General features: G+C 40.1%; 1 protein-coding gene and 1 long non-coding RNA gene across 3 annotated transcripts; one reads left to right on the forward strand and one right to left on the reverse strand.

The window, feature by feature from the left end:
* Positions 1 to 4,141: 4,141 nt before the first annotated feature.
* LOC121636449 (metabotropic glutamate receptor 7-like) lies at positions 4,142 to 236,841 on the reverse strand. 2 transcript variants are annotated; one of them, XM_041979967.1, is made up of 10 exons: positions 235,761 to 236,841; positions 156,704 to 156,920; positions 115,235 to 115,370; positions 114,015 to 114,169; positions 91,307 to 91,444; positions 76,394 to 76,594; positions 64,256 to 64,395; positions 41,931 to 42,866; positions 18,637 to 18,883; positions 4,142 to 6,580 (listed from the first exon to the last, which is right to left on the reverse strand). In XM_041979967.1, exons 1-10 carry the CDS (start codon positions 236,271 to 236,273, stop codon positions 6,531 to 6,533), a joined length of 2,733 nt encoding a protein of 910 aa, XP_041835901.1. In that variant the 5' UTR covers positions 236,274 to 236,841; the 3' UTR covers positions 4,142 to 6,530. The 2 variants fall into 2 exon arrangements, with proteins under 2 accessions (XP_041835901.1, XP_041835902.1); XM_041979968.1 differs by lacking the exon at positions 41,931 to 42,866.
* On the forward strand, positions 21,907 to 35,656 carry LOC121636508. The gene is made up of 3 exons (XR_006009736.1): positions 21,907 to 22,402; positions 27,244 to 27,322; positions 35,236 to 35,656. It is a non-coding gene; the product is annotated as an uncharacterized LOC121636508 (long non-coding RNA).
* Positions 236,842 to 259,472: the final 22,631 nt, after the last annotated feature.

Genomic DNA, 259,472 nt, shown 5'->3' on the forward strand with positions numbered 1-259,472 from the left:
TTTGTCCACGCAGGCGGTTGGAGACCAGAGTGGCAGTCGCCTCCGTTATTGTGCACCCAGGCCGATGAGCCACAATGTGGGTGAGCCACATGTTGAATCACATATGATTTGAACATTTAGAGAATGAAAATACTTTGGTTAATGACAGCAAATTTAATTTCCAATTTGCAATTTCCATCTGGGATTATTATTTTTAATTTCATTCATACTTGGTGCTCTTATTGTAACTTTAGTGCATCAGTGAAGGTTGGTGATATCCCCGACCTGTTGCTTCACTCTGGAAGGTGCCGGAAAAACCACTGTTGGCAGCACTTGCAGAGGGACTGACACTGCGTGGTTTCTCCTGGGCCCAAAACATCACAGAGGTCCAAGAGCACAGCACATGGTGGTCGGAACCAGTTTATGAGCCATTCAGTAAGTCTTGCTGGTCTCAGAAAATCCGCTCACTCGGGTGTCTCGGGCCATATCGTTCAGCAGTGCCAGATAAGGCATTGTGGGTCTTTACGCACTGGGGTTTTATATCCAACCGTCAATTTTTTTAATAGCTACAGCTCGGTAAATTGTAGCGTGACTGACAAGTATGCGCTCTTAGGAGTATTAATATTGAATGTGCCTCTTTTGGCAAATAGCTTTAACATATAACATGTGGTGTGAAAGGTCATTTTTGACAAATAGGTAACCGCTTTCACATTTCAAATCATTTCCTTGATTTTATTCTGGACCGTTGGTGTCGCAGTTTCCCGTTTTTCTAGATTTTGTGCGTTCGCCTGGGTCAGAGCTGCTGTGGAAGTAGGGACATTCTCCTGCCAAGCTAGGTTTTTATAAATCCTGAAAGTTGACTATAACTGGCGTACAACGGATTTTATACCTACGCCAGCTTTATAAATGAGGCCCCTGGTCTGATCCTTTTCATATGGAAACAACAATCTTCCCCATCCTTTTCTCACTGGGTCAATGACTTTTCTCATTTCTTAAAGCTATAGAAAAAATCAAATACACACTCAAGGGATCCTCTCAATATAATTTCAAAATATGGATGCCCTTTCTCGACTTTTATGACTCCTTCGAGGAACCTCTTGACAGTGAGTGAGACTCGCATCAGTGAACACACCTCCTCTCTTTTTATTTTATCCTTTCTATTATCTATTTCTTTCTAAGTCGGAATATTTTTGTTTTGTTCCTTTTGCCTTGATTGTTCTTGTTTTGTTTTTCTGTTTTCTCTCTATTTATGTTCTCTAACTCCCCAAGTGTGCTTTATATCATGTAAACCTTTGGGTAGGTGGGAGGCAAGGGAATGAGGAATTACAGTGTCAATATATCTGCTGAACAACACTCTTCTAGATTTTAGGGATGAATGTGTAAATTGAAGGGATATGCATTTGCTCTGTACTTTTCATACCTGTAGGATAATAATTGTAAAACACCAATAAAACATTTTCACAACAAAAAAATGAATACATTTAGTCTCCATGATATAAGGGTTATTTTTTCTTCTATTCAGTCAATAATAGTCGGATGTTATAACATACCTGACATGTTTCGGCTGTCACCTGCAGCCGTCCTCAGAAACGTCCACTGACACATCGCTGACCTGTTATCAGCTGTTTTCCAGAGGTGTGACCATCCCATCAAACCTGTCAGGTCCACTGGGAAGGCCACGCCCCCTGCCATGTGATGGTCTCTGGAGTAGGACACTGCAGGTGTGTGACAGCATGTACGCCCTCCAGTCCTAGTTTTGGAAAAGAACATTTTCTATTTCTTTTTCTAATGTTTTGAACTCAAATGCAATTAAATGCATTTTTCCACACACACACACACACACACACACCCACACCCACACACACACACACACACACACTCACGTGTATATATATGTATAAACAAATGAAGTTTGAAAAGCTAATAACTTTTGCTAGATATTTGACTTTTAATTTTTAGTGAGTATATGGGCCTATGTCTGTGTGTATTTGTTTTGTCTTAATGTTAGTGTGTTGTGTATGGATGAATGTTGGTGGGTTGGGGTGTGGAAATTGAAAAGCATTGCTTCTTCCACTCCCTTTTCAAACCATGCAAACTGGTGTATGTAGTTTGCCTATTGTTGTTATTTTTATTTTTTGTTGTTGTATAATATGTCTGCAACCTGTTTGAAATAAAAAATCTAAATCTAAATCTAATTTTTACATTAATAATGTAATTTTATTTGTCTTGATACTATATTTTCACATTATTATTTCTTTTATTTCCATTTATATTTCTACATTTACTTGTTTTTTTTTTTTCAACAGATTTGTTTTATTTTGTGGCAAACATAATTTATTTATATTTCCACCCTAAAAGTGACCCTGTAGAATCTCAGTTAATGTGTGAAAAATGAACCTTCGGTTACTGAACGTTTGAGTTTGGCTGAAATCACAAAGCATCATAGAAACTATGACTGCTGTATTCTTTTGTAGACCAACTCATTGCCTCTCTCCTCCTTCCTGGATTTATTCTGCTCATGTCACAGTAACTTATCTCAATGTGTGAGATTTTACAGCATGCATGGTCTCTTATTGATTATATTTAATGAAAAACAAGTGTCTGCAACCCAGTAAAGGACTACTTCATTTTCTGGATGCAGCTTATGTATTTCAGCATTTCTTCACAGAAAGTTAAATCTCTGTCTGAGCCACGAGAGGCAGAAACCAAATCTGTTTTCAGGTAAATGAAGGTGAAACTTCTCGTGCACAGAAAGCAGACCACATTTCCAGGGAATATGTAAAAAAAATAACAAATGTCTTTTTTTTTATTATTTCCTGTTTATACATTCTTGGACAACACCACAGAAAAGTTGCATGAATGCCAAATGTAAATCTCTCCCACAACATTGGCACAGAAGCAGCAAGGGCAACATGAATATACCAAGTACAAACAGTAAAAAACATACATGCTTCCGTTTTTTTTAAACAAGTATTCTGTTTTTTTAAATATATACTCATCTTTTTCTGTTTCCCAGAGTTGTTTATCCAGGAAAATGGAAATCAGTGAAGCCAGATTCAGTCAGAGGAATCAACAGTTAGAGGAACAGAAAGCAAAAGAAACAGTTCAGAGCAGACGTGGACTTGACGGCGCAGCGAGAATCTCGTTTTTCTTTTTTTCTGATTCGGTTTCAACATCGAACATATCAGGCATGCATTGACGACCTCGACAGCAGCAGTCCGTGAAATCTCCATGAATACAGTGATGCCTGGAACACTGCATCGTCATCATCATCATCATACACCAACAAAACACTGGAGAAGTCAACGTGTGAGTGTGGAGGAGGAACACGTGATTGGATGAGAAAGCTTTCATCATGTGACCACAGACATTTCAAACAGGCCTCTAAAAGCATGACTCCGCCCCCTTTTTAAAATTATTTTTTCCTTTTTTTTTTTTTTTTTTTTTTTTTGGCTTTGTGACTAAAGTCATCGTTTTCAGACTCAAACACAAGAAAAGTACAAACAGAAAAGAAATCTCGATGAGAAGCTCACCGATCCATAAATTTCCACAAATCACTTCGGAATGTTGTTCCCAGTTAACATCACAAGTTTGGAGACAAACGGGGGTCTGAACTGTGAAGCAGGTTCAACACAACCAGATCATAGAGGTCTACGGGGCCCTTCTCCTCTGTTTTAAAGGGGAAAAGATGAAGGAGTAAGACTGAGAACATTCTTACTTTTACATCTCACGTTCTCTTAGCCAACCAGCTTAATTGTGAGCGTGACTTTGCCTGTGCACTACATTGCACATTAGAGAACTCAGACTGGAAAGGATTGTTGAATCTGTTTGATTTGCAGTGACTTTGCAAAGATGTCTGAAATGTCAGACTTCTAGTCTTTCTGTCATTTTTACTGCTGTCGACCTGGTGACCTTACATCTGGTCAAACTGGTCCTTACATTGCCTCCACTGGTTACTCATATTGCAGAATGTGAATGCGTAGCATCAATTTGTGATAATGTAAGCAAAAAATGCTTCAAACAAAAGCAAAGGATGCGAGGCAGCCATGATAAAGACATATAGATGACCTTAAAATATATATATATTCTCAGCCTGAATTGTCATCAAGCCACATCCTGATCCCCTAAGGATTAGGGACACCATACCCCTTGGATACTATAGAACATCCCAAAAATTCCCATAGGAATTTCCAAAGAAGAGCTCTCTTCATTTTTCTTTGTGTATGTCCACCACATTTGTTTGTTTCCTGTTAGAATAGCTTCTTCTTCTACTGAATTCCAACCAGCAGTAGTAAAGCCTATACTGCCCCATTCTGGTGACTCTACACAGTCCAGTTTATTCACTTCAGGCCAATTCATGGAAACAAGTCAGATTCATAGAAGCATGTTGGATTCAGAGAAATGATTCAATTTCTGGTAACTAGTGAGATTATTGGAAAAGAATCAGATTCATGGAAATAAGTCAGATTAGAGGAAATGAGTCACTCAGTGGAAACGAGTCAGATTGATGAAAATGCGATGGACTGATGGAAATAAGTCAGATTCATGGAACCAAGTCAAATTGAGGAAATGAGTCAGATTTGCAGAAACAAACTGGATTGGTGAAAACGAGGTAATGAGTTGAATTGATTAAAACATGTCAGATTTGTTCAATGACTTGGGTTGATCGGAACAAGATGGATTTATGAAACAAAGTCAGCTTAAGGAAATGGTTTGTATTCATTCCATTGAATTGGATTGAAGGAAACTTGTTGGATTGATGGAAAAGCATCAGACTGATGGAAACTAGTGGGATTAATGGAAACGAGTTGGATTGATGGAAACTAGTCGGATTCACGAAAATAAGTCAGATTCATGAAAACTAGTCAGATTGATGGAGACAAGTCGGATTGATGGAAACAAGATGGATTCAGGGGAATGAAGAAAAGAAATGAGGGGGATTCATTTTAACAAGTTAGATTGATTAAATGAGTCAGATTCATTGAAATGAATTTGATTCATATCAACGAGTTTTATTGGATTGATAATGAGTTTCATTGATAGAAATGAGTCATATTGAGGGAAACTACTCAGATTCTTGGAAATGGCATGGCTTCATGGAAATAAATTTGATTGATGGAAAATAATCAGATTGATGGAAACGAGGTGGTTTGATGGGAATCAGTCGGATTAAGGAGTGAGGTGGAATCCTGGTAATAATTTGAATTGTTCAAAACGAGTTGGATTTGCTGAAATAAACTGGATTAATAGCAATGAGTTGAAGTGGTGGAAACAAACCAGATTTGTGGAAATGAGACATATTCATGGAAACAAGTTGGATTCACTGTTTAAAAATGATTTCTTACACAATTTGTTTTGCAGCTTTTCAGAAAATCATTTCAGATTTGCTTTGATTGTTTTACAATGTTGCAAATAAGTTTTTTGTTTTATTTTTTCCAAAGGAGCTGATTGGTTGCTGGGGGCATCCCCTGACATGGTTAGAAGTTAGTTAAAAGTGAACCACCTCTATAACACAGAAAGTTGTGCTTTTCTGCTCCTGCTTCATGGTGCAGACCCCCGGTCACTGATCTCGGAGACTTAAAGCCCCTGAAAACTTCCAGTCATCCAAGTTCTTTTGTAAGAGAGGCGTTGAGTCTCTGAGAAAACACATGCAGAACGTGGATATTTCTATCTTCAGTGTGACGCACACTTACCACGGATGTCATTACCTCTGAGACCCGACGCTAATAAACCCAAACGGGTTCTGTGACTGCAGCTTCACACAGATCCGGTTATGGTTCTGTTTGCTACAACATTACACTGTAAATGAAACATGCATCATCAGTAACTGCCTGAAATCCACAGAACTGTCCTTTTTTGCCTTTGATAGAGCTCTCACGATTCCTGTGACCTGGATGATCGTAATCTAAGAAACTGCCTGAAACTCTGAACATCTGACTAAAATGGGGTTTCAGTCCAGAACCTGTTTAAGAAATTGTTTTCAGGGGTTTTAAGAAGCCCAGATTTTCATTCTCATTAATAATCACTATACATTTCAAAGATAGGATCTGAGTCCAGCCCTCAAAAGCAAAGAGTATGGCTTCAATAAAACACCAACAGAATTAATGATGCACATCAGGAAGCAGAACCAATCCAATGTGGACTCATCGCTGTGACAGAACTGAAGCAGGCCGACATAGAAGCCATGAAGAACTACACAGCGGTCGACAAGAAGGCTGAAAACTTGCAGTGTGGAAGTACATGAAGAGACGAGAGGAGGCGAGCGCACGGGCTCGTGGTCGGACCGCTGAGTGTGCATTGATGCATTGGTCCTCGCTGCCATTACCAACAAAACAAACTGGTGTTATCGTTGAACTCTCCAGCAGGTTTCTCTTTGAATGAGTTTCTGTTCAGAGGAGAGTCCCACCAAAGCTGCAGAACCTGAACGTCTCTGGTGGGCAGTGAAACACGAGACCAAAAACAAAAACAGGAAAAACAGAAACCTCCTCTTCCTCCCGTGTCAATGATCCGTTCAGATCTCTGCGACGTCCCGTTCTGATGGAGGAATGCAGTTAGATCACGAGGTCATTGTAGCTCACGTACTCCGTCTTTGCTGCTGGACCTGCAGAGGAAGAGGAGGAGAAACAAAGATCAGCATCATTCCTGATGGTTTGTTAAAGATGAAGGTGAATGATGATGAGGTGAGGTATGAGTTAATGCAGAGCTAAATTTTATCCCGAAGTTTTAACAGACGAGGTCTGAGTTATGAAGGCTCAGCTGAACAACAGAGCAGTTTGATTGACAGCTCAGCTTCATCATTCAGTGAAATCTCTTTTGCTACGATTCTTGTCTGAGTGTTCAGAGATCAGAAACAGAAGAACTGAGTTATAAAATAAGAGTTTGTATGAAAAAAAAAAATGTAGAGGTCTTTTATGAGGGAGACGTCTTATTCCCACAACAACCAGCAGAGACTGAATGTTTAGAGGACGATGTGGTGGTCAGTGAGTTTCCTCTCAGCCAATCAGCCTTCAAACTTGAAGGTTCAACATGTTGCTCTCCTGAGGAAAAAAAAAAACTCATTTAAATTTAAATAATCCATTTTTATGTTGTTTTTTTGCCACCTGAGTTATTTCAGCCTTATGTATCCTGTAGTTCTTAAGTCCTGCACATATACAACATATAAAATGCGAGGTCTCCACATCTTTAAATAACATCTACAAAACAGCAGCTGCTGTGATCTGAACACCAGACAAATACAAACTTTCATCAAGTTCTGAGTTTTTCTAGATGTCTTCTTATTGAGAACTTGTGCTGTAGTACGTAGATAAAGATGCTTTCAAGAGAGCAGGTTTATGTACATTGTTTGAAGTCCTGATCCAGGCCTCATCTCAAACTTTTACAACATGTGGACCAATCAGACTCCATGACTTTTGTTTCCTTAACACATTGTGATGTAACATATGGAAGCGTGGAACTGTCACCCCCCCAAAAAAAAACAAAAAACGGGACCTTATCACATTATAGCGTTTATTATAAGAACATAGCCTGTACTGTATGCAGGTGTTGTTGCAACCTATATTGGAGCAAAATACATTTTATGGAAAATATACTCATCAAGCAGAAACATTTCAGTTCTTTTTGTCAATGATTAATTGTTCTACTCTGGTTTATTGTTGTACAGAAATGTGGGACAGTTATGAGAAACACGGTACGTCACCTGCCTGCGCGCATTGAGACGGTGCGTGTGTGTCTGAATTGCCACAGAGCAGGCATCCCCAACTTGGGACCTCTTGAGCCAGTGTCCTGCAGGTTTTCAGTATGTCCATACTGCAGCACACCTGACTCAAATAATGGGTCGTTAAGAGGCTGGTGCAGACCTGGTTTATTATTGTACACAAGACAGTTATGAGCAACACGGTGCGTCACCTGCCTGCGCGCATTGAGACGGTGCGTGCATGTGTCTGAGTTGCAACAGAGTGTGTGCGCTGCTTTTAGTTAATAACATGTTGTATCCTGAAAATAAAAATGAAAATTATAAAGGCTGTATGCACCGCTGGGACTGGGAGAAATAAGTTGCCGACACAAAGACGTGGTCCTGTCTGCTTAAAGGGTGCAATGTCGACAATATCACAGTTTCCTCCAAGCTTCATCAAATCTCTCCAGTGAAGTAAAACTTAATCCTATTTGGTAAATTAGGCATTTCTCTGGACATAGCATACACAGTTTCCCCATACAACAAGAAATGTGGTTCATAACGTGATCTGTTTCACGTTTTTACAATAAACTTATCACGTTATAATGTGTAAAGGTCCCAGTTTTTTTTTTTTCTTATGTGGGTGACAGCTCCACGCTTCCGTAGTAACACAACAGCTGACTGGATCTTCTTCATTCGCTTTCAAAATTTTTGAGAGAAAATAAAATTAGATAAAAATGTCAAACAAAACTCATGAATTCATCATCCAAGGTCTGTGATGTTCAGGAGATGAGAAAGTTTGGTTTTTCAGGGGTTCTCAGACAAATAAGAGGCTTATCAGTTTCTGTAAAGATATTCATCTAAAGTGTTGAAAATAAAGATAAACATCATGACTCAAAGGTCCCTATGAACCCGAATGGGTTCTGGCCCAAGATCCAGTCCTGCTCAGGGTAGAGGAAGAGGAGATTTGATACAATGCAATACTTTCCATAGCAAGATAATTATTTTTATGACTTTCTTTGTATGAACACAGTTACATATATTGGACTAATGTGGCTCATTTAATGGTTTTGTTTTAATTTGACTATAATTGGACTAAAATGAACTGGATTGAATTGGACTAGGTCTGTTCTTAGAAATTCTTCTGAGCTGTAATACCTGATCATAAATGATCTGTTTTGTCCCTTCGTTGATCGGTATGTTTGTCAAACAGCTGCTTTATTAGATTTGTTGGTTTTTAAATGTTAATTTAACTTAGAATAGAAACCATACATCAGCCATACACCCAGCAAACAACAGAGGCCCATGCTGGTGGTTGTGTCAACATGACAACAGACCCCTTAGATACAAAGTGAGGACAGAGAACAGGTGTGCTCCCCCCTTCCCATTACCCAGGTGACTGCTTCATCCAGTGATAAATGGCTCTGAGCCAAAAGCCCATCATCAATCATGAACAGAAGATAAAAGAGAAAATGTCTGTTTTTGCATATCAGGTCTGAAGGTGACACTGAAGCTGACTGTCCAATCAACGCTGTGTTATAAACAACATGTCCAGTAACACCTCACACACCAACTCACACCTCGTTGTCTCTCTCTCTCTCGGGTAAGGAGAAGCAGCAGGTTTGGATCTGGATGCATTCTGTTAAAATGGGATGTTTGGGCAAACAGGGACAAATGGAAGAACCTGTAGGAGAAACTTCCTGTTTGTCTTCCTCATGCATAAAAAAACTGCTGTTTACACTCATTAAAAACAAAGTGCACTCTCAGTTTTTAGGTTGTGTCAAATAAAACCATCCAGTCCTCAAGAAATAGCTCCTCCAACCTCAGGTCAGTTCACAATGGGTCATTATTTACTAAACAGACACTAGAAGTCAGAATCGGGGGGAAAGTCTGTTTCCCTCCATGACCCAGCCACTTGATGTTCAGCAAAAGTTGCTTCTCTAAGATCATTTCCTCCTTGGTATTGTGTTAACATACTGATTCTGACTTTAAGCTTCTGTTCAGTAACGATTGACACAGTGTGAGCCATCATGATGATTATCTGAGGTTCTGAACTGAACATCTGATCAGAACTAGATGTTTTTATTACTTCGTGATGAGTTAAAGTTGGACTCTCTGTGTCTTATCTCTCAAGGCCTGGAGATAGAAAATATGACAAACCAAACCTCCTCATTGGCAGCCATTTTTAAATTTCCTCATTAGGATTATGCAATGACAGAAAGGTTCTTGAATTCGATACGACCACTCAGATATTCTCACACAAGTTCGAGTCGACCCCCAGCAGCAAGTGCTTCATTTACCGCTCGCAGTTGAATTTCCACATTCAAGCCCCAGAATAAAATTCAGTCAGTCACAGGAATGGGAATGTTTGAAAAGCAAATTTCCAAAGAAAGAAATTGAAAGTACTCTACTTTTCTTGTGCAGACTCCCCAGGCAGCTCTGAGGAGGGTGAGGCTTGTAAGGCTTCTTTAGGAGAGCAGCAGGGGTGATACCAGCTTTAAGAGATAGACCCCAGTCTTTGCTGTATAAGGAATGAGGTTTAAGAAAATGGCTGAGAGGTCTTAGAAAAAGAGAATTCAGAGAAGTTTGGCCTTTGAGGAGCAGCTGAAGGTGAAGTCTCGCTGTTGGAGAATCAGCTGTTGCAGCGGAGAGGATGGAGATGAAAGGAGGGCAGGAAGTGACGGGGAGAGACGATGAAGCCATCTGAAGTGATGGAGGCAAGATAGGAGGGTGGCAGGTGAGGAGGAGGTGACGTTTGGTTTTTAATAATCGAGCGAGGGAGAAAATTGGTAAACTGGAGACCAAATGAGGAGGAATGTGGACCAACAGATGGCTCTGCTGCTCTTCAGGAAGTCCTAATGGAGCTGCAGCTCCATGACTGTTTCCTCCTCTGCTGGACAGAAACACTGGCTGCAGTCCCACACCACCCCTCCCTCCCAACACCCGCTGCACCATAACTAACAGGACTGATTGATGAGCCTTCATTATCGCTGCGCTGTGGGCGGCACCACAGAGCTTTGCTGGCAGCACCTTCATTATTTAATGTCACAGAGTCACATCCAGCTACAGTAGCCTCTGTTCCAACCAAGCTGTCATCGCTGTCTGGGAGAGGACGAAGAAAACACCTCGACTCAGACAATAAACCAGCAACACCACCAGTTTATTTATCTGCTGCATTAAAAATCAGGTTAAGATCTGCTGCTGGATGCGTTCAGTCTGAACTGACAGTGCCAGAGTCAGAGATGACCAGCCAGTCAATCAGCTGGTTATCATCCCAAGCAGCCCTGAATGAGGACAGTTTATTCATTTATTCATTTGTTTGGGCTGTGAATCACTCCCTCCAGGATTTTTTGCCATTCTTTTGGGGGGTGATTATAAAAACAAATGTTTCTTTTGTTCCCCTTAAATTTATATAAGGTAAGTAATTAAAAATGAAATTCAGATTTTCCAACAAAAACCTTTATTTAAAAAATTCTCACTGAAAAAGATTTTTACTCAACAAAACAATAAAAGTAAACAAATTTCAGATCCTTCCATCATCATCAGATCTGGACATTCTAACATCCACCATGGCGATTCATCCAGTTTGTTCTCCCATCTAGGACGTTTTCTGGAGGCGTTTTGCTATAGAAAAAAATATTTATACTCATGGAAAAAACCCTTTAGGGAGTTCTCCACCACTGTCGTTACAAACTCTCCATGTTGTTACGGCTCCGTAGTGACTCATGGTTGATTCTTTGTATGAGTCCAGCCTATGTCGTCTTCATCAGAAAGATTACTAGAGCATCCTGGTGGATGAAGCTAAAATGTATTATTGTAAGTTTCTTGAATGCAAACCCCAATTTAGATTAATAAAACCAGATTTTAGCTCCCCACAAGCTTTAATTTAGTCCCAACATATTGTCAGCACACAGAAAAGGACCCTGAAGACCTCAGTCTGATAAGATCAAGGGATTTTCCAGTTTCTCAGACTGCAGGAGCGTGCTGTAAAATCTGAGCAGGTGGGGGTTGGACGTGCAGTGAAAACGCACCCTCAACACCGGAGGACGAGTGTAAATCTGCCACTCCAGCTGTCATACGAGGCTCTCCTCATGTAAAAGTTATGAGTCAGTTAGAAGGTGGCAATGAAGTGCAGAGGACTGATATTTAACATTCCATCCACACTTGCCTTCCTCCCATCTTCCCCTCATTTCTGCCTCTCCCCTCTCCCCCTCCTCCTCTGGTAGAAAATGGATCAAGGTCAGGACAGCAAAGCAGAAGAAGAAGATTAATTTGCTCTTACCTCTGCTAAATTATGAAATTAGCCTGTCAGGGGGAGAAAAACATGATTTGGTGAGTTGTTCCCGGGAGCCTGAAGGGATTCCTATTGCTACAAGGTAATGTGATCACACAGCCATGTTATTTCAATTTGAACCCTTTTTATTCCTACAAGCATTCAACCCGAGGCTGCTTCTTGATTTTCATTTTTTTATTTTATTCTTTTCACCTTTATTTATACAGGCAAATCTCATTAAAAAACAAGGTCTCATTTCAATAGCAACCTGTTTTAAATATAAATAGAAAACTACAACACGTTTAACATACTAGAGTTTTTGTTCCAGCTGTGGGAAGAAAGAGGTAATTCTGTAGGAACGTCATGAAGATGGAAGTAAAACAGACATCATGGAGGTAGAAACAGAAATAACATGAATGTTGGATGCATGTGCACCACATGTGTTCCATGTTAAAATGAGTTGTGTTTGTGGTTTATAGAATCTAACAGAACCAGAATATATTTGTGGGCTTGTTGACAGCTGAGCAGGTGGATTGTGTTTTACCTGCACTGGGAGTTAAATTTTGTTATTGATAACATGAAGATCAGTGACTGATCAGAAATCTTCATGGCTGAGATTTTATATGATCAACCTGCTGATACTGAGATCTGCTGTGAAATGTTATCAGTGGTTCATTTTTCTTGTTTTCCTTTTCTTAACTAAACATAAAAAACAGTTTGCTGTTTGTTTATTCTTTTTTTTATTGTTTTTCCTGCTTTCCGTTAGAATAAGGGCTGGGATATGCTTGTAGTTAACGTTGTGCCTGCGTACGTGTGATGGCTGCCACGTGTTCCTAGAGTTCACGGGCACGTAGGCTGCTCGTATTTAAGCAAGGTCACAAGTTGCAAACAAGAGCATAAACATGAGGTCAGAAGTAAACAAAATGGTTTTGAAGAGCGCCTTTCGGACCATGTTTGCAACTACCAGCATCTTTATGATTCTTCCTACCAGTTGCTCAGTAACAAACACTCGTGCCTTAACAGTTGGCAAAATATTAGCAGCATTTTGGGCACTAATACAAAGAGTTGCAAAAAATGCCTCTTTGGCCCATTTCTATTTCTGTCCAAGTGACGTTTACTGCCCCTAGCAGTGACCTCCGGCTTCGTTGTGCTGCAGCAAGTTTATACACAGCCGGTACAGAACTGACATTTCCATACACAGCAAGCATATCCCAGCACTGAGTCTTATGGATGACCTCAGTCTGAGCTGGAAATGGAGAAGTGTTGCATTTTTAAGCCTGATGAGGTTTAATCCAGATTATTTTTCCGTTGTATCTTTTGTAATGCATTTTTTTTATCTTAAAAAGTATCAGAATGCCTGATTTACAAAATAGATTAAGAATAACTTAAATAGAACTTAAAAATACAAGTTAAATATTTTAATACATAACTATTATAATTAAAGATTTAGACAACTCCTAAAACCTGAGATAGAAAAAATAAACAAAATAATTAATAATTAATAATAATTTCTAGCCGACTTTATCATATATTTTGACTGATGAATGAGATATTTTAAATATTAAATTTTAGCATTTGTTCAAGTAATTTCCTGCATCTGAGTGGAGGTTTAAACTTTGAGGAACAGGTGATCACCATCTCTTAGTTTCACCATTTATTCTTTTGACTGCAGGTTTTCTGGATGTAAAAGTTGATTTTCTGTGCATGAGCATGTGTTTTGTCTGTTCAGCTGTCAAAGAGCCAAAACATGAACAAGGTTTCAGATTCTGAGCTACGAATGATGCTCATCAACACACCAAGATCTAAGTGACTGTTAGCTGAAGGTCGTTTCTGTGGTCGAACCTGTCACCACTAAATGTGATCCCACCTGAATTAACACCTGCGAGAGTTTTATTCAGCTTCATTCTGTCATTTATCCTCTTTATAAAGACAACCGATGTAAAACAAACTAAACCACAGATCTGTGTCTGATTCCAGAAAGTTAGTTTGATTATATAGAAGGTGGAAAAACAAACTATGCTCACTTAAACAGTTACAATCTCATCATATAAAGATCCAACTTATCAGATAAAACTTGTTAAACTTGTTGATGGTTTCCTTTACAAATGAATAAAATCCCTAAAATTTGGATGAATCCCATAAAACTTAGGAGATTTCATGTTTGAGTGTTACACTTAAATTGTTTCTATTTGTGGTGTTTTAACAGCCTGGATAAGGAGATACTCTAGTCGTCCAGCTGCAGATGTCAGGATCAAATAATTAAACTGCCAGTCAGCCATTTTCCTCTCAGTTTGGGTTTTATTTGTCTGACCTCTTGGGTTTGCTGCTGTCTTCTCCGTTACACAATGAGAACCTGATTCAAGGGTTACTGAGTAAGGATGTCACGATTACTGGATTTCACAATTAATTGCGATATTAAACACTACGATGAACCATGATGGCAGATCAGTTATTTAATAAATAAAGTGGTTTTTGGTGGATTCGGTTCGCCGCTGTTACAACCTCAAGCTTCTCTTGCCGAGATGTCAAATTCAGATTTTTACTATGGCCTGAGTAATAACTTAGTCTAATTCTGTTAACAACTGCTCATGTGAGTTTACACATTTATAGTGTTGGGAAACACAAAATGTGATAATTGTAAAATCACAATTATTTGTAGGATAATAATTGTACCAAGAAACTCTGTGATCGTGACATCCCTGTTACTGGTAGGCGTGAATATGAGTGCACTCCAGAGACGGCTGGTTTGACTACATGAATATCATCACTGATCAGTCTGGATTTTTTTCCTTTTCCTGCGTCAAAACAGATGTTGATCATAGTTACAGAAAACCAGGAAACATTAAGAGCTTCTGTAATGGAAAATTTTATACACATACCCTTATATTCTGTAGTCTACACTTTGTATGTCTGTGTACTTAGATAAGAATTTAGTGAGCTTCTTCCTTCCCCCTTTTACTCCTTAACCTTTTCCTACCTTGTACCAGGCTGTGTAGAGTACTGGGGAATTTACTACAATGACCTCTGACCTCGATGTTATCAGCTCATGCTTTGGCCTATATTAACCAAGCACACATGTACCCCTTCAGACTCACTTAGCAGATCTCTCTGACTACGTGACTCTCATTGCCTGTACAGCTCTTAATTAAAGTACTTTGTTTGATTCTCACTCAGTGTGTGATCTTTGATAAATAAATTCCACTACACTTCTCAGCTGCTTTCAGAAAGACTTTAATGATTAATCAGTCTGACCCTGATTGAGCAGCTGAATATTTCAGCTCTGAATGTCTCAGAGTATGAAGGGAAATAATGAAGCTGCCATGTAACTGAAGGTCATGAGGTCCAACTGTGAACATGGACCTGCAGTTTGCAGTATTTTCTTTCTAACTAAACAAAAAGAAACTCGTTTGTGGCATCAGTTTCAGTTCTGAAAGTCGATTACAGGTCAGACTCTAAAAGAGATATTTTCCCAAAACAGCTAACTGAAGGAAAAATCAATTAATATATATTCCAGTTTATGTCTATACCTCCTATTATTTTCTTTTCTAAGACTCCCTCAATGAATCGAGACAGTTTCACTGGATTTTGAACTTTTTAAACAATTTATTGAGAGCGCAATTAATAGAAAAGTTTGTTAGGAGCATCAGACTGAATTAAATAAGGCGATGGAATGAAGAGAAGATCAGGAACTGTGGAGGTTTAAAGGACCAGAGTGAAGGATGAAGGATTAACTGACACACACAAAAGTATAATGTTGATAATCTACAGGAGTGTATTGCATTCACTTGGGAACAGTTGTCGACGAACATGAAAGTGGTTCACAGTGGTTCGAATCCAGGCTTCCTGACTCCATGTCAAAGACATGGGGGCAAAGACACTTGAGCAAGACACTGAACCCCATATTGCTCCCCGATGTGTCTATTGGGGAATGAATATGTATTAGAGCACAAAAACAAACAATAAAAAGACTTAGTATGTAACCGTAGAAAGGGTGAATGAGTGTGAAGATGACTGGAAATGTGCTCTATAAGTACAAGGTACATTTACCATTACTTTAAAAAAAGAAGCTCTGAGTCATTTTGCCATGCAGAATCATCCTTTATTCACGCCTTCCTCCTTTTCCTGTAAAGTTCTAACTCAGCTGTGAAGGCAGAAATGTTTGCTAGCCAAATTTATGTTTCTTTCCCGACATGGTGGGGGTCCTGGGGTTTCTACAGTACCAGAGGATGAAGTCCCAAGACAGGTCAGTCTACACTGATAACAACACCTTCTACTGAACTTAGGATGCATTCACACCAAGATAGTCCAGGGGACCTGGGCAGGGAATTCTGCAAAATATCACACCAGCTTTGATTTGGTTTCCTTTCACATTACTCCGGTGGACTGAACTTCAAGCAGTTATAACTGCTTGTGTGGGGAGTGTAAGGGCTTTTAGGTTTTATATTCTATTAACAGGCTGACAATGCCAACTGAAAAGGGAGGGGAGGGGAGGGGGGGGTTACCCTCAGGTTACCCTCCAGTAAATTTGGGGGAAAGTTATGGGTTCTAATCATGCACCAGGAAATACGGATTTACAAGTAAATCTATGTTTTTTTAACAGCTGAAATAACTATAGAAAAAACAAAAAAAAAACACCACAAAATCCTCCAACGAAAAGAAACCAGGCTGTATCAGCTGATAATCAAGCTCAGCCCCTGCTCTTCACTACCATTGGGGTGAACAGTCAGAGTCACGAAGAAAAAGGGCGCCAATGGTCCATCTGCCACCAGACCAGGACAGTTGGTGGGTGGGGTCCAAACTCCAAAATGCTCTTACAAGACTATCAGGGACAGAGCAGCAGAGTGCCCCTCAGGGCCAGGGCGTGATGCGCCACAAGACACACCCCCTTCACAGCCCTACAGGCACACAATCATCATTACTACTTCAGGCTATTTTATCATTGCTTTAACAGGACAACAGTCTTACCAAAGTGGGCAGTTCTTCCCCCAGGAAGGAGGGGAAGGAGCAACAGGCACAGAACACTGCAGGAAAATATGAGCCACCTGGCACTGAGCCCGATCAGCTGCCAGAGTAATCAAAACAACCCACCTGCAAAGGTAAAGCCACTCACCACAGGCAACTCCATAGCAGCTGCAGCGATCAGTAGACCGCCACGCTACAAGGAAATTAAAGCAAGTGTAAATGTCCAGAGATCACCAAAACCCGGCAGGGAAAGAAAAATGGCAGTATGGTAAAGAATTAGGAATTCTTAAGATTAAAAAAGAAGAGACAGCCTGGTTATCCAGCCACAGCAAATGTCAATATGCAGCAGAACCACCAGGAGGAGTACACAGACTGATAGGCAAGCACCTGCCCAGATATACAGGCATTTAGCTCCGCCCCACAGTTACAGCGGAGAGAATCACACCTAGTGTATGCAAGTGAGGAGAAGGAGGGAAAAAGGTAAAAACCTTTCCCACCACATTCTCTAGAGGTGACATTCCTTAAAACAACCAATGACCAAGAAGAAAAAAAGCAGGTGGAAGAAGAAAATCAAGTTCATTGATTGTCCAGGAAAGAAAAGGTCTCGTTAAATAAACAACAGAGCGACAGCAAGTTCTTTTAGTCCTGGGGTTTATGTTGTTGCTCTGGAGTTTAGATCTACTACGGTTTTCACAAGAATCTGTATAGTATGAGCAGCAGGAGAGATACTCAGCATGTTATGCTACAACATCGTCTCTTTGCTTTCAGACTGTAAGCAAACTGCACCAGATATCACTCATTAGTGAACCATAACACCTGGTTTTGGAGAGGACCAGATTTAGCTTCTTTGGTCCGCACCAGAGTGCAAATGAGCTTTCACAATACTCCAAATGTATTGTACTATCAGCAGAAGTGGACCAGGGTTTGTTTAAAGCAGACCAAAACAAAGTCAGACTGAATGAAACTCATTAATTATTTTATCTAATTTATTTGGAAAAACACAACTTTCTTTTCCCTTTTCTTTTCTCTAAGTGAATGCAATATTCCTCTGAAGTAAACTAGTACATCAGTAGAGATCTACATCAGTGGTTCCCAACCTTTTTTTCCTTGAGGACCCCCTTCATGCATATACTGAAAAGTCGTGGACCCCATGCTGAAACCATGACTGGTTTTATGCTTTCAAAAGTGAGATTCTCATATTGTAGTTTGGCTGAGTCCTGTCCTTGCATAAAGCCAAAGTTAAATTAATAACATATAGTCTTTACTTTTTTTCCCCTTAAAATAGGGACAATATGTGGACAATAATCACAATGGCTTTGAATGTTAAAAGCTTTATAGATCCCCTGTGCTCTTTAGGGGACCCCGGGTGGTGAACCACTGATCTGCGTTAAATGAGGCTGTTGTTCTGCAGCCTGCAGATGGCAGTAAATTTTCCTCTCTGCTCTTTTAAACAACATGAATGGAGTTAACATTCTCATCAGGATTCAGTGGATCTTCATCCAGAACAGAGTCAGAAAACTTTGATTCTTGGTGACATTAGTGAGGAGGAACCAAGCTGGTTCTCACATTGTTTTTATGTCTCTGTTCTCTGAAGAAGATTCTCTGAAGACGTTTGATGATATTTCTGTTGATATCAAAACACTTATTTTATACGTGTTCAAACACATTTTATAACTTCCAGCAGGAATTTTAAGGGCTTCACCTCTAAGACATGAACATGATGGTTTTCTCTGGTCTCGTCAATACTCACTGTTTGGGTCCACGTTCTCACACAGCTCCGTCTTGGCCTCTCCGTTGGGCCGATCGCTGGCCTTGTGGGAGAGGCGGGATGACATGGTGGCAGCGGTGACAACGGCCTTGAAGGATCGTTTCCTCTTCTGCACATTGAGCTCCGGATGGAAGATGATGACGTAGACTTTGGGCATGTAGAGCATCCCGAGGGCGACGGACGCACTCAGGTTCATGGAGATGGTTAGAGTGGTGGTCTGGATGTAGAGCTGAGGAGACAGAAGGAAGATAAAGGAGGTATGTTACCTGGATGATGGAAGAAAATTGAGGAGCATCTTTCCTCTCTCCTTCTTACAGCTGGACTTCATCAAGAGTAAAAACTTTACAGAATGTAACCATAAAAACCTCTACGAGGTGAGAGTTATGAGGTGGTGTTCTTGTATTTACGAGGCAGTGATTCAGTCACGTCAGCAATGTAACAGAACCTCAGAGATCTGTTAAAGAATCAAAGGCTGGACGTTTTTTATGAGCGGGTGAAGGATTGTTTTTTATCCTCACCTGCAGCTGAGAACTGCAGCAGCTGGCCGAGCCACATCATTAATGTTTTATGTGCTGTGTATATTGGCCTTGCATCTGAAGCTGTGGCCCTCTGAACCCAAAAGAGTGCCGGCATGGGCCCGAGATGAATACATAAAGAGGCCCGGCCATGCCGTAATGGGATTCCCAGAGTGGCTTTCACAGAGTGCAGGCCTACTGTCTTTATGTGTTATGGCCCTGCTGTCACTGGCTGATGGATGCCATTTATAGAGAGAAGTCAGGGGAGGCTGAAGGAGGAGAGGGAGGAAGATGTGAGGTTTTAGAGAGAAGCAGGGAGGACATTCAGAAATGATCAGATGGATTCTCGTCTGGTGTCTCATGTCCTGAGGTGAAGTAATCACAGAAAGCATAAAGGAAAAATATTCTTCAAATTGTTGATAATTTCAGGGAGCATCTGAATGTTCATGAACTACCTAAATACAGACTGACGAGGCAGGAGGAGGCAGGTTTAATAACACCACACAGGAACTGGACAACTGAAACTAAGACATGGACTAGTACAAGGATAAATACAGGAAATGACGACGATCTAGCAAAGAGAAACTGAAATCAAGAGGTACAATTACACTGAAGACAACTAACAAGAAACAGGTGTGGTGAGTTAGCTAACTAAATCAGATGAGCTGATGAGCAGGAAGCAAAACAGAACACACAAAGGGAATAACTAAAATAAAACATGAAAGACAGAAATCGAAACAACCAGACTAACAAAACCCCAAACCAGACCCTATAGATCATAGCAGTTTCAGCCATGTTGATATAACACAATTCTATCCAGCCAAACTGTGGTCATGTGCCTTTAAGACAGAAGGTCTCATTATATCGCAAGATAATGTCAAATCTCAAACCATCTTGGAAATATGGCAGCAAAAAACCAGATGGTCTGAAGTGTAATGGGCTCGACACACGGGAGGCAACGTTGCTCCTTCTCCATCATTTTCTATGGAACTTGAGCAATGTGGTGAAAATCGCTGCCCTCCTCCAGCCAAGCGACAGGTGGCATTTGTGCATGTGAAATGTTGCACTTGTTCACGTAGACATGCACATGAGGGCTTGCAAAGTGACACAAGAAAATAGAAAAATGTTCCATTTTTGTAGCTTTTGCATGGCACTACAACCAACCAGTGAGGGTTTCATTGACTGACCAATGAGCTGAGAGCAGGCTAGACAGTGCAGTCTGCAAACACTTCCAACATGGAGGAACAGGTCTTTTAGCTGTGCCTTGAAGTTTGCCATCAAATGAAGATATTCACCATGTTGTTTTCTTGTTTCAGATGAACCCAGGTTTATCTTTCTCTTTTGTACAGTAGAGTCAAAATCATCATCCTTCATGCCTTGTCTGTCATGCACTGCTTTGAAAATGTCAAAATTCCCTCCAATATCATAACCAATCAAATTTCTTGGTGAAAAGTGATCTGAGAGCGTGATGTGCGGCGCTGCCACCATCGCTGCTGTTTGTTGCGTCTCCCGTGTGTTGGCTTTCACTAGGGTGGCGATGAACTTCCCCTGTCGCTGCCATTGGTCGCCCACCATGTGTGGAGCCCATAAGACAAAATGTGTCGCCATCTGTCTACATCAGTTAAATTAAGTCTATAAAATCATCACTTGTTTGTTTGTTGCAATATTTATTTATACTTTGCTCTTTTTAAGCAGACTGTTTATGCAACTTAATTTACATAAATTGGACAAATAAATTTGTAAAAATATACCTAAAATATTTAAAGTAAGTTGGATCAACTCTGTTAGATTAAGCTTGTTACATACTCTGTGAGAAAGAGGAGGTTTGTTCTTGTTCTCGAGGCCACAAGAACAAGAAAAACACTTATTTTTGTGTGGTCGGTTCATACTCCACGAGAGGCTTTGTCCACGATGGGGTGGGATTACTGCTGGGGGGTGGTGTCTGTGTTTTTATTTGCAATGAACAAGTGAACCGGTTATTTAATATTTAATGACCATCTTCATCTGTGGCAGGTTGGGGTTGTGCATGCATGTCTTTGTATTTAAATGCCATGACCTCTGCATACTTTTTCTCCTCCTGGATCAGCTGTTCATCAAACTATCCGTTCAACCTCACAACAGCAGAAATCCAGGAGGGCAACCTACCCCTAATGCTTTTCTGCGTTAACCACTCCCAACCCACAATACTTCTCGGAGCCTGAAAAGAAGAAAGTTCTTTATGGAAGACGCACAAAAACAAGCTGCAAGAAATCCCAAATCAGAGCAGTGAGAACAAATAATGTCATTTTGTTCTCGTGGCCTCAAGAACAAAAACAAAGTTCCCACTTCAGAGTAACGGGCTTAAGTTCGGAACAAGTCTAGTATATTAATTAGAAAAAAAAACTACTGAACTGAGTTGGACAAAAACATTTTAAATCTGACCGAATAAAATAAATTACACTGGATCAAGAGGTAGTAAATATGCTGAATCATCATTAATTAATTAAATTGTTTTGAAACAAGAATTTGGCCGTCCTTCCAGGTTCTGGTTCTGGTGACATTTTTCCTTGCTAGTTCTGGTCCTGATGGAGGTTTTCCTTCCTGGTTCTGGTTCCGCTGGAGGTTTTCCTTCCAGGTTCTGATGGAGTTTCTCCTTTCCTCTGCCTCCTTTTGCAGCTCAGGATGGAAGATTGAATCACTCAATCAGGCTTCATGCAATCTGTTGGTTTACTTAAATACGGTAGGTAATTATTTTTAAATCGGTTTATGTGAGCACAGTTATTATAAACTGGACTAGTGTGGATCATAAAATGGATTTGTTTTAACGGGATTATATTTGGACTACAATTACTTTGATTAAATTTTACTCTATATATGTACAACCCTAACCCAAGGCTGTAAAACTACCTTAAGATGCCTTTATTGTGAAGTGGCGCTGTAGAAATAAAGCTGAGTTGAACTGAAATATGTGTGTGTGTGTGTGTCTGTAAATGAGACTTTAATCCAGAGAAAGTCAGTGAGGACGGAGATAAGCAGAGGAAACGGCAGAATCAGAGCGACCTGATCTGGTGGTTCTGTTATCGGACTACAAAGGTTATGTGAGACTCTGAAACCGGACCACAGTCAGGTTAAGTGGATCATTTATCTTCTTAAGCTGAAGCTCCAGTGAGCTGCTGTTGTTTTAAAGAAACTGTGATTATCTCGGGCGAGAGTAAAATGTCAGCGAGCCTTGCTCTCTGATGGAAAAACACTGGGTAAGTGGATTAATATTAACAGACTTCCTCAGGTTAGTGCAGTCTGTTTTACTGACAGCTGCAGTTTATATCTGACAGCAGTCAGGAAGAAAAGCAGATTTACAGTCATTTACATTTAGTCTTTCAGCAGAACAACACTGAGCTTTAGAAAAAAGGCTGAGCTGCTCGTTTCCAAACAGGTTTGTACATAAATCTGTCTGATGGATAAACACTGGATCATTTCTGCACTTTTCCTTCTAGTTTAATAGAATAACTCCTAACTCCACTGGATCAACTCCAGAGAGGTCCGTTCAAGAGTTCATCTGATAATTAATCATTTTTATAAAAGAAATTCTATGAATCACAGACAAACATCATCTCAGTACCAGCTGGCTCAACATAAGAGACTCACAGTAGCAGGAAGGAATTTAGGGATGGAGGGGGAACGCCACGTTTCCAGCCTGAAGTCAAGGGTATGTCTCGCAGTTATTTTCTCCAGCTGGTTGAAAGCCCAATACTTTTGGGCCTTCACACCATATGAACTTTAATAACATCCTAGTCTTGATCTGAAGGATTTAAATGATTAACAAATCTATCAAATATGATACATCCAGTTTCTGAAACCTATTGCATCACTTTAATTTCGCACTTTGCTCAAAGCCCTGTGACAATGTGACATTTCTTTCCCCCCCGTTGGATATCCTCAGATAATAATCCCACAGTAAAAACCCCATAAGACCTGGTATCCTTTAAAGGAAACATCACATTTTTGCTGTGTAAAAATATATATATATATATATATATATATATATATATATTCGTCAGATAACGTCACACAGACACGCCCACTCAGTGCACACTCAATCAATCAAAATATTGACAGCACCTTTGAACAAAGCTGTTGCTGCAGCACCACTGTAGCTCTTGGGTATTAAAACTTAATAAAAAGGAACCAGTGTAAGAGCAGCAAACTGGAACGTCTGTGGTTTAACACTGGATCCACCACATTCACCTTTATCCACCTTACAACAAACCTGGAGAGGTTAGTCACTGTAATATGAAAGCTCATTGCTAACATAGATGTTAGCAATGAGCACTGCGAGGCACAGGGGTGGATACAGACAGCCGTCCAGTTGCTGCGGGATCACACAGTCAGATTAACATATTAACAAAGGGCTCTGAATTATTTAAACTTTTTAACTTTTTTAACTAACTTTAATTTAATTTTATAAAGTTTAAAACAAATATTCTGTGTACTCATCTCGCAGTTATTTCAAGCCTTTTACAAAGAAATATGACTTTTCCTCACCAACGGTGGACCTGGGGAGCCACTGTCCTGCAGATTTTACATGTTCAACAGCTGTAATACACTTGAGTCAAGATATTAATGGGTCATTAAAGAGGCTTGTACAGAACTTGACAACAAGCTGTCATGTGGATCAGGTGTGTTGCAGCAGGGAAATGTCTAAAACCTACAGGACAGGTGGTGGTCCTGCACTAAAGTCCACCGTATTGGTCCTCCTCTCTACAGTAAGGAAAAAAAATGCAATGAACTGCAGTATTAGTTTTTTAAATTTCTCACTATGTCCAGATGGAATTTAGTTAATATTAAAAACTCTTGGATGAGTTATGTTAAGAAACATATTTACGAATAAATCTACATGTTCATCTGCAGGTTTCCTGAATTCAATAAATCATCCAGAGGAGAGAGTTGACGTGTTTGTCAGTTTAAGCTACAGATCAGTGCTGTTACTAAATGCCAGTAGATAAAAGCTGAGTACAAATTTTGCATTCCTTGGATATTATAATGCAGTCTTCTGAGCAGACCAGACGGCACGTTACTCATTAAAACTAAAAGTGAATTCTGACTTGACTTGGACTTGAGCCATTAGACTTGAGACTTGACTTGGACTTGCAAAAAAGGGCTTATGAGCATCTCTGGTCTGATCAAACAGCTGCTCCACCCATCCGAAAATTTCATGTGGGACAGGTCAACACAGTTCCAACTTTTATCTCATCTGATTTTAAAGAATCGAAGCATGTTTGAGCAGTCTGCGAGTTAAATGGTTTCAGTGGGAGTAGAGAACTGGGTGGAGACAAATCCCATTAATTACAGATATGCTGGGGTCCATGTGTGAGGAGAAAACACTGCAGCAAACTGCTCTGGGATCAGATCCGTTCCCATTCCCATCACTGACTCAACTGACCCGCTGAAGCACAATAAAAGAAGTTGCTGAGAAAATACTGTTTCTACAAATATACAGGAAAACAAAAAAGACAGCAGCTCAGCTGGATGTCTAAGAAAAAAACAAAAACAAAAAACAAACAAACAAAAAAAAAAAAAACAAAAAACAAAGACAAGACTGGATTTATTTGGAAATCAGAGAGATTTGAAAATCCATCCATCCATCCATCCCTCCCTCCATCCATCCATCCATTATCCATCCATCCATTATCCATCCATCTTCTACTTCTTATTCATGGGGGCAGCAGCTTAAGCACAGAAGTCCAGAGTTCCCTTTCCTGGCCACTCTGTCTCACTCATCTGGGAGAATTCTGAAGCATTCCCAGGCGGGCTGAGAGACACAGTCCCCTCCAGCACAAACTGTCTATCTGGCATACCGGGCATTTTCCTGGTGGGCTGAGTCAGTGGATCAGCGGCCCAACTCATTACTTGTCTGGCCTTCTCAAATTTTCTAAGACCACTTCCTTTTTTCTCTGTGGTGCCTGTTCCTGAAATTCATTCATTCAAATTGTCATTATGGAACTTTCTTTCTTGACCACCTGTCCACGGAACACGTTTTTCTGGAGCCCATGTTTTTTTTTTTTTTTCTTTAACTCACACCAGGCTGAAAATCAGATATTTTAGAGTATTTTGGTTCTGTACCAGAGGATGCAGCAACCTGTCAGAACTGAGGAGAGGAAACAGAGAAAAAAAAGAATGTCAAAATGTAATGGACATGTTTGTCACAGAAGGCCTTCATCAGCTGCCATGGATGATGATGAAGATGACGATGATGATGACGGTAGAAACTGAGGATTTGTTCTGAGACCAATTAAACCCAGTAAGTCTGATCCATACAAACCAGTTAGCGGTGAACATGCTAGCTGTTTACAGAGTTATGATGAAGTGACGAAAAGACATAAATAAAATGGCTGTTTCATTATCACGTTAGTTTGTTTCCTTATATTTATGAAATTAGTTGATGATGTCAGAGTTTCCAGCAGGAGAATAGTTGGTTAAGTAAGGGATAATGCCCGACGAGGTGTCCATTATCATAAATTAATTGCTTCAGTGAAGTCCATTAATTTATGATAATGGACACCTCAAAGGGCATTATCCCACTTGTGCAATAGTCACTTATGAAAGAAAAAATATTAAATAAATTATTAATACGTTAATGATACGTTAATTTTTTTTTTTTTAACCATTAAAATCATCAGTTTTTCACAAGAAGCGGCTGAGTATTTCGTTGTGACGCGTTGCCAAGGTAACCAGCTCAGAATACAGAACCTGCAGCTCGGTCCGCCGTAGTTATGTTATGTGAAATTTTGTTTCAAACAGTCAAAGTCCACAGATAGTTTCCTACATCGTTTTTATTGCATGAAATATTATCCACCATTCACTCTGATCATTAAATGTGTATCAAGCAAGTACGTCTATCCTAAACCGTTTTCATAATATTATCCACCATTCACTCTGTATCAAATATTAAGTAAGGTAATCAAGACAGAAAGACAGGCGATGACCAATTTAAAATTAAATGCAACATTGCCGTCGATCATGACATTTCATAAAGATACTGGCATGTCCATAGTGGCGTTTGACGGACGGAGATTTAACGTTTGTGGACCCTGACCACTGCTGGCTGGGACATCGCGGGACGACAAAATGTTGCTCCATTCTGTCTCCTGGACTGACGGAGCTTAATAAGCCTCCACCTGTATGTCTGCAGCCCGTTGTCTGAGTTACTGTTCCCATGGTTACCAACTACCGTTTAGTCAGCGCAATAATTTACAAGAAGTCTATTTGACCAGAACTTCTTTCATAGGTGTCCATTATCACTTTTTAATGGACACCCTCTAGCCAATTAAAATTGAGTATTCACCCAGACCATGGTATAACTGGTTGTGTTTGCTGGTTAAGATCTTAAATTTAGTTCTTTAATTTAATTAAAAGTGAAAAAATAATATTATAACCATCATTCATGAACACTAACAGTGAGTCAGCAGATTTCTGATTTTATTTATTAGCCTGTTTATTACTGGTTGGGGGGTGCTAGTTGGATACTTTGGGGTCCAAACTGTGTTAAAGGCCTACACATTTATCCATGTGCAGGTTTTATCTGGTCCATCATTTCTCATGTCTGTTCTTTCTATTTTTTACCTCAATCAAACAGACAGTGGGATGAATGTGTCACCATATTCATCACTGTGCTGAGTATACATGTTCATTTTATTAAAAATTACAATACTGGAAGTATTTAACATGTGTACTCTGATTCCAGCTAATTCCTGCATGGCATCATTAACGCCCATCCACAAGGTCCTCATTGTAGTCCCACCTCCTATTATCATCACTGTGTGGCTCAGATTTAAAATCATCATCAGATGATTTATGCAAGATTATGATCAGGTTCTGTAGAATATCACGGATCAGGCAGTAGTTAAATGAATTTCTGAAATACAAAACTGAAGTTATTTTTTCAAATCTTCAGTACAAATCAGTCAGAAAACAATTGAAAATACAACTTTAACTTGTCAGCTTAAATCTGTTTTTAAGTCAGTACTTATCTGTTATATTTTCATAAAATATTGAAGAGTCTCAATTTTCTATGAAATGTTTGTTTTGTGCTTTGAAGACTTTAAAGACTGACGAAGATGAGTCAAGCCTCTTGAAACAGGTGGAGGAGGATTAAAGAAGAAAGAACCAGCTGTAAGGTAAGTTTTCACAGAGTCAAGGTTTAATTACAGTCACATGAAAACAACCCGAGAAGAAACGCTGTACATATTAGAGCTGCTCTTCGGTCTGAATCCTCCTCTTCGACTCCAATGTGTCACTTTAAGCAGAATATTAAACTCAGAAGAACTTTTTCTCTGGATGTTCTCCTCATTTTGGTAAACACTCCACATCATTACTAATGATTTTCCTCCTCGACCTGACCCACTTTTTTACAGTTCTGCATATTTTTTCCCATCTTGTCTTGTCCACCATCATGAATGTTGGCCTGGCTGTCATGTTGTGACAAACAAATTTCCTTTGCTAAGAGGGGGTTTATTAATACAAAGCTCTCCTTTTATACTAAAGTATGATTCTAATCTTTATGAGCCATTTGTTGTTTCGCTGTACCAGCAATGTGTACTTACATATTTACTTAGACTCAACTTAATATGTGAGACAAGCATTTTGTGCTAGCAGTCACTTCATTTTGGTGTCAAGTCATCTTATCCCAGAAAACATGCGTTTAATACTCTGATTTTATTGATGGCATTTAAAACAACAAGATGGAAAACTTTATGGCCTCTCATTTATATTTTCCTTTGATGAAGGCTACATGTTTTAACATGGTTTACCTGTTGAAGCTGTGTTAAAATTTAAAATTTGGAGGCAGTGAGTCAGCATTTCTTATTACTCTAAATTTAACTAAAATTTCTGGAGGTATACTGCTTTCCTGCCCCAGTTGCCTGAAAAAGGTGGGAATCACCATAGCAACCAGTGGAATATTCCATCATGGCTGCCCTCAAAAGTCTCGTATGATCTCTGATTAGAATTGACTGAAGAATGACGAGAAATGAAAGTCTGAACAGGAAAAACTGATCAGTTTTACAGGAACTGTATCGGTTTGTTATTTTGGTTCGGTCCAGTCCTAGACATGAAGAAACTGAACTACTTCTGTTCAGACGATACCATTTTCATTTACATCATCAGAGTGTGTGTTGATCTGAAAGTAGTTTATTATAAATAAAACCTTCCCTCATTATGACAAAGACCCACAGCTTTTGACCAGTGAGCAGATATCTGAATGTTGCTTTTGAGTCTTTTGAAGAAGTGAAGAGCTGATGAAAACAGGAAGTGTGAAGGAAGGAGGAGTGAGGATGATGAGTGTGATGGAGGAGTTAGTCAGAGTGGAACGGTGAGGAGAAAAGGTTAAGTTGGATGAGACAAGAAGCAGCTGGTGGTGCTGCTGCACTGTAAATGATGAATGAGAGAGAAGAGAGGAGGGTAGAGGAGATGCAGGAGGAAAAGATAGATGAGATGTCATAAAAGGGAAGTTACAATGAAAGACACGAGGGAGGGTAGGAGGAGAAAGATGGAGAAAACATCAGAACTAAAGTTTCTACTAAATGTCTTTTTCTTTTTATTGAATAATTCTGGGTGAGGAACACCCACAAAAACCTGGTCTGGATCTCTGTCTTATCCAACTCTATTTCCAAGCTTCCTTTTGTGTCCAGATTGGGATAAATTTGTTTACAGTTAGATGAATTCCCTCTTAGATTTCAGTCTGCTTTCATGTATGTTAAAAACCAAGCCAGAAATCTGGGAGTCATGGGCTCAGACCCAAATTTCAGCATCACATCAAGGCAGTTGTGAAGTTGACCTGTTATCACTAAAAGAACATTTGGAGGATTAAAGAAATGATGTCTCAGCAGGACTCATGCATTCATCTTTAGTAAACTACAGCTGTAACACTGTCCTCACAGGTCTTCCTAAAAAGTCCATCAGACAGCTGCAGGTAGTCCAGAACGCTGCTGCTCGAGTTCCCACCGAAAGTGGATCATAGAACTCCAATCTTCAGGTCTTTACACTGGCTTTGTTTGTCAAGAACTGACTTAAAAATTTTGCTGCTAGTTTACAAAACACTATGTGGTTTAGGGCCATTCAGGATCTCCTCGTTTGTTATGAACCAATCAGACCCCTCAGGTCATCAGGGTCAAGTCTAGTTCCAGTTCCCTTAGTCAGAACTAAATATTGAGAGGCAGCTTTCAGTTTCTGGAACAAACTCCCAGAAAACTGCAGCTCTGCTGAAACTCTCAGCAGTTTTAGATCAAGGTAAAAAACTTTTCTATTTGCTGCCTTTTTCTGGTAATTCTTCACATTGTAACTTTTATTTCTTGCATTTTATCTTATTTAATCTTTTTCTGTCTTCATTGAATTTCTTTGATTGTTTGTAAGATTGTTTTTTATGTACTTTAACAGCTTTTTCTGCACCCCGCTGGAGTGCTTTGTTTCATGTAAAGCACTTTGAATTGTCTTGTACGTGAAATGTGATATACAAATAAACATGCTTTGCCAACCTCATCATGAAGGTTTTTAATTATATCCTCCAGAGGACTACTTAACTAAATAATGCTGTTTTAATAAATAGTTATGACATTATTTGGAAAAATATCATTAATAGTCAAAAAACACCACAAATAGATATTTATGCTGATATATGCTAATATGACTGTGTAGACTTTTCAGTAATTTTATTTTTTCCAAGTATACTTTCATTAAAGTCCTTAAGGAAAATGAAAATATAAGTGAATGCACTGAAAAACCAATATAATTTCTCACAAAAAGAAAAAAATATATATATATTTTACACTGTAAGAGTATTTTCAATATATACATGAAGCTGTTTGAATATAGATTTTGGAGACCTAAACGATAAAATCCAGCTAAAATAATCAGAGGGACTTAAATTGTATAAATTAAATGAAATGACTTAGAATTGCCAAATTTTTAGGATGTAAACAAAACAATAGAGGAAGTTAGTGTTTGGTAAATTTGATTCTACAGTAGAAAACGACAAGCAGCAGTATTGAAAATGGTCCTGTCAGGAACTAAACCAAGCCTGCTGTGTCTTGTCTTTGAAACTTTCCATAATTTTTCAACTCTGGGACCTTGCATCTGGTCAAACTGGTCCCTACACTGTCCCTACTGGTTCCTCACATATTGCTGCTTGTAAATATATAATGTTAATTTCTGAGCACAACCAATGCTCCAAACAAACTCAAAATATGCAAAGCAGCCATAATAATCACATGCAATCAAAAGCAAATATACTTTCAACCTTAAACTGAACAACCGCCTCTAACAGAGTGGATCATAACAATATAACATTTAGTTTATCATTACGTCAGCATCAAGCGACAACCTCTGCCTGTAAAATGTGAAGCCTATGCACAAGTGGAAAAAAATTGCAGTTCACCCCTCACCTGCTAGGGGCTGGCTCTAATCCCTATAGACTCCCATGTTAAAAAGACCAACTTTACAGCAGACATAAACTTGTTTAAAGCCTGGTACAAAAATCCATGTTAGGATTAATAGGTCAAGTTTACCATCATGACAACTGTGAGGCGGGGTGATTTTCACATGATTGGATGTTATTTAATCTTGAAATTCAGAATAATTAGGGGAGTGTCCTTTTTATTGACAGGTATCCAATATCCAAGAAGAGAGAGTACAGTACAACCACGGTTTTTAGCCGGCTAACAGCGCGCCTTAGCTTTAGCCCACCTACCTTCGTTAGCTGGTTAGCTACCGTTAGCTCCGGGTTAGCTCGGTTAGCTCTTAGCTACAGGCACCTCAGAGTTTGATGGGTGTCAATCATCCAACCCCAACCCCACCTTCACATTCTCTCTCTCAACTCCTCCTCTTTACCCATTTTGGATTTTCCGGGAATGATGACACGCGTGAAGCTGCCAAGATGGTGATGGTGGAAATGAGCATCAATTCAGCTCTTCAGAAACCTATGGGTGACGTCACGGAGGCCCCTGTCCATCGTTTATATACAGTCTATGGTCAGTATTCATGTCCCTGGATTGGTTCAGATTGTATCTGGTTCACAAAAATGCATGTCTTAGCTAGATTTCACATTCCCTTCCCCTCCACTGTCATGTGGGATCCCACAGGGCTCAATACTTGGGACTCTGCTTTTTTCTCTTCATCTCCTTCCTCTCGGTTTTATTTTAAGAAATAATAAAATTACCTTCTATTGACTTGATACTTGGTTAAAGCTTCTATGTAATAGGAATCCTTTAATCTCAGTGTCTTGAAGAACCTAAGCTTGATGGACTCTGAGTTATTAAAATTCTAATGAAAAGAAGACAGAGCAGTGCCCTGATATGATTTTAAAAAAAAAAAAAAAGAAAAAAAAAAGAAAAGAAAGAGTAGCCTAAAGTTTAAATGTTAGAAACAGTGGATAAGGATAAGTTTTTCCAGAAGCAAGTAGAGAAAAAAAATTCCATTTGGTATACGATTAAACAAAAATGGTGAATTCTGCTGTTGGAAGGACAACCAATACAGTCATTTTAGTGAAAATAAACAAACAAGCAAAAAAAAAAAAAAAACCCAGAGTTATGCTGATGGTTGAATAAGGGAAAGGGAAAATAAGGGAAATAAATCTTTAATTGCCCTATGTGGAAAAAAATTGAAATGCCACAAAAATACTGCATATGAAGAAGAGTCTGTCCAGTTTTTCTGCTGATTCCACATCATTCATCCTCAGAATGAAGTTTGCTGTAATATAAAAACTTTTGTTTCTATGGAAACAGCAGCTTTTCGGTCACAACAGTGTTCGGCTCAGAATTTCCTGTTAGTTTAATCATATATTGTCAATTCAAAGACTGTGGAAATCTGAAAATGTTCTGATAAATTGTGGAAACTTTTCATAAAGTACTGAAGTTAAACTGAGGACACAAATCTGTCCACTCTGAAATTATCTTCTGAAGTTTTTAAACAAGTCAGTTTCAGAGTCCAAAAACTGTGTTTGTATGTAGATAACAAACACAAAAGCATAAAAATTTCTGCTGTTAGCCTGAAACATAAAGTAATCTCCTCCTATGTCCATTTACACAATAGTTCTCTATTATTTGTGTATTAGAATATTTTACTTCCTGTTGTCTTTCTATCATCTACAACCAGTCTGCCCATTCTCCTCTGACCTCTGACAACAACAAAACATTCTAGTCCAGACAACTGCTGCTTACTGGATATTTTCTCTCCTTCAGACCATTCTCTGTAAACTAGAGATGGTTGTGCGTGAAAATCCCAGTAGATCAGCAGTTTCTGAAATACTCAGACCAACAACCATGCCACCTTCAAAGTCAGTTAAATCCTCTTTTTTCCTCATTATGATGTTCAGTTTAAACTTCAGCAAGTCGTCTTCACCATGTCTACATGAGTAAATGTACTTAGTTGCTGCCATGTGATTGGCTGATCAAATATTTGTGTTTACAAGCAGATGAAGAGGTGGACCAGATAAAGTGGATGGTGTGTAGAACATTAGACAACGTTGTGATGAGTTAGCTTGTTTTCTTTTTGTTCGGTTAAACATGAGCTCCTGTCATTCATCACGTAAAGTTCCCGAGCCTCTAAATATTCCCTTCCAGGAATCACTATAGCAGCCAATTAAAAAAGCTGTCCATCAACATAATGTTTGCCTCTCTGCAGGACAAACAGTCTGTGTCTGTCCTGCATTAACTCGACTCATCAGTGGACCTAATTAGACCATAAACATTCAGTTAAAGTCAACTTTACAGCAGAACAGTCAGACTGGGACTTTACTCGGCTAAAGAAGATGAGAATTAAAACCTTGTTTTTCATCAGATGAGCTGATTCTGTAGTCTGGAGCTTTTCAGAGGAAGAACACCCTAAAAGAAACTACAGAAGCTCCAGCTGCATGGACTTTATTGCTTCATATATAAACGTGATGATAATTAGTTTTTCTGTCAGATAAAGCATCAGGAAATCTCCCTCCTGATCTTAAAGAGGTTAAAGTTTCTGGACTGATCTGATGTTTGTTTGAGATGATATATTTCTGTTATCATATATGATAGAAGAAGCATCAGATGGTGACTCATCAGTTATCCAGCTACTTCTTCCAGCTTTTCTTCTTTCTTCTGGAACATTCATCTGGTTTTGTTTCCATTAACAATAGATTTTTTCATCACAGTCAGTGGGATCAGACTAATTGCTGCAGAGAAGAGGAGGAACAAACACAGGAGAGGAGAAGACAGCTGCTATAAATCCTCTCTGCAAGGAAACAGCGGAAACCGAGGACGGGAACGTGTCCTCGCTGTGTGACCTCGGTGCTCTGCTTCAGAAGATGAGGAGAAGCAGAAACATCTTCCTCGTTTGATTTATTCATGAGATGCTGACACGCATTAACGTCTCCAGGCGTTCAGGAAGTCACGGATACAGAAGCTCTCCATTAGCTGGCTAAGCAAAGGGCTGCTGCTGAATCTGGTTCTGTGTTTCTTTTTGAAATTTTGGTCCATTGTTCTTTCCAGCATTACCTCAGCTGACTGAGATTTGCAGCCTGTGTTTATGCACAGCTCTCTGAAGGTCCCACCAGAGCATTTCAGTCAGGTTGAGGGCTGGACTTGGACTGGATCATATCAACACCTCGATTCTTATCTTTTTCAGCCATTCTGTTGTAGATCTGCTGCTCTGTTTGGGGTCAATGAGCCTCTTGAGCCAGTTTACTTTAGCTTTAATAAAGAGAGATGCACATTTATTCTACTTTAGCCACAACACTACAAGGATTTTTATCTGGATGTGTTCATAAGACCAGACTGCAGTCTTATGTACAAGTTCAGGAGGAGTTAATGACTTGTTTGTACATAAAGCTGCTTTTATATTATTTTAAACTCACTGTGTAGGTATTTATAACTAAGTTATCACTTTAAAAACAGGTTTCAGCGCACATCTTTATTATCATATTTTGTTCTCATTCATTGTTTTGGCATTGTCTCCACACAACCCGTCACTCTTGACCGTTTATGGGCATTTTTAGGCATTTACCTGCAAAGGACCAGCTGGTCCACCCTTTCAACTTACGATTAGATTGGAGGAAAAAGAAACAATTTTGCATTTTGCGAACAGGTTCATAAATCTGAATCTGAGAGTTTTCATAAACAAACTGCTTATGTACAACTTAAGATCTAATTTAAGAAGTCATAAGAAGATGGATGAGGAATGAGGCCCATTGTTCCAGGAGTCTTGTGGTTTGTTCAGATGCAGCTTTTCCAGCCTTAGCCCTGCAACCTTTCCAAGCAAGCCAGACTTGTTCAGTCTTTTCTAATTGTTTGTTCATTAACTTTAACACTCAGCATGCTAACTGAGGCCTGGAGAGTCTGAGATGTAGTTTGTGTTTTTTCCAGTTTTTCTGAGCATTATTCAGTCTCATCTTGGGCCAAACTTGCTGGGATGTCCTTGATTGGCAGCTGTTTGTTTTCCACTTGTCAATAATTTCTCTGTAGAATGATGGACTCTATGACCCTTTAACCCTTCCCAGACTGACACACAGACCTACATATGTTAAAGACAGATGTCAATGTTTAATTATTAGTTTCTTGTTGGGGCCCTGGATCCCAAATAGTTTGGAAATAACTATAACCCTCAACGTGATGAATATCTGAGGTCAGAGTATCTGAATTTTAACACCTAATGACGAACTGATGGCTTTTATTTTGTTCTGATGCTTAAAACTAAAAGAGGCTGGACTCACAGTTTAAATGTAAATATTAAATCTGTTAAGAAGATCTGCTGATGAGAAGTTAAAACTGTTCATGAACTGGTGGTGAAACATTCTCAACAGTTTGCATCTCAGACTGCGTCTACATCAAACCTTCACAGCAGGAGTTTCACCACAAAATTAAAGCTGGGGTCCTGCTGAGCAGCTACAGTAAAAAACAGTCTGTGTTTACCGAACACAACATCATCACAAGAAAGATGAAGAAAGTCACACAGAAAACAAACTGCCAGAAAAACTGCTGATGATCGAAGTTTTCTGAGTTCTGATACTTCTGCATAGTTCAGATTTTAAACTAAATAAAAAGACTGATTTTCTTTTCCTTTTTTAAAGGTTTCCAGATTTACTGTCTGCAGGAATTCAGGTGAAATGTTGGTTTCAGTCCCAACAGACAATCACAGAAAAACCATCTCTGTTTCTGAAGTCCTCCAACATGGTTCATATCTGGAGGTGGATGGAAACCTGCTGCACATCTTTGTCTCAGAGCAAAGGATTCTAGGAAAATGTGAGGAACAACATGGTCCTCCATCATGATACAAGGAAGGAGCTTTGGTGTTGCCTGAAGGTTGAAGTGTGTAATGTCTGACGTGTTCTGGTCCAAACAGCAGGTCTAGAACAACAGAACAATCTGCTGGAGCATTGTTAGCTCATCGCTGTCTGATGTTCAGAAAACTGCCAGTCTTCTTTCCGGGATGTTGGAAAGAAGACTCCGGTTGATTGTAGAAGCTCAGATTTGGTGGATGGATGGATGGATGGATGGCTGGATGGATGGATAATTGGATGGATGGATGGATGGATGGATGGATGGATGGATGGATGGATGGATGGATGGATGGATGGATGATTGGATGGATGATTGGATGGATGGATGGATGGATGGATGGATGGATGGATGGATGGATGGATGGATGGATGCATAGTTAACTCTGTGGAACTGCTGATATTTTTTCTGTTATTTTTAAATAAAAACAGCAGCACTTCCCACTCCTCAGGGTCAGTGAAAGCAGCATGAAATAAAGCTGTTGGTGGAGATAAAGATGGAGGCTGATGGTTCTGCTCTGATCTGGTTCTGTGATGTAACAGAACCCTGCAGAACTGAATGGGCACTTTTAATCTGTCCCAGAGAAAATTCAGAACTCACTTACCAGAAGCAACAAACAGGAAGTTTCTTTGATGTTAACCTCATTGAATTTATCTCCTGAAGGTTTCTTTCACGTGAAAATCTCAGCAAACACACCCACACACACAATTTGTATTTTCCTTTATACTCCCTCTTCCTTTTAAACAGAATAATAATGATTACCACGGTTAATTTTACTCCAGCTGATATTGTTGTGGGAATAAACAGAATTAAGAACATTTCAGGAAAGTTATAAATGATCATTCATGCTGAAGCATGGATTTGTTATGAATAGCTGATGATAAACTGGTCTGGAGTCAAAATAAGGACTAACTGCAGAACCAGAACAGCTATTTCTGTTTTAGGTTTGATAAGAAAGTCACAGTTTGAACACATAGATATAGTTGATATAAAGTTTGTTTTTGTTTTTTTCCTTTTTCATTCCGACAGTAATACTAGGATATTGTAACATACCTGACAACAAGAAAATAGCCAGATGACTTACTAGAACACAGAAAGAAAAGGCAGTACAGGAGAATTTACAATCAACGATATTGGATCACTGCAGGAGGAACAACCACATCCTGGACTGGACAGAGCAACGGTTGTCAGGTCAGGGGGAAACAAATTAAAAGGTTGGATAAAGGAGGCCATCGAGATCAGGCAGCGGGCGGACGAGGATTTCCCTACCCCAGAGACCACCACATAGCGAGGGGCGTGACTGTCCCAGCTGATCTGAGAGGCTGGCTGGGATGGCCACACCTCCAGAAAACAGGTGGTAACACGTCAGCAACAAGTCAACAGACGTTTCTGAAGAAGTTCTGCAGATGACAGCTGAAACATGTCATGTATATTACAACAACCTTCTATTAATGTCTGAATAGAAAAAAAAAAAAAAAAAAGAATACATGATACATGATTGAGATAAGAAGATAAAATAAACATCTTTGAGCTTCATAGATGTCATGTTTTTGGTTGTTTTTGTTTTTTTTTTTTTGTTTTTATTTTTTCAGAACATTTTATATGCAGCACTTCACGCAACTAAACATTCATAAATCAGTGCTTCCAGGAAATGGCAATGCGACAGTCGCAACTGTCTGTTTCTTTGACCAATCGCAGCGCTCCTCCATGTCACCTGATATACATATGTCATCACCCTTACTTCCCGTTTCTGATCATGAACATGCAGATGTGATCTGGGTATTATTGAAAAGTAGAAATACGCTACAGATACACCTAACCTGCTAAAACCAGAGAAGAAAATGAGAAACGTGAATCATCTTCCACCTAAAATCACCACAGAGGACCATCCACGACACATTCCCAGAGTTCTGCATTAAAGTGCAGGTAAACTGCTTTGTAGTGCTGCAACATTGTGGTGGAAGATGAATGAAAGTCGGCAACTGATTAAGATTTTTCTCCAGAACAATCAGACATCAGAATCAAACAAAATTTCAGAAAATCTCATGATCTCGAGATGAACTAACATGATGGAGGTTAGAACATCCAGAGCTGCCGACCATCAGAAAAGAATATATGTTTAATGTTGGATTATCATAGTTTTTATTTTAATGAATAAATATGTTTAATAAATTTGAGGTGTTTTTAAAAGAAACAACAACAAAAAAATTAAAACCATCATTTGTCACAGCTTTTCACAAAAAAGGTGCTGGGAAAATCAGGAATTGGAAGAAATCCTGGAGAAACTGAGACGATGTGCAACGTCAACTACAGCTGGACAGAAAAATGAGACACAATGACCGAGATGAAAGCCAGGAATCAGAAAAAGATGAAAATGGAATTAAAAGGGAAAAAAAAGATTTCTGTCAGAACTGAAGAAGACTTTTAGATGAAGGGGAACTATTTTCATGAACCAAGCAGAGGAAGAAGTCCTTATTGAAACTGGAAGACTTAAATATTTCCTTCTAACTTCGTTAACAGGATTAAAATGTCATGCTTCTGTAGATGATGCAGATGCAGAGGCTCCTGCAGCTCCTCCTGCAGACACATCTTTCTAAAGGAGCATGTTTGGATTCATGACATCATGATTATTCATCTGGATAAATGAATAATACACAGTATTAATAATACACACTATTATTCATTCATGTTTGACCTAAAATCCTGCAAACAGAGTTTCGCTGTCCTACTGCAGGATGAAGCTCCTGATGGTACCAATGTCACCACTGTAACAGCTTACTGTCATGGTGAAGCTGTTTAACCATTAACCTTTACTGATTTGTTGTATTGCGATTGGCTGATGATGTCATGTCTTGATGATGTCACATAACCAGATGTTGGTGTGTTGGAGGATGTAGGACCAGAGGGAGGATGGGATCAGATGATGGTCCTGGGATAAAGAGCAGATGGTTTTCCTCCCACGCCGCCCCACCCAGCAGTCCCTTACGTTAATGATGATTTTAATCCATAGTTATCATAAACATGCATAACAATTTTGATTTAATGAATCAGAGGTTAGTTTCTGATCTTCAGTGGAAAAACAAAATGTTTTCACACCATCAGACAAAAAAAAAACCTCTTCACACCAAAACCTAATTTTTCAAGTTTCCTAAATTCACAAAATTATTGCATAAATGACCCTGACATACAAGATTCAGACTTTGAACAAGTGACATAATCTCCAGTAAAATGATTGCGCTTGGTAAGATTTCATGAAATCTATAAAGTAAAAAATATCTGAAACTCTTGAATTTAAAAGAATAACTTTATTTAGCTGTACTTGTTTTAAGATCTTTTCTTGAGAAAGGAGCATTTGGAGGATAATTTGGAGGGTGTTTTAACACTTTAAGTACCATATGAAAGCCAAGTGGTATCACATAGTAGTACCTAAAGGATTAATGAAGGACTTGAAAATGAAAGCTACATTATCTCAGTCTCAATTCCGATAAAAATCTTAAATTGCTATCATTATTGCTCGTGTTCTGCAGCAGGTGTTCTTAGCCTTTTTTTTTTATGTCAGGGCCCAACTTCTCTAGAATAAAAGGTTCTAGGGTCCACTCAGATATTAACAATGTACTTGTTTAATTGATCTCACGCTTGTTTCAATTTATATTAAACAACTAAACCAAATCCACTTCCAGTTGAATAGCTAAAACCTTGTCGAATACATGTCATAATAAAATGAAATCATCATCAAGACATTTATTTATCAACCTTCACATACAAGACGCAGAATATGCGTATAATTAATGTAATTTTTTATTTTCCTTTTTTTCCACTTAATGTTCTGTTTTTGATTATGAAAAATTTTGCCAACTTTCCACCGAGTGTTGGATGTCTGGTTTTTAGATGGCGCTTTAGTGTTGAAGGCTTCACGCTGGATAACGTTGGCTAACATTGCACCCTGGGCTCCAGGCTGTCTTGTTGCCACATTTATGACTTTTTATTCTTTGATATTTTATTTATCTGAAGTACCTCTTGCAACACTTCATAGTACACCCCCCTCCCAATTTGTGAGCCACTGTTGTAGCCAGGAAGGTTTTTTTTTTTTTGGTCTACTTGTTTGTATCATTGTATTGTATTATTGCATTAATATAGCATTATATGCATGACTTGTGTTCTGTTGGTTTGTTACACACTTTGATTTGTTTTCATGATTTTGTAGATTTGAGATCAAACATCAGATCTAACATTGCACTGTTTTAACATGCATGCATCTGGAAATTAAATGATAAATGACTCTACTATGTCTATTAAATTACAGTCTATTATAACACTTTTTTTAAATTAAAAAAAACATCCTCAGCTCATCATTGAATCTACATTTGGTCAAGGTTAAGCCCAAGGTGTCCTTAATGGCCTGAAAACACCCCTGATCTATTCTTCTTCAGGACTGTCTGAAAAGCTGCAGATGCTCTCCTAGCTTATCAGATCACCTGCAACCTCAAACCGTCTGAACCGACGGCTGATTCCCTGACAAAGGGAGCTGGTCCAGGCCTCGCCTCTGACAGCTGAGTGTGTCATGGATCACAGTTCAGTGATAACACGCCTGATAACACACCGCTCATCCTGAGCATGTGCAAAGCCTTTTTTTTTATCATAATCGGACAGAAATTTACACACTGACATTTTTATGTGATGGGCTGTAAGCTGTGCTATAATGCTGACATGGAGCATGCTCAGAAACTCATGTGATGTAAATAAACATAACAAGAAGAAGATGGTGGAGAATTGAGCTAAAAAGAGACAGTTGTGTGGACTGACAAAAAGATAAAGCTTCTCTGCAAGATTTATATGCATTAGCACACAAATGAAAAAGTGGGGTGTTCCGATTTACTCACTTTACGACCCAGTTGAAAAAATTTAAGGCTCCTAAAACACAAGTTCCACATGGGCAAAACACCCAAACATTATAAGAACTTTAGAAAATGCTCTGGTCTCCGTGTGGACATGGCCAAAGGTATAGAAAGAAAACAACAACCACAACAACATCCTATAGCCTATAAGAAAACAAAGCAGATAATCATCAGGAGCACCAACAGGAAGCCAAACCTAGGAAAACCTGAACAACCACAACACTACCAGCAAGAAAACCCACTCCCCCCCTAAAAAGGTCTTTGAATGAACATTAAAAAAATAATAATCATTAAAAGGATTTCCATTGTGATTCATTTGTTTTAGTTTAATATTTAACAATTATTGGGTCAAACAAACTTAATGATGATACTTAGTTGATGTTACTTGATTCAATTAATAAGCTGTAAGCCATAATCATCAAAATGATAACAAATAAATGCTTGAAATATCTCACTTTGCATAGAATTTTCTATAGAATATATATGTTCTGAATTCCTTTCAGGGGGCAATTTTGTTAGTTTAAGACTTGCATTACTAAGGACGGCTAAGTAAGTCATTTGGGGTCCTTATTCAGTCATCTTGTGAATGTGAATTAATTGTGTCCCAATTCAGGGTCTACACACTTCGGAGCACAAAGGCTACGTAGGCTATGGGGGGTCCTACATAGTCTGTGCAGTCTGTGCTGTTTACCACTGATGAAATAAGACAGCCTACTTAGCTAACGAGAATTTCCCATAATAGAATGTTAATATGGTTACATTGCCGATAATATATTTTATTTTCTTGTTGTTTCAGAACCATACATACGTGCATAAATACAAATAAGGTCTTGTTAGTCGTGTTACCTGTTTTCATGATTGTTCAATCCAGTAATAAATCAAAAGGATTCACAAACTCTGGCTGGGTCATTTTCTCTCTAACCCACTACACTACAGATGAAGAGCTAGTGCCACCATATTACATCATTACAGTCCTAAATTCTCAGTAACATTACCTTTTTAAAATGAATTACTGAAATAAGTTAAGGTTTGCACATTATTCAATTTTCTTTAGTTTCAGCTGTGTACAGAAGAAGATACTAAAATGACAGGGACAAACTCAGATATAATGAATTACATGACGATGAAGGGCATTTGTAGTCAAGTATTTACTCTTCCTTGGGATTTACTTCTTTTTGGATTTTGGATGTTTTTTAAGGTGAATTTGGGGGTGATCCCTCTGATTCCCCTGAAATGCACTATATGAAAAAATTTGCCCCACCTTACATCATTTAGTTTGGTTATGTCATTTCAGACAATAGGCAGTCAAATTAGGCCCCTTGATGAAGAAGTTATTGTCATTAACATGGCTTTACACTAAATCCATTATTTATAAACACAATATTGCAAGACCAAAACCTGCAGCCCTTCCCAAGGATCACAAACAGACATAGAGGGCCACAAGGACCAGACAACCAGCCTGGATCCAAGACAGTCCACCACAGGGAGGACCATGTACATCTTTATCTGACCCCACCCACAACCAGAGTTTTGGTGCTTGTGTCATGAAATGACACTATATCATCCATCAAAAGACAGGAACTGGATCTTACCTTTTCTGCAGACTGAGCGGTGCCGAAGAAGATGGGAATGAAAGCCAGCCACACGATGCAGGTGGTGTACATGGTGAATCCGATGGGCTTGGCTTCGTTGAAGTTCTCTGGGACGCCGCGTGTCTTTATTGCATAAACAGTACACGTGACCATCAGTAAGATACTGTAACCCAAGGAACAGATGATCTGGAGATCTGTGATGTCACATTTCAAGACCCCTCTAGCCAGATCCGGATTGATGGTCCTCTGCTCGTCGTAGTCTATGATGGTGTTGGGTGGATCCACCCCGAACCAGATCAGCACCCCCAGCAGCTGCACAGAGATAAGGCTGAAGGTGATGGCCAGCTGAGAAGTGGGGCTGATCAGCTTGGGCGCCGTCACCGACTTCTTGCCCTGTTCGAAGATCCGGTAGATGCGATTGGTTTTAGTGAGGAGTGCGGCGTAGCTGATGCACATTCCCAGACCCAGGAAGATCCTCCTGAACGAGCACACACCTACATCCGGCTTGGCGATCATGAGGAACGTGATGATGTAACAAAGAAAAATCCCAGTCAGGAGGACGTAACTCAACTCCCTGCCGGATGCTCGAACGATCGGCGTGTCGTTATAGCGAACAAAAGTGGCCATGACGAAGATTGTGGCGATGATGCCCAGCATTGCAAGGAAGACGGGAATCACCGCCCAGGGTGAGTGCCATTCCAACTTTATGATAGGAATGGGCTGACAGGAGGAGCGGTTGGTGCTGGGCCTCATGTTGTAGGAGCAGAGCTTGCAGTTGAACTCGTCAGGTTGATACTGGTAGCCATCACAGGGCTCGCAGTGCCAGCAGCAGGGCATGCCCTTCACCACCTTCTTTCTCTCACCGGCCTTACAGGGAAGGCTGCACACGGAGGTGGGAATCTCCTGCTCCCCCCGAGGCCACTGCATGTCTTCGATCTGGAGGGAAAACATGGAAGCATCCTGTTAGATCAGAGCTTTCTGAAAACCATCTCTCATGCTCTTTTCATGTAACATTAGATCATAAACTAAAGATTTTTAATGAGATATCAGCCTGCTGAAGTTCTCAGGAGGTTTCTCTGTCATGGATCCTAGTGTTGGAAGTAAGTTCATATAATAGCATCCATTCTTTCCTACATTACTTATCCCCAATGCCCAATTCATTTTTCAGTATTAAGGGGCCCCATTTTTCCCAAAACATATTTTATCACGTATTTTAAAATGAACTGTTCATAGTTTGCTCTTTTAATCATCTCCTTCCACCATTCATTATATAGGATAGCATTTGTTTTTCTATTGTTTAAGTACGATCCTACAGCCTATGAATTTATATAATAATTTTGGTATTATTACACCAATATACAGTACAGTATAAATGTGCCTGTGGTCATTTTGCATCTTCAACATCCTTAAGAATCTCGCAGTTTCCGTTTTGCCATCCTATCAAGGGTCCAATAGCTCTATGAATAATCTTGTAACACCCATACATCCATCAATTTTCTATATCCACTAATTCCAATGCAGTGTCACGAGGGGCTGGAGTCTGTCCCAGCAGCTACTAAACGAGAGGCAGGGTACACCCTGGACAAGTTGTCTGTCCATAAAAGGAACCATTCAAATCTAAGTCACTCTAAATTAATTTCTGCATATTTGTATTAATAAAATGTATCAAACTTATAATGATAAAATGTCAGTTTGTATAAAGTAACTTAGTAAAAGAAAATCTTTACATCATTTTCAGTCCAAAGGTAATGAGCGACAGTGGGTACTCCTGTTTATTTCCTTTTCCAAATAAAACCAGAGAAAAATCCAGAAAAGCTCCTGGGATAAATTAGAAAATCTTCACCTTCTGCTGGAACCAGAGTAGCTGTAGTCCATCTATGAACGTCTACTACGTGTCAGATGACATCTCATCTACACCTTTCCTCTGCAATGTGGAGTGGTGGGTCTAAGCTGGACCTGGGGGGCCTCGGCCACCTCTAAAATCTGACTGGCCCCTCCAGACGTCACTCCAAATATGGACAGTTAAATTCTAACAAATACCTTACTTGGGTAAACCTCAGATGTCCAACTACTAGTGAACGTAGCATATAACATCCTCAGAGGACATGTTCTCCTGTTGTCAGGAACATAAAACATGTCAGAGGATGAAAATTGTGTTTTCAGCATGAGAATGAAAATAAAAATGTAGTTAAAAAGAATTTTGATTTGAGTTTGTGGTGTTTAATAAGTGTGGAATATTATGATCTGATTTTTAGATTGATAAAAGATCTAAGATCGACTCAGATGCTAATGGAGTAAAAATCTAGAAACTGAAAAATGTTTGTGGAAGTTGCACACCTGGCTGCAGGTGATCAGACCGAACCAATGAGACCATGATACACTATTGATCTTGAGGCAGCATCTGATCACATAGTTTATTTATTTGTCTTGTTTCAAGAATTAAATAAATAAACTAATATTTTTCTCTATAAGCTGATTACATTTAATAAAAAGGACATAAAAGTCATAAACCAAGCAGATGAGATGGTTGTGAAGTTAACTGACCACACATGATAATTGAAAAAACCTCTGACTAGACTTAAAGCTGTCATTTTTCCTGCTATCAGTGAAGTATCTTCAGTTTTTAGTGGCTAAACTCTACAGGATAATCCTAAATTACACAGTTGTTAGTGAAAAAAATTTGAATCTTTGATTTTATAAATTTAGTTTTACTGTTTGCATCAGATTATCATTGTAGTTTTAATAATAACAATAACATTATTTTCTAAAATCTACATATTTCTTTTAAAAGGTTTTTCTGTGTTTACATGTCCCACCCTTTTCCCAGTCTGTGCCTGGTCCCCCCATCTAATATCCTTTAGACCCAGCCCTGGTGGTGTGTTGTTTTCCCACCAACAGAACCATCCATCTTCTCCTGAATCCACAGTGAAGCTGAACGAAGACACGACGATGCTGTAAAACAAGATATCGACAAGCAGTTCTGTTGTCACGGAGTAAGATTTACAGCTCAGATGTGATCCAGCAGCGCTGGCGGTGAGTGAGGGGGTTGCTTTGGATCGGGCTCATGGCCAAAGCAAAGGTCTCATTGATCTGACAGCTCGAGTGCTGCTAATGACTAATGGATACTCCATTAGTGGAACATCAATATGGAGGAGTTTCTAGTGGAGAGGTGATAGGAGGAGCTGGAGAACCACTTCAGAGCTTCACAACACAAACACAAAGCATCGTCCGAACGATCCTCCATGTTTAGGTTGAAATTTATCTTTAGCTTCACTTTTTTTTTTTCTTTTTTTCTATTTGTTTACAGTCCTGATGTTATTAAGTATGAGATGTTCGGGTATGAGGATGTACAAGAATTATTATACCAAAAGAAAAATTCTCAGACCTCAGATGGTTAAAGCACAGAAGCTGAGAGGCTCAATTCCTGTAATTATCTATTTCTGATTCTGTTATCTGAAGATCATGAAGCTCATTTTCAGTGTGTCCTCAAGATAACCAGATAAGCTTGATAACAAGCTACTAGCTCCAAATTTAACGTGATTATGAGGTGGTTCAACTCTGCAGGAAGGTGAGGCATACATTTACAAACATAAACCTCTTTATTTAATTTAGTAGTAATTCATTTTCACCTCAGCGCTACAAAGGGATTAGTACCAAAACAACAACCAAATAAAAAAAACTAAAATTTCAAACATAATGTAATAAACCTTACCGAGAACAAACTAATTCATTATTCATTCATTTACACAATCTCAAATTTAATGACCTGTTTGATTATAAATTAATTCAAATCCTATACAAAGCAAAGAAAAAACAATTAACCACAAATAACCAGAAGCTGTTTAGAAAGTGGGAAAACAAATACCATCTAAGAGGTCTTTAATCTTTAAAAACACCCAAAGTAACAACCAATACTAGGGCTGAATTTCCCTCCATGGGATCAATAAAGGTCTCCTCTCTTCTCTTCTCTTCTCTTCTCTTCTCTTCTCTTCTCTTCTCTTCTCTTCTCTTCTCTTCTCTTCTCTTCTCTTCTCTTCTCTTCTCTTCTCTCCTCCTCTCCTCTCCTCTCCTCTCCTCTCCTCTCCTCTCCTCTCCTCTCCTCTCCTCATCTCATCTCATCTCATCTCATCTCTTCTCTTCTCTTCTCTTCTCTTCTCTTCTCTTCTCTTCTCTTCTCTTCTCTTCTCTTCTCTTCTCTTCTCTTCTCTTCTCTTCTCTTCTCTTCTCTTCTCTTCTCTCCTCCTCTCCTCCTCTCCTCTCCTCTCCTCTCCTCTCCTCATCTCATCTCATTTCTTCTCTTCTCTTCTCTTCTCTTCTCTTCTCTTCTCTTCTCTTCTCTTCTCTTCTCTTCTCTCCTCCTCTCCTCCTCTCCTCCTCTCCTCTCCTCTCCTCTCCTCATCTCATCTCATCTCATCTCATCTCATCTCATTTCTTCTCTTCTCTTCTCTTCTCTTCTCTTCTCTTCTCTTCTCTCCTCTCCTCCTCTCCTCCTCTCCTCTCCTCTCCTCTCCTCTCCTCTCCTCTCCTCATCTCATCTCATCTCATTTCTTCTCTTCTCTTCTCTTCTCTTCTCTTCTCTTCTCTTCTCTTCTCTTCTCTTCTACTTTGTTTCTGTTATGGGTGTGAAACTTGGACATTATAATAAACAATAAACATAAACATGAAGATGTTTGTCTACATTAAATCAGTTTATAAATAAAGTTAAATCAACCGTTAAATCTACAGAGAAAATAGAACTAAATAAACCATTCATGCCAGTTCCAGTCACGTTTTATTTTTCTTGACATTACGATGAACAAATTAACCATCTCCTCATCACAAGATTAAAAAAAAAACAGACAAACAAAAGAAATAAAATAAAGTTTTTCATTAAAAATCTTTGTTACACGTTTACTTACTTTGTTCAGGTCAGCTAATAAAAATTAGTATATGACCTTGTTACCATAGCAACTGCTGGATGGCTCAAGTTCACTTTTTTAACCTTCTACTTGTTTTGTGTGTTGTTTGGTGATGTGTTTTTGCACTCTTTACCTTTGTCAAATTGTCGATAAATAAAGTGTTTTGAATTGAATTTGATTGAATTAGTTACGTAAATGTTCCGGGAATCTCTGTGTCTGCTGGTCATGGTTTGGGATAAGATACATCCAGTACAGAAGATGTTTGCGCACATTTGAAAGCAGCAATCTTAACATGTAACATACCAGAATGACAGGCAGAAATTATAGCTAAGACTCTACCAAGCATTGACATCCAAACCAAACACAGTTCAACCCCCAGCAATTATATAGGAATGTAAGAAAAACACGAGAACATCACTGTCCACTTTAGAGCTTCAGCTAATTTCTCCATTTTAAGCAAACCAAACAAACAAGGAGTCACATGAAAGCAGAGACTGCTGATTGAAGATGTGTGTCACATCACTGCGGGAGAAAAACTGACTTTTTTTGTTGTTTTGTGGTCAAACTTTTTATTGCAGCTCTAAAACATTAATCTTTCTGGATTCTATCCCTTGCTCCCTTGATTCTCTTAACTCTGACCATTGATTGAGGTGTCCATTAGCAACATATTTACCTGTGTAACACCTCTGTTAACCCACTCGTACCAGACATCCTGTGAGTGGGACATGACAATTAAATATGTATTTTACTCAGTCTCCCTTCCAAGTACCTACACATGTTATACACCACTGGAAAACCTAGATTCTTGAGATGTGATTGATGATTATCATTCTAGGCTACAATCATAACTATATATTCAGTAAACGTTTAGTTCAGACCCGTAGCAAATGCAAATTACCTTTGAAGCCATACTGTACTCCAGTAGCAGAAGATATACTTAAACAAAAACAGTCCTGTTACATCAGGAAGGGTCCAGTAAAAGTAGTCCAGTAAAATAATCTGTCCACAACAAGTCTTTTATACATAAAAACCTACTTTAGATGAAAACTGAAGGGCTTTAAGGGGTTAAAACTGCTCGGCTTCACTTTTTTACCTTCTACTTTCGCACAGTTCCTCATCAAACATTACTTTACTCATTTCTAGATGAACTGGGCTGCTATCCACTGGCTTTTAGTGAAAGTAATGTGGTTTTATTATAGGAGCATTTACATTCTTTACTGTGTTCCAGGTCATTTTTCTCTGACACAGTAACACATATCTTGATTCTGACACTTCTGTGATAATCTCACGTCTCAGCTTTCATTTGAGACCAAGTTTATACATACAGCCCCTGTGGTTGTGAAGATATACTTCATTTATTTTGAATTTGTTATTTTAGACAGAGGCAGAGAAATGGGCTGCTCCAAGAAGAGGATTAAACTGGACCTAGAGCTGATCTGATTGGAGTCTGGATCAGAACAGGTATGAAGCAAACAGAACAATACTCTGAAGATGAATCCACCTTCTGACCTTAATCCTGTTATTCTGCAGGTTTATCTGCTGTACTGGAGGAGAAAACTCCCCCAGAAAGAAAGGAAAACAACCTCAGGTAGTTTGGATCTGTAGCTGGTGATCTTTTACTCTGGCCTCCTCTGAGCTCTTCTAGCCGATCATCTGGACCAGCTGGACCAGGGTCTGCTCTGAATCCTGTTCATATCCAGTAAACTATCAGGATCAGTTTAATTATTTTTCCTGCTGCTGTTCTCTTCTCCACCTGTAGGTGGTGCTGCTGCTCTGTTTTCTCTTTTTCCCTGAGTGCTGCCTTGCAGGTGGGAGCTGGTGGAACCTGATTCATCAGAGAGTAACTGAACTTCACAGATGATCAAAACAATCAACTAAAGCAATGAAAGCAGGCTTTGCTTGGCCCAGATTGGCCCAGTTTGGCTTACTTCACTGATCTGAACTTGAGTTTTTGAGAAAATCTCCGAGCAGCTGAAAATGCTGAAAACGAGCCTTAACAGAACAAATCATTTGTTCTGTGCCTGAATTGAGGGATGCAGCTTCTCCTGATCAGTGAATGTGGACTGTGCTCACTCCCACTATCACAACCAACCTAAACAGGATGAAAAACCAGAAAAAAACAGGATTAAAACGAATAAAACAAGCTGAAGGGTCTTAAAGCTCAGCTGGCTGATGGATCTTGAATGTTTTTTTGCCATTGTGTGATGACAAAGATGGCTGTCTGAGGCACTTAAAAGGACCACTTGGAGGGATTTAAGATGCAGCCATGATCCAGAGATCAGTTACAGAGAGCTGAGGACACCATCCAGTACTTCATCTATATCACCATCACCACACATGCACTCAGACATTTCCTCAAATTCTTTATTGATCGTTTTATAACCTGCGGAGCAGACTCTTGACCGGGTGACACAAGCAGATTTCATTAAAACTGGACTCAGAAAAGCAGAGGTCAGAGAAAAACACATCTTTTTTGTGGCTGTTGTAGCGGTCAGGAAGGTTTTTCATGTTTTTCATGCTGCCGCAGCTGCTGAAGCAATCCTGACAAGACGTCAGCCAAACAGAGGAGTTGATCCTCCCTTCAGCTCAGGATCAGCCTCAGCAGGCTTAAGTCCCGAGGTCCTGAACTCAACATCCACTCTGAACCAGTCCACAGCATGAAATAATATTAGCTGTTGTCGCTGGACGAGTCAGAGAGGAAACAGAAGAGCTGGGTCAGACATCCCAGACGGCAGATGATCAGAGACTAAAAGAAAAAGTTGTTTCTGGAAATGATGAAGCAATATCGGCAAGCTTACAAGTTTCAGAGGACTCCAAGATTCCAGATTTGAAGATGGCTGTGCCCAGTACCAGTTGTAGTCCATTGTTGTCTTTATCAAAATTATAATATAAGTTGTGTCTGTTATGTTTCTAGTGTAAACAGCATTAATCTGCTGTTTATGATCATAACGTTACGGCTGGTTGGTTCATGAAAAATCGCATCAATGTGTGGTTTATTAATCATTATCATGAAATGTGGCTGCTGTTCTCATGGTGCACATTGTTAGAATGGGTTTGTAAATTTCAAGTTTTAAACAGCATTTGTAGATGCTCATAAACTGGCTGTTTTGGACGCGGCCATTTTATCGAGTTGGTGCAGCTGGAAAGCCACCTAGCTGGGAATGATGTCACCTACTCTCGACCACTTGGAATTGTGAGAAAACTGGAATGCACCGATAGGTTAACAGTACAGTCACTTTATTCCCAACAACAGCACAGCAAATTTTGGTGAACAGACGTTGATCTTGCACTAATTTCTACAAATCCATGTACATATCCATGAGAATAAACAATCTGGGAGATAATGTGAAATATAACTCTATTTTCTCTTATTAGAGCAATGTTGTGACCAGAAAATAAAAATCATTCAATCAGTAACACAAACGGATCGTGTGCACGGTATCCTGCGGCCTGAAGACAAGGGTAACAAAACTCCTGTAAAATATTTTCTTTCCCTAATATTGATAACTTATCATAACCAGATCAGTGTCTAATTCCAGTCTGGATTGTCAGTTATTAAAATCGGCTTCTGCTAGATTAATCATGGTTCACATTAATGCTCTGATGTTTAACTGATATAAAACAGAATAACTTTGAGGTCTGCAGATAAGATATCCTCATCGCTTTCTAACATCATCAGTCCAGCTATCCATGATGGCAGGTTGTAGCTGATACAAGATCATTAGGACTCTCCAATATAGTAATGGTGGCATCCAATTCCAGCGCCAGGACATAGAATCAGGTTGGGACATTGGTGGCGATGGGCGGGCCCGATTTATCAAGTGAAGTTTGAATTTATAAGAGGCCAAATTCTAGATTAATAATATAATATTTGACCCATGTGAATGCAGATTAGGTATAGAAAAGCAAGACATTTTCCTCTACTATCTCCTCTACTATAAAAGAAAACCAAAAACACAAAAAAAAAAAAAAAAAAAAAAAAAAACTTTTGCAGCACTTCGCCCAAAATTGGATCCAGCTGATATCAGCTGTGACTGACTGATAAAACAGAAAATGTAACATTTTTTTCATGAATAGCAGAGCCAGTGTAGTAATCTCAACCAATGATCAGACGTCATAAATTAATGACACTCTAAGGCCGAGATCAGTTAAGAACATAAACAGTGATATTGTGAGAGGTAAGTTCAGCCCCACGGACCACATTTCACACATAACAACACAAATGCACAGCGTAGATGATTCTTGAAAGTTGATGCCTGACACAAGTTCCTTTCTTCGTGTTATTGTTGAACCTTTTTTATGTCTGTTGTCAAAAGGTATGAGTTTACTAGTACTTCAATAAAGCTAGCTAATGACATAGTGCCAAATATCACAACGACATATAGAATATAATATATAAACACTGCCATGTTTTCTGTATCTAAGCTTATCTAAAATGCTAAATGAGGCAAAGTGGGAAACTGTTCTGAGGTCAGACTGCAGACTAAAGAGGAGAGGGAGCGCTTCCACATCTGTGTTCCATCAATGCTGAAATGTACATGGAGGCTTTAGAGCAACATGTCTTTCAGGGAAGGCTTTGCAGATTTCAGCAAGACAATGCTGAACTGCATACTGCATCCATCACAGCAGCATGGCTTCACAGGAGAAGAGTCCAGGTGCTGAACTGGCCTGCCTGCAGTAAAGACCTTTTACCAACACACAACATCTGGATCATCATGAAAGCAAAAATCCACCAATAAAGGTCCAGGACTGTTGAGCAGCTAGAATACTGTATCAGACCAGAATGGGAACAAATTTCTATCCTAAAACTGGTCGTTTACCGACAGATTATCCTTTATTAGTTGCACATGGGGACATTTACAGGATTACAGCAACAGAGACCTAGCAGCTCTTGAAGGAATCATAAATAATTTTAAAAAAGGGGTGTAAAAGAAACTGTATATATATGTAGTGCAAAACTAAAAAAAAAAAAAAAAAAAAGGAAAAAAAATTGTTATGTAGTGTCACTTATAACTTAAGGTGATAAGTGATATTTACAAATGTTCTATCGTGTCCAAACTAGAAATGAGCATTTTAGGTGATTTTTGACAAGTAACAATGTTTCCATTACATCATCAATAATGACATAAAAAATACTTTGTCTCCAAATGGAAATTGTAAATCCTGCATGAGATGCTATTTGTATAATGTGTGTGTTCCATAAACAAGTGATTTTACCTTTTTATATAGTTAAGATTATGTGGGCTCTAGAGTCCCTTATTGTACAGCAGGTAGATAAGAAAGTGCATCAGGGACACAGGGATTGCTTCAAGGGCAACCTGCTATGCTACGTGAGCTAAACACCGCACCCACAGGAACTTTCAGCAACAACAAAACCAGTCATTTTCCTTATCTTTCCATGTGGTCTTTTTGCTCCTGAAGCAACATTTCTGTAGGGGTTTAGGAACCATTCTGGTCTAGTCTCTTGCCTCTACTATTGGTGAAAACTCCAACAGAAATACTAAACGTTCCGCTTCCACACCAAGGTCGGGAGGCGGAGGAAAGGTGATCACTCCTGCGTGAAACTGCAACTAGCTTCAGCGTTAGCTCACTTCAATTTACCCAGCACTGGTGAAGCAGAATCGGGACTCTGCTGGAGCTAGCAGAGCCATGTGGTGTTAATTGCTAAAGCTTGTAAATTCACCACTAAACAGGAAGTTTCTTACAGCAGTTTTTTCTGCTCCGACGTTACCCCTTCCCCTCCCCTGCGCTGAGCTTCTATCCTCCTCTCCAGCCATTTGTAATGGGGCCATGCTGTTCTTTTAGCAGCGTTGTAAAGCCTGGTACACACATAACTTTTTTTTAAACTTATGAGATTTTTTATCTGGTCAAGACCTCACATGTGAAGATAAAAAATCAGGCATTTATCAGTGGTCTTGGGATTATTGTTAACAGAAAAAGCCAGAATTGAAAAAATAACAGACTGGAGACGGCATGAACACAGACTTCATATCCTTCCTTGTTTCCCAACCAGCTCGCTCTCTGACTGGCTACATTCCATACCACATCACCATCCATACAGTCAGAATGCACGAGTCGTCTGAGTTCCTCAGAAATCGGCTCTGAACTATTGAACATGTTCAATATTTCCGATTGTCGGCAACGACCCGTTTCGAAGCGGATTATTGGGACAAATCTGCTCGTAACACACCTCAGACCAAATGATAATTGTACAGTAAAATCTTATAAGAGTCAGGATAATCGGGCGTTTGCTGTCCATGGTCGGGAAGATGCACAATCGAGACAAAAACAAGGTGACAGGTGTCGGTCCACCCCTGCACACAGCATCTTATACCCTCAGGAGCTCAGTCATTTTACACACAAACCCAACTTTTTGTTCATTGATTTTCTGTCTGCTTTTTGTCTTTGATTTCATTGTTTGTGTCCTGGTCTGCTTTGAAAGACATCTTTAAATAAGATGACTTCATCCCCTGAAAAGGAAGAAATGCTGACATTTTTCTCGGGTGGAAACATTGGACAAAAAGAGAAGCAGCAGAGGAGTGAAGGAAACAAAACTGTGACAGTAAACGACAAGGAAGACTCAAAATAATCCAGGATTTCCTTCAGCTCTAATCTGCAGAGAAGAGGAGGAGGTGAGCACTCTCCATACCTCCTCCATACCTCGTCTTATCAGTCCTGGGCAGACCTTTGCTCCTCGGCTCTGCTGTCCATAGACCATCTGTCTAATCTGAAGTCATTGTGCGCTGCGGGTCAGGTGGGCCTGGCAGTGGCCCGGCAGCATGGTGGATCTGAATTTAACTGCTCCAGAATAAACAGACTCTGCCTCTGCTGATAATACTTGTCTGTCACTGTTTGTTCTTTTTCAATGCCTTCCCACTCGTCTGTTTCCCACATCTGCTCCTGCAAAACGTCAACAATAATTCAATAAACATTCCCATGTTAGGGCCGACATCCAGACTGAGGTGTGATATGTTTGGAGCATCCACTGTCAGCCCTTCATCGGCTCCTCCTCCTCCTCCATGTTCCCGCTGCTGCACTTCATTATCCATCCTTTAGGAGGCCTTGCTCCCTGAGCTCATCATGGAAACCTCTGAGGAATACAGCGATGGGATCTCCACACCGTTACCATGGATACATGTTTTTTAGCCTTGAGTTTCCTCTCCTCTCCTCTCCTCTCATCTCCTCTGCTGGGTATTTGATGCTGCAGCTGTAGCAAACTGCTGTCCACACATCTGCTTCACCTCCATCTGGTTGGTTCACACTCGTCAATCACTCAACCAACAACCTGCAGAGAGGACGGAGGAGTCCTGCTTCTCCTCATGTCCCAGAGGGCTGATTTTCTGCACCTCCATCTTGACCATCAGGCCTTCCTGTCACATCTTTGAGACAATAGCATCAATCCATTACAAACTCATTAAAAACTAGGAGCAACAGGCTGGGGTATGTTTGGTGGAGACCATGCTCACAACTCTTATTTATTTTAATCAAATTTACAATAAACATCAGTAAATTAATGTTTTCTACACTGTGAACCGTTTCATTAGCCTGATTAGAACATATTTAGTGGATACAACTTAATTTTAATCTAGTTGTAATTAAGACTCATCTAAAATAAGTCAGCAATTATTTTGAGAACAAAGGGTTGAATGAATTAACCCTTAAAACTCTTCCAGATCTCTAGCATCTCTGACTCAGTTTCTCAGGAATAGTAGTGTGTAACTCTGTGGGGTAAATTCTGATGGATAGTTTACCCTTCAGGTTATGGCAGCTGAGTAGCTCAGTTGCCAGGGCACCCGTCTCCCATGCAGGAGACCAGCGTTTGAATCCCACATGAATATTAACACCTTCCATTTGGGTCCTTAGGCAAGACCTTTAATACTACTGCTTAACCACCTTCAGATGTAAGTAGCTTTGCAGAAAAGAATCTACGTATGTTTTCCGGGCATTCAAATCCCATCCAGGAGGTAAACAATCCATCTGTAAAATGTAGTGTTTATTCAGAGACTCTATATGATAAATCCACAATGATCCATGATCACACCATTATTTATCACATTTTTGTAATAAAAGAAAAATCTTACTAGTATGTAGAGATGTCATGATTACTTAATTAAGTCGTTAATATAACAGCAGATCAGCGCCAGTTCAGCTTCTGCTTGTGTTGCTTTGTTTTGGTTCCGTGTGGGTTGCAGAAGAGGCGTGTTAGAGGCGTGTTAGAGTGGGTCAGTATGACAAAGGAAGAGTTATTCCCTCCAAACAAATAGATTAAGGACTTGCAAAGGCAGTAAATTACTCATTTTATGTGCATATTTGTATTGTATTTACAACATACTCTCATTGCCAACTTAGATCAAATTCTACAAACTGAAATTATTCTGGTAAATTTTTTTTAAGGAAAGAAATTTGCATATTTTTCTTTTAGTATATCCAACGTGTTATATTTTACAGTGTGTGATTAATAAGTCCACAGCCAAAATGTGCTGTAGTTAGCCTCCAGAAACCAACAAACACTTCAGCGACAGGTAACAGGTAACCTATCTGATCAGCCAATAACACACTGCCAACAAGGTTCTGATGGATCTGAACCAGTTCCACCAGCAGCTTGTTGAATGATGGCAGAAATGTATCTGACAGCAGGACCATGTCTCTGTCTGATCGTCCTCTGTGATGTCAAACATGTCGGCTCCATCCTGAAGAGGAAATGTCTGAATCACCTGCAGGATATTTCCTCTGCAGACCCGTCTCATCCCTCAGCGTAGATTAATTCAGTTTATCATCTGTAATGTGTGCTTTCTGTCTGTAAACGCCTCTTTACCAGCAGCTAATCTCCCCCTGAAGGTCCAGAAAGTTCTGCAGGACACAAACATGTGGACTGAGGGGGTGGGGGTGTTATTGTCCCTGTCTGACTGAGCCTCTGCAGGTCATTCTCTGGGCACCACTTTTTTCTTGTTCTTGTCTCCTGTCTCTTGTTCTTATCCTTCAAAGGAGTTTTAATGCTTCAGAGCTTCAGACAGACAGATGGCCCACATGATGAAGAGCAGGAGGAAGAACACGTACAGCAGCCTGAGATGTGATGTAGTGGTGCTGGAGTTCTGATCCGTCTGGTCCTCGTCCTCAGGTCCCTCCAACCTGATGCTCCTCTGCTCTCCAGCACATCCAGCCCCATCTGAGGGACTTATTTAATTTTCCATTCAATTAATCAGTGTAATCATGATCCAGTCAGAGTTAATGACGGAGGCACCAGGAGCTGAAATCTGTCTTGACTCGGTGGAGAGATGCTCCAGTTCTGATGGCTTTTATAATTAGCAGGAGTGGTTAGTTAGAGCTGACTGTAGGATGGTGAAGGGGGTGATGGAGGGCTTCACTCATCTGAATGTTAATGTTTACATTTCAGCCAAGAGGGTGAAGAGAGAACTCACTTACATGAAGAAGAAATAGTTTCAGTCGTTGTTTCTGACAAGATCTGAGATGATTTTTCAGAGATCCTCTCACTATTGACTCCAGCTTTCTCTTGACATTTTGGTCCATATATTTGTTGTTTTCCTGACTAAACAACAAATCCATCCTCATTGTTCACTTCATTAGGCACTAGTACCAGGTTAGACCCCTTTTTCCTTCAGGACCACCCTAATTCTTGGTGTTATAGATTCAACAAGGTGTTGGAAACATTCCTCAGAGGTTTTGCTCTATATTGACATGACAGCATCACACAGTTGCTGCAGATTCACGATGAGAATCTCCCGTTCCACCACATCCCAAAGCCACTCTGTTGAGATCTGGTGACTGTGGAGGCCGTTGGAGTCCAGTGAACTCATTGTCATGTTTGCGTGTACAAAATTCCTTCTATTAGGTCACAATTCTGATCAGACCTGAACTGTTTGCTTGAGCCTGAAAACGTTATTCTGATCAGGATGTGTGTTTACATGTAAGACATGTTTGAATGGAATAAATATGTTTGATATTTGACTGCTGACTCTCCGGAAAATGCAGTAGAAGAAGAACCAGATATAAATAAACGTTGCTGGATGTGTGAATTTATCACCATGCTGTAAGCATTTTATTCCAATCAGGCTTCTAATCTGAATACGTAAACATGGCTGTTGTCATGTGAAAGAAACCTGTTGGAGATTATTTGAGCTATGTGACATGGTGCATTATCCTGCTTCTTACTGGTTATTTTCTCTTTTTCAGGACATTCTCTGTAAACTAGAGATGGTTGTGTGAAAATCCCAGTAGATCAGCAGTTTCTGAAATACTCAGACCAACAACCATGCCACCTTCAAAGTCAGTTAAATCCTCTTTTTTCCTCATTATGATGTTCAGTTTGAACTTCAGCAAGTCATCTTCACCGTGTCTACATGACTAATTGTACTGAGTGGCTGCCAAGTGATTGGCTGATTAGATATTTGAGTTAATAAGAAGTCAAACAGGTAGACCTGAGGGGTTTTCCATGAAAGTCACTCAATAAAGAGAAAGTCAGACTCAAACAAGCTCCATCTCTTAATTAACCTTTAAGTCATTCCACAAACACAGCTCATCCTTATTTAATCCAGATTGATTCAAGACAGACCTGCATAGTCTGACTTAGTGCAGCACTGGCATGTCTAAGAAGCCCAGATGAATGGACGAAGGAAAAGTGGGTGAAACAAGTGAGACTGAAGCCAAATATGAGTGATATTCTCGTCAGATCAAACGCTGCTGACATGCAAACATATTTTCACCAAAATCAGGCAAACCTGCAGCCCTCAAACGGACCAGAGCGGTGGTCTGGCCAAATGTGTTGGCTGTGTAAGTTTCCATGATTGAATCTATGCCACTTGTTGAGCCAGCTGGACTGAATGAAACATATTTGCAAACAACTTAAACTTGAACTTGTTCAGATCATGTGAGGTCCCGCAACAGTCACTGCCTACATTTCCCCAGCGCTACGCCTACTTCTCACTATGTTACCCATGATGCACTGCACACTCTAGAATAACAAACCAGCAATGCTCCGTGGCAACGCAGGTGAGTCCTGCTCTAAAACAGTAAGTGCAGGTGATAAGGCGCTGCAGACGCAGTGTGAACATCAGACGGCTTGTCTGCTTATGATTATTTACGGCAGTAGTTCCCAACCCACTTTCCTTGGGGACCCCTCATGCAAATACTAAAAAGCCGTGGACTACCTGCCCCACCCCGTGCTGTAGCCATGCTGGTTTTATGCTGTCAAAAGTGAGATTCTGACCATAAATAATGTATTCTGGCTGAGTCCTGTCCTTCCATAAAGCCTTAGCTCCTTCTCCAGGAGACTCATCCAGCTCTGCTGTCACAAAAAATCCTAACTGAGATCTTTCCTGCCAGAGGCCACAGCTCTGTAAAACAGCTCTGTTAGACAGAGACTCCGGACTCACAACTGGTTTACTATGCTTCTTACATTATTTCTTCATGCACCACCGTACTTCAGTTTTTAATCTGGTACCCTACATTGTCCCATTATTCATAATTTTAGTTTATCCTGGATACTTATTAATGAATTGTCTATTGTAAATAGTATTTTCAATCTACATTTTTATTTATATATACTTATATATATATATATATATATATATATATATATATATATATATATATATATATATATACTTATATATATATACGTAAGGATGTATATATAATTTTTAAAATTTTATATGCATACATCTTTTTTCTCTCACATCTCTTATTTTTCTATTTTTGTATATAGTATTTTTGCATTTAGTTTATTTTTACTCTCTTTTACTCTCTGATTTTTATGCTGCTGTTAACACTGAAGCTTCCCAGTCTGGGATTAATAAAGTACGTCTGATTCTGATTCTTAGACAAATTAACAACATATAGCCTTACTTCTTTTTTTCTCAAAATGGGGACAATGTGTGGACATTAATCACAATGGCTCTGAATGTTGAAAGCATCGAGGACCCCTTGTGCTCGTTGGGGGTCTTGCACCCCAGGTTGGGAACCACTGATTTACAGGAATATTACATACTGTCTGACAATAAAATATAACATTTCAGTTGTTCAAGAAATGATCATTTTCTGTTCTCTGTCAAGGCCTCAGACTATGGATACATAATACCCCGGGGATTTTTTGGCAGTGAGACATGTTTTATGTCTCTTTTATCAGTTTTAAATGCATTTTATTATTTTAGTGTTGTAACAAAGTCAGATTAAATATGGGGATTAAGCTTGATTGTGTCTCCATGCCATCTCACCTGTGTTTCTGAGAGATTATTTATCCTGTCTGAAGAATAAATCTTGTTAAAATCTCAAACTAAGATCATTCTAAAATCCAACAGCAGCCTGAGAGACAAAGCTCAGGGCTTGTGAAAATCTTTTTAAACTCAAAAATTTTCTCATTAGGACTGTGGAGGGTGGACAGACAGATGTCCTCAGTGTCCAACAGCGTGTCCATCCAAAGATCCTAATACAAACAGAAGCAGCAGGACTCTGAGAGGAGGTGCAGGCCTCCTGCAGCAGGCCATTTGTTCCAGGACTCCTCCTGCAGCTTGATATACGAGTGCTGCATCGACCAACATGCCGCCGTACAAATCTCCACAGACGTCCCGCTAAACGAGTCTGTCAGCGGCCGTGAAGGATCCTATAGCTGCTCCATCTGAAGTGATGGACGCCCCACTCAGACCACGGCATCGCTCCAGAACATCTGTCAGGATTCAAGAGGAAACTCCAGCCATGAAGGAGAGACCGCCGTGATGGAGGGGCCGTGTTCACGGCCTCACACTCCTTTTCTAAAGGTGTCAAACAGGAAACTCGGGGTTCTGATCACTGAGCAGCTGCTTCTGAAAACTGAGCAGCGCTTCTCAGAGGTATGTGAGAAAATAAAAAAGTAACTCTAAATTTGATATCTTTCTTACTTAATAGATCTAAATTTAATTTGTCTGATAAGGTGAGTCAGTTCAGGTGATCAGGATTACTACACACATGCAGAAATGTACACGTATGTACATTTAAATTAAGTGAGCTTTAAAAAAGTTAGCCTAATCATCATGTGAAATGCTCTAGATTAAATGTTTGATTTTGAAGATCCACTGTGATCTGAAAGCTGTAATGCATGTGTAAATGAGTAAATATGTAAATATGTCAAATAAATCAGGGCTCCAGACTAACGTTTAGCTTTGGTTGCACTGGTACATCTAACTTTTTAATTTTGGCGCCCCCTTATTAAAAGATCATGTTCATTTATTTTGATCTGGTTTTCTAAACAGCGCCACGTTACAGGAGAAATCATTTCAGAGTCCCTTTCCTCTAGGACAGGTTCATGCCATAGTTTTATTCTTCTTTACATTTTATTATTAAAAACTAAACAGTCTAATGTTATTTTCATGACAGCATGTCATAGCTGCTCTGTGCCACACGCAAACATGCACACACATGTTAGTACAGCGAACAGGGAGCACGTGTCGATAAACACACCAACCAGCTGAAAATCAGACAAAAATATCTTTTCTTTTGTCTTTCTTTTTTTTTTAATTATGCCAGGGAGGTGAAGATAGAAACACTTGCAGTCCAGCAAGGAGCAGCCTACAAAAACCAGAAGATCAAGTTCATAGAAGCTGATAAAATTATTTCTTTGCTTTCTTCCACAAGCTAATAGAGACACTGAACCATACTGGATGCCATAGTTTTTATAAAACAGAAAATACGTAGTGAACTGAAGTGAACCATCAAAAGAACTCTGACCTGGTGATTTTATCGGCTGATACCACCCCTGCTGCCACCTTCAGGTTAGGAGGAAAAACGCAACACAACACCAAAACGATGCGCACCTCCTACGCTTGAATGCAAGACAAACTCACCAGCGTCAACTACGCCATAACCGACCAACACTACGTGAGCAGAAATCTGTCTTTGAGCTGAAAACATTGCACAGCTGACAAAGTGGAATATACATCACTGTTAGAATTTCTGAGTCATATTACGGCTTCATTTTGATCCAAAATTCTTTTAGGTTTTATTAACATCAGCACATTATTTATATTCCATCTTCCAGAGCTGCGTAGCGTTGGACTTTAGTTCTTTTTTTTCTTTTTTTAATAATCTGCTAGCCACTGCTGAACTTTTGGGAGAGCGTTGATCTGCGTCAGTGCAGGCTTTCCTGCTTCATGTAAAAAAACTAGTGAGGATAATAGATGACAACCACAAATGAGCAAATTCCAACATCTTTCACATTTTACAATCGACTCCGGCTTCCGTTGTCTCGTCTCGGTCTTTGTACCAGATGTCTGTTCACTTCAAACCAACAAACTGTTGGATCAGAGCCAATCAGAGGTGAAGACCCACACCTTCTCTCAGCTTTTTTTAATTTTTTTTATTGTTATTATTTTTAATCACAGTGTTATTCTTCTCAGAACTCAGGTAAAAAGGGAATGCACGTAAAATACGCTGGCAGACATTCAGAGAGATAATTAAAGTCTTCCAGACCTGAGAAATGTTAGATGTCCCGGTGCAACCAAGAAAAAAGTTAGTCACATGCCACCAGTTTTTGGTTTCATGTATATATATATATATATATATATATATATATATATCAAATATAAATACTGTTTAATTTTTATTTAAAAAAATAAAAGGGATCAATTTTATAAATAAAACATCAAAAAAATACATTTATTCCCTGTACCTCTTAGTCCATTACGGGTCGCGGGTAAACTGGAGCATCTACATACTCCTACTCAGACCATGGAAACATCTGAACCTAATTATGCTGACAACAGTCCGCTCTATATTACTGTCTCACCAGGAGACTGTGGTCCCAGACAAAACCATCAGTTCCTTCTTCGATTAAATCAATACTCAGTTTGGATTGTGTTTGGACCCCAAAAAATGGATGAGTACCAAAAAACTGGTGTCCGGTTTCAGTCGGCAATGTTAAAACAATAGATTTATCCAGAAATCTTCATGTCATTTTGGATTCTGAGCTAAATTTTAACAGCCACATTTAAGCAGGAACCAAATCAGCCTTTTACCACCTGAAGAATAAATCTAGAATAAGGTGACTGATGGCTCTGAATGGTTCTGGCCCCAAATGTAAATCCGATCTGCTGATGCCATATGAACCACTGATATCGAAGTTTGGTTTCCATCCTGAGAGCTGAAACTAAACATTTACTTTTTCTGAACCTGAAGTCTGATCCTAACTTTAAGTTCTGGTAAATCCGTAATTCTTTTATTTGGAACAGCTTTTAATTAAGATGAGGGTATTTTTTATTATGAGAAGTTTTAGCTGCTGTGTTTAGTTCAGTCTGAGCTGAGACACACATCTATCAGATGGAGAGTTTAAACTGAAGCAAGGCTCAGCTAATATCCAGAGAGGAGAGCATATAAAACCCTCACAACCAACAATGGCTTCCTCAGCTGACGTGTCAACATGAATGATGCCTCCATCAGACGGCAGGAGGCCTCCAGGCTCTGATGTTTCTCCTCAGTTCAAACTTTAGTTACCATCATCTGAATATGATGAGTCTCCATGTGAAGGATCAGTTTCTCATGTTTCTCTTCAACGTGGAGATTCAGAAATAACCTGAAGAGCGACACAAAGTGAAGTACAGTCTGTAGGGAGGAGGAAGAGTAACAATAATGGAGGTCTAACAACCACAATTCTGCCACATCTGAAGCTCCAGGGGCTGTTTGGAGCTCCGGGGGCCATCCAGGTGAATAATTCAGAGCTGTGAAAGAGCAGAGACGTGGCCTTGAATTTAGAGGAGCAGCTGGATGGCTGCCTGGATGGACCACATAATAGACCTTCATAATTTTTTTTTAACCTTTATTTCAGGCAAAACTTGAAGAACATTTTCTTATTTACTATGTTGGCCTGGCATCAAGTCTTTAGATCAGAAACAACATTTAGTTTTTTTAGTTTACAGTGTTATATGGAGAGAAAATAGACTCAATATGGATCCGATTAGATGTGATCAGCTGCTGTGTCCATGTAGAATCCTCACAGGTTCTCAAGGACATGCTGTGTTTAAGAACTGTAGGAAAGCTCGGTCATCTCGGATTGAATTTAATTAAAAATTGCCATTTATTCATATGTAGATATACAGACAGATAAATAGATAGATAGATAGATAGATAGATAGATAGATAGATAGATAGATAGATAGATAGATAGATAGATAGATAGATAGATAGATAGATAGATAGATAGATAGATGAACAAATGAATGAATAAAAAGGGAATTCTTCTGTCATCCATTCCACACATTTCCAGCTGTTTGATATGATTTATAGATGAACCTTTATCTGAACCAAGCTGTTGGGGTTAAAATGGACTAAATCATTCAGAGTAAATGAAGCTGAAATCATTGAAATGACCTCTGTTACTTCGTGAGAGATGTTCTGAAGCAGCAGAAATGAAGCACATCAGTAATTCTGGTCTCCACCAGATGAAGCTAAGCATCGGACATTAAGAAGCTTCATAAAGCTGATTCAGCTTCATCACAATCAGAGACACAAGAACTTCTAGCACTGTCACACATCACTCTAATAAAAACCTCCCTCAGGGCCACGTTAACGGGATGGGGGTCCATAGCTGAGAGTTATTGCAGCAACAGCTCACTCCTAGACCGCGTTCATACTGCCCCGTATCCCGTCCATTGTGTGTGGAAGTGATTGATGTTTTCAACTATTTCCAGTGTCTGCTCGACAAAGTCAGGATTTCTTATGAACCACCAACCTGGGAGGGGGTTGTTTTACATCAGGTGACCACTTCAGTTGTAATTATCCTTTCAATACGTCCTAAAATCTACATTAATTTGACCCATTGTGCCCTATCAAGACTTTTCTCGTTCCACGCCTGCATAGCATAAACCATTTCTACCACCCTAACCCACGTTAGAGAGGGTTGCTCCTCTGATTTGTATCTCTCATGGTCTCAAAAAGGTAAAACTGCCCATCCAACATCTGCACAGCACCAATCATTTTGAGAAGACATCCTCTTCTTTAGTCTTTTTCCACTCCCACTAGATATCTGAAATCAGTCCATCTGGCTGTGTTTTACTTCTGTGGCTCCAAATACCATAAAATAAATACAAACAATATCTACAGTAATGGAAATGGCTACTGTTGTTTAATGTCAACATTTTAAATCTTACAACTTGACTTCATAGGCAGGAAACGGCAACGAGACTGCTAGTTTAGCTTACTTGTGCTAGCAAGTGGAAAAGTGGAAAAATTGTCACTCACATATACAGCGCCAGTGTGTTGCACCTGTGGTATTGAGCAGTGATAAACCATTTTCAAAAAGAATATGATCCATATGATCTAGTTGGCCTACTTTACATTCCATATAATTTTCCTCCAGAGGAGGAGCTGACGTCAGTCTTCCTACATGAAGACAGCTCAGCTCTGTCTACTCCAGAAAAATGATGAAGAAAAGTGATGAAGACTTACGTTGAGCTGCAGGGTCTCCGTCCACTGTCCGATCACTCGGTAGCCCGGCCCCGTCACATTGTTCCACTGGTACTGGAACAGGTCGTAGCGTCCAGGAGCATCGCCGTTTCTGTTGAACGTCACTGACGTTCCTGCACTTCCTGTGGAGGAAAAACAGCTCAAAACGTCTGACGTTCAACATTCGGTTCAACGACTGGAAGTCTGTGAACAGTTTTTAAGTTCCTCTTGTCCGTGACAGCAGGAAGCGTCACAAACTGATCGATTCAACCCAGTGAAGCCAAAATTAGTCCTGAACACTAGAAAATCTTCCAAACACAAATGATGTGTCTGGTCATTCCTGCAGGGTGAAGATGACCTCTCTGATTGATAAAATAACCACACATGACTTCATCCAGAGAGAAACCTGAAGCTAAATGGTTAGTTGCCTCTGGGGGAATTAAACCATTAACATTCCCAACAACCACTCTTCCTTCTGGGCTACAGTGGCCGCCAACAGCTGCTGTCCGTGTCCTCCGGTAGCTCCTGCTAGCTTCTTGTTTCTTCTATTCTGTACAGAAAAGTCTGACCCTGCAACAGTCAGAAGTCGGTCTATGCATCCTCTATCTGCCTTTGACCATACATGAAAAACTAGATGCTATGACATTATCAGAGCTCTAAAGACGCATTTTTATCAACTGGCTTTTATCATAAGTTGACCTGAATAATTTAATTTCTTTAACTGTCCTAGTCCTTATTGTCTTAATTGTTTTTAATTTGTTTTTGTTTTAATCAATGTTTTTGTATTGCTTTATTTTCTTGCTGTATTATTCTTCACTTTATTTTATTTTAGATGTTTGTAGTTTGTAGAGTATGGACAGCATGACCTGAAATGTGCTATATAAATAAACCTGACCTGACCTAAATGAGCTTCAGCATCCATCCATCCATCCATCCATCCATCCATCCATCCATCCATTCATCCATCTTGAAAACCTGCTTGTTTCAATGCAAACAGCGCAGCACTTACAACGAGAGAAGCAGGGTACAGTCTGGACAGGTTGACCAGGACCAACATAGAGACACAAGCAACCACTCACACTTTCTCCACGGGAGAATTTAACAACAGTTAAACTTTCATGCATGTCCTTGGACTGTGGGAGAAAGGAGACAGTCCAGTATTTTACTGTGTTTTCTTAATAGCCTTATCGCGATCATTTAGAAATAAACACCCCTAAGAAACTGTGTGTGTTCAGTTCTTCTGTATAAACTCAACACCAGGACAAAGAAAACACTGAAGAGTTTGTGTTGTGTTTGAGTCATGTGATCTGAGTCGGTCAAACACCTGCTGAAGGTATTAGACTGTCCAGATCAGTTCTGGTTGCAGCTGCAGGTCTGAAAAACCATCAGGTTCCTGTTTCTAAAGTGAAGCCAGTTCTGAATGGGTCTAAAAACCAGCTTGAATCATAACGTGGGTGAGCTGCTTCCTCAGGCAGCAGCTTCATACTGAATGGGTTTTTTTCTCAGACAATATTTGGCTCACGTTCAAGGGAGACAGAGAAAGTTCTGTGAGTCTTTATCTTTATTTCTGTAAGAATCACTTCCTCAGTCTTTACTGTGCTGATTCTAGTCTATCGAGTCTACTGTAGGTTAATCAGGTCAGACTGTGGGGGGTGTACAGCAGAGACTCAGCTCAGGAATGCCATGAGCTGTTATTGCTCGGATGGAGTAGCTCAGACAGCGAAGCTTCACCTGTCGTTGATCATCAACCACGACTATGAGTTCACTGTACTCCAACGGCCTCCAGTGTCACCACATCTCAATCCAATAGAGCAGGGATTCTCTAAATGGGGATGTGACATGATAAGAGTGGAGTGTGGGGTAAGATTAAGTAAGTAGAGGTGTCACAGCATCAAGAATTACTGAAGTAGAAGATGAGACACGTAACATAGACAAAAACTGGCTCATCTATTGGTTAAGACAGGGAAACTTTGGCTCTCCACTGCATTAGAGTAAAAAACATGGAGCTGCATCAGATCCTAGCGGTCTTGGGTTGATCATATTTTTTTAAACATATATAAATCTGTTTATTAGCATTTTGAAGAAACACACAAAGTCACGGATTCAGTAAATGCCCAAAGTCGGTCCTCGAGGGCCGCTGTCCTGCAGATTTTCCAATGTTTCCTGCTTCAACACACCTGACTCAAATGAAATAGATCTAAAAGCTTATTACGTTTTGCACAATGACTCATTAATTTTAGTCAGGAGCTTTTGGAGCAGGGACACATCAAAAACCTGCAGGATTGTGGCCCTTGAGGACCGGAGCTGGGCACCCCTGTTGTACAGGCTCCTAGGAAAAGCATTGAGGAGATTAATGACTGAATGTGCCTGAACTTTCTCCAGTTAAACAAAAACAAAATTGAGGTGATTGTATTTGGAGCCAAAGAGAAACACTTAAAGGTCACCACAGAGCTTCAGTCTATAAACCTAAAAGCCACCAACCAGGCCAGAAATCTGGGTGCATTGATGGACTCAGACCTTTGAGAAACACATTAAGGGAATCACAAAGTCAGCCTACTGTCACCTTGAGAATATATCAATGGTAAAAGATCTGATGTCTCAGCAGGACCTGGAAAAACTAGTCCATGATGTCATCTTTAGTCGGCCCAATTATTCTAACAGTGTTTTTACAGGTTAGACACCTGCAGCTTATTCAGAACTCTGCTGCTCAGGTCCTCACTAAGACCAAGAAAGTGGACCACATCAGTCCAGCTCTGAGGTCTTTACACTGGCAACTATACTTCTGTTAAGTTTTGTAGTGGGGGTGGGTTAAATAAGCTTCTCCCCACTCCTTTTCAGACATTTATATGGTGTTTTTCTGTTTATGTATTTTTTGTTTACTTTTTTTTGTTTACTTATTTTTTGTTTATTTATTATTACTGTTTCCTATGGCTAAGATGTCTGAATACAGTGTTTTTCATCATCATCATCATCATCATCATCATCATCATCATCATGTTCACTGCTGGTCTATAAAGCTCTGAATGGTTCAGGACCAAAATACATCAGTGACCCCTTGACCCAGTATCAGAACCTTCAGGTCATCTGGTTCCAGTTTCTTATCAGTTCACAGAGTCAGAACTAGACACAGAGAAGCTGCATTCACCTTCTATGCTCCACATGTCTGGAACAAACTCCCAGAAAGCCTCAGATCAGCTGAAACACTCAATTTATTTAAATCCAGGTTAAAGACCCACCTGTTCTCTGCTGCATTTTAATAGTTTTTATTTAGAGTCCAGATCTGCATCTGGTTCTTTTACACTGAAATCTTAACTTTATTTCTTTATCTGAGCTTTTTTTCTTTCTGTTTTTATGTAATGAATTTAATCCTTTTTAATCTTTGTTTTTCTAATACACTTGTATTTTTTCTGCACTTTGCTTTTTTTTAGTTTTTATGTTTTGTGTAAAGCACTTTGTGTCTTGAATTGTCTTGTACATAAAATGTGCTATACAAATAAATTTGCCTTGCCTTGCCTAAAATAACTGACTATGATAATAATAATAATAATAATAATAATAATGATGATAATATACACTGAAGAAGAGAAAGAGTATTCACAAGACCCCAACTAAAAAAAAAAAAAAAAAAAAAAAAAAAACGGCAGCAATTTAAAGTAACCTGTCTTCACCAGATTATGCAGAGTCATTCTCTACCACTCCCAATTCATCATGTCGGTATTGCTAAAGTAAGTCAAATAGGGCATCTATACCTCATTAAATTTGTCCTTTTTACCTCTCAGAGGGAACTTGATCCTCTCCAACGCAAGGTGAGACAAAATGTTCCTGATCCACCCGACAGGACGGCGGTTTAGAGCTCTTCCAATTTAACAGTATTTGGCTACGGGAAAGTAATGAAGGCCCCAACATTGTTCATATTTAATGGCCAGTCACAGTCCCCAGGTCTAAGGATGTAGGTCAATAGACATATTAAAAACTTGGGCAAGTCCAAAACATGCATTAGAGTCACTGGTGAGTATTTGCACCGGTCACACATAGGATCAGTACTGAGGTAAATATTAGCCAGTTAAAGGACAGAAAGGAGAGCCAGTATAGAAAGGAAACCCCATTCCACCAAATCGACAGCCTTTTCGATCTAAGCCTATAATAATTTCAAGTGAACAAGACTCCAACTGGGTGTAGATTATGTCAAGGAGCCTGCGGGTGTTTGAGAAGAACTGTAGTCCCAGAAAAAGCCCGTTTTATCGGGTAAGATGAGGGCTGGGAGAACCCTGTCAAGGCACTTCAGTAACGGGTAATCAAAACTAATTAATCTTTCCATCATTACAATGTTGTTACTGTTACTGACGATAAAATGTTACTGGCAGCATGTTACTGTTGTAAGATGAGAATAGGTTTTGTTTTTACTGAATGATACGACAGAAACTGGAGAATACAACGTTTGAGTAGAATAGTTGCCATGCTGTGTTGTGACCGGGTTGCAAGTGAAGTAGGTCTTTATCATGAAGTTTTCACTTTAAATTAACCAGGCGATCAGCCGGGACATCAGCCGGATGACCCGCTCAGATCCGAAGCCTTTTCCGGAGACAACGCCCCTTTTGAAACACATGGGTGGAACAAACAAAACGCAGTCGGTTTTTCAAGAAACTTTGAAAATGTTCCAACCTGCCAGCGGCTGCTGATCTTGGCCAGCCGAGGCCTGTGCCCCCATGCACCATGTACAGGTGCAGCAGTTCTGGTGTTGGTTTAGATTAAAGGGTCTTTGCCTCTATCTACTGCATCTTTGTCTCCTATCTTTTTTCTACTTTCCTTTTTACTTTTCTTCATTATTCTCCTTTTTTTTTCTGTCCCCCCCAGTCAGATCCAGCAAAATTACATAAATTCTATAATTAAAAATAAATAAATAAGATAAAAAAAGAAAAGGAAAAAAAAATGAATAAATAAATAAAAAATCAGATTATCAAAAGGAGCCTTATAAGAAAATGTTCCAACCTGATAATTTTATTGTGTGGCTCTTAAATTGTTCAGTAGATAACTTTACATCAACATTATTCCTCAAACACGTTTGGCTGATTTTATAATATTTTTCAGCTGCTTTAGCCTGCAAAGTTTTGTTTCAATCCAACTAATTGTCCTTTTATGTTAAGAGACCTCCAACAGACACTGTTGCACTTTGCAAATACAACCTGACAGAAATGTGTATAAATTATGGCTTTATTATGAACTTTTTATTATTTTTATTGGCAATTTCACTCTGAAAGATCCATGCCTCTTTTGTTTTGGTAAAGATTCTTTCCACCGGCAAATACTTTCCTCCTCCACTCGTTATCGCTTCTCCTCGGGTCACCGCCCGGCTGACGGTAAGGGAGCGGATCCTGTCAGCACCTGCAGCCACACACACAAACTACCAGGACACGCAGCAACGGCGAGTCCAGAGAAAACAGAGGAAGATTTTTAATCTGGAACCACATATATCACTTTTCCCTCACAGAGATAAAAGACAAGAACGTTATGAGAAATATTCATCATAACCAGAAATAATGGTTTGTTTCAAGGTGGCTGTAAGCAGTTAGAATCATGACAAGCTCCTGAAGAGGAGACGGAGGCACGAATTCCAGCAGCCTGAGATCATCAATGATTTTTCTGTTAGTAATTTATTCCATGAGGTTTCCATTTCAATCATTAGTCGGATCTAATATTCGGTTTTATTATGAATAAATGAACAAGCAGTAGGATTTGAAATTTCGTCAAAGTGAACATATTTGAACATTTTTTTTACAAAGTTACAGAGTAGTTACTTTTCCAAGTAATTACTTTTGGAATTCTGTTACTCCTTTACTAATGCTGTTACTTTTTACAAGAAGTAACTAGTAACTATAATTAATTACTTTTTTTAAAGTGACAGGCCAACACTGCTGATGAGTGGCTAGTGATTAAACTGGCCCATCTCACCGATATATTTGGAAAGCTAAATTAATTAAAGCTTTGCGAGTCAGAGAAACTTGCAGCTGGAGCCCAAATACCTACATTTTTTTAAGTGATTAGCAACCTGAGCCCACACAAACTGTGATTAGTTTATCAGTTATTTATTTACTTTAAAGTGCTTCTCATTTTTTAATGTTCTCCTAAAGGTACAGTGTGTAAGGATTAGTGACATTGATGTTTTCCTCTGTGAGAGGATCCTGTGGCCTCAGGTGCAGAAAAGACTGCACTACAGGTAAGTACTTCAACAATGCCTACATGTGTACTGTGTTCATTCATGGTCCTTTTAAGGCATTACTTATCCCAAACAGTGCTGTAGCACCGTTCCAACAAAGCTGGAGCTGCACTATAGAAAAAAATGGTGGCACAAACATTGCGGCTGCCATGTATGTGGACCCACGATAAGCAGATATAAATGGCTCATTCTAAGACAATAAAACATAACAGTTATTTTAAAGTGATTAGATACATAGAGTGGTTTTTCCATCTTCAGCTTGACCGTCTCCTCATGAGACCGAAGCAGACCACCTCAGACGAAGCTAAGCATTGGACATTATGAAGCTTCATAAAGCTGATTCAGCTACATCACAACCAGAGACACAAGAACCTTTAGCACTGTCACACATCACTCTAAAAAAAAGCTCCCTCAGGGCCACGTTAACGGGATGTGGGTCCATATCTGAGAGTTATTGCAGCAACAGTTCACTCCTAGACCCCGTTCATAGAGCTGGGAGGTGTGTGAGCCAGAGGAAAGACGATAACATCATGCTGCTCTGCTATTATAACTCCACATTTCATTTGCATTTTGGCTGCAGAGGCAAATGTCTAAGAAGGCTGACGGCTGCCTCATAAAGCAGCTCCGTCTCTATGATTGGCTGTTTGGAGACAATTTGTGCTGAATGGGAAGTGAGTGTGAAGAAGGCTGAAATTTCATCGCCTGGCAGACTCACTGACTTCATGATGGACTTAGTTTTGGCAGTAAAATTCAAACTAACACCCTGTGAAGACGATCCGTCATCACACCTTCCAGCAGCTGCTGACGGGAGTTTCATCATCCATGATCAATCCTGAATTCAGCCCTCTGTGTCTCATTTCTATACTTCAGCTTTAACCCCGAGTCAAAAATGGCCCATATTCCTATTTTATGCTGTTTAATTTGTTTTTATCCATTTTGTCCTTGAAATGAATGTATTTTATCATTTACTATTACAAGTAAATACAATATCTTCTTTTGGTTGAATACCATACATACCATACCATACCATACCATACCATACCATTCCATACCATACCATACCATACCATACCATACCATACCATACCATACCATACCATACCATAAATACCATACCATACCATACCATACCACACCATACCATACCATAAATACCATACCCTTCCATACCATACCATACCATACCATACCATACCATACCATACCATAAATACCATACCATTCCATACCATACCATACCATACCATACCATACCATACCATACCATAAATACCATACCATTCCATACCATACCATACCATACCATACCATACCATACCATACCATAAATACCATACCATACTATACCATACCATACCATAAATACCATACCATACTATACCATACCATACCATACCATTCCATACCATACCATACCATACCATAAATACCATACCATACCACACCATACCAAAGCATACCATACCATACCATACCATAAATACCATACCATACCACACCATACCAAAGCATACCATACCACATTTATTTAAAAAGCACTTTAAAAGTACAACACATGGGTGACCAAAGTGCTGCACAAGTAAAACCCGGCAGAGAAATAATTAATATAAACACTAAAAACAGAGAGGAAACAAGAGGAAACAAAACAATCTGAAGACATAAAGCACTACGTCAAACTCATACTGAGTTGAAATAAAAGTGTGTTTTCAAAGATTTTAAAACATCAACTGAGGGAGCTCGTCTTATGTGTAAAGGAAGCTCATTCCTGAGCTTTGGGGCCACAACAGAATAAGCTCGATCACCTCTCATTTTCTTTTGTGATTTAGGAACCACCAGCAACATCACCAGTGGGAACAAGAGGGGGCTTAGGAGTGCAGCAAGTGGGACAAATATGCTGGCACAAAACCATTAAGGTACCTAAACACAAATGACAGAACCCCAAAATAAATAGGAAGCCAGTGCAATAAAGCTAACACCAGTCATGTGCTCTCATTTCCTTGTACCTGTTAAAAATCGCGCTGCTGCATTTTGCACCAACTGAAGGAGTTGCAGAGCGCCCTCGTTAATTCCTATTAACAGAGATTTACAGTAATCGAACCGGGAGGTTATAAAAACATCAGTTACCGATTTCATGTCACACCTTGAAAGAAAGGGTCTAACCTTTGAAAGACGTCTGAGATAACAAATGATTTTACTACCCTTCAAACCTAAGGGCATCATCTATTATTAAATCTAAGTTGGCGACAACAAACTTCAAGTCTGGAGTCAGAGTAGCAAGATCAGCACAAGGGGCACTGGGGGAGCAGTTCGGAACAAATAAAACCACTTCAGTTTTATGTTAATTAAAATTCAAAAAGTTAAAATCCTTCCATGACTTAAAATCACTACGACAGTGAAAACAGAGTGACCATCTGACTGCTTGAAGGGGAAGTAGATTTGACAGTTGTCAGCATATGGAATGAAATCCTGTTTGGGTAAAATAGTCCCCAATGGCAAAAGCTACAGTAAAAAACAAGAGAGGCCCAAGAATAAAACCTTGTGGCACCCCAACATGGCAAGTCAGCACTGGAGGAGGTAGAGACAGCAATCCTCACACAAAAGCTCCTGTCAGAGAGGTAAGACTTCATCCACTGGAAAGCTGATCCTGTAATTCCCACCCATTACTCTAGCGAATCAAAAATCATGGTCTACCGTGTCAAAAGCAGCGGTAAGATCTAAACGTACAAGCAGGTCATAGTTTCCACAGTCAGCTGCTAAAAAAAATGTCACTAAAATGTTTAACAGAGCTTAAGAATGAAACACTTCTGGAATTTTATGCTTATCCAGGAAGTCCTTCATTTGAGTGTAAACAATCTTTTCCAGTGTTTTAATCAGAAAAGGTAACTTGGAGAGATGGCAAATTAAATATATCTAGACCAGATTTCTTTAGCAAAGAATGAACAACCGCATGTTTAAAGTCCTTTGGTACCTGGCCAGATGTCAGATTGCTATTAATTAAGTTTAGAATAAAAGTTCACAAGGAGGGAAAGACCTGCTTGAGCAATCAAGGAGGATTAATGTCACATGGAAAACTACATGGACCACTTCATGCTCTTCTAAACTAGTGAGAGAAACTGGCTGGAATTGGTCAAGCAAGCCTGAACTGGACACTAATGTAGATGGATCAGTGAAAGGCAGTGAGATCAGAGATCTAATATTAACAACTTAGTGAACAAAGAAGTTAAGAAATTTGTTACACGTCTTGTTCGAGGCTTGCAAAGGGTCATTTGCATTTAAAAAAAGGTTCAATGTGTTGTAAAAAACATGAGGATTATGTGAGTTAGGAGCAAGAATATCAGAGAAAAACTTCTATGAACACAAATCATTATTTTTACTTTTCCTTTCTTACTTTAAAAAACAAACACAACCTGCTCTCTGTGTGGCCCGCGCCGCAGCGCCAGGTGCCCGCTGCCCGCTGCCCCATCGTGCTGAGGGCGCCAGTCTGGGGGCCCCTCTGCTCTGGGCTGAGTAGGGCCGCTGCTCTCTCTGCTTTGGCTGTCTTGGGTTCTGTGCTTTGTGGACCTGCAGGGCCTTCGGGGCCTCAGGACCCCGGGCTCCCCCCGTCTATCAATGATGCTTCGGGGTGCAGCGTGGTCACGACCCTCTTGCAAGCACATGTTTCATCCTTGTTTCATGGTCACACGTGCATGCTAACAAACATGCTCGTCTCTCCATCCGCTTCTCACTAGATGTTGCTGATGTTTGTGTGTTGGTACGTTTCTCTACAGGTACTGTATGTTTGATTGTACTTTTTCATATCATCATTATTCTATTTTCTTTATGTATCATGTAGTACTGTGGTAGTTTATATAGTTCTTGTGAATACTGTTGTGATTTAAGCAGCCTAGACAACTTTTATTTCCATATTTCAATTCTGTCCTTTTCTCTTTTTCTCTCTTCCTCTCTCTCCCTGTTACATTCGACACTGACATATAAAGACTAATAAATAAATAAATAAATAAATAAAATGATCAAACACAACTTTTGTATTTTTACACTTCCAATTCAGAAATGAGTCATGTACTGTAATGTAATGTACATATAATGTAGTCAAATACTACAAATACTACAGTCATTACTGTAGTATTTGAAAGGGAAACAGCAACATTTGTCTGTCAGCATCTTATATTGCTTTAATAATATTTTTTTTTTCTTCTTATTTCATTGTATTGCTATTGTTTCTGTGTGTATGCGGCTACACTTTCTATCTATCTATCTATCTATCTATCTATCTATCTATCTATCTATCTATCTATCTATCTATCTATCTATCTATCTATCTATCTATCAATTAGCTTGCTGTTAACAACTAGAAGGTAGCTACTTCGTTATATGCTGTCCTTATTGACATTTTGTGGAACTGAGAGGGTTGAATAATCAACTAGAGTAGCTGATCTTTGAAGAAACTGGTCCAAGATGTGTTGGATATCTGACCTGAGATCGGTCATTTCAGTGGTGCATTTTTTTTTAAGTGGCTTATGTAATAAATGATGTGACTATATGCACGATGCAGAAAATGGCTACGCAGGCGGATGGACACTTCCGTCTCCAGGAAGTTTGGCCCTTTTGGCTCCCAAATGGCCCTTCATTTCCAGCCTGGCTCGTCACTTGATGCAGTGGAACAATACCACCAGAAACCGTATTGACATGCAACCAGGAACAAATCAGGGAAGAAGAAAAGGAACAGGAAGAAGAAAAAGTAGTAGAAAAAGACGGCAACTATGTACACATTTTTCTGTCACTGCTCATTGATTTTGTTACACATTACACCTTTCAACTAGTTGTGTGCGGGGACAGAGTGGAAAAGTTAGTGAATCTGAAGTTTGATGGAGTTCAGCCTTTGGCTTTTATTTTTATAAGATTTATTCATTGTGGTTCAGTTGTTCAGTTAAATGTTTGATTAAAATATTAAATAGTAGCTTATATAATATAAATAAATAAATAATTGCTTAACTTACAAACTATTTATAATTGCTAAATGAAGCTAAAATAGAAGCTTTGTCATGCTAAACGAAGAGCCAGTTGGGAGCCAAAACAGCCAGAATTCCCTTGACTGATGAGGCGGCAATTTGTCCCAATTCTGCTGTCAACTCATCTGGTGAGTCCTCCGATGAGGATACTAAGATGCCGTCCAACAGAAAAGGATCTTACTGGAGTAAGACTCTGTCCAGTTTCTTTTTCCCAGTACACAGGGCCGGTGTGCAATGAGCAGAAACATGTTGAGGTGAGGAGAGTCATGTAAAACCCGAGAGGGCAGTGTGTGCTCTAGCAATGTGATCAGTTGTTTTCTACTTTCTTTGGTCAAATTTCACCAGTTTACAGTCGTTTCACGACAGAAACAGACCAGTTCAAATATCAGAGGTGCAGCATGTGTGACAAAATGACAAATAAACTATGACCTGAAACAAATTGTTATTATATTTATGATTTTAAATCTTATTTGGTTAAACAGGTCATTTGTGACTCGTGTGTGATGACGTGGTAATACAAATACAATTTTGATAGAAAGTAAATTTTGCTTTCCATTTTGAAAAATGGAAATAATGCTCTATGGTAATCGAAACCAAAATATTTAAAGAATACTTGGACTATTTAATGGTAAAATGAACTGATTTCAGATCTAAATGTGGGTCAGTTTTGATCCATGCTGTGTAAAATCTGGACTGTGGGTTTTATTCTAACAGCAGGAGGATTATTGGAAGATTTAGAACAGGAGGTGTATTTACACCCCCTGAGTTTGTTACAACTCAACCAAAGGTGTGAAAGTCATTTCCCACCTTTTCAAACCAGTGTATTTACGAGGTGGAGTGTGGCTTGTTGTGGCCTTGGTGCTCAGAGTGCAACACATCATGTGCAGCAGGATTTATGGGAGCCATCAGTCCACTCACCGTTGAAGCTGACGCTGCGGATGTACCTCAGCAGTTTCTTCCCTCCAGCGAGCTCCATCTCCGGGCAGATGCCCGAGTTCTCCGGACAAAGATCCCGCTGCATGTTGTGAAGTGCGTGGGCCATGGCGTACACAGCGTCAATCACAAACTGGACCTTTCCCTCCTGCTCGTACTTGGAGTCGATGCCGATGCGCTCCTGACCTGCAGGACAGAATGTGACTTGTAAATTAGCCCGTTCACAACTGACCTGAATCCGATCAAAGGACAATATCTATCCTGGGAATAATGATACTTCTCACCAATAAGTTCTGGTTTTTCTGGTTTTTACTGACCCCACAAATCCCTGGAAAGTTGGGAATATTTCCTGGTTCATCCAAAAGCTTAAAACTATAATGAGTTAATTATAGTAATCCTTTATTAAACCAAATAAAAAAAAGAATTTCATGTTCTTCACTGAGTGAAACAAATGTAAGATCCGCTGCAGTAAAACATGTTTCCACTGTGTTCCATCAGCTTCCTCTTAAAGCCCATACAGATTTATTTAAATACAGTCATTTAGATTTATTTTCATAAATCAGTTCGCTGCTCTGTTTGTGATTAGAAGAAACATCCAGATAGACAATTACAGGCAATAATTTCCAGATTTTAAACATATACAAGAATAAAGACTTAACATTGTAATATCCAAGGAACTGAAAATCCATCCTTCTTCATCTACCAGCATTTTGTAACAGCTCTGATTATCATCTTAAACTGACTCTGCCCCCCTCAGCTGGAAAACCTGTAGTTGAATATGGACATTTGTTCAGATATGTAAATATGCTCCTAATATATCAAATAACTAAGAGTTTTTTAAAATGGCCCAAAATCCATCTGGACACACAGATTTGTAAGAAAACTTTTCTAAATCAATACTGCTGTTTCTAGCATTTTAATCCCATGAATGTAGAGGACGGCCAAAAAGTTATGTATGTTTTTATAGTTGATGTTATAACTATATTACATATAACTCATATGTTAAAATGACTTAATGTGGGATTAATACAAAAATACGAATGTTAAACTTTTTCAAATCTTGTAAAAAAAAAAACTTTTATAATATTTTACATTATTTAGATCCAATGCTAACACGGTCAATAAACAGCAACACCTGTAACAGACTCTTTAGAACCAGTTGTTTACAACGGATCTGATGGTTTATTGGTGTCAGTTTAACATTATCCAGGGCAGTAAATGACAGTTTTCAGCGAGTATGCACTCCTTCCCCTTGAGGATGGGTTGTAGCTTTGGCGAAGCCAGAGGGGGAACGGATTTTGATGGGAAAACTGGCCTCAATACCACACTGGGGCTGTCATGGTTTTATTATATATGAGTGCGTATGCATCTGTGTTTGTGTGATGTTATGTCCCTGTTAAATCTGGGGAAATTAATCACATCCAGCAGACAGAGAGGAGGTCATGAGGAAAAGATGACAAATTAAAGATTCTTCACTAGTCACAAATCATGAGCGTGAGTCGAGTCTCAAGTCTTTTGCGTGTGAAATCTTTGTTTCTTTTTTCTCTTTTCTTAACCTGTCAGGCATCATGGGAAGCCAAATGATCGTTGCTGTGTTGTGCAGGGCAAATTTGCTTTGCCAAGGGAGGTTTATGGGTAAAAGGCTCCTATTGATAATCTGATTCATTCATTTATTTACTTTGAATTATGGAATCTATGTAATCTTGCTGGGCCAGACCGGAGGGGACAGAAAAAGGAGGAAGACAGCAAAAAGAAGCAAAAACTAAAGCAGAAAAAAGAAAGAGGAGACAAAAACACAACAGATAGAAGGCAACAACCTTTAATCTAAACTATCACCAGACATCACCAGACATCTAATTTTTAGACCTGATTTAAAAGAACTAAGGTCTGGATCAGACTTCAACTTTTCTGGTAGTTTGTTCCACATTTTAAGAGCAGAAACATTAAATGTTTAGATCGACCTCTCAGGACTGAAAGCAAACTTAACCCAGGTGATCTTGCTTCCTACTGAACAGGTGAGCTAGCTGGAGCATGCAGATATTGAACAATAGGGGCCCAAAGGGACCCTAACTCCATTTCATATCCAACATATTTGGGTTGTGAATCAGAGGTGTGATGCGTTTCCTCAACCTGTCAAAAAACCCTTTAATCCACATCAGTTTCACGAAACCTAATCTGTGTGTCCAGCAGAAAATGTGACTGCTCACAAGTAAAGAATGATTTCCATTTGACTTCTAGTTTTTTCACAAGTGTTTGTTTGAGACTCTGTTCCTTTTCCACTGACTGAGAAAGGCGGGAATCACCATAGCAACTGGTGAACTATTCCATAATGGCTGCACTGATGCTACTCTGCTCAGAACTTATTAAACATTAATGAGAGGTTCTGTAGGATCTGTAGATCTTAAATTTGGTGTTTAACTTATTCTTGTCATGTTTTTCTGTCAGTTTTTTGTCTGTGGACTTTTCTGATAAAAACACAGAAAATATAAAAGATCAGTGTTTGATGTCAGTGCTAATGATAAAAAATATCTCATTTTATCTGAAATTTCCATCACAGACTGAAAACAGCTAAACAAACAGATTTTTCTGGATGATGTTCCAGAGAAAAATGATGGGGAACAAACATGGCCGGCAAACTACCTGCATTTACATTCAATTCACCTTCACGGAGAGCGTTCACCTCCATCAGGCAGAATAAGAGCCGGTCGACCGTGAGGTGTTCGAAATGAGTTGCAGAAAAAATGAAAACCTTAGAGAGTGAAGTTCAAAACGGCCTCTGCTGTGTACTTTATCTGTCTATTGTGAGCCGAGGTGTGAATAAATAATGACAGGAAATAAAACTGAGGAGGCAGTTTGAGGAGAATGAGAAATGAACACACTCTGCTTACAATACGACATCAAAAATTCGTTGGCGGCACTGATCCCCATCAGACACTCGATCCAGCCATGACGTCATCATCAGCCTCATCTTCATAATAAGCTCCACCAGACGTCCTCTGTGACTATAAGCTTTAACTCTGAACTGTCACAGCTCAGAATCAGATGAAAAAGGTCAAATGTGTTGAAATAAGTAAAAAAAAAATGTAATTTAAATTGTCTTTTAAATTATTATTTTTCAACTCCTATGTAATTCCTTTTTTTCTTTGTGTGTAAGGTGACCTTGGGTGTGGAAAGGCACCAAGAAATAAAATGCATTATTATTATTATTATGTTGTCATTTTAGGTTGTTCTTCTTGTCGGTTGATGACCCAAAAACTAAATCTGAGATTGAAACTCACAAAGAGTCGGCTGATGAGTTACAATAACCAAGTTTATCCTGGAATGAAAGCAAGAAAACATACAACTATGACATCCCCACTTTTCTGTTTCCTTACTTCTATTCAAGTCTCAGTGGACAAGTCATGACTGTAGAGGAGGACTTAGAGAATTAGAGTGTTCACGATGGATCCCCAACAGCTTGTTGGTAAATCTCTTAATGACTCATCAGTCTGAGTCAGGTGAGCTGAAGCAGGAAACATTTAAAACCTGCAGAACTGGACATCCATGATTTAAACCAATGCAGACCAGTTTAATCAGTTCTGTCCAGTTCAGATGACTTCAGTCAGTTCAGATGAGCTCAGTCCAATGCAGGTGTGTTCAGTCCATTTCAGACCAGTTCATTCATGTTTAATCCAGTTCAGACAAGTTCATTCATGTTCAATCCAGTTCAGAACAGTTAAGGCTACAGGAAGTTAGCCGTGGATTTTTAACCGACTTTGATCAGCCATCGTATTTCAGTTCCTGTTCGTGAGTCTTTATAAAACTCTGATCATAGATCATACAGGGCTTTTGGGGACGGCCATGTTGCAATGTTTTAGTGAGAAGTGCAGACCTGTTAAGTCACTGTCTTTTTGATGAAGTAAGGGAAGTTGAGTTTTTCCACACTTCGCTTGCTTCAGACTGTTTCAGACTGAACTCTGATGGAGGCTGGACTTCCAGCTGGTCCTCGGGCTTCTTCAGATCCAGCTGAAGTGTGATCAGACTCCTCTGAGCTCAGTTATCAGCAGTCATTACCCAGAGGATCTGCTGCCATGTGGCTGCACGTCTGAGCAGATCGTCCTATCTGTCTGTAAAAATCCTCCAGAGGCTGACTCTCATCTCTAACCCTCCATATTATGTCGCCTGAGGCGAAGCGACCAGCAGCTTAATGTTATCTCATCACCAGGAGCCTCTCAGTCCCTCTCTGCTCTCCATGATCACCTCGTATCTCTTCTTCTCTCTCACAACCCTGTCGGACACAGCAGAATAATCTACACCGTTGTGAGCAGAATCTTATCCTGACAGCAGAGTGTGGACCATGAACCACAACAACCTGTTACTGCACACAGGTTAGACTTGGGGGGGGGGGGGGGGGGGGGGGGGGGGGTGGGTGCTGCAGCTGGTTAATATGACGTTTAGAGGCCACAGACTCAGGATTATAATACTGTCAGACAGAGTTCATGTTATAATCTGAGCTGGAAACCTTCAGAGATTTTCTAAAACCTCCTCAGAGAGCGGAGCATCTCTACATGTCGTCTGTAACCCGTTTGTGTAAATGGGTTAACAACACAAATGATTGTCCTACTTGTTGCAGTGGCATCATTATGGAGGAGGAAAAAAAACCTAATCTGGTCCTTGGAGGAAATGTATCTGCCAGCAGGACGACAGCCGGCTGTTCATCAGCTCTGCTTTCTGCTCATTACATCTTCACAACAACATTTAACACAAAATGTTTCACAACGGACCATAAATCAGTTTGGTTATTAATTATTATTTTCTTTGTCTTTAACTGAGCACACAAGATGAATAGAGGAAAGTTCTTATTTGTCATGTTTCCATTTGTTCATCTTTATAATGTGTGGTGTAGGAAAGGGCTATTCAACTCAGCTGCAACCCAGCAGCTCCAACACAACTGACTCAAATTAATGAGTCATTGCATAGAAATTCATAGGCTGTTGGATTCATTTAATTTTAGTCAGGTATGTTAGAGACACTGAAAACCAGTTGGGACTGAGTTGAATAGCCCTGGCATGGGATAAAGGCTGTAATTAAGACCACTATGCATGCTTGTACCAGGATGTTATATCCATCCGGAAGCAGCTACTGATCTGATCAATGGCCAGCCTGACCGATAAGCAGTCAGAGGGGGCAAATGAGAAAGCGACTACTCATTCTGACTAATTTTGCCATCAAACGCAGTGATTTATTGGATCAAAAGTTGTCCTTGTAGCATTGGAGAAAATAACAACTAGCTTCTCTTGGCTGATGACCTACTGCAGAGGTCCCCAGCCCTGGTCCTCAAGGTCCACTGTCCTGCAGGTCTTAGATGTGCCCCTGCTGCAACACACCTTGCTGCAGGGCGAGATCTAAGATTTGCAGGACAGTGGGCCTTGAGGACCAGGGTTGGGGACCTCTGACCTACTGGATTAGTGCTTTACATAAAACAAAGGCATTATAGATATTAAGAAATAGTAAAAGGCAGCAACACATAGCAAGAATCACAATAAAATAATAAAAATTACATTAAAATGATTAAAAACAAGATAAGTTAAAAAGTTACCATGCAAACCAGAAGCCAGTCAGCTTTAGTTTAATGATGGTCAGCCTCTCAACATAAATGTCCAGCTTATTCAAACTTAAAGACAATAGAAAGAATATCTAATCCAGCCCAACCAAGTACATGTCAACTAAACCCTACATGAAAGAAAACCAAACAAAACACATTTACTAACCCTAACTTCCTACCACATAAACAAGAGAAAACGCGTAGAATGAAAAAATGGTGGTTCACCCCTACAGCTACAGCTTTTGAAAGTGGAAAATCTGTAAACAGGGTATAACGCCATCCTAGATATACCAGTACTTAGCCTCTCCTTGCTAACAGCACATGGAGTATCTAATCCAGTGGATGACCAGCAGCTTCTGGTAGCTGTCAGGAAAATGTGACCAGTATGATATGGTGACCAGATTTCTGTTTATGAAAATGAGGGCCTTTAGTGGGGTGGGGGTTTTTTGACATTTTGGTCTTTTGGAATTTTGACTGAATTTATATCGTCTACACACATTTTTTTTTTCCTTTCACAAAAGATTAGTGTCTTTCTGTTTGGTGTTTGTCCTTTTATAAAGCAATAATGTAATTCAGTGTTTCCCAATCCAGTGTTGTAGAAAAATTACCAAGTCTGGAATGAGTAAAGTATATAAGGTTTATTTACAGGAGAAGTATTGAATAAAGAATTACTTGCAAGTAATGAGAGTGGTCGTCCTGACTCGCATGAAATCGGGAGAGACTCTGATGATTCATCAGAGAGAAACAGTTTTATTTAGCTGGTCCCCAGCTGAAGGTCAAACAGCAAAATAATAAATGAGGAATAGAAGACTGAGTGGCGCCACTTTCTTCCAGTTTTCAGACAAAGCCCACAAACCATAATAAGCTGATATCCCAAACAACTATTGCTATCTAGCAGGTGCGAAAACCAGTTTAAACTCTGCCATATCAGAGCTCTGGGAAGAAAGTGGTCATATTGACCTCACACACACATACACAATGAAAACTGTAACTTCAGTATTCTGTAGAATGAGAACACACAATATGAAAATGTAAAAGTGAATGGATTAACAATATTAAATTAATAAAGAAAACTGAATATACATGTGATTATTATGAGTATATGTGAGTGATTACCATATGCAGCAAAATTTCTATCACACCAGGCCCTCGGGACCCCCTGCCCTGCATGTTTTAGATGTAACTCTACTTTAACACCTGAATTAAATAAATGGCTTGTTAGCAGGCTGCAAAGAACTGGATAAAGAAGTTCATTAATTTGAATCGGGTGTGTTGGAGTAGGAGCACATCTAAGACATGCAGGGCAGGGGTTTCTGAGGACCTGGATTGGGAAACACTGATGTAATAAATATATATAAACACAAACAAATACACAACAAAGAAACCTGTCTTTGTCCAGACCTGATGTGAGCATCTAGCAACTTGCTTTGCATGTCATGCATCACCACCAAGATAAAAATAGGAATTTTTGCTGCACTATGTTAATTTACATCTGTGTTTTTTAATTTTCCAGCTTTACTAGATCCTGGACACTCAAATCTAACACTCCTGAAAAACTATGTATGAACAAGCCATCAAAGCCAAAATATGAACTTTATCTTTACCTGGTCTTATTAAGGTGTTTGTGTAAAACTGCGGGCAAAGTTAGAGGATGTTGAAACCTCTCACTGCCAAAAGCTTGAATGGCTTTATATGCGGACCCCCCAGGGGTGCGAAGCCCATTCAAAACTATGTGAGGGGGGATATTCACACACACTTGCTCCACAGTTTTGCACAAACACAAAGTTATACTGCGTTGCAGTTGTCTCCTAATTCTAGGTGGTCGAGAGTAGGTGACGTCTTTACCAGGTAACTCTGGCCTCTGCGCTGGAGCTCCCTCCTCCCCCTTCCTCTCCTGTTGCTTGGTGTCTGAGAGAGTTGATAACAATAATAAGCGACCATGGGGAGTGAAACGCAACACAAATCCGATCTAAATATATCTGAGGAAGAGATAGTGTAAAATCCCAGAGGATTTTGAAATTCCGGGCCAACGTATTTTTTCTATTTACAAGGACATGGTAAAAGAGGACGTTTGGTCACCCTACTATATGATTATAATGAGAACTGTTAGTTTTGCTTTTAGGTTTCTCTGTCACACGCTGATCATGGGATTTTCCTCTGGAGAACCTGAAGCTTTTCCTGACATTCCAAGTGTGTGTTTTAAGAGTAAACACCCTGAAATGAAGCCAGCAGTATGACTGCGCTCCAGTTAAACCATTCCTTCTCCAACTTTTCTGTTTGTGGCTACAGGTGGAAAATTGATTCATTATAATCCTCAGACGTTGGACAGAGTGGGAGTCCAAAGCCAAGACTGGAGGGTGCCGTGAACAGAGACTTTGAGCTGCCAATCAGCTTCACAGGCTCTGTGTTTTATCCATGTCTCTCTGGATCAGACAAAACAAAACAAATCTGAGCTGAAATGCAGCCAGAAAACTGGAAAATTACAGGAATATCTCACAGGAATGTTAGTGAGCATGTGATGTCTTCAGTTAGAATATTCAAAATGTTGTTGCTTCTGAAATTCTTTCTAAAGAGGATGTTTACTCAGAAGAAGATGATGTAACAGGGATGAGGGGCCCAAGGGCCCACATGGGAACTTTAAACTAAAGTTCATTGCAAGGACACAAAACAACCAAATTATAAATGACACAAAAGGTTTCTGCACCATAGTTTGTTGTAGAAACATAAGCAGTTACATTATAAGCAGTATATTATGAAAAACATCAATAAATAATCAGTTTTTGGATGTCAGAGCTTAGGGTGTATTCACACTGGTGCTGTTTGGTCCACTTTAAGCAAACCCTGCACTCCTTTGGTGCGTGGCAGTCTGAGCTCTCAGGTCAGGTATTTTCCTTGCCGTTTGGTGCGTGGTAGTCTGAGCTCTCAGGTCAGCTATTTTCCTTGCCGTTTGGTGCGTGGCAGTCTGAGCTCTCAGGTCAGGTATTTTCCTTGCCGTTTGGTGCGTGGTAGTCTGAGCTCTCAGGTCAGCTATTTTCCTTGCCGTTTGGTGCGTGGCAGTCTGAGCTCTCAGGTCAGGTATTTTTCTCTCCATTTGGTGCGTGGTAATCTGAGCTCTCAGGTCAGGTATTTTTCTCTCCATTTGGTGCATGGTAGTCTGAGCTCTCAGGTCAGGTATTTTTCTCTCCATTTGGTGCATGGTAGTCTGAGCTCTCAGGTCAGGTATTTTCCTCTGCATTTGGTGCGTGGTAGTCTGAGCTCTCAGGTCAGGTATTTTTCTCTCCATTTGGTGCATGGTAGTCTGAGCTCTCAGGTCAGCTATTTTCCTTGCCGTTTGGTGCGTGGTAGTCTGAGCTCTCAGGTCAGCTATTTTCCTTGCCGTTTGGTGCGTGGCAGTCTGAGCTCTCAGGTCAGCTATTTTTCTCTCCATTTGGTGCGTGGTAATCTGAGCTCTCAGGTCAGGTATTTTTCTCTCCATTTGGTGCATGGTAGTCTGAGCTCTCAGGTCAGCTATTTTCCTTGCCGTTTGGTGCATGGTAGTCTGAGCTCTCAGGTCAGCTATTTTCCTTGCCGTTTGGTGCGTGGCAGTCTGAGCTCTCAGGTCAGCTATTTTTCTCTCCATTTGGTGCGTGGCAGTCTGAGCTCTCAGGTCAGGTATTTTTCTCTCCATTTGGTGCGTGGTAATCTGAGCTCTCAGGTCAGGTATTTTTCTCTCCATTTGGTGCATGGTAGTCTGAGCTCTCAGGTCAGGTATTTTCCTCTGCATTTGGTGCGTGGAGCTCTCAGGTCAGGTAATTTGATCTTAGGCTGAAGGCTAAGCTCCTGTTCTGGATCTCAGAGTAGAACATGAGGTCCAGAACTTTTGTTAAGACTTCAGGCAAGTGGCTAAGAATGTTTTTCTTTCTTCAGGAGATGGCAGTTTTACATCAGGGTGAATGAGTGCTGATCATTTAATGTGGATCAGTGTGGTCTTGGCAGGATTATGGGATGGTACCACTGATGGCCTTCAGTAACTTAAGACTGAACTCCTGCTGAAGTCTGAACAAACACTAGACCTGAGCTGCTGATGAGGCCATAAAAAACCTTAAAGTCGGTTTGGCTCCCATTGTCATTCCTCTTTTGTTCCCAAGTGCTGCAGATGAATGATCACGCCTCAGTTTTCCTCTCAAGTGGAAGCGAGTTTGCAGATTTCTCCCTGACTGAGTTGTCTGGTTGTTTCCTCAGAATAAAGCTGCCAGCTGCAGTCTCGTCTCCGAGCTGCTGCTGCTGTTTTGTGGGAATCAATCATCCTGAAATAGCGCAGAAGGCAGTTTCATTATGTAATTGTGTGCTTAGTTCTGGGGGAAGATGATCCCAGCTTCTCCATTGCTGAGGAGGGAGGGAAGTCACGGCAAACAAAGGAGCACAAATAGTTTCAAGCAATTGGGAATAGTGACAATAAATTAGGTGGAGCAAATTAATTCAGAGGCTGTGTGAATGTTTGTAAAGTTCATATCTTCAGAAATCAATCAGCCAGAACCGGAAATTACAGAGAACAAAGGTGGAGGGTATATATAACAAGGCTGAGCTAAAAAAAAAAAAAAAAAAAAAGGAAAAACAAGATAAAACGTTCATTCAATACTCCAAAAAGAATAGGTTCATTAGGCCTGTTCACACCTTCATACTCAATCACTAATTGTGAAGCATTATTGATTGGAGCAGAGGAAGGATTATGACTTTCTGTTTACCAACACAGATACAAAGGTTTGTTCCCAGCAGCTCCACGTAGTCGATACGAAACAATGGTGTTCACACTCATTTCCAAACTAACTCCTGAAAAGATCAACTTCCTTTCCTTCTTCATGGAGTCAGACAGAAGTCCTTCTGGAGGCATGAGCAGAATCAAACAGGCTTTGTTCAAAATGAAAAGGTTGTTCCAAATGTTGATCCAAAGAGTCATTAATCAGCCTGAGAAAACATCTGTCCACTGAACACTAGTCAGCATTAGAACATGGTTTATTAATTTTACTAATTAACTAAACGAATTAATAAATATATTTGTAAAGGTCTTTCAAAGTTTTTCTTTGGACCATCCTGATGTTGGGTCCAAACATACCCAAACAGTGACACACACAAGTGAATCCAATAAGGACATAATAAATAAAGACAAAAACATTAATAAAATTGCAGATTGGACAAAACTACTCAAACTTACAAAATAAGGTTATTAGTTGTGAGATATTAGTCTGTTTTCAGCTGGCGGTGCCCCATAATTATTGTTTTTCATTAATAGGTGTATTAAAAAAAAATAATTGTCCTTGGTCTCTTTAAAGCTGATATAAACTGACTCCGACTCTTCCTAACTGCCTGACTGTGTAATCTTTGAAAAGTGGTCTTGATCAATAGGTCTGCAGCTTTTTGAAGGTCGTTCAGAGTTTTTCTCCTCATTTTCAGTCCAGTCCTTGTACCTGACCATTTTCAGAGGAATGTGTTTTTAATCTTTGTTAAACCACTTCACTCGGACCTATGACTCATTCAAGCAGAATAAAGCAGAAATCAGACTCCTAACGCACAGTTGTGTCGACACGTAACAGACACCTCAGCAAATAACCAGCTTTAAATGGGATATTCAGGCTCTTTATTACCAGCAGCCTGTCACAAAGACACATAATTTGTTCCCATTTCTTTCCTTTCATCTCTGAAAAACAGCAAAGATAACACAGTTTGACAGACAGAAAACCGTATTTTAACAGCAACAAGGTGACTGTAGTTGAAAACATATTTTAAAGCACTACTACAGATCTGAATAATCCGATGAGACCCAAACATGTAGAGCAGGGCTACTCAATTCGGTCCTACGAGGGCCGCAATCCAGCAGGTTTTCCATGTATCCCTGCACCAACACACCTGAGTCAAATTAATGAGTCATTGTGTAGAACCTGATTGGCTGTTAGAGCCACCTAATTTGACTCAGGTGTGTTGGTGCAGGGATACATGGAAAACCTGCTGGATTGTGGCCCTCGCAGGACCAAATTGAGTAGCCCTGATGTAGAGTTTCTTCCACCATCTGTATTCATCCACACATAACAGCTGTAGCAGCTGAACTTTGATTGGTCTTGTCCTTAGCTTGTCATCATTCACACCTGTTGGAGCTCAGTAAAACTTCTGATCTGAGAATCTCATTTACCACAGAGATATGGAGCAGATTCTCTATCATTCATTGACTGTTTATTCTTGGCTTTCCAGCAGTTATCTCCAGTGAGATCTAGGTCTGACAACAGAGTCTACTAAACCTTTCCAGCTGTCCCAACAATGACGTTTCAAACATAGATTCATATTTCATAATCATCCGTTAAGCAGGCATGGCTCATTTTTCTCCATCATATAATTCCCAGAGAGCTGTTAGTTAAAAAATTGGCATATCTCAGCACGGTGTGAAAGTGTGTCTTTAAAACATCTGAATGGACTAGACAGTTAATAATATTCAACATTATTAATGAAAAGCATAAATTATGGGGCACCACCAGATAAAACCTGAAACTAATGACTAAGCGTTGGGATCAGTCTGTTAGTCTGTAGAAGTCAATCTGGGAAAGATCACGTTCCAAAGAAGAGCTTTGAAAAGTCCTTCAAGAAGCCTGGACAACTATTCCTGAAGGTTTAAAGTTGTCTAAGAGGGTTCAGACTCCACTTTAAAGCTCCTTAGAACTGGTCCAGGCTCAGGTACTGGATTTAGGTTTGTGTTGGAACATGTTTCAGTAAAGGAGCGGTTTTGTTTTTAATAGAAATAGAGAAAGAAACGAAGACTGGATCAGGATTTTTCTCAGCAGCTGGGCCTTCTCGCAGCGTTTGTCACAGGATGAAGATTTAAAAGAAGCGTCCAGTCAAGTGAGGTTTAAAAAAATAAATGATTTTTCACACATTTCAGGACTTTCCACGACATAAAAACTAACACTGACAATATTTTTCCTTTTTAACCTTGTTTTCATGTAGCTGTCCGTTTCCAGTGATTGCTTGTGTCTTATGCTCGTTACCGGAGGATTCCACTAGTGGGTGAATTAGAGAACTCAGACCAAATAGATTTGATGAATTTGAAGGATGTAAACAATATGATTAAGATTTATTAATCATTTCAAATCTATATTAAAGTCCTGGAGATGCCATCACTGATCCGTCCCTGCTTTTAGTTTCTTTCTTTCCTGGTAGAATTTCTTACCAAGTCCAACAACCAAGGTTTTAACTGGGATTGTCTCCTGTTTGTGGGTTGTGCTGGTGGTTGCTGTGGCCTGGATTCCCTTGAAAAAAGGATTTCTTCTACCTGAGCCACAGCCACTGCTGCCAACCACAGGGTCAGTGGACTGATTCCCAGCTTCCCCAGACTACATGCCAAAGTGTCCTTGGGCAAGACACTAAACCCCATGTTGACTCCCTGTGTGTCGGTGAATGGATGTGTGTGTTAGTTAAAAGGACTTAATAAAAAACAAAACAAACAAACAAAAAACAGAAAAAGGACAAGTGAGTGTGCGTGACTGGGTGAGTGTGTCAAGTTGTGTAAAAGTGCTTTGAGTGGTCAACAGATGACTAGAAAAGAGCTTTACAACTACAGTCCAGTCACCATTTGAAAAAAGTGTGATCTAAACGGGATGTTTTCTAGCTAAAAATGAGCTGAATTGATAAGTAAAAACATGGAGACAATAGAGGAGTTTGGTGTTTGGTTAATTTTGCGATTGTAGCCAAATGAAAAAAAAAAAGAAAAAAGAAAAAAGGAAGAAGCAGCTAGCTGTATCGTAGATGGTGTGCAGCATTCAGCTCATCACATGTGAACAAACTCCCAGAAATATGCAGGTCTGCTGAAACTCTCAGATGGTTTAAATCAGAGTTAAAAACTTTCATATTTGCCAACTTTTCCCAAAACAACTCCTGATTCCTTACACTGGAACTTTTATTTTGTTGCATTTTATCATTTTAATTTGAGCTTTTTTCTGTTTTTTATTATTTCTCTTACTTCTTTTTGCACTTGTTATTGCTTCCTGCACCATCCGAAATGCTTTTAATGTTTTATGTAAAGCACTTTGCTTTACAGATAAACTTGGCTTGCCTATATGGACCATTAATCATGCAAGCCGTGTTTTGTCTTTGAACCTTATTGTCATTTTAACTGTTGTCAACTGTGTGACCTCAAACTGGTTCCTAAACAGCCTCTACTGGTTACTCTCATGTCAGTCTGTGAATGTGTAACGTTAATTTCTGAGGAAGTGAACAAACACTATTGTAAGCTGACATGATAAATATGCATAAATAAAAGTAGAACTTTAGGTTTTAACCCTCTGGGGTCGATGGACACAGTGGCATGTCCAAATCACATATCAAGATTTAAGAAGACGACGCAGAAAGAAGGCGAGTCTCCAACTTATGAGAGCACAGACATAAAACTACTCTCCACTTTTAAAATTTTGTTGACAGGCCAAGTAAAACCAGAGTTATGATAAAAAATATACTGCAGACCTTCTCCATGTATGTTACCGTTACATTTGGTGCAGGAAAAAAATTAAAAATGGGCAATGCTATGAAAAGTGCTCAAAAGCAAGAGGACGCTTCCAAAATACACAACTTTCCAACAATAAAAAAAAAAATGATGACAATGTGATGCATTTGGTTGCTGAGGAAGACGGGAAGTTGTGAGAATGACCAAAATCTATCAAAAGCAGATGAAAGTGCCGCCTCCTGGTGGACAGGAGGACTAACACACCCAGGAACACACCCAGATCTGTGACGTCCTCTCTGTCTTTTAGTGGACAGGAACTGGTTTTTGTGTGGCATCTTATAGTGACATCTGGTGGTTTTGTAAATAGTTGTATAAAAACAATCTGAGACATGGCCACATTTTCATGTAAATAATATTTAGAACTTTGTTTACTGAATTTGTATAGTTTTTTTTTTTATTATTTACTATTTATATTTGCAATCTAAGCTATAAAAATGTTTCGTTAAACAAGTTTGTGGTTTTCGCACTAAATAAATCTTCTTCCTTCTCAGTTTTGATGTTTTTAGGTTCAGTGTGGTAAAAAAAAAAAAAAGTATGTCAAAATAAAAAAAAAAAAAAATGGTAAAAATAAACATGATATACTGAAATGAACAATGTCAAACAATACACTTTTTTTTTTATTATTATTTTTTAATGAACTATTAAGATAAAAACAAATGTATATTATACCCTAGACCCCAGAGGATTTGGGTATAAACACATTTTTAGGCAGCGCTGGTTTTCATGTATATGATTAGACACACACACACACACACACACACACACACACACACACACACACACACACACCTACCTGTGCATTTCCTGCTGCTTTCATCTTTCTTGGAGGAGCTCATCAGTTTGCAGTTGAAGTTCTCCTCCCAGTACTCAGCAAACCACACGTTTCTCCGGTTGTTCTCCAGAGTCCGCGACGTGAAGTAGGCGTCAAAACCTGAAAGACAAACACATTCATCAGACGGCAACACACTGGATGTCTTCTCATTTCTGGAGGCATTTATCTGCTCTTCTTTCATCACAGGGAAAGTCTTCAGGAAAAACTTCGTACTGCTCACATCCAGAAAAATCAACCTCTTCTTAGCAACAAAACCATGTTAAAGTTAAAGAGAAATCTCGGTAGCTCCTGTCACTTTAAACGGCTCAAAACGTTGTGTAACGCTGCCAACAACAAAAAGCTTCACATATGGTAATAAAATTCCTGGCAGGAAGGAAATTCTCAGAGATGAAAAGAGTCAAGCTCTGAATTTCCAGAAATAGATCTGATCATGCAACCTTCGCAGAGAGCACAAAGGGCCGAGGCATGTGGAGGGTGGTGTGTAGGTTCCTAATCACATAAGTCAGTTATGAGATTAACATTAAATATGAAGATAAACAGACTTTAAAACAGGTCAGAACCAGAACTGTTTAAACACGTCATAAAAACCACCTGCAGCATCAGCCCACCACCTCAAAACAACAGAAACCAGACTGGAAACGTTCAGACTGCAGACAGACGAACAATCACATGATCAACCAGCTTCAGGATCTGAACTGACTAAACCGGCTCCACCATAGGAGGTGGAGCTACTTCATCCCTAGCTCTGTTCATCCATCCATCCATCCATCCATCCATCCATCCATCCATCCATCCATCCATCCATCCATCCATCCATCCATCCATCCATCCATCCATCCATCCATCCTCCAGATCTTCCTGCAGGACACTGGGATGTTCCCTGTCCAGCTGAGACCTTTATCAACAGGAAAAGTTGCTTTCAGTTTGATTTTAGAAACTTTAGATAAAAACGTTTTGGGAGGAAAATGTTGTCATGTGTTACAAGTTGCAGCCAATGAGCATCAAGCCTGTGTGACAAAGTTTACTTTCCAAACACAATCCCATTTCTGAACATTTCAGCTTAACCAGGTGTTTTTACTCCTAGATGTCGTTGTTAGTGGGTAGAAATGTAGAAAAGATTGTAAAGACCAGATTTAAACCTGCAGTTTTTGACATTGAATTTAATGCAGAATTTCAATAGAGGCAGTTAGGAATGGCAAAACATTAGCTGGTACATTCTCAGACAATAAAGTACCCAATTGTACTTTTAAGGCTACAAAGGAATGTCACTGGGGTGGTAACCTTAACAATTCATTTTGTACCCTAAAAAGACCAGACACACCTCAAAAGTACTGGTTTTTATAAGGTACAAACTGCACTGTTGAGGGTACAGCCGCAGTACCTTTAAGTGTACCACCCCAGTTTTGTACTCCTAAAGGTACAATTAGGTACTACCAGGATCCTGCTGCAGGATGCTCAGATGTGAAAATGTTTGAAATGTATAAGACTCAAAGTCTCCAAATCCAAAGTATGGATCATTTTCTGGAAACATTGGACAAGAAGTCATTTAATTCATTTTGACAGTTTTCTCTCCTCACAATCATCAGCTTTATCTTAAGAAGGAACGACCTCCCTGCTTGTCATGACCCCAGTGCCCCCCCCCATCACCCCATCCCAGTTTAACACCCTGACTTGATGCCACCTCACATTAATCTTTGTATTTCCTGACAGGATGAAATTAGGAGGTTAGACTCTTCAAGAGCTGCGAGGCAGCAGAGCGGGAGGGTCACGAGATCTTCTGAGAGGAGGTGATGGAAGTTAAAGGCAAATGTGAAAGATCAGGAGGAACAGAGAACACAAGCTGAGAAGACTTCACAAGAGAGAGCGAGATCAGATTCACAACTCTGAAACTGGACCAGCATGGCAGGACTCGAATGCAAAGTTCAGACCAAAATCATAAAATCAATGTCCTTTAACTTAGGCCAAAAGTGGGACGACAAAGTAATACAGGCAGGCAAAGATATCCAAAGGGGCTAAGCAGAAAGCAAATAACATGAAGCATTCGCTAGAAAGCATAGTGGGGAAAATACTGGCACACTGAACACACAAAGGACACAGATGAGCTACCAGGAAAGGAGCTTAAAAAGACACTCATGAGGAGAAGACGATGAGACATGGGTGGAACATATAAGGAGGGACAGGTTATGATTACAGGTGAAGACGCCTGAAACAAAAAACATTAGTGCACAAAATAAGGGAAGGGTGGGCTTTCCTTTTCATGGTTTCCAGAAAGAACTCTTCACCACTTGACTTATTCAGGTCTTGCTGACATGTTTGGCTGTGGTTATCTGCAGGTGTCTGCAGCTTGTTGCAGAGCCTGGTCGGTACTGACGCCACCAGCATGAAATACAATTAGAAGCAATTAAATGAAAAATACTTTATTAATCCCAAAGGGACATTATCATGTTTTAATACTGTTTCTATTTAATGTTCTTTCTTATTATTTTCTCTTCTGTTTTAATTTTAAATTAAGTTTTTTATTTTCTGATGTTTCTGTAAAGCACTTTGAGTTCCTCTGTCGTTGGATTGTGCTACACACTAAACTTGCCTTGCCTTACCTTTTAATTAATGGTTTAACTAATTAATGGTTAAATCTTCATATGTTCACATACAGAACCTTCAGCTGGAGAACAAACATGAAAAAGAAGAAACTGTCTTCTGTCTCCTGTATTTGAATAAAATGATTTTTTTCACCATTACTCACTTAACAAGGGAAAAAATGAAAGTTACAGAATGTAAAATACTGGTTGTACTGAAAATGTATTATCATCTGATGTCATGTGACCAACATGAAGTTTCTTAACAGAGCAATGTGTTTCTCTCCATCTATATGGAAACATCAGCAATGATTTCATGGTTAATACAACCATTATCACCAGTTTAACCAGTTGTCAGCCACATTAAAAGGAACTCTGGCTATCAGCTCTTGTTGGCTTTAATATGTAATATTTGTCCCGGTCTACTAAAATTTAATATTACCGACACATGGAAACGCATTACTTTAAGAATCTAATGTGTTTTCTACTTTTTGTGACCTAAGGAGGTCGCAATTATTTTATTTGCATTCTGGAATACTGACCCTGAACCATCAGACTGACCCTGAACCATCAGACTGACCCTGAACCATCAGACCGACCCTGAACCATCAGACCTACCCTGAACCATCAGACCGACGCTGAACCATCAGACCGACCCTGAACCATCAGACCGATGCTGAACCATCAGACCGACCCTGAACCATCAGACCGACGCTGAACCATCAGACCGACGCTGAACCATCAGACTGACCCTGAACCATCAGACCAACCCTGAACCATCAGACTGACCCTGAACCATCAGACCGACCCTGAACCATCAGACCAACCCTGAACCATCAGGCCGACGCTGAACCATCAGGCCGACCCTGAACCATCAGACCGACGCTGAACCATCAGACCGACCCGGAACCATCAGACCGACCCTGAACCATCAGACCGACCCTGAACCATCAGACCGACCCGGAACCATCAGACCGACCCGGAACCATCAGACCGACCCTGAACCATCAGACCGACGCTGAACCATCAGACCGACCCTGAACCATCAGACCGACCCTGAACCATCAGACCGACCCTGAACCATCAGACTGACCCTGAACCATCAGGCTCTTTAACTGAAATTGATGCAGCAACTCAATCAGTTGACAGCACACTAGTTGGGAAACAGCAGTCTGTTAAAAGCAGTTGGTAAGCAGCTGGAAAAACAAGAGGAAGACTTCAGTCTTGTTAGTCAGTCTGAGGCAAACTGCCTCCAAGTTTTCATGACGTTAATGCACACGAGAACTTTGATATATCTGTTGATGTAGTTAGATGTAATCTTGTTTGTGTGCTTTACCATGTTAGATTTATATGAATATATAATGTGTAATGCAGCTGCTAAACAAGACCTGCTCATCTTCATCTTTTCAGTGATTTTTCATCTTCTATCTGTCAGTGTGCTCAATTTTACACTAAAAGGACTGAACAGAAAACATTGAGCCAATAATCCTTTCATTACCCAGAATGTTAGAAACGTAAACAACAATTAACTATTCAATTTTTTTAAAAACTAAACAGAGTAGAGTATCTTTAATATCACGTTTTTACAGCGGATGTCTATCAAACATGGCCTCCTGTCCCTCCTGCTCAGAGTTCCCTTTTAGGCTTTTATATGAACCATCATTTATTTTTTTCTCTCTGTCACTGGAGAATAAAAAATAAAGGGGGCTGTGTGTGTGTGTGTGTGTGTGTGTGTGTGTGTGTGTTTTGGGGGGGACGACTTAAGCTTAAACTGGGGCAGCCATGACGGCCGTCTCTCCAGATGCTTGAGTCTCCATGGCTGCAGAGAGACAGCTGGGCTGCCACCATCTATTTCAAGCTTTCTTTTTTATAGTGCATGAATAATGAAGACGGACAGAAGAACTGATCAAAAATGAAGATTACACCTCAAATAACCTGAGAATAATATTAAAACAAGAGATGATTATTCCACATCAGCGAATCTAAAACAATAAAAAGACAGTTTTTCCCCAATCCTGACGAGGAATTCCTCCTTACTGCAGCAGAATGCAGAGCACACATTTGGGAAAATGTAGGAGTTCAACTCCAACTGCATCTGGATGTGACCTCGGGGACGAGCTTGGAGTTTCATCTTCATTCGAAGGCGTCTGTGCCGGGACTCGGCTGACTTCACGGAGCGTAAAATGTCAGGGTTTGTCTTCATGTCCTGAGGAGATGCTGCAGAGCTGCCGAGCAGGAAAACAACCACCCCCACTGCTGTTTGATAAACACACAAAGGAGAGGGGTTTATGAATGTGCTGCATGATGCCGAACTCCTCACACCTCCACTTCTCTTTGAGAATCACTAAATGCTTTTGCTCATCGGACTTTGTGGCCTCATCTTGTGGTGTTTTTTTTTTTATTTTATGTTGTTTTATTGCTGCTTCAGGCTTGTTTTAAAATCGGTGTGAAAGCATCAGGAATTACCAAGCAGCCATTCAGGATCTCCATCATTTGTCACGACGAGCTTAAGCTGTCTCTCTGACCTGAGACTCATCAGAAAGTCATCTGCAGCTGCTGCAGGCATCAGGTAATTATAGGACCGTCATTATGGAGGAGGCCTGAAGAGCCAGGAGGAGTCGGATATCGATCCAACACCGAGCTCATCGTCTCGCAAATACACGCAGTCCATCTTCCTGTAACAGCACCGTTAATCGGTGTCCCACTCTCACTTGTCTCTCAGCTCGTTCCCACCTGTCAGGATGGACATTTCAGCTCCTCCATGGGACGCCAAGAAAATTATTTATGACTTTGAATGAAAGTCTGACGTCTCAGCTGTTCTGCTGAGATGAAGCTGGACTCTAAAAAACACCAACTAATTAAAAATGGAGACAAACCTTCAGACCAGACCACTCATAAAGGCTAGATTGACATCTCCTGAGATCTTTTAGTTGTGGATTTTAGACCTCTTAGCAGACATATTTGTCAAATCAGCTGGTTGATTAAAGATTTAATTGTAGGAGAATTGCAAACGTTTGAATTCTAAACAGCTTTGACAGCTTCACAAATGGCTCAGAGAAATATGAAAATGTTTGGAGAAAATATTTCTGGATTCAGACGATGTGGCAAACAGAACCTGAACCTTGTGTTTGTCGATGTGTCAGAGATGTTAAACTCTGAGATCATGTGACAAGACCAAAACCAGATTACTGGGCCCTGTTTGAACCACTGAGTGCAAGCATGGAACAGGATTCAGATCCATGAAAGTAATGAGATTACAATATAAAAATACTCTATAAATGAAGCTCCAAAAGCTCAAGAGTTAAGCTGTTCACCAGCTTAACTGTTTGAACAGTTCACCAATTGAACAGTTTACCAATTTAACAGATCACCATTTCAACAGTTCACCAGTTAAACACCTCACAAATTGAACAGCTGACCAATTAAACAGTTGGGGCTTCACCTTCAGCTGGCTTTTGGTTCTGACTTCTTCTGTGTCGACTCATCAAACAGTCAGTTTTACAGAGCTCTGATTGGCTGCTTTATCTTGCAGTTTGGTTTTAGTCTCTATTTGGTCAAGATGCTGTAACAGAAATGTTGAGCAGCATCGGATGCTTTTGTCTCCAGTTTATCTGTCTGCATGTAAGTCATGTAAACATCTATTTTGATAGAAATCTCACCTGAAGATGACGGCCATGTGTTGAGGGAATGATAGACTGTCTGTGAGCTGCTTTACAATTTCATGTCCTGGAGGTACACTGTTCTCCACTGCTGGACAGAAACCACAAAACAACAAACTGGAATCATCTGGGGTCGCAGCTCAAACTGCTGTCAGGCTCCAAAACCCAACCTACCTCCCAGGAAGGCTGCCGGGGGGCCACAGCCAGTCTGTTACTGCCCTGTAAACCAGAGCCAGTTGCTGCTGGAAACAAGTGGGAAATGTCTTTTAATGTTCTCATGGAGATAAGACTAATCCGTCTTTGGAGAAGAGAGCATCAGGTGGAAAAGGAAGTTTTAACTCTCGACCTCATCCAGCAGTCTTTTCCAAAATGTTCTCTGAATACAAACCGAGCAGCTTCAGAAACTGGAACTGATCCATATCTAAGCCAGAATTACAGCCAAGTCTCCCCCTGTAGACCAAACATTACAAAGATCCTGACTGAAACGTTCCTGTGATCAATAAACCAGGTTTTCTCTCCTTCCCTGATTTAAAGATAAGAGACAATCAGTTATTGACAATAAGGTTTGAAACAAACTTCAACCCCACTTCTAAAAAGTACTTCCAGGGTGATGTTTACCAACCTGTACTTCCACTGATTTTATTCCACTCCTTTGTTATTTTGCACTTAGACTGCTTTGCTTTACTTTGTTGATTTTGTAAAATAACCTTGGGTCTCCTGAAAGGCGCTTTAAATAAAATGTATTATTATTATCTACCACTGTATAGCATCCACTCTTCTTTTAACAACTGTCTGTAAACGTCTGGGAAGTGAGGAGACTAGTTTGCTGGAGTTTAAGGAGAGGACTGCTGTCTGCAAGACCTTCCCTGAAAGAGACATCTGGATGGGATAAGATGCTGCTCTAAAACCTCTATGTACTCTTCAGCATTGATGGAGCTTCACAGATGTGGAAGCTGCTCACGCCATAGGCACTAATACAACCCCAGACCATCAGAGATGCAGGCTTTTCAACAAGCTGGATGCCCCATCTTCTCTTTAGTCTGCAGGAAATGGCCTCCATGGTTTCCAGTCAGAATTTCACTTTTTAACCCATCTGACCACAGAACAGTTTCCTCTTTGCCTCAAACCATTTTAGATGAGCTTTGGTCCAGAGAAGACAGCAGTGTTTCTGGGTTGTAACTTGTATCTGATTTAACTTATTTAACATGATTTGAATATCTGCTGCCATAAAAGTCATGTTTAATCACAACCTGTCTTTTAACACCCTGCAGCATAGGTTTAAATACAAGGTAAATCAAAAGAAGTTTATAAGATAAATTTTTCTCCAAAAATCACAACAATAGTATTTGAGTTAAAACGAAAAAGGACTTTCAACCAGCTGCAACATTAAATTGTCAGACTGGCGTCTGTTTGGGGGAATGAGGAAAATTGATCTGATGAACATGTCATCCATACTGAGGAGGTAACGCTGTAAAAACGTCTTCAAGCAGGCACATGGGAAGTAGAACTGAACAAGGTCACACTGAGATGGTGGGTGGAGGTGTTGAAGGAGGAGGCGTAAAGTGACAGCAAGAGTAGGAAGGAAGAAAAGGACAAATGGAGAGAGGAGGAGACAAAATGTTGTTGTGGAGGAGAGAGGATGTTTATCCTGATCAGTGTCATCAACTTGGCGGCGCCTCCTCACATCTTCCCGCTGTTTGTCAGATTAGTGTTCAATCTCTCCAAAGCCATGAGAATTCTCTGTGACAGGCTACCAGAGAGCATCCCACCGAATCAGAGGAGCTGCAGCACAACCAGGACCAGGAGTGGATCTGTTCCTGGGTGGGGCTGGGTCATAGAAGCAGAACCTGACAATGTGAAGACTTTATTTCTGCATGAAAATGTCAGAAACCCAACATGAAGCATCCTCGGTTGTCCCAAACAGTGTGGAAACAAAATACTGATCTGAGTTCAGTCTGGGAAAACTGGTCCAGGTCCAAAATTCTGTCTAAGATCCGGGTCAAAGACCAAGAATGGATTGTTCTAGTAGTCCATTCCTTTGGTTCTGTCCTTGTCCTGACCAGACAGTCTGTTCTAGTCCAGATCACATAGTCTGGTCTAGTCTGGGTCAGATAGTCCTTTGCATTCCAAATCCCTTAGTCTGGTCTGGAAAATGTATCAGAACTTTTGGTGAGCTTTTTTGTGTCTGAATCTGGACCCAGATGTTGAACTGTTTTACTGAAGAAGAAGAATTTCTGCACATGGCTGGAGATCCGGAACCAAAAAAGATCAGGAACATTAATAAATGTAAAGATTTCCAGCTGTGACTGGGATCCGGTTCTGTGACGGATCTCTGGAATGAAAAAGCTTGGTGTTGTAAATGGAATGATCTGTGTTAGTCTACAGCTGGTTCTGATCCGTATTTCGGAAGAAGACTAAAGTGACAATGACAAAACAACTTTCCGGTTCAGATGTTGGGAAGATCTTCCAGTTCTGATGATGAAAAACAACATTCTGATCCTGGTGATGGAATGATGTTCTGGTTGTTAGGATGAGAAGTTCTACCGGTTTCGATGGTGGAATGAAGTTTGGGTTCTGATGATGAAACAACATTCTGGTTTTGATGATGAGAAGATGTTCTGATGACAGTGTTTCGGTTCCTGTGACAAAATAACATTCTAGTTGTGATGATGGGAAGATGTTCTAATGACAAGATGTTCAGGTTCTGATGACAAGATGATGTTCTGGTTCTGATGTTGAGACGATGTTCCAGTTCTGATGATGGGATGATGTTCTGGTTTCAGTGATGAGTAGATGTTCCGGTTCCGATGACAAAATGATGTTCTGGTTCTGATGATGAAACAATGTTCTCATGATGAGACGATGTTCCAGTTCTGATGACTAAAGAATGTACTGGTTATGATGATGGGAAGATGTTCTAATAATAAGATGTTCCGGTTCTGATGACAAGATGATGTTCTGGTTCCGATGATGAGACAATGTTCCAGTTCTGATGATGGGATGATGTTCCTGTTCCAATGATGAAGCCATGTTTGGGTTCCGATAACGATACAAGGTTCCAATTCTCCTTCACTCGTGGATTCTAATTCTTAGTTTTGTCCCATAGATCTGTATCAGTTCCTGGTAAATGAGAATCAGACAGATCTTGGATTCTGACCTCTGATCCAGAGACTGAAGTGACGCCACAGGAAGCAGATGGTGATGGAAGCGATTCAACACAGAACAGACACCGACTGCAGATTTGGCCGAGCGTGACAACTAATCTGGATAAAGTCAGGAAACACTCGGCTGGTGTTTTCCCTCTGATTCGATTCGTTTGTCCTGTTTTGTGTTTCAGCTCAGAAATAAACCTCCTGCTATCTATCAGCAAACAGACACCTGGATGAGTGTGTGGTCCAACCCTGAGCGGGGTGTGTGAGTCATGATGCATTCAGGTGCTTCTCAGAATAACAGAGACTGTGAAACTCTGAGCTACTGAGTGCAAGAGGACATTGTTCTGGCAGATGCAGATCATGTTTTAAACATAGAGTCGGATTAAAAAGCACATCCTCGTATCTCTGGCATACACATGGGTGCCATGAACCAGCAGCTCAGTGCTTCAAACAAAAGGCTGGAGAGGAGGAGGAGGAAGAGTTGGTGTGTAGGCAGGCATCTCTCCTCGCTTCATTTCCTCTGCTACATGCAAAGCCGCCGTTACATCCGAGTAGAGCAGAAACAGAACTGGTGGAAACAACAGATCCACACAGACTAATCAATGATAAAACAAAGTTAAAAAAAAACACAAACAATAAGGAAAAAAAGCGTAGATTTTCATGTGTTAATTTCTGCCCACAGATCCAATCTCAAAGCAGCAGGATTCCCACTTTCTGGTTTTCTTCTTTCTTCTTCTTGGATCTGTTCAGACATTTTAAAAAAATGAGAAAGGAGGAAGAGAGAGCTGAGGATGGGTGAATGTGGAAAAAAGAAGGAATACCAGTGTTTGCTCCAGATGAAAATCACTGATGAAGAACAAAGATGTTCAGACTGAAGCTGGATTTTCTCTTCCACAGCTAATTTGGCTGATAGATATAGATTGTTGTTGGTTGTCATCTCCAACTTGACCACTAGCTGACCACTGTTCACACTTATCAAGTCAGCCTTGCTAGTATTGGGTTGGACCCCGATTTTTTTTACTCAGAACTTGATTTATGATGGCATAGAGATATAACAAGGTATTTGAAACATTCCTCAGATTTTGCTCCGTATTGACATGATAGCATCACACAGTTGCTGCAGATTTGTTGGCTGCATCCATGATGAGAATCTCCCATTCCACCACATCCCAAAGCTCCTCCATTGCAGGGGTCTGCAACCTTCACAGTCCATTGAGCCATTTTCCCCTCAGCCCAACTAAATAAAACTCTTTTAAAGCAGCAAATGTTATGAGACCTTTTGAAAAGACTACTTATAATTTTTATAAATATCTACTATAGGAAATTTGTTGTCATTTTTGAAGAACCACGAGTTTATTTCTATTTTTAGTCCATCGTGTCCAACCTAATGACAAGAAAAAAAAAAAAAAAAAAAAAAAAAAATATATATATATATATATATATTACTGTTACTTTTAGTGTCATTATGTTGTGGAAATTCAATACAATTATCCATCCATCCATTTTCCGTGACTATATCTATTATCTATGCAACTTCGTTCAATTAAGGGTCGGGGTCGTGGGGAAGCTGGAGCCTAACCAGCATTTAAAAGGTGAGAGGCAGGGTACACCCTGAACAGGTTGCCACTGTTCCATGAAAAGAAAAAAAAAAAAAAAAAAAAAACCTGAAATAAAGCTAAAAACCTGAATTTTTTTTAATTATATCTGTTACGACTGCTAACTCATTTTCTCCACCTGTGTCTCATTCTGCATGCAAATGCCTACTTGCTGCTGCCTGGCTGAGACTGGCTAGAGCTGTCACACCTCCAACTTCGCTCTCCTCATTGGATAATTGCTGGTCCAATCCCTGTGCCTGCTGTCACCCACCAGGAAATAAAAGACTTCTGCAAATGCTCAGTCATTGGCAATTGTTTGCACAGTGCTTAACTTCTGTCATCGTGACGGTGTGCTTTAGTAGGTGTAGTAACATTGGTGTTCTTCCAGCAGTGTTTGAACTGCTTGGCTTTGTGTTATGTTTTGGTTGCTGACTGATTGTCTTGTTTTCTCTTTTTTGTTTGGTAAAACGTAAAGCCCTTTTGGTTTCTTATTCAGTTGTATTTACAGTTAGTATAGTTGTTAAAGTTGTGTTGTGCTAGGCTAGTTTTGTAATTGTAACTGTTTATAGTGTTGTTTTTTTTTTGTTTTTTTTTTATTTATATAAACCTAGCTATTGAAGCCACTTCATTTTCTGTTTGTAGAATAGCTTAGTATGCCAGTCTTTAGTTTCACTGGATTTTCCTTCTTGTACTGGCTGGTTTAGAGTTTATACATATATGTTTTATTGCTTTCTTTGCTTTAAGCAGCTTTGCTAAACCCAACACTTGTCATTTACCACCATTTCTTTGTTCCTCATCGCTACTTGTAACAACAAATTCTGTTAGCTTCCATTTTAACACCTGTACGCAGTTCTTTGTTACAACTCGCATTCCCCAGCAGAGTCCGGTTGTAACAATATATTTGAAAACATTAATTAATTCTTTAGCATTTTCAGCAATGTATTAGGGGCATTGTGCAAGGTCCAGAGAGCCACTGTGTCTCCGGAGGTACAGGCTGCACACCCCTGCTCTGTTTGAGATGTGGTGGCTGTGGAGGCCATTGGAGTCCAGTAAACTCATTGTCATGTTCAAGCAAGCAGGTGGAGATGATCTGAGCTTTGTGACATTATCCTGCTGGAAGTAGCATCAGAAGAAGCTACACTGGGGTCATAAAGAAAGACTATATGTGAATGTTTAGGGAGTGTTGGGCAGTTGGAAACATCTTCATAGCGATGCGTTAATGTTACTGAATGGTGTCTGAAACTGATGTCGGCTCGCAGGAGTGAACTCTGAACTTAGCACTGCCCGCTAGTGGAGGAATTGACTTAACAACCTTGCAACTCAAAAGACTCATGAGGACAATTATGTATGACAATGTTTGAAATAGATGTCGCTATTTATGTATGTAAGGGAGCATAAATGGGCCTTATATAATAACCCCGACACCATACACCACCAGCAGCCAAAGCATTGATACAAAGCAGGATGGATCCATGCTTTCATGATGTTTCCACCAAAATTCTGAGCCTACCATCTGAATGTGGAGCTAAAATGGATCAGACCAGGCAACATTTTTCCATTTTCTATTGTCCAATTTTGGTGAGTCTGTGACCTGATTGGTGATCATAATATTTATTTAGTCTTACAGAAACCTGACTGCAGTAGGAGGATTGTCTTAATATTAATAAATCTATTCCACCTAATTATTAAAAATGCTCATGTTCCTAGAGCTACATGCCTAAGAGGAGGTGTGGCAGCTGTCTTCAAATCGGGGTTATTGATCAGTCCTAAACCTAAGATTAGTTATAAATCCTTTGAATACCTGACTCTGTCTATCTCACTCAAAATAGAAACCAGAGAAGCCACTTCTGCTAGCAGTAGTGTATCGTCCACCTGGACCTTACTTAGTTTCTGACTGATTTTTCAGACCTCTTATCAGACTTAGTGCTGAATACTGATAAAGTCATTGTACTGGGTGACTTTAACATTCATGTAGATGATGAAAATGACAGCTTAAATATTGCTTTTAGCTATATATAAAATTGGCTTTTCACAAAAAGTCCACAGTCCTACTCATTCTCATAATCATACTCTTAATCTGACATATGGCATTGAGAATGAACAGTTTGCTCATAACCCTGTTCTGTGTTATCATTTCTTAATAACTTTTGAGTTTACTTTACGTGACTACACAATGGCTGAGAGGGAATTTCATTAGCTGTTTGTCAGATAGTGTTGTCATGAACTGTAAGACATGAGTTTCATCAGTATTTCTAACAATATTGTTTGTTAATATGACAGAGATCATCCATCCGAGCTCTACTTCGACACAGGTTGATCCATTTGTTGACAGAACAACAGTTTTTATGCGTACATCACTAAACATCGTTGCTCCTCTAAAAAAGATTACCAGGGTTAAAAGGGTTAATTCATGCAAAACAAAATTTATGCAAAACAAAACAGTTCAAATAATCAAATCGGAATCAAAACCAAAAAAACCCCAAAGAAACCAAACAATAACACAATCTGGGCTGCATCCACCATGTGCGATCAGCTTCTAATTTACCCCTTGCGCTGGGGTGTAGGAGTAACTTGTGAGTGACCAAGGTTTATTTGTCTACCCGCCGATGAACCGGGGGAGTGGACGGCAGCAGCATATCTGTCTGCCCGGCAGCATGGGATACGGCTAGCTCCTGTGCCAATGCATCCCCTCCCACAGGGAGGGAAAGGAAAGGGAAGAGGAAAAGGGATTAATGAGTGGCAATGAAATCCAACGCTACCATAGAAAGTTTAATGGTAAATAAGAAAACCCTGCAACTGGATTACTGTAGTTCTTTATCAATGGGCTTTCCCAAATATGCCCTGAAAAGTCTCCAGCTGACCCAATATGCTGCAGTGAAGGTTCTGAAGAAAACTAGCAGGAGAGATCATATTTCTCCTCTCTTGTTTGGCTCCCTTTTAAATCTAGGATAGAATTTAAAATTATTCTCCTCACATATAAATGACCAGGCTCCATTGTATATGAAAGATCTCATAGTTCCATATATTCCCAGCAGAGCACTTTGCTCTCAGACCGCAGGTTTTATTGTGGTTCCCAGAGTCTCTAAGAGTCAAATGGGAGGTAGAGCCTTTGGCTATCAGGCCCCTTTCTTATGGAACCAGCTCTCATTCAGGGTTCAGGAGGCAGATACCTTATAGTTAAGGGTGGTTAGCCATCCCTTAGTTATGCTGCCATAGGCTTAGACTGCTGAGGGACGTTCCATGATGCACTGAGCTCTCTTTTCATCTCTCTCTTTCATGTATAAATTTATGACAGTATTGGCATCATTAACATATTTCTCCTCCTCTCTCTCAGCAGGTCTTCCTGGCTAAAAGTTGTGGTGTCTGTTTCTCTCTATTTCCTGTTCTTTCCACCTCAGCTGGTCGAGGCAGATGGCCGTCCTTCCCGAGCCAGGTTCTGCCAGAGGTTTTTCCTTCCTGTTAAAAGGGAGTTTTTCCTTTCCACTGTCTCCCCATGCACACTCAGAATGGAGGACTGAATTGATATTTAGTTTCGATCTGCTGCTTCCCTTAACTACGCTGTTATTTGTTATGAATTGGCTTGTATATATACTGATTGGATTACAATGAATTGGCTGGAATTGATTGTATATAAAGTGCTTTGAGATGATGCTGTGAATTGGTGCTATACAAATAAAGCTGAACTGAACTGAAATGAATTAAACATCCTGCCCTGCTGCATCCTGAAGTGAGGAGGGGAAGGGAGGACGAGTTATTCTGTAATGATCTCCTTCAAACAGACTTCGCTTCAGAAGCAAACTGTTAGAAAACACTGATTTTATTGATGATCTCCACTCCGAGTCCTGTCCCTGCTCAGTTGGGGCAAATTAATCTGTGGATCACTTCAAACACGCAACGTGAGCTATGAGACACTGCTGTGCTGCCCATTGATCAGCTGTCACCACACTCCTGTTTTGATTGACAGCTTTGTGGTGTTGACTTTGTGAATATTTCACCAGATGATCTCTGTGTTTATATCGTCCAGTCTCCTCCTGCACATGAACAATACTGGCGTCTTTGATATTATAGACGTCGTTCTTTCAGCATTTTGTCCTTGTAAGTCCCGCAAAGATAAAACAGGAAATCAATGGAGCGTGTCACGTGATGAAAATGAACCAATGATATTGTCCTATATTTAGATCAGCCAATGAGAATCACGCCTAGCATAAAGCCCTCCCTTTGACTATCAGGTTTAATAGCTAATACAGTAGATATCTGTAGCTGTGTACAATTGAGGGTCTGCACACCGCTTAATGTTTGTTCATGAAATGAATTTCAAACCAACACAAACTACACCTCTAAAACAAAAACAAAAACAAAACAAACAAAACAACCTAAAAAACATGGCTTGGCTAAAACCCTTTGAACAGGACTGTTTTGTTGAGCTTCTGGTGCATGTTGTTTCTCTGTAAGCAAAGTGTTGTCATCTTGTCAATGTGGTGCAGCCTTAGCTTAAAAACAGGGACACAACTAATGTCACCAGGTGGTGGTGACTGTCTACGCCGTACTGTGTGCAGCCGGCATCCTCTGACCCGATACTCTTCCGTACCATGTACAGGACCTCCAGCAGTCTGATGGGCTGTGGTTGTCTGGAACTTGCTGATGCCTGGAGAATGAGCCGCTCTGCTGCTCTGATGAGCCTTACTGTACCTTCTGATGGAAAACACAACTGTGTTGCACGTTGAAGTAATTTTTCAAAGACAAAAGCTGCAATTTCAACATGTTCAAGTATCCAGAATTATAGCCACGTTAATAACTTTTGTGAGAAACCAAACCGTTTGTAAATCTGTCAAGATTTCAGCAAAACAAGAGTATTTATGTTTGTGCGCTCAATCACCTTCCCTCAGATACCACAGATCCCACGATAGAGCAAGCCTGTGGCAAAATGGTGATAACGTTCGAAACTCCACCATGAAGCATCTACCCTTTATTATAGTTCTCTGTGGCTAATACAGCAGAGAAAGACTTTTCAAAAGATACCAAACTTGACGGGGTGCAGACAACCACTGTGGTGCTGCGCTTCATGTAAAAAGGCAAACTTTAGGTGAATTTTGAACAAATTTGGGTCAGCATGCAGACGTTTTATGAAATAAATACCTAAAATGTTCATTTTTGACACTTATTTTACATTAGTCTTAAAAGCAAAAAAGATCTGAAAATTGATAAAGTAATACAAAAACAGGGCTTTTGCCTGCTGTCTCGCCTTAAACTCCAAAAGCATCTCCAACCAGTTCAGTAAAATAAACACAGACTCAAGGATGCATCCTTGGTAGGATGGATCCTTCCACTCAGAACAGTCCCAAAAGGAGGGCACATGGGCCACAGAAGCGATCCTACCATCAATTTATCTCCTCTTTTGTCTTTGCCCTTCATCTTCTCTTCCTTTTGTTTCATACCTTCAATTTTTCCTTCATATTCTCTCCCCCCAGCCAGCAGTTACTCTTCCTGTGTTTGGACAGGCATCGATATACAATATGTTGTGAGGCCTGAAAACAATCAATCAAAGAAGCTGACCTCCTCAGATCAGCATTGAAGCCACAATCTACACGGAAGATTTGAAATGAGCCCTTGATTTATTTATAATCAGATTCAGTCTCTCTGTTTTCCACCATGTGTGAAGCTGAAGACACAAACCAGGAGAACGTGACCAGAAAACTAAGGTCCATATCTTTTTCCTCTCATAAATCTCACAGATGTTACAGGACGAAGATGACTCCATGATTGTCTCCAGCTGAGCAGAAGGTGGTGTTGTAATAAGATGTCAGAGCAACTTTAAAAAGTTTAGGCCAAATATCAGGAATCGGGAAATGTCCATAAATCATTTATCACACAGATGGTATAGCAGCTGTTTCCATGGTTACAGCTCCTCCTGATCTAACGTTTTCAAACTTTAAGATAAAGATTCATGTGAAAAAAATGAATCTAAACTTCTAAATATGAAAAATGAAGTTTCAGATTTCAGTGTTCCTGCTTCCATTAAAAATTCAATATTTAATAAACATGAAATTCTTTAAATTTAGAGACATCGTATGACACAACGCAGCTGTGGATCTGACAGCGTGCTTGTTGGAGTTGACGTCCGTCACTGAACAAGCTGTGATAAGACTTGTCTTGATCTGAACGCTGTCATCAGCACAGTTCTGTTTCCTCTGATCAGGAGTTTGTCCCTTGTCATGTTGGCAGGATGTTGGTGAGAAGGAAGCAAAACAACTGGGGAAGTAACTTCAGTTTTCCCTCCACTTTGCTATGAATGTACAGCTGCTAGGGCAGTGTTTCTCAGTCCAGGTCCTCAGGATCCCCTGCCCTGCATGTTTTAAATTTGTTCCCATTCCAATACACCTGATTCAGAACTCCCTCGTCAAGTCATTTGCACGCCTGTTAATAAGCCTTTCATTTTGTTTAGGTGTGTTAAACCAGGGTTACCTCTAAAACATGAGTGGAGGTGGGTCCTGAGGATGCTCCAGGGCATGCCTGCAGCCAGATGCAGTAGACAGGCTTGTCTTCCTTTCCAAAAAAGGGAAGTTTAAACAAAAGAAAAGACACGCACAAAAAAGAGCATTTTTGAACAAGAATAATTTTTGCCATTTATAATAATAATAATAATAAAAAATCTTAAAATCAGAAACTGGAGATTTTATTTTTAGGCTGTTTTGCCCAGCCCTATAATCTTTATTATCATTGTTTAGGGTCCAACAACACTTTGGATGTCCAGTGATTAAATACCAATAAGATATTAAAAACACACATTCAGGTCAGAGTGTTGTTGACCTGTTAATGCTGTGGTCCCAAAAACAGCCTGAACAAAGTCAGTGATATTACAAAGACCAGCAGTTCACAGACAACAGTTGCAGCATGTTACACTTTAATTCCACTTTTGGAGGTCAGTGAATGTAACAGTATGACTCAGGAGGAAAAACCTGATCTAACTGGTCTGTAACCTCTTCTAGAGGGCAGCAAAATGTGTTCATGATGGTTTTAATCCTGCTGAGGGAGCAGAGACCTGTAGATGACGTCCAGGGAGGTCAGAGAGCAGCTTTGTTCAGTGTTTATGATGGTCTGCAGTGTTGATCATGAGCCCATCAGCCTCATGATCAACAAGTCCATCAATATTCTCTACAGAAGAAGCAGCAGGTTGTTTTATTGAACACTCCCAGGCCTGCGAGGGAATTCTGCAGGGAGGTGGATGCCCAGGAACTCAGCAGTCCCTGTTAATGGAAGGGTGAGCGGGGTCGAATTGGTTCTTCTGGAAGTATAGAATGAGTTTTATTTGTTTATTTATTTTTTAAAATAAACATTTCCTCCCTGTCAACTCCTCCAGAAATGAAGCCCATCATAAACTCTGATGAGGGTGGAGGTGAAGGACTGAGCCCCCACCTTTGGATCACTGTGACAGTTCTGTAATCTGAAGCTTGCAGACCTGTCCTATCAAAGGAGAGGATCGGTCCTGACAGCAGAATCCAGAATTTCCCATCTCAGATAAAGCTCAACACACACCTGAATCCATCCAGGGAATGGTTAATTTCATACGTCAGTCGGTAATATCCTGAAACATTTTGACAAGCTGTTTCTTACCAGCTTTACAACAAATAATTTATATCCAAATGTGCTGCAGGTCGAACCTCTTCCCACCCCCACCAGCTCACTGCAGAAGCTCAGAAGGGACAAACCAAACTCTGGCTCAGAAACAGGAATTACACTTTAGCAGTGTCTGTATTACGTGTTCTGATGTCTTGAGTGTGTGTTAAAGTTAATATATGTGTAGAAGGTTAAAAATAAATAAGAAAATTTGCACATATTTGGGTCATTTTTTGCATATATTCATATTCAGCTTTGATAAGAGATCATGGTGTTACGTGCATGGTTAGTTTAAGTACTGGGGGAAAGCTGGGACGTCTGGGTTTTAATCAGATTCAGGCACTATTTTCTGTTGGTTTCTTCTTTCAAAGTACAAAAACTGTTTTCCACGAGTGACCAGCTCATCGTCTTTACCTGTAAATATGTTAAAATCTCCATGGAAGCTTTTTGAGTCTGAAAATAATCCCATATACAATATTGAAGGTAAAATATGTGTGTAAATATTGAGGTTTCTGCAGTTTGTGGTGTATAAAGTTGTTTTATGTGTTCAAATTGCTTGATATTTGCAAGAACCCAAAGTTACTTACAAATTCTTTTACAGTCTAATTTGTAACTGTTATGAGACCAATTTATCTTCATATTAAACAGTTTGTTGGTATCAAAGGTTCAGTCTTGACATGGCTCCTGTCAAACCAGACAGAGAGGAGTTTCCTGTTCCTCAGTGTTGGAGAGCCTCAGGGCTCCATTTTGGGTCCCGAGTGATTGGACCAGATTAATGTTTCTCTCTAACAAGTAGCTTTGGCTAATATCACAATTTGGGCATGTCCTTATATATTCAAGTCTCTATTATAGTACCTTTTAATTGCACACACTGGTGATCCTGTTGGGATCGCCGGCACTCCCAACATTTGGAGCAGCTTTAAGACCATTGGTCTTAAAGAGATAAGACTGGCTGCAACCATCTTAAACTTAGCATAACCTAAATGTTCCTCTCATCTTCCAACTGGACAATTCTCTCTGATTCCAGGAAACCCAAACATAGATATTCCACCATCTTTATGTATGTCCTAATTTTCCATTTTCTCTACTGTGCAACACTCTGGCTTTATTCCCTTACTGGATTAATTTAAAGTTACTCAGTCAAGATGACCTGACATTTCAATATTGAAGTGAAGGGGAACAAATTTCCTTTTATTCTCCTCTGCTCTTATTAAAGGTGAAACTGTGCACTTCTGTGACACTGTTCCAGACTTTATCTGATAAGCACCCTGGTTCTGGTAAACACTCTTGCTAAATGCCATATACAGTCACAGCATACAAACATCTACAAACACATAAATACAAAAACACTAGCCATTAGCATCAGTGCTAGCATGATTATTAAGTTATATTGGTTTTTCTCTCTAAGGTTTGTGTCATGAATTTAGCTAAATTTGAAATGTGACAGCCCCTGTGTTTTATCAGAGTATTAACTTGTCCCTGCTTATAGGTGTACAAACGATAGTCTTGTTTATGATAAAATCAAGTTGGCTGTATTGAAGGCCCACGAGTTATCGTGAGTGCAGAAAATTTCAGACATGGTAGAAAAACTAATACTTCAACAAAGAATTAAAAGGGAAGTGTTTCTGTTAAAATACCCATGCAGCTGATACACAAAAATAACTAAAATTAAGTGCGTCCTTGTCAATAAGTTCAATTCAGTCTATTAAAGTACACTTACAGTTTCTAACAATCGTTCATAGGTGTTTTAATAAGCCTAATAATTTCAATAAAGGCTGAGAATTTATCCATCCCATTTCCCCATTCTCATTCTTTCTATTTCTCAGTGAAAGGGATCACCATCTGGACTAAGAAGGAATCTGGGGCTGATGTTCTGAGAATAATCTGCCAACTCTTTTTCTGAATAAACCAATAAAAATCCACTTATGAAAAGCTGTTCTTTTTTCTTTTTTTTTTTTTTTTAAACATATTTAACAATATAGCATATTTGTCCAACTTTGATTATTTTTTCCCAATGTTAATACACTAGAGGTGAGGCTATGTACCTTACCTCTTTTAAGTGGCCCAGCCCGGTGTATATTTTTCTGTATGTGGCCCTGTATGTTTGCAGACCCCTGATGTAGGTGCAGTCGATCAGATTTAAAGTCTGTCCCTTAAGAAAAGAGAACTGCAGAGACATCTGCATTTGTTACACCTTCTGGACTTTATTCAAAAGGTGTAGGACATTCATCATATTAAAGTAGCAGAAAATCCGATGGCTGATGCCTCGTCCCCTTCGCCTCTACCATGAAGTGAAGCTGTTTGAGTGTTTTTTCCTTAGGCTTTCCCTTCCCTTCTTTCAAGGCACATTTCATGTACAAAACAATTCAAAGTGCTTTACATAAAACAGCAGGGTGCAGAAAGCAATACAAGTACATAAAAAAGATTAAAAGAAATGCAATTAATGAAATAAAAACAGAAGGAAGATGCTAAAATGAAATGGATAAAATTCAAGAATGAAGTTCCAGTGTGGGGAAAGACATTAATAAAACATGATTCCAGCTTAAAAGAACCAGATGTAGATTTTGACTTCTAAATAAAAACTATTAAAATGCAGCAGAGAATAGGTGGGTCTTTAACCTGGATTTAAATAAACCAGGTTAAAGACAGCTGATCTGAGGCTTTCTGGGAGTTTGTTCCAGACATGTGGAGCATAGAAGTTGAATGCAGCTTCTCCATGTCTGGTTCTGACTCTGTGAACTGATAAGAAACTAGATCTAGATGACCTGGATCCAGTTTCTTCTACTGTTTGGTGTCTTCCATACAGCCTATCTGGTTGCTTAAATATTGCTTGTCAGGTGCTGGAGTTCCAGGGGTGGGGTGTTGGCTGGCACCCCTGCAGCATTGAATTAGTTTGATTCTGTTTTTTCTTTGTTAATGGCCTGTGTGGAGGTGGTGCCTGTTTTTTGCTGGGGGGTCCATTTTTATGGGGGAGGCTCTGTCGACCGCTGGGTTTTGTCAGATTATTAACCCGTCTCTGCTTATTGGTGTGCCAAATGGACGACTCCTTTTTGTAATTCAAATATTTCCATGGTAACAGCAACCTTTTTGTAACCTCATTATTGAGTGCCTTCATTCTATCAGTCTTCACCTCTTCATATGCACTGACAATGAAAATTGATTTCACACCTGCACAGGTCTGTACTGCATCATAGTTGCTAATGTATTTGTATATTGTGTGGAGTTTATTGTTGTAGTGTCTTCTGATTGTTTTTTATGAATAATTTTATTAAAATGTATTTATTAAATATTCTTAAGTCTCCTTGGACACATATCAGTAATCACTGTAGGTCCTACCACTCACCAACAAATACTTTGAAAGGTTACAAAGATCCCTGTGGAGACCGACTGCTTTTAATTCAAGGGGATTTTCAGTAGATCTATACTCAATCCCGGACTAGCGTTGGTAACATGTTGAGGGATGTTTCTGTGCTGTCTACATGGAGCAATGATGTAGCTGCAGATTAGCTACAGCATCAAAGACAAGTGCAGAAAATGGTGAGTATCTGCATCCTGCCTGGGCTCCTAACAGTGTTCCACACATCGGCTGTTCCCCTGGGACCTGTCCTGGGACCACTTCTGCTTTATCATTGTGAATGTATCCTGTTTATACAGACGCAGATGTCCAGATCTCCACTTAATCAGGCAGCGAATTTTTACAGTTTAACCCAAAGGTGATACTTTATGTTAAAGTGGTGGGGACATAAAAGGAAAAATGATCAACAACGCAAGTAAGACATCATCAGGAACAACACTAAAAAGTAAAATGAAACTATTAAATCTGACCAGTTATTTCAGCTGGAGCCAGAGCATTGACAGAAACACGTATGAGGATGAATGAGCCCAAAAGAGAAAAGGAAACTGTAGCAGATCCTTCCACCATGTATAAAACATGCTGGTGGTGTCATGGTGTGACCCTGCTGGATCAGGATGGTTTGCCATCTTTATGAAGAATATTTCTGAACTTCACTTAGGAACCTTCTGTTCAAATAAAGGTTAAACAAATGAGAAAGAATTAAAACTGATGAGCTCACCGCTGATGGTAGCCCTCTTTGGCAGGATGGTGATGGCTCCAACGGCAGCATCCTCCAGCTGGTTGATGGGGCTGTTCTTGGCCCCCCAGCTGTCGGAGCCGATCCACAGGAAGTGACCGATCTGATCTGCTCGCTTGGTAGCATTCAGGATCCCCCTGCATTGGAACACAACCCATCACTGAGTCACACCTTTTTTTTCTGAAAACATCACTTCATCTACAAGAACATCAGCGGAAGTCTGGACATCCTGCAGGCTGGAGACATGATTTCATTTATGATGATCCCTGTTGGACTGAAATTAACGGTCGGATTGTTTTATCCTCTGAGATTTAAGACCTTCAAACACATAAAAACAAACATATTCACACACTTTTTGTGAGAATGAAGAGATAAAAATCAATACTTTCATTCTGAGGAAAAGATTTTTTAATTGCCTGGTGATTTTTTTCATAAAAAGTTCATTTGATTGAATTAAAATAGTTTTTTTTATGGTTTACTAAAATAAAATAAAATTAATTAAAATTAATTTTACAAATTGAATCAATGTGTTTGTATTAATTTATGTATTTAGTATTTAATTAATGTACTAATGAATTATTTATTCACAGATGTTTTTTCTATTTACTTATTTTCTTATACACTCACTCATTTATTTATTTACTTCATAGGGATTTACCTATTCATCTCTAAGTAATATTTATTCATTTACTCACTTATTCATTTATATTCACAGGATGAATTATATATTTTTCTGTTTTTCTTTGTTTTGCAAGTTACCTTTGATTTCTTATTTCATTGTGTTTTTGTTTATTTATTTACTTATGAAATTATGTTTACTTTTTTTGAAGATAAAAACAAGAAAAATAAATCAATCAATCTTTAAAATAATTAAATAAATAAAAAAACAAGCAGGGTCATCCTCATTTTAAAATTTTTTGGTTAGAGGGTTGAGCAATTTTTTTTTTTTAATCTTTCCCCTGCAACTTGAACCCTAAACAAACCAACACAAGAACAGATACAGTAAATAAACAAATAAATATTTTACCCTAAAAAAAAGTTGAATCAGAAATTATATTTAATTTTCTCTCTCTCTTTCAGGACCTCATCCTCCTCCTCCTCTTCAGTGTTTGTGGAAGTAAATCTTTCCTCTGAAGAAACTCTGATCGAACTGGGATCCAAACATCATCCATTCAGACGGTTTTCAGGCGACAGCTGTTTACCTGATGTCTTCGTCGGAGGCGAACAGGACGACCGCCCGGGCGTACCGAGTGTCCTGCAGCAGACGGATGATTTTATCAAAGTCGGACGGCTTGTGGTCGTGAGGGATCTTTAGAGACTGAGCGATACAGATTCCACCTGAGGAGACAAAAAAGTGAAGAGACAATCAACCTGCTGCTGGAGATTTAAAAAGTCATTTACTGGTTTTACTGGAAATTACTTCAACCTTTTTATATAAGGGGAAAGTATGAATAGACAAAGAGTCAGAGAGAAAGAGAGAGAAGTGGAAGAGGATGAAGAAGTAAAGGAGGAGGCAGAGGGGTAGAAAGATGCAGGAAAAGAAAGAGAATGTAAAGAAACAGAAGGAGAAAGAGGATGAAGAACACAAAGAGGCAGAAGAAGAAGAAAGAGGAGAAGGATGCAGGCGAAGACAGGAGGAAAATGAGGAAGAAGGAAAGAAAGAGAAGTAGAGGAAAGAAGAGGAGGGAGATAAGGAAATAGAGGAGGAAGAGGCAGGAGGAGGAAATGAGGAGAAAAAAAGAGGAGGAAGCAGGAAAAGAGAGAGGAAGGAGAGTAGGAGGAGGAAGAAGAGGAAGGGGGCTCAGACATGTCATGAACCCGCCCACAACAACACAAACTACATGATCACAGTTCAGATGAGACACAGAAGCAGAGCTGCAGGAGCTGAGACAGTCGAACCCGATCACATCACCAGGAACATGGATCAGGGAGTTCTGCCGGTCCGACCGCCGCTGCTGGCATTCATGGTTTTTATTCATCGCACCTCCTCATTCTTTCATTTCCTTCAGACTGATGTCAGAGAGCAGCAACCAACACCATAGTCTGATACTCCGCCGGATCAGTACTCGTCTTTAGTTCTCCACAAACTTACAAACAGGAGCTTATAATGAAAGTTTCAGATGAATGTGATCATTACAACATGACGGAGTTTTAAACCAGGGCCAGAAGACGAGAAGCAGGTTTTTGCCATAAAGAGCAGGGCTGAGTAACTGAGAAACTGGATGTTTCAAATGTGATATGTTTGGCATTTCAGAGTTAAATTATGATGAGAATAATCAGCAGAGATCAGATTTACTCAATTTTAAATTCTCTTCATCAGAAAAACTTGACTTTTCTAAAGTAGAAATAGGAAGTGATAAAAGCCAGATGTCGGATGTTTCAGCAGTTCAGTCTGAATACCTGATCAGCTGTTGATGTTTGGGTTTCAGGTTTGGGTAAAAAACTAAGAGGTCACATGATGATGAGGCATGACCCACAAACCATGTCTGGCCAGATGTGGGAGGAAGAAAACTACAGATGTTGGCCATTTTTTGGTCTCATGGTTTCTTGTGAAGCTGATAGCAACCATCCACCACAGATCAGATGTTCTACAGAGGATGGGTCAGAACCAGGAGCTGGTGTTGCTGCTAGACCTGCAGTCTGTACAGAAGCAGTTAAACGGAGGATAAAACATAATGGAAGGACAGGTCAGCCGTCCACAGAGGACACGATGAGTGGGTTTTTCTGTTTGTCTTGCAGATATTTTGCATCTTCTTCTGACTCTGATGGTCAATGAGCTTCTTTTTGTCTCAGACATGTCATCAATGTACATAAGCAAAAAAATATTTTTCTTTAAAATAAAAATGAAAAACTATCTAAATTAGGTGGTGACCAAAAAAAAAAATAAAAATGAATAAAAAATAAAAAAAAAGTTTTCAGGGTGAATTTAACAGAACTAATACTTGGATCAGACTTTTAGTTTGGTGGTTCAGCAGATCACATGCATATATGTGTGTATATACACACACACATATATATATATATATATACACACAATCACCAGATCTCAATCCAACAGCGCAGCTTTGGGGTGTGGTGGAACGAGATATTCTCATCATGAATGCAACCAACACATCTGGAGCAGCTGTGTGATGCTGTCAATATGGAGCAAAATCTCTGAGGACGGTTTCGAACACCTCATTGAATCTATGACCCCAAGATTTACGGCAGTTCTGAAGGATAATAGGGGCCTAACTTGGTACTAAAAAGATGAACCTGATGTAGTCTGCATACAGTTTCATTTTCATCTGTTTATAAGTCCGTGACATCCTTACATCGGTTTCATTTGAGACAGAATCTCTTCTGTTTAACTACCCGGATCAAACCCCCGTCTTCTGTTCAGAGACACTACGAACACACTGGGATCTAAAAACTGAACACACTAAGTCTTCAGTAACAGACCTTCAGTGAGGTGAGATGGATTCTTAGAGGCTCAGCTGTCAAGGATCCTTGATTTTAAGCTAGAATCAGACGTGGAGCCTTCTGGAGCAGATGGGGGAAGATGCTGGTAAATGTCTCGTAGACCTGATCTCAAATCCTCAATGATGACCAGGCCCAACCGTTTTTCAGAGGTTAGTACAGGACCTGGGACTGGGCCTCAGTTATCACTAGATAAATTATTTTAAAATTCGGTTTGACACATTTATTTTCTCAGATCTTTATGATTTCTGAGGTATAAATCAGTTAGTCTGGTCTTGTAGAATCAGTTAAATGACAAACAGGTTTATCTTGATTGTATCAGTGTAGGCCCACATCACTCATCTATCCTCAGGAGGTTCTGTTTAGATCTCCATGACGACTCTGAGCCTCCTCATCTGAGATTCTGCTGCAGTGCTCTGAATCTGATATGAGCCGAGCTGATCTGGGATCAGTCAACAGATGAATTAAACATGGAGCGTTGGGTCTGCAGCGGCCAGCCGCCACATCTTATATTCACAGCAGAAATTTACTGCATCAGGACTAAATCACCTCCACATGGTCCGACAGTATGAACAGGTTTCAGGGTCTGCTGGATTCCACACCGATCATGGCCTCACACTCAGAGTTCTGTTCAAATGTTGGAGGATCTGAAGGCGAATTCCTCTGGGATCATTCCAACATGTTCTGGTCATTCTCGTCTTCTAAGCAGTCCTGCTGACGTGACCTGGTTCTGAAGCAGAGCTCCTCTATTCATTTCATTAGACATGGAAGCGGTGAGAGAAGCTGGAATTGGACCGCTGCAGTAGCTTTAAAATCCACAACCAAAGCAGCATCTGGTCTGACTGATCCAAGAGAAAAGAATGAGAACTTTGATGTGCATATGAGGTGGAAGCAGCAGGAGTCCTGAGCGCAGAGTTCATGTTTTGCTTTTTATTCTTTCATCTGCTGCTTTTTCCAACATCATCCCAAACTTTCTAAAACCTCAGACCCGTAGATCCAACTCCAGCTCCAGCTCCAGCTCCAGCTCAAACTCCAGATCCAGTTTTAAAACTGCAGTTCTAGCTAAAGGAGCTACAGTACTGAAGTTGGGGCGGCAGTGGTTCAGGTGGTAAAGCAGGTTGTCCAATGACTGGAAGTTTGGCCGCTGGTTTTCTGTCCCCCACCTCTCTTGCCTCTAGTGTTGGCATCACTGGTGTTTAAATGTAACTGAATGTTTGGTGGTAATCTTACATGCCGTTGCCAGGTTTCCATCATATGGCTTGTAGCTATCCAGGTAGCTTGTATGAATGAGGAGTGAATGAATAATGGGTTCACAGTAAAGAGCTTTGGGTGCACTTAAAAGCATTATAGAAATCTAATATATTATTATTTATATTAGTAGCTCATATTTTTCTAGGTAACCTCGATTCTTCTGGGCACCATTTTAATAATGAAACATGTCAGAGAGACGCCACAGTGCAGATGATTCATTCCCATTAACAAATAAAAATAAATAAATAAAAAGAAGTGAGGCTGTATGTTGATAGTTACCTTAACTTTGGTCTTATCAAAGGACAGGAAAGGGCTCAGTCAAAATGTATAATTTGTGTTTAGAAGCCAGCAGATAAAAGCATGGTGGCAGGGTGGGACTGCTCTATTACACCACTAACACATGTATCACCATCAGTACTTCCCCTAATACCACTACTACTACCTCTAATACCACTACTACTACCTCTACTACAACCACTACTACCTTTACTACTACCAGTACTACCACCACTACTACCTCTACTACCACCACTACCTGTACTCATACCTCTACCACCACTACTACAAACACTGCTGTAAGTCAGTCTAATTTTTACTATTTAAGTAAAAATCCCCAAATACTTTACAGCAAAACATAAAAAAATAAAAGCACAACATGTCACAACAACAGTACCTTCATATTACTATAACTACTGCTCATATTACTGCTGTTACTATACCATTGCTACAGTTTTAAGTCCCAGCTACCAATCCCTCCATCTCCTAACAACCTTGAAATGATGAGTCACCAATAACTAAATATTGATCCAGGTGATCATTCTTCACTTTAGCTTCATCCATGAGCTGTGTGTGTATGCGTGAGCGTGTGTGTGTGTGTGTTGTCAATGACAGAGTTATGGCCTCATTCCACTACGAGCAGCCGGTGCAGCGAGTTATGGCAGCTCCCAAGGTCGGTGTGTGAAGCAGAACCAGTGATGTCAGGGCTGAGCTGAGCTTCATCATTCAGTACCGCTCATCATCATCCTCTCAGAACCACGAGGAGAAAGGAGGGAAGCTGTGGGAGCTTCTCAGTCTTTTACGAAGTCTGCATGAGCTTCATGATGGACCTGATGTTGTCTCCAACATAAAACCTGAATGAAGAGTCTGAGTTGAGACAAACTGTGTAGTTTTGTATTTTCAGGTGAGATATCAGGTGTTATGGAGTTTTATAATATTATAAATGAGGTTAGAGAAGTGGAGAAATATAATTTGAAATGACAACTCTGTAATTCATGATTTTTCTTGCCAGTGTTTGTGTTGGTTGTGTAACGTCTGGTGCTGGTCTGACACGTCAGTTTGGTGACACCTCATCATTCGAGAAATCTTTTATATATATATTTAGTTAACCAATATATATTTATTTACTATATATTTAGTTAACCAACCATTAATCTGTTTAGAAATGCAACTAGTCAGAGTAGAAACCTGAAGAAGAAGAGCTTCACGTTACAAAGTCCTCCTCCTCCGTACATCAGTCCTACCAAAACATTTTGAAAGACATTTTAGTTCCTATACAACCAAAGGAGAGAAGGTGGAAGAGGACAGGGAGGAGGAGCTGGAACAAGTGTGTTTCATTATAAACTCAATTAACAGACAAAACAATGGCACGCAGCTGAACGAAGCCAACAACGTGACACACAGTAGTGTATCCAGAAAGTTTTTAATGGGGTGAACGAGATAAGGCAGCGGTTGGTCTCAGGTCCATCAAAATGTGTCACTTACTGCGATTTCCAGCAGCAATATTGTTCATTTTGGTGAGGATCAGTGTGTGAAATACAGGATTCTTGGATGTCTGGAAACCCTTAAATAACAGCTTTGAGTTTGTTCCAATGTAAAAAAAAAAAAACAGTTTACAGGTTCAAAGATTATAGAAGATAAGAACTTATACAAAGCTAATTGATGATAAAGGCAAAAGTCCTTTATCTCACAGAAGAAAAAGGATTTAAACATGACATATTGCAGAGTAAATGCACCAGAAGACCAACGATGAACCAATTAACACGAGTGCAGATGTTAACAGAGGGTTGCCCCTCTAAACCCTCAAACCCCACTGTGTGTGTTTGGTGAGGACACACACACAGGAAGCGTCCAGCCTGAGGCTCGTCAGAACCATCAGAAGATCCTGAAAGAGACAGGAAGCAATAAAGAGACAGGAAAACAACTACAGAGTTCAGCTCAGAGCAAGTTTCTGCTGATGCTGAGAGCTGAGACGGGTCAGAACCTCCTGCAGGTTCAGGTGTGGTGTGTAAACCATGTGACCCGCAGCGACATCATTGGCAAGCAAACAGACCCGTTGTGTCCTCTGCTGTGCCGTGTAACACACACACCACTTTGATATTCTGCTGCTGGTGAACAAGCAGCTCTGATGATGATGACTATGATGAAAGTGTCTCCTCCTCTCTGATTCCTCCACTCTCACAGAAAACCATTTTGATCAAAACTGCTGAAATACACATGATGTTTCTCCATTTTAAAGAGCAGACTTTTAAAATGAGTTGGCTTATAGAGGTAACGTCCCCGTTCAGGAAGGAGCCCAGTCTCAGTTTTTCAAGGTTTCATATTCTCACTGGTTTTCATTCAAAATGTTCAAATTCTGTTTGTTTTCAGAAAATTCATTAAAGTTTTAGCTCAGAAAGATCATGTGACCTGCATGATGATTGTCAGAAATCTACAGAAATTTGACCCCCCATTATTTTGACATCACATGATTAAAACAAGGAGGAAATTCTTCAGGACTCTGCAAAATAAATAAATAAATAAATAAAACAAACAAACAAACAAAAAAAACAACACCTGCATTGAGAACCGACCAGACAGGATCAACATCAACGAGCGTTGCTCTGACAGCTGCAGGATTTATGCCGTGGAATTATGTCTTTTCTTTCATAAAGGATGTGCCAGTGTTTCCTAGAGGTGATATTAAAAGAGTAATTAGAGCTCCATTTCTTAGATCTATTCATGTTTGCCCTGATTGATGGACTTCAAGCTTTGAAGCTCCCATATTGTACATTTTTTCAACAATTTCATATGGGTGTCAGAGGTCCAACAACATTGTTTTCAAAGTGTATTTTCCCAAAGCCATCACTGGTCCTTGATTTCAGCTATTCTAAATGTGGCTCTAGTGAGCTCTACTGAGAACAGGCTGTGTCTGAACCTTTAAATGTTCATAGGTGGTGCCTGTCCACGCCCCTCTCTGGGAGGAGATCTAGCGTTCGCTGGCGCTTGCTTGGTGAAGGACAGGCTCAGCTAGCTAGGGGGGCGGGTCAATGACAGTATCCTCTACCAGGGGTAGTGGTTCTTTCCCTTCGTGAGGTCACAAAGGGAAAGATCTCAGACTCACTCGTGTAAGCACATATTCACAAGCAACTGAGAGAGTAGACAGAATTTTCCCATTTTTGGGCCTCATGCACAGGCTATGAGGACACATATGACTGTTAGAAAACCTTTAGAAAATGAATTTTGCATAATATGGGACCTTTAAAAGATTTAATTTAAATAATTTTCCAGACTGCTGCCAAGAGTGGCTGTGCTTGCATGTTTTTATTTCTAAAGGGATAATTTATCTTGTTATCTTGTGATATCAACGTTTGTTCTAATAATGGACTAAAGTGTGAGTACACCCCCTACTTTTTGCATAACTCTACTCATTGCCAAAATTTGAAATGCCAGAAACTGTGAGGTGTGGTGGTGATCAGGGGACGGAGAGTAGGTGGGTCCTGAATACACAGGCAGAAAATATTGGAAAGGATGGAAAGTGATAGAGTTTCACAAAGCACCTACACCACAGAGCGGTGGAGGACTTTTCCCTCCAGAACCCCCTCAGCTACACAACACAGTGGTGGAAGAAGTAGGTGGTCCTGAACTGTATCCATGAGCTGTTGCAACAGCTCCAAAAGGCTCTGGCAAGTTGCAGGTTGCCGTTGCCACAATTTGAACTGCTGTCTGATGCCAGATGAGGATCAGCAGGTAAAGAACTACTACTACTTCTACACCCCCAAAAGCACAAACTGTCTGTCCTATTTTCTCAAAAGCTCTGTCTGTCTGTAAAAGTCTAAAAGTCTGAATCTACATCAGATAACAAGGTTACATCCGTACATATGCATAGGTGGGCGTGGTTTCTATGCCTGGATGATGAGGACCCACCTTTTTTGCTCCGGAGGGAGGGTGCTGTGAGTTTTTTTAAAAAAAGTCTCGTGACCTACACTACCATTCAAAAGTTTGGGGTCACTTTGCCATGGGATTCAATAGGGAAGTGACCCCAAACTTTTGAACGGTAGTGTACACAAGCTCCTAGTATGACATTTGAGTGAAAAACAAAACCTGGTTTTACCCTGTAGGGGGCGTTTTTATCCACAAAATCACAGTTTTTAAAGAAATTTTAAAAATACAAATTTTAACAACAGTAAGACGAGATTCATGTTTGTTTTGGGTGAGCACAAGTTGCATTTGTTAGGACTATATCTTGCTACATTTGTGGTGGGGGGGAGGCGGAGTAATACAATTGAGAGTGGAGAATTCAGAGTGTACCAGGTTCTGTTGTGTGGAGGCGTAAGCTAACAATAAAGCAGCATCTTATGTACAGCTAGGAGTTGTCCCCCCAAATGTCCTGCCTGGTGTAGTAGATCTGGGCCTCTATTGCTTGGGTACTCAAGGGTTGCTCCTGTGCTGCCATGATTAGTGCCTCTGTGCTATCCTTCAGTCCAGCTCCACTTCAGCTACCTGTCAGGTAGTACATGCCATGCAGGGACTTGTCCTCCCACGTTCCCATGATGGTTTCTGTATTTCATTCTCCTCCATCTCGTATCTACTGGACATTATGGGGGTCACTTTTTGAGCAGAGGCCAAAAAATAGCAAGAAGTTAAAAGTCTCAATCTGTATCTGACTCACTATTTCAGTCTATGCCATGTGTTTACCTCCAACAAACCAGCTGTATTAGGAACCTAATGTAAAAATCTGACAGAAACCAAACTGAACCATTATTCGCATGGCTGGCAGGTACAGTTTCAGGACTTTGCTGGTTATATTTAATCTGGAGGTCCTATGTGGAAACAGTTTGGGAAAAGAAACTCAAGAGTGATGTTCAACCAGTCAGATGAACCATACAGAACCTGACTATAGATTTTCATCCCATTCAAACCAATTTTAATCACCAGTGCAAAAAAGATTCTTTATTTTGGAGATCATGATCTGATGATTCCAACATGAATTCACCTGATTCACCAGGTAAGACTTAACACCCAGCTTTCTTCCATGTTCCCTGCCACTGTAACATCACCGAAGCTCCATCTGACAAGCAGATAATATCGCTGACAGGACTACCTTCAAGCTGCTGTGATCAGACGGGAATATGTGGTTCCTGTCAGTAAGCTGGACACAAGACAAATAGTTTTGTTGAGTGTAATTTATGGCAACACATCGAGCTGAGCTGCTCTGCTGACAGGAGGCGTGGAAATAAAACAACAAGCCATAAAGTGAAAAGTGGAATCGGAGCAATCGGGAAATAAATTACAGGCTGTAGAGCCAGTAAATCTCAGAGACTGGTCTAACTGGGTCAGAGAATCGAAGCAGCGCTGAGGAAAGAAGGAAACCGCAGAAGAAGAGACAAAAGAAAGAAGCTTGAACACATGAATGTTTTCTTCATTTCTATTCCGACTTCTCGCTGCTGCAGGCATCATGTTTTTCTTTTGTGCTCCACTCCTGTTGTGATTGCATCACTTCTTTCTGTTTAATAGAAAACACTAAAAAGACAAAAGTGACAGATTTTTGCACATGGGCATGTGTAAAAAAAATAACTCAGATATACGGGTCTATATTTATGAAGACATCAGGGTATTGGGGAGAAACGTAGGTGTGATAATGCGATTTAACATAATCAGATAAGTGCTATTATTTGATAAAGCATGATCAGATTATGCCGTCTACATGATCAGGCAACTCCAGAAATCAGGTAATGATCAGATTTATGGTGTTCATGGGCTCATCATTAGACATAGATTTCTCCCTAATACTCCAGTGTCTTCATGCATGTAAACCTGTATAGCAGATGCATTTGTTTTTTTCACGTTTACACATGTGTAAAAAAAAAAAACTGTCACTTCCATTTTTAAAATATCTTCCATTAAAAAGATGGCGGAGCCACAGGCTACGTTCACATGGAGCACTTTTAAGAGTTTCAGGGAAGACTTGAAAAAATTGAACTCAGGGTAGCAACTAAGTATAATGTTCATGTGTAGACTATTTAATTTACCTTATTTGTCTGTTTCTTCCAGGCCTCTAGTGATTGCTTCCTTCATCAGGTTCATTTGTTCAGCTTCCCTGGTTGCTCCCCACCCTCACCTCTGCTCAGCCCTACTTAAACTCTCTCCAGTCTTCCCTGCCAGATTATTGTGCCAAGTGGAGATCAAGCGTTTGTTTTTTATTTTCTATTTCAAGTTTTCTTATTACTGACCAAGCCATGTCCCAGGATTACCCTTACCCTCCAGGATTACCCTTACCCTTGCCATCGATGGATCTTCCTCTACTTTAGAATACAAGTATCCTGACTTGCCTCTCTGTGTATGTTCTTGGCCTGTTCTCTTCTATGCATCTAGATATCAGACTTATACTCAAACTGTCTGAGTGGTTTCAGATCCAAGAACCAAGCTGTCCGGGACTGTGCTTCCACTCTACGTCAACAGACTCCCTTCCCAGGATCGGATTACCAGCCAGCATCCTCTCTCATTCCTAATGAACCAACCTCTTTTTAAATGTTTACTCCTGTATGTGGCTGAATTTCCAGGTCCTCAGGGTCATCCATCACATTTTTAGCTCCCACATTAACAGTAATGCTAAGACCGAGAATTTACATCAATACGAGCATACGTACTCCAAAAGAAATTTGATAATGGACTGGAAAATGAGGGTTTTACAAATATCACATTTCAGAGGTACATGTATAGTACCAGTCAAAAGTTTGGACAAACTTTCTCATTTTATCTAATTGGAAAGTGTGTCCAAACTTTTGACTGGTAGTGTAGATGGGTCAGATCAGATTATTACATCTGATTACTCCCATTTCTTGACTTTACTGGCTACTGATGTATCTTGATCAGGAGATGTGGAAAAATTGGCTCTCAGGCAAAAACGTCTCTGGACGCTGACTTGAATAATAAAAAGAAGTTTATTACAAAAGTTCAGACATCAAAACAGATTTCTGCAGCAAAATCTGGAGGTCCCAAAGCCAGAACGAAGACCTAAAGACATTATGTGTCGTTCTGTCTTATATAGGGTTTAAACAAAGAAAATTCCTCAGTCCTGTATCCTCCAATCATAGAGTTTGCCTATAGGATGCTCATTTGCATGGAGTGCATGTTCTTGTGTCAATCCAGTCTGTGGGACAGAGAACCTTATATGGTAAAGACTTAAGTGTGTACCATATAAATGCTATGCTTAGATACCTCACTACAAACACCTCTGGATATCAACGTATTCTAGAGTCAAACGTGAGTCCATCTGTCTGACAGCTAAAGCAAGAACAGGACAATGATCCCAAACACAGCAGCAGATCTACAAAAAAGAAAAGAATCAAGGTGTTGACATGGTCCAAATTCCTGATTAAAAAGACTCTGGTGGTACAGAAACTAATGCTGCACTTCGTTTTTAATGTCATTACAGCTTCAAACTTGGGGTGGACCCTCCCTTTCTTCTTTTTTTTACCTGTCTGCACCACAACATTAACGGCAGTTTGCATTTATTTCAGTAAAGACTTGGACGGGTAAGGAATTTTATTCATTTGGAAGAGACATTTTTCTTTCTCAAACTCAGCTGATGATGGTGGGAGAATCAGGCAACCAACAGACTGAAGGAGCGTGACGGTCAGTAGTTCCCACCCCTCTGAGTCTCCTCCTACTTGAGTTCAGAAGGAAAGTATTGTTCATGTGAAACACATCTGTCCTTTTTCACCTGCAGCAGGTAAATCTGCAGTTCATTCTGTCAGAGAATGCTGGTTGAAAGTGAATCATTTCTGCGTTTCCCTTCCATTCAGGTTGAAAACAAAATGGTTTATTTTAAAATCTGTTTGGTGTGACTCCATGTTCACAAAAATGCTGCAGACTAAATATCTAGAACAATCCTTTTAATTGGAAACAGCTAAATAGCTGCAGCATCTTTATTTTTGGCTTGTGGTGTCAGCAGAGGACGGCAGCCTTCTGTCACGCTCATCAGATACTCGTCATCAGTGTGAAGCCCTTCTTCTGTGTCACAACCAGCTTTCATGAGCCTGAATGGTGAAATATTAATAGTGAGGCACCAAAAGTATGGAAGAACATTTCCCACGGGGCAGGAATTTTTCCTGAGTGGAGATGGCAGAGATGATTAAAGCATGCACACTGAAAGAATCTCTTCCTGCTTTCATCGTTCCCTCATTCCTTCTCTCAGTCGGAGCGATTTCTGTCCCCAAATGTCCTCCTTTGTTCTGCTTCCAGCTGCACTCCGAGTTTCCACCAGCTCCATCACTGGATCATCTTCATGGACAAACATCTGACTTCAATTTGGTAAAACGGGTAGCAGGTAGCGGCTGGATAGCTCAGTTGGCAGAGCATCCGTCTCCAATGCAGGAGACGGCGTTCGATTCCCCCAGGGGACGACTACGCTACCACCTAACCGCTGTGAGCTGCTGAAAGCATGACTGTAATGTGATGGTAAATGCTGCACATTCACATCCTACTTTTCTACCTTAGAGGAGAAATGTGGGTGTTAGTTGAAGTCAGACAGTAATAATCTGTGTGTTAAGTTATTGCTCAGCTAAAAACAACAATTTTAAGCTTTGATATCTGAGATCAAGCTGATGGATCAAGTCAAAGTTTAAAACATTCATGAACTAAACGAGAACTAAAACATGAAAAAGAGTGTAAGATCACCATAAATGTCAAGGTTAATAGATAAATTCAAACTAAGAGATTAAATTAAAACAGTCTAAATGATAAAAGTCCTCAACCAGGTCCAAAATCCTGTGAGAAGATATGTTAACTTCTTCCTTCTGCCTTATGTCTGAAATGACAAACCCAAAATAAATGAAGAATGTCTTTACAACTACAAGGGCTGTATGTACGATCTTGGTAAATTCAGCTGGAAATTCATAAAATGAGATTTATTTAGATTTTACAACTTCTGCTCTCAGCTTTTAATCTTCCAGTATAAATGAAATGCAGCTTATTTTTCAGTTTTTTCTCATTTCTTAACTTTTTCCTGTTGGCTTTTATTTAAATCCGTCTCCCCGCCTCCTGCTTTGCACACCTGGTCTGTACCACTGCACTGTCTTTGTCTTTGTCTCTGTCTCTGTCCCTCTTTCTTCTTTTACATAATGGTATGATCCAAATCTGTCTAGCTTGTGACTGTCTGTAATACGATGTGTCCATTAAACTAAAGTCCCTGAGCAGCTGCAGCTCAGCAAGCAAGAGTTGACTTTTCTGGTTTGGTAGAAAGTTGCATCATTAATCCTTCACCCACCACACTGGACAGGAAGCTTTACTTCTTACCCTCCAACTTAATTTACACCTGCTTTTGGTGGATGTGGGTTTAGAGGCCTGGTTACATCCTGAATACCCACCGTGAACACATCCCTGTGCTGAATGGACCATTTTTCTAGAAATCAGCTTTCATCCACATCAACCTGCAGGTTTATATAACGACACCTGAAACATGATTGATCTCTCAAACTCAGTTTCTTTGGGACTGTCACCCTGTAACATTTAAATAACATTAAAATGTAAACATTTTAATGTTATTTATTGATTCCCAGGCAACTTCCCAGGCGACGCTCATAAAGCTCCTACAAACAGAGAACACATATGTCGGAGGAAAGTGATGCAGCAGCATCGTGGTCTCAGGGTCAGACTAAATCTGAGTCCACATCTCGTTATTACAGAGCCCCGTCTCACATCCTATCATCAAGTCATCTCTTCACTGCCGACAGACGCTGTCAATCACAAGGTCATCTTCTCTCTTATGTGGAACTGAAGCTGCTGTCCATCACGAAGCATCACGATGTTCAAACACACCTCTGTCATCATTAGTGACCACTGACAGCAGGGTCAGAGGTTGCAGGTGGTAGCAGGGCTGTCTGACGCCGAACAGGCGCTGATCCATCAGGAAACATCTCAAAGAGAAGTACCTGAACCACATCACAGTAGATCAACACCTGAACTCTGTGTGCTCTTCTCCCACTGAGAGGAAGATGCTTTCATCTTCTTCCACCTCAGAGTTCATCACTCCATCCTCCTCCTCATCTCCTCCAGTCTGAGGACAAAGTGTTCCTGATGGTGAATCACATTTTACAAACAACAGAGAATCTGCTGCAGGTTTCACCACCGAGTTCAAAATGAAAGGAAAAACTTTTCTTCCACACGTTAATAGATTAGAAACAGAGTTTTTTTCACCTAAAAAATAAACTGCAGAAATATAATGAGTCAGAAAACATTTGTTCACCGTCAGCAACTGAATGTTTGATTATCGTTACAAGATTTGCAGCTTTCAGAATGAATGAAATGAAACACAAAACTCTGACTTTATCAGGTGAACTGCTCGTTAACACAAATATCTAGTCAACCAATCACATGCCAGCAGCTCATGTAGACATGGTGAAGACGACTGTATGAAGTTCAAACTGAGCATCAGAAGGAGGAAGAAAGAGGATTCAAGACACTTTTAACGTGGAATGGTTGTTGGTCTGAATATTTCAGAAACTGCTGATCTACTAGGATTTTCACACACAATCATTTGTAGGGTTTTAAGTACTGTTAGAAATAAATTCTGGTTTGTTGTTTTGGTTGGTCTTTATGCTGCTATAACCATTCATTTATTTAACCTCATAATCTGACAAGTGAGCCTGTTCTAAAAAATCTGTCTGGATGTTTACTGGGATTAAAAGGGTCAAGCTTCTACATGTACTTCTATGTAAAAAAGAAAGAAAAATGTCTTGGAGTTTTAAGAGTTAAGGACAATGAACAAACTTAGATCACCGGTTCAAACCATCACATTTCAACTTCCACTTCATCTAAAGCTGTAATATTCAACTTTTTTAGGTGTATTTGTAGTTTGAGGATATTTTACACCTTAGAAACACACACACACATACAAAGATAATAAAACCCAGAGAGTCGCTGCCGTCACTCAGTTTAAAGTAAAAAATCTGTCAGTGAAGTCCATCAATATTTGTCCCTGCCCAATGAATAAGAAGCTTTCCATGCCCAGATTTCCCATGAGGCCTTGCTCGGGGGAGATGCATCACACATGACGGGTGTAGGAGTGTGTGAGGACGAAGCCTGTCGGAGCTGAGGGAGATATTTCAGCCTGCCAGCTCTCAGAAAGAGCTCTGCCTCATTAGAGATGATGAATGTGGAGAAGCAGCGAGCGGCAGCGGAGGCAGACGGGCGAGTGTTCGCCATGATGCGGCTCTGACCGCTCTGATCGCTTCGCATTAAGGACGTGTCTGCACATTCAGAGAAAGCTGAAATGCCTCCCATCCACAGCTGGAAGTGTTCACATCTCCACTCTTAATGATGGCCAGAGTCCTGCAGGAGGCTGATGGTCACACTGTCCATCTCAGGAATACAAATCAAACATTTTCTCATCTGCCCCTCTGTTTGTCCCTCCTCCCCTTCATTACAGGCTTGTGTTGATGAGTTGGGGGGTGTGAGTGCAGCCAAACAGCTCCATCCACTTCAGAGGCTCATCAAATATCACAGGAGTTTCTACAGAGAGAGGGATGAGCCGGTGCTTCAGAAACAAACAGCAGCTGTGAGATTAAATACACCTGAATCAACACTCGGATGATGATGGCGGTTGCAGAGAGCTGGATTCCTCCGTCAGACGTGTTAGCAGCTCATAGATCTTTAAAGACACTGCCTGAAAGTGTAATCAGCTTTGGAGTCGTTTGTGTTTTACAGGTTCAGATGGAGAGGGACGTAATGAGCACCGACAATGTCACACACACTTGGCTGCATGTTTGTGTGTTTCAGGCTGTTAAAGATGGATGGGCGGTGCGTAAGGTCCTTTAACTGGGTGCTGATCCAGTGAAACCAGCAGACTGGTGATGGGGGTGTGTGACTAGATGTGTGCTCATACATTATGGATATAAAGGAGAGGACAGACAACACTTTGTTTTCCTGCTCTGTTTTTTAGGGATTTTCAATCACAGAAGTTTGTTGTGGGAAATTTTTCATTTATTCTTGCTGCCAAGTCCAAAGTTTTTAACAGACACATATTATGATCTATTATAATTAAAAGACTTCTCCTGTGTCCATCACTAATTTCAGTGCTTAACCATGTAATGTTCACACTAAGAAAAAAGCAAGAAACAGAAAGTTTAGATCAATCTTTTCCTTGGGACAATAATAATATGAATCAATACATTTTAACAAATTCTTGAGGTAATAGTGAAATGGCCCAAACTTGAAACTGTGATGGGATAACAAACATTTAGTTGTGGTATTACCCTAACCAAGTAGCAGAGACAGCCCAGGCATGTCTCCTTCCACAAATGTTTAATACGATTCATATAGTCACTGTAAACTTTCCCCTCCCAAATGGTAGAGCAAGGAGTTACTTGGAGTGGTTTTGAGAAAACCCACACCAAAATTAAATATTTAAACAGCAGACATGTGCAATGACTTTCAGTTGCAATACAACATAAAGTGTTTAGGAAAAAACATTTTTTCCCATTGTGATGAATGGGGTTTTGCTGCAATTAGTAAAAAACCCAGTCCACTTTGGAGCCCTGTAACTCAGGCATACTTTAACATAAAAACCTCATTCAAACTATTACTAGGTTACAAAAGGCAAAACCTTTAGTGTCTGAATAGACATTTTGATGTCTCACATGGGTTTGACACAATTTGCAGTTTAATTTTGATTAAATTTTTATAAATTTCCATGAGTCCTGACTAGGGCGAAGATGTCACACACTAATTTTGTCTTTCAAAAATATTTAGAATTTTTTTTTCAAAACAAACACCTTTTATAACTACATTTTCTCGTCTACATATAAAAAATATACATCGAAACGTAAGCCTTTTTCTTTTCTTTCACACAAAGTAATCATTTCTCTGATAGGCCTAATGGTTTTCACTCAAATCACCTCAGAGTGCAGTGTGCCCACCACTGGCTCCATTGACTTCCATTTATTTTTTACTGAGGTTCTCTTATCTAGTCAGGTGGAGATGGATGTTTCTAACCTGTTGTAATAACTACATGAAAGACACTAGAGTCATAAAAATGTGTGTTCAGCACACCTTCCTGCCGGCCATGGTTAAAAAAGAAATTATTTTCAAACAGACTGTTTGTTTAAGGGGTGCGCCGAGCCTTAAATCAAACACATTCTAAGCTTTCTGTCTGAGGGGGGACGGAAGACACCAGTGACCCTACCCGTTCATACCGGGTCATACCAGTTCATACTGGTTCATTCCAGGTTTTGTTGGTTCATAACGAGAGAGAATTCCTTCCTTTTCCTCGTCTTGTGGGAATAAACACTCTGAGAAGCGGAATAAAGAGAACGGGTCAACAGTAGCTCAAGTGTTTAGATAAGGAAAACATCTGTGGAGCTTTGCAGGTGTCGTGGATTTAACAGCTGAGTTTTAACAGCTGATTGGTGATAGAAACATGACTGAGCTCACAGCTGCTGCAGTTCTTGGATATTCATGACAAATATTAATGAAAACACTCAGAAGTGATGCCCTCACACATACTTTCAGGGAGATAAACTAAATTTTAATCATGTGAAACTAAATGAAAGAGATCAAATAGCGAGCCGGGTCACAAATCAGCCTGAATGAGCTGCAGAAATACTTCATTCAGGGTCACATTTAGCTCATTTTATGCATATTTTAATAATCCAGACACTTTGGATGATCTTCATTTGTGATGCTAATTTTAGTCCTCGGTATGTAACTCGGAGCGGTGTGTGTGTTTCAGGTTCAGCTGGAGGTTGAACGTTGAGCAGTTTAGTGGTCTGATCTCAGCTCCCTGGATGTGTGATGTTTCGGAGCTGCTGGATAAACCGTGACTGTTGGACTTAAGTCACTGTGTCCTGCGAGATTCAAGCGTGGCTAATGTCATTCTGACATGCCGTGTTTATAAAAAGCTGCGGGGGGTCGGCAGCTGGATACACAGGACCAAAAGGAGCACAGGTGCAGCAGGTGTGAACTGAGTCATGCCTCCAAACCTGCCATCCACCAGAGGGATGATGTTTCTCTCGGAGCGTTTGTGTGGGAAGTTTATATATCTTTTGAAATGACAAATAAAAAACAGACAAATTACATGTTGTTTCCCGATTTTGCTTCCAAAAACCAAAACAAAAGAATCAGAATTACAAATCTGCTTTTGTTTTTTTGATTTGTGCACAGAGTAGAAATTAAAAAAATCAGATAAGCAGCGCCTCAATTTAATTATGTTCTTCCATCGGACAGAAGTCACATGACCCAGAAATTCTTATGCTCTGTCCACAGGATCTCGACCTCTTTCCTCGGGGTGAAACTAACCCCCGTCTGCAGCTGGTCAGTCGAAGGCTCTGTGGTGTCGGGATGTCGCCTGGCAGACGGGGAACAGTCACACAAACAGAAACCGGGTGAGGACCAGTTTGTTTTGAAGTCTTCTGGAAATCTTCATCAATCTGCAGTAACACTAGTAAAGTTGGATCTCCTCTAAAGTTCTGATTATTATCTGATACAATTTCCTGCTCACGTCTCATAGATAAGAAGCTGATTGTCAGATGAGATTTTATGTAAAAATGAAAAACAACATGGGCAAACTTTGTTTTCATCAACTCCCTGACAGCATCAGGGGAGCCTTCCTATGGTTACCATGGCAACCTTCAGAATGAAACTGACTGCGGTCTCCAGCATCTGTTTGCTGAGAGTTTCAAGCTTTCCATGCCATAACGCGCACCTCGGTGTTTGTTTTAGTCAGTGTTCCCCTCAACATGACAAGCGTCATGTTCAAAGACCGTGGGACACGAGAACAACATGATCCCTCACCTGAACCACGGCCATACAACACACAGCATGCTGGACTCAGACAGGTTGTCACACCTGGATGCTCCTCAGTGGAGTGCTTCTGGAAAAACACGTCCTTTCAGAGTGTATCCATGAATATCTGAGCAGCGTTGCCAGAAACAAGCAGATGCAGTCTGACACCTATTTCAGAAGAATACTGTTAAAAAGGAATCCCCAAAAATTATATTTACACAAGCATCGATCAATTAGCAGCTCAGAAAGTTTCACATCAACCTCCAGACATTTGCTGCCGATTGAGTCGTATGATCTGTAGTTAGCAAGCGGTACGCTGGAGAAAGGGCAGAGGTGCGAGTGGTTGAAAACCGACCAGGATGGGAATGTGATCGTGGGTCTGCTTGGAATGGATTTGTTGGCTATTGTGATGATAACTGTCTGGATACAAACAAAAAAACCTGATTCATGGTGAAGACATCCAGGCTGTTGAGTCCTATAAATACCCGCATACTGTGTTCAGCTCTACAACTGAGTCTGTGGCCAAAAGAAGTCAGCAGAGAATTTATTTACTGAAAAAGCTGGACTCTTTCAATGTTTTAAGTCAATTTTACACGCTTTTTATTCACTTACTGAAAGTCTAAACTTCTTTGAATAAAACAAGTCATTTCACCAAATCATTTATTCCATCAGGAAACTGAAATCTGACGGAACTCTGTTAATGATATTTTAACATGAACCTATATCCATTTTCTTGTATTCATTGTTATTTTTTTATGTATTTTTTTTCTTTATTCAGGTCTCATGATCTCAGTGTCTGTTGGACGGCTGCTGACAATGAGATGTGAGCTGCAGAAGAATTACTCGTTGGGATCAATAAAGTTGTGTGAATCTGAATCACCCTCCGGCAGCTCTTCAGGGATTGGCTCCCCCTAAACAGGGCATGGGATGAATTGGGGGCTCATCCTGTTTTTCTTGCTTTGTTTAGTTTTGTTGCGTGTTTTTTGTTTTCCCCCCTGCTTAGTTTGGTGTGTGGGAATCTTATGGATTTTTCTTTGGACAACTTTGTTGCCTCTCCTTCAAAAGAGAAGCTGGAAAGAGGAAAAATAAAGCTGCTTTACTTCATTCATTCATGTGATGCCCCAACAAAAGTAAACATGCAAGCAAAACTTCAAAGTTTGTCTCACATGATGTCCCCTTCAGATGATTTCAGGTCCTCTTCACAATGTAGCCTCCATGACACTCATCTGTTGACAGGTTTCTGACGCTACTCGTTTTACAGAAACCTGAAATAAACACTAAAACTGTTATTAACACTAAAGAAAAGAAGAAAAAAAAAACCCAACACAATCTCTAACTTCCATCTCATCTGTCTCTTCCGTCTGTGCACGTGTGACGTCCACAGGAAGGAAAACACCAAATTTTTCATTTATTTTCACCAAAAGACTCAAACTGCGCCTGAACGCCATCCTGGGCTCTGCTGATGTGAAATTTCGGACGATGCTCGTCAGTTCAGTGAGCTGATGATCAAACAGACTTCCAGGCATCATGAGCAGAGTTTTCAGTATTTTCTGATGTTTTGTGGTTTGTGGATCACCAGCTGAGCCGAGCAGGCAGCTGCTCTGAAAGCTGCAGGCTTACCGCAGTTAATTGGATCTACATAATTATTTCTAATTTAATTATTTGTAATGTGATTATTTCTAATCTGACATTAGTGCCGCTGAGTGAGGGCAGGTGGGTACAGGTGTGTTTATACATGACAGAGCAGGGTGAGGTCCTGGGACCTGCGTCACTGCAGCTTCACCAAACAGTGGAGTCTAATCAGACAGCATTCCTGGTGGAAACAGTCCGGCAAACATTCCAGCTGGAAGTGAAAGGTGTGTGTTAACATAAATAAATAACATATCAGCTTCCCAGCATCCTTTTTTAGACTGTTCCAGCTTCTCTGGAAAATCTTTAGACTTTACAGGATGCTGGTTCTCATATGGGTATTTATTGGGCTCAGGTATTGACCAGTAAGCAGGCAAATAGCAGTGAAGCTGGTGAGTGTGTTTTTGGTTGTCTTTCTGCCACCAAATTCACCCTGATGGTTTAAAGATGGTGGAAAACGTCTGGTGGCAAAAATGAATGATGTTAAAGGATGAAGAAACCATAGGTGTAAAACTTAAAGATGATTTTTGAAGCAGAGAGCTGAACTGGCAGCTCAAAGTAAAGAATGGGATGATGGGAATTACAGCATGCTGCTGACAAAAATGTCAGATCACCAAACTGTAGTATGGTCTCCAGATCTCATATGAAAATATTAGAAAAGAAAGTAAAACCACAAGTTGCACACTTCACTTGATACATTTGTAGCAAACAACTTAAAACCTGCTGAGACTAGTGATGGCTTTGGATTAATCATGAAGAAAGTGAACGCTGACCGGACAACCCTTCCCAGACAGAGGTACTAAAACTGCCACCATGCTGATTCAAAGGAGACCCAAACACCGAAACACAGACGCGGCAGTGATGAGGAAGAAAAAGCTTGAAACTTTAATAACTGGACCAAATTTGAGGAGTTTCAACAATAAAAAAGTTTAGACATTAGCTTTTGGTTTATCCTGGTGGTGCCCCGTTATTATTGTTGATAATTAATAATTTTATTGCATATTAATATTTGTCTTTGGACTCTTAGGAACTGCTGGTGGCTAAAGTAGGTCATACTAATCCCCAACACTTCCGAGCAGCCAGACTGTGCTGTAATCTTTCCACATGGGCTTCATCACTAGTTAGTTTGGGGTTTGTTTTTTTAAACGTGGAATGAATTATAAATTAGTTTTCCTCTTTATTAAACCATGTAACTCTGATGTAAGAATCATTCAAGCAGAAAAAAGGCTCCTAATTCGAGGGATGGACCAGTGCTGTATCGACTCATAACAGACAAGTTAGCAAAGAAGAAGGTTTAATGAGGATCTTCAGGCTCTTTTTTACCAGCAGCATGTCACAGACACATCATTTGTTCCCATTTCTTTAGTTTATCTCTGAAAAACTCAAAGATAACACAGTTTAACAAACAGAAAATGGGATTTTAGCCCCAACTATGTGATTCCTTTATATATCTCAGCGCGGTGTATTTGTCCTTAAAACACCTGAGGAAACTGGACAAGAGGAGGATGAAAGAAAAAATATTAGGACTAAAAATACTAGCAGATGAGCAGGATCTGAAGGTGATGTCCTGAAGAAATAGGATCAAATCTAGCAAAGACCTGAACCTGAGAGATGCATCTGGACTTTCAGTTGATCAAGCTACTGTTGGCCGAAGCCTCATCTGAAATGGTCTCCATGGAAGGGTGGCTGTCAAGAAGCCATTCTTAAAGGAAATAAGGCGAAAAAGTTGAGATATGCCACATGACATAAGAACTGGCCTGAAAAACAGTGGCAACAGATCTGATGGAGGATGGATCCTCCCCACAGTCCCGACTTAAACATTACTGAAGCAGTGTCAGATCATCTGGACAGAAATCAAGAGTTTTGGGAAGTCCTTCAAGAAGTCTGGAGAACTTTTCCCGAAGACTATGTTGAGGACTGGTGAGAACTTGTTTAGATATTACCAATAAATCAAGTTTCCAATAACAGTTATTAATATTTAATAAAATTATGAATGAAAACCATTAATTATGGGGCACCACCGGAGGACTAAACATGATGACAGAAGTTTGTCTAAGAAGGTTCAGGCTGATGAGGACTAAAGCTGCTCAGACCAATGATTCATCTTGAAGTTCCTAGAACTGGACCGGCTCTGGTTCTGACTCAGATAATAGCTTTAGATGTATGCTGGAGCATGTTTTGACATACTTCACCCTTTTATCTTTTGTCTTATTTGAATTTTTTTCTGTATCTAATTGTAGTTTTGACATAATTAGTTCTCTTGTATTTTATGTTTCTGACTGGCTCGACCCTGCACAGGGTCCAGCAGCCGTAAGCACAAATTCATGTGCTTGTTGATTTTTCTTGAGTCTTGGCAGTATAAATAAAGTTTCATCAAATTCTACACCTCGCAAGCTTTCCAACAATATCTTAAACTTGAATGAGACTTCATCCATCACGTGTATACCACAGAGCATAAAGGAAGGAGGATCCACACTATATAAGATCTGTTATGCACAGGGGCGCAGCAAAGATGGACTAGCAGTGATTTCTTTAATTGATTTAGAAACTTTACTCATTTACAACGAAGGCTAAAAGTGATCAGCATGTCCAAGAGACCTAAAAAAATAAATACATCCTCTCAGAAAGTCTGAAGTAAACACAGCCAGCAGCGATGCTAATGCTGACACTGATTCCGTTATACACTGTGCACAGTGGTAGAAAATGATGATATATTGGCTAAATGCCAGGGCCAGTTTGTGAATTATATACCCACACAATATTTTTAGCCAGATTCCCTTCCAAGAAGTAAAATACCTGTGTGGCACACTTTGGCACAGTTTGGGTATGAAAGTGGTCAAATAGAGTCCGCCTTGTACTATCCACACTAAACCCTTCACAAAATCAATGATCTTCATACTTTTATCATCTAACTTGATACAGTAGTAATCAAGGTGTTACTGAATACATGCATAGACATCATTATGTATGGAATCATTTTTATCATGATTTTTTCCACTGTGTAAATTAAAAAAACAATTAGGCAAGGATAAAAATTTAATTTTTTCCTTTGATTAATGACAATTTGCTCAGACATATGAGCATTTACAATTTTTCTGACACTTTCTGACACTACAATTTTTGAGATACTTTGAAATAAAGCTTCCTTGTTATGAAGCCGTCAGACATCAGGAAATCTGATTTGTTCCACAGTTATTGTGCTGCTTTGCTGACAAACGTTGACCAAGCAGGTAAACTCAAACCATCAGGCCTCTTCATCCTGTAAAGCTTCAACATGTTTATGTGAGCGAAGTAGCAGTTTTCAGTTTTACTTTTGAACCTAATTTTCCGTCTCAGTCGTGTTAAGCGGGTCTCCTCGGTCTGATCAGAGCGGAGGCAGCGGCTTGCCGATGTCAGGGTGATGGATAGACTCATAAGTGATGTTATGACTGCGGCGTCGGTTAGGAATCGGAGCTGATAAATGAGCTTATTCTCAGCATCTGCGAGTCTCCGGGTCTCTTTAATGTTTTAATGCACTGAGACAAAGAAAAACCTGAGAAGTCTTCAGCACCAGCATCATTTCTTCACTTATTGATTTTGTCAGACGATCAAACTTAATTTCTGTGTTTCCTTTTTCATTGTCAGAGATTTTCAGGCCCATGTTGCTGTCTGAGTTCATCAGGAGAAAAATCAGATGAAGCTGCTCTATAACATTAGTTACCACAGTGAGTTGTAACTATGGTGATCTGTAACTAAACTGGTCTAACAGGCTGAACCATAAAATCTGACTTTAAGCTCAACATAGCTCGCTGTAATCTCCTCAAGTCTCTACCTGTAAATGATCCAAAACTGAGCTGCAACACATCTGCAGAGAAAAAAAAACACCAGAAATGAGATGAAAAATACAAGACATGAAAAAGCACTGCAAAGAGACATGAAAAAAATATCACATAGACTCAACACAACCACTAAGATGATAAAAACCACTGTTTCAACCACTGTTTTATCCCGGTGAATAGAAGTTTTGGAGGTAAGATGGAAAAAGAGTAAGACATTAATGATGAGAAGAATTTCGTCTTTGAAGAATAATTTCAGCCTTCTTTTGCTTCTGGTTCTGTAAATCATGGTCACAGAGAGAATAAAGTTATTGGTTTGAAATCTGTGAGACGTGTGTTCTAAGTAGAGGAGTTTGTCTGTGTTCAGGTCGTTCACATATTTTTTCTGATTTTTAAATTGCTCTTTAAATTCTTTATTGTCTTAACTGTATTTGATGTTGATAGACATGGTTGAAATGAGATTTTAGGTGGGATTGTGGACTTTCTGAGGATAGCAAACATGTCTTTAGTTATATTACAGCCCTATCGTTACACCTGTGAAACCTGAAGGTAACCCCTTAAGCCCCAGGTACTGGGAGATGCAGGCGCAAGAGGAGGTGAGGATTCAGAGGTGTAACACGCACACACACACACACCCACCCACACACACACACACACAGGAAGTGTACATAACCACAACTTATGATCTAATGAGATCCAGTGTTTCAGCCTGCACTAGCTGAATCACTGGAGGAGCCACGATTCAGTGCAGCTGAGCCGATGAGTCACCGTACCTCCAACCTCATAACAACCTGTGACCTGTCTGCAGGAAGCTTTCATCATCATCATCAGCATCAGTCTCAGGTTCTGGATGTTTCCCTGAAGATGAAGGACTTCTGCTATAGCTGGATGGTCTGAAACACTGTTTACAGTGGGATTAGTGTCTTTAAACTGGCTTATTAATGTGAATACACCAGTTAATTGTGCTGTGATAAACAATAACAATAGGATTTACTCCAGTATGGCAAAAGCTTGTTCACCACCCAGTCTGGTAACTACCAACAACCCCCTGGAAGCAAATCTATGGCTATGGCAACATGAAGGGATGGTACCAGACTGCATCCTGCAGGTTATGATGGTCATGACTTCCTGAGAAAATCAGACTGGTATGATGTGACATCTGGTCTCACGTGAGAGACGTTACAGGAGGTAAAGGTGTTACTGTCAATATAAACTGACCTGTGACAGGTGCAGCAGCCCTGACTTCAGCAGTGATGATGTGATGCTGATCAGAGCCGGAGTTAATGAAAGTAAACTTATACAGGACTGAACCAGATCAAACTCTGCCTGAACAACAGCAGAGTCCAGCTGCACTTGAACATCTGCATACCATCCATCTCCTCTGACATGCTGATAAATGAGCTCCTTCCTGGTGAAGTCCGACTCACCACAAACAAGCCTGACTTTCCACCACCTATGCAGACTGAGCTCTCACGTTGAAACAATCAGTCCAAAAACATGGTGGAAAGGCACAAAAACTGAGATGGTTTCCACACACAGTAAAGGTTTTAGAACTACCCTGAACTCACCCAGCAATGGAAGGTACAACGTGTAAGAATTACCGACATCTAGTGGTAAAGACGGGCATATGAAAGATTTTAAATACCAAGCACAGTAGTGAATGTACAGTGGCCGTCAATGGCCAAAATTCTTCCAAACATAAACATGTTTTCATCTGTGAGTGGATCCAGTGGCCTCAGGTGCATCAATAACTGTATTACAGGTAGGTGCTTCAACATTGTATACATCTGTACTTTATTCTTCTGTGGTCCTTTTAAAGTGTTACTTATTCCAATCGCCATTCTGGGGAACAAGATTGGCAATACAAAAACGCCACTGGGTTCCCAGGTCGGAACACTCCTCCTTCACTTCCCGTGGTTCCTGTCTCCGAGGGGGCCCCAGGTCGGGATGCTCCTCCTCTGCCTCTGGCTCCTGTCTCCGAAGGGGTCCCGAAAAGGGTTGCTCCTCCTCTAGCTAGTGTCTTCGAGGGGGTCCCAGGTTGGGATGCTCCTCCGTCTCCTGTGGTTCTTGCCACAGGAGACAGAGGTCGCACCTCCTCCACCTTTAATACCAGGACCTGTGTTTGAGCGGATTCTGGTGGACTCACCAGAGGTTCAGGTGCTCTGTGTGGCCTCCCGGCTGCTTTTTGGGCCATCCTCTAGAGATCCTGCTCCTGCTAGTGCAGCCTCTGGGCCACCCGCAGATATCATTCATCAGTCGCTGCGGTCTCCGAGCCCTCCTCCAGAGCCAAGTCGGCTGTCTGCGTGGCTTGAATTCTGTTTTAATTACATTTTGAACAGTGTCCCGACTCTTTTGGAACTGGGGTTGTATTAACCTGTGGCCCAACCTGGGACAGTCCTGAAAATTTGACTTTCCTGTTGACGGTTTTTGTTTTTTTATAAAAGCAATAGTTTTAATGGATTTTCTAAAATTAAATATTTCTGCAGTGAAACGCCACTTGACACCATGTGCCATCAAATTTAAATCAACTTATCTTCGGTTTTATTTTTGTATTTCTACATACTTCTTCATCACAGATGTGGGATTTCTGAGATATTTTTGGACATATCAAACATTAAGACCTGTTCTGGAGAGAGAAGGTTTTAATTTCAGTGGTTGGATAAAACTGATGTAGTACCGAGTGATCAAAACAGATGCAGTTTTTTTCTCCTTGATTTCTTGTTCATTGATCTCACTGTGAAAATGAGCCGATGCGCATCAAAAGCAGCGAAGGGCGACCTTGTGAAATTTTAAAGCTGGACTGCAGTTCACACAAAGACTCCGCCTGAAATATTCATGTTACTTTGACTTTTAGCTGCAGCCTGCAGGATGCTGTTCGACTTCGCTTTAACACGCCTGTTTTCAGATGACCTGGGATTGAATCTGCCTCTGTGATGAAAGGAAGGAGAGAAGTCTGAAGGGGGGGTGTCGATTAGTGTTGGTCGGATGGAGAAAAGAGGCTGGATTTGTTAAACAAAATGGAACATTCAGGAGTTCAGGAGTGAGAGGAGGATGTGATGTGTTGGGCCTCCAGCTGACTGATCCCTCCCTGAATTGCTTCAATTCAGCCACCATTGCCACGGTTACAACATGGTCCTGCCTCAACATCCTCACCGAGACAGAGTAATCAGCTTATTGCAGCCTTGTGGGACTCTCAGGTAATCAAATCAGCTAATTAGAAGCTACACTAGTAACCAGTAACTGAACTTCTAACCTTCTTGTGTTAGCCAAAATTTCTCTTTAAAGTCCTGATGCAGTCCTCATCAGGCTCATTACCTGGAAAACCTGGGAATACCTGGAAATATTTTGTCGGCCTCCTGCGTTGGTTGTGTGTGTAATTTGGTCTGTTTTCAGGGAGCTTAGCTATCCATTGCTTGAACAGAAAACAGAGCAGTACCGCTGGAAATGAGTGCTGAGCTGAATCGCTGATATGCGACCAGCGAAAGAAACAAACCAGAGAAGAAGAAGAGGAACAGGATTTTAAAAAAAGCAGACGGAGAATAAAGACGAGCTTTGCGCGAGCTTTTAAAGAAAGACTGTGAGTGTTTAGGGTATATTGGGTGGTTTTAAACATGCGATGAATTACCGCTGCCAACCGGTGTCTGAAACTAACTGTCAGAGTGAACTCTGAAGCCAGCACTGCCCACTAGTGGAGAAATTGACTTAACAACCAATGTTAAATGGGTCTTTTATAATGTAAAAGTATGAGAGCGGCGATGTATGACAATGCTTGAAGTGCATGTCCCTATTCACGTACGTAAGGGAGAATAAATGGGCCTTGACGTCGGCTTATTTGAACGCAGTCCTTTCTCCCACTCTGTGACATGATCTGCTGTAGTAAATCAGTTGTTCTGTCACCTTTGCTAGAAACAGCCTTTAAACTAACTCAACAACATGGCTTTACCTATTCAGAGATCAAAACCAATCCAGTTCCTAATAACTGATAACACGGCCCCTTTTTAAGAATTAACTCTTCTTGCGAGCAGCCACCCCAGATACCCAAAGATGTTTGACCCAGTTATGGCAGTTTGGTTTGACCCATATTTGGCCTCAACTTAGGGCTTTGACTCCATATGATTGTGACTCTCTGTAATCTATGTGCTGGTCAGCTCCTCATATTTGGACCATTTCCGGCCCACACAGCACTTGCCAATGTTGTAACTGAGCCCAAAGTGCCAAAAGCAGCCTGGATTAGGACCAAACGTGTCTGCTATCTGGGATGTTTATTTTAGTTGTGTGTTTTTCTCTCTGTGGGATACAGGCGGGGGAGGCTGTGTGCCCAAGGAGAGCATTGGCAGTTCATATTAAAGGGGAAAAAAAATCCAGAATTAGCAAATTCAAAATAATTGATAAAATCATTTTATCTCTCAGCCCTATGTTAGCCATGATTCCTTTCTCCTGTGTTGGGCTCCTCTGAAGGAGCAGCCTCTCCTCTCCTCCAGATCATCAGTTTTCTCTGAGTGTTTTCAGCCTGCTTTAGCAAATCCTGAATCTAGTCTTGTCTTTGACCCGTTTGTGTCCATGGATTTCTGAATCTGCTCCGGCCTTTTGAAGGAAAGGATGTCAGACCCGGAGGATTGCTCTTTAAATTTAACAGTGTGAGGATTAAGATCTCTTAACCCCAGCTCGTCTCCTGTGGAACATCTAAAACCTCAAACATCTGAGGCTGATATTGCTGTCCTTTGGGTTTTTTCAATGAATTCACATCGAAGCCCAGTTCTGAGTGGTCTGAACTCCTGTGGGTCCAACCTGTTAACCTGTTATAGACCCAAACCCGGCCAAATGCACCGAGAAACTTCAGCCTCTGTACACCAAGAACAATGTTATGTTTAAACTAGGCCTGGGTAACATTAGAATTTTAATCATGATAATTGCATGATTTTCTGTGATTTATTGTGATTATGTGCAAAATTAAACAATGAATTCAGTGTGTTGTACACGTGTATAATAAAAGTACTGTAACATAAAGAAAAGTTCAGTAACTTTTGGTTTATAAACACTCCAACAAACACAGCAGCAATATTTCTTGTAAATCCTAAATTAAATATTAATGTTGTAAAATCAAATATTTTGACCAAGAGGGTGAGAATTTTAGGATTTTTAAGTCAAAAGGCAACAAGTCAGCAAGAAGAATGTCAAAGCTGTATGAAGCTGCCTTCCTTCTGAACAGAGAGGGAACAATTTCTGATCAATTTTAGCCACCAGGTGTGTTTTCCTGCTGGAACAGACAAGAAGCAGGATAACAATCTCAGCACCTCTAGACTTGGAAAAAACAGTAAATTTTTAAATGACTTTGTTGTACAATAAGAACATTGTTTGGGCTTTAAACTCAGTGAAGCAGGCATAGTACATCGGGACCTAGTTTTCAACGAGCATGTGCATCTTTCCACATGTGGACAGAGTGGAGAGTCAGCAGAGCTGGAGGCAGAAATGACCACACACACCATCAATGAACTGGTGGTGTGTGTGGTCAGATGTTCCTGTGAACGATCACCCCAAATGCTGATGTATGATGATGTCCATCCCAATTCAGAACCCCTCGTCCTTCCAGCTGCAGTTAGTCTGTACGTATATTCAGAGCCAGGGACAAACGGGTGTGATTAAATTATTGCTGGCATGAAATAAATGATTGATTGGATTGAGAACTCGTGACTGTAGAGGCCTTTGGAATACAGTCATGTTCAAGAAAGCAGTTGGAGATGAAATGAGCTTTGTGACATGGTGCATTATCCTGCTGGAAGTAGCCATCAGAAGATGCTACACTGTGGTCATAAAGGGATGGACATGGTCAGCAACAATACTCAGGTAGGCTGTGGTGTTTAAACCGGGCCACGTTGGTACTAAGGGACCCAAGTGTGACAAGAAAATATCCCCCCACATCATTACATCACCAACAGCAGCCTGAAGTGTTGATAAAATACAGGATGGATCCTTGTTTTCAAGATGTTTCCACCAAATTCTGAGCCAACCATCTGAATGTGGAGCTGAATGGAGACTCATCAAATCAGCAACGTTTTTCTATCTTCTGTTGTCCCGTGTTGGTGAGTCTGTGTGAACTGTAGCCTCAGTTCAGTAGCCTTAGCCTCCTGCTGCTGTAGTCCATCTGCTTCAAGGTCGGACATGTTATGTGTTCACAGATGCTATTCTGCATTCCTTTGTTGGAACTAGTGCTTATTTGACTTCATGTTGCCTTTTTTTATCATCTCCAACCAGTCTGCCCATTCTCCTCTGACCTCTGACATCAAGACATTCTGGTCCAGACAACTGCTGCTCTCTGGATAGTTCAAACTGTTTGAACTTCAGTAAGTCGTCTTCATACATGCACTGAGTTGTTTCCATGTGATTGGCTGATTAGATACTAGTGTTAACAAGCAGTTGAAAAGGTGGACCAGGCAAAGCTGTAAACTGTAATTTTTGGTAAACTCTGTCAACGTCTGCAGAGCTTTTACTACTTAAGTTGTTCCCGACTGCCTCACAGTCCTTCGAGCAGCTGCTGCTAGAACCACAGAAGTCGGTGTGAAGGAGCTGTTTTCAGCCTGTTTCAGTGAAACCACTCAGATCTACTCAGAGATGCTGCAGCTTTCTGCTCAAATCAAAGGCTACAAACATTTTAATGTAAACAGCAGCTACAGGTGGATCAGATCTCTCCCAGAGCTCCACACAGCAAACAGCTGCCAGACATCACACCCTCCTGCTGTGAGATGCCAATACCAGCTTCACAAGGTGTTATCAGTCGACTCTGAATGAGCTGGCTGGACAGCAAATATCTGGCAGCGTTCTTCCTCCCAATCCTGCTGATCCAGAGATAAAAGGTTGCTTTGCTAAGGGTCTGCAGAGACATATTAAACCTGAGCAGGAGGAGGCCTCAGAGATGCCAGAGCACCTTCCTGATGTCTGCAACTCAGGTTTTATTTCTACAATTACTCTGATTTTAATTATTCAGAGAGGATTTTAAACTTTGCACTCTTCAGTGTGAATGTGGGAACCAGTTTATCTGAGTGTCTCCTGCTGAAACAGAACAAATGTGGCCTGTTTTCATCCATTTTTAATCACAACCGCAGCAAGTACAGTGAAATACTCCTGACATATCAGAGTATCGACTGAATCTTCTGTATTCACACGCACGTTTTCTCCATCAGCTCCAACTCAACACCAGGATGAAATCTGCTTTATGTGCTGACAAAATGATGCAGTGAAGAAGGCGTCTGCATGATAACATCTTCAGTAGTAAAGAGAAAGATGATTTTTCAGTCTCACAGAGCTGAAAGAAGAAAAGCTCTCCACTGGTGTCTCTGATACTTTTAAACTCCATCTTTATTTCTTCTCTGTTTCTAAATGATCTTCTCCAAGCAAGTTATGGAGCATTTTTTCCTGTTTTTTACTTCGGATGAAAGATTTCAGCAGATAATCAGATTTCTGTTAAGCAGGAAACACTTTAATGAGTCTTTTTAGAGCAGATTCACAGTTTTATTAAAGCAAGCGGCACCTCTGCACATCATACATCATTTACTGATGTTTCAAAAGCTGAAAATATTCTTCCTTTTTAACCTTCTGTTCTCCCAAAGTTGTCACTGTAATTGTTCACATACTTATTTATGCACAACATTTGTTACCACAGGAGTCCACTAAGGGGGGTGTTAGAGAACTCTGACTAGACAGAGCTGCTGAATTCGTAGGATGGAAACTAAACAATAAACATGGAGATAACAGAGGTCTGTACTCTGAAGCATGATTACCATACCCCCATCTCTCTGTTGTCTGGGCTGAATTACCCAGACATTCAGGATCCTGTTTGGTGATACTACGAAGCTGGTTATTAACTTGGAAATTGAACTCTGGGTTTTCCATCTTGATCAGTGTGCGCTCACATAAGGGTTGGCGTTTGCAGCGTCTGACCAGTCGCGGACATGGAGAAACCCTGCAGAGCTACTACTTTACCACAGAGCACCAATCTTCAGTTCCTTCATATTTTCCACTCAGTTTTTTAGAGGCTCAGCTTCCCGTGTAAGCGCATTTTGTGTTGGAAAATTAATTCTTCGACATGAGGATCGGCTACTTGTGCGTTCCATAAATTCTAGTTCTGCAGTTAAAAAACATGGAATAGAAAAAAAAATCACGAAATAAAATGATTTTATATGAGATAAATGTAGAAAAATATGAATGTTAAAACCAATTTGCAAAATATTTTAATTATTTTTTATTCAATTAAATAAGTCATGCTAAAACCAACAACATTTGTAACTGTATTTTCTAATAAACAGACCCAGTAAAGCCAGTTGACTACAATGGATCTGATGCAGGGCTTGAAATGAACTTCTTTTTAATCAGTTACCAATTCTGAACTTACAGGTCAATGTCCATCTCAATCAGAATTTCCACTAGCCACATTTTTAGAGTAGAAGGTAATCCTAAATGCAACTAAATGCATTTAATTTTAAAATATTAAATGTTTCTTTAAATTGTTTTTAATGACATTTTTCATGAAAATGCTGAACAACAGTAACAACGACATTCTCCCAATCTTGTCTTTTCCAGCCATGAACGAAGTAACTTACGAAGCAGCCTCGTTCTTTACATCGTCCAACCACCGACATTCAGGCTGCAGCTCGTAAACATACAGCCACTTGACGAATGATACAACATAAATAGTGATCATGGGAAATAAGATTTGCTTCATTCATCTTAGTGATAGTAGGACTGGCTCTTTTCAAATATCTGGCTCCCTTAGTAGACCTTCTAATTTAGATTAATTTAGCAACTAGAATTGTGCATGTGTTGGGAAGCAAATTTTATTTTAATGCATTTTGTTACCAAAAAAGTTCCATTTGTTTTACATTTTAATCAAACCTTTAAATGAACAACTGAACCTGAAACCACAACAAATAAATAAATTCTGTTTGTAAAATGAGTTTACGGCTCACTGCAGTGCAGCGAGATGATGATTCTTTTTTAGTTTTTACTCATTTATTCAATTTTTCCCATCACATTTCCATAAATGTCTTTCTGTTTGTCTCTCAGTTGCTTTGTGAAACTGGCACCACTACACATCTTCGGTGCATCTGCCCTCCTTCTTTTCTTTCAACAGTATGATCCTTGCATGTAATTGGCCACATGGTGTGCCAATCAAACTGAAGTCCCACCCCTGCCTGCTGAGCAGCAAAGAAGAGGATGCAGATTTGACTCTCCTTGCCCATTAATTTCAGTCAGGTGTGTTGGAGCAGGGATACATGGGAACCATGCAGCCCTCCTTTGTTGGCTTCAGAGACATCACTATTCATCACTAATAAGGTTTTAATATAGCCACCAAATTGAATTTTAACCTGCGTTTGGCAGGTTGGCCGGTGTTATGGCTGTCAGCTGTGCAACCAATTATTCCACATGTGTGCGAAACACCATGTGTCATCGCCTGGCTGGGATTGGTTGCATTCCGTCACACCTACTTCACCTGTTCTCTGGTTGGCTGTCCTTTGAACCAATCACTGCTGCTGAGGCCTCCCTCCACAAATAAAAGGGCGCAGCATCCTTCAGTCAGGGGCAGCTGTGTTCAGAGACTGTGGTAGTGGAACTGGGTTTAATTGTGTCTGACTGCTTAGGCCTTGTGTTGAGCCTTTAAAGCTGTTTGCTTTAGTTTTTGTGTGATCCTGGTTTCTGTTAACTGTTTGGGTATTTGGGCCAGATAAGTTGGTGTGCTTTCGTAGCTGCTGTTAGTTTGTTATCTTATTTAGGTATTGGTGCTGATTCTGTTGCAGTTTAGTTTGGTTAGTCCATTCTGATTTATGTGTTTCTTTGGTTTGAGCAGCACCACCTGCCCATCCCTCCTGGTTTCTGTTATTTTACCACCTGCCATAGAACAATAAATTCCCTATCACTGCATTTTACATCTGGGCATCTTGTTTTATGTTGCGTCCTGCTTCCTTAGCCAAGCTGGCTAATGATGGTTTACTAGTCCCAGTTAAACATTACCTGATGCAGGTCACAGCAAAGCCAACAGTTCATGCAAACATCTCACTGTGTTCAGTAAACATCTCATTCCTCTGAACATATTCAGTGAAGCCAGTCTGATGGAGACTTTAACATTATTTTAGAACAAACAGGGGTGGTCCTGGCCTGCAGTGGGCCCTGGGCGTGTGCCCTGCCTCCCCAAAAATATTTTCTGAGTAAAAAGGTGGTAACAAGCTAATGTTTATGCGGCTGTGGTGCTAAGCTCACTGATGCTAACATTAAGCCTTTATATTACAGTGGCTAATCTCTCCAGGTGCGTTTTAAGGTGGATGTGGTGGATTCAGTATCCTGGATTTTTATACCACAGAAATTGTAGTTTTCTTCTCTTTTTATTTGCCTCTCTTTGAAGTTTTTCATACCCAAAAGTTAAGATAAAAGGTGCGGCAGCATCAGGTTGTTTGTGTGGAAATTAAATGGTGGCATTTCTTATTCACTTAAGGTACTAACACATTAGCATTTTCAGGCTTCAAAGAGGCCGTCCATGTGGATGAAACCTCCAAATGAGCAGATACACTAAATATTTTCTTTTTTTGAACATTACTCTGTTCCAGCCCTCCAGATAAATTTGCATCACCTTCTACTACAATCCGCACATGTTGGTGTGTTCAGGTGTCCATGTGTCTAAAATAGTCATGAAGAAGCCCATCTGGGGAAAGACGAGGCTAATTAAATATTCACAGCCTCCTGAATAATAAATTAGGTGAAACTGCAGAGTTACACCAGGGCAATTTTAAGGTACAAAGGGATTATTTTCTGAATATGAAACTGAACCGAGGAGTTTTAAGGGTTTCATCAACTTCTGACATGATTTTCTCCTGGACCTCAGTTTCAGCTACAGAGTGACAATGAGGGAAAATCTGACGATATAATGACAGCTGAATAATTTTTTTTGTAGGTTATTTATTTAGTATTTTTAGAATCTCACAGTCAGCAAACAGATTTTTATTTTTCAAGACTGTCTCAGTTGTCAGAATATGAAGCTAAAAGGATGTAAAATGAATGTATCATTAGATAAAGCAGCATAAAGACCAAGCAGAAAAGAGAACTTATTAATAACAGTACTTTGTAGAAATAACATAAAAAATAACACAAATCTCTCAAGTGTCAGCTTTCAGGAGGAAACAATATAGACATTAAAACACAACAGAAATTATTTACATTCCACTTTTTCTGCCAGCTGTTTTTTTGCTATTTACAGTTATTTATGCCACTATTTACCTTCTATCCTCACAAAATCAACTCCAACTCAGCTGTTTTTTGGTTCCACTGTGCATCAAAAATATCTTCTTGGTTTTATTCCAGCCATAAAGTTAATTATTTTTGTTCTTTTCAGACAAACATAGAACTTTCTGCTCACTTGTTGATCTTTGGCTGCTCCTGATTGGACATTGCCATCAATTTAAGCTCTCTGATTAGTGGAAAGTTTGATAGGAAGTGGTTTCATCATAATTTCCAGGCTCAAATAGGTCTTTTAGCAACATATGATTGTGACCTTTTTTTTCATTATGAAAATGTGATAAATAATGGCATTATCATGGATCACTCATTGCGGATTTACCATACAGAGTCTCTGAATAAACACAACATTATGCAGACAGGATGTAACTTCCTTCACAGTTGATCCCCTAGAGGTACAAAAACTGTAGACAATATTAATGATAGCACTTGGGAAGGCCAAAGATCTACGAGAGTTTCAAGTTACCCTTTAAACTCCTATAAATTCTATAAAATAAATTAAAAAATACAAACTCAATCAGTTGTACATAATTTCTAGTGTGTTTTAATAAACTGACAATAGCGTCTAACCTGTTAGCTTATCAACCTGACATTTCCATTAAAAACAGGACCGCTGTGGAGGCTGAAGCTGTGGTTCAGATAAAGATCTCTGCTCAGGTGACGCTGTGGGACTGCTGTGAAGTTCATTTCATCCACAATCGCTGCTGAAAAGCCGCCACAGATCAATGACCCGAGGCTTATCCACGTGGAAATGTCGGGGGAGCGATTGGTGTTGGAATGGTTAAGAGATCCATGGGCGTCCTCGGTGCTCCCCAGCAGCGCCGTGTCCTTTAATAATCCCTTAAAAACTCCAGCACAGAAATGTCAGGACACCTCCTAACTGCTGAGCTGTGAGGAGTCATCAGATTGCTGGAAATGTCACTGAGATTATTCAGAGAGCAATCAGCACCACTGAGCAGCCTAATTAATTCCTTTCAAGCTCCCGCACCTCATCAGTTTGATGCAGGTTCAGAAGGGACATGCTTCCTGTTTATTTAGAGTCTGGGAGTTAAGATCAGTCCAGATCCTTCAGGATTTGAAGCTCCTCGTGTTCCTCTTCATCTGTTAACATTAGATGTTTGCAGGGCTTCCCTGATGCTCTGATGATGTGAGCAGATCTCTTCTCAGAGACACCAGTGGTCAGTCTGAACCTAAGAAACCAGTCACACTTCCTTTTAATTAGCCCCAATGATTGATTCTGTTTTTAGGGATAGATTAATAAATACCTCAAATGTTTAACTATAGTTCTGGCCTTTAATTAACAGTAGCTCTGCAGGCCTGTGGGTCAAAGAGAGAACAAGGAATCAATTCATTATTTTCCTTTACTTTATTTTTTTGTTTGTTTATTTTTTGGCAAATTCACATTGAGGTTATTTCTGTCATATCTGGTAATTAATCCATCATTATTATCTTTTGCCATTTTCACCACTTAATATTTTATGGTTGGTAAAGTCAAAAAAGTATCAATAAAGTCTGATTGACTGATGGTTTATGAGTTACACCTTCAGCACAACGGTCTTCATCAGATAACCAGCTTATGGATATAAGAAGCAGCCTCCACATCACATGAAGGAACCAGGAGAGCTGAGAATTAAACGTGAGTTCTGATCCAAATCCGCGATTTTAACAGCTGCTGAGGTGGGAATGAAAAGATGGATGAAAGAGAAAAACTGAAACGACAAAATTCCTCCATCACTCATCAATCCTCAAACTATATATATTAACTCTTCTTGTCGGTCTTTAAGTTGCATTTGTTTCTATATTTTGATGCCACAATCCATCCATACATTATCTAGACCGCTCTGTCCAATGAAGGGTCACGGGTAAGCTGGAGCCTAACCCAGCATTTAGCATGTGAGAGGCAGGTCGACCCTGGACAGGTCACCAGTCCAGAATATAACAATAAAGTCAAGTAAACAAAAAGTCTAATGTCATCCGCATCCTCTTTAGTCCGGGGGGCCAGACTGTTCTGGGGTGGGCTGGGTGGGGTTCTGGGCTCTGGAGTACCCTCCTCTAATGGGGTTGGAGGGGTTGGTTAGTGCTGGGGGTTCTGGGCCTGTGTGCTGCCACGGGGTGGGCTGGTGCACACGGTGGTGTCTGGTTGCCGCCCCGGGGACTCAGGGAATGGCCTGGAGGCAGGAGGGGAGTAGGGATATGAAGGGAAGCTGAGTGGGGCTTGGGGGATCGTAGGGGGAGACGGGGGAGTAGGGTTAAGGGTGTGACTGAGAGGTTTGTGTGTGCATGTGTATGTATGTGTGTGTGTGTGTGTGTGCGTGCGCGTGTGTATGCCTGCGTGTGTAAATGGGTCTGGATGAGCGAGATAGGTGTGTATGTGGGGAAGGATCACATGCACCTGTGGGGGAGACCTGGGTGGGCCTGGGGTGGTGGGTCATAGCTCTGGGCTCTCCCGCTATCCTCCTCTCCTTCCCCCCCTAGGCATGTGGTGGGTGCATTCTGGGGTTGGTGGCAGCTCATTGGCTGCAGTCATGTGTGTCCTGGTTGTGGGAGACGGCTGCTCCTGTCCTGCCCTGGGGTCCTCCCAGGAAACAGGGGTGCCTACTGCTGCCAGCGGCTTATCTTTGGGAGGGATGGAGGGATTACATCCCGGACCCCTCTCCTTCCCCGCTCTCTCTCACACATATGTAGGGTCTTGAGAGGCGTGCATGTCGTGCTGGGTGGAGTGGAGGGGCCATCTAAGTGGCGTCCTTGGCTGCACCCTGAGGCAGCTCGCCTCTCAGCTTTAATTATACGAAAACATCAAAACACAAGAATACAACACAAACAACTTTTGGGGGGCGTGCCATGTAGTGCACTGAGCTGTCCAGTGGGTTTTTACACAAGCTATTTTTGTTTAGATTTTTTTTTTTTATGTGTCTGTCTTTGGTACTTTGGTTGTTGTTGTGATACATCTTGCTGTTGTTGTCTTGGTTATTTATTTTTAAGAGCTCCGAATAACTGTTGGCTTGGTTTACCTGTAACAGCTGTAAGGAATTCTCTGCTGTGTTTCTGTACAGGTGTAGCCAGAGTGCGAACCATACCGTGGGCTTAGGGGGAGCTGCTTTTTTGCATTTCCTATCTTTTTTCGGCAAGTAAGAACATGATGCCAGCTGATATTACAGCTTGCCCCACAGAACATAAGCGTACCAATACATAATGGTTAACAACTCTTATGCAACAATAATACATAACAGGTGCAAATGTCCCTTGCAAAAAAAAAAAATTTACCACTCTTTTTGCGAAGATCAACTTACATAGTTAATATTCCCCACATATCACACACGTACACAGCGATGCTTGCCATACACAATATAATGAGCAATGATAGTTTCCCATATTGTAAATAGTTAAAGCAGGTCTTACCTTACCTTTTACGCATTTACTTCTTTTATTTTGTATTTAACGTAGATCTACAGGAAGTTTAACTTGGAGCGCCGCCAAGCTTCAGTGGTCACAATAATTATAGCATCCATAGTCATACTTTAGGCTACAGTGAATTTGTGAGCAATCAGCATACATTTTATTGTCAGTATTATATAGCTCCCCCAACATTTCATAAATCCTGTTTCTAGGGGAGCTCATGTTTCATTAAGGGGAGCTATAGCTCCCCCAGCTCCCCTGTGGTTCGCACCCTGGGTGTAGCAACTGGTTGACTGGTGTTAGGTCTATCTACTGTATCTTTGTCTCCACTTTCTTTTTTCCACTTTCCTTTTTTATTCTCTTCATTACTGTCCTGTTTTTTTTCTGTCCCCTCCAGTCAGGTCCAGCAAGATTACAGACATTCCACAATACCAAATAAATAAGATAAAAATATATCTATATTTAAACAAATAAAGAAATGAAAAGATGAGATAAAAGGAGCCTTATACCCATAAAGCTCCTCTTGGCAGAGCAAATTTGTTCAGCACAACACAGCAGCCAGACCATCATTCTGTTTGCTGCAATGCTGGACAAGCTGGAAAAAAAAAAAATAAAATAAATAAAAATAAAAACTAAATCCACTTTGCTCTGTAAACAGTAAATAAATCTTACATATTATCTCTGGATTTCTGTCAGAAAGAACAGATGGAAAAGGCTACAGGTCCTCTACCTGGGTTTCGTAGGCATCTCTCTGTAAACTACATCATAAAAATGGTTTTGAACTTTTCTGAAACTAAAACAAAAAAAAGGACATCTCATTACCTTTGACTTCCAGCTGTCCTTAATGATGAATTAGATTTATATAGAGCATTTCAAGGTACCCTTAAGTGCTTTATAGTCATACAATGGTAAGTTACATGTGTCTCTACAGCAGCAGACCAATCCGAGGGCTCAGGCTAATCCCAATTATTGGTGGTGGCCTCGCCAAAACTGTGGCACATTCATACACCAGCAATGCTGGTACTGGAGGACAGAAGTGGTTTTGACTGGGGGAGGGGGTTTTGAACTGCCAACCTTCTGGTCATTGGATAATTTGCTCTACCAATGACCAGAATGCTGCATATTAACTCTGGATTTCTCTCAGAGAAAAGGATGGGAAAGGCTGCAGAACCTCCACCAGCTGGACCAAAACAGTTGATGTTTGAAACAGAAATAATTAAAGAATGAAAATAAAGAAACACGAACATATCTGAAACTAAATACAGTTTCTTTCTGCAGACTACTGCACACATGACAAGAAATAAATAAATAAAATGCCAGTAAGTTTTTAGTTTTTCCATCTGTGTAATGTAAAGGGAACTCGCCACGTTGCACTGTAAGCCCACCCTCGGTCAATAAAACAGCAAATGACATAACATTTCATTTTAATGTTATATCAGGTAATCATCACTGTCATTTAACAATGACTAAACGTTTACATTTACTTTGGGAAACAGGTGTTTACCCCTGTAGGTGGTGAACTTTCTTCAATATATTTTGTCCTTTCACTGCAACACTTCATGATGTGCTTTGCAGGCTGATGAGCTATACATCCTCATTTTGTCTATAACAAAATCTTGTAGTGATAAATTAATGTGTTTGTTAATAACTCATATGAACTCTTTCTCACTCTAACACTGCTTTTCTGCAGCTGATATGAAAAGAAAGCAAAGCAACTAAAGCTGTACCACAAGGATGCTGTTTAACTTTGTTTTCTTTCCACGTGTGAGTTGAGCCGCTGATGTTTCAGACATAATCCTCAATGGAAAGTGACAGAACTGAAGGACATTTATGATTAATTAATTATTTAATGCAGTGGTTCACTGTGAAATCATATAATGGCGGCAACCTCATTTTAGGTGTATGTTGTTATAAACAACGCTGTCACAGGTGAGACTGTTGATGAATCATCCCTCAATTAAGAGTAAAGAACTCTGAAAGCAATAGAAAAGTGAAACCAGTCAGGAATGTGGACCAGTACAGTTTTTCCATTTTCTGTTTTAAGGTCAGACAGCAAATATTCAGCGAGGCAGCAGGTTTCTGGATCAAAATCAAAGGATTTCATCTTTTCAGAAGATGAATGAGTCCTAAACTGAAGGCTTTTATGAGTAATGACAATCTTCACCGTTTCTTCTCCGACATCAAAGACTTCCCTCTGAATTTAACTCTGTTTTTGGGTTTGTGTTAAATGTGAACAGAATATTTATTTACTGAAAAATGTGTCAGGATTTATACTCTAAAAACACAATGTTATTTAAACATGCAGATGTCCTTTGATGTCTCCGGAGAATTAGTCAGATTTAGCTGTTGGACAGCAAGCAACTGTACAGTGTCGTCATAGCAACAGGTGCAGGGATACCAGCAGCTGGCACTTGAAAGCTACTGGTCACAGTGGGGATTGTTAAACTGTTGGTTGTTTTACTCTTTTTCTTGTGAAGATATATATATATATATATGTTTTTTGTGTGTGTGTGTGTGTGTGTGTGTGTGTGTAGTCTTTGAAGTCATGAAAACACAAAACTATAAAGAGCTTCAGTTTATCATCATATAACCAAAGAGAAGTTGAAGATTGTCTCATTTCACAATCTGAAAGTGCCAGAAAAACAGCGCCACCTGCAGGACGTTCACCTGCAGACTGCATGGTTCCTGCCTTCTTCCGACTCTGACATAGATGAATCAGTGTAAGAAGTTTAAGGAGCAGAAGTTTCTTTAAAGCCACAAAAGAGAAGCAGAACCACCTGATCTGAACCTCGTCAGCCCTCTTACCTGCTTCCCTGGAGAGCTGTGTGAAGGCATCCACCCCCTTCTCCCCATAGCTGCCCTCCGAGGCCACCGTGGAGACATAATTCCAGCCCATGGCCTTGACAATGTCCACCATTGCCTGTGCCTGGAAGCTGTCTGGAGGAACGACCCGGGAGAAGAAGTCGTACCGCCGGTCGTCGCTCAGCTCCGGGGCAGTGGATGCATAGCTGATCTGAGGGATCTGGGGGGAGAAAGCAGAAATGGAACATTCCAGGATCAGTTGGATGGTTGCGAAGAGGAAACATTCCTGTGGAAATGTGAGTGAATGTGGCATTTAAGAAGAAAGATGTTGAGGAAAACTGTGTCAGAGTAAAATCAAACTACTTATTAGAGGATTCAGATTAGGAATGATGACTGTGACATTGTTGAAGGAAAAAAAACACCAACTGCTTAACAATGAAGAGAAATAACTTTGTTACTTCAGTTTAACCCTAACCACAGCAGCTACAACTGAAGAAGTCATTCAGGTACATCTGTAGTCAACCTACAGACCACCCACTAAAAGTAAAGTTCAGATAGACTGAGTTTGATCAAATACCTGAATCTTTCATTTTGAGTAAAGTCTGAATGTCACTGCGTTGTTACGTTGCTTGGTAACTAATTTAATGGTTTTTAGGCTGAGTAGCTGCATTTCCATTACAGTTCAAAATAAAAGTGATATTTCAAAAATTCTGACAAAGTGCAATTGTGATTTGGAGGAGTTTCCATGGTGTTTAGCACATTAGCTGTTATTCTCATAAAATCTCATCTTGCGAGGCTTCACTTTGAGGAGATTTCAAATTCTTTGTAAAACTCTACATGTTGTTGTTGTTCTTTTTAATTATTTGTAAAAAGATTTCCATCTCCTCCTGCGTCTACACATACTGTGCCATCTTTACTTGAAATTAACTGGTCACGTGACCCCCTATGTCACATGTATGTGTAACTGTGGATAAAGAGTTTCCATTACACTTTTGCAATTTTCTTCTCTATCGACATGTCTGAAAAACCACCTCAAGAGAGCATAAAAACTTTTTAGAGATATTGAGAGGTTTTTTGAAATTTAGGTGTTTCTGTTATCAGTTTTTTATTGTGATATTTAGGTTTCTAGGGTTAATAGAAAGGCACCTAATGACTTACATCATAGGGGACATCTGAGTTTGTTGAATGTCAGTCTGAATGTGGGAGAAAATGAGTCTGGGAGTAAATGTGGTTGCAGTAATTACAGGCGACCAGTGTGAGGTCAGGGACTGTTTGAACTTTGTTCATTAGGCTCTTCCATTACGGGCCAGCACAAATTAAATTCCAACCTTCAGGAAAATCTCAAAGAAACTAAAAATTGCAAATCCCCCCAAAGATATTCGTTCAATTACCCTTTGATCTGAGTGGACTCAAACTCACAGTATGAGTGGATTAAAAGTTCAACACTAATTCCAGAAGGTTCAGAAATTATAGTCAACCTTTGGTTATTACACAGGACTGATTATTTTTTATTTTTCAGATAAAAAAAAATAAATTAGCAGGAAACTGGGAGGAAATTGGAGAAAAAAAAATCAATTTAAGGCAAACTCAATCTTTTACTCTAACACATAAATCAGCAGCTTGTCTGAACTTTTAATGTTTTCCTGTAGTTTGTGTCAACATGCTGGTCTGGATCTTGGTCCCGCTGAAAACCAGTCTGAAGGGGTTTTCTTCTACCACAGCATCACTCGTGAAGACCTAATCCACACAACAAACTGAGGACCAACATCAAAATATGTCTTTCCTTTATATTCAAGTCAATAAGATGTTGTCACAGTATAAATAATGAGAAGTCTTTCTTAATGATTTTTTTTTATAAGTGTTTGATCTTAATATGATTTAACATGTTTGGGTATCATTAGAATATTTTTGAAACAGAGAAAATTTATTATTTTAGTATTTTATGGTTTATTTCTTCGTTTCTTATTGAATTTTTTTTCTGAAATGTTGATTAGATTTATGCTTTATTTAAACAAATCTGATATAAACTTTTGTTCATAATGTTTAAATGGCCAACATTTTATTGGTTACTAATGAAGCCTTTTGTGGAGTTTTTTTCATATTTGATATAAATTACTTAGCATTTGTCAAACGATTAACATATTTTTCATTTTTATTTATTTATTTTTAGAAAAGTATTTTTAAATGACTTTATACCTTTTTTTAATTGTAAATATGCTTCGGAGATTTTTTTTTTTTTTCAAAATTTCATTGATTTATTTTATCAGTATTTTAATGAAGCATTTTCCTTTGTTTTTTTTTTTGTTTTTTTTTGAATGAAGCATTTTCTGAATTTTTAGTGAACGAGATCATCATGTTTTTCAGGAACATGGTGTACCTGCGGAAGTATGGAGCTTGTAAATGAAAATTCAGTGACGTGCAAGATCATCATTATCCTGACTTATATTATATAACATATTACAACATATTACTGTTTCAGATCATGTATTCAAAGTCTAATTCAGATTTTTACACAGATAAACATTTTATTCATATCTGATTTACAAACAAAAAGTTTTCTCTTTACACAGTAACAATTTAAATATTTCTTTTATCTTTTATATTAATGTAATAAAATCAAATATTTGTGACAAAGAAGGATGAAATGTTCAGGATTTACTAACAAAACGGTAAAAAGTCAGCAGGATGAATTTAAAGCTGTGAAGCTGCTTCTTTCTAAACACAGAAGGAACAATATGTGATGAATATCAGCATCAGGTGAACAGACAGAAAGCAGGATTACAATCTCACAGCTTTTAGATGGTGAGGAGAGAGAAATATTCATAATATGCACAAGAACTTCTATCCATGCACCTTCAGTGCTTCATCATCCAGATTTCTGGCCTATGAACCATTCTTAGCTTTCATCACTGATCACGTGACTTGAACATCGGCGACATTCGTGGGTGGTAGAAAGATAACCAAAGCAGGCGAACCGCTACAGGGCTCAGGTCTACAGCTAGTTTTTTGCATCAGAAAAACTAATGGTACATCTGTGTTGTGACTGCCTGCTGACCATGAACGACGGCTCAGTGTGTTGCTGCCATCAAATGAGATAACTGCAAACTGTCAAAAAGCTCTCAACTGTGTAGCGAGCACTTTGTCGGTGGTAAGTTTATAGAAAATTTTGTTTCATATGCTTTCCAAGTCAATTTATGGTGGGCTGCTCTAATTTTGAATATATTTATCTATTAAAACTTAAAGCAATGCGTTACTAAAATGCAGCAAATTGCAGTGGTTTAACGTTACTGTGCCCCAGGACCAGACACTTCACGTTAGTCTGTTAACCGACATGTAATTGAGGCTAATTTTGTCTTCCCCTAGGTAACAGACAACGTTGTCCCCAGACTATGTCCTGTCCATCTTCGTCTTTGTCTGCACTCCTGAGAAAAGAAGGAAATAGGATGATCTGGAAAAGTTCAAGTTCTTAAAAATGGTGTTTGTTCATTTGTATGAACAGATATTCTTGTTCATTCAACAAGAAATACTAAAACGTTGTTCATGTGTAACCATGACGACGGTCAATTATTAAGTTCATACCTAAGTCATGTTTTATGTGAAGCACCAAATGAACAAAACATTCTCAAGTTTCTAAGTATAAATGCGACCACGGTGAAACGGGTTGGATATTCGACTAATTCAACCTCTACCGCAGATCACCATGGTAACGACAGTTTTCACGGTAATGAAAAGTTGGGCATGTATTTTCCTTTGTGCTTTCAATAAATGAAACAGTCAGAAGTTCATCTAAGAGTGAAATCTTCCCTCAGCTGCAGATATGAGGACCTGCTGTCACAGCTCTCCCTCAGCCTGCCAGAAGAACCTCTGAAGAACACAATGGAGTTGAAGAGGTCAGGATACTCTGTTACAGTCACGCTTATCACTTCAGACCCAGATGTCTGTCACAGCGCTGTAGTTCTATTTTGGACCTGAGGAACCAGACCTCGCCTTTGCCCTGGTGAGGACGAGCAGAACTGTGAGTCATCTCATTAAAAACACAGCAGGATGTTCAGTTGTTGTAACACAATTTGGGGTTCATGATGTCTCTGAGGTACACTGAAGGGCAAGAGTCTGAACCGAAGGCAGAAGTTTGGACTGAGTCCTGAACTTCGTCCCATGATTGATGAGACTCATAAGCAGATCTGTCACACCTGCTGGCATCCCTCTTTCTTCCCATGCACACAGAAAGGTCAGCACCTCGACAGCTTCAATAAAACACAGCCTGAGCTACAGAGTGATGACGAACAGGCCTGAATTCATCTGAGACAGACGGGGGACTGGAGGGAGGGGGGTGGTCAAACGTGACCTGAAAGAGATGATGATGGAGCTTTAACACGAGAGAGGAAGGTGACGGGACAGAGGGATGAGGACAGAGAGATGGGATGAGCACAGCTGTTTGTTTTTCAGATGTTTCTGAGACGCTGAGAAGAAGATCTGGTGGTGACTTTCTTCTCACCGCTGACGTTTGAAATGAATCTGTTTGTCTCCGACCACGACTGCAGGACCTTTAGCTTGGAAGTGGGACGGGTAGGGTCATTGTGGGCATGAAACAAAACCGGTTCTTCTGTTTACATGTTGACATGCAATTTGGGCCAATTTTGTGTCTCCAGAGTCCAAAATTGCTGAGTCAAACCATGTCGTCAGATCAGGCTTCAGCCCAGTCACACCAGTCTAAAAGAAAACTCACACATCATCACTGTTGCTACTAGAGTATTAATTAAAGGACCAACAGGTGAAAACTAATCATACTGCTGTGATGATGGTTTAATCATCTTTATTAAAAACAGAAGAATTAAAGATCTGATCCTGAAGAGATCCAAGACATGTGAGAGTCTGGGTTATTTCTAATTAAACAGAGCAGGGAGAAGGATATGGAGGATGATGATTATCAAAATGATGAATATGAGGATGATCATCCTGGTCATGTCCTGTCCATCATATGCATTCCACCCCCTCCTTGGGCTTAATTAGACACAAAGACTCTGAATTCAGAAAACCTCTGCTCAGTCTGAGCTGATAATTTAGTCAAATGAGTGACGGAGCAGATTCTGTCATTCATTATTTGTTTATTCTTGATCTTCAGTTAGATCATGGTCTGAAAACAAAGTAAGCTAAGCTTTTCCATCAGTCACAACAATGATGTTTAAAAATCTCACTTTGTATGTCGGTATAATGTATTAGTTTATCTTTTTAAGCTGAACCACTGAGATACACCAAGTTTTGCACGATTTTCTAATGTTTGAGTTTTACCTGAACAAACTGTAGGTGATGGTGACGTCTTCACAATTTTACACTGAGGAAGTTTTTCTCAATTTTTTCCCCAAATGTTTAGACTCAGTCAGATTGGTAAACCTCTGTCCATCTTTACATCTGAGAGACTCTGCTGCTCTGAAATGCTCCAGTCATGTTGCCAATTAACCTAATTAGTTGTCAGATTGCCTTCCAGCTGGTTTTGATTAGCATCATTACTTTTCCAGCTTCCTGTTGCCGATGTTCCAACTTTTTAGAGTTGTGTTGCTGCCATCAGATTAAAAAGGAATTTATATTTTCCATGAAATGGAAACATGTCTCACTTTCAACATGTGACATGCTGTTTATGTTCTACTGGGAAAAAATGTGAGTTCATGAGATTTGCAAATCACAGCATTCTGTTTTAATTTAAATTTTACACAGTGCCGGGGTCAAAAATATGTAAATAAACTTAAAGATAATGTTTTTTTATTAAATATTTATTGTTCATGTCAAACATACACATACACTAGTGTGAGTAACGTGCATGTGTGTGTGGGTGTGTGTGCGCGTGTGCTGGCAGATAAAACAGCAAATTGATACGTCCTGTGTGTCAAACCCAACCCGTGTGCCCTAATCACACTTAATTACAATGACCCTGCTCAGTGCAGGAGCTGCAATCACAGATTTCATTAGAACCTGCAGCGTGCTCACACACACATGCACACACACAAATGCATGCACACACACACAATCGTGCATGCATACATTCATCAACAGCCTGTTATTTTCTCACATGCTGTCGGATGAGGAAATGAAGCAGAAAGCAACAAGCTACAGTTACTGACTCACTGCGTGTTTGAGTGTGTGCACGCACAGAGGAGTGTGTGTGTGCGTGTGTGTGTGTGTGCAAGTGTGTTCACCCATGTACTCTATTTGTGTCATTGTGTGTGTGTACAATGTTATTATCACTGTATTAGTAAAACAATGGTTCAGCATCCGGCAGCAGTAACAACAGACGTCTGACAGGAGACTGACTTCAACTATTCATCCTCCTCTTCCTCCTCACTCCCACTCTCCCTCCTCCCCTCCACCAATTCTCCACCTCTTCTTCCTCCACTTAATCTTCATCTATCACATTTTCTATCATTATGGTCATCCTCACAGCCAAGAGCTCATTTGTTGATTAAATGAGGATATTTGTGTTTAAATGGGCCAATGAGGCAAATCACATCATTTTTTTTTTGTCTTTTCTGTTGAGATTTCTCAGTAAAATGTGCATTTTATATAATATGTGTTATTATTATTATTATTATTATTCCTGTGACCTGCTTAATTGATGTGTATGTTAAACATGTAGTCAACATCACACACAAAGCAGCTACATAAAAACATAACGACAAAGAGATAAAAAAGAGACAAAAGAAAAAAAAATAAATTAAAGAAACTCAAGAAATCACAAAGACACAAAAGAATCACAAAAGGGTTCATAGGTTTATATTGCTGAATTGTCAGGTTTTATATGCTTTCTACTATGTTCTCTTAAAACAATTTTTGTTAAAAAAATATTTGTAATGGAATCAGTCTGTCAAGGTGTATTTCTTTGAACCAGCTTTTAAGTCTTAGGTTTACTGGGGGTTTAACCCCCCACCCCCACCCCCACCCCAAGTTGACGTTGTCACCCTTCGGTTTACATGAAACCTTTAATTGTCTTAACCCTGCCACACTAACAGGATGTTTTACAGAAAACCTGACTATACTCAGGAACAGAACGACTGAAACATGCTGTACTGTCGCCTTGTGGTTCTGGTTCTGATGGAGCTTTTCCTCTCCACTGTCTCCTCATGCAGCTCAGGATGGAGGATTGAATTAAAGATAAGTTTTATGGCATTTGTTGGGTTTCTTAGTTAGGCCTTATTTTTTTTTTTATTAGTTTATTGTTATGAACACAGTTATAAATTGGACTAATGTAAATCATAAAATGATTTGTTTTTATTGGATTATAATGAATTGGATTGAATTGGACTGTCTGTACAAGTGTCTTGAGAAGACTTTGTTGTGAATTGGTTCAGTATGAATAAAGGTGCCATCCATCCATTATCTTGCGCTTATCCGGAGTCGGGTCGCGGGGGCAGCTGCCTAAGCAGGGAAACCCAGACTTCCCTCTCCCCGGCCACATTCACCAGCTCATCCGAAGGGATCCCGAGGCGTTCCCAGATCAGCCAAGAGATGTAGCCCGTCCAGCATGTCCTGGGTCTTCCCTGGGCCTCTTTCCGGTGGGACGTGCCCGAAACACCTCACCAGGGAGGTGTTCAGGAGGCATCCTAACCAGATGCCCGAGCCACCTCATCTGGCTCCTCTCGATGCGGAGGCGCAGCAACGCTACTCTGAGCCCCTCCCGGATCACCGAGCTTCTCACCCTATCTCTAAGGGAGAGCCCGGCCACCCTGCGGAGAAAACTTATTTTGGCCGCTTGTATTCGCGATCCTGTTCTTTCAGTCACTACCCACAGCTCGTGATCATAGGTGAGGGTGGGAATCGTAGATCGACCGGTAAAACGGTCTCAGCTCCTTCTTCGTCACAACAGACCGATGCAGCATCCGCATCACTGCAGACACGGCACCGATCCGCCTGTAGATCTCCCGCTCCATCCTTTCCTCACTCGTGAATAAGACCTGGAGATATGTGAACTCCGCCACTTGGGGCAGGACCCTATTGCAGACCCGGAGAGAGCACTCCACTCTTTTCCGGCTGAGGACCATGGTCTCGGATTTAGAGGTGCTGAATCTCATCCCAGCCGCTTCACACTGCGAATCGCTCCAGTGAGAGCTGAAGATCACGGCCCGATGAAGCCAACAGAACCACATCATCTGCAAAGAGCAGAGACCCAACCCTGAGGCCACCAAACCGGATCCCCTCAACTCTAGGAGATAGGACTCATTCTTCAGCTTGATGGCATCCCTTACTGCTGCTGTCCACCAACGAGTTTGGGGGTTACCGCCACGACAGGCACCAACAACCTTACGGACACAGCTGTGGCTGGTCGCCTCAACAATAGAGGCATGGAACACAGCCCACTCGGACTCAATGTCCCCCACCTCACCCAGGACATGGTTGAAGCTCTTTCTGACAGTGGACTCCGCCAGACGTTCCCAGCAGACCCTCACAACATGCTTGGGTCTGCCAGGCCTCACCGGCATCCTCCCGCACCAACTGAGCCAACTCACCACCAGGTGGTGATCAGTTGACAGCTCCGCCCCTCTCTTCACCCGAGTGTCCAGAACATGCGGCTGCAAGTCCGACGATACGACTACAAAATTGATCATCGAACTGCGACCTAGAGTGTCCTAGTGCCAAGTGCACATGTGGGTACTCTTATGCCTGAACGAGGTGTTAGTTATGGACAGTCCATGACGAGCACAGAAGTCCAGCAACAAAACACCACTCGGATTCAGATCAGGAGGGGCATTCCTCCCAATCACGCCCTTCCAAGTCTCACTGTCATTGCCCACGTGAGCACTGAAGTCCCCTAGCAGAACGAGGGAGTCCCCGGAAGGAGTGCTCTCCAACACCCCTTCCAAGGACTCTAAAAATGGTGGGTACTCTGAATTGATGCCTGGTGCATAAGCGTAAACAACATTCAGGACCCATCCCCCCACCTGAAGGTGGAGGGAGGCTACCCTGTCGTCCACCAGGGTAAACCCCAACATACAGGCACCAAGTCGGGGGACAATGAGCATGCCTACACCTGCTCACCAGGAGCAACTCCAGAATGGAAGAGGGTCCAGCCCCTCTTCCACAGTGGACAGTGGTTCAGCTGGTGTGCTCAACCTCGCACACCAGCTCAGGCTCCTTCCCCGCCAGAGAGGTGACATTCCACATCCCTGGAGCTAGCTTTTGCAGCTGAGGATCAGACCGCCAAGGTCCCCGCCCCTGGCAGCCGCCCAGCTCACACTGCACCCGACCCCTATGGCCTCTCCTGCAGGTGGTGAGCCCACGGGAGGGGAGGCCCATGTCACCCTTTTGGGCTGAGCCCAACCGGGCCCCATGGGCAAAGGCCCGGCCACCATGCGCTTGCTTCTGTGCCCTACCTCCAGGCCTGGCTCCAGAGGGGGGCCCCAGTGACCCATGTCCGGGCAAGGGAAACCCTGGTCCTTGCTTTGTCATTATCATAGGTGTGATTTGAGCCGCACTTCTTCTGGTCCCTCCCCTAGACACCTGTTTGCCATGGGTGACCCTACCAGAGGCATGAAGCCCCTGATAACATAGCCGCTAGGATCATCAGGACGCACAAACTCCTCCACCACGATAAGGTGGCAGCTCAGGGAGGAGTGAATAAAGATGAATTGAACTAAATGTTATGGAGAACACTGCTACAGAAATCAACACCAACTTTCATGATGATGAGATGAGCTACAAAAAGACTCTGTGATGTCATAGACCCTTAAATGTTATCCCAGCAAGATTTTATATTTGAATTGGAAATATACCAAAAGCTCAGGTCTTGATATCTTGAACTATCTGCTGCTTCAGACCAGCTTCTACAAGGCCAAGCAGATGACAACATGGAAAATCTTGCAAGTCTAGAACTTGTGTGTGTGTGTGGATGGGTGAAAGCAGTTAGGATTTAAATATCCGAATTGTATTTATATCCGCAAACTGTGGCAGGATATCTGTGGTTTTATTTTAAATAATATCCTCTCTGACTTTAAACTCTCCTGGCACGATGTGCTCTTTGGTTTTTTCAAGATTGACTATTCATTTGACAAAGAATATTATTTGATTAATCTTATTATAATTCTTGAAAAATTCTACATCCACAAATGTAAATTTTCCAAAATTAAACCTCTCTTTTGTGTTTTTATGAAAGAACTTGAATTGTACTTTAATTAAGTGTCCTCTTCTAAAAATATGAAAGCTATTAAAACTATAAGGTTGTGCTCCCACATTAATAATATTTTTAATTCAAATTAATTCTTTCTTTTACTTGTGACCCCTGGCATATCTGTATTTACTTGTTTCTTTTTATTTATTTTATTCTTGATTATTTACTTCTTCCCTTCTTTGTCTCCTTTATACCGTTCTTAATTTTCATTATGTATATTTGTATATTGTCCATTGTTTATGTACTATTGTTGTTAATGTTTCTTAAATTGAAAAAAAAAAAAAAAAAAGGATTTAAATATCCTGATCACAAATCCTGCATTATTTCTGCTCTGGTAAGTATGCATTTTGGGGTTTTATTACAGCATTGCCGCTACGTATGTTTGGTGTGAACAAACCATGACCCAGCTGTTTCACTCTGTAATGGCCAAGAATCTTTGTAGGAGCCCAGACTACTTTAGAAAGATTGCTGGGACATCCTGGTGAACAAAGCTAAAATGTGTAAATGTCAGCCTTATGCTTGGCACTCTCAATCTAGACGAGTAAAACAAGATTTTATCTCCCAATGAGCTTTTATTGTAGCCCCAACTGTCATCAGCTAACAGAGAAGGACCCTAACCAACTTAAATTGATTTTCAAACCTTTAACCTAGTGATCAATGCAAGTTCTGACATTATTTAACTCAGCTCTTTTCAGTCTCAACCAAAGGTCCACAAGAAACCCTTCTCCATGACATTTCATTAAATCCTTGGATGGCTCTTGGATTTTTATTACTTCATGAGAAACCCTTAAGTAACCACCACACGTTTCATGATCTGAACGATTACAACAACCAAAAACCACACAAATGTTCAACACACACATTTTAGTCTACAGTCAGCTGGTTGACCTTCACTCCCAATTACACAGAACAGGATGTGATGTCACATGAATCAAAGCAATACTCGTGTCCATGTGGACTAAGAGACAAAAGGCAGCTACAAATAGAAATGAAATGACAGTAAAGACACTTCAGATTAAAGAAACGCTGAAATCGGGCTCTGTATTAAATCAGACCACTAAACCAGTCTCCTGGTCTGATTCACATGTGGTCTTAAGTGGATCTGCATCTTGGTCTGAGACCACAATGTGAATTGGGACCAGAAGATGAGTCCAGAGAGTCCAGAGAAGGCTACAATGTGGACAATGAGACCAACTCCACATTGTGGCTTTATTGGATCAGTCTCCCCTGGACATCTTGGTCTTCCTTGGACCAGTTGTGTTCTGTTACACAGAAAGTAACAAGAGAGGGTGCGCTACTAAACACCACACCAGTATTCTGGTCTGGCTCAATATTGTGACCTCCTCTGGACTAGTCTTCTGGTCTGACTCCACATTGTGGCCTCTGCTGCAGAAACACTAAAAATACCTGAAGTTTCCCACCTGAGACGCTGCAGTGGGAGCTTTGTGAGGTGTGTTAAATAAGTCACAGTGATTCACACTGAGGAGATGCTAACACACACACACACCTACACACACACACCTCCAGCAGCATTCGTCCTCACATTAGCAGCCTTTTCCATGGTGTGTCATTAAATCAGGACTCCTGCTGCTTACATAATTCATCAGGAGCGCCGCTCTGTTTAATCTGATGCTGGTAATTCATTTGTCCTACAGCGACCCGATCCTCACCTTGCTGCTACAGCCTGAAGAAGAAGAAGATGAAAAGGAGGAGGAGATAAAGGAAGATCAGAAGAAGGCGAGGAGAATTCACAAAGAAAGGAAGGGTGAAGGGTCCATAGCCACTCCAAGCTTTAAATAATGACCTTGCAGCAGATTAAATTTCCAATGACCTATTTTAATTGAATGGCACATTTCCAGTTACAGTGAACATTTTAATTTGGGCCATTTGGGTGGCTCGAAGAGGACGTTATTTTGCTTTGGAGGGCTTTAAATAGCTCTTCAGAGGGTCTGCAGAGTGGCCTGAGTCAGGATGATTTAACCACTTTAACCCCCACACAGAGAAAACCAGCTTCAGACAAATTACTGCTACACCAGGAGGGAAAAGTCTGACGCTCCGGGTACTTTCAGTCAGTTTAATTTGCCCTCCTCTACACATTCATGGTCATGGTGTACACAAAAACTCTTACATATTACCTATGTTATAACTGACAACAATATAAGGCAAGGCAAGGCAGTTTATTTGTATAGCACATTTCATGTACAGGACAATTCAAAGTGCTTTACATAAAACAAAGGCATTATAGATATTTAGAAATAGTAAAAGGCATACACATAATCACAATAAAATAATAAATTACATTAAAATGATTAAAAGCATGATAAGTTAAAAAAAAAGTTAACGTGCAGATTTAATGCATAGGCACATGAGAAAAGAAATGTTTTTAACCTGGATTTAAAAATGTCTACATTTGGTGAAAGTTTAATCTCCACTGGCAGTTTGTTCCACTTGTTTGTAGCATAACAGCTAAATGCTGCTTCTCCATGTTTAGTCTGGACTCTGGTCTGGACGAGTTGACCAGAGTCTTTGGATCTAAGAGCTCTGCTAGGTTTATATTCTCTGAACATATCACAGATGTATTCTGGGCCTAAACCATTCTGAGATTTGTAAACAATCAGAAGGGTTTTAAAATCTATTATGTGACTGACTGGAAGCCAGTGTCAAGATTTCAAAACTGGTGTGATGTGTTCAGATCTCTTAGTCCTGGTTAAAACTCTAGCAGCAGCGTTTTGAATGAGCTGCAGATGTTTAACGCTCTTTGTAGGAAGTCCTGTTAAAAGACTATTACAGTAATTCAGCCTACTGGAGATGAAGGCATGGATTAGCTTCTCTTGGTCTTTCGGGGAGACTAAACTTTAAATTCTGTTGATGTTTCTGAGCTGGTAAAAAGCTGTCTTAGTGACAGCTTTGATGTGGCTGCTAAAAGTCAGGTCTGAGTCTATCAACACTCCAAGGTTATGAACTTGGTCAGTGATTTTAAGAGCCCGAGTTTCCAGGTGTTTGCCAGTGCTGACCCTCTTCTCTTTACTACCAAACAGAATAATCTCAGTTTTTTCTTCATTTAATTGCAGAAAATTCTCCTTCATCCAGGTGTTTATTTGCTCCAGACACTGACACAGTAAGTCTATTGGACTGCAGTCATCTGGTGACAGAGACACATAAAGTTGTGTATCATCTGCATAACTTTGATAATTAATGCTATAGTTCTGTAATATTTGACCCAAAGGGAGCATATACAAGTTGAACAGAAGAGGTCCAAGGACTGACCCCTGAGGGACTCCACAAGTCATGGCCACTCGCTCAGATTCATAGCTGCCGATCGTAACAAAATAACTCCGGCCTTCTAAATAGGACCTGAACCAGTTAAGGACTGCTCCAGAAAGTCCAACCCAGTATTCCAGCCCGTGCAACAGGATTCTGTGATCTACAGTATCAAACGCAGCACTGAGATCCAACAGAACCAGGACTGATACTTGACCAGAATCAGTATTCAACCTAATGTCATTTACCACTTTGACCAGAGCTGTTTCAGTGCTGTGATGAGGTCGGAAGCCGGACTGAAATTTATCAGAGTCCTTTTCTTTAGGAGTGGCTTAATAGCAGCTATCTTTAGTGACTTGGGAAAAATGCCTGATGCCAGTGAGCTGTTAACTATCAGTAGGAGATTACTTTCTACTGAGGTAAAAACTGTTTTTAAAAAGTCGGATGGTACCATGTCCAGAGTGCATGTTGTTGATTTCAAATGCCAAACTGTTTCTTGTAGGATTTTTAAATCAACCATTTTAAATTGCGACATAACATCAGAATTAGTTTCATTAAGAACTGTAGCACTTGTGTCTTCTGTTAACCATGTTTCTGTCAGAAAAAGAAAATCTAAACTGTGAGAAATGATGAAGTCATTAACTAACAGTGACTTGTTGGACAGAGATCTAACATTAAGTACAGCAGCTTAATGAAGTTTACACTGGTCTCTGTTGTATTCTGAGTTATACAAGGTATAGTTAACAGATTAGATTGATTCACCCCACAAACTGACCGTGTTCGATTCCTTATTTTACTAACTAACACAGGAATCCTACTGGGTCCAGGCTTGAGCTCCGAACAGCTGTCATTAGTAGCAAAACTACAGCAAGGACCCTGAACGCATCATGGCATGTTATCTTTGTTGTGAATTCTGCTGCTGCTAAGAATTTCCTGCATCTGCCCGCAATAGGACAACAGTTGAATCTGGTGGAATCCAGTAAAAATGTTAAATATCACTACAGTTTGTTTAAATAAAATGCTAACATAAAAGATCAAAGCACAAACACAAAAGATTTAAAAAACTGAATCAATTTCACTGCTAATCTTTGAAATTTTCAAGACTCAAATCACCACCACAGACCCATCCTCTTAATATTTATCATATAGAAAGTAATTCAGTTTTTTTTTCTTTTTTTGTCCTGAGCTGCTTCTTCTGTGAAGCGGCGCATTAGTTTTTTTTTTTTTTCTTTTTTTTTTGCTGGCCACTGGCTTTGATCACAGAAACATGGTGTCTCTGTCTCCCTTCCCTGCTGCAGCAGTGCATCTGATGTAATCAGGAGAGAGCGAGTTTATTAGTAAATTAAAGTAAATTAAGAGATGTTTTCTGTCTGGAACTTAAGAAAGAAGAACAACCAACAATGAGAAACTTTCTATTTATTTATTATTATTATTATTATTATTATTTTTTAATAAATGCAATTTTACAAACTTAAAGCATAAATCGGGTCTTCTTCTGCCTCTGGTTCGGTGAATCTTGGTCGTAGCGAGATGAAACTTCCAGCTGTGGAATCTGTGAAATGTGAGCTTTCAGTAGAGGAGCCGTTTGTTCATGTTCATATGTTGGGTGGGGCAATAACTTGTGTTTACATATTTTTCAGACTTTGTGTACCTGGTCTTTTAATTATTGTTGTCTTAACTGTGTTTGTTAGTCATAGAAATGGTTTTGCTGAGCTGTTCGCTGATATTCTGGACTTTCTGTGGATACCACACATGTTTATAGTTACATCTACACACCTGACGCCACACTCGGAAACGAGATGTTCCTTAACTCCCAGTAGTGGAGGGTGCAGGTGCAGAGGTGTTAAGCTAAACAGTCAAGCTAAGAATGAAAGGTTAGGGATATCATAGGCCGGAAATCTGGATGATGAAGCACTGAAGGTGCATGGATGGAAGTTATTGTGCATATTGTGAATATTTCTCTCTCCTCACCATCTAGAAGCTGTGAGATTCTAATCCTGCTTTCTGTCTGTTCACCTGATGGTGTCATGACTCTGCTTATACTGGCAGTAGTTATGTGGGTGTGTGTGTGTGTGTGTGTGTGTGTGTGTGTGGGGGGGGGGGGGGGGGGGGGGGGCTTCTTTGCAGGTAGAGTGTCCGTCTCCGGCAATGGGTCCCTCTAACAGCTGAGGATGATCTCCTAATTACTCCAACAGCATATATGCTCTGGTCTGATCACACACCTCTGCCGGATTGTCGCTTGCACTCGCGTGGTAAAATTTGGTTATGCAGCTTTCTGGTTGTTTTTTTTTTTTTTACGTGACCTGTGTGAATTAACTTTTGCTCCACTCTTTTCAGAAGTTCTTCTGCCAGCTCGCTGTCTCTGGTGATGCCGCTGTTTTTTGCCTGCCTGCCAACCTGCTCCGATGCCAGCATATTACTCTTTATGTCAGTAAACCCTTTTTGTGATTTCAAGGCTTCTTTTCTGCTCTTGGGTCCTCACAGCTTCCTGTACGACAAATGGCTGATATTCATCACATATTGTTCCTTCTGTGTTTAGAAGGATGCAGCTTCACAGCTTTAAATTCATCATGGTGACTTTTTACCTGTTAGTTAGTAAATCCTGAACATTTCATTCTTCTTTCTCATAAATATTTGATTTTATAAATGTATATGAAGAAATATTTTAATTGTTGCTGTTTAAAGAGAAAACTGCTGCTAAACCTGTTTATGTGTTTAGTGCAGGGGTCTGCAGCCTTTCCAATCCAAAGAGCCATTTTTCCCTCAGCCAGCTAAATAAAACTACTTTAGAGACGCAAATGTTACGAGACTTTTCAAAAAGGAAACTTAATATATATTTCTAATGAAGAGCCACCATAGGATATTTGTCATTTTTGTATAACCACATTTTAATTTTCATTTTTAGGTTTTAAAGAGAACAGACAGACTTTCTTCTAAGGGATGTAGATATTTGTGGAAAATTATATAAAATAAAAAAAAAAAGTCCCTGGTTTCCAACCCAATGACAGGAAAGATAAAAAAATATATTAGCCACGTATTTAGAGGCATTGTGGAAGGTCTAGAGAGCCCCTTGCGGCTCCAGAGTCGCATATATATATATATATATATATATATATATATATATATATATATTTATTTACAAAATATGGATACATTCATGGACATGCACAGAGGTGCAAAATTCTTCAATAGATTATAAAAGACATCCATTCATTTTCTCTGGTGTGATTGGAAAACAAGACTTTTGCAAACGTTGGCAGGATTAGGACTGAACCACAGAAGTAAAAATGTTCTAATTAAAGTTGACATTGTCCATCTATCCATCCAAACAGAGATGGTGCCAAAACTTCGGCTTTTGTTCTTCTAGATGTCAGAGGTGCTTTGAAAACAGTTGACCACAACAGAGCAAATGGAAAACTGGACAGGAATCCTACTTGAATGACGAGGACTACTTTGTGTTAGTTAACTATAGGTTTACTCAAACAAAGATTACAAACAGGGGACTCCAGTCCCAGTCAAAGCTTCAGTTGAGAGAAAACCAATTTTCCAAACATAAACCATCTGGAATTAGAAATTGGGTTACATTTCATCATTGGATGTTTCAAATTGGTTTGGGAAACCAAAAGAGAAGAAACAAGTAGTTTTTGCTGTTATTTAAGTTTTCATTCTAAAGGAAAACTTGAACTTCCTGCAGGTACATGGACTGATATTTGAGCCTGACTGACTGCTGCAAATATTTACAGAGGTAGAAATTTACACAGAAACTAGAGCAAAAAGTCAAGAACATGGCTGCTTTTCAGTGAGGGAGCTGCACACTGAGTTGCAACCGTTCACAGCTCATCGTTTCTCTACGGAAACACGCTTTTCACAACCATGATGGACGTTAGTCATACAACTGACGACTCAGTATCAGTCCTGCTGAGTTCTAATGGTCCATTTAAAGATAAACCAGTCTGATAATCTCAGTCTGATGGATACAGTGTGATATTATCCGTTCACGTTGCCATGGTGACAGAGTTGTCTCCTGGTTGGTGTCTATAGTTTTGTATTTCTGTGTTGATTTTCTGGTTGTTTTCCGTCTCTTTCCGGTTGAATGCTGCTTGGTTCTGGATGTGAGTGGGCTTGTCTTCTGTTCATTTAGTCTCTTTGTAGTTTTTCTTCATCTCTTTCAGTCAGACTTTGAACTAAGACTTGAATGTTTTTGAAGATAAGCTGTGTTTGAAGATGAAGGAGCATTTTGTATGATGACAGGATTTAAAGATGTTTGAACATTGAGGTGACTTTCAGATGAATATCTGATGAGTTTGTTTATGTTATGGGTTTAAATCCTAGCCTATTTTATGATCATTACTTTAACTTTTGGGGAGTGATGTGTTTTTACCATTAGAAGCTGATTTTCACATGAAGAGAAAGTGTTTATTTGTTTTTTTTTACCACAGAAGAGTGTTACCCAGTCACAATCATCCTGGAGTCCAATCAGTGGCTCAGATTCTTTCAGAGTGAAAGACACTTGTTGAAAAAAAAAAAAAAAAACAACCAACTCAACAAAACCAGTTCTGGAAATCATGGATCAGAGATGGAGTGTTATCATCACTGAGGATGAGAATTTTGTTTAGTTTTGGGAAAATAAGCAATTAAACAGAAAAATTCTAAAAATAAATAAATTCAAATATTTGAAATATCTGAAGTTAAGAGTTAGTTCTACCCAACAGAAATGTTCAATAACACCTCAAACTATTAAACAGGGAAGTCTGTCAGAGTAACATAGCAGCTAGAGGTGCAGCGTCTAGATTTTATGGACTGATGACACTATTTCACCCAACAAACCTCAGAGGCCTTAAGACAGCCTGGTAGAAGAATAACAAATACAGGAGATTACATGAAATAATCTTGGTATGAAACATCAAGAAAGGCAGAGCGTTAGTGTAAAGTGTATTTAGGATTACTGACAGAATAATATGGTTTAAAAATAAAAAAAAAACTCCCCTGTATATTTAAATATGGAGATGTTCCTGCTTTGTTCTTATTGCAGTCACATGGGAAGGTATGACTTGCTGGATGGGACAGAATGCAGTTCTAACTCACACACACACCTCTGAAATCATGCTACTATAATCATTTGCACATACACATAAAAACTCAAATACACACATGAGCATCATCTTGCATATAAACTACTGAAAATTCACACATATATAATAATAAACCCCCCACACACACATACAAGAGGCCTTATACCATTTGGTTCAGTGAAAACAGTGTGTGTGCGAGGTTATCCATGTGTATGTGGGACCCCAAAAGAAGGGTACCAAAATAGGAGGACAGCTTGGAACAGATATTCCCAAACCAGACCCCGTAGTGGGAACTGATGTGTTCCCAAATAACTTCATTAGTTGTCAAATTCTCATCCAGTTGTTCCAACTTTTTAGAGAATGCTGCTGCCATTAGATTCAAAATGAACTAATATTTTCCATGAAACGGTAAAATGTCTCAGTTTCTTATATGCTGTTTATGTTCTTGCGGGAATAAAATACTGGTTGATGAGATTCTGTTTTTGTTTACATTTTATATGTTTTCGGGGGATGAAGAGTCTGAAGTACGCATTTTAAATTAATGAGAGAAGTAATTTATGAAAACATGGAGTCCTTAATGAATATCATCCTGAAAACTGAGCTGGAGATGAGGAAAGTTGTAATGAATGATGTTGGATGTGTCAGTGTAAGAGGGCAGTTTCCTGTGTTTTTGTTGTTTATTTAATGTCGTCAGTGTTTATCCTGTTTAGGTGAATGGTTTTAATGGTTGTTAAATTACAACAAGACACAAGATCTCTCCTGATCTCACCCCCCTTTCCTCAGCATCTTTTCCTCCTTTCGTTTGCTTCCAACAGCCTGGCGTTCCTCCATCCTGCAGAACAGGAGCTCATTTGATGCCTCTGCACTGATTCTGTTTTCTGCTGAAAACTCATTGGATTCATCCTCAAAGTGCGGCAGAGCGTCATACACTCCACTACTGAATGGATGCGCTCCAGCCTCTCAGTATCACTCTCATACATAAACACTCCTCTCCATGGAGTCCAGCTCTCTGTGGCCTTTATAAATGTTGTTCAGCTCGGCGCCAGGCGTGTTTCACACAGATAGTTGCTCCTCGTAACAATAGAGCTGGCCTCGGCGGCGGCCATCAGGGGCCACGTTGAGCAGTTGATTATCCTCCTGGACGTCACAGAGATCATAGCTTTGTTTGGAGACGTCTGCTGCTGGATGAAATTATCCGTGATTGTCTCGTCACCTCAGAACATGAAGGAAAAATTCCCCAAAGGAAAAGTGAAAGCTGCTCCGTCTCCTTGTTTCAGCTCATTTAAGCTTCTTGATTCAGACAATCTGCAGAGTTTCTGACACGTTACCACCTGGTTTCTGGGGTTAGGTTGATTTTTTATTTTGTTTGGAGCAGTTGAGAGGCTGGTCAGGACAGTTCTGTAATTATTATTTTTCATTAATTATTCTGTTAAATATTTATTATGTTTCTTGGACATTTAATACCTGCTTGTAACTAAACCAGCTCATACTGACTCCAACACTTCCCAGCAGCCAGACTTTGCTGTCATTGGTCATGATCAATAGTTCTCCAGCAACGAGGTGATTCCCAAAGAGCTGTTAGTTAAAAACTTGGCATATCACAGCATGGTGTACATGTGTCCTTAAAATGTCCGAGGAGACCAAGGTTATTATAGTTTTGGATTTTTTATTAGTTTTAGTTTTTATTTCGTTTTGAATTTTTCTTTTTAAATTCAGTTAGTTTTAATTAGTTTTTAGAGCAAATTTTCTAGTTTTTATTAGTTTTCGTTTTTTTAAAAATGCTTAGTTTTAGTTTAGTTTTTATTAGTTTTAGTGTTAGTTTTAGTTTTTTGTTTGTTTTTTCTAAATTAGAGTATTTGCCAAGTGCAAAATTTAAAATAATCAGAATAAGCACTGTATGATAAAAACTTAAGATACACTTTTTAAAAACTGTATCAGGAGGAAACATGAACAGCCAACGACAAATCAAATACAACAGCCCATAAGATTTGAGTAAAAAAAAATGTGTGCAATGCTGCTTCTGAGATAGTGTGCTAGGTAAAAATCAACATAACCAACATACTAAAACATGAATCCATTCAAGAGACAGTTCACAGTCCTTGGCAGCCAGGAGTCTAAAGGAGCTCAATCTAACTAATCATGAACAACCTGAAAAACCCAACAAACTCTAGACCAGGGGTTTAATTTGTTCATTGAAACAATTAATAATTAACTACATAAAGAATTGCACTAAAGGTGCAGTAGCTTTAGAACAAATCACTGCAGCTGATTATCAGTACAGGACCTCACATGTTATACTGGACATGATAAAGCCATGAATATTTTACACACTGAAAGTGAACGTGTCTGGTAGAACGCAGAACCAGCGGCTGATGAAGATACTCGTCTCTTTCAGCTTGATACTGATGTGCTTTTCTTTTCAGAATTAAACGTTTAATCTCCCAGAAAGACCAGGAGAAACTCATCCATGAATTCATCTCCAGTAGGCTGGATTACTGTAATGGCCTTTTAACAGGACTTCCTAAAAAAAAGAGCATTAAACATCTGCAGCTAATCCAAAACGCTGCTGCTAGAGTTTAAACCAGGACTAAGAGATCTGAACACATCACACCAGTTTAAAAATCGTTACACTGGTTTCCAGTTTAAACTGGTTTCCAGTCAGTCACAGAGTAGACTTTAAAACCCTTCTGATTGTTTACAAATCCCAGAACAGTTTAGGCCCAGAATACATCTGTGATATGTTCAGAGAATATAAACCTAGCAGAGCTCTTAGATCCAAAGACTCTGGTCAACTAGTCCAGACCAGAGTCCAGACCAGAGTCCAGACCAGAGTCCAGACTAAACATGGAGAAGCAGCATTTAGCTGTTATGCAAACAAGTGGAACAAACTGCCAGTGGAGATTAAACCTTCCCCAAATGTAGACATTTTTAAATCCAAGTTAAAAACATTTTTTTTCTCATGCACCTATGCATGAAATCTGCATGTTAGCTTTTTAACTCATCTTGCTTTTAATCATTTTAAAATAATTTATTATTTTATTGTGATTCTTGCTATGTGTTGCTGTCTTTTATTATTTCTTAATATCTTTAATGCTTTTGTTTTATGTAAAGCACTTTGAATTGTCCTGTACAAGAAATGTACTATACATATAAACTGCCTTGCCTTCTATTCTAAACATACATAACCTGCTGTCCAACACTGTAAACAAAAACGAGTTTAAGCCTCTCAAATTCAGCTTTTCAAGATTTTGTGTGTGACTGTGTGTGTAAGTCTGTTCGCGTATGTGTGTGCGTGTGCGAGACTTCGTGTGTGTGTGTAACTGAAAGTGTGTCTGTGACTCACGTTCCCTCCCCGTGCTGCTTGGACTGGCTGAAGCTTTTCTTTCCGTGGAGGGGGGCAGAGAGGCTACCTGGTCCAGGGACTCCTGGTTAGCCTTCATGTGCAGCTTTTCAAATGGACTTTCAGATTCATGGTTTTTCTTCCACATATTGAACCACCTGCTTCTTCTACAAGGCACTTTATCTTTGACATGGTCATAATGAAAGAAATCCCAAACAGGACTCTCCTCGCTTTCTCCTAACTTTCTCGTAGCTTCACGCTAGCCGGCCGGGCGGACACGCTGTTGACACGTGACGTCACGGCCGTACAACGCACACACCTGGCGTAAATCCAGCAGAGCGAAGTAAACAGATTTCATATCAACCCCGAGGCCTTATGTATGAAATAAATTTACAAAAAACGAAGACGAAGGACATTTTTGCTTTAATTTTTTTTCGTTTTAGTTCATTTTGTAAACACACAATACAGTTTCAGTTAGTTTTCGTTGTTTTAAAAACTCTCGTTTTTATTTTTATTTCAGTTAACGAGAATGTTTTTTATTTTAGTTTTCGTTTTTTCGTTAGTTTTCGTTAACTATAATAACCTTGGAGGAGACTGGTCTGGACAAGTGGAGGACAAAAGATGAAGTGACAGGACCAAAAAAAAAAGATATTTACAGCTGAAGAACAGGATCTGAAAGTGATGTCCTGAAGAAATAGGAACAAATCCAGGACCTAAGAGATGCATCTGGACCTTGAGTTGATCCATTTACTGTTGACCGAAGCCTCGTCAGAAACTGTCTCCATTGTAAGGTGGCTGTGAAGGAGCCATAAGGAAGGGAAAGCTGAGGAAGCTTCAGGAAGTTTGGAGAACTATTCCAGAAGACTAAACACATGTCTAGAGTTCAGACTGTGTTGAAGAATAAAAGTATTAACTTATTAACTTTAAGCTCCTTAAAACTGGACCAGCTCAGGAACTGGATTTAGATGCTAGTTATTCTGTGGAAATGAATAATTGATCACGACTTCTGCTGGGTACTGAGATTTTTCACCAAAAATGACACAACCAGGGTCAGACAGCTGTATCTCACAGTCAGGAGATAAATCATAACCAGGATTCTAAAATGATTTCCTTCAGCGCTTGATGTCGTGGTAAGTGTTTGTTTATGATGAGCAGCTTCCACAAACACACCTGATCAGTTGACAGCAGGCCAGCAGGTTTAATTAGGACCATATGTGCCATAATCAGAGCTGTTTACAGCAGAGCCACCATAAACTGATTTACAGACCAACAAACACAAGTCTGGCCCAGAGCTCGGCACATTTACTACATCTGATGAAACCCTGATGGTTGCTGGTAGATGGCAGCGTAACTCAGAGACACTTCAGAGATGGTGGACACACTTCTGCTGACGACATTATTATTAGTATTCATTTCATTTCTACACTACATAGTCTGGAAGCTGGATGCCATCCCAGCAATTAGCAGGCGAGAGGCAGGGTGCACCCTGGACAGATCACCAGTTATTATTATTATTATTATTATTATTATTATTATTATTATTATTATTATTATTATTATTATGTCATCCCTTTTAACCATCCCTTTTAAAACTCTTCATTCATTTAAATACTATTCCATGTCTTCTGTAAAGGTACAATTTTTATGACATGAAAAAAAAAAGAAAATAATGTTGCACCATTTCAAAGGCAAATAAACAGACTTTCCGACGACATCAGATTTATTGCCAAGAAGCATTATAACAACAAATGATCCACCAAACTCTACTTTATTGACTTCTTCTGATTAGTTTACAGGTATTTTTTTATTTTTATTTTTATTTTTCACCCTAATCGAGATTTAACTGGAACAAAATGTGCAGGGAGTCACCGTGTCTAAGGAGGGGGGTCATTTTGGTGAGTTGCTCTGGTTTTTCATCTTCAAGCCTCCTGAAGTCGACTCTGTCACCTGATCCAAACTCTTCATCACTCCTCCTGTGACAGTTGTGGTTAAAATGTTTTGGCTAAAGATTGAAGAGTTTCTGTTTCCTCACAGTTCTGAAGAACTGATCTTCACTGACTGTGTGTGTTTAGACTTTGTTTAAGTCCTTCCGACTGATGCCTCCACCTGCTTCCTTCTGCCTTTTTAAAAATAGATCAGTTGGCAGCATCGCTCTGGCTTCCCGAGCTTCCACCAGGGAAATTTCTCTTTTATTGGAGGAAAACTCATTGTATTAGCTCCACTTTAGGGCCGCTCCTCCGGCGTGATGCTGCCAGGTTTTTCCTCCTTGTCCCTCTGCAGGAATCGAGCCAGAGCAGCCCGCCAAGTCAGATGGAGGCAGAAAAGATCAGAGAGCTTTCACATCTTCTTCCATGTTCCCCCAACTCACACTTCCACCCACCAGGATCCTCTTTTAGCATCCTCCTTCCTCTGTCAGTGCTGGAATTCCCTCTGTTACATGGAAACTGGCTGCAGACACTTGGAAGAACCACAGCTGAGACAAAAAGCTGTTCATCAGGGATAAATAACGTCTAAAAGCCATATCTGCTTCCTTCAGCTGACATGTGATGCTCAGTCATGCTGCTGCTGCAGAGTTTAAAGTAATTTTAATGATTATTAATGTAAAAATGCTTCATGTTGTTTTAATCAGACTATTCCAGATCAAACCTCCAGATTCCTGAAGACAGAAGCAGCTGAAGGGAAGAAAGGTCCCTCCCTGCTGAGCATCTCAATCTGCTGCAGCAGCTCTCATAACTTCCTGTTTTATTTCATTTGACTGATGAAGATGAGGAGGCGTCTGAGCAGAGGAGGAGCTGTCACCGTGAAGACGAGGACGGGTTATTATGAGCTTGTTGTCTCTAATGGTTGTTCCAGGAGAACAATTAGAATAAAACTGTCAGGAGTGTGAGATGAACTGCAGACGAGGAACGACTTCCTGTTTCTTCTGATAAGAACATAAACTTTAATGATTCCTGCTGGATGACAACAGCAGCTCAGTGATATGACAGTCTGAATGAAACAAGAACACATTTCAAGATTCAGTCCAGTTTTTCCTTTGGGATGAGGGTACTGATGATCTTAAAGCTCCACCTGTCATCACAAGTAGAATCATGAAACTGGAGATATGTGGGACCTGAAGTTCAATTTGAGCCTAATGTTTCCTTAGATTAAAACTCATGATCCGAGCCCAGAGGATCCTCTGCCCCTGGATGTAACTTCAAGAATAATCTAAGTTTCACTGAGAGAAGCCATCGTCTGTGCTGCAGCTTTGCTCAGCAGCTGATAAGATGGAAAAATCCTGCTGACTGCACCTTCAGCTCCTGAGAGCCTTTTGAGCCGACATGCAGTGAATAGAGCAGGTGGAACCGCAGCATTAATCACTTCGTTCGGATCCGGAATACTGAAGCGGCTCCATTAACAAGCAGAGCAGTGTAATACCGCCTGCATTTATTAAGCAATCAGTCAGGGGCCAAAGTGGGCCACGGGCTTGTTTGTGACGGGGCCCCAGCTTGACAAGGATACCTGCATGTTTTAATGAGCAGGGTCTCCAGGTGAGAATAGATTTCCATAATTACATCCTAAACTGGAAAGTTGGAGCGCACTCAGTGCAGCACTTTACTTATTCATCACAGAACTTCCCGTTAGAATGTCATGATGGACGGACGGACGGACGGACGGACGGACAGATAGATAGATAGATAGATAGATAGATAGATAGATAGATAGATAGATAGATAGATAGATAGATAGATAGATAGATAGATAGATAGATAGAACGAAAGGACATCTGAAAAAAAACAAGAAAGAGATAAGAAATAAATAAGATGATAATAAATGAATAACAATAAAATAAAAAGATTTTTAGTACATAATATAGAAATAAATACACAAATAAGAGAGAATGAAAGCAAATAAATAAAATAGAATAATTAACTATAAAGAAATAAAATAAACAAAGGTCAGAAGTGGTTTGATGCTAATTTGCGACACCACACATTAAGGGGTTAACATGCCAACTGGGGCCTGGGGACTCTGGTCCTTGATTTTTTTCCAGTTTCTCTGAGCATGGCCCTGTCTGATCCTGTACTTGCTGGGATGTCCATTAATGGGAAGACTGGCAGCCGTACTGAATGTTCTCCATTTGTGAATTGGACTTTCTCCTGTACTCCCAGATTCAACATCAATTTTTCTGGTTCCTAAATGCCAAGATGGTGACAGGTGGAAACACGGAAACCTTTAAAACCCTGTCAAACAGTAACAGTCAGGTGTGATGGAGGACGCATCAGCATCAGGAAGATCTGCACAAGTTTTCACCGTGGTGTAGCAGTGAACCTTCCAGCTGCTGGTTAGAGACAAGTACAAGCCTGTTTCTGCAGTAGAAACTTGATTTAGTTTCTTTCTGAGCAGCAGCGTTGCAGAACAGCAGCTCCTTCAGGTAGAGGAGGAGGAGGAGGAGGATGGAGTTAATGAAGGTGCTTTTCAGTAAATGGAGCTGCAGCTGTGATGGAAGAGGTGGATGTTGATTCAGACTGTGTTGCCTCCACCATTCGCTCATGCTGCCTCTTTCCTGTTAAAGTGAGTTTATTTTCTGGAGATCAGGGCCAAATGCACATTTTCCAGCTTCCTCCATTTGTTGCATCATGTATCAAACGTAATAACCTCCAGACCAAATATACTAAAGACTTTTTTTGTTTGTTTGTTCCCCTGATCTGTGATGTGACTCAGCTTACTGTGAACAGATGCTGGTAAATGTTTCTGAAGGTTTCACCCTTTTATGACCTCAAACAGCCTGCCTGAACATTTCTCCATCAGCCTGCAGGCTCAGATTCATCCACAGTTTCACATCCAACTCATTAAATGTCTCAAAACTAATTCAAATCTGTTATTGCCCATTTTACAGCCTCTGAAAGAAACTTTTACAACAACTGAATGGTTTCAGTGTTTTTCTTTATATGACAGATTTTAAACAGCCAGACTTCCATCTGACAGAATAAGATGTTCATTTAATCATAACTCTCCAGAATTACTCTGCTATGATACGATAACGACATTCAGACGGCGCTATGGGCGGGCCCCAGTGGGCAAGGCCTGCCCATTCACATCATCTGCAGCTGGATCAAACTCAGTCCCACTCATCCTTGCAAAGTGTAGCAAGCAGCTACATGTTTTGTAAGTCTGTGGCCCTTTTGCCTGCTGCAGATGTTTCCTAATGTTTTACAGCAGAGGTCCGCAAACCTGGTCCTCAAGATCCACTATCCTGCAGGTCTTAAATGTCTCCGTGCTGCAACACACCTGATTCAAATTAATGGCCCATTAGCAGCCTTAGAGCTTGTCAGAGAGCCGTTTAATTTGAATTATAATTCATTAAAATTCTGTCACCTCACTCACTTGCTCCAATTTTTAGTGAATGTGTGCTCAAAAGGGCGAGTCTGACATCTTTCCCTTTGTGACAAAGGGAAATAACCAAAACATTTTAATAATATATGTATATATATATATATATATATATATATATATATATATATATATATATATATAAATTGTTTAAATCCCTGTAAAAATCAGTATCAGTAAGTGAAAACTGCCATGTTTCATGTGTTTTGACCAGTGTCAAAAGAGACTTTTAAGATTCTATATAATTATACTTTTTTTAGAATCATCACAAACATAAGTTTTATTTTCAGTTCTTTGTGTCTTTGTCTCTCTTTTTTTTGCTTCATTCTCCTCCTTTTGTTCCTCCGGTCATGTCCATCTTTAATATGTAATTAGTTAATAAGAAAATAATAAAAAAAATAAAAAATTCTTGAGAATCAAGAGGAGTATCACAAAGCTTAATTTCCTTTATATCCACAAGAGTTCAGTTGGCAAAAGAGATTAGTTCTTCACAACATGGCAGAGAGACCATCATTCTGCTGTCATGATGCTGGAAAGGACAATGTGGAAAAACAAAAACTACGGTGTGTAAAATAACAGAAACATCAAATTTTGTGTCTAGAAAGTCAGAAATTTAGACGTGACTAGTTAGCACGAATCCTGTGGGAGGATGTTTCCAGGTGTCATAACTAAAGTATTTATTGTGACTGAGTTTCCTCATCTTCTCTCTGGATCAGCTGTGTGAACAAAGCCAGCCTGATTCATGACGTCAACAGATGCTGTTTGCAGAACGATGCACATCGTTCCACTGACCTATAGGAATTATAACAATGTGAGGAAGCAGCGCACATTCAACATTCAGACCTCCGTCCACTTGGCTGGAAGCCGCCACGTTGCAACGATAAGAGCAGGTAAAAGAGGCAGCTTTGATCCTGGATCTGTTTTTAATAAAAATGTCATGTGTGTGTGTTTGTAAGAGCTGCTGGTGTTTGTGTGAAGGAGTCCGGACCAAACAAAGAGCATGGCGAGCTCACAAACATGCACTGGATCCCAGCAGCACACAAAGCAATAAATTTTATATCAGGCTGGAAATGGAAATCCTGGTGGGCTGCTTCTACAGCAGCTGATCTGAATACAGACGAGGACAGAAGGCAGGGAGGGAGTGGCGGAGAGATGATCCAACAGCATGAAGATAAGGGAGGGATGGAGAGAAAAGAGGGAAGGCAATAAAGAAATGAATGAAGGACAAGTGATACTACAGAGAGAAAAGGGGGATTTATGAGTATAATAAAAACATGAAGTAGCTGTTTAGTTGGACCTGGAAGACTACCCTCTCTACACTTCAACATTCATACATCCTCGATTCCTCTCCTCAATTCCTAATCCCTCCATTCTGGGATGCAAGCAGAACAGGTGAAGAAATGATCCATTGAGAAATCAGTGAAATCTGAGATGCTGTTGTGTTGTTTTATCGTTTATTATTTGTAGAATGAAGATGAAAAGTGTTCACAACAAGGTGAAGGTATGTTCACTTCAAATTTAATTTACAACAGCTCTGCTTACATGGTCAAATATCCGATTGAATCTAGTCAGAGATTCCAGCTGACATGTTTACATGGATGCTGTGATGTGATTACATGATGGAAACATTCAATACAACCATAACGTTTTTGACATGTGCAATGTGGACTAATCTGTAAGAAGACGATGAAGAACATCTTTCAATTTCAAATACCTGAACAATTGTTTTGACCGTCAAGTTTCTCAATAATCCCCAACTTTTTCAGAGTTTCCAACCCTGGTCACTTCCTGTTGTGTAACATGGTGCATATTAGCGTTAGCTGCTAATATTGGAGGCCGCGGTCTTAGCGTTGTCTGCTAATGTGAGTGGTAATACGCTGCAAAAGACTTTATGGGTGAATGAAAACATCTGAATTCTTTTTTGGGGAAGAAGCTGCTTTTGGATTGAGGCAACACAGGAAACCAGTTGTGTACAAATGCTATGATCTCGCCGAGCCTTGGTAAGTCACGTGACAGTAGGGTCATGTTACCAGAAAAGAGGACATAAACAAATCAATCTCCAAGTTTTATTAATCGATATTAAATTTATTTAATTTGAATCCATTCAAATTGATAAATCGACTTTTTAAACCCACCCTGAAGTCAGAAATTTATGTAGCATTGATTTAAATCTACTTCTTAATCAGTGTGGTTGAAAACACAATAATAATATTTAGGAAAAATTCAATGATTTCAAAAGTTCAGATTCAAATCTGCCTGAATTTATTTTGATTCCATCATGACAATTATGGGAGTTAATTCCTCAGTTCCTCAGGTGGATGAACCCAGACAGGTAGTGCTGGATAATGTTGGACTCTTCTCTGGAAAGAGAAGCAGTTATAGCAGTGATACGGAAGTAAACCGTGGTTCGAGTAATCATTGGCGTAGCATACTTTTTGCCCTGTAAAAATTTCAGATCTCATCATCCATCATCTGACTTGATTTTTACTGGAAAGAGGTTCACAGACTGGAAACACACTGTGATCTTTGGACTCATTGTGTCTGTTCAGTCTTTCTGTACAGAGTTTGTGAGAAACTTTGGAGAGAAAGACAGATGTGTATTGAGACCAGCCAGGTAAAAACTCTTGTGCACAGAGATCAACTGGCTTGAAACACATTATGTGGGCTCATTATTGACATTATGGCTTTTCTTTTACTTAATCACCTGCCCTTCAGAGGTGACAATGACTCTTAGAGTGTGTGGCGCAGTCTGACATTGGCCTATTCTTGTCAAAGAGCTGGCAAAAATTGCTCCAAGATAACCATGAATGCAACTTATATAAGTCATGAAATTTAAAATGGAAAAATAAAACTGATGAGCCAGCAGGTGACAGAGGACATTGAGGAAACAGGCGACTTGTTCTACACAAAACAGCTGGAACACGGGACCTGATGGGCTGTAAAAATATTTCTATTGTGTTGTGTTTATGAAAACTACATCATCAAAGAGAGTGTTGACAGTTATAAAAGCAACAGCAGGCGAAGCAAAAAGTCACACAAAGACACTGATGGTAGTACCACAAAAAGCTGGCCTGGGAACTGACAGAAGACTCAGTCAAGTGTTTTAACTAGCAACTGCACGGGTTGTTGTCCATTCCATGTCCTGTGAAAGATTTATTCACTATCTGTAATGTCCTGTTAAAATCACATGGAGAACCGGCGTTACGATCCAGTATTGAGGAAACTCAGTGGGCAGGTCAGCTGGCAGTGGTGCAGAACATTCTGAAATCCTTTCAGGGTACATCTGAAGATCTGATGCATGTTGAAACAAGGATATAAGCAATGAGGTTGCTGATGACTACATCCAAGCCCAGCTCAAGATTTCATGCCTTTAATGTTAGTAAAATACTTTCCATCTTTGAGCGTCCATATCATGGCCACTGCCAGAGACTGCGTTGAGGCATTGAATGCCGAAAAGGTATTATGGACAGAGTGACTAAAGTCACAGAGGTCACTGATACACAACTGAAACTTGGACAATGGTTTTTGTTGGACAGATACAGAGAGCATGTTAAAACCAGGAGCTCACCAAGCAGCAGAGAGTTTTATAGCTGCAATGATGCAGCGTCTGGTACAGCACTTCACCCAGAAAGCTGCAAATTGTTAGACCCAGAAGAAGTCAAACCCCTTGTTATTTTGACTGGAAATAATGTAGTTTGATGTTGACCAGCAGTTGATTTCATGGTATATGGACACTGAAAACACTTGTGGGTCCTCAAGACCACTCCAAGTGCCCTCGCTGCATATAAGGTTGCCCTAACATTCAAGAGCTTCCACAGCATCACAGGAGAACTTATTTTTCCTCTTTAAAAAGGTGTTTACAGAGCCCAGAAGAATTTTACATTCATTGGGTCGTCATTTGAACCAGCTTGCTTTTGAAAAGGACTTGACCAGAAGGACACCTTGCTCAGACAATTTTATTCAACTGGGATTCATCATCTGCAGCTGCATTAACTCAGCCTGACTCTGAGCCACAGAGCAATCCCACAAAGAGTAGTAACAATGACGTACTGACAGTATCAATCTTTTGTATGTTGGGTTATTATCTGCAGCAATGCCAATAAAGAATCAAAAATTCTTTAATGTCATACACATACTCAATGAAATTTCCATTCAGTAGCTCTTGCAGACTGCAGACTAGTGCCAGTTCTCAGAGCATAAGACATGTTAAATAGGTTTTTGTGTGCCTACAGGTGAAGGAGCTGTCTTTGTGTCTGATGATGCAAGGTTTCATGTTCCTGTACAGTTACCCAGAAGCAAGTGTACAGTTTGTTTGCCAGGTGGGTGTAATCTGTAGCAAAGCATTTTGCCTTCTTCTGGACCTGGAAAGTGTATACACGTAGAGGCCATATCTGGGAGAGGGCTTCCCACAATCCCTTGGGGTTCAGTTCCACATCTTTAGAGACTCAGCTGCCTCCACCTTAGAGTTAATCTGCCTGTTGATCGGACAGTACAGCTCCTCCAATGCTAAATTAGCACAAGCTCACTGTAAAACATCAGATGTTTTGAGTTGAAATAAGTTGGATAAAATTGAATAGGGTAAGTTTGAATTAGCACATGCAGCTTTTCTCAAAAATGAACTCATGCAAGATACTTGTGCAGATTAAGTATTGAGCGATCAACCACGGTTCCCCTGTAACTGGGATGTAAAAGTTTATACAGTAGTAAAAGCATAATGAAAGCATCTGTTCAGAGCACATGCAATGTACTTCATCAAATGGTAATCAATAGTTAATCTGCTTTGACATACACCAAATAATAAATTATTGAACTGGAATTTGTCCCCTTACAAAACAATGAAAGATCATTTGATAGACAGGGCTTACTTCCTGGTGCTAGGACTGAATTTAGATGTAAAACATTTAAACAGCTCTTTCTGTCCAGTCAAAAATGCAGAAGCAGCAAAGACTAACAGTCCACCATCAGACTCTCTGATCAGCCTAGTATCAACACCGCCTCCCAAAGAAAGACAGACTGTAATCATCAGGTAAAAAAACAAGCACTCAGATGTCAGGTGCCAGGTGGTTACAGTGTGGCAGGTGACAAAAAATCATTCAGTGAAACAACTTTTACAAGCTCAATTCCAGATCTCAAAGAGCTCAACAAGCACCCCCCCCGCCTGCTAAAAAAGGACTAAACAAAGCTACTCCCTGGAAAAGAAGACAAGACAGATGTTGCTGCCCAACAGCGATATATCAAACTAGGTTTTAACAAGCAGCAATTTGTCAGTAACTTAGAAAACAACACTTATGTGGAGCTTCTTTGGTTTCCTTTACTCAGAGTGCTTTATCCACATTCATCCAGTTATAACACACACAGCACATCTCTCATATCGATACACTCAGCTGCCCTGTTTAATGAGCCACAGTCATCACAATTTATACACTCATGAATGCCTTACTGATCTTACTGCTACAATTTAAACATTTGGGCTCTACAAAATTTTGTAGAGAACATGAACACCCACGCTCCACCTCCTCAGCACGTTAATTTGACTAATCTTGCTCTGTCTATCTTCACCTCCTCTTTCCCCCTTTTCTCTTCCTGTGCTCCCACCTGTGTCGTGTGTATAATGGACAGTGTGGTCTGGAGGATTGGGCTGCAGCAGGAGTCATTAGCAAGGAGCTGCAGACACACTCATGTGTCTCTAAGAAGGAGAGAAATTGCTAGCTGACTCCAGAAAATCATAAAATTACGCAGCTGGTTTAGGAATATTGTTTGACAGCAGTCTAACTCATAAACATCCTTATATCATGATACGCTTCCCAGCATTCTCTTACAGAAAAACCACGTGTGACCCCACGTGGTTTTTTAGTTAAAAACAGTAAAGAGATTTGTGGAACACAGGTGAAACACATTCTAATGTAGTTTTTGAACATGTTTATGGTAATAACGTGAACCCACATCACATGTGAAAACTATGGGATTACATTTGGAACCAAAATGCTTTTGTATGGTCAAGTTTTACATGAAATTTACCCATGTTATACACATCCATGGTTTTACATGGATGTTTACAAAGATTTCACATGTTTTTATGTGGGTTTCACACGAGAATTTACATGGGTTTTACATATTATGCTGGTGTCATATAGAGTTTACATGGGTTTCATGTTACATGGATTTCACATGAAAGTTGGCAACAGTTTCTCATAAGAATTAACGTGTATTTTACACGTATTGTTGAGTGTTTTACATATTAATACAATAAAAAGCCTGTAAAACCCTGCAAAATCAAACATTTCCCATGTATGTGCAACATGTATTTTTATAAAAGAATTTTTATTACAAAACATTTTTTACATGTGAAATACGTGTTATACCGCTAGCGTTAGATAGAACCACTAAATATTTGACTGTTGAAACTTTTCTTTTATTATTTGTTTTTCTAAAATGCTCTTGATTTAAGACGTCTATGGTTACATAGCTATTGAGTATTTTGTTGGGCTTGTTTTATTATGCTAGCTTATATTTGGTGAACATAAATGAGAGTGGTGTCAAACCCAATCAAGTGTTTGGAAGCTATTCATTTTTTTGTGTTTTCTTGCAAACATTTTCATGTTAATGATACTCTTAAAGACCATTTCTTTAATGCAAATTTTGATTCTTTATGCTGTATTTCTTTCATGATAACATGCCAACATTAGCTTCTTGTGTATTTATGTTTTTTTAACTCTTAAATGAGAAGGCTTTGTGTGTGTGACATTATATAGATCTGAAAGAAACACAGAAGATGACAGTTTGGATTATGTGTGACTGTTTTTCTGTTTTTTAAGTATGAAACTAATATCATTGAACAATATATATATATATTGTTCATATATATCCTTCATATTTTTGCTAATATTTAATTATATCTTTTCATGGGACAACACTATAGAAAATAAACTTTGACATACCGAATATCAAAGTTTAGTTTTTATAGTTTGGTGTCCTGTATATCAAAGTTTCACACACACACACACACACACATATATATATATGTGTGTGTGTGTGTGTGAAACATAGGAACAGGAACATAGAGAAATTAAAGATAGAACAAAGAGTGGTGATTATTTTGTCTAACCTTCTAATGGTTACACACTTCTGGCCAAAACAAAGGCAAGTTAATGTTTAATACATATATGATGAAGAATCAGTGAACCTGAGACATTAATCTGTCCAGAAACATTTCTACACTGGATAAATGAACAAAGCATGAAGGCACATTAAAACATGGATTTGGTTTTACCTCAAAGCTGGATTTGCCCATGAAATGAAGGTCACAAGGACCTCAATGGATATTCTGTTTGTATACAGATAAGTTCATTCCAATTTTTCCTCTGTGTAATGAAAACCAAGCTGGTGCAGGTTTTTACATAACCATCATAAGTTATGAAGATAAAACAAAGCTAGAGAGACATTACTAGGAAGAGCATTCGTTACACAGACGGATAACTAATCTGTTGTTTGCCAAAAAAGAGTAAAATAATTACTTTTACACTATTGTTCAGTCTACATTCTCATTTCCAGGTTGGATTTCCAGTTGGACTGTGTCCTTTTGGTTCTCTTTAGAAGTTTGTAAAAAGACCTGTCTTCTTCACTGTCCATTTCTTTGTTGCTGTGCTGGTCAAACGGTGTTGAGTCAAGGCATAGCCTGAGTACTGTGACATCTCTGATAAACTTACAGGCTGTCACTCTATTTCTGGGAATAAACACTTTTCCAGTAGTTCTTTCCAAATGAATGAGTGGATTTTTCAGTCTATCATTATTCAGACTATCATTGCTTCATGAGAGTCTTTCAGCTTGCAAGAAAGTTTGCATCTAAATTCTGTCATTGGGCCGTTTTCTCTACAGTACGAGAGAGTTTTGGACGTTTGCATATTATATTAAAAAGCCATTTGTTGTCTGTTATTGTTTGCATTGTAGTACATCTGCACTGGAATTTTCAAAAAATGAATTTCAGTCATTTGCATGTACTGTACATGTGGCCAAACTGAGCCAGAGATCCTTAACAGACTCCAAATATAACAGCAATTATCAGCTAATATTAAACCAGCTGGAGGCTCAGATGGATATTGATTAATTTCTGGAGAGTGCACACACCTTGACCAGCGTTAAAGGCCAAAGCTCATGAGAGCAACACCAACTCCCCAAGCTCGCAACAGTAAAATCAATTCTTACTTTGTTGTCACAACTTTAAGTAGACCATAACTGTCAGTCACTGCTTAGCTAAATGCACTTTCTGAACAAGCCACCACAAATCTCCAACCAGTTTCCACCATGTCAAATACTGGCCATAATCTACGTTTGACATTTTTTCACATAAATCCATAAAATTTCCTGAACCAAGTTGGCAGTGAAAATCAACTTTGACATAATGGTTCATTTTTATATAATAATAATTTATTTATATTAAACTACTTTTCATTAACTAAAACTTCTGCACATTAAATGTTAGTTAAAAATCTTAGTTAAAAATTCAGCTGTTAAAATAAGCTGTTTTTGTGTTCATATCATTTAATCCATTACGGGTTGCAGGTAAGCTGGAGGCTATCCCAGCATTTAACAGGTGAGAGGCAGGTACACCCTAGGCAGGTCACCAGTCCATCACAGGGACTGCACAGAAAGAGAAAAACAATCATTCATGCACACACTCACTCCTAGGGAGAATTTAGAGTAACCAATTAACCTAACCTAACATGGATGCTTAGAGGTAGCCGGAGAGCTCGGAGAGAACCCACGCATACACGGAGAGAACATGCCCCCGCGACCTGACTCCAGATGAGCGGCAGATAATGGATGGATGGATGGATGTATGGATGGATGGATGGACGGATGGATGGATGGATGGATGTATGGATGGATGGATGGACGGATGGATGGGAAATTTTCAACAGCTTTCGAATTTCTTGACACTAAAGAACTGTTTTGATGTCTTTTAGTAAATATTTATACTAAACGACAGCTTTAAGACTGGCCGTGTCAAAGCATTGAATGAAATCCATATAAAGACATACAGAAGTTTGGTTTTAGTTCTCTTGGTTTTCATCTCCGAATCTGACGCATTCACCCATAACCTTCTATTATACCAACTGCAAGATTGGATGGGAATGTCCAGTTCAGTATTGGTTTGAATCCTACTTAAAAGATGGGGACTGCTTTATATAATCTATTACTCGAACAAAAATGTCATGTGGAGTTCCTCAAGGCTGCATTCTGGGCTTCCTATTGTTGAGCATCTGCCAAAATTTAAAATGAATACATAAATATTAAAATGGCTTGATAAACAAATCCTAAGGATGTTGACAGCAGTGGTTTTGGGGTTATTGTTGGTCCTGATGATGGAGAAACAATACGTGATGCAACACATGAGCTGTTACCTTTAAGAACAAATTCTGTGTGTAGGTCACACTGAAATTTTCAAGTCACTAAACAATCCTGTTTTCTTTTTTAAGCATCTGTTATACGGTACAATTTATACATAAATCAACTTAATGTTATGGACATGATCAGAAAAAAAAAACTTTCAGACCAAAGAATTCATACAGAGTTACAGGTTTCAAACATATTTAAAAAGATAAATACAAAAAGAAAAACACTTTTTCTAATTAAAAGCCATGATAGATAAGTTCTCAGATCTGATTCAGCAGAACTAAGTTTTGGATCAGACTTCAGGTTTAGTTTGTTCCAAATATTGGGAGCAGAAAAACAAAATGTTTAGTTTTAACTTTCAGGATAGAAAGCAAACTTGGCCCAGATGATCTTAGATGATCATGAGTTAAAACTAAATGTTTAGTTTTTACTGCTCCTGATATCTGGAAAAGACCCGAAATCTGATCCAGAACTTGGTTCTGGTAAATCAGGTCTGAAACTTATTTTTAGACCACTTTTAATTAGAATAGTTTTTTTTTTCTTTTTGTATTTAATTCTTGAAATATGTTTAAAACCTGTAAGTCACCGTATGAATTATTCTGTCTGAAGTTTTTTTTATTTCTGATCATGTCCATAACATTGAGTTGATTTATATTTGATTTGGGCTGAATAAATAAATTTTCCTTACAGATATTTTAAAAAGAAAATATGATAGCTTATGTGCCTTAAAACTTTCAGTGTGACCTACATACAGAATTTCTCCTTAAACGTAACAGCTCATGTGCTGCATCGCATATTGTTACTCCATCATCAGGACCAAAAAAAAAAAAAACTGCTGTCAACATCTGTAGGACCTGTTTGTAATACAGTTTCAGAGCAGAAAGGGAACAGAACAAACTTCCTCCACCTTTTGTTTGGAAGTTCTGTCTAGTCTGAAGCACCTCTCCATGGGCTTCTTGCAGCCATAACTGCTCGTCGGGTGGTCTTGGGCCCATATTTCTGGTGTTCATGCGGATCTTGCATCACATTGTGCTCCTAGTCTGCATGTCCTTAATGCTACAGTCAAGTTTCTGCAGAGATGGTGGGTTGTTTGGGGTCATTTTTCTCTGTGGATGCTGCCACATTTTTCTCACTGCTTCAGGCTGCATGTTTGCTTCTTTTAAGATTAGAAGCCTCTCCATATTTTTACACCCACGATGTTCAGCAAAGAGTTCCACATTTAAAGGCTCCCAAGGACCAGCGGGAGAAGCTATAATGAGAGCTTTAAACTTTGTTTATATAGCATTTCTTCAAACCTCAAGCAAAACAAGCACCACACAACCACCCAATGATGAGATACTCTGTACGGACTGAAGCATATTTATTTAAAGTGAAGGCAGCACAGAAAAATTCGGGAAAAATACATTTCAATGCTTTGACATATATGTTGTTTTTTTTATTAGTATAATAGATTTCTGGCTTTTATTATTATTTTCACTCTAAGGAATTTAATTTCAGTCTTTTTCTATTTCTGTGTTGATAATTGTGAGTTTCTTATAAGCAGTTGAGGTTGATCATTTCTAGATCTCAGTGCTACAGCGTCTCCTAAATGAATTGATTTGACCCAGAAAAGTAAAATGTTCCTGTAAAGGAGATTTTAATGAGTAAGGTTTCAGCTTGGTGGTGTCATCTGTATGCAGGGTGAGGCTCCTCAGCATGACTTATTGATGATCTGAATACCAAACACCATCAGTTTCTCAGACATGTTCTACTTTTTCGTCATATTTGTTTCAGATGCTGACTCCATCTATGTTTTCCATCCTGAGAGTCTGACACACGTCAGCAGAACTGTTGCTGCTGTTCTGTCTCTTAGTATTAATTGTTTACTGGATGTCAGAGGGTCCGGCCCAGCCCACACTGCTGACAGCCTCAGGGGGCTTTGCTTTGTGGGTTAGCGGCGTCCATCCTGGCTAGGCAGCAGACCACAGCTAAATTATTCATCCACCCTCTGACTGCTGCTGCCTTTCGGAGCTGCAGTCAGAGTCAAACCAAGAGTGTGAGGAGGTAAACAGCCCACGCAGCAGCAACACGAGTGTCCACAGAGCAAAGGAGATCAAGTGGAAGAGAACAGCCTGCAGATGCTTCATTCACGTTTATGCTCAGATCCCAAATAAAGTAAAGCAGCTGACCTTCTCTTCAGATACTAAAACCTCCAGAAACCATCCACTTCAAACATCTGCAAACAGGTTAAGGCAGTATGCGGCCAATCACAGCTCAGAATTCAGCCATTAAAGGGGCCCTGTTGTGTTATTTCGACCTTTTGAGCTTTCCATACTGTTGTAGTGTTGAATACACATCAGACAAGTGAGCAGCGCTGACTTGTCCCCCTGAAATTTCGAAGTAGAAAAAGACCTATTGTTTCCAGCGGCATGGAAAATTAATGTAGAGACACACTGAAAAACTCAAACATGCGTTTATATGATTAAAAAAAACACTGCTGGTTACTTGTCTGATGTATATTCAACACTATAACACAGCAACGTTTTCTGTGTCTACATGTGACACAAGAAATAATTCTTCAGCTTTGAGGGGAAGCAACATTTGTTCAAATTACCGAAGGAAACAATAATTAGACAGCAATGAATGGAGTTTGTTTTTGGGAGCCAGCCACAGAGTTGCACCAATGTTTGTATTTGTGATCGGCACTTCACCGTAGACTGCTGAATGAATAAGGATCGGTATAACAAGGCATTTCTGACCAGGCTTTAGCTGAAAAAAGGGTCTGTTCCTACAATCAAGGACCGCATTTCCAATCCTAAGCCACAAGCTGTAAGTAAAACCAAATAAGTTGTCTGTTTTATTTTGATAGTGTGTGAGCAACGGTCAAACTACACTTACTTTACCTGATCGCTACCAGCAGCTTACACACATGTAATGATGACCAGAAAGTTAGCGATCAACACTGTAGATAGAAATGCTACAAACGTAAATACCAGCCTGAAAACACATTAGCTGATTAGCCATATGAAACAATAGATGTGCATTGAGTGGCTAGAAATACAGCTAACTAGAGTGTAACAATGCATGAAAGTGTTAGCAAATAGCATCATTACCTTATCTGTTTCTCTGCAGCAGACTTTTTTTTTTTTTTACCTCCATTAGCATTGTGGTACATTTGCCACATTATTAGCAGGGACATGTACAAATATATAAGGCGAGTGAAGGACGGCAAACAATGTTATATCGGACTACAGCTGGTAAGCAGAGCATTTACCAAACAGACACATCCTGCTGCATTCCTTGCTGCGGGTTGCTGAGTTGTTCATTCTCATATTCAGGGTTTGATTCAGATAACACCTCCTTTTCTAAAACACTAAACTCATACTTTGACTCTGTACCTCTGAACCAGTTCTTCCTGGATCTCTGGACCAGTTCTACCTCAGCTCTGTTCTTTAGAACCCCGGTGACATGTATGCTCCTCTCTTAAATGAATACAGAAGAAGAAAGGATTGACCCAGACCCAGATACAGTACGCTGAGATCTGAACCTCTGTCTGGGTTCAGAGTGACGTTTGTTCTTCAGACCTCATGTGTGTCACCATGACAACCCAGTGTGTTGGAGTCCTCAGAGACAGAGCTGCATATAAAGGTGAAGTTCAGTGTAACAGAGAAATCCCACAGCATTCCTGCAGAATGATAAGAAACCAGATGAAACTGCATTCACCTCTGGCCGAGGTTATAACTGCAGCTGCACACATCAGGTCCATGTTTAAATTAACGTTCAGATGCAGCTCCGTACGCATGAGCTCCTCCAGAACATTCAGTTCCTCATCAGGAGGATGAAGACAAAGCTTTACCAGATGTTAACAGCCTTCAGCCGTCTGATCTGTGACCAGCTGATCAGAATCTGAAGATGGAGACCTGAAAGCATTCTCTGATTACCTTTTTTATTCATGGATAAAATATATTTAACTAAAAGTGGAAAAATATTTTTTATGAATGAGTTAAAACAGAAGAAGTAAGATTTTTTTCTTACAGCTGTCAAAAGTGAAAAAGCGATATTACGCTCATTTTAGACACTGTCAACATGTTTTACATGTTAGTTTTATTTATTTATTTATTTATTTTTTGTAATCAAAATTCACTGAGATATTTCACATTCATTCCTGCTTCAGTCTTTTTTTTTTTTTTTATCAAACCAACAGAACCCTGATGAAAGACACGAGGTCTCATCTAGCAGAGTTTATAATGTGGATTGACCCAGCTGTGTGGTGTATTTATCCGGCTGGGATGTCATGGAGAACTACAGATGATTACACATCAAAAACTGGAATAAATCCAACGTTTAGAAGAAAAAAGTAAAATCCAGCTCATATAGAAACACATTTTATAATTTCATTTGTCCAGTTTCATGACATAAAAACTAATTAGACAGTTATTGTCGAACTCCTTTTTGATGAATCTTATAGTTGGGGCTGGCTGGGTGACCCTTACCCACATCAACCAATAATGTAATAATTTTCACCACTTGAAAACATTTAGCCAATAATGTAACAGATTATTACATTTTTCAGGCCCCCTCAGTAATCCATGTTCATCATGTTATTCATAAATGCTGCAGACACACAAGACATTAACTCACCCGTGTTCAGCCTGTATGTAGAAACAGTAAAAAAGTGAGTTGCTTGGATGTTTTATAACATAAACATCACTGTCGGATGGTTTCATTTATTGGTTCCCTTACAGCATTTCTTTGTCAGTCCCCTCCCCCCTGCTCTTGATGCATGACTTATCATCCTGCCAGATGGTCCTGTAGAAATTTCATCACTATTAATTTAAGCAATACAGCATAAAATTAACAAGGGATCCAACACATAACATCTGTGGCAGCGCAAATGTTTTATCATCCGTCATTTTCATGTTTTATTGAAGCAGAGCTTGTAAAACAAGAAGTCCGAACAATGTGACGAGTCTATTTTGTTTTCTTCTGGTGGCTTTTCTCTCTCTAATTAATCCATTGTTTCCAGCAGCTGAGACGTTTTACTATAAACCTCTGGCCTGTGTTGAAAGCTGGGCTTCAAACCATGAAGCAGACGTCTGCAGAGGACAGGCTCCAGACTTGACAGACAGGGTTGGTTATATTTCTTATGTTGTAACACCTCACAGAGTGACAGCTGAGAAACCCACATCAGTCAGCGCACAAATCACTCATCAATCAGCTTACTGCAGCCTGCTTATTGATTTCTGTCCTGTTGCCACCACTTATATTGATGTAGTGATGTGATAACACACTCATCGACTACTTTATCAGGTCCACCTGTTCAACTGCTTGATAATACAAACATTTAATCAGCCAATCACATGGTAGCAACTTAATACATTAAGTCATGTAGACATGGTCCAGACGACTTGCTGAAGTTCAAGCTGAGCACCAGAATGGGGAAGAAAGAGGATTTCAATTACTTCGAACGGGGCATGGTTGTTGGTCTGTGTATGTTAGAGACTGCTGATCTACTGGGATTTTCACACACAACTATCCCTGGGGTTTGCAGAGAATGGTCTGAAGAAGAGAAAATATCTAGTGAGCAGCAGGTGTTTAGACAAAAAATGCTTTGTGTCAGAGGAGAATAGGCAGACTGGTTAGAGGTGATAGAAAGGCAAGAGAACGTTAAATAATCCTGGTTATAACCACAGCCCTCATCAAGAAGGCTACCTCCCTTAAAAATGATTTAATTAGATAAAGCAAACTTACTAAGTACATTAAAATTAATTACTGGCCCAGTGATGGACGAGCGACCTGCCCGGGGTGTACTCTGCCTCTTGCTTTCTGGGATAGACTCCAGCTTCCCTGCCACCCTGACTAAGCACTATAGAAAATGAATGAATGAAGTTAATTACTTATGCAGTGAACATGGTTGTGCCTGGTAGGTAGTCTGTCAGCATTTAGGAAGTATTGAAGCCAGCGTTGGTTTGTCTGTCTGTCCGTCATTTAGCAACATAACTCAAAAAGTAACAGACAAACTTTGATGAAATTTTCAGGAAATCTCCGAAATGGAATTTCGGATTAAATTTTGGAGGTGATCCAGATGACCACCTTGATCCAGGAATTTTTTAAAGGATTCTTTACAGGCACATAGCAGATGCAAACATCCAGTAAGTTTAGTGAACTTTGTCACATCTGGGTCTTTCACCAGTAAAATCAAAAGGTTGCTAAACCATAACACCATTGGATTTTCATCGTCTTTTTGTAGCGTTTTCATGGGGTTAAAATGTTGTGGTTAGCTGCCATAAATATAATATAGTTGTTCCACAGACATATACCATGAAATGGCTGGGTACAGTAACAATAACAAACGTCTGTTGGTTTTAGTGAAGGACATTCATTCAGTCCTACTGCCACAGGCTTCACCTCATATCTTTTTATAGTCTTGGAGAAAGCTCAAAACTATGAGAAGAAGGTTTCTCTGAGCATCACAGTGTACTATACCAGAACCTTAAGCCAGTTCCTTTGCTTGTGTTTTCATTGTAATCACTCTATAAGGCAGCTCCATATCGGCATGCTTGAACAGTGAGATCACCATTTTGGATTTTCCCTCCAAAACTTTGTGGCACAACAAAAACTAAGCTGGCTACAATTAAATTCCATGCAACATAATTTTAATCCACATTTTTTAACATATGGACATTTTAGTAATGCAAAACAGTCACAATATATAAGAATAATAAATAATTACAATATGCTCCTTTATAAAACTCTACTGTACAAGATAAAAAAATTGGAAAATATAAATAATAAAACAAAATAAATAAATGAATAAATAAACCTGACCGACATCAGTGCTAATTTTAGTAACCGATTTGAATTGAACTCAGAAGATTTGTGTGTGAATGGAGCAGGTTGGACATCAGACTCATATGATGGCACAGCTGTCATGGGAAAGCAGAGTGGATAATTTGTATATAGACAGAATGGCTCTAAAATTAGCGGCTCACAAGTAAGACTCGGTTCCCATCACTCATTTAAAAACCGAATCGTTCTCTCAGTTACTGCATTCACACCAGTCATCAGACTGTGTGATTTTCAGCTAAAAGAACAACATTCTGAAGATCCTGTACAGTCTCCTGTTGAAAGTCGGCCATTTCCTAATTTTACTTTCTATCTGCAAGAAACAGTGTTTGTGTGTTTGAAAGGTACTGTGTAAAAAACACACTGACTAACACTGAACTAGTTCAGAACCTTCTCAGATTTAATTTCTCTGTAGTTTTATTTACTCGTGTCTTGACACATGAGGCCTGTACGACGAAGCGTGATTAGCATATCCTGGACCTCTCTCTGTTACCTGGGCTGACATTGACAAAGCTTGTTATCAACTCGGTAATTCAATCGTGGGTTTCCCATCTAGATCAGTGCATGCTCACATAAAAGGGGTGGAGTTTGCAGCGTCTAACCAATCACAGACATGAAGAAGCCCTGCAGAGCAGCATATTTCACCATGGAGGAGCAGATAATTATTCTTTAGAAATATGAAGAATGTAAACACATCATCCAGCCCAAAAGCACACAGCAACAGCCAGGAATGAATGCTGGCAGAAAATTGCCGACTCTTTTAATGTGTAAACTCGCAAGGTTGTACGATAATTCATGGGAAAATATAAACAGAGAGTAATCTGATAACTCATTATATGGCCCAGACGTTTCAGGATGAGCTTCCTCAGAGATGTGACCCTAGTGGAGCTAAACGGACCTGGGAACAAGTTAAGAAGAATTACAAAAACATACTTCAAAGCGCTCAAAGCCAAGGCTTTATTTCTTCATCAAAAGGATCCATCTATCCCTAAAAACTCTTTCTCTCCTAAGTGGTCCTCTCGCAATTCATGCAACAATGTGGACAGGATGCTCTAAGAAAGGGCAGGCCATTTTCCAGGAGAACCGATAGGTCAGGAGGTGGTTTTATACTCCATCTCTTATCCAGAACATAAGCTGCTCCAGAGCAGGTTAGCCATTCAGTGTAAGTTACCATGGTGATTAACCCCGGTAAGAAGTGGACTTTGTAGTACAGAAAACCCAGGGTTAACCCTGAAGTTCGCTGGATAAGAGGAATTCCAGGTTTGCGTAAAGGCCTATGGACTGATTCAGGGTCTAAGAGGTCAGTATGTGACGTCTCCGCAGTGGTTTTATATTAATTATCCCAGCAGTTTTAGTTCGCTGTCTTTTACATTGCTGAGGGAAACAGGAGAATTGGCCTCATTCTGCTGGTAAATTAACCACACTGCACTGCACTGAGCCAGATATCATTACCTCCACTCCTCTAGGAGAAATTCTGCTGCTCTGCATTTCCTAATCATCAAAACAAGACGTCGACTCGCTGGTAAACAGAGCGAGAGAGTCTGGAAATAACTGAGCAGAATACAAACACATGATGTTCTGAACAAAGGAGCTGGAAGAGGAGGCCACACAACCACTCATCCACAAACTCTCCACTCTGAGCTTTGAACACATCTTCAGGAACGTGTCAGGATGAGTGGAAGCTCAGAAAATCACCACATTCACCAGAAAGATGAAGAAGAAGCTGAGAAATGATGGAAGTCTCTGTCAGACTGAAGAGTCAGAAAATTTCATTTTAGATGAACCAGACTGAAGAAGGGGAGCATTCAGCATCGTTTGGGAAGCATTTTCTTATGATTTTATATATATTATACAATAAGATATATACCATGATACATTATGAAACAAAACAATATGATGGGCTGCACTTTGTCTCTAAAGGGAAATTTCTCTTCGACTCAAGTGCTGTTGCATTAGTTCCCTTAACAACATCAATAAGTAAACAACACAACAAAAAACCACTGTGAACTAAATCCAATCATCCACACATAAAATATTTAAAAAATCTACATGGTCATAAAAAGACATGATTTAAAATTATTTAAAATTATGATGTAAAAGTGGACAAATGAATTTTTAAAACTGTTCAGTTTGGAAAGTTTAGCTTTTCCTTTGGATCAGTGTTTTCTGTTGTTAGTTAGAATATGATTTCCATCTCAGAAAAAAAAAAATGTTTCTTTGTCTTTCCAGCCTCCATCCATCCTGAAACCTCAAGACAGATTTACGCTCTCCTGTTTGTTCTTTATTTATTATTATTTTATATTGATTTCCTCTAAAGATTCATCCACTTTCTTCTTCCTCCTCTGAGCAGAACTCTTCTTCTACATCTCTTATTTGGCAGCAACATCATCCTTTTGAGTTTTTAAAAGAAACAGTTTTTGATAAAACATTCAGATTTTTCTCACAGATCTGTTAGTCACACTTAAAATATCTCAAATAAATATGAATAAAACATGTTTGTTTGTTTGACTCTGTCAGATACGAACTTCCTGCTTGCTGCTCTTGTTTTTTTTTTTCCTCACAGGAAACAAGTACACTGTGGAAACACATGAATAAACATGTCTTCACCTGAATCCGTCTGCATGTGGAGACGCATCATAAAACCACGTGGCGTTGGGGTTTGGCACACGGCAAATGTTGGCGCTTGTATCAGGAGCTCAATTATGCAGCTCTGAAACTGAGACGGAGAGGATTCTGTCATCCTGTCAGGCTGAGTTTGACATCGCCGCCTCCGTCTGGGCAGACCTCTTCAGAAGTACTTACAAACCTGAAATGGTGGTAATCTGCTTGGAGGATTCATTGAAACATAAACTGTCTGTGTCGTCTTTGTAGTGTGAGAACAACAGCCAGTGTGGAGTCACATGCTAATGTCTTTCCACTGGTCTTCACTCAGTTTACTAATGAGTTTCTGCAGACGGCATGAAGGAAAACTGCAGCCGAGCTTCGACTTCATGCTGTAACGCAGCAAATAACAGACGTCCAGGAACCAGACGTCAACATTTTCACAGCAGCGGCCTTTAATTTAGAATAATATTTACCTGTTTTACCAGATCCACCACTGGTGGCAGCAGCCATGTTGGATGTTTGACAACTGATCAGGCCTTTTTCAGGTGAAACCGAGACTTTCATGCTTTTAACACAGTAATCCTAAGAGCTTAAATAAGGACAGCTGGACTTTTTTTTCTTGGTTCTTGAAGACATTCCACCATTCTACTCTGTTCAGAGACGGTTCTTCCAGTTTAACATAAACTGATTACTCATTTGGGTTTGGTTTGATCAGATTTCTAACAGAACTTTTACCAAATTCTTCCATTTCTGACTGCAAGACTTTTCTCCTGTCCAGAGCCGCCTAAGATCTCACATGTGCTTATGTTTTGGTTGTGTTTACCCACAATGCTGTGCGCTGAACAAACTGTTTGTTTTGTAGTCTTCTTTCTGTACTTAGTCTGCTTAAAACAGATCGAGACCTGCGTTAGTAGGCGGACCGAGTCCGCTTCTTCAATTCGACTCAATTTGTTTGCACATTCACAACACCCCAAACAACGCAGACTTTCCAAGCAAACCAACTTGGAATCGAACCAAAAGCTGGTGTGAAAGCGCCTTATAGCTTCATCTCGAGGCAGTGTAGACTATGTTACAGGTTTATTAGCAGCTGAACACAGTTTGGATCGAAACAATTCCCATTAAAAAAAGTCAGCAATAATCTCTACAAATTCTTCAAACGATGCCATTCATGTTCCACATGGTTGAATCAAAGATTCCTGCATCACGACTAGAACTTTCTCTGAGATGATCCACACTCGTCACCTGATAATGCAACAACTGTCCAGGTGTAGTGGAGGGATCATGTAGCCTCAGTGTTTGTCAGACTACATACCAGATATGACTAGATGTGAACACCTATCTGGACATAAGTAGAGAAAAAGCAGAATTTAACCCAGTGATGTTCACAAATGATTTTAAGTCAGGTCTCAAGTCACTTATAGTTGAAATGAGTAATCAGCCATCTGGTCTGCTGACAACATTGTGAGATCCAAGGAATTTAAAATCCATCCTTCCCATTTATCTAAATGCGTTTTCTAAATGCATCAAATGAATGGCTCATTACCAGGCCTCTGCAGAGCTAAATGACGTGCAGAATTAAGCCATTTGATCCAGGTGTGTTGGAGAAGGGTTGCATGTAAAAGTTGCAGGATAGCAGCTCTCGAGGAACGGACTTGGGCACCCCTGCTGTAGATGAACATGAAAATGGAAATGTAATGGGTCTGATGGCTTACTGGTCCCAGTTTAACGTTATCCGGAGCAGGTCAGAGTTAACATTAGTTTAGTACAAAGGTTGCAACAAGCTAACGTTTACGTCGCTGTGGTGCTGAGCTTTGTTGCTAACATAAATGCTGAAATCAGCTTCGATATTACAGTGACTACCCTCTCCAGGTGGGTTTTAAAGTTAATGTGGTAAATCCAGAGTCCTGCATTTTTATGCTTTTATGTGTCCCTTCAATGAAGTTTTTAAAGCTAAAAGTTCTAATGAAAGGTGAGGAATCAGCAGATGTGCTCACTGGGGCTCCACATCTGTGTTTGTGTGACTTTACGTTAGAAATTAGTTGCATCCAGCAGACAGAAGTTCACAATAAAGACAAAAACATTAAAAAATAAAAGATTATTCACGAGTCTACAATCACAAGTCCTTCTGCTGCCCTCTCAATCCCACCTTAGGGAGGTTCCTTAACTCCCTCCCCACATCCCCCGCCTTAGTGTGCTCCCCCTGCTCTGGATACAAGCTGAGCAAAATGTCATTTTTCTTAAACAAAGATAAAAATAAAATTAAAGTAAGGGAATTAAATTAAACTGCTGCTCAAGCTGTGATTTTTCCACACGGAACCAAGAGACAATAACAGAAAACACGCACACACATGTCTACGGTCTCCATGGAGCGCAGCCTCGTGAGGACGGCCGTGATCTATAATTAATTCACAACTGGAGAAATGTAACACAAAAGATAAATCACTGTAACACTGGGAAAATATAAAAAGAAAAGAAAAGAAGGAATGAGATAACACAGAGGGGGATGAAGGAGAACAGGAAGTGAGTTTTGAATTATCAACACAGAAGTGATGGCGTTATTAATTCTGCTTGCAAGAGTCTGTCTTCTTCATCTCTAACCTCCTCTTCCTCCTCTGTTGACAAAGGTAGAATATGTATATGAACAAAAAGTGTCATGGTTCTGTGTGTCTGAGTTTTGCAGGTAGGGTTGAGCAGGTTGCCATGGGGATGAAGGGCGGAGGCTGGAGCCACAATTGATCCCACCTGCAGCGCATCAGCACCTTCGTTAGCCAGCTTACCTCCCAGCTATTTAAGATCATACAGGAGCTCCAGTCTTCGCCAGATTGTCACACTTTACTGCGTGGTAACCAGGCCTCATTCTAAGTCTTACCTTGTGCCTTGTTCTCAGTAAACTTATCTTGTCATCTTAATTCCTCAGCCTTAGACCTTGCTACCTTGGATCACCACAGCACCTTGGATAAAGACTGTCCCTCATGCCAAGTCGACTGCCTGCCTGCTCGCCCTGCCTGCAAACAAACTCATTCCACCTCCACCAGCAACCATCACCTGGCTTACTCCTCCACCGTCAGTCTTCCTCTGGAATACAGTAAGCCGCTGCTATAGCAGACATAACCCAGCACCCTCTCAGACCCACATTAATCCTCTGCCCTCTCATAGGAAGATCTTCCCGGACCTGGACCAAGCCACTAACATTTATTATAAATAAACATTGTTTGCATCTCACTCCTTGTCTCACTAAAGTGTTCTGCATTTGGGTCTGCTTCTTTGTACCGCGGTCTCCGACCGTGGCAAAAAGAACTTTGAGTGAGGTTAAAAATTGAGGTCCTGAAACTGCAGAAATGCCATATTGGCCAGTCTGTGTTCCTAATGTTTGTGTTGTTTCAGTTGATTTATTTAATAGAACGTTATAGAGATATTTTTTTTTTAATCATTAGTTGGGGTCGGAAGGGGCTACTTTAGTTGATTTTGTCCCACTTTGTTAGCTTCTGCTAAAGAAATTGCAGAACAAATAGACAAGATTGTGGTTGCTAAGCAACAAGACAGGAAGAACATGTGAGTGAAGCTAATTTTAAAATTAGGTAATGTTTTAGCATCATTCACCAGGATGTCCTAGTAATCTTTCTGAAGACAGACGAGGCTCTTACGAAGAATCTAGGCTGAATAAGTGAAACAGCCGAACGTGGTTTGTTTACACCAAACAGCAACAATACCATGAAAGCACCAACCATCTGTACTTACAGTAACAGAAACAATGCAGGATTTGTCATGAAGGATCTTAATAAGTACTTTCATTCATCCACACACCAAGAAGTTTTAGACTCTGAAGATTTTCAGTGTTTTTGTCTGCTTAGCTGCGTAGAAGCTGTCTGAAGCAGCAGATAGTTTCAGCGTAGATGGATCTATGACACAGATAAGATGTATCTATCTAGAGCTCACATCTAAAGTCTGGAAATACTCAGAAGTCTCTTTCTGAACAAAACCCATTAGTTTGGTCTGTTTGACCTCCACTTAGTTAACTAGGAGTAAAAAAGTCATGACTCCTGTCTGGACCACTGCTGAGGTGGGATTTTCTAAAGTAAATTTTACTTGGTAAGTCCTGTTAAGATCTCTTTCAAGGGAGCCTTGACCAAAACTGCAGCAGTCCACATTAAATTACAGACAATAATCATTAAGACAACTCATACAAATAAAACATACAGTATAAAACACAAAATAAATATAACATGTTTTATTTACCTCCAACAGAAGGCAGTTTCTGTCAGTTTCTGTCCATATTCAAAAGAATATACCCGACATGCACACAGCAGGTCAATCAGCAGCTGGTTTCTCTCCTCTGTGGCATCGTTATCTCATCACTGATTAATCACAGTAAACCCCCCCACCCCACCCCACCTTGGGAGAGCAGCACCGTCAGCACTTCCTGCCTCAACATGTTACACACAAACCAGCATTTGAGACAGAGATGGACACAGTGGGCTCGCTAGAAGAAAATCAGGATGGTTGGTCCACCTCCAGACCACCATCCGTCCCCACGGTAACGCTTCTCTCACAGCGAATCACAGCTTAGACCAACTGCTGTTTTCTTCGCAACAGGAGCTCATCCGTCTGTTGTCTCTGATCGGGAGCCTCCTCTGAGCTTCCTGCAGGACAACAAACTTTCTGTTTTTGTCATCTTTTCGCTGCTCTCATCTTCTTCGCCCTAATTTGTTCCTCCTCCTCCATCATTATTTCCCGTACTCTTGGTACGCAGGCCTCAGCCCCGAGGCGTGCTCTCTATAAACAACAGCTGCTAGAGTGAGTCCCAGCGTTAACACACCCAGATGCAGTCGGGTCCACCTCGGCCCTGTCTGCCTCTTCTTCTCTGTCTTCATCACTCTCCCCTTGCTCCTCCTCTGACCCAGATGCATTCAGAAAACGCTGTTTTGTCAGAGCAGCCGGCGGGGACTGAAGCAGCAGCAAGTCAAACTAAACTCACAGAAACCAGACGTTCCTGCATTTTCACACGTTTCTCATTCAGTTCCAGCAGTTTCTAGTGAAAATGTGAAGAAATCAGATTCTGACGGTTTCATTCACCATGTATAAATGAAGTTAAAGTATCCAGAGTGACAGTCTGCACTAATAAGGTCTCATTTCCATTCAGGGCTGTGGATCGAGGGTGTTATGAGAATAACAACCTATGAAAGCATCTAACATGCTGCCAATGTATTAAATAGACAGTTTGTTGCTAAGAAACATTGGAAGTGTCCTGGTTTTTGTTTGAGGTCAGATATTTATGATAATCCCTGCAGAGTCAGCAGTACAGAAATACTCCAGATAAAATGCATGACTATCAGATCAGTGGCTTCACCACAAAAACATCAAATCAGCAACATGATGCTAATGATGACATTTTCAACTTTCATATTCCAGGAATTGTATCAGTTTTGATTATTTGTAAATTATTTAGTTTTTCTTAACACTTCACAGTATAAGGGAAACATGTGCTCTGATCAAAATGACCAAACTGGTAAAGGTTCCATATTATACAGTGTTACAGAGGGGGGTTCAATGGCAGTATCCACTACCTTTGGGAGTGGTTATTTCCCTTCACATTTGCTACAAAGTGGAGCAAGCAAGTGAGAGAGGAGATAGAATTTTCTCATTTTTGGACACATATGACTGTTAAAAACCTTCAAAAAGTGAATTTTGCATAATGAGGGACCTTTAAATGAGACCTGAAACAGCACCTTCGGACGTACCACCCCCTACAGACAGCAAGAGGAAGGAGACAGTCCGATTCTTATAACAAGTAAGGAAAATCCTGATTTAAAACATAGAAAAACAGTTCTGAAGAGCAAAGCATTTTATGCATGGGATTGAAATGAGGTTGATTTTATCAAACAGATAAAATGGCAGATTTTACTATTTATCTAGAAAATGAACCCCCAACATCACAGAATATATTATTATAGTTTGTACTAGCTGTTATTAAAAAATAAGATTTAATGTGCTTTAATGAGACATTTTTCTCCCCCAAAATAAGGATAATAAAAATAACATTAGGTAAGCAAATTGTCATTAAAGGGTTAAAATCCTTAAGGACCTTCAACGTTTTGGTAGTTTTAAGCAGAAATGAATTTTAAAAAAGATTCTGCAAAAAAATATTTATCTGTCTTTTAGATGTGGACATTTTTGTCTTTAATTACTTAAGAGGTGGGGGTGTACTGTATAGGCATGCATGTTTGGGGGATGAGGGGGCTAGCAGCAGCCCTGTTCTGTGCTCGGACTGAGACCGAATGGAGTCTTCTGAAGGACCAGGTCGTCGTGAAGTCCACAAAAGACATAATCGCAAACCACAAAGACAAAACAAAACAAGAGAGACTCTTAGAAGAGACTAAAACCATCAGACTAAAGAACACCTTCAGCATTTGTACAGGACATCTGCGAAACGGAGGTAAATGACGGCTGAAATTCAGAGAATTATTTTCCTTTGGAAAAGCTGGGCTCTGTGAGCAGACACAAACAAAGATCTTTGGACCTTCAAACAGAAACAGGAAAACCCTGCAGCTTAATCCTGATGTAGTTCTCTACTTAGGATTTAAATAACAGGATTAAAGCTGAGTTCTCTGCAGGCTTGGGGCTCGATGTGGACTCTTGAATGCTCTGATGTTTGCTGCGTTTTTCTGCCTCTACAAACAGACCAAACCTTAGAAACACCTCACGTTCCTGTGAAATCTGCAGTGTGATGGCGGCGAGCTGAAGGGAACGACGCTCAGACCGAAGAGTCCTCACAGACATGGAGGAACACGGCCGGTGTGAGGTCTGAGCTCCACTCTCAGGGTTTTCTGCAGGAACGCTGTGATGTGTGGGCGCAGGCATGAGGACGAGTGTGGGTGGGGGTGTTCACACATGGAGGGACTCTCCCTTGGGGGGGGTCACAGGGCTAATGTGCAGTGGCAGAGCAGTCGAGTGAGTTTTCCTCAGTGAGCTTCATCGGAGACGAGAAGTTCACTGACCGAGCCTCCGACTCTGCAGCTCGCTGGCTTCATTAGAAGATTCAGCTTCATTTCAGCCTGATGTGGACCTCTTTAATGTCTCTGTGGAGTCTCTGTACGTCATGCAAACTTGTAGAAATGTAAGGAAATGAGAAATCACAATAAACAGTATACACACTGACAAAAAAAACCAAAAAAAAAACAGCACTCTGGTTTCTTTTCGCTGCCGTTCACCTCTGAAACATGGAAATAAATAAAAGTCTGTATACAGTCAGAAACATAACAGATGTAGTCAGTTTATCCTCGCTGGAGGTTGGTGCGTTTCTGGAGGTCTGATGTTCAGACATGATAAAAGAACAGCTGACGGATCATTTAGTTTGAGTTTTTAACACAATGTCTTATATTTGGACAAACATCTAAAATGGTGGAATGATGCATGCTTCATTACTTCAAGATCATAATCCTCTAGTTTTATCTTCTCTTTGTTGACTCCATGTTAAATCCAGAAATAAACTAAAATTATCTTACATATAAAGCTCTTAGTGACCAAGCTCCATTGATCTTAAAGATCTCAGATCTTACCAATTTTCCCATGAGAGCTTCACTCCCAGACTGCAGGTTTACTTGTGGTTCCTGGAGGTTCTAAAAGTAGAACAGGAGGCAGAACCTTCAGTTATCAGACCCTCTCTTTAGAACCGGATCCCAGTTTGGCTTCAGGAAGCAGACACCCTTGCTACTTTAAGCTTCAACCTTTCCTTTTGATAAATCTAATAGTAGGCCTGACTTGATGACCCTCATCCATCCTTTTAGTTTTGCTGCTAAAGGCTAAAGCTGCTGGGGGACGTCCCATGATGCAATGGGCTCCTCTCTGTGCTTGTTGTCATTAAATTTATCCTTCTTAGCAGGTATTCCTGGCTTAAAGTTATGGTGCTTGTTAACCCCCTCTTTCAGGTCCTCTCTACCCCAAACCAGTCCAGGTAGATGACCGTTGAAGTATCTTATTCTCAACATTTGATAATTAGAATTACTTAAAAATACATAGATTAGGACTATACTTCATTGCAGCTGTAAGCAGACTGCTCTTTGCTTTAGGATCCACGCATGGACAGGCTTCTAGGAGTATCTAAGCATAGCATTTTTATGATACACACTCAAGTTTTACCATATTAGATTCTCTGTCCTACAGACTGGATTCACACACGAACATGTGTTCTAAGAACACACGAACATCCTATATGTAAACTTGTGTCTGATCTATGATTGGCCGATTCAGGACTGAGGAATGTTCTCTGTTTGAAAGCTATATAAGAGAGACTTACACATTTGGTCTGGGGGGGTTTTTCCTACGATTTGCTTCAGAGACCTCACAGAGATGCATATCTGTTTACGATGTCACTTTTTGTAATTAACCATCATCATTTTTACATAAAGCTGATGTCCGGAGCTCTTCTTTTACCTGAAAGTGTTTTTGTCACATCATAAGCTTAAAGCAATTTACTACAAAATAGTATGATCCAGAGGAGAAGATCTTCATATGATGAAGTCATCATATCACAGAAATGGCTATGAAGACACCAAGGACACTGATGGGGAAACAGCCGTATGGCACCGAGAAGAGACGAGAAGTTGTCAACCAGACGATGGTTTTACAAAACTATAGAATGTTATTATGGACAAAAAACTACAAAATGCCACCACAGACTATTTCTCTACAACACCTGCTTCAACAAAATAAACCCCACCATGGCATCAGGAGTCAGTAAGTACTCCACAACACTGTCCTTCCTGATTCTGGCTCCAGAAAACCTCCAACCTCCTGGTTTCCTTCCTGTCCTTCTCACTGTCTCCTCATGAAACTCAGGATGCATGATTGAATCAAAGAGAAGAGCTGCTGGTTTCCAAACTGCCAACCCTTTCGAAAGATGAACCTCAAGTAATAATAATGATGTTTTTCACAAAATAATTCAAGATTTTGGGTAAAATTCCCATGATGCCCTGGGCTCCTCTCTGCTCTCTACTCTCCATGTCCTACCATGATTGTTGTGACAAACTGTTCCTTCATCAGACCCCCACAATCACATCTGTGATACAAAGAGTCACTTTTTCCACCGTTTGAGCTCCTTTAGGCTCTGACGGATGAAACCCTCTGATGAGAAGAAACTGAGACTAAAATGCCACTGAGACACCGCAGCGAAGCAGCGATGGCGTGAAAATGCCTTCATGACATCAAACTATCATGTTTACTTGTGTGAAATCAAGGAAACGTCAGATACTCCCTCTGGGCTTCAGCCTGCCCCCTGCTGGAGTCACAAGTAAATATTGTGCAGTAAAGTAAATTTACACTGCAGTAAATTTAACACAGAAAAAAACATCATGCACGTAGACGTATCGCTGAACATCCTCTACGCAGACGTTTGACGTCAGCATCTGCAGTTTGCGTCTGTGTGAAACTTAAAATAAAGTCTGATTAATTAGCAGCTAATAAACTACAAATATGTGAAACTAAGAGTTTTGGCTGTTCTATTGTTTAAAAACTCTCAGGGTTTAACAAAGATGAACAGAGTGAAATCAATCATTTCCTCAAACTGATCGTACACTCTGTTCCTGATATAAACAACCAGGTCAGGTCTAAATCCTCTCATCTGTTATGATTCTCAGAGCAAAGCGTAGATTAAACCAGCTTTTCATCATCTTTTCTCACTTCTGCTTCACAAACATCTTTCTTCTTCCCCCACCGTGTCTTGTCCAGCATCATGACAACAGAATCACGGTCTGACTGCCAAGAAGAGCTTTATGGATATAAAGGAAATGAATAGGAATAGGAAATTAATACTGGATCTGATGGGGGGCAGAAGAAGAAAAAGAGTAAACAAAAAGAAAAGGAGACAAAGACAGATATAAAAACTGTACAACCAAATCAACTGGCTGGTACACCTAATCTCAACTGAAAACATCCAATGGCTTCTCTCAAAAGCAAAGCAGACAATCATCAGGAGCACCTAAAGGAAGGCAAACTGAGAAAACCATGAACACCAGGTGATTTAACCTGCAGGACAACACGATAACTGAATAATAAGTGTGTGTGGTTTTCATAGTTAACATTAATCAGTGGTAGAAATTACCAGAAACATAAAAATAAGATATTTGTTTACCCCATGAGGAAAATAAAGTTGAGAAAACAAAGAGCTTTCTGGTTTACCCCTCGTTACAAGCAGCTTCTGACCTTTTTTCAATATTTTATTTATTTGTATCAAATTATTATTATTATCTAATATTATTTATGTATTTACTTTTATATTATTTATTTATTTATTTTTATATTGGTTTATGTAATGTTTAATTATATTTTACCAGTCTTTTTATCTTTTTTTTCCTTACTTTTTACTCTATTTATTTTATTTTATTATAATTGTAAATAAATTTGGACATTAGAGTTCAACATCGTCAGTCATCCAAGATGTTAATTAAAAGCAGACTGTCTCCACATCTCAACCCAGCAGGAAGCAGAACTTCATCACTTCCTGTAAATCAGTCAATTCTCTGATCTGCTGTCAACACTGTCCTGTCATCTATCTGAGCCTCTCTCTGCATTTCCTTCCAAAACTAAATCTTGAGATATGGATCTGATCAGTTGGTCCCTAAATGCAATCGACCAAATTTATTCGAACCGGAAAACAGGCGTAGGGGAGCCTGCTTGCCCTGGCGGAACGTTTTCGGCTGGATATGTGATGGATTCCTGGGGAGTGTGGAAAGTCATGTGTCTGTCGATTCTTTCTGTCGAGGACGCTGAGGACATCTATACATTCGGATTCATGATAACTGGGTTTCTGCTGTTTGGAGCGGGCGGTTTCCTGGCATATCGCAAAATTCGGACACTGTCGGCAGTCACTGGCAAGCTGCCGGATTTCTGTGCTGGTGTGTGCCGAGCTATGAACAATCAGGCTGTGGCGGTACAGGAGCTGAATCGTAAACTGGAGGCTATTCCAGTTCTGGATGGCAAACTGGTTGCGATTTCTGGGCTTGTACGTGAGGTGGTCACCAACTTGGAGAAGTTGTCAGCTCGGCTGGATGGAAATTGACCCAAAATTCGGATGATTGGAGTCGCCAGTGGGACCACTGTAGAGACTCAAGGCAGACGAAACAGCTCTGGCCTGAACCAAAACAAATGCTGTTATCAAATTTGGCTCCCTGTGCTGGCCTTGATGGCTGGTTGAAAGCTCCCTGGAATGTTTTGTTGATGGACGCTCAGTCCCCCACCCTCCCCTCACCCTCTTCACGGGGTAATGGACTTCAACCTGGATCAGCCCTCAAGGATGCCCCACTATCATCAGGTGGCAGAGACTGTGAGGGAGAACTGGGGCAAAGTTCATATGCTCACTTCTACGCACACACACGCTCCACACTCAAGTACACCACTACAGATACACCTCCCCGTTATTCACTGCCTGGGCTGTCCTTCCCACCTCCCTCCACTCCCGGGCAGTGGGTTGATTGGACGCGCTCAGAGAATGCAGCTGCGTCTGCACTTGCTGCGATGGGAGACCCCCCCCTCCTCCCCCGCCACGTGTTTCTGATGTTGTGATTGTCTGAGTTATGTTCTTTATGTACTGAGGAGTGTTTTTTGTATCTCAATAATGGGCCCTTAGGCCCAGTGTGGAGATGCCTTTTTTTTATCCTCTCCAGCTACATCTTACTCCCCTTATGTTACCTTTCACCTATATCTAAGACAAGGAGCGCTGTAGAAACGGCTGCTCCGTCAGTCTGCCTGTTCTTGTTTGTGTTATATGTTGTTTTGTCTAGTCTTGGATGGGTTGTACTGAAAACATGAATTTCCCTGCAAGGGATTAATAAAGTATTTCTGATTTCTGATTTCTGAACACACTGTTTTCTTATAGTTACATATAGGCTTTTCTTTCTTTTTTGTTTTGTCCTTACTTCATGTTTATTAGTTTGTTTTTTCTATTCTTAGCTGTTGTCTGTCTGTCCAGTCATTGTAAAAAACAGAAAGAAACAAAAATTAAATAAATAACAATTTTACACAAACCTATAAATCTAACTTTGGCTTCTCAGATTCATAAACATCAGAGAACATGATGCCTCAGGTTTTGACTCATTTTTCATTTTTCATAGACTTCAAAACGGAGATGTATGAATCTAATTATCTGACCACACCCACCCGTCCCATCTCAGGACTTACGTCAGGGTAATTCAACTGTGCAAGGCTGAATTGGATTATGAAGAAAAGATGATAAACAATACCTCCAGACATTTTTGTTTGTCTGACAGCCACTTTGTCTGTGTGAAGTACACAAACCTGAGGAAATCACATGACTGAAAACCAGAAGTTTACACAGAAACAGTGAATTTCAGCATGACTGAAGAAATGAACGTCAGACAGCAGCTCAGAAGGAGTCTGCTTTATCATCATTCCTCATTCCTGCAGGACAGAGTCGCGTTATCAGACGACTCTTAACTGTTTGTGGCTCCTTTCCTCTGCAGGGGATCCTTGTTATGGCACCAACGAGGAAGACGAAGGCGGCGTCGGGCTGACGGATGGTCCCGGCGCTCTAGTTTCTGACATTAATGAGCAGAAGAAGAGAGACGAGGGGTTACAGGAAGTGTGTGTCTGTCTGCAAACGACTGATGAAGAGTTTGAGTTGAAGACATATTTTTCTTTTGTTTCCAGTTTCTGCATTGAAGTGAAAAGAACGTTCCCGGGAAAACTGGCTGTAAATAAATACTTTAATTTTTAATTAGGTGTTTTGTTTGGAAAATGTGGAGAAAAAAAGAAAGATTAGTAAATAAATACTTAACAGAAAATAAATTAAGATGAATCATGCCGAGTTATTTTTTCTACATTTTCTTACATCAGGGTTATTTATTCATGAATCTGGAAGTTATGAAGTTTCATCTTCACACATTTGTAGCTCATTAATATTCAGAGAGCTGCATTTGTTTCTGACAGACGGTAATGAGGGTTTGTTTCAGACCAACTGCAGCTGCAGCCTCCACACAGCGGGGGGTATTGCTGCTCATCGGGAGTGGATGAGGTTTTTAAAATCATTTTTTCAGTAATGACAGTACAGCGTGGTTTTCACCCGTCAAACAAACCTGTGACGTTACGAAGTGTTGGACCAAACTCAAAAATCCTCAGCAGGAATTTGCATGAATATATATATATATATATATATATATATATTTAAAAAGGAAAAACGCAGTTCTCCTGCGTTATTTCAGTTTGTCCTGTAATAAGGCGAAATACCAATAATATTATGAAATAGTTGCAAATTTACATGTTTAAAGTAAAAAAAAAAAACATGACAAACGTGTAACTGCAAAAATACCTAGAATTTCTATTTTCTGAAGTAAATAAAATCTAAATGCACCCAGCGCCTCGTCCACATGCAGCAGTTTTAGCTCCCAGCTGCAGTCAGAGCCGGAGGTTTTCAGTTGCCACTGGCTGATCCCGAGCCGGTTAACCGTCAGATATAAATGCCTATTAACGAATTAGTTAAAGTACTTAAAATTCCACTTTCACTTTAGGTCTATTCAATTTCGACCAGGGACATTTCTATTTCTTTTTCTACTGTTTTGAATTGAACTGCAATTAAGTGCATTTTTCCAGACGTTACTAGAGCTTGACTTTACAATATTAATGTCAGTGGGTATTATTTGATGCAGTCATCCAATAAATCCATTTAAATTAGATAATGTTGCTTTTGGGGGCAAATGTTATGTGACTGAAATGTGATCATTAATTAATTACAAAGCCTCTATTTAATTAGATAATTTTTCAATCAAGTCCCACAACAACAGATGTAGCCATGGATAGATGCTGAAGGACCCAGGTTCAAGATCTTGGCCTGGCAGGGAAGATGAACCACAGTGGCCCCTGCTTTATTAATTAAAAGCAGAGGATGAAGATCCCAACTGGGACAAATAAATTTGCAAATAAATTTTTTTATTGGTGAGATATGGTTTTATTATATTACACACATAATGAATGTGCAAATCTTTCATAAAATGTCATACTAAAACCAACAATATCAATCTTTTGCCAATGTTTAGACTCATTATTTTCTATTTTTGCAGTTTTAAACTGTATTTTAGGTCATTTAATTGTAAACATGCAAGCATTAAAATGCTGAAAAAAAACAAAAGATCCCATGTAAAAGTATAAACTGCATTTTTATTATTGTTCTATTTTTTTTGTTTTTTTTTTTACATTTATTTCTAATTAATTTTTTTTTAAATATTTGTACCTGGTCATTCACAGTATTTTTCCAGCTGACAAAATTATAGTTTTTTTTTTTTGTTTGCTTGTTTGTTTGTTTTTTCTTTTTTTGTTGTTGTTTTTTGTTTTGGGTCTTTGTTTTTTTTTGTTTGTTTGTTTTTTTACATTGTAATTATATTTATGTTGTGTCAAAGTTATATTTTCATACATTTTACAATAACAGGATGGTCATTTTGATTTCCAAGTTTGTTTTTATTTTTGTTATTTTTTTGTTTGTTTCCTGGCATTTGAAAGATGTTTTGAAGAAAGTAACAGAAAAATCTATTTAAATCATTAATGTGGTTTGGTATTAAAACAGGGGAGTTTTTATCTTCAAGCCGTATCAAAAAGCACTTATTATTGGTTTTGTCAATGTTAAATTTATTTCTACAGCTCATTAAAAAAAAAAAAAAACAAACAAACAATGTAGGCCAAAGAAACTACTGCACAAGTTAAAAGAAATACTTTGAAAATAAACATACATTTAAAGAAACCTAATCAAATTGACTAAAAACAAGTTGAAACAAACAGACACCACAAAATAAAAACCTGATGGACTGTAAGTGAGTTTTCAGATGGGAATTGAAGGGCTGTATAATACAGAGCCCCTCCGGTGGCATCAACAGGAAAAATAATTAACTCGTGGCCACAAGACATTATCATGTGGCCAAGGATTATTAATCCAAGGGACCAGATAATTACATTAGGGCCACAACTTGCCCAATGTTCGTTTATTGTTTTAATTTCAAACTGTGCACCTTGAGCACCCAAATAAAATGTCTCTTTCTCATCAGTGTCTTTTATTAAGTTTCATGTTGTGATAAATCACAACCAATTGTAGGACATCACTGCAACAGGCCATCTCAGTATATAATGGTTTAGGTTTTTTAATAAGGACTTATGTCCCTCAGACTTTTAGCATGATTTGTAGTATTTGGGGAATAATAATAGTGTGGAGCCACTGTTGAATGGTGTACATGGAGTGTCCCATCTAAGTTTGTTGTTTTGTAGTTAAACTATTCAGCTAGGCATACCCAGTAGGCTCAATACAATAATTCATGCCATCATTAAAAGATAATTAAATTTAATCACAACTGCTCATAAATATGCACATGGCCACAAGTCAATTATCTTGCTGCCATGCATTAGTAACAGTTGTTCAATTAAAGTCACCAGAGGGGCTCTAGATCCTGCAATGTGACTATGGAGTTCCAGGTTATTCCTTAGTCTGAGAACACCTGATCTGATTCATGCATTCAACACATCCTCAGCTGCATTACAAGCATCTAGATAGATGATCTAGAGCAGCTTGGTTTAGTTCGATATGTGCTGTACCGTTTAAAATTTTAAAATTAAGTTAAAGAATCATTCAATCTGAACTTTACCACTGTGGTTACTTCTTTGTCTAGTTTAAATGACTGATCTAAAAACACTTCAAGATTTCTAAGAGTTGGGGGAGACTGAGAGGAGGACAAAGTGAATTAGTCACCTGATCTAAAAAGGAAAAATTTCCAAACACAACAACTTTAGTCTTGTTTTCATTAAGGCTGAGAAAATTCTGCTTTAACCAGACTTTGATATTTCTAACAGTTAAACTGGAACACTGGTATGGAGACATCAGACTTAAAAGCAAAATAAATTTGGATGTCATCAGCGTAAAAAAGAAATGAAACATATTTGCTGGAACTTGATCCCAAACGATCAGTTAATTAAAACAATGTTGGACCCAAAAAGGGATCTCCGACAGGTGAGATTCAGAACTGTGTCTTCTAGACCACCAACATGTTGAGGTCTGAATGACAGGATGTGGTGATGGACTGAAAGTAGAGATTACATCCTCCAGAGTTGGTTGGATATGGAACACAGGAGTGGGATTTTTTTTAATGGTCAAACTTCCTGCCAGGAAGAAAAAATAAAGAATTCAGAGCAGATACAAGACCCCCCTCACGCTGAAGACCATCCGAGCATGATGACGCCTGCCAGGGTCTTCATCTGTCAGGCTCTGACCTCTAATCTCCACACAGAAACACTCGCCCTGAGCAGAAAACATGATTTAAACATTATGAGAAGCTGTAACTCTAGTTTAAAGGTTTTATTTTCCAGCTATCCGAACACACAATCCACATTTCAGGCGTCGAATACAAAAAGACTGTCTGGTTCAGACAGGATTCTATAGACCGGCAATTACTATAACATACTTTTCTATAGATATCTGTTTATTGTTTCTAAAAACTCTGATAAAAATGAAGAAGTCTTTCTTTGTTAGTGTTCAACAAAGTCACCAGGAAGTGAACAAAAGAGCCAAGGTTTGACAGAATCTGGCCAAATATGATGCAACCAATTTATTAGATGCTAACTTCTAATTTTCATAGAAAATGAAGCTGGTTAAACCCATCTAGTTACAGAAGCTGTAACTGTAAAAAATAAGTAAATATAATGAGAAAATAAGAAAACTGAAATTGCTATGATATGAAAATTAAAATAAATAATTATAGAAATGGGTTTAAATACACACAAATATATTGATACCGAGTTGATTTTCTCTGCACGTCTGTTGGTTTCTGCTTCTAATGCAAGTTAAATTTAATATTTTGTGTTTTTGTTGTTAAACACTGACAAATTTTTTATGGGTCATCAAATGTTCAGATAAATCTGGACTTGTTTACATTTCATCTTAATATTTCGGTTGAACTGAACCAGAATTCATTTGGACCATTAAAGAGGTTCTGAAGATGTTGATGTTTGTTCCAGTGAGGTAAACCCGTAAAGAGCATGTATGTATGTCTGGTTATTAATATTAATTCTAAATAAAAATAAATCACGTCATCAGTGATTAATAAAACAGTAAAGCTTCAAATTTTTAATAAATTTAAATGATTTACTATGTCACCTGAGGATCGAGCTGATTTGTAGAAATATGTCCAGCGCTCTGTTTCTTCTTCTCATGGTTGATGTCTTGTTCCTGTCCAGAAACTTCACAACATGGCGTTTTCAGAAGGAACAAAACAAGTTCTGGTTCAACTGTAACTGTTAGAATTGATCGGTTTTGTGTGAAAACGTCTCCAGTTTCTCAACATTTCTGAAAGCAACAGTCTCAGAAACAAAATGATGGTTAAATTTCCTCCAGCAGCTGTTTTCATGTGCTTCAGACGACTCTGCTCTGGAAACAGCTTACATAAAGAGTTATAAAAGATGGAAGGAAGAATAAAGAGGTGAAGTTATAATGACATTACTATCTAATGAGCAAACAATGCAAAAAAGAAAGCTGGGCTTCAAACAGGAGAGCCATGACTCAGACAAGTAATGAAATCATTAATTAGAGCACGTAGTTGGTTCTCCGTCCCAAATGATTAGTTTGTATTTCTGCAGGAAGTAAAAAATAAAATAGAATAATGGAGCCTTTTATTCTTTGTTCTTTGTCTTCTGTGCCAAATCATTGCTGCACTGCTGGAGCCCGACTGTCTGCAGGATTCAGGAAGGAAAATCTCCCCTCGCTCTGCTGGGTGCAGCTTCCCAGTCCGGAACGTCACTGTGTCCCTGTGTCAGTATTGATCAGCAGCTTATTCCCGATTGTTGTGGGACGAGTCCACAGAGGAGAAGTCAACATATAATAAAGAAGTCAAAAGTAGAGCAGCTATGCACCTTGGGCAAAAGAGAGTCAGAGATTCAGTCAAGCAACATGAGCAGCTCTGACTGCTCCCATTCCTCCAACTGGGAATCTGAACTGTCCCCCAGCTCCGCTGGCAGTGAGGCTGCAGGGACGCTTAGATCAAAATATTTCAGACAAGTCTGAACATCTACGGCTCCATGTTCATCTGAATCAGCAGGTACAGCAACATGTAGGAAAGTTCGCTCAAAGTGGGCCATGAAGTCTGTCACAGAAGCTATGATGCTAACGAGCTTCAGGTTAGTGAGTAAATGACACGTTTTAAGTTGAATCCAGATAAAACTCAGCTATTACTTGTTGGGCCTTCTGACCACTTCCCTGCCAATATTCCTGATCTTAGCTTCCCAGCACACAATGTGAAAGACATGGTCAAGAATCTGGGAGTCTTTGACAGCTAACACGCTTGTCAAAGCTAGCTTTCTTCTTTTTTTTTTTTTTTTTTAGATTTGCTTTATAAACAAACTTGACAAACAAATGACACATTTCTGGAAATAGCTTTTCTGTCCTCTGAGATTCCCCCAGCTTTAGCCAGTTCACGATCACCAGAAAATTCTGCTTTTGATGGTATGTTTGTGGAAAAGTCTCAGTAGTTTGGACCAATCAGAACTGCTTCATGCTAAAGCTGAAACTCAACACTTCTTTTCTCTTCAGAGAAGATTTTCTGCTGCTGACACAGAAAAGAGTCGAGTGAAGGCCACGCCAACATTTCTGAATCTTTCGTTCTTCATTCTCTGTTGAAGGAGGTTTTAATCTTCCTGAGAAGACCTTGGAAACACCCTCCTTCCAGGTTGGAGGTCCTGGTTAATCCCTGGCAGGTCAGACGTGGCAAGCTCGCTCTGATCTGACCTTCACCTGCTGCTCATTGAGTTGGCAAGACATTAGTCACACCCCCTCACAGGAAAATCCTCTTCACACAGAAGGCCCACCGAGATCTGCCTGGTCCGGCCCAGAGGTCCGAGAGTCCTGGCGGACACCTGATGGGAGGATCAACTAGAAGAACTTCAGTGACCTTCTGTGACTTCAAGTCATTTTTACTTCAGATAATTAACCTGAGATTGACTCAGACTTCTTTATTTTTCTGTAAAATATTGATGAGCTGTTTAAGGAGGGGTATCCATAGTAACATGCATCCCTGGGCTGCCCAGTAAATTCACCTGTGCTGTTGAGGTGAAACACCACAGAGATGTCTTTGTCTGCAAAGACCTGATGAGGCATTCACAGCTCTGATGGTCCTCGCTGATCCTCCTCCCTCAGCTTCATCGCAGCATCAGTGGGAACAGCTTACCGCTGTTCATAACTTAAGCTTTTTATACTTTTTCAAGTTTCTGAGTCTGCATCACTAAAAGCTGACCAGAGGAAGCGTCTTGATGTTCAGTGACTTCCTGTCTGTCTGTTGCTCATTTTCTCTGAAGTTGAAAAAAGTTTTTTAAACTAAAGAAAATCCAGAAATTACAGCGAGAATCAGACGAAAACAAAAATGAGATCATTATGAATCTACTTTACCCATGTCTGGATTTTTTCTTTAAAGTTGGAAAAATTTAAAGTCGGAACGGGAAATTATGAGCATAATTTGTGCATTTTGCGTTAGCTAAAATAAAAATGCTGCACTTTGAAAATTAATATGAACGAGTGCAGAAAAAGACTAAAATATAACTTTCAGCATTATTTCTGTGGATATTCTGCCTCTGGGTTGGGGTCAGGAGCTGGGCCAGTCCTGGGCCAGGTGACGGGGGGTTTCTCTCCTCTTCTCTCTGTTCCTGTAGCTCCTGCTGTTAAGCATTCACACAATAAAAGTTTTCCTGTTTTTATTTATTATTATTATTCTTCTGCCGTTTTTCGTTGTTGAGCTAGCTTCAGCCGATTTCTACAATTTTGGTATCAAAATGTTCAGCTCGTTCAGATTCCTGAGATTCCTGCCTCTATTCAACTTTTTGACATCTGTTCAACTTTTCAAGTTATTGATCATTTATTGATCTTCAGCTCCCATTGAAATCACTCAGATTTCTTCAAAGGACATTTTACTTTAACTTTCCACCATTTTAACTACATTTAAACACAAGTTTGAGCTTTAAATCCTTCCAACTATTGACTTAAGCTTCATATATATACTTCCTCAAAAACCATAGTTCAGCCCTTTTCAACCATCTTCAGCAATCTTAAGCACATTTCACTTCAGCCTTTCACCCTTTCAGCACCTTTTAGCTCCAGTTTGAGCTTTAAATACTTAAAGAATTCACTTCAGCTTAATAAATACTTTTTTCAAAAGTCACATTTCAGCTATCTTCAACCATCTTTCAGTATTTCAGTCCAATCATTCAGCATGACAGCATTCACATATGGGGTTATGCAAATAACAGCTTTTTCTAGTTTCACATTATTTTTCATTTGCTTGTATACATTTATTGTTACTGCTGCATCACTGCTGCAGAGCACACAGGAGAGGAACAGAAACTAAAGTATTGATCTTATCACACTGACATCAGTCAATATCAATACTAATGTTGGTATCAGCATTCTTTATATTTGGATCGATCCGCCCATTACTTACACATTTATACCTAGGAAACATCTAAAGAAAAATATTTCAGTAAACAGTAAAACATCACATTTTATGAATTCAGCCGATCAGATAGAAACTAGAAGGTGAACATTATGACCTTTAAGGAGACACAATGCTTCCCCAACGTTGTTTTCCACGTCTAACCATAAAAAAGAAAATATTTTACAGTAAAGTAGAAACAAAAGTCCAACTCTGATCTTCTTCCACCACCAACCCCTCCAACCCAGGGCCTGCTTCATGTAATAATAGATCCTTTCAGTTATTTCCCAGAATAACTTGAGTTTGTGTTTCTGTACCCGATTTTCTGTACTTCTAACAATAATATGTGACTCATGCAGAAAGAAGACTGGAGGCTTCTACTGACAGTGAGTCAGGGAGCCTCCTGGAAAAGCTTGTGAGCTGTTTTGTGGCAGGTGTCTGAGAAACGCCCAACACACAGGAAGTTCCTGTGATGGAAGCAGCCTCTCTGAGGTGTTTTCAGGAATCAGCGCTCGTGTTGTGAATGTAGGTCATCACCGTCCATCTGTGTGGGATCAGAGAGGAAGGTGGAGGAGAATCTCCTATCCATCCACTCAGAATAAATCGCTGTAAATTCAGATCCAGATTGTCAACCAGAGCAAACCAAATCAACCAAACTCACCGATAAATATTACTGATGTGAAACCAAATGCTTGAGACTATCAGAAGTTTCTTTTATTTCTCTCCATCAACCTGAAATATTAAACTTCTCGAGACCCAACTTCTGACCCGTCTTTATCACAATAATCATATTACTTTATTTATTATTATTATAGTTATTTCACAGAACCAGCTGCAGACAGATCTGAGTCTCTCTAAGTCCAAGCCTGCCAGTTTTTTAATGGATTTAACCTTTTAAAGCCTGAGGTCCCCGAGTTGGAGAACAGGTGGTGTCAAATGTCACAAAATGTCCATTTTAGAGACTTCTCCTACTGTCTGCACTAAGAGCTATGTAATATTGTTCTGCTTGACTTTATCAGAGATAATGTTCACAAATTATACAATGCTCTGATTTGTCTTTTTGTCTTTTTCTTTAAGCAAACCTGGATTTTTTTTTTTTAATTTGTGCAATGTGCCACCTTCATTTAATCTTCACCTTTAAGATATATACTAACAATTACACATCTTATAAAATCTTAAAGTATCAAAATTTTGTATGTCTGTAGTTGGGAAATTTACTCATCTCATTATGGGGATGAGGTATACAGCACAGGGCTCCAAAAGCTGATTCCATCTTCATGGCTTCACCTCCAATATAGACAACTAAAATCTGCCAAATATTTAGAGTAAAGTGACCTTGACCTGGGTAAAGCTCAGGTGCCCCAGAGCAAGTGAATGCAGCACATAATGTCCTCATGATGCTCTTCTGTTGTCAGGTTAATAGAACACGTCCGTTAAACAGAAGTCTGTTCAACATGAGAATGAAAATCCAAGTTCATGATGTTTAATAGTAAATAATATCATTTAAACAGATCAGTGAAACATGACATTAATGGATTTATTGAAATCACATCACAGCACCGTTATCACAGAACATATTCTGATGACTTCTTTGGTGTTTAGAGGCAGACGTGTTCTGTTTTCTGTTTCACAGCAGCCTGAAAATCAGAAAAAAAAGAAAAAAAAAAAGAAAAAAACATGTTTTCTCACAGCATCACGGTGGCATCCAGTCAAAGCTCTGAATCCACTCATCTTCTCCAGCAAAACTCCACATAAGACATTTTTATTGATTAGTTATGGTATGGATGGATATCTCTCTCTCTCTCTTTATACATGCACACACACACACACACACACACACACACACACACACACACACACACACACACATATATATATATATATATATATATATATATATATATATATATATATATAATACAAAAAAAAATATTTTATTTTTATTATTTTAGGATCTATTATGTCAGTTTTTAGTGTTTAGTATTTGTTGTCATTTATAATCAGATTTTTTTAAATAATCTATTATTTCTGACATATTTATTAATTTCATCTAAATTATTTTCTATCATGAAATGTCAGTAAAACAGATGTAACAATAGAATATCTGATGTTTGTTTATGATGAAACTCTAAAATATTCTGTGATAAGAATTCACCACAGAATCATCCTGTAAATTCCCAGAATGACTCGAGATCCGAGAGCCAGGTTACAGTAAAAGTTCACCCTGTTTTTTCCTCACATATTTTCCTGTTTCCAGCTTCATGTTACACCGAGTCCTCTTGGTTTGTGCAGCAGAGGTGAACCTGCTCTTTACCTTCAGGCTCACAGTGAGATGATTCATCCTGAGTCTCTGAGGTTCATTCAGTCAGACAGAAACTAGCAGAACTCAGCACAGTTACCTTTTATCTATTAATATTGCCTGAATGGAAACACCAGGGCTGGAAATCACAAGCTAGATCACAATATATTATATAGACTGAATATTCACTGATATCAAAACATCAGCCACGATAAGATTTGGATCAGATCAGATTCAGGATGCAGAGATCGATTTGAGACAATTTCACAGCTGATTTAACATAATTACTTCCATTCAGATCAAATAATTTTCTCATTTTCTTCCTAAACTCAATTAGACATTAAACTGAAAAACAAACATTCTGGCATGATCTGTGGATTTGGGGTTGGAGTTCTCTTAGTCTTGACATTTTGAGTTCCCTTTCCTGTTTTATTTTGTAGTTTTTCCCCTTCTGTTTTCTATTTTGCTTTCTGCTTCCTGTTTAAGGTGCACTAGGTTTAATCTGCTAATTTGCTCCACCTGCTCCCTGTTAGTCCCTCGTGTTTATATATGGTCCTTGGTGTTATTTATTCCCTGCCAATTCATTGAAATGTCACGTTATCATGTTTCCTCGGGTTCCTCTCTGTTTATCCTCAGTTCATGTTAATTACACCTTCATTTCTGCATAGGTCTGTCTCCTGCCTCATCAGCCTGCACCTCACCTCCATGCTGCAACCCTGCCACATTCTGGATGTTGAGATTTAAAATGTTCACATTATGGAAAAGAAAACTATTAGAATCAAATTTAATTTGTAGAAATTAAATTGGGGTATAGAGTAAACCTTTGACTTATTTAGAGTCTCAAACCAAATATTTTTACTACTTAGTCATAATTACCAAGATAGAGTCAGACTTTATTATATTTGGAAATCAACATTTTCTTTATTGGATTCAAATGAGACATTTTGGTTGTTAGAAGAAAGAAAATAATTTAATTTAATTTAATTTAATAATTTCACGTCTGACAGACGATTGATCCAGATTTTAAATTTGGATCAATTATATTGGATTATTGATTGTTAAATCAGTCCATTGCTATGAATTTTCACACTCAACCATATCTAGGGTTTACAGAGAATGATCTGAAGAAGAGAAAATATCCAGTAAGCAGCAGTTGTCTGGACCAGAATGTCTTGTCAGAAGACAAAAGGAGAATGGGCAGAATGGTTGGAAATGATAGAAAGACAACAGGAAGTTAAATAAGCACTGGTTCCAACCAAGGTCTGCAGGTCAGCATCTCTGAACACACAACACATCCAACCTGGAAGCAGATGGGCTACAGCAGCAGAAAACCACACCAGGTGCCTCCCATCAGCTAAGAACAGGAAACTGAGGCTACAAATCACACACACTCACCTACACCGGACAATAAAAGATGGAGAAACGTTGCTGGTCTGATGAGTCTCGATTTCAGCTCCACATCCGGATGGTAGGCTCAGAATTCGGTAGAAACATCATGAAATCATGGATCCATCCTGCATTGTATTGACAGTTCAGGCTGCTGCTAGTTTCATGTTGTGGGGGATGTTTTCTTGGCCCACTTTGAACCCCTTAGTACCAACGTGGCCTGATTTAACCACCACAGCCTACCCGAGTATTGTTGCTGACCATGTCCACCCGTTTATGACCACAGTGTAGCATCTTCTGATGGCTACTTCCAGCAGGATAATGAACCATGTCACAAAGCTCAAATCATCTCCAACTGCTTTCTTGGACATAAAAATGAGTTCACTGGACTCGAACGGTCTCCACAGTCACCAGATCTCAACCCAACAGATTAGCTTTGGTATGTGGAACGGGAGATTCTCATCATGGATGCAGCCGACAAACCTGCAGCAACTGTGTGATGCACTGTTATTCCATTTTATTTCTTTTACTCTTTTATATATATATATATATATATATATTTATCTAAAGATATATTGCCTTTCCATACTTTTATCTTCGTGTGTTACAGTGTGCCTTTTAAGCCGAGAATTTCTGAAACAAAATTTCGTTGTGCCTTGCACAATGACAATAAAGACTCTTGATTCTTGATTCTTGATTCTTGATGCTGTCATGTCAATATGGAGCAAAACCTCTGAGGAATGTTTCCAACATCTTGTTGATGGCACCAAGAATGACAGCAGTTCTGGGGTACTAGCAAGGTGGACCTGATGAAGTGTATGGTCGATCAAAGTATGACAGATTCAGAGATATGAATTAAACATTTACACACATAAAGAAGTAACCATTGAACAGACATTTGCTCTTCCTCATGACTTCATCATCTCATCTTCATCCACTTGGCGGACAACAAGACAAAGTCATTAAATCCCTCGATGGTTGAACATTAGGATCCTGTGAGAGCAAAGTGAATCCTTTAATAAAACAAACCAACCTGCTTCCTGTTGTTTCAAACCGAGTGTCACTAATCGCCCTCCACACCAAATGTGTCACATAATTAGACCGGTAGGTGGTTCAGATGCTTTCTAAAGATAAATATGTTTTGTTTCTATCAGCGCTGCTGCTGGTAATGAGAGTTAATGGGTGGGACATTGGCTCCAGCTCATTAGCTATATTCACTGTATCAGGACTCCACCACATGTGACAGGGTGAGTGTTGGGAACAAGCGTTTACTGATGGAAACTCGTCCCATAAGTTAAAGGAGATGGAAGGAAAGGGCATTTAGTGGTTTGCGTGTCATATGGCTGCTCCGTATGTCTGTAACAGAGCTTCGAAATGTTTTTTTTTATAAAGACTTAAAGAAAATAAATAAATAAAAGCATGTATCAGCATAACGTTGCTGACAGATTTCATGTTTTGTCTCATCAGCTTCATTTCACTTTTAAAGATGTGAAACATTACAGAAAAAGTTGCTTCAGTGAATCTTTCCCTCTCTGTAGCATTCCCAGGCCTTCTCCCAACACTTCCAAGCCATTCTAACGTTTAGCATACCAAGTAATCACGAGTTTCAGATGTTTGTCTCATTCCTCCTGCAAACATGTTAAAATGAGCATGCCATCACAGAACCATGATCCAACCCCGTACCATCACGGAGTCTGATAGACTCACCTGTAGGATTCATTTAACTAAAAAATAACCTTAGATTATTAATAAAAATAATATTTATAATAATAACATTATTGTTAGTAAATTATAATTATTAAAGATTACATTCAGCAGGTGGTTCAGGTGATTGGGGCATTTCTGGTATTCTTGTGGTTGCGGGAACGAGTGTGTGCAGTCTTTTACACCAATGGTGTTAGGAAAACCAGCAATAGAATTAAATCCATCTTGACTATGACTTGTTCTCGAATACATTAAAGTGGCTAAAAATAGTTTAATTTTCCCTTAATGTAATTTATACCTTCACCAGAGCAGAGTTTACGTTTCAGAGAAAATCAGGGTAAATTTTTGGGTAAAATTGTGAAATTTGGCATAATATGCCTGATGTGATTAAAGCATGTACAGTATCCTGTAAAGGTGTTTTTATGGTTCTGACCCAAGCCCCAGTCAAGTCCTGAAAGTGAAACCTTAATGTGTTTGTGGCGAGCCAACTGGGCCATTTAGGCACATCAGGGGTTTAATGAAGTGAAAGCAGCTGTGGAACAGATGATTGTTCTATCAGGGGTAAATAATTACTCGCCACTTTTATTCCATGGAGGCTTTCTTTGTCGGGAAGCTGCAACCAGCATCTGCAAGCTGTCTCCTTACTCTGGATCTGACCCATTTACCTTCAGCTCAACCTGCATGGTTTATTTTGGTTAACATCAGCAGAACAGACCAATTCAATCTTAGGGAATTATTCCTGTTAAAACAAGAAATAGTTCAAACCAACAACACGCACCTCTGAAAATAACATATTTGTGTTTATCCTCAAACCAGAGGTCGAGCTGTAGTCGGCTTTTACTGGCAGCTTTTCATGCTGTGCACTGCAACGTTTTCTGCTCCCGGAGAGAAAAAAACAGCATTTCAGAGTCTCTTATTAAATTCACCCTCAGCTCGGTGGCCTTTCAGTTCTTTTCAGGCTCAGCTCTGGACTGTTGAGTTCGGTCTGTGGAAAAGCCAAAGCTGCAAAAAGCTCACACAGGTTCTGAGCTGTGAAGCTGCAGCTCGCAAAGATATAAAAGGACATCAGAAACAGAAGGAGAGATCATCTAAGAGATGGAGCAAATTGTTCCTTGGGAAACACTGTAGAGTGTTCAGCTGTCATAATCCCAAATAAATGGAAAAAAAAATACTTTACCAATCCTTGAAGGAAAATTATATAAAAAAGAAATAATAAAAAAATGTAAATAAACATAATTATATTTTAATCTTCTTAAGTTAATTTTCTTGTTAACTAGAGCTAATGAGGACTGTTTTCTTGTGAAAAAGAGATAATTTATCTCGTTATCTCAAGCAAACAAAGTTTGTTTTCTCAAGATAACGAGAAAATAAAGGTGGGCTCAAAAGTAAGTGTGTGACACCTGATTTCAGTGATCAAAACAGACCCCATGACAGCTGATGGGAGGGGCTACAGTCATGGTGTGTATGTGTAATTATGTGAATGAATGATTGGTAAAACCTCAAGTGTGACTACACCCCTACTTTTTGCGTAACTCCAACCACAGGAAAAATGCCTGAAACTGCAAGGGTTGGGGGGGAGGTGTGGGGTGATCAAAGAGTGAAGAGTGGGTGGGTTGGGATACATAGGTAGAAATGATTGACAGACAGCAGCTCAGCTCACTGGCCAGATGCAAAAGGAGATTCACAAAGCACCTACACCACAGAGCGGTCTTTGAGGTGGAAGACTTTTCCCCTCCTGAATCTCCTCAGCTACACATGAACAAGGTGGTCCTGAACCGTATCAGTCTGAGCCGTTAGTGCTGTTACGCTGGCCTGTCAGCAGCTTCAGCAGCTCTGGAAAGCTGTGGAGACTCGCGGCAGGTTGTGGCAGCTGCAGGAAGTGCTGCTGTAAGTTGCCGCTGCTACAATATGAGCTGCTGTCTGTTGCCAGATGAGGATCAACAGGTAAAGAATAAAGTCCAGTGTTACTTTTACATCCCTAGAAAAGAACAAACCCATCCCATTGCAGGAATATTTAATCAGAACCTGAAAGAATAGATGTCTAAAACTAGGAAATCTACACCATATAAGCTCACATCCCTTCATAAGCATTGGTGGGTGTGGTTTTTTATGCCTGCAAGGCGAGGACCTATCTGCGCCTGGAGGGAGGGGCTGTGGTTTTTTTTTTAATTTTCTTGTGATGTAGAGAAGCACCAAGTATGACTTAAAAAACAAAACCTGGTTTTACCCTGTATGGGGTGTTATGAGCCATTTTTACCCACAAATTCCAGTTTTAAAGAAATATAAAAATATCAAATTATATCAACAGTATATGTAGTTTCCATGACAGTTAAGTAATACTTAAACATCAGACACAACGCAATTTGTCAGACTTGATAGAAATAAAATCAGACATATTGATCAGTGATGAATGTTCCTCGATCTGACGTCAGCTTACGTCCGTGGCTGTACTGAGGCATCCCAGTACAGTACAGCTCTGTGCTGGGATGCCTCCTAGATCCACCAGTTGAGTTGTTGGGAGCCCTGCAGAGCTCCTTCAGAACCAGACTGCTTCATCCAAAGCATGAAGGAATGCTTGGAGGGGTCCGTGATTCTTGCAGTGGACCACAAACACACTCAATAAAATCCAATATAATTTATTAATGTAGATACTTAATATTTCTCATTTTTAGAATTCTGGGGAGAAACCTGTGTGGAGTTTTATCTTCTCCCCTTGTATGCATGGGTTCTCTCTAAGTCCTAAGACGTGTTTTAGGCTGATTTGAGTCTGTAAATTCTCGCTAGGAGTGACTGCGAGTCTGATTGAATGTTTGTCTCTCTGTGTTGGTTCTGTGATGGACCAGGAAACAGCTCCAGCCCCCTGCATTTGAATAATCTGTTGTCTCGAGAAAAACAAAGTTTGTTTTCTCAAAGACTTAATTCTGCAAGAATTAATATAAAGAAAGAAAAACTTTCACATTTCTGCTTTAATTTTCTAATGTTATCATTTAAATTCACAATGAAATGGAACAAAATGTATTAAATAAACCATAAGTAAAATACATTTATTTATTCCAGGGATATAACTTGTATATTAATTTACTTTGTCATTTAGTATTTATTTGAAATTTATTTTCATTTGAATTTTAAGGTTTAAAACAATATTATTTCTTTTGTTGTTGCTTTATTTATATGTTTTAATTCCATTTTCCTGTCCTTATTTTTATAGCATTTTTCCATTTTTAGTTTATATTTTTTGTTTATACATTTTTTGTTTAATTTTAATCCATTTTGGTGAAATGTTCTTGAAAAAGTATTTTTAAAATTCTAAAGAATTAAACAAAGAAAAGTGATGTTTGTATGCATATTTACTTTTTTCCATAAACCCCTTGGCCAGTCATCTTTAGAAGTCACCCAGAGTCTGGAACACCACCAAACAAGAGACACCGTGAAGATGAAGGAGCTCTCCAAAATGTTGTTGAGAAGAACAAATCAGCGCTGTGTCAGAAAAATATCTAAAACTTAAAAAATATCAGAAAACGCCTATAAATCCATCATCACAAATCAGAAACAATATGACACCACAACAAACCTGAGGTTCATCCATCAAAACTCACAGGGTAACAAATGGCGCTTTCCCACTAGCACCCACTTATCCCTACCTTAATTCAGTTGACACCACAGTTTAAGTGTGGGCGGGGTCGTCTTAACACAACGGCTAATAAATATTTTGAAGCCATTTGTTTTCGAGACATGGAACAACAATGGAGGACCTCAAGCTCGTGATTTACATGCTGCTTGGTTTAATGCCACTGTGGTTATCCGCAGTCGCAGCTTCCTGGTGTTAAAGATGGCGAGGTCAGGAGTCACTCTCATGACATCAAATTCTGGCCCATAGTGGCCGGCTACCTCGACACATCATGATTTTTGGCCCGGCTCAACACCTTCAGAACCCCGACCAAGTAGGTGCAATATGTGTCAACTCACCTACAGATCAGGAGGGGTGGTGTTGGGCTGGGCTAAGTGGGTACTAGTAGGAAATGGCCAAAAGAGACCAAAGCTAACCGTGAAAGTTCTGGAAGCTCCACAACAGAGACTGCTGGATCTGTTTACAGAACCGCTATCAGCTACACTTTTAGGAAGAGTGGACAGAAAATACACTGCTGACAAAAAAGGCTGACCAAAAAACTAGAACTACATCCCAACAGTGAAGCATGGTGGTGGCAGTATCATGTGTTTGGGGTGTTTTCTATTAGCAAGGACTGGGAAACTGTGAAAGATCTTACTGTTTCTTTGGGAATATTTTGTTTAGTCCCCAGAACTCATCATTATTAATATCACAGTTCCTATAGCCAGTGTGGGTGATGTCATGCTCTGTAGGGGGCAGGGCTTATGAGAGGGCTGGGCCTGCAAGTTGAAATTTTCCATTTTTTTTTTCTCAAGAATTTGTAGAACCAGAACCATAGACACAAAGTTAGCAAACAGCATGGTCAACAGATGACATGTGACAGTGAATACTAACTGGAAGCGAAAGCTGAAAAAATATGTTTTCTTCAGTAACATGACTGAAGAAATAACAACCATGTAACCATGACAACTATACACAACAGAAGATGAAAGAAGTCTTTAAAATCTAAACATTTCTACCACCATGTGCCTCAATTTTCAGTATTACATAACAAACAGTCGACAGCAGCTGCATTTAAATATTCATCAGATATGGATTTATATTCAGCCTGAGCTGCAATAAAGATGGGAATCAACAGCCTGCTGCAGTGATTAAATAACTGAACAAGGTGGAAGCAGTTCTTTAACGTGTGAACGAAAGAGAAGCAGAACATTTTCAGGGTTTTAATGAAAAATAAAAAGACCTAAATGATTAAACATTTGCTAGAATCTGAGCAAAGGTGAATGGACAGGATGGATTATACAGCAGCACTTTTCCCATTGAGGCTAATTCTAATAATTCAAAATATTTCATGTTTCACCAAATATGGCAGGAAAATAGGAGAAACATCAATAAATTCATCCTGTCAGGAAACATTCAGACAGCTGAGAATCGACAACTTCCTCAGAAAATCTGCGCCACTTTTCATTGCTCCCCTCTCTAGGTAGCGTCCACACCACATGGCTACTAACACCTGTTCTAATCTGTTCTGACATCAGGATGTTGATTTATCCACACATCAAGGCAGCTGGACAGAAAAAAAGAACATCCATCTGCATATTAATCTAATAATTCTGCAGGAGAAAAACATCAAACCTGAAACTCAGCTGAAAAAGCGCAGAGCTACCCAGAATTACAATGCTGAACTTCCCTCCGATTCACAACCTAATTAAGACGTGCATAAAGGGCATTTCCAGTTTTTTGAGGGCCTTGACAATATTAGACCAGGACCTGCTCAAAGACTACAATACTTTGACTCTTCACACTTTGACATCATTCCATAAAAGATACAGATTCATTAAGGTGACTTGTGAAAGTACAAAAACTTTACTTTTTTCCAGATATGCTGCCTTTAAGGTCATTTGTAGGAGGTCTACATGCCAAAGTTGTAAAAGTTGGGGGTTCAATTTCCCAGACTACATGTCATCATGTAATGCTCATTTATGCTCAACATTAATGGTTCTTTCTATCTTTCTTCTATGTTCATTACTTCAGTACATTTTGAGAGAGCTTGCAGATGCGTACTCTAAAGGCTGACAGGCAGAATTTTGCACACACATCTGCCACATGTTGTAAAGAAAAAGTGGTAATAACAACTTACTCCTTGCTTTTCCATGTTAACCACACCCACTTTTAAATTTCTGACCAATCAAACAGTTCTCAAACACCACACACACCACAAGTAAAAAGTTCTGTCCGGGTGATGTGTCGAATACGAGATGCGAGAACTTCCAAACCAGAGCTGAAAGAACAGAATGGCATCAACTGAAAAACAAGAACATTCATTGGCTGTGTTCTTATCATGTGTGGTGTTGTAGGTGTGTTGTAATGGATTGGTGTAGGAGTGGGAGGGGGGTTATATACTAAGAAAGGAAATGATGTTCCTCTGTCTAACACACACACTTTACATGCATTGCTGTTATAACTATGGTCACATTAGAAAGACATGAGAAAGATAACATCTGTACATTAATAATCTGGATCATCAAGTAGAAATATTTGCAAAAAGTTCAAAAAGGCCATAGAAGTTATTTGTTTTGGGAGAAGTATGTGGAGCTAGATGTGGTAGTAGGGGGACCAGTTCCGGTTTACTGTCTGGTGGTAGGCTGGACCATTGCATGGCTAGGTCCATGTCGAGCTGCTGATGCTGGGGATGGGGTCTGTCTCGGCCTGATTAAATTACACTGGATGATGTAGCTCTAGCTTAGTCAGCACTATGTAACATGGATACTGAGGAACCGTTTGAGCGTCTTTAATGTTTATTTTCAGCCTGAAAATCTTGATTAAATTAGCTGATTTGTAATCCCTACTGATTGAAAACTAAACATGACATGATTTCCCTACATTATCTTAAAACTAATGTAATGCTATTATTAGAACGGTAACTCTCCCTTGGTTGTAACTTTCGGAACTGTCAACTTCCACATTTATGCGGATGACACCCACTCTGCTCTATACCTCTCCTCCAATCCTCCAACCCCCCCACATTCATCCCTTCTTTACTGTCTTCAAGAAATAAAGTCCTGCTTTGCTTTCAGCCAAATGTCAATATTTTTAGGATGAATAATTAGGAAACTACTTTAAAAAATACAGTTCATACCGATGTAGTGATGACACCCTGGCACCCCTAGCTCCGCCCCTGTGTATGCCACTCTCCATCTTTTTTTTATAATTTTAAAATTTTATTTAGATCCGCCCCTGGACAGCTCTACATGTTTAATTAGTGCTAAGTACTAGGAGTAAAAGTGGCTTTGAGTGGTCAAAAAGACCAGCAAAACCATTAAAATATCTTCAGTCTTGCAGTTTTTGAGCAGGACCTGGTCTAATTGAAATCCAAAGAAAAGCAGTGTAATTGCCCTTTATATAAACCTTTTCCATTTTTACATGTCCACCACACAACCTGAAGAAGAATCCGGCAGGTTTCCCCCACCATATCACGCGCCAACACAAACACACAAACACCTGCAGCATGCAACATCCAGAAGAAGCGCAGCGCAGGGAGGGAGGGGTGTGGGGGATCCGTGTGGCTGACATGCTGATGAGAGTCGTACCTGGAAGAGGCGCAAGATGTTGGCCACCATGATGGACACGGAGCTGGCCGACGCTCCGATCACACCTACAACTTTCTCAGGCTTCACAAACACCGGCGGCTCCCCGTTGGTGCACCTCACATCCGACGTGTCCTTCTGGATCAGCGCTTGCACGAACGTCAGGGACTGCTCCAGCGCGTACGTGTCCCGCGAACAGGTGTCCAGTATCCGCGCGCCCAGCGTGACGTTGGGCAGCAGCTCTTCGTCACCGTTGATCTGGTCCAGGGCATACATCATCGCCTCCAGCCGGTGGATACCGTTCTCCTTCTTGATGTCCCCGCACGGCATCCCTGGGACCCCCCTGGCGTGCACCGGGAAAAGCCCTCCCAGCGTCACGTCGCCCTCAACCCGGATCGAGTGCGGCGCGTAAATCTCCTGAGACCCCGTTAGATCCAGGAGAGCCTGAACCATCCACAAGACCCGGAACATGAGGCCGGGTTTCAGCTGCGGGCGGCTGCTCGAGCACCTGCCCATGACTTTATCCGCTCCCTTCCCTACGACAGAGAAATAAATCCTGGAAACCCGAAAAATAAAAAACACCGCAAGGCACGAGACACTTTTTCAGATAGTTAGAAGATTCCAGCTGCGGCGTTCATTCAAACAGGCGCAGGTGTCCGGGGTTCACTCCGTAATCCCGCCGTAATCCCGCAGGTAGAGCACCCAAAATCCACCGAATCAGAACCGCGTTATTCCCGCAAAGTGTGCGCAGAGCTGCCGCGCACTGCCGCCCGCGCGGCCGCCGCTTGTTGCTCCAGCATTCATCCCAGATTCAGAGGACGCAGCTCCGCATCAGGAGGGAGGAAAAGAAGACTCCTTTAACTCCTGCACGCGCTCTGTCTGTGTTCAGAACCCAGGCAGATCCCGTCCGACACCGACACCATGGGACTGATGATGAAGAGGAGGAGAAGCTTCAAATAAAAATAGGAAAAATACAAATAAAAAACAAAATAACGTGAAGCAGCTCCGCACGCGCTCACAGCACCAAATAACTGCGCTCTGCTGAGAGCCGAGAAGCGCGCGTGTGTGTATGCGTGCATGCGTGTGTGTGTGCGACAAACTCCTCCCCTCTCCCCCCTTCAAGCCTCGGTCACCTGTGCGTCTTCTGCGGGTGGAGGAACAGAACTGTCAGAGTCCAGACTAGAGTCACGGAATGTGGAGTCCTCACGAGAAGAGAGGAGCTGTGCTCTCTCTCTCTCTCTCTCTCTCTCTCGCTCTCTCTCTCTCACACACACACACACACACACACACACATACGTGCACGCGCACATTCCCACCTACGCGCTTGCGTAATTATCAGTATAAGATTCTTGTTGCCAAAACAAAAACAAGAAAACATCTTTTTATTCAAATATGATCATGTGTAAATTAACCAGGACAATAGAATAGAATAGAATAGAATAGAATAGAATAGAATAGAATAGAATAAATGTTTCACAGATTTTTCTAATGTTACAATATGTGACCATATTTTGAAACGGTTAAAAATGAGAAGTTCACTTTGACTCTGTAGTGTTTTAATATGTCTACCTGTCTGCATATGATGCAGATGATTCTGCAGCGGGAGAATACGACAGGTCCTCCAAAATGAGGAACATCTTGTCTCAGAGTGATTTCTTACTTTCAGATTGGACTACTCTAATTCCTGATTATTGCTCTGTCCCAGAAATGTTCTGAAAAGTTCCCATTTGATCCAAAATGCTGCAGAAGGGTTCTGATGAGAATTATCAGCAGAGCATATTTCTCCAGTTTTATATTCATTGGCTTCTTGTTAAATCCAGCATTGAATTTAATATTCTTCTCCTTACACAAAGCTCTAAGTGATCATGCTCTATTGTATCTTAATGCAATGCACTCCAGTTTGATTAAATAAATGAAAGTAAAGTTTAATGACGGAGGTGGTCTATGAAGACCTGTGTAACCCCATATTGATGAGGTTTTGATAGTTACAGTTGAAGATTTAATCTGCACACACATATAATTTTTATCTTTTTTTTTAACTGTCCTTGTGAGTAAGTGTAATTTCAAGTCACCATTGTGACACAGGCCAAAATATTGAAGTTCTTTATTGGATACCACTGAAAACTCTAAAAGATAAGAAAAAAAGAGAATAAATCATTCTGTATATTCCTAAAATTTGCTTGAAAATAGACAAAGCCTAGAACTACTATTACCAATGGTAATATGAAATGGAACGCAGCTCACTGATGACAGACAGCAGAAAAGGACTATGTGCCATGCAAGTAGCAGCGCCCATAGCAACCATGTTAGGAACAATCTTGCGAGACCTGAGAGAATCTTTGTAAATAAAAAAAAAAAGCAGTTTAGTTTTTCCATTCAGTAATGTAATTTTTTAAATTTCCATTGAGGGGGAGAATCTGTTGTTTAGCTCATATCAAAGTTTAAATGTTTTCATTTAAACTTCAGTTTAAGGTCTGCTGGTGGAGTAAGAAGAAAAAAGAAAAAAACTCTCAGACAAGCCTGAAGCAGAGAGACTTTCATGTAAAACTCATAGTATGTCTTGTTGATTATGACTGTTAAGCCTGTACACCTTAATATGGGGGGAATGGTGCCTCCTGGACACCTCCCTGGTGAGGTGTTCCAAGCACACGAGAGGAGGGTCCGGGGAAGTTCCCGGACACATTAGAGTGTGTGGGAATGCCTCAAGATTTCCCCCCAGACAAGCTGGAAAAAATGACTGGGAAAAGGGAAAGACTGCCGCCCCCTCAACTCAACCCGGGATAAGTGGAAGAAGATGGATGGGTGGATGGATTTTAGCAGTGAAGTGTCCCACGCACAGATGAATAGAGTAAAAATTTCAGTCCATACCACAGTTAATTTAGTGAAATTATGATTTTCACATTTTTTTTAAACAGAATTATTTAAAATTATGTGTTGCAAACATGTGAATAAGTGTTTATACCACATGGTTATTTCACATATTTCTGTCAGATCTGGTTGTTCAGAGAAGTGGAACAAAGTTTGTTAAAGCTACAGTCCAATGAACGAAGGTATAAAAATTTACATACAAAAGCTGTGAAAGGATTGTAGCACCTTTTATGTGCTATTCCAAAATAAAGGAACAGGCTCCTCCTCCACGTTCTGATGTCGTCAATTACCAACATTTAAGGATCTCTATAACATTTAATGAGACACCTTGTAAGTCGATTAATGAGGCGTGAGACATGTGAATATGTGATGCAGAGAGAGCCTGACCAAGCATCCATATATGACGAGTAACGATTGAGATCTTGTTGGGTGTACAGAAAACTTTAAAAGAACAGAGGAGATGAAACTGAGCTCTGAACTCTGTACTGCCCCCTAGTGGATGCACTGACTAATAATCATGCCAGACATAAAAGACGTATGGGGAGCGTGTGTGCAGTGATGTTAAACTTAAACGGTTGATCAATTAGATTGAATCGGACTGTTTGTAAAAGAGTCTAAGACGACTTTGTTGTAACTGACTGTTGTAAAAATAAAACTGGACTTGAATTTGCATTGAATTTAATTTGTGTTCACAGGTCCAGTTCTCAGAGCGGAACCCTGTAAGCAGAAAAGGTTACGCTGGTCATTACTAATGACTGAGGTTGCTACAGTAACCAACAGACCTTCAAAAGACACCATGATTCTGAAAGCCATCCCACCAACATCCAGGTCCAACCAGGCCTAGTCCAGACCTGATGATGTAGGAGTTTCATTTTCTTTGCCTCTGCTCCTGAATAAGATAAGCCTATAACGTAAAACATCCTGTTAGCACTAGAGCTGTTTTGGCTTTGCAGATAGGAGCATATTTGTGAGACAAGTGAGTTTCAATATGAGCCACATAAAAACAGTCAGTAAAAATCTTCATCCTGGAAGGAATTTTCCCAAATTTATCTTTTCAGTCATGACAGACTGAGTTTCCATGTGGACGAGAGGCTCGGACACTTAAAGCTGTCATCAGAAAGACGTAAATGCCCAGATCAGTTAATCCATCTGGATAAAACGCACGGATCCATGATCAGCTCAGATTCTGCCTTCAGTCTGATCTTCTTTGTCTCTGAATGTCGTTTTTTTCCCCAGGAGTGAAGTCAGAGAGGGAGGGAGAGCAGGCAATGTGGCGGAACAAGGAAAACTGTCAAAATACAAACAACTCCAAACAGAATAGAAAAAAACAACACAAACAACCAGAAGAAAACTATCAGAGACGATTTGTATGAAGTGAGTGTTTGCTGTGATTAACAGTCAGATCTCTGACTTTGTTCTGTCACCGTCTCTGAACAACTCTCAGGTCTTTCTCTGCCGTGAGCAGAAGGTTGACATGCTAATACAGACTTTATAAATCATATTCCACTGACACTGTGTTATACAGCAGTGTGTTGGTGCTTTCTCTTTCTGTACAGTCTGCTTTGTTTCCCATTCCAGAGCCAATCTTTACTCCAGTTCAAACAACCGTACCAAACTCACTCATCCAATCTGGTCTATTTAAGATGCGCCTCTCCTGCCTGTTTTCTGCACTACTGCTGCTGCCGGATGGATACGGGTCACCAGGTCACATAACTAGAAGATTTATTAAAAGCGAAACTTGGAAAACTAATCTTGGGTGTCTGCTTCCTGAAGCCAAACTAGGAGCTGGTTTCACAGAGAGGGTCTGATAACTTAAGGTTCTGCCTTCGATTCTACTTTCAGAACCTGCAGTCAGCGAGTGAAAAGCTCTGATGGGAAAATCTGCAAGTGAACTTTAAAGACTCCTTACGTAACTTTCTGACTTTAAATCTCCACATTCCTGACTCGTTTGGTAGTACAGTGGCATTTATTATGTACATTTCTGGAGCCGACGCTGTCCAGCAGCTTCCTGAGAAACCACACTTCACAACTTTTCTTCTTTTACTGGCTGGAGAGAGCTCACATAACATGCAGGATGCAAGATGAATGCTTCATTGATAGAAGGCATATCGCTAAGAAAATCTGAGAAAAGTTTCATACTGCATCTTTGAAACGAAAATCAAGCCATTTTCAATGTTTTGTTAATTCCATTTTAATATTTAAAGGTTCAGCGTGTAAGAATTACTGACATCTAGTTGTGAAAATGGGCACAGAGATTACTTCCAATGACAAGTACAGTTGTAAAAGGACGATGGCCGTCAGTCGCCAAAATTCTTCCAGACATAAACATGTTGGCCTCAGGCGCAGCGATGACTGTCCCACAGGTTAACTACTTCAACATTGTGTACATGTGTACTGTCTTCTTCTGTGCTCCTTGTACGGCCAACAGGGCTCCAGCACTGATCAAACAAAGCCGACGCTGCAGTTTTAAAACTCAGAGTTCTCACTTCTCAAACAGAGCCGTTTGTCTATTCAGAGACACCGTAGTAAAAATGGTGGCAGAAATATGGCAGCTGTCACATATGGACCCACAGATAGAAATGGGTCACTCTCAGAGAATAAAAACAAAAGTTATCTTAGTAAAGGGATCAGATACCAATAGAAGCCATGTTTTTATTGAGATTTTACATTTGTCTGTCACACACCTCTGATGTTGTTGCACACTGCACCTTTACAAGAAAAAAAAAGACCTTGAATTTAATTTTTATTTTTCATTTTAAAACGAAAAATAAAAACGCTCTTTTTTTTTAATACTCACCTCCATCCAATTCAAAAACTTTTAGATTTCTGATCAAATGAAATTATTCCTGAAGGGAAATGACTGAATACACCCTGACAGGCACACATCCGGACATCAGGAAGCACAACAAACAGGATGTGTGGACTCATTTCCACAGAAATGCTCACGTTCACAAATCACTTCATACGTTGTGCAAAGTGCAGAGTAAATGTCGGTCCGGCGTCAGTGAAGCAGCTTGTCAGTAAGTGGCGACATCATGAACGGCGTTGCGGTTGGTTAGCCCTGCAGATTAAATAAACATACAGATGTAGCTGATTGTGCTGCATGTCGGCCTCCCTGCAGGCCCCCAGGGAGCAGCTGGTTCTGCGTATTACCTCTAACAAGGTGTCGTCAGCTAAATCCTTCCCCGACAGATGTGGAGGGTTTTTTAGTTTTAACGCTAACTTGGTTCTGCTGGATTACAGCGAATGACAAAAAAAGAAACAAGTTGCTGATAATTCCTGCGTGACGGCTTCAGATGGCATCTTAAAGGTAAATCTACTTTAAAAACTAGACATTTATCAGGTCTAATGACTTTGTCCCTGGTAAACTTCACATTCATGTTCCACAGAATATAAAAGACCCAAAGTAAGAACAAAGTTTCAGAGCAAATATCTCATGAATGTGGATATATATTTTACAGTCCATCCCTATCCCCTGAATGCAGACCTGTTCTACTCTGTGAAGCCTCTCTGTTGCATAAACTTGCCCTCTGGTTGTTAATTGATGGCGTCAGCCTTCTGACAAACCACGTGCAGCTCAAAGAATTTGAGCAGACAGAACCTGACTGATCAAACGGTTTGCGTCACCTCATTTTGCTCCACGTTTCAGTTCGAAGTTGCACTTGAACACATCACAAAGACATCTGATGGTCTGATCTGACTGAGTAAGAGGAAATGTCATCCTCGTTCTGTATTTCTCTGATGGAAACCCGCAGAGACTCGAAGACAAAAAGGCTGGGAGTGTTGCTGAAAGCTCCGTTTCCCGACTGTAAACACGTCTGCAGGATCATAACCGTGCAGCAGAATCTGGGCCTCCTCAGCTCTGGGAGAAGTAATCAAATTACTCATTCATGTAAATGTTAGACAAATATTTTGAAAAAAAAAAAGACTTTCATTCAGTGTGTGACAAGCAGGCAAAACATCCACCGAACTTTCTTTCTAAAGGAAGTAAAAGGTAACTAAAGTTATGTGATTCATTCATCAGTCTCAGCTGAGGTGGAAAAAATGGATTTTACAGGAGCTGTAAACAAAAACCAAAGGAACTATGAGGCAGATTTAATTTAACATTGAATTTCATAACACTGAATCAGTGTTGAAGCTGGAGACGTTCCACTCTTATCAAATTAAATATTTATAAAGCACATTTAAAAAACACACAGCTCTGTACACAACGTAACAACGGCAAGGCAAGGCAGTTTATTTGTATAGCACATTTCATGTACAGGACAATCCAAAGTGCTTTACATAAAACAAAGATATTACAGATATTTAGAAATAGTAAAAGGCATCAACACATAATCACAATAAAATAATAAATTACATTAAAATTATTAAAAGCAAGATAAGTTAAAAAGTTTCCGTGCAGATTTCATGCAGAGGCGCATGAGAAAAGAAATGTTTTTAACCTGGATTTAAAAATGTCTACATTTGGTGGAAGTTTAATCTCCACTGGCAGTTTGTTCCACTTGTTTGTAGCATAACAGCTAAATGCTGCTTCTCCATGTTTAGTCTGGACTCTGGTCTGGACTAGTTGACCAGAGTCTTTGGATCTAAGAGCTCTGCTAGGTTTATATTCTCTGAACATATCACAGATGTATTCTGGGCCTAAACCATTCTGGGATTTGTAAACAATCAGAAGGGTTTTAAAATCTATTCTGTGACTGACTGGAAGCCAGTGTAAAGATTTCAAAGATGGTGTGATGTGTTCAGATCTCTTAGTCCTGGTTAAAACTCTAGCAGCAGCGTTCTGGATGAGCTGCAGATGTTTAATGCTCTTTTTAGGAAGTCCTGTTAAAAGACCATTACAGTAATCCAGCCTACTGGAGATGAATGCATGGTCGAGTTTCTCTTGGTCTTTCTGGGAGACTAAACTTTTAATTCTGTTGATGTTTCTGAGCTGGTAAAAAGCTTCTTAGTGACAGCTTTGATGTGGCTGCTGAAAGTCAGGTCTGAGTCTATCAACACTCCAAGGTTACGAACTTGGTCGGTGATTTTAAGAGCCCGAGATTAAGGATAAAGGATTGATCCGATCCGCTAGTCTCCTGAGCTATTTTTATGAATTGCGTTATATTAACACAGTTGTTATAAACTGGATTAATGTAGATGATATACTGGATTTGCTTTAATTATAACTAGACTACATTGAATTGGATTGAACTGGACTGTGTAAAAGTGCCTTAAGATGACTTTGTTGTGAATTGGTGCTGTACAAATAAAACTTATTTAAAAGAGCACCCAAATACAGACAAAAACAAGTTAAATTAACAATAAACATAAAAACATATTACTAGAATTGAATGAAGTTTAAAGCCTACAGGGAAAAAAAAAACTTTCTTAAACTGCATTTTAAAACTGTTAATAACAAAGAAGGATTAACCTGGGTTTAGAAGGTTGGTCCAGAGTTTTGGTATTTTCCAAGTATATCAATATTTTACTAAATCCATAAAGCAACATTCATTTTCTTAATGTATGCTGATGACGCTGTAACTTTTACACCTAGATAAAATCCCCAGGAAGCCACCAGCATTCTCACATCAGCCATGTCTGAAATCCATGACTGGCTCAGTAAACCTCGTCTGTCATTTAACACTAAAATAAACAGTATGCGTGATGTTCAGCAAACCACTGGTGGAAGGATCACTGAATCCACCACAAGATGAGAGTAACATCTGGAACACTAAATACCACATACACTTTTAAATGCCATCTCAAGAACTGGTTTATAACCAGTCAAACCTGTACCTACAGCACAGACATATGTATCTGTCTTGCTTTAGTGTTGTGTGTTTCATTTTTGTTATATTTCTCTATATATACTTTATGTTGTGTGTTGGACATCTTTACGTATAAGTATACACATGCCGTACTCTTCTATGCATATTATTGAGAGCTCTGGTAAAGAAAAGGCAACCTTCTGATATGACTTTTATTTTTCAGCTTTAACTATGCACAGTGCAAATTAGATCCAATGTAAATGAAAAGTATTGATGTCTAATCTCTGCTCGATCACAACCCAGGCAACTTCTGCAACAGTTCAGATAACCTAATAAGCTTTTCCAACACAAAGCAGAACAAAAGTCCACATCTGCAGGGAAGGTTCTTTCCACTTCTGTATTATCACATTTTCTGGTATTGATTCTTATTTTACAGGACAGATTAATATTTCAGAACATTACAGCCCATAAATGTTTGAACAGCATGCTAAATAATGCAGAGATGCAGTGTGAGGAGCTGGACAGTCAAAAAGGCCTTTGTTGGTGAGGACGGCGCGGAGCAGCAAACAACAACCTCTCCCATTAAAGTATTCATGAAGCGGCTGCAGAGGCCGCTGTGAGGGCTGATGTGAGGCTGAAGGATGGAGGTGATCGACTCTCACCTCGGGGAAAGACTTGTGGTGCGGCTGTGAGCAGTAATGACCCTGCTGCGATAGCACACAGCCTCTTGTGTCTGCTGTAAATGAGACGATAAGGGCTCTGATGTTGCTTCATGATAACTGGGAATCAGATCATTGTGTCTGAGAGTGTGATCAGGGGCTTTTCAAACTGGAGAGATTTCTCTTTGGAAATGGAAAATTTGATCTTATAATGTGGAGGCATGGAGATGGGTGACAAATTACAGAAAGAAATCCGACTTAAATTGTTTTAGTGTGAGACCACTGTGTCAGAACAGCCTCACACTGGTTTGTGGAAATCTGGAGGGATCATCGAACGCCATCTTTATCAGCCTTTATTATTTGGGCTCCAGAATGTCAAGGCACATTTGCTAAGGTGAAAACCCTTTCATGTTCAACCCTGTTTTGGCCTTTTAAGCTCCAGGTGGATGCTAGTGGGGGTTTGGGCTGTTCTGCTGTTCTGATGAGATGACGAACCAGATTGGACATTCCCAACTCATGCCTTTTAATTCTCCTTTGTCTCTTAACGTTCTTCTAGGATCCAGTTCCTGGGACTTGAGGAGGATGACAGATGTGTATAATGTGATGTTTGTGTTATCGGGAGTTGTCGAAATTGCCCATTGCTTTTGCTTTTTTAGATACTTAAGGATCCCTTTTTGGGACCCTTTTCTTTTGGAGGGGCGTGTGACGACTCTGTCTTCATTTAGATTTTTTGGGTGACGTTTCTTATTGGCCTGCCTACCAGTTAGGAGTGGTGTCATTAGTGGCGACACTTGAACCTTGAGTTCCCAGTCTTGAAATCATTGTAGCTACTAATATTTTCTATCTTACTCTGCAGTTGGTATCCTGTGTTCTTTTGTTTGGTTTGGGTCTTTGCTCCATACATCTGCTTCACCACAAACATGCTACACTGCTGATTTACTGATATTTCACATACCATCTGTTTATTTTGAGTTGTGGTTATTTAATAAATTATTCTAATTGGCTATTGAAATTAGTTCATTTCTGCTTCTGTCATGGCTGTACGAGCCAGATTGGGACTCCAAGTCTGAAATTATCAGTATCTTAATCATTGCATCATTGCTGCTGCACAGTGATCACAGTGAACAGCTGAATAACAAATCGTTTTGTTTACCCCTACAGATTCAACAACTCTGTCCAGATAAAGTTTTCTGATGGGCCCCCTAGTGGAATCCTCTGGTAAGAAGTGTAGCAAACAAGTAAATGTTGTCACAGTTTTGGGCTGGGGTTGGGATTTCCCAGCCGCCTCTGAATGCATCCTTCCTCTGGCTCTGATTGCTTTACTCTGATTGCTAATGTTCTCCACCTGTGTTGCTCTCTAGTTAAGCAGGAGCTTCTCTGCTGCTCACTGGCAGATCGTCAGACTGTTCTCCTGTATGTTTCCAGTCTTTCTCACCTGCCTGTTGCCCTGTTTTCTCCCTTCCTGGAGTTTTTTTCTATCTGCCTGCTTCAGCCTGGTAACTTTTGCTCTACTTTTGTGGCTCTCTCGGGTTTTGAATTTTGGACTGTTAAAACGGATTGAATTTGGATTCTGGACCAAACATATTTCCATATTTCCCTGTCTGGATCACAACAAGCTCTGTTAACCCTCCAGTTCTCATCACAGTAATGTCCTGCTCAGCAGTTGCAGCTCCCTGGAGAAGATTCCAGATCAGGATCCCACCACTTCTGCTGGTACGTTGCTTCATTTCTGAGGATATTTTCCTACGATTGTTACCTTTCTCAAACTCTGTTCTCATACACCCACAGAAGAGCCAACTGCCGAGGACTAGATATTACAATCTTGAGACACCAAACCAAGCACAATAAAATCTTATTTCATCCAATCCTAAGATCTTTTCTGGGTCCTATCTGCTGAACCATTACAAAATATATCCTAGTTTCCACCAAGGGGGTCTGATTTGGGACGGGGTGGTTTGGCTCATTTTGGTTTGGTAAACTTTGGATATGGAAATGCAACAGAGCTCAACTATATCCTTACCTGGCAGGTGGTGTGAAAGCTGGATAGCCACAGATGTGTGTGCTATGTAATAGCGCAACTGTTTTAACACAAATAGCCAATGATACATGACAGCACGATGCATCTTCCTATAAAATTTAAGATATGACACCTTCCTTGAATTATAATGAAGAATGCAACACAGAAACAAAAGAGAAGGATGGACATCCAGCAGTTTTTGCTCTTTTTGGCTTTGTGACATAAAAATCCATGTTTTATAAAAACATGAAGCTGTTTCCAATTTTTACTTAATGCTGAGTCACATGATAAGTGGTGATTGTTTCAACTAGTCCATCAGCAAGTGTCCCAAAAACATAGGACTGGTCACATCTAATATTCTGCACTTTTCCCAGTTTTTGTCTGTAGGAATAAAAAAAATGTGTACGGTCTCATTCTATACTGAGCCGGATGGGACAGGGCTTATTTTAGCAATTACGCAATGAAGCCAGTTGGCAATGAGACAATGAGGTTAAAAAAGATAAATATTCTGGGCTTTAGAATACCATGCTGTGTGATGCTGTTACACCATAAATGGAATTTAAAGCTGTTATCACCAGCAGTTTTTTTTTTTTATTTATTTTTTTTTGTACAGTGTTTCATTCAAAGCAGACTTGTCAGCAGAAACACCTCTAAACTGTGATTCGTCTGAAGGGAAATTGGAAAAGGAATACAGGAGATGTATATGGAAAACTTTACACAACATTTTATCACACTTATGTTTGATGATGAGACCTCAGGATCTACGACTTGGAGAAACAGACTATATGTTCAGGAAAATTAAAACTTAAGAACAAACAAAAGAAGCAGGTCATGTGTTCATTTAAATTAATTTGTGACAAGAGAGGAAAGGAACGTCTGCTCTTACATGTCAGTCAGAGACAACTCAGAAACACGGAAACGTTAAATGGTCGTAATATTAGCATCACTACTGATTATTTCACACTATTGAAAAATTTTATATTTTTTATTTTTGGGGCCTGTGGACTGTGTTCACCCAGACTTCACATCAACTATAAGAACATCTTTAGTTCCTCATCTACACTCATGTTGGTGTGTAGCTGTATTCTTATGTAACAGTGAAGCAGTAGTGATATCCATACATTTATGTATAAGAATTACAGTGAGAACTGAAAAGAATTTAGTTTTTAATGCATGAATATGTGTCATTTTCTATTTCTTTCTGTTTTATCTCCTGACTTCCACTTCTTTTCCACAAGAAGCACTTATCTCTGAGTGTGTGTGCCCGAGTGTCGAGATTATTCAAATTTCTTCTGTAGGAGGAGGGGAAGAGCAGATATCAGGTGCCAATTACTGCTCTCCCTGTCTTTTTGCACATAATTATACACAGATTATTCAACCTCCAGAGCCTGAATGGAAACCCAGCTCAGCCTCTAACTCATCTTCCCATGGGAGCGAGAGAACGTCAGTGTGGGAAGCTCGAGCTGGAACAACATTTATTTAATCTTCAGGAGGCTGAATGAACGTCTCAGTGTCACGCCTCCACCAACCAGTCGAGTTGAGGCTTACATCCATCTATTGCTCCGTTCTCCTGATTAGACAATTTGTTGTTGACTTCTCTGATCTATGAGTTTCTCCTGTTTGTGTAGTGTTCTCGTAACCAGTAAATAAATTAATATGAAATGAAATTTCCAAGCTGAAAACTGTCAGATGTGATAAATTCACTTTTGTAATGAACAGACAAATGAACCACCTGAACAATGTAAATCTGTAATTTGTTCATTAGTTTGAACCTTTATTTATCAAACAGATACAATTATTTTAAATGGCTTTAGAACTTCATGACTAAGATGTGAGAGAAATGTTTTCATCTGTTACATCAGTCTATTTTTAATCATAATCAAGTCCAAATCAAAACTACTGATTATGTAATTATTTAAATGACCTTGAACCTTTAAATGCCAATTTCATCAACATTATCACCCTTTTTATAAGTTATTTTCTATAAAATACATGTTTTTTTTTAAACTTATTATTTTAGCAGTCTTACTAAAAATTGGTTAATATATTTATTTTGATTTTTGAATCAAATTCCCATCCTGGACCAGAAAATACTTGCTGTAAATTGGCATGTTTGAAATAAACATCTAACATTAAGAGAAGCACTGTGTGAGGAATGGGAGTTGAAGTCACGAGTTCACCAACGTCGCCTGAGGCCACATCTCTCGGCAGCATGTGGAATCAGTCTCACATTTCATATTTAGCTCACTTTAATTATATTGTTGCATTTTTAACTGCAGCTTCATAAAAATGCCATCATTGCATGTAATATCATAAAAGCAGACGTAGCCTGGAACACAGTGTCATCTGAGTCTGTTAACATAAATATATTTTCACTGACTGCCTCCATGTTCTCTGTCTTTAATTATTTATCTGAAGGAGCCTTTACAGGTTTAATATTCCTGCTTGGAGAGGTGACATGTTCCCTGTGGTAGAGTCTTTAGGCTCCAGGAAGAGACTCTCGCTTTGCATTAACATCACTCCCACAATGCACCCACGCATCAGTATGAAGCTGTAACAAAAAGGAGAGGATAAAAGGAAGGTAGTGATGACAGCTCTGTTGGTTCTATGATGCTCTTATTTTTCACAAAGTGAAGATCATGTCATGGCACTGTGTTAACATAGAACTCACATTTTGAAGATGGCCACCATCCAGCTGACTGCAGCTACTTTGATTTCTCCTGGCCCTTTACAGCCTGGTGACCGACCGGCCCAGGGTGTAACCTGCCTCTCACCTGCTAAATGCTGGGTTAGGCTCCACGACCCGTCATTGTCATTAAGTCATGAGAGAAAAACAAATCCACCCTGAACGCTAAGGTTTTATATACAAGAACATAATGAATTTAACAGCTCCACTCCTTTTTTACAACATTGCTTCGGTTCATTCAGGTTTGCACTGTTTTCTGCTCATTGGTTTCTCTTCCATTCATTCCACCTTCTTCTGTTTTTCCCTTCTTCCTGCCCTCTTGAATTTGTTCCTCCCTAGCGCTTTTTTCTGTTCACTTCTCTTTCCTACCTTCTTTTGTTTGTTCCTCATTCTCACTCTCTTTGTTTTTCCCTCCTACCTGCCCTCTTCCATTCTTTCCTCCATCCCACCCTCTTCTATTCGTCTCTCCTTCCTGCCTTCTATTCATTCCTCCTTTCTATCTTCTTCCGTTTGTTCTGCCTTCTTCTGTTAGTTTCTCCTTTCCTTGTCTGGCCATCCGTCATTCACAAATCTGTTCATCATTCCCTCACTTATCCATTCAACAGGAAAGTCTGGCTTTTCATTGATGTCACTCCATGAATTGAGATGGAAACAGGAAGCAAAGTTGCAATTTAAAGGCAAAATAAGTAGCATTGACACCATCTGTTTCAAATCAGAAGTGCAGTCGAAAGAGAAAAACACAGTTTGTGAGAGGACGGCTCTTTTATTTACAGTCTATGAAGGACGGAGAACATAGCGCCAGCAAACATCATGATGACGAGCGAAGATGATTCATACACAGTAAGTTGCTATGCTTTGCAATGCTAGTGCTAATTTACGTTAGCATAAAATAAAGTGTAAACAAAAGCTACATTAACCAGCAAATGCCAAGCAGTGGCAGTTTTACCTTAGTTTCACTTAATAACTTAGTTTAATAGTAATTTCATAATTTTATAAGGACAAACACAGTATTCACTCAGTCCAAACATCATCACATTTGTTGTTGTAAACTAATAGGCCACCAATTTATTCCACTGATATATGCAAACAGACACACAAATTAATTTAATGAGTGCTGAGAAATAAATTAGAATAAAATCTTTGTAAATCAAGATAAACTTTTTGGTTAATTTGAGGAAAATTCCAGTGTTTACCTGTCGAGGAGAAACTTTGCTAGCTTAGACTTCACCACTCAAAAGATTCTCCAATATTGATCCTCGTTTTATTCCAATTTTGGTCATTTGCTTTTTTTAGCAGGATGCCGAGGCTTTTTAGGTTTTTCTGAAACTATTTCTGATTCGTTTCTTTTACTAGCTTCCATACCTGCATGCTGCTGCTCTTTTACCGACATAAAGTTCCAAACGCTGGCTGTTGTTTGGCAACCGTGGGGAGTCGCATATGATTGGATAAGGAACCAGGAAGTTGGAGAGAGCAACACAGTGCACTGAAGTTATTCTGGCACGGAACTCCTACTTTGAAGGAGAAAAACTTGACAAAGACATTGTTGATGTAGGAGACAGATTGTTTATAGGGAAGCTTCCTTTTATCCCTTGCAACAAATGAGAAAATTTAAAGTTATTTTTACAGAAAAAAATACTAATTTTTCAGCCTTTAAATATGAATTGCAGGAAGTAGAATTGGAATTCCATGAAATTCCAAGAAATTTGTGATACATAATTGAGATATATTTTACAAAGACGCTTTACAGTATATATTTCATATGACTGCAAAATGATTTTATTCTATAGCCTTTATGTAAATAATACTTTATTATAGTAAGTGGGCTTTTTATTTTATTTTATTTATTTTTTACTACAAATCAACATAACAAAATACTCTATAAAACAAAGGACTGAAATGGTAAAAACTTTTAAATTGTTGAAAATGATAGGACTGCACTTAAAGACCAACTCCAATACTTATTTGAAACTATTTAAAATGTTGTCAGTGGTCTTTAAATTGTAATTATGTAGTTTTTGGCAAAAATTGTTAAACCTGTGCCCTTTTCCATGACTCTGCTTCTGCAGAGGACCAGTAGCTCAATGGCAATTTGCCTCTGAGTTGTGGGCAGTGTCAGCGCTGCTCAGCACCCTCCCTCTTTGGCGCTGAATTTTCACTGGAGTGGGTCTTTAATTTCCCAGAATACCTTGCTCTATCTAAGTCTTCAAAATGGTTGTCCAAACATTTAAAAAATTTTTGTTTAGACTACACTATATATAATAAGGTAATTGAGGGCCATAGCTGTTTTGTACTTTTGATTTTTTTCGTAATTACGCAAAATGCAAAAATATCACTTTCAAGGACATCATTTTAGTGAGCCACTTCCCAGTAACCACAGAGCAATCTGCAGTTACTGCAGTGCTCCAGTCTGTGATTCCATAAAGGTTACCTTACTTTTCAAACGCCACCTCCAGGTAAGTGAACAGATCTGTCTTTCATTTTGTTAACCATGACATGTATTTGCAATGCGAACTGTAAATCAGTCAATAAAACATTACAATTTCCTCACCACTTGAAATATGTGCTATGTTACCTTGTACCATACTTTGAAAGACAATGACTATCTAATCACACTATTTCTCATTTGCTTGTACAAGTCTTAATCATGAATCTTGAGATCATGTGAAAGCAAACTACTGCCTTGGAAGCAGTAGTGTATTGTGTGTGTTTAACATAAAACCTTGCTAACACAGTTACCCCAAACACGAACAGTCTTTAGAATGGGTCAGGGTTAGAAAAAATTTTGACATTCTCACTGATATGTGATGAGAATGAATTTCTCTGAATTGCAATTAATTCAGTTACTCTGCCTGTAATTCCAATTCAAAATCAATTCAACATTCAGTGGGGTGAAGTCAATTAGAATTCAAATTGATTCAATGAGTTAAAATAATTTCTTAATGTCTGAATTTTGTGGAATGTCACCTCTCTGGCAGGGAAGGAGCCTGAGCTGGTGCGCGAGGTTGAACAGTTCCGGCTAGATATAGTTGGACTCACCTCGACTCACGGCTTGGGCTCTGGAACCACTATCCTTAAGAGGGGCTAGACCCTCTTCCATTCTGGAGTTGCTCCCGGTGAGAGGCACAGAGCAGGTGTGGGCATGCTCATTGCCCCCCGACTTGGCGCCTGTACATTGGGGTTTACCCCAGTGGACAAAAACGTAGCCTCCCTCTGCCTTCGTGTAGGGGGATGGGTTCTGACTGTGCTTATGCACCAAATAGTAGTTCAGAGTTCCCACCGTTTTTGGAGTCCTTGGAGGGGGTGTTGGAGAGCACCCCTTCCGGGGACTCCCTCGTTCTGCTGGGGGACTTCAATGCTCACGTGGGCAACGACAGTGAGACCTGGAGGGGTGTGATTGGGAGGAAAGGTCCCCCCTAATCTAAATCCAAGTGGTGTTTTGTTGTTGGACTTCTGTGCTCATCATGGACTGTCCATAACAAACACCTTGTTCAGACATAAGAGTGCCCACATGTGCACTTGGCACCAGGGCACTCTAGGCCACAGTTCGATGATTGACTTTGTAGTTGTGTCGTCTGACTTGCGGCCGCATGTTCTAAACACATATGGGTGTAGAGAAGGGCGGTGCTGTCAACTGATCACCACCTGGTGGTGAGTTGGCTCAGATGGTGGGGGAGGATGCCGGTGAGGCCTGGCAGATGCAAGCGTGTTGTGAGGGTCTGCTGGGAACGTCTGGCAGAGTCCCCTGTCAGAAATAGTTTCAACTCCCATCTCCGGCAGAGCTTCAACCATGTCACGGGCGAGGCGGAGGACATAGAGTCCGAATGGGCTGTGTTCAGTGCCTCTATTGTCGCCAGCCACAGCTGTGGCCATAAGGTCATCGGTGCCTGTCGCGGTGGTAACCCCTGAACTCGTTGGTGGACACCGGCAGTAAGGGATGCAGTCAAGCTGAAGAAGGAGTCCTATCAGGCCTTTTTGGCCTGTGGGACTCCAGAGGTAGGATGGGTATTGGTGGGCTAAGCGGAGCACGGCTTCGGCAGTTGCTAAGGCAAAAACTCAGGCATGGGAGGAGTTTGGAGAGCACTGCTACATCAACACTGTGTACAGTGGGGATGGGGTAGCTGGTGCTGGCTCTCCTATCTCTGGGGCTGAGGTGGTTAAAAAGCTCCTCAGTGGCAAGCCCCGGGGGTGGATGAGGTCTGCCCAGAGTTCCTTAAGGCTCTGGATGCTGTAGGCCTGTCTTGGCTGACACGCCTCTGCAGCATCACATGGACATCGGGGACAGTTCCCCTGGACTGGCATGTTACGACCCCACCTTGAAATCCAGGGGATAAAGGGGTCGGCAACAAAAACACACTGGACCAAACTTAAAGATATATATACAAAGTTTTATTATAAACCCCAGGTTCTAATTTAAACAAAACAAAACAACCAAAGGTGTCCACAGTTCGGAATATCTTGTCCGGTCACAAAAGAAAGAAATCTAATTAACAAAAGGTGTCCTCAATTGAGGTTACAATTAACAATAATTAACAATTGCAAAATAAACAGTTCTCTTTACTTATTAATCTTATCAATCTTTACCATTATATAAACCAAAAATGTTACTAAACAAACTTAAAGCTTCTTTTGAAAACAAACCAAAAATCAATACCACAAAATAAATCAGAAAGCTATTCAAACTACAAACCAAAACACAGCTATAAAACGTACCAAAAACCAAAAGCTACTCACAAACGATGAGAGCGAACAATCTCAACTTCACTTAATTTAACACAAAGGTTTACTCTAGGGAAAACTAAATGCTCTTACAATCAAATCCAATTCAATCCAATCAAACCAAACCAACCAACGCTCCACTAACAATCCCAGATGGCAAGCTGAGGGTCTAATGACCAGCTGCCTCGAACGCTGGGGCTTCCTTCCTTATAAAGGGCAGGTGATCCACGGGTTGGCTTGTCTGGAGGGGAGTCGGCCAATCAGGGAGTCCGAAGAGCAGGGCAGTCTCCCTGGTCCACAGCCAATCGCAGAGTTGCAATCACACAGGGCATCAGAAGAGCGGGGGAGGCCTCTCAGGTCCACAGCCAACCGCAGAGTTGCAACCACACAGGTGGCTTTGAATTAACACAGAACCCGGCCACAAGCCGGGGGATGTGACACACCCTCCCTTAAAATGGAAGTTCTTCTCTCAAACATTCTTTTTAACTACACTGAAACACAAAAGAATGTTAACTTCCACAAAATACACATGCCTTCATTTCCATCTCTTTCACAATTATTTCACAAACCTCTGCTGTGTTTGGTTTAACATATTAGTCATTTTCATCATCAGAGATTTCAAGACGAGATAGTGCATCTGCGCAGACATTGTCGGTGCCCTTTTTATGGCGAATAAGCAGGTTGTGCTCCTGAATAATGAGCGCCCAACGCATCAGCCTCTGATTCTGGTTGTACATCTTAGACAGGAACGTCAACGGATTATGATCTGTAAAAACTGTGGTTGGCGCAGATGAAGATCCCACATAGACGGCGAAATGCTGCAAAGCCAGCAACAGTGACAGTGTCTCCTTTTCTATTGTGGAATAGTGAATCTGGTGCCGGCTGAACTTCTGCGAGAAGAAACCAATGGGGTGATCAGTTCCATGGCTATCAGTCTGTAGAAGAACAGCGCCAGCTCCTACAGCACTAGCATCTATTTCGAGCTGGAAAGGTTTGCTGAGATCAGGAGCGGCAAGCACAGGCGCATGTTGAAGGAGGGCTTTGGCACTATTGAAGGGTTGCTGGCATTCGTCTGTCCATCTGAAAGTCTGTTTTGGGCTTACTAACGCTGTCAGGGGAGCGACAACAGTGGCAAAATTATGGCAGAAGCTTCTATAGTACCCCGTCATACCTAAGAAACGGCGTAATGCCTTTCTATTTTCTGGAATGGGGAATCTACTGATGGCCTCAACTTTGGCCTCAAGAGGGCGCACTTCTCCTTGTCCAACCTGTTTTCCTAAGTAGGAGACAGTGGCTTGGCTGAACTCACATTTAGCAAGGTTTAATGTGAGTGAGGCTCTTTTTAGACGGGTGAATATTTCCTCTAGAGCAGACAGATGATCTTCCCATGTATCAGTATATACCACTACATCATCCAAATAAGCGGTACAGAAAGTGAGACCGGCGAACACAGTATTTACAAGACGCTGAAAGGTTGCGGGAGCGTTACACGTGCCGAAGGCCATTACTGTATATTGTAAAAATCTGTCAGGGGTTACAAATGCCGAAATCTCAGAGGCGCGATCTGTCAATGGGACTTGCCAATATCCTTTTAACAGGTCTAATTTAGACACATATCGAGCAGAGCCGATTGCATCCACACAGTCCTCAACTCGCGGCATCGGAAAGCCGTCAATCTTTGTCATCGCATTAACTTTTCTGTAGTCTGTAATGAAACGTGGGGAACCATCGGGTTTAGTCTCAACTAGACAAGGAGAGCTCCACGGACTTTTACTAGTCTTGGCAAGGCCATTCTGAACCATATAGTTAGTTTCTTGGGTCATAAGTTGTCGCTTCTCCAAGCTACATCTGTAGGGATGCTGTTTAAGCGGCTTATTATCCCCTACATCTATGTCATGAGAAATTACGTTCGTGAGCGTCGGGACATCTTGAAATATCCCAGGGAATTTGTGTATTAACCCGAGAAGATCGGAACGTTGTTTTTCAGAGAGATGACCTAGAGTAAATGGTAGTTTTTCAAGCATTTCTGAATTGCACAACCGAGGAGTAAGCTCAGCAGCAAGAGTTTCTGACCATTTCTGTTCTACCAGGGGAACTTCCTGGTTTACGATGACTATACCACACTGAACTTCCGGGGAAACCGGATCTTTAGCAGTAAAAGCATTGGCGTGTTCCACTTCATTATCTACCATACGAGGTATATAGGCTTTTAACATATTAATGTGACATGTCCTAGATTTACGTCTGCGTTCAGGCGTCGCGATTACATAGTTTACGTCGGTCAAACGCTTCTTAACCACATATGGTCCTGAAAATCGGGAGTCTAACGCGGTTCCTGCAAGCGGAAGAAGGGCTAAGACTTGATCTCCTTCCGTAAATTGACGTACAACAGTCTTTTGGTCATATCTATGCTTCATTGAAGCTTGAGCTACTTTCAGGGCATCAGATGCGAATTTGCGGGCTTTACATAGTCTGGCTCTGAATGTATTTACGTATTGACACACGTTAACTTCCGGAGGTGCATCACAGTCCATCAACTTCTCCTTCAAGACCTTTAAAGGTCCACGGAGGGAATAACCGAATATAAGTTCAGCGGGACTATAGCCGAGTGATTCCTGCGGCGCTTCTCGTGCGGCAAACAAAACAAATGGGATTCCTTCATCCCAGTTTTTGTCCTCTTCTAAGCAGTATTTCCGAAGCATAGCCTTTAGGGTTTGATGCCAGCGTTCTAATGCTCCTTGGCTTTCTGGGTGATACGCGGTACTGGTTACATGCTGAATGTCTAGATCATGTAGCACCTGTTTGAACAGTCTGGAGGTAAAATTACTCCCTTGGTCAGACTGTATTATCCGTGGCAATCCAAAGGTTGAAAAGAACTTTAACAGAGCCTTGGTTACGGCTTTGGCTGTAACCCGGCGTAAAGGAATAGCTTCCGGATATCTAGTTGCGGCACACATTAACGTTAACAGAAAACAATTGCCATTTTTGGTACGTGGCAAAGGTCCTACACAGTCAATAATCAATTTCTCAAACGGTTCACTGATAACAGTTATCGGGTGCAACGGGGCACAAGGAATCTTCTGATTGGGTTTACCAGTTATCTGACACACATGACAGCTCTTAACATGGCGAATGACATCCCGCTTCAAACCAGGCCAGAAAAAATGTTTCAACACACGCCGGTATGTTTTGTTCACTCCCATGTGTCCTGCCCAATGATCATCATGTGCTAAATTCAATACTTGCTGTCGGAACGGCGCTGGTATTACCATTTGTTCCTCCACATTCCAGTCCTCTCCCGGAATAACAACCGGACACCAACGTCGCATAAGCACTTTATCCTTAACATAAAATCCACTGTTAAGTGTTGCTAACTTGTCAGCACTCACCACCTCTTTGAAGCACCTGTGTAACGTGGGATCATTCATCTGTGCGTCACACAAGCGGGAGCGAGAAAGGGGTGAGGAGGAGCAAACAGGGGGCTGCTGAACCTCCCGAACTTTTACGTCAGGGTTCTTTGCAGCTTCCTCTGCTTCCTCCACCAGTTTTCCGTCTTCTGTAAAAGAATCAATGAGAAAACTGTTATCCAACGTGAATTCATCCTCCTCTAAATTTTTATTCTGACGTGCTTGCGCACGGGTTACCACGCAGGTTGGTTTACAGATCACGGGTTGGTCCATCACTTCCAGAGCAGGCGTTACTCTGCCTCCAGCAATGTCGTTCCCTAAAAGAATCGAGACGTCAGCAAAGGGCAACTCATTACATACAGCCATGGGGAAAACACCAGTTATCAAGTCCGTTTTCAAATGCACTAAGTGAACGGGTCGGGGAGCATAACCCAATTCCACTCCCCGCAGGATTACGCTGTACCCTGTATAAGACTTTTCACAAAAGGGCAGCGCATCAGCATGGATGAGGGTCTGGGAAGCTCCCGTGTCCCTTAACACTTTTACACGTACAGGTTTTGAGGTATCAGACAGAGACACACAGCCATCCATAATGAATGGAGCAAAGCAGGGGTCCAGAGTTGTGCAAACTTCTTTTCCCTTGCTTTTCCCATGAACAAAACCGACTCCCTTTTCTTTGGGAGGTGAAGTTTGGCCTTTCTGCCGATTTTTAAGCTTCAGGCAATTTCCTATTAGATGTCCAACTTTGTGACAATAATAACAGGAGCGTTCCTCCTGAACACGAGATGTGACTGACTTTGTCATCCCACCAGCAGGGTTTTGTTTAACAGGCTTAAACACTGTTTTGTGAGTCAGCACGTATTCGTCGGCAATAACCGCAGCTGCCGACAAAGTGGTCACTCGCTGCTCATTTAAATACACAACCACACTTTCAGGTAGCTGTTTCTTAAATTCTTCAAGGAGAATTAATTCCCGAAGAGATCCATAACTGTCCACACCGCCAGATGAACACCATCGGTCAAAGAGATTACTCTTTTCCCGAGCAAACTCTACATACGTCTGGGATTGTTTTCTCTGGTAAGTTCTAAACTGTTGGCGGTAGGCTTCCGGTACCAATTCATATGCTTTAAGGACCGCAGCCTTAACAAGGTCGTAGCGTTGGCTGTCAAGAAGAGGGAGCGCTGCTACAACCTCTTGAGCTTTTCCCTTAAGTCTGCATTGTACAAGCAGTGCCCACTAGTCTTTCGGCCACTTTAAGGCTGCGAAATAGCAGTCTACATCACCATCCCCGAATACAGGCACGAACGGAATAAATTTGGAAATGTCGAAGGGAGTAGAGGGACCCACGGCATCTGAAGACCCACTAGAGCCAACAGTCGCCGGGAAAGTGGACTGGGCTTGAGCTTCCAGCTCCAAACGACGCATGCGCACTCGCACATCAGCCTCGATTTCCATTCGTCGGATCTCGAGCTGTAAACTGCGCTGATGTTCCAACTGTAGCCTTGTCAATTTCACTCTCAACCGGGCATTTAGCCGGGAGGAATCTGAGCCACTGTCTGAGAGGTACGGCTCGAACTTGGGGAGAGTGACAGGAGGAGTCTGCCTGCCC

Source organism: Melanotaenia boesemani, chromosome 3 (genome assembly GCF_017639745.1).
Source record: "Melanotaenia boesemani isolate fMelBoe1 chromosome 3, fMelBoe1.pri, whole genome shotgun sequence".
NCBI lineage: Eukaryota > Metazoa > Chordata > Actinopteri > Atheriniformes > Melanotaeniidae > Melanotaenia > Melanotaenia boesemani.

Coding starts and splice junctions, on each gene's coding strand:
- LOC121636449 (XM_041979967.1), bottom strand. CDS start 236,273: ATGGGCAGGTGCTCGAGCAGCCGCCCGCAGCTGAAACCCGGCCTCATG. Junction 115,371..156,703: donor ACAGCTCTCCAGGGAAGCAG/GTAAGAGGGCTG, acceptor TTGTCTCCTCAG/GTGGAATCTGTATCGCTCAG. Junction 76,595..91,306: donor AAGCAGCAGGAAATGCACAG/GTAGGTGTGTGT, acceptor TCTGTCCTGCAG/GTCAGGAGCGCATCGGCATC.